The 223,040-nt window shown below is 40.1% G+C and overlaps 13 protein-coding genes across 22 annotated transcripts; 6 read left to right on the top strand and 7 right to left on the bottom strand.

The window, feature by feature from the left end:
* Positions 1-3,878: 3,878 nt before the first annotated feature.
* On the bottom strand, positions 3,879-61,201 carry stat5a (signal transducer and activator of transcription 5a). Of its 3 annotated transcripts, XM_042391751.1 has the most exons (20): positions 61,053-61,128; positions 24,022-24,085; positions 20,810-20,947; positions 20,413-20,569; positions 18,895-18,984; positions 17,708-17,882; positions 16,938-17,068; positions 16,611-16,762; positions 16,052-16,207; positions 13,433-13,612; positions 12,394-12,481; positions 10,631-10,753; positions 10,208-10,300; positions 9,356-9,562; positions 8,495-8,589; positions 8,023-8,165; positions 7,369-7,524; positions 7,185-7,236; positions 6,197-6,307; positions 3,879-6,077 (listed from the first exon to the last, which is right to left on the bottom strand). In XM_042391751.1, the coding sequence occupies exons 3-20, from the start codon at positions 20,935-20,937 to the stop codon at positions 5,954-5,956; spliced, it is 2,361 nt and encodes a 786-aa protein (XP_042247685.1). In that variant the 5' UTR covers positions 20,938-20,947; positions 24,022-24,085; positions 61,053-61,128; the 3' UTR covers positions 3,879-5,953. The 3 variants fall into 3 exon arrangements, with proteins under 3 accessions (XP_042247685.1, XP_042247683.1, XP_042247686.1); XM_042391749.1 differs by lacking the exon at positions 24,022-24,085 and having other exon boundaries at positions 61,053-61,201; XM_042391752.1 differs by lacking the exons at positions 24,022-24,085; positions 61,053-61,128 and adding an exon at positions 39,277-39,297.
* Positions 61,202-64,970: 3,769 nt separating this feature from the next.
* On the bottom strand, positions 64,971-78,099 carry stat3 (signal transducer and activator of transcription 3 (acute-phase response factor)). 2 transcript variants are annotated; one of them, XM_042391753.1, is made up of 24 exons: positions 77,842-78,099; positions 74,166-74,315; positions 73,284-73,527; positions 72,996-73,088; positions 72,807-72,888; positions 72,533-72,633; positions 72,214-72,365; positions 71,748-71,906; positions 71,289-71,381; positions 71,084-71,143; positions 70,944-70,973; positions 70,765-70,858; positions 70,624-70,671; positions 70,333-70,416; positions 69,415-69,513; positions 69,127-69,262; positions 68,981-69,033; positions 68,791-68,885; positions 68,506-68,645; positions 68,190-68,411; positions 68,043-68,085; positions 67,001-67,060; positions 66,322-66,419; positions 64,971-66,174 (listed from the first exon to the last, which is right to left on the bottom strand). In XM_042391753.1, exons 2-24 carry the CDS (start codon positions 74,291-74,293, stop codon positions 66,134-66,136), a joined length of 2,355 nt encoding a protein of 784 aa, XP_042247687.1. In that variant the 5' UTR covers positions 74,294-74,315; positions 77,842-78,099; the 3' UTR covers positions 64,971-66,133. The 2 variants fall into 2 exon arrangements, with proteins under 2 accessions (XP_042247687.1, XP_042247688.1); XM_042391754.1 differs by lacking the exon at positions 67,001-67,060 and having other exon boundaries at positions 77,842-78,098.
* A 1,012-nt stretch (positions 78,100-79,111) lies between these two features.
* Positions 79,112-99,431, bottom strand: cavin1a (caveolae associated protein 1a). Of its 2 annotated transcripts, XM_042393756.1 has the most exons (5): positions 99,141-99,431; positions 99,006-99,044; positions 98,837-98,918; positions 96,960-97,945; positions 79,112-82,377 (listed from the first exon to the last, which is right to left on the bottom strand). In XM_042393756.1, the coding sequence occupies exons 4-5, from the start codon at positions 97,458-97,460 to the stop codon at positions 81,610-81,612; spliced, it is 1,269 nt and encodes a 422-aa protein (XP_042249690.1). In that variant the 5' UTR covers positions 97,461-97,945; positions 98,837-98,918; positions 99,006-99,044; positions 99,141-99,431; the 3' UTR covers positions 79,112-81,609. The 2 variants fall into 2 exon arrangements, with proteins under 2 accessions (XP_042249690.1, XP_042249689.1); XM_042393755.1 differs by having other exon boundaries at positions 99,006-99,431.
* A 1,403-nt stretch (positions 99,432-100,834) lies between these two features.
* atp6v0a1a (ATPase H+ transporting V0 subunit a1a) lies at positions 100,835-115,611 on the top strand. The gene is made up of 21 exons (XM_042392787.1): positions 100,835-100,961; positions 102,206-102,363; positions 103,013-103,091; positions 103,179-103,276; positions 103,361-103,489; positions 104,353-104,435; positions 105,083-105,209; positions 105,341-105,423; positions 105,508-105,601; positions 107,624-107,836; positions 108,444-108,594; positions 108,881-109,020; positions 109,165-109,331; positions 109,432-109,522; positions 109,790-109,908; positions 110,017-110,233; positions 110,358-110,465; positions 110,578-110,685; positions 111,960-112,077; positions 112,224-112,395; positions 114,493-115,611. The coding sequence occupies exons 2-21, from the start codon at positions 102,247-102,249 to the stop codon at positions 114,584-114,586; spliced, it is 2,508 nt and encodes an 835-aa protein (XP_042248721.1). The 5' UTR covers positions 100,835-100,961; positions 102,206-102,246; the 3' UTR covers positions 114,587-115,611.
* Positions 115,612-125,196: 9,585 nt separating this feature from the next.
* stk17al (serine/threonine kinase 17a like) lies at positions 125,197-138,608 on the bottom strand. The gene is made up of 7 exons (XM_042392792.1): positions 138,269-138,608; positions 134,341-134,553; positions 129,479-129,623; positions 128,460-128,586; positions 128,296-128,344; positions 127,816-127,995; positions 125,197-127,022 (listed from the first exon to the last, which is right to left on the bottom strand). Exons 1-7 carry the CDS (start codon positions 138,391-138,393, stop codon positions 126,737-126,739), a joined length of 1,125 nt encoding a protein of 374 aa, XP_042248726.1. The 5' UTR covers positions 138,394-138,608; the 3' UTR covers positions 125,197-126,736.
* A 22,750-nt stretch (positions 138,609-161,358) lies between these two features.
* Positions 161,359-168,585, top strand: si:ch73-141c7.1 (coenzyme Q-binding protein COQ10 homolog, mitochondrial). The gene is made up of 7 exons (XM_042392793.1): positions 161,359-161,463; positions 162,454-162,570; positions 164,145-164,406; positions 165,388-165,540; positions 165,956-166,148; positions 167,269-167,370; positions 168,046-168,585. Exons 3-7 carry the CDS (start codon positions 164,303-164,305, stop codon positions 168,196-168,198), a joined length of 705 nt encoding a protein of 234 aa, XP_042248727.1. The 5' UTR covers positions 161,359-161,463; positions 162,454-162,570; positions 164,145-164,302; the 3' UTR covers positions 168,199-168,585.
* A 2,982-nt stretch (positions 168,586-171,567) lies between these two features.
* LOC121883945 (complement C1q-like protein 2) lies at positions 171,568-172,277 on the top strand. Its single transcript, XM_042392387.1, has 3 exons — positions 171,568-171,649; positions 171,761-171,895; positions 171,991-172,277. The coding sequence occupies exons 1-3, from the start codon at positions 171,568-171,570 to the stop codon at positions 172,275-172,277; spliced, it is 504 nt and encodes a 167-aa protein (XP_042248321.1).
* Positions 172,278-175,446: 3,169 nt separating this feature from the next.
* On the top strand, positions 175,447-178,036 carry LOC121884798 (complement C1q-like protein 2). 2 transcript variants are annotated; one of them, XM_042393800.1, is made up of 4 exons: positions 175,447-175,527; positions 176,936-177,097; positions 177,209-177,343; positions 177,439-178,036. In XM_042393800.1, the coding sequence occupies exons 1-4, from the start codon at positions 175,473-175,475 to the stop codon at positions 177,723-177,725; spliced, it is 639 nt and encodes a 212-aa protein (XP_042249734.1). In that variant the 5' UTR covers positions 175,447-175,472; the 3' UTR covers positions 177,726-178,036. The 2 variants fall into 2 exon arrangements, with proteins under 2 accessions (XP_042249734.1, XP_042249735.1); XM_042393801.1 differs by having other exon boundaries at positions 175,500-175,561.
* Positions 178,037-179,959: 1,923 nt separating this feature from the next.
* LOC121884358 lies at positions 179,960-186,843 on the top strand. 2 transcript variants are annotated; one of them, XM_042393129.1, is made up of 9 exons: positions 179,960-180,063; positions 180,779-180,845; positions 180,945-182,564; positions 182,640-182,779; positions 182,888-183,092; positions 183,212-183,316; positions 184,422-184,609; positions 184,916-185,057; positions 185,145-186,843. In XM_042393129.1, exons 1-9 carry the CDS (start codon positions 180,040-180,042, stop codon positions 185,834-185,836), a joined length of 3,183 nt encoding a protein of 1,060 aa, XP_042249063.1. In that variant the 5' UTR covers positions 179,960-180,039; the 3' UTR covers positions 185,837-186,843. The 2 variants fall into 2 exon arrangements, with proteins under 2 accessions (XP_042249063.1, XP_042249062.1); XM_042393128.1 differs by having other exon boundaries at positions 180,680-180,845.
* Positions 186,844-186,905: 62 nt separating this feature from the next.
* Positions 186,906-199,071, bottom strand: mylk5 (myosin, light chain kinase 5). 3 transcript variants are annotated; one of them, XM_042393131.1, is made up of 18 exons: positions 198,879-199,071; positions 195,687-195,847; positions 193,829-193,972; positions 193,121-193,273; positions 192,765-192,950; positions 192,292-192,327; positions 190,997-191,124; positions 190,722-190,875; positions 190,323-190,634; positions 190,130-190,238; positions 189,499-189,702; positions 189,169-189,386; positions 188,962-189,085; positions 188,141-188,293; positions 187,930-188,059; positions 187,748-187,835; positions 187,475-187,615; positions 186,906-187,126 (listed from the first exon to the last, which is right to left on the bottom strand). In XM_042393131.1, exons 2-18 carry the CDS (start codon positions 195,820-195,822, stop codon positions 186,921-186,923), a joined length of 2,622 nt encoding a protein of 873 aa, XP_042249065.1. In that variant the 5' UTR covers positions 195,823-195,847; positions 198,879-199,071; the 3' UTR covers positions 186,906-186,920. The 3 variants fall into 3 exon arrangements, with proteins under 3 accessions (XP_042249065.1, XP_042249064.1, XP_042249066.1); XM_042393130.1 differs by lacking the exon at positions 198,879-199,071 and having other exon boundaries at positions 195,687-196,049; XM_042393132.1 differs by lacking the exon at positions 198,879-199,071 and having other exon boundaries at positions 195,699-196,049.
* Positions 199,072-205,836: 6,765 nt separating this feature from the next.
* Positions 205,837-208,153, bottom strand: fzd2 (frizzled class receptor 2). Its single transcript, XM_042392689.1, has one exon. It carries the CDS (start codon positions 207,946-207,948, stop codon positions 206,311-206,313), a length of 1,638 nt encoding a protein of 545 aa, XP_042248623.1. The 5' UTR covers positions 207,949-208,153; the 3' UTR covers positions 205,837-206,310.
* A 1,257-nt stretch (positions 208,154-209,410) lies between these two features.
* On the top strand, positions 209,411-215,643 carry moto (minamoto). Of its 2 annotated transcripts, none has more exons than XM_042392687.1 (8): positions 209,411-209,525; positions 209,846-209,960; positions 210,597-210,769; positions 211,004-211,108; positions 211,200-212,709; positions 213,237-213,371; positions 213,909-214,086; positions 214,169-215,643. In XM_042392687.1, the coding sequence occupies exons 2-8, from the start codon at positions 209,898-209,900 to the stop codon at positions 214,357-214,359; spliced, it is 2,355 nt and encodes a 784-aa protein (XP_042248621.1). In that variant the 5' UTR covers positions 209,411-209,525; positions 209,846-209,897; the 3' UTR covers positions 214,360-215,643. The 2 variants fall into 2 exon arrangements, with proteins under 2 accessions (XP_042248621.1, XP_042248622.1); XM_042392688.1 differs by having other exon boundaries at positions 209,412-209,497.
* On the bottom strand, positions 215,634-219,486 carry ccdc43 (coiled-coil domain containing 43). The gene is made up of 5 exons (XM_042392690.1): positions 219,272-219,486; positions 217,690-217,783; positions 216,955-217,090; positions 216,679-216,734; positions 215,634-216,510 (listed from the first exon to the last, which is right to left on the bottom strand). The coding sequence occupies exons 1-5, from the start codon at positions 219,443-219,445 to the stop codon at positions 216,323-216,325; spliced, it is 648 nt and encodes a 215-aa protein (XP_042248624.1). The 5' UTR covers positions 219,446-219,486; the 3' UTR covers positions 215,634-216,322.
* Positions 219,487-223,040: the final 3,554 nt, after the last annotated feature.

Genomic DNA, 223,040 nt, shown 5'->3' with positions numbered 1-223,040 from the left:
CTTCTTCTCTGCCTTCGTTGAAGCATTGTTGCATTTCTTAGCACATATAACCACCTGTTGATCAGTGAAATAGCGCGAAACCACTGGCGGGTTTCATGTGCATTCATGCATACGTGTCCTCATGAAACAAACAAAACAGGGACCCACATGTATAAACAATACTACATAGCAATACTATAGGCCAAAAACTCCACAGGGTACCTTTAAGTTATTTAATCATTAAATAGCAATTGTATATATTTCTTTGTTTAGGGGGATGATGGGGTCACACCTGTTTAGTTTAGTTTACTTTATTAGGATCCCCATTAGCCATTACACTAGGCAACAGTTACTCTTCCTGGGGTCCACAATCCTGTCCAGACTGACAGGATTGTGAAGTGAGGTGACATATTATAACTGGACACCAACAGTGACAAGATGAAGACATAACAAGCAGGACAGACTATTCAGCAATCTTTGCTGCATATAGAGTGATGACAACATGTTAAGTATGAATCCAAATAGTGCATTTTATTCACTTTGATAAAAAGGACAACTAACACATTACATTTATATCTTATAATGACTTGTATTTTAATTTGAACGTTTTGCTCTCAATCAATGATACTATTTAATGTGAAAATCATTGCTGTGATTTAAACCCAAATCTACCCAATCAGTGCATGACTTCCTGTTTGATATATGAGATTTTACTGACACCTGGTGGTGTTATAGCTTAGATAAACTACAATAAAGAACCTAGATATGTGGTTCTTTCAAAAGACTGCAGGAATGATTCAGCCAGTTAATTACTTTCTTGTATTCTTAAACTGTCTGCTGCACTGATGTCTCAAAATTTTGCAAACAGTGCAAACTTAATACACCATCACCATCACTGATCTGGACAGACACCAGTTTGCTTATTGAGGAAACAGATGTACAGAGGATTCGGTCTCAATCACACTTCATACAGCCCTGTCCCACTTGGAGCATCCAAACAAACATGTCAGGATGCTATTAATAATAATATTAAAAGCGGAGCTAATGTCAACAATATTAGCTCCGCTTTTAATATTATAATCCCCCAGAAATAATCCCTTAATTCCTCCCACCTGGTGAAGAAAGAAAGAAACTTCTCTCTCAGCTCCTAGTGAACTTTTTACAGAAGTACCAGTGTGCCATGGTGTGGTATGCCAGCTGCAAGCCGAGAGCCAGAAGGATTTGGTCTGGGTGGTAAAAACAGCACAGAAGATTGTGCTGCTGCCAATGCATTCCAACACTTTACAATACATATTACATCTGAATAAAAAATCTTCAAATCTTCATACTATATTGTATCAATGTTGTAATAATGAGCACCTCATTCATTGTGCAAATCCCTGTTATACTGCACTGTTATGGTTTATCTGCCATGCATAAGTGCCTTTTATGTATTATATACATAGAGGACAGTACCTCTCCGCTCACATGTCTCTGTATTGTTCTTAATGTAACTCGTTATACAATACCATTTTAATATCTTGTTTTTATCTCGTTATCTTGTGTTTATCTTGGTATCTTGTTTTTATCTCATTTTCTATTGCTTCTGGTCTCCGAGAGTTACCAAACATAATTTTGTTTTATGCCTACGATGACAAAATGTTTTTTTATCTTATCTTAAATGTCAAATGGTGGATGACATATTTTTCATACTCGGCTGGCCATACCTGTGTGTCTGCTAGATTTATCTCGCTCAGTAGAAGATACTGCCTGGCAAATGTGTCCATAACTACATGCTTGTCAATTATAACTATTTAAAGGAATAATCAGGACCCCCAAAAGAGCTATACAATTCCATGAACACCTTAAAGCTAGTCCACCTTATACAATCACAAAGCGCTGTGTTACCAAGAGGAGAGAATGGAGAGAAACAAAGGTACATCAGCTATTGGTCATAATTTACAAAAACTCATAATAAACTTTGAGGTTTTTTAGGGTTGCATTATGTAGCGCTTTACACTCTTATGCACCCATTCACACACACACACCCCTGCAAGATGCTGGCCTTCCCATCAAGAGCGACTTGGGTTCAGTGTCTTCCTCAAGGGCACTTCAACATGCAGACAGGAGGAGCCAGGGACTAACATTAAGATTAGTGGACGACTGGCTCTTCCTCCTGAGCCACAGGTAATGTGAGTATCAAATTATCTGAGCACTATAGTGAGACAGAAAGTGAGACAGAAATTAACTAACAGACTGACTGACCAAAGACTGAACTGCAAAAGATACTGCATAAGGACCAAGTTATTTACCAAAATAAACAGCAGGCCACATGGCACTTTACATTCTCAGAGCAAAAGAAAAAACTGACATTGCCATGGAAGCAGCAAAATATGCCCAGGGCAGCTTTTGTTATTTATTTATTTGCTTATAGTATACTATGTAGTAACTGTTAAAAAATATTTGAATCATTATGCTTAACATTGGCTTGTACAACCTGCTTTGGCCAAACGATTCTTAATTACCATCATGCAATTAAAGCAAGTTTTATTTAAGAATTTGAAAATACGTTTGTTCATAATTAAGACTTCATCGTCGTATTAATGAACAAAGGATATTAACAAATCTTCTGTATACAGACTTACATTTCTGCAGGAAAAACCTTCCTGTGAGTTGATTATCACTTCAACTTCGAGCTGCTGTGCTCATGCCTCTGTTTTAAAGCCCTTGTAATGAATGACGGTTCAGTATCCAAGCAACAACCCACCACTGACCTCTAGGAGCTCTTTTCATTGAATTACTATCACTGACGAGCAAATAATCTTGAGAGGGACCCGGCTGCAGAGCACAATTCATCCTGAGTCTTTGACACAGTAGCCTGCAGATGATGTATAAATAATAAAGCACCAACAGGCATGCAATACATTCTAATCAACTGTAATAATTAGTTTTCCTGTTGAGGAAGCAGCCAGTCAATTTCTAATTCTCCAAACTGATCATTAAAATTATTTAGGCATTAACTGCCACATTTTATTGAATTCCGTGCAAATTAGATTTCCTTATCACTTTTCCCAGGCATGACACCAGCCAGATAATTGGCATTTAGGCAACAGCTCTAACGCACAAGAAATAAAGCTTGTTTCTTTTCTTTCCACCAGATGGCAGAAGTGTGCTTATTTCAGACAGTTATGCTGAGATTAGTGCTGCTACTGTAGATTTGGAAAAACTACTGCTGCCAAAGGGCAGTGTGGTTGAATGATGTAGTAAAAACAGGTATGCACATACACAAACTGTTGCATTATTTTTCCAGCTGGCTTTCCATACTTACCCTCTCTTAAGCGCAGATGTTGAAATTTGACAAATTTGACTACCATATTGATGTTTTGATTGTTCTGTTTTGATCATTTACCATTTACTACAGGTAAATAAAATTGAAAACTGAAATTCCAAATATAAAATGATACATTTTAGTACCATCCTGGCACAACCATTATAGGTCACATTCAGTTTAGTGTTCATAATAGAAGGAGGTATTATTTTCTACGTATTATGAGCTATTGCAGTCTACAAGTTGATATTTATGTTGTTCTAAATTGGTATGAAATGAGATGGCTGACAGCACTGGAGATAGTCTGGTGGTATCGTCCTTTAAAGTAAAAGTAATATTTACTATAGTGGAATTAGTTACTTCCATGTACAAGAATCTTTGTGGATGTTTTAAGTGTATGCCAGATCTCCCTGACATATTTTATACAATGCATTTAATACTTTTACTCTGCGTATTCCTGTTGAATCCAGGCTGTGCCAGGTCTCTGGCTCTGCTGTTCGGGGATTGAATCCATGGTGGTGACTTCACACATAAAAAAAATAGCATTTATTTTGTAGTGGCATCAAAATCTTCTGTACTTCTACAGGTTGAGTTCAAATTATTTATAAAACTTTATTTTCCTCTTTTCAACTCAACAGTTGTTTCTCTTGGAAAACCTCCAAGTGATAAACCCAAACCACAAACATGGTACATACATCGAACAACACACAGCGTCATCTACATCATTGAAAAATACACAGTCTACAGTGGAACAAAGCTCAAAATGATGAGGATAATGGAAATAAAGGATATATCACAAGACTGCTCATGTAGCTTGAGATTTCAAAAACAGGAGATAGAAGAGATACAAAAGAAAGAAAATGAAAAGACGAGGGAATAGTTTAAATACTGTAATGTCTGTCAGACAAACAAAAAAACTACATCATTAATTCTTTTCCGATTTCCAGTTGCTCTGTGTCCTTTTTCAACTGGTTCTTCTCGTGACACATGACTTAAAACTTCTGGTCAGACTGAGGAGGTATTTGTACGTAAATCCTCAACAGGGTCATGCAAAGGGGTTACATTCAATAGGGGAGTGCCAGAGAAACAATAATAAAATAGAATTATGATAGAGAAAATAAATTCATATATTCAGTATACATAGATCATTTTCTATTTAGCTTGTGCATCAGCTAAGCAAAGCGATTCATTCCTGAGGTGCAAGGCTGTATCAACATGTTTTCAATCCAGCGTTGTATGTGTGTGTGTGTGTGTGTGTGTGTGTGTGTCAGAGGAGGGAGTAGGGTAATAGTTTCAATATTTTTTATATTTTCTATTAGACTCATTTTTTGTTTGTTTATCTTTTACGTGAGTAGCAAAAAGGCGACACACAATGAAAACAAATGACACCATCTCCTTGAGTTCTATATGTGACCCATGCAGCGGATGGTGAGTCTGTGCAGGCATTCAAAGCCTGCGCCTATCTATCTATGCCTCGCAACTTCAGCTGCTGGCGCAGGTCATGTGGTCACATAGACACATGCACAAGTCGGTTATGCCACAGTGACATGACACAGCGACAGGGACAAGCGGACGGATAGGCAAAATAAGCACAGCTCATAATATTCAGGCATACGACCAGATTTATGACACTCCATGCCTCTGGACTTCCTCAGGTGAGTGGTTTCAAGCATAAAACGGCCAACAGAAGACAGTTAACCCTCAGGCAGAAAGGGATCTTTTTCACACATATTAATACAAATTACGAGAACAAAACCCAATGAGCGTACCTACTGGTGTGAATGTGGTGCAGAAACAACAACAGAACCAATAGCAACAACTACTGACAATAGAATAATGCGAGGTAGCATTTATGAGGGGAACAGAGGGACCTGAGAGGACAAGCAGGCAGCGTTGGGTAAATGCTTAGATTTGCATTTCTGTGTACAAACAGAAGAAAAATAGCCCTGTGAGAGTGAGGGAGGTGCATTAACCCCCCTTTCTGGGTTACAGCTGGTGAAAAAATCAGAACAAATCCATCATATACTTGCGCATGTGTACCGTGTGCTGATGTGTGTGCTCTCAGTTGCAGAGCGCTAAGAGTTACTCTGCCTTTAGGTTAGTGTATATGGATTTGAAAACAAAAAAACTGACTGAAACTCTGCAGAGCAATGACTCGGATTATGTTGTTAAGAGCAAAAGCAAAACTCTTCATTAAAGTTTCATTTTATGTGGCAAAGGGCAAGTTCAATGTCACGGAAAATACTGATAACCCATTTACAAAGAAGAAAACATAAAACAAAAACATTCAACTGTTAAAATGTCTTCATACAGTAGCATATGTTTTTTTTTTTAAATCTGTTCAAAATCAATTGGAAATGCATGCACAATGTGAATGAATATTATTTTTTCTTCTCTTTTTCACAATACTGTAACATTGTAGGTTTTCCATTAAACCTAGTCTGTTTTACAAACACTTATGGACACAAATAAAACTAAGGGAAGTCACAGACATGCATGCTCTCATGCTGAAAAGAAAAAAATCACAACCATTATTAACATTTCACATTATAGCTATCTGAAAAAGAGACAAATGAATGGAATTAAACCATGAGAAATGTCAATGCGAGTGGGGCAAGTTGGGAGGCAGGGTTCATTTGGTGTTGTCACAAGTTAACAGGTCAAGGGTCAGGACTGCTGGCCGCCCCACTGGCTCTCTACAGGCCGCCGGAGGAGCTCCTCTACATGCCTCGCAACATCCATGGTGTCATCCAGGTCGAAGTCTCCGTCTGCATCCAACATAGGGTCACTCCTGCCACAGGACACAGAGAGAAGCCACCCACACTCAGAAAAGCCAGCAGCACATAACCAAAGTGTAGATACACACTCACACAGAGCTGCTCATTATGGTCAAATGGCTTATTGACTTACATAGGTGGGTATATGCCGTAGGTGTGAGGGTGATTGACAGGTGCTGGAGAGGCGCCATGATCCATATAGGTTTGGTTTCCACTTGCTGGATCTGGATTGGCTGTAGCAAAACTGTAGAAGAAGAAGTACTTTATTAATCCCCATGGGGAAATTGATCCTCTGCATTTAACCCATCCTTTACACACACACATAATAGGAGCAGTGGGCAACTGCAGTGCAGCGCCTGGGGACCAACTCCATTTCTTTTTGCCAGTGCCTCGGTCAGGGGCGCTGACAGAGTATGAACCCTAACATACATGTCTTACATACATGGTGGGAGGAAACCAGAGCACCCAGTGGAAACCCACGTAAATTGAGTGTCCGGTAACTGGATAGGTGGTGTGTAGCTTGGGTGGGGTTTTGAATGAAAGGGTTCTCCATATGCAAACATGGGGAGAACACGCAAACTCCACAGAGAAAGGACCTGGAATGGCCGGGGTTCGAGCCCAGGGCCTTCTTCCTGTGAGGCAACAGTGCTAACCGCTGAGCCACCGTGCTGTAGAACATCAGCAGCCACACACACAAACACACACACACACACACATTAACCCAAGATAAAAGCGTATGAGTCTATGTTCAGCAGTTGCCTAAGCAACTACCCTCAGCATGTTTTCCAGGCCTCACTGCATCATTATGGCCATTCTCTGTACTGCGGGTGAACCAACCGCAGAGACAGGCAGGGAGCGGGGCTTGCTAACTAACAAGCCTAACTCTAATGATGAGTGGAAGACAGGCTCGCTCAGGAACCCTGTTCATCCTTAATTGGCCTCCTCCAACTGTAACAGCTAACTAATTGCTGATCTGAATTCAGGGTCCAATATTTAGTGATTAACTCTAAATGTTGCCACAGAGGAAAAACTGGTGGGTGGACGGCAGAGAGGAATGAAAGGAGAGAAAGAGCAAGGATGAGAGAACAGGAGGAAAGGTGGACAGGAAGCTAGATACTTACTCGGGCACCACTTGTTTAATCTGTGGTTTCACGTAGCCATCCACCGCTTTGGCTTTAAAACAAACAAGCACAGAGAGAGAGAATCATCACACAACAATCAAGACATTTGTCCACTAAGGAGACTAAGCAGCTATATTAAATTTTTGAAAGTAACAGCAGCCTGTACAAGCACATGGTTGCTTACAGAGTGGTGGGGTGTAATATTTGGAGAAAACCTCATCTTTCGGTCTGTCAGGGTAGAGGAACAGGAGGTGATTGAGATCGCTGATGCGGTCAGCCAGAGAGCGAATGGAAAAGTCTTTGGTTGTATAGGGCATGAGGTTCCAAACCATTCTCTCCCCTGGAGACATACCACAGTATCATCAATAATAGTTTCCCCAGAACATTTTGAATTTCAATATCATTAGTCACCAGTCGAACAAAAATATGTAGTTTTGACTTGAATAATCTACAAATTATATACCATTCTCACACACTAAGCTATCTTTGATGATAAGTAGCAGCAAATTCATGTTGTGAAAGTACTGACACTGATCTAACTTAAAGCTCCATTAGGCCACTCTAAGCTCATTGTTTGTAATTCCTGGTTCATAGAGTTGAGTCTAACAGCTCTCACCAAAACCCATTTTATAAAACTGCTGGCAGCATGTAAGCTAACACAACCTGACTGAACACACACAGAGGCGAGTTAACAAATGGTGAAACAATAATTAGGAAGCCAATGAGACCTAGATTAGAATTTAGCAATACGATAAGAACCTTAAATTGTATTTGGCTTCTCTCCTCTGGTTATGTAAACCTCAAATTTGGGGTTATAACAAGCATTTACACGTCATACCTGCTTTGTTGGGATTTTCTGCCACCCAAGCGATTGTAATCCCTCCAATCTCAGAGTCACTAAAGCGTAGAAGGAAGGTGCCGTTGGGTTTGGACATCAGCATATCCTGAGCTTGCTGTTTATTCACAAAGCCCAATATGGCACTAAAAAGAGGAGAAGGAGAAATACAGAATGAGAGAGACATAAAAAAAAAAAAAAAGTCATGTGTTTTCTCTCATGCCTGTCTCCTTCATTTCAATCCTAGTTTATTAGAGAGGGAGAGCACATCCAGCTCCCCAGGTTGCCATGGAAAATCATGAAAACGAACCGTTGCCGTTGTTAAGACTGACAAAATGGGGACAGGAAAACATTTACTTTTACAGAACATGTAGTCCAGCTGTCAGATTGAAAAAAGAGAGGCTTTTTTTAAAATTCTTTTTAAGTTTTTTAAGTTTCATATTGTAACAGACAAAAACCTCTACAATTTCCTTACCCGTCATTCCAGTGTGGTTTGAGATGCTTTTTTGTGAGTTCCATCACACCATCAAACCACTGCCAAAATGTGAAGTTCCTCCCTGGCAAGCTTTCCTGTAGAGGAAAGGGGTTTTGGAAAAAAAAAAAAAAGGATTAAAACACACATGTACATCTTTTAAAAGGTTTTCAAATTCCCTCATGTCCACCCCGTCCATAAATACAGAGAACAACGTATGCTCAACCTCTGCAGTCACTCTAGTCATGTATCATGATGTTACACACTTGGTTGAATCATGATATGTATGTGTATGTATGTTGTGTGTGTGTGAGAAAGGTAGAAAATGAAAAGACGGTTAAACTGTGTGTATGTGTGTGTAGCCTATACACAAGTCTGTGAAGCGGCTGAAACTTGATGTTCCCGTAATCTAATGAAACTGATGGTGTGTGGTGAATGTGAGTGCGTTTTCGGCCATCGCCAGCTGCTTTGAGCCAGAAAATGAGGCCTCCAGCCTTTCACTGTGTGGACAAACAGGCCCATTAAGATGGAAGTCCTGGCTACCAATGAGGCTCCCCTCACTCAAGTCAACTACAGAATAGGGCTGTAGGGACACTGCAAATGGAGCAAGAATTATTTCTATGTATGAATAACCAATAGTAAATCACTCAATGGAGAACAAGCATGCAGCTGAAATGGCTTACTGAAACTGGCCTTTGGGCATTTTAAAAATGTAAGGATGAGAAAACCCATTCTTAGTGCGGCATGATAGGAATCTGTACATTGACTTATGATATCAGATAATTAGTATGCTCTATATAATAGCTGTGTGTTTATATTCATCTGGAAAGACAGAGGATCACGAGGAAAGAAACCGCTGCTGACCCTGTTAAACTGTGACCAGGTCATAGTCATGTTGCGGTAGTCGTCGGGGTTGTTGCTGGAGCTGCTGAAGGCCTTTTGAGCCAGGAAGACCAGGTTTTCCTCAGACAGGCCTCGGTTACTCTGCACCTCAGCCTTGTACTTCATGTTGATGGCATCACACAGCTGAGGCCAGAGCACCTTATCTGGCACGAGGAAAGGCACCCGTCCCTGTAGACGCAGGGGGGGAGACAGCAGAGGATTTACATGAGCTTTATCGAAGCGAGCGAGGCACCAACAGAATGCAAAACGCCGCCATAGATGAAATGTGCAAACATGAGCGCATAAACTAAAGCATACACAGCTATCTATATCCAGAGTGGTAGAGTTTAAGCAGATATTTCATGAAATGATCCAGACTAAAATAAAACAACAAAGTTACCAAGTAGATTAACAAACTTCACCTTCTTAATTAAAAACATGTATATATACATTCATACTCATATGCAAGGCAGCAACTAATGATTATTTTAAATATTTTTTAACCAATTGATTACATTCTTGATTGAAATGAGAAAAAATGACAAAAGTTGAAGGTTCCCTGAGCACACTGCGTCTTCGAATTTCTTGAAGTGTTATTAGAATTGTTTATTATTTTATGTAGATCGGCGCTATTTCTACGTGTCAAGGTTATGAAAAGTGTGCTTTGAGCTTTAGAAAAAATATGCTGAAAATCTGATGGATAAATGTTCAGTGGCTACTGTGCATGAAACTGTAAAGTCTATGTGATAAAAACAGATGCTAATTCAAATGTTTAGCCATCTCTAAATTACATTTTGACCGTAGACACACATGAACACACAGACATTTACGTACCGGCTCCGCAAAAGCGTTGTCCCACAACACAGTTGCCGTGGCATTATTGTCTTGACTACCATGGACTATCACCACTACAGGAAGTGATAATGTCTGTTCAGAGAAAGAAGGGAGGCCATCAATATAAGCTATAACAATAAATTCTGCACATACTGCACTGCAAAACAAAACGACGTATATAGTTTTTCTATGGACATATTGCCAAAGAAGGGATTTTGAAACATCATAAAACCACAGCTCAGAAGACAGATGAGGCATTGGCATGAGTAGAGTAGTGCTGATCTGAAAATTACAGTATATGTAGGAGTGGATATGGAAGAATGGACTGATTCCCACTATTGTCGGAGTAAGAATTGATAGTATTTTTATTTATCAAGCCTAATGTAGTCTTTTCTTCTACCTCGTCTGTCTGCGTCCTCTTACCTTCACTTGAAAGACAAGCTCATTGCCTCCAACACTAAACTGGGACTCGAACAGAATGGTGAACTTCTCCTCTGTGACAGATTCTGCTCCTCGCCGGTCCGATCGCTTGATCCTCTTCAAAGACTACATGAAGGATGACATGTGTACAAATGAGGAATACTGGATATACTGTACATGTTGCCTACAAAGTCAGGCTGATAATGCATTCATCATATATATATTACATGCATGCATAATTCACTTTGAGCTGTCATGTAAATAATCTATGGAGGGCTCGTTTCTAACAACACATGTGATGTAGAAAGGGGCTCCACTGATGCTTCGGAATAATCCTCTATGGTTTTGATGATTTGCGTTGGGTTTGTGCAGTACATACTAAAATACCTACAGTACACTATGAAACTGAGTGCGGCAGTGCAGCTCAACACTGCTGCTTCTAGATCAGATCAACTTATTTCATTTTTTTTAACCAATTTTTAATAATATCTTAGTAGATATTATTTAAATTTTATGTCAATATACTGTAGCTTTATTCTAGAAATCCCCAAACTGAGAGCTGCATTAGAAACAAATGAAGCTATTTCACTCCAGGGAAAGATGTTTTTAGTTATTATAGGGGAAAAACAAAAATGTTATTATCATTTTAAGCATAGCTCTAGAGACATTTTTTCCATAAATTTCCATAATACTGATGGACCGAATGATTACACAAATCCTGACAACTCCTTTATTTAAGAGCTACTTTTGTCTTGCCTGGATGAGCAGCTCTCGGGCACAGACCAATGGAAAACAAGACTTTTAACTCAGGATAGTTAAATATTCATATTCACACTGAGGCAAAACTAGAAATACCGCCTCGCCAACCAGTCAAGTTGCAGTTTACATCCATATCTGTCCAGACTCATATAATATTTGTAGTGAAGAGTTTGTAGGAATTAAATAAAAGGTATTAAGTGTATTTTCCTTGAATGTGTTCACATGCTTGGCCAATAAAGCTGTTTCTGATAGAACGCAAAGTTGTAGCCATGACAACAGACAAAGCTTCAGATATGGATGTTGCTGCAAAGAAGCTACAAATTCTAAAACGTGGATGCTTCACACACACATCTTCAACCCGGCAGCACAGAAGATCTATACAATCATCACAGTTTCAAGGTGGGAACCAAGATTAGTGCCATCAATTCAGTATCCGACCAAATATGAAATATGGTCATAATCTTCCCTTCTGTTCCTGAGTTATGGCGTTGAATAATGGCCAGAAAAGTGTTTTTGGATATAAAATGTCATCATTTTACCCTATAAGACATTTGTGTGAAACTTTGTCATAATTAGCATATGAATTCTTGAGTTATGGCCAAAAATGTGCTCTGTGAGGTCACAGTGACCATTACCTTTGACCACCAAATTCTAATCAGTTCATCCTGAGTCCTAGTGGATGTTTGTGCCAAATTTGAAGAAATTCCCTGAAGGCATTCCTGAGATATTGCGTTCACCAGAATGGGACAGATGGATGGACAGACGTACGGATGGATGGACAACCCGAAAACATAATGCCTCCAGCCATGGCTGTCGCTGGCATGGAGGCATAAAAATGGAAGCTAGGTTGACAAGTGCAGATCTATGCTTGAATATGATTTCAAATGAACTGTTCTGACACTTTCTGGAGTGTGGTGTGTGATATTTTTTTGTAATTTAATTTCCTATTGCTACCTTACACCAACCATAAACTCATCTCCTCAGTTAGCCCACAAGGTCCCACTCACCATGTTCCTGAAGTGGGCGCTGAGGGTGCCTGTAGTCTGGTGGTACTCCATCACACAGTTATTGTTGAGAATTTCCCCGCTGCTGTCACTGAAGGTAAGAGACAATCAAGGAGAGAGTCGATTAGACGTACTGACTGCTGTGACGCACTTGAGTACTGAGAATTTTATTCTTCTCAGAACAAATTAAAACAAAATTATGCATGTTTGGACGGCAGGAACGTAGTGAAAAACATGTAGGGTGTAGGAATGACGTTCACACTCATTTTCTATATAATTGGTATTATTTAACCACCACCATTTCCAACTTCTCTGTTGCCAAATGAGAAAACATCAAGTAGATGTCTCTGGGCTGCAGATTGGGTGTCATACAAAGTGGTTTAAATGAGAAAAAAAGCATATAATGGCTGAGCTGTTAAATTGTTCACCAATTTAACCACTGGCTCTCTGGCTGACCTGCAGCCTTGGAAAGTTTCTATTAGTCAGAAGGAATGTGGAACAAGGCTGTGGAACAGGCTAAATGTGGATTCTGCATCCACACCATAGATTCCACAGAGGCATTGTTCAAGTTCCAGCCATGTCTCTGTGGTGAGGTCTGGAAACACACTAGGCCAGAGTTCATCTTGTGATCCAATAATTCCTGTAAAAACTAAGATTCCTTATATTTATGGCACCATGGGAGCTCCGTGCAGTGTCTCCACTAAAGGGAGTCGGTATAATAAACAACTGTGTATACAGTCATATACAATCTTGTTGACCACACTTGGCGCAGGCTGCAAATTAGCTTCAACTACACGCCCTATTTACATCTGTTGCATTGCTTATCTGCACGCTATGTAGCAATGTTTATCTGTATGTTCCCTGTTAATAAACTAATAAAAGAAATAAGAGGAAAGAGAAGCAGTGCAGTATTGACAAAAAGTTGACATGTTTGCACAAGTATAAGAAGTCTGAACCTAAAAAGAATCTAAAATATCTGCCTTATAGTTGGCTGAAATTGTAAGTTCTACCCTAACTGGGACTAATGGGACACTAGACTTACTTTCTTGTGTTCTCGTTCTTCAACAGGGCCTTCGCTTGCTGTTCACTGATGATGGTGGCCTTGACCTGTGGAGGGTTCATGTGCACGTTCAACTTCCCGCCGACTAAGAGGCGCACTGTAGCAGCAAACTTGGTTTGGGTTTTTAGCACCTGTGGAGGCTGTTTCTCAATTATGAAGGTGCTGTGGAGACAACAGGAGAGTTAGACTTAACAACAGAACAAAGCCATGTTGATTAGGTGGCTTGAAGCCTCAGTGTAAGTTTAAGTGCATATCATGTAACAGCAACAAGTTAGGTTAAGATGTCCCACTTACAAAATGTAGCCAAAAATATGTAAAAATAATGTTTTTAAGAGTTTTTGACCACCTGATTGCGTTCTGCATGGGTGTGAAACACATCAAATGTATTTGTTCGTAGCCATAAATTATTTGGATGCATTCATATAGCACATAATATACTGTAGCTAGTTACAATGCAGCATACATTTTAAAATAAAAACTGGGTTGTATTAATGGTTGAATCTTAACAAAGACTGCAGAAGGCTGGAAAACTGGCATGAACACAATGAAACAATGTGCAGTATTTTTTTATGTTTTAGTGGTAAAAAAAACATTTTTGCCATACAGTAAAATGTTTTTTACCACTAAAACACATACAGTGTGTTTTGGTGTGAAATGTTAAATGTAAAAAAAAAAGGTAAAAGTTTATTTACATTGAAAATTTCACAAGGTTCCTTTCACCTTAGCAGATTTAAGAACATTAGCCTTTGAAAATGACCTTAATTGTAACCATGCGCCCTAATGGAAGGTCATGAAAGTAATCACTTATCAGTCAACCAACATGGTAAACAATTACTTTCTTCTGACGATGTTATTCTGCTTTTCTTCCTAGTTGTCTTCCAATTTCCACGTTAACAGAAAAGAGAACTAGAGAGGGAGAGAGAACTCAGAGGGAGCTTGGAAGCAAACACATGTTGTTATGAGCCTTCGAGCCCTCTGGTCTGTAGCTGAGCTGAGTGGTGATGAGAAGACAACACTCTCCCATCCCCAGCCTACAACCTCCTGGGGCTTTTGGAGAATATAGAGCGGCTGTTGTTGGGGAAACCTAACCTGTGTTTGCACTGTGCATGATAGCAGAGTGGGCACAGTCTGTGGCTAATCAGAAATCGCTGTGACAGTGACATGGCTTCTCAATGTACCATGGGTCCCTGCAGGGACAAACTTCTAGGAAAGTGGGAGAGAAAGCTCTCATATCTTCAGATGACTACTTGTTCAGAGATTCTAGAGGGCTAAAAGACCCTGGCAGATGTGCCTTTGGGGCCAAGATAATGTACTTAAAACAAGTTGCATATGTCCTTGCTTTTCTTTAAACTCTTGCACACTTCATGCCATTTGTCTCTTTAGGTGCCTTCTGCATCTGAGCACTTTTGCATTCACTCCTGCCCCCTATCTCGCACTCTGTCCATGTCTGATTCTGTACTGATGGGGTTTGAATGAGGCTGGATGATGTACTGTGTAAAATGTGAACTCTAGTTGAGTCAAGCCATCAAGGGGGCATTTGTTCACCCATGTAGACAGGACACACATTTAACTTTATATAACTAAACGTATGTTCTTTGAATAACTTTATTCTCTAACCATGGACCCCATCACCACTACAATCTTAGTCTTCTCCTGGACCGAGATAGATCCAAACCCTAAAATACAATTTTTTACAAGATGTAATCTAAAGTGAAATGCCTCCACTTTTGGCAAATGTTCCTTATGCTTGTTGGGCGGATGGGAGTGGGAGATGAGGGAATAGGAAAGTGGTTGTAACTGGGACATCATGAGCACCCCTGCAAAGAAAATTCAACATACTTATTCTTTTTAATTCTAAAATTTCTCTTTTTTCCTTTCTTTGTTCCTTTTCCGTTCCTCTCTCTATTTATTAAGTTATTTTTATTTATTTACTTGTTATTATTATTATCATTATTATTCATTTTTTATCATTTTTTTCTTTGCTCTTATAACCACTCCCCTCTATTGCTCCTTTACACTTAGATACACACTCACACCCACACACACAGTCATCCTGTGCAACAGACTGTCCTATGCACATTCCATATCATTAGTACTGACATTTAATTTTTTCTTTTCTGCTTTTACCGCTGTATGTCCTCAATGCATGTTTTGTCTTGTCTCATGTCATCCAATGTATAATGTTCTGTCTTGTCTTGTATCACCTGTTTTGTCTCATCTCACTAAATTATAATGTTCCTTACTACAATACAGTAAGCACTGACATAAGAGAACACAAATAGATACACACAAACACCCACGCATTCTTAACAGTCATTTACAGCAGCTCCACTCATGTGTGTTGAATGCCAAAGTAATTAAATTCTTGTAACAGAGGATTTCTTTCACTCTGTTGTCCACATAAGTAACTATTAAAGTCGTGTAAGTAGGACTTGCTTGCATAAAGGCCAACATGGAGAGCAGTAAAGGGCACAATCCACTTACATAATTGCTGGGGCTGATATATTTATATGCTAACTTATATATTTTCCTTTAAATCCTTGCAACTGAGACAGACAAGTCCTTAATAATAAATATAAACCTAAACACACACATACACACCTGGTGACCAACGCTGAGATGATATCTGTGATAGTGCTGTTGAGTTCATTGAGGAGCTCTTCAATGGGGCCGGGGATGGGCAGCTGTTGTCTGAGGTGCTCTGCCCTCCGAATCTGCTGCCTGTTCTGCCAGATAGTTTCTGCCAGCTTCTCACACCTGATGGCACACATAGATGTGCACACAAGACAAGCAAAGTTAAGTATCAGACCTATGCAAAGACATAGTCACATGGACATTGTGTTTTTTATTGCTTTTAGAAACTTGTACTGCAAAAGGTTCCACTGCAGCAGAACAATATCAATTCAGAATAATTCAAAACAACTGTGAAATTCCTGACGGGATATTTGAGACTCCAAAAAGGCAAAGAGAACATTCTGAAAATAAGGGAAAAGAAGCCAGACATGTCAAACTGGTCCACCTATGTTTCTCTGATTAGGAGCCAATAAACCTTGGAAATAAACCCAGCAGTAGTCAATTGCAAGCTTGTAAACCTGTGACCTCTGGTTTGTGAGGGAGTTCTAGTGGCTGTGATCTTGGTGGGAGGTGGAAGAGAACTCACCAGGACTGCAGGATGTCCAGGCCTCCCTCTGGCGGGCCCCCGTTGCCTGCCAGCTGTTGCCGTCTCTTCCACTGGATCAGCTCGTCATCCAGAATGATGGTCTGCTGCTTCCTTAACAGCTGCAGTGTTTTCTGGTGCTTCTCTGCCAAGTCCTGGACACAAACAGAATCATTGTGAGGTTTTTTATTTTCCCTTTGTGGAGAGGTTGACTTGAAATAACATACTGGCAGTTATGCATATGCACACATCAAGAAAACAAACAAAAGTCATATTATGTATAAAAACAAGATGAAAAGTGTTTTTGTTGAGTGCATGTTTGTGTCCTACCAGTCTGTATTTTTGTAGTGTGTTGGCCTCTCTGGTCAGCCATGCCTCCACAGTGGCTCTCTTGCTGAGAAGGGTAGGCTCCCGTACCTGTCGGTCAGCAGGGGGCAGCGTGGCCAGGCTGGTCAGCTGAGCTGAGGAGGGGTGGGGTTGGTGCCATCCAAAGAGGGGGGAGGGGTGAGAACAGATGGAGGGAGGAAAAGATAGAGGAGGTGAAAATCTGAATCTGTAACCTGTGCACATACAGTGTACATTATCCCCCGAGAGGAGTAATGAGTTACTCAGGAGAACCTCTTCAAGCACTATGCAGACGTCATTTGGTGCTAGGTTTTTTTTTCTGAATGATGTAACATATAGGTTGCTGGGTTATAGTTATGGCTCCAGGTGCTCGTTTTCCATTGTTGATCTACAGAATCCAGCGTAACATTTCAGACAGCTGTAAACTATTTGCAAAGTGACGTTTTCATTTTTATACAATTTCATACCTTGATATTTCAAACCTATAAAATATAATAGATTCAAATAATCTTTGAATGGCACACTTGAGAAACAACAAACTTAGAGCTTCAACTAATGATTATTTTCATATAGTGGTGAATTTATGATTATATTTCTAATTAACTGATTCATAATTTAGTTAACAAAATGTCTAAAAATAAGAATTCCTTCATAGTTTCAGCACTGCATTCATTTCTCACAGTCTAGTCACTGAAAAATGTCTTCTTGCATTACTTTAGAGCAGCAACAACTAGATGCAAGTCCTCTGGTCTCACCCTGGATACGGAGGCTCTCCTGGTACTGGATGATGAAGTACTCCTGGTTGTGCTGGAGTTTGCGCAGATCGTTCTCGGTGTCCTGGGTCAGCAGGCGAAGTTCCTCAAAAGCTTGGTTGATCTGTTGGTATTTCTGAGACATGCTGTCCATCATCCCGCCCACCGGAGAGCTTGACTGTCAATTACAAAGTGTGATTGAGAGACAGGCGCAGAGAGAGATGGAGGAAATGGCGGATTTGGGAACAGCAATTGGTAGGGTTGCTTTTCCATTGGGTGGCGCATAGCCCGTATATTGTCTGTCACTGAATTGTTTATGATAGTTGTTAAGGGAAATGGCTGGCCACTGGTAAGTTGAGTGCTGAGCTACCAGGTCTATCCGTGGGGGGATGGAGCAGAGATATGGAACCAAGCTGGACATGATGCAATGACCCCTGCGTGTGTCAGTTGGGCTATTTGACTGTAAAATCCCAAGTGACCACAAACCTGATGGGAACACTGCAAATAGAGAAGGAGGAAATGCATTTGCTTATCATACTCAGGCAGACTGCGTGATCAGTTCAAACTCTGAACGAGAGCTCTATAGTGCCCCAAAGGTTCAGACTAAACAGGGTGGAATTCAATCAGTCCAAATATGCATTCCATTAATAGAAAAGGCATGTTGTGACTGGAAATCAATTCACCCCAGGAGTTGTTGAGAGTCAGATGTTTTACGCACTGCTGGCTTTATGGTTTTATTACTCCCTGCTTTTTATAAACCGTGAAATATTTGACATTTTTGACATTCTTTCTTATTGCAGTGTTGCAGCAGGGAAATACAAAAGGTTTGTTTTCAAAAAAGCAATTTTAGAGCAATATTGGGTAGGTACGTGTAGGTACGGCTGTTTGTAGGTATCACATTTATAATAATGCAAGGGAATCTGCAGACCTGGGGATAAATGGAGGACATATATAGCGGTTACCCAATTACCTCATCTGTGAGTCACTCACCATTATGTAGTTGAGCTTCTGTTTCGGTTTGCAGTCTTTGTATGGGCTACGAAATGAATAATGTATGGAGAAGCCACAATTGTCGTATTTTGGTGTGGGTGTGTGTGTTTGAGTGTGTTTAGATGGATGATCAAAGGTGTTCATGCAAGTGTCAGCATGCGTATGTGTTTTCACATCACACACACATGCATTATACTCACATTGGTGGCCTCTCTGACGAGCCTCTGCTCTGTGTAGAGGATGTGTTTGATGCATCGGACCAACTCCAGAGGACAGCGGTCATACGTGCTCTGGAAGACAAGGAGCACATGTGCTGTGTTAAGGCCTGTTAGCCCCTGACAAGCAGAACGGTCGCTCCACACAGGACTCACCAATTTACTCGCATCAAGGAAGCTCGCTAAGTTCTGGCGCCAACCTCGCAGACACACTAAAGCTCATTAGACAAGCCTAATGATACCCATCTTCGAAACACAGCGCACTTCATATACAGACATGACTCATTAGCATGCACACACACATTGTCACACACACACACACACACCAGAGTTTAGCGGTTTACATGTTACAGTAATATTTTTTCCACTGATCAGCAGTGTAACAAATTGCTGTTTCACTTTCAGTTTAAAAAATACTGTTGAAAGTCAGTTGATGATATTCTTATTGTTGTTATTTTTAAGTGGGAGAATGAAGTTGCATTAAAAGTTGAGTTGTTTTCACATAAGAAAAAGAGCACCGCAACAATATTTGTTTACATTAGCAGTAAGAGAGGATCTGTAGTGTTACTGAAAAGTAATTTAAGACATTCAGGACACATTTAATATATCACACTCTTTATATGCATGCTTACAATCACATAAGGCAAAATACAGCGTTAGGAATTCGGGATTGCAGTTTAATCTTGCACAGCCGGCCCCCCTTCACCCTGTTTCTTTGCTTGGTTTCGGGGAGGGGAGAAACAAACAGAAGAACGGATCTGTGAGCAGGGAGCTCAATCATAAATAGCAGCGCTGGCTGGCTACCAAGGCCCTCACTTGGGCTGTCCTCTTGTTTTCCTCATGGTGGATACAACCTGTTCTTAAACATATTGTGCACTGTGTGCTCTTTCTAAGATTTCTAAGAAGCACAGCAAGGGAGACTTTGGAGCTGAACAGCTGTAACTTCCAACCACTGGCTTAACATCATCTCACAACACAGTTAAAATATGAGTTATTTGCTCAAAACAAGCTTACAGTCTGAGCAGGTGGAATTTGGTCACTGTGTGACAGAGTTTTATGATCTAATTCCCTTAAATATTTCTCTGGGGTTGTTTATGGCTTATTTTTTTGCCTGAACAGTAGGGCTCTTTTTTTAAATATTTTTTAGGCACTTTAGCTTATGACAAAGGAAATCAAGGTCAAGTGCCAAGAAAATGTCTCTTTCATTGACAACAAAATTAAGACAATAATAACTGAATGCCACAGATGACATCCATACTGCCTTTGGTCTTTGTGCATTCTCAAACTTTGGCTCTACTGACCCTGATGCAATTGCCCCCTCTGACTGTCAACTAAGAAATGCAAAGCCAGAAAGTCTCTCAATCAAACAGGCAACACTGGCATATTTTAGATTGTTGGACATTGGCAAGTGAGCCAACAAATACAACTAGTAAGATACTGTATATTCCTGGGTTATATAGTGCTGTTTTCATGTTTGGTGAGGTATTTTTCCAAAAGACTTACCTTGAGCTGGCTGGCGTAGTGTCCCAGTTTGATTTTGAGTAGGAAGCCGTCCTCTCCCACCTGGTGCTCAGCCTTGTTCTGCAGTTCCTGTATCAGACTGTCCAGCAGGCGTTTGGCCTTGAACTCCTCTTGTGGGTTCTCCAGGTCTATGGCATCCCTAACAACATACATACACACATATGCACGTAAGACACATACAAAAAATGTAGACCAATGCATCAGTACATGCACACTGTTAAAGAACTAACTCAAATGTGTTTAAAAAGCAAAAAAAAAAAAGAGAGAGATGAGAAGAAAAGACCTAAATATGTTCTCATGGCCAACTTTCAACATAAACATTTGTAGAGGCATACATGTGGGCATGACTGTCTACACACTTCCTCGCAGAGCAACTCACCAGAGCTGGCCCTCTATCCACTGGGACAGATAATGTCGCACCTCAATGGGGAAGTGCTGACCATACAGAGACTGCATCTGGTGCAAAGCATCTCCCTGGAGCTGCTGGGCCTGGATCCACACTGCCATCTTCAACACCCTGAAGGTAAGGGAGGGGTTAGTAATCAATTAAAGAGCCTGGAACTCAACTTAAATGGTAGGTTCACATTTTTTTCAAGCGTGTCTTAAGGCAATACTCCCCTACCCATATGTATATTGAAACCGCTGTTCATACTGGCCATTAAAAGAGCCCTCGAATGTCCTAGTATGTTTCATTTAGTCATCATTCTGTGCAAAAATACATTCCAAAGTTTATCTGAAGCTAATATGAAGCTCCAGCAGTCTGACTTAATGAAATCAAGTGGTATCTTCCAACATTATAGTCTTTTTACTACACACTTCCCTCTTTTGTTTCCTCAGACAGTGTTTCTGTGCTGAGCTGTAGTCTAGACATAGTAACACAAAGAGGGAATTTAGTACTAAGCTCACTACTCGCTTGATTTGTCTATTTCAGATCGCTGAAGTCTCATAATATCTTCTGATAAACTTTGGAATTTGTTTTTGTGCAGAACGAGGATTGTGAATTTTATCTCCCATCACTTATATTGGAACTGCATTAGGAAGAGATCTTGTTTTGACCAGTGTGAACAAGAGAAATGTCAACTAGTCAGACTTAAAAAATGTAAACCTGTCCTTTAAAGAAAAGAGTATAAAAAAATAGGGAGATGTAAGGTGACGAGAAGTAGGCATAATTTAAGGTGACATTACATCATATAATTATGAGGCTTTCGTTTTCAACTGTCTGGCTTTAACACATTATATAGAAAAACACTCATATTGACATCAGCATTGTGAATTGACACACCACTTCCAGTTCACAGAGATCTGAAACGAAACATTTGCAAACGTTTCTGGTTTCCCTCCACTACTGCAGCTCCAAACCATAGTGGTTGGGTCAGTCGTGTCTCTTTACACTGAACATGTCGAGAGATTTAACAGGCTCCACAGTATTAGTGTATCTTGGTTGAGAGGACTTTGTTTTGGGCTACTGCTACTTGTTTCCAGTCAACACACCCACTCACCTTTCTCAAAAGTGGCACAGTCACTGTCAGTAAAACACTGAGTGATATGAGTGCGCGGGAAGTTTGCAGTGCATGTGTGTGTACGTGTGTGTATGTGTGTGTGTGTGTGTGTGCATGTTTAGGTGCTTGTGGTATAAGTGGTTCTGTTTGAATGTGTGAGCATTATTTATGCATCATTGTGACTGTAATTGACACAAACAGGCCTACACATACAGTAGCATCTTAACATACACAGAGCAATGAAGAAGAAAGCAAAGTATCTTTCTGTCTGGCTCTCTTTCATCTCCCTGCCTCATTTCCTTAATCATACCTCCAGTTTACAATATCCACAATACCAACAAGCCATTCTCCATGCTGTTGCTGCTAAACTTGGAGAGAGGTTTCCTTTGTTTTTCCTATTTTGAACCTTTATTTCCTCTTTCAGAACAAAAGCTAGTCAGTAATTGCATTAACAGCAATTTGGGGCTGTGCACATTGTCGTGGGTATTGCATAAAAAAAACAGGAAACCACTTCCCTGCACGAAAAAGAAACTGCTTCAAATTCATGAGCATCCCATGACTTGCATAAATGACCTTCAGTCATTTGTCTAATGACGCAATGAGCCAGCAGGATGATAAATCAATTTAATGAAAAACTCAAAAACCTTGTTACAAACATTTCTTCTCATCTGATCACCAGGCAAACTGTGTGTATGTGGGTGTGTGTCATGGTATGAATCATCCTTCATAGCTGCGTCCACATGTGCGCATGTTCACCTACTATATGTGTGCGTGTGTCTAGGTGAGATGAGCTCAGAAAGATAATACCACTCCTTATGGTATTTAGACAGTAATCCTGTCAGCCTATGCTAATGCTTCTGCACCCATATCACTCTGAATGTTTCCTGAACTTTAACCTTTGACCTTCCAGCTTGTTCATATTCACTGGACACTTAAGACTACAACACACATTCACATTCATGCAGCTACAGTAGTAAACTGTCCTATGAACCGTTCATTTCTCCATGGAGCAAAAGCTTTGATCCATAAATCCTGACAGATGGCTTCAGTAGGCTGCGTCCAGAAATCACACCAACTGCACTTGGCAGATGATTTTAAGGGACTTGTAATTGTCACAGTAAAAGGAACTTTGTACTGATCAAATAAAAACACAAAGGACTTGGTTCATAATATGATAGGAACAAAAGACTGTGAGTGTTAACCAATCATAAATGTTGTTTGGTCATTTTCTATTTCATAAAAAAAATGCAAAATACCTTCAGAGTTTCATGGCTTCAAGCTATTACATACAGCTATTATATCCATCTGTAGTGTTAAACCATACGTGACAGCAGTTGGAGATGTTTTCTATCCTCTGCTATTAAGAAGAGATATTGATCAGGTGAGTATGAGGTGAAACTAAAGGTGACACACAACACTAGATGTTCCGCCATCTTTGCTGTAGTTTGAACGTGCAGACTGTGTGTACTGAGGCAAACTACTTTGTAATACTAGTCATACACAGCGTATTATCAAAAGACAATTGAGTGCTTTGAGTAACCTGCACAAACTTTATCTGTGAGAGCATCAGTAGCGAGCATCAGCACAGCTGATTGGGGGAGGAACCTAACAGGAAGAGCAAAAACCTTTTCTACCACCTCTTTCTGTGACACCCATTGTGGGTGCAGGACTGTATTTCTGCACCAACCTGTATTGTACAGACACACAAACAGGCACAGAGAGAAAGCTGGGATCTGAGGATTAAAACAGTGTTTGTTGTGTTGCAAAAACACTGTGGGAGAAAAAGATGACAGGCTGTCTGCATGTCTCTTTAACAGCTCTTTAAGGCAGTGGCCCCAGGCGCTATTTGCCAACCATAATCACCTCCATTCTCGCTCCAACAGGAGAATGAGATGCTTCCCGGCAGCTGTTTCACCCTTACTAACCACAACACCAAAATGCCCTGGCATGAACCTGAGATACACTAACAATTCTCCTTCTCGTTCACTTTCCTCTTTTTACAAGAAACTGAACCGCTGTCACACATCATACATCACCCATCCAAACCACCGACTTCACTACAAATTTAAAGAAAGAAGTAATTCCATCTTACCTCTTGCCTTCAGCTCTGTGTTACCATTTAACAGCAGGAAACTCTAAAGAGGAGAGCCACAAACCTGAGACAGGCAGACAGAGAGAGAGACAGACAGACAGAATCAGAGAGAAAAAGAGAGAGAGAGAGAGAGAAAGTAAAAGGAGGAAGTGAGTCAACCTTGGGTGCTTCTGAGGAAGCTATCTTTTTTCACAGGGACTGGAGCACTAACAAAAAGCATGAGAGGTTGAGCGAGAGAGAGCCGAAAGGGTAAAAGGGAAAGTCCACTGAACAGATTTCACTTTAATCCAGTTATCTTGGACACGTCAACGTAATAACGTAATTTATGAAAATGGATACATTCTTCCCAAGGCTGTGAAGTACACAGACAAAGCTCTCTTGGTGATAATAAGTAGGGATCTTAAAGCTGCAATTAAAAAGACATTTGTGGGCAAATGACAGGAACCACAGAGATATTAGAGATGTGGTCAGAAAGCTACAGTGTTTCAAATGTAAATGCATGAACAGATATACTCCAGACTGTCTGCAATTACTATAATATTTCGAAAAAAAAATGGTTCATCACTACTGCTGTGTTATTTTCTTAGATCTTGGAATATTGGTGACATTGCTTAAGAGGTCTAACAGGGCAAGAAACACAAGCAGTCATCCAGATTGGCTATCGCTTTATTGGGAGTTAAACGCACCTCACAGCACAGGAAAACCATGACTGCACACAACAATGTTAGGTAAAATAGGTCAAAGTTGAACCAGGAAGTTGGTCTCTAAACTAAATGGGTGTTCATAACAAACATATACCAGTATATAGTATGGATTAATAAGAATGTCTTATTGAAAATAGAGCTCTATATACAGGATAGTCTAGATCCACTTTATAATCAAGGGCAAAGCTTTTCTTCGTTATACTAACTCTCTCTGTTTCGCAAATACGTTTGTTTTCAAGAGACATTATGGTGTTTGGCCCGATCAAGAGACTGGAAAGTGTCATGGCAGCTGTATTAAGCTTTGAACTACGGCCTGACAGAAGGCCATGCCTGTCATCCTGAAGCGCACGGAGCCAGAGACTCTAAAGTTGGGCTTATCATGATTGAGACAGCGCTCATTCCTGGCTGGACCCTGAAGAGGAAGAACATCAGGAGCCCACATGCTGGCAGAAGTCTCCAGACAAATATTAGTATCTTTACAGTATCTTTATTGTACTGTCTGGGTCTGTCTTCCTTGGCTCGATCCTTATTCGCTTCTCTGTCGTTCCGCTTGTTTGTTCAATTTAACTCTCTCACTACCAAAACTTCCCCTCCAGATGAGACTGATGAGCTAAACATTACCTCCTTTTTCATCCCAACAGATAATTTCATCTAAACGTTGTGTCTAGAATTTGTCAAGATCCTGTGTGTGTCTCATGGTGCAGAGGAAAAGTAAGATAAGAGTGGACCCACTAAGAGAGCAGCCTTACTCGCACTGTGCACAGATCCACCTAGTGGAGCCCACATCAACCTGTGTCTCATCTCAAACCAAAATACTGATCTGCCTGGCTCTAATTTAACAGAATAAATAGATGGAAGACACTTAACAGGAACAAAATACTAAGCTGCAACTGAGCACTGGGACAAATCTGATTTTAATATCCTTCTGTGGCCAGTGATGGATGAGTCATGTGTACTGATACCAGCGTTGACAGTAAACATCGATCATACTCACTGGAGAGGTTTACTGAAGAAATGATCAAAGATGTTTATTGTAGCTCAATATAGACATCACATTAATGCTCACTAATGTGTTGATCTTCCCATACAAGAAACTATGAAGCACTGTCACTCTGTTTTCTGGAAACAGAGTGATGCTACTTCAGAGGGAAAGCCTTCTGACTCTACATAGGAGGTTATTATCTCAGCTGGACGACTCACACACATCTTCACAATGTCCCAAAAGACGAGGCAAAATAACAGTACACTACAGTGCTATTAAATACAACAAACCCTGTAATAAACACAGTATTTGCGAAGTTTAGAGCGTTATTTTTGTGACCTTAGCAAAAAGAAATTTCATTTTTAAGCCAAGCCCTCACTGGATCGCTCTGCCAAAAGGAGAGAGCATTCAGTACACTATGAGCTTCAAAACAGGGAGAGGTTCTTGGTTTGTGTGCTTGTAAGAGGAGAGACCAAACAATCTAAGTAGCAGACATCCTCCTCTGCTGAGTGACATATTCCGATGATCTTCTCTTGTGAAGCCAAGTTTAGAATGTTCCGTTCTTTTTGAGACCTTAGTTCATGGTGTTATATTTGGATTGCAACGGTCATTGTAAGGTGTTCCCGGTATTTTGTCCACTCCCTGTATTTATGAGCTTATGTACACACACACGCATACATTTGAAATTGAAACACTTGACTTCTACTTTGGCTCACCCTTCAAAGATCATCAGTTGTCATGCTCTTTTATCTTTATTGCCATTCTTTTCCAAAAGAGGGAGAAGGAGAAAGACCCTGGCTCTATCTCCAAAGAGTGTTTTCACACTCACTCATACTTTTTGTTATTCATTTTGAATTTACTGCAAACTACACTGCCAACAGAATTTTTTTTTCTCTCTCTCTTTCTCTCTCTCAGACACACACAGAGACAATAAATGCAGCTAAACCAATTCAACACCATGGTAACACCAGACACCCAACTCATGAATTGCCAGTTAAATAAATGATTCCACGTTGGCTTCCAGTGTTTTGGTTCTACTCTTTCAGATACCAAACAACTCACAGTTTAAAGTTATAGCTAAATCAGTCTTCTCCCTCAGTTCCTTCACACAACATTGGCAAAGATGCAAGGAACAACTATACTGGTTTTCTTTTTCACCCACTGTGCAGAAACGTGGCAAATTTATGAGCCGAGGATGGCTAGATGAGAAAACAGGAGAATGAGTTCCAGCTAGCCTTACGCAATTGCTAAAAACAAACAAATCAAAACCCTGTCTTAACCCAGCTGCACTGGGTTCTCTATACCAGACCAGAGAGGGTGAAAGTAAATGTGTTATTATACGTGTACAGGCACAGTATCAATAAAAAGCTTAAAATAATTAACACAAATTTGTTAGAAATTCAATACCCTCATTTGCTTTACGGAATACAGTTTCCTGTAATATCAATCAAGAAACCAACATACAACCTCAGCATCTTTATAACATGTCACATTTTTCGCGCAGGTTGGGGGGGTGACGTGATGAGAGTCACTTCTGAGAAAAATCTCTCTCTCTCTCTCTCTGTTAGGATGTGGAACCACAATAAGCAGCCCCACTTCCATCTCGAGCGGTTAACTAGCTGTTGTTGCTGTCCTTGAAAAGCTCAGAAAAATTCCTATTTCACAATTGTTGAGAGCAGTTTTAAAACAGCAAAGCAGGCTCTAAATCATTATTCAACACTTTCTGCCTCAAAAGGCAAGCTACAGTAGCTTGTAAAGTGTGATTCTATGCCGCACGTTTGTGTAGACTGAGACACAGATTTACAGTGTGTGAAAACGGTGCATATGTTATGTATCAATCCAAATCACAGCATCTGGTCGTACTCATTGATTCCTGCAGCAGGTGGAACACAGAAGATGGAGAAGAAAGCTTGCAGATATTTCATACACGCCAATCCGCTCTCACTGTCAAAGACAGAAAACCTCTCTAGGAGAAGTCAGCAAAAAGAAATTTAATTTTTAAGCCAAGTCTTCACTGGATTGTTCTGCCAAAAGGAGAGAGCATGCAGTACACTATGAGCTTCAAAACAGGGGGAGGTTCTTGGTTTGTGTGCTTGTAAGAGGAGAGACCAAACAATCTATGTAGCAGACATCCTCTTCTGCTGAGTGACATGTTCCCATCATCTTCACTTATGAGCCAGTGTGTATTAGGCTATATTGCAACTTTAGCCGTCCAAGCAGCACAATACTATAATCCCTGTTGTACTGGCCCTGATCATCCTCTTTGTTATCCTCAATTAGCTTGCCACTATCACAGCGCAGTAGTGACATGTGACGAGTGTGTTTAAAGCTCAGCTGAGAGTTTTTTTTTTTTTCAATTCCCAAAGCCCTCAGAATATGCTGGCATTGACATGAACTAAGAGAAAATTTAACATGAAGTCACATCACCCACTCTTTCCTCCGAGGAAAAACTGCCATTTATCAACGTAAGCACTTCCTGTTAGGAAACTGAATTGCCACCCACCATTCAAAGCAATCTTACCGCTCTCCTTTACACAGAAGCCGTCTAAATGCCAGAATCGAAAGGGCTCACACAAACAACATGCCATACGATGCTGCAGCTAGTTTCATAGTGCTTTTAAGGGAACACACTGGTGGGTTTTCTTTGCATGTTTCATTAAAAATCATGCCTAGTTAACATTATGCCGACCATTTTCCAAAGCACAGCGTAGCCTTTTGGAATGATGGATGCATTTTATCTCATACTTCCAAGGCGGCAATGGTTTCTGTTTATATCAGTATTTATTTGACCTTATAAATTACAAATATACAATATTCCCGGAATTTGAAGACTATTATTTATACATTAGAAATAGGCACTTCAGAACATGTCTAAACTGATAATAATTGAAAATATAAGCTCATTTTAATCTTATGTTTATTACATTACTGATGTAAACATACAGTACCAATCAAAAGTTTAGACACACTTTTTCATTCAAGGGAATGGGAAGATGTGTCCAAACTTTTGACTGGTACTGTATATTTAATAGATTATATCAAAAGACCTATCCATCAGTTTGGTTCAGTAGTAATACCAGGTTTTAATACTGTGTTTTGATTTGGGGAATCTACTTCAGTTAAGCTTTTGTTGTCTTTAATTCCTCTGTCAGTGTTACGCAGTGCTGCAGTTGACAGCTCAGACTGTTATCTGGATAGATGCGTTAAAGGTGCCTAGGGGAAGTTCTGGCACCCAAGACTTGAGTCAACTGCCTGTTAAATGCAATTATCTAATTCACATTATCCTGTTCCCAGTGCCCATGTTTACTTCTTTTTTTTTTGGTTTAATTTTTAGTGCAGCTTATCATGCTGCTCTCAGATGATGAAACTTCCCACCACTTGGAACACTTTTTAAACCAATCGATGCTTTCAGCTTAATTTCATAAAACAAACATAGATCTGAAGTCTGTGCAAGTTGATTTTTATACTGTACTGACATGAAGTCAAACTCATGGCAGCCTGGAAGGCAGTGTAGGAAAACATCCACCTGAGCAAACAACTGTTTAGGGAATTATCAGTTATTTATAGCATTAGCCTTGATTTAGACACTCCAACAAATCGGACCAAGTTAGACATTGTGTCGTAGTCTGAGCCAGGTGCCGCTGACAGTCGGGAGATAAAATCATACAGTTTGGGGTGTTTCACAATTCTGATTGTTTATCTTCTGATGCCTGTCGTTCCTACAAAGATTGTTAGACATATTTCAGTTTTAGAGTTGCAGTCGGGACCAATTACATCAGAGGTAAAAGAGGGAGAAATTATTTTAAAAAACCCTCTCCAAAAACGACAATTAGATGAGAAAATAGAACAGCATGCCACGTTTTTACAGAGTATTATTTCATAATCCAGTTCATCCAGGTTTCATCAGCAAAAGTTCACTCACCTCAAGCTTTCTATGCAGAATTTACTTACTGCCCACATCTCTGCATTCATCTTTTCACCTAATTTTTTTTCATTTTGACTATGTTTCTTTGTCTTTTCCATACGAATTATAGACTAAATGAGGATGGCAAACTTGTTTTTTGATGGATAACAATTTCTGTATTGGTACAGTAATAACAGGACTCTAATCTTACATTTCACTCACTGTGTTATACATTGTATTTTCTATATTGTTCAGTATGTGCTTCTTTCTGACAGTCCCGATGGAAAGAAATATGTAATTTGTCGGAAATTAGTTGCCTTTGTGTGGGTTGTGTTGCTGTTGTACAGAAGGTTTCAGTCATCTTTGGGTCTATCATAGCTTTAGCGGTATACTTTGGAAAATTGCCAGTAAAATTTGCAAAGTATAGAAGCTGTATAGAGCTGTGCAAAACGTGCAAACCACTTGTTTAGTCTTTTAAAAATTATGACACAAAGAAGTTGTATTGTTGCTGGTCTGAGTTGACTCACTGACTCCTTCAGCCTTTGATTTGTCTTGTCATTACTGTGCAGGCACAACTTGAAAAGAACAGCATTTGATTAGATGTAGAAATTGATTTAAAAGTTGATCTAGTTTGTTTTGTTTTTATTTTTTTTCCAAACAAAGCCACAAAAAGTTACAGATGCATCATCTGTTTGGGCCAAAGAATAAATATTAAGATAAATTAGGCGTGCTTAGTGAATTAATTATTATGCTGACACTTGGAGCCTGAAGTTTGAATGCATTTTGATTGGTCTACAATGTTAATGGAGGGTGTGCAAAAAAAAAAGAAAAGACTGAACAAAAGGAACATACTGTATGCTGGCCTCTGACGAGAGCTAGACAGCAGCAAGGAAAAATGCATTATTATCACATACCGTTATTTACCGAGGTATATAAAAGATACCTAAAATAAACAACTGGCTCCACTGTCTGCCCTCCTACCTGCCCCCCTCAGTTCAGCTGCTCCATGACAGAGTCTATGCATTATCACACCTACCCAGTGCCAGCATATATAAATAACATCTCAGAGTTAAAACTGCCGAGTGTAAAATTTAGCTCATAACTTTCATCTGGTGTTATGTCCAGTGTATGTGGTCACATATATTTTCACACCAACTGTGGTCCATTCAGGGATAGTTTTAAAAAGAGCTACAAGACACCTTGGGCTAGTCAAGGTATAAAATCCACAAATCTTCAGAGCAGTAAGAAAAGGACAACGCTTGTGAATAGTTTAAATAGTAGGACTGTTTAGGGGTCAAAGGGTAGAGCAGGAACATGGAGCAAGCCTTGAAATACACCAGAGCGCAAAGCAGCAGTCAGAGTGAAACACATTATTCAAGCCAGGCCAAAAAACATCCTCATTACATCACCAGCACAGATCTGGCCGACTGCTCAACCTCATACAAACACAACAGGCTGGCCAAAGTACATCTTGTCAACTCATCAACTTTTCCAGCAGACAGGCAGCACAAACACAATTATCATCGTGAAGCATGTCCAGACTGAAATATGTTACTATTTAAATTCCACATTTAAGTGAACTTTCAATTTGAAATCAGGAACTGGACCAATTTCGCTTAAATCAGTCTGATTGTGTCAGTCTGATCAAACATTGAACTACTGTACACGTCAGCATAACCTGTGGACGTTGACGTTTGCATGCTTGTGTGGGAGAGAAGCTGAAAATGTAACATGCACAAGTGAAACTGACAACAATCATTGACAGAGGGTCAAAGAAATGTGGCAGTGAATTCACAACGAATACACAAAATCAAAGCATGAAAGTAGAAGAAGACATGGGAGACTTATTGTCACAGAAGAGCACATGACAAGCGAATGTGCAAGGAGCTTGAAGGGGGGGGACAAAACACTACAAGAGGGTCTTTGTGCTGTCCAACCTGCCCTGAGGTCCTGCTGCTATGCTCCAGCCCACATCCCATCACGCTGTCAACATGAGGAAGATCACTCATTAGCTCAGTAATGCAGTTATGTGTGTGTTTGAGTGTGCAGGTGGTGACACATGGCTTGTCTTTTGTCTCACATTTGAATGCGGAGACCCTTAAATTAAGTACGGCTCACAAGACTAAATTAACACACAAAAAAGGAGCACATTTGATGGGTAAATCGCATTGTGAGCTGAACATCTCTGCCCTGCAGGCCTTTCCTATCAGTCAAAGTATCATCTCCTGTGGTTATTTCTCCATGCAACAGGCTAAAGAAGAACTAGAGCTGAATATGGCTGTCACCATCACATTCTCACATTAGCAAGATGAGCCAATTTACTGGCCAAAATGAACCAATACTGTGTTGCAACCACCTATAACCAGTCAAAATGTGCACCAGTCAGATGCAGTTAAGGATAAATTGTGTGTTTTTGTGTGTCAGTTTATGTGTATGTGGTCATATTAGTTACAGTAAGTTAATGGAGTTATGGTGCTTTTGATTCTCTCCGCTCCTAAAAGAATTTCCATGACGAACATGTGACACAGTTTAAGATCAAGACTGAGTGATTGTTTAAAGGAAGACTCCACCCTATAAGACCTATTACACGGTGGTGATTCACATGAATGCTGAATAGCTTCTTTTTTTGTATCTGTACAGTGAGGAGTAGGCCTATATTTTTCAAAGTGTGAAAATACTCTGGGTTCTGCTTGATATAATTTTCTCTAACTGAAGAAGAACTTAAGAGAAATAAGATTAAGAGGAAGCATTAGGGTGCAGCAAAAGTAAATTAGTACACACAATCATTGAAGGATAACTGCTGAAGTCCATTGACCATCAAAGATTTATGCAGGTGAGATGACCTGAGAGTAAGAGAGAATATTTTTTCAGTAAAGACAGACACCTAATGCTCGAGGCAAGTTGGAAAAATTGTGAGCTTACACATACACACACCCACATACACACACACACATTAAATTTGAAAATAACTGCCAGTAACACAGATAAATGAAAATTAATCACATAAAAAGACATGTTTAAACAAAAGAACCTCTGCCTGCAACCACAGTATAATTTGTAAGACTGTATTGTCATATTGTTAATTATGTCTGAATACCAAACAGAGAGATGTGTAAAAAATTCAGGGTACAGTGCCAGAGGGGTGAGGGGGGCAAATGCAGTAAGTGTTTCATGGCGTAGCACAAAATGTGGCTCTTTGTAACGTTCTGCTGCAGAATTTTAAATGTGGTGCAGAACAAGGGGACATTGTAAACCTGATATGAGCCACTCTCCTGTGTCTAAAAATAAGTAACATAGCAGTCCTAATTGCAACAGCAACTAGAATAAACACAAATTCAAAATTGCATTGAGTGGGTTGAACACATCGTTAACACATCAACAACTGTTAATGCTTTGTTGACGATTTGAAAATGTCACATTTGAAAAATGAAGAACTCAACAACAACTGACAACTAATCACTAATGGATTCATGGATCAGCCTGAACGACATACTTCAGTCAATTTGATTAAACAGATACTGTAGCAGAGTGACCACTCTTCCTGTCATTATCATCAAATACAAGCACTTCTGTACAAGAGAGTTGAAATGTTGCCTCTTATATTGTGCTGTTAGACACATAAACACACATAGACACACTTCAGGCTGGCAGACCAAATGTAATTGCGTAAAGAGGCAAGACTAGCCTATATATGCCCACAGGAAGCCAGTTACCCACAGTGCTACAGTGGGGGTCTGAGGAAACTCTTTGTCTGCAGGCTGCAATGATGGGCCACTACAAATAAAAGGACAAGATAGTCCCTGACAGGCATTATATAGCCGCTTTCACATAGGTGATCAATGGCCCATAAGGGGGCATCGTGTAGATATTGTCACCAGTGTTGCAGACATCAACTGAACAACAGTCCCAACAGCACATCCCGATTTTGCCAAGTGGTTGTTGTCCTGAGACCAACATTTTGTATGATAGCCCTGGGACAACAACTATCTCAGCCAATTAATGTTTGTGATGTCATCACAAACAGCCCTGCTGCCGATGGCTGCAAAATTTAAAAAAAAAAAAAAAAAAGGAGGGAAAAATGGCTGTGCAAAGAGGCGCAAATTACAAAGTGAAACCAACATGAAAGACTTCAAAGAGACTGTTACCACAGCTTTATTATTATGAGGATTTTAAAATGCACATTTTCTATTTAGATTAGCACTTTGCCATCATAAAAATAAGCTAATATTAGCTTGCAAAGGTGAGCTAACAGTTAGCCAGGTTGCTACTAGCCAAAACTGATGAGCATTGCTATCTTTCTGGCTCAAATTCAAACAATGTTTGTTTGAGCTTTAGCCAGAAAGATAGCAATGTTGATGTTGATGGCAACCTGGCTAACTGTTAGCTCACCTATGCAAGCTAATGTTAGCTTACTTCCATGGTGGCAGAATGCTAATCTAAAAAGCAAATATGCATTTTAATATCCTCATAATAATAAAGCTGTAGTAGCAGACTAGTGTAAACCAATAAGTTAATTTTAAAACTTTCATGTTGGATGTAGCACCTTGTGCAAACATGCAGAGTTTTTGTTTTTGTTTGTTTTTTTACATCAGATGTTGTTAGTTGTTTACCTGTAGTGATACAAAACTGAAATTTCCGGCCTACTTTTGACTGACCAGGCAACAGTGCAAATCAGCAAGTTATCAGAAACTACCATAAACATCTCTGAAGTCACATCACTCTGACCAACAGAACAGGGAGACAGATGGGGAGGACAAAAAAATTACACATGAAGATATAACCAGCATTATAGCCGCAGTGTTGATAATGACACTGGCAACAGTAAACACATGCGCACACACGTAAGCAGATTCCCACTGACTGTAAAAGTGCGGTAAAGGTCATCTCAGAAATGCTATTCCAGAGAGAAAATAAAGTTATCATTCACAAGCTTACAGTAGACTCCCTAGGGATGTTGGACTTTCATGGTGAGGATTACACAAACTCTCAGAGGAGGTAGACCAGATGAGCCAAAAATGAAAAAAAACAAAAAAACAAAATCATTGAACTGTGAGAGAATATTCTTGTTGACTGCAATGAGAAATAAGGACAAAAAAAGGAATAAGCAACTGCACTGTGAACTAATTATTTACATATTATATTCCTGATTTTCCTCCCAGGTTTTGAAAATGTATTTGCTTTCATGCTAACGGATGACCCAAGATACTTGAGTATTGCCAAATAAATTATCATTATTACTGGAAACATAAAATCATGGAACTGTGTTATGTTTTATTATTCCTGGATTATCTTTTGAAGTGTGAAGTCCCATAGCAGTGTGATACTGCCCTCTACTTTAAGAGGAATGTTCCTCTCTCTGACAGGAGACCACAGACTCAGGCTGAGGAACTCTCATTTCCTGGCCCATTAACTTTCTGAACCCTGGCATTTAAATATTGCCAAGAGGTCAATGTTAATGGAGTCTATTTAAATATTGTTATGTGATGCACTTGATCTATCATTACTGTGTTTTGTGCTATGATTAATGTATTTGGTGCTATGTTATTTGTATATTTTTGTGTTTTTGTACACTTGGCTGCAAGGTTTTCCAGTAACATTAAGTACAACAACAATTTAGTGCATCCAAGCACTTGATCTGTATATCTCTGGAAGTAACCGGATCACCAGATTACCAGCTGTCGCATTCATAGTGGTCCCACTACTGCCTCTGTGCTCTGCTCTTCTACTTGTACCTTCCCTGCTTCCTTGATGAAACACCAGACTTAGCAATCTGTTATTTCTGTGTCACTGGCTGGAGCTGTGAGTGAGCATAGCAGCCCGCAGGTTGACTGATGGAGCAGCAGTCAGTATGAAGTGGGATCAATCAGGGAGTCATAATGTACTGCTAGTGACAGCCCCCTGCCGGACTCCGCTATCCAGCCTGGAAAATAACGATGTGTGTCATCGGCCTTCGTTACACTGACAAACTAACCGGTACGTGGCTGGAAATGACTCAAGCAAGTCAAACATTTTAGCATCCAACTTTATGCGGAGGTATACAGTACCTCAGTCAAAAGTTTGGACATACTTTCTCAGTCAAGTGAATGGAAAGGTGTGTCTAAACTTTTGACTGCTACTGTCTTGCTGAGCCTTGTTTTGGTAACAGAGAAACCTTACTTCACTTGCGATGACATGTGGCAATGGTGGCCTTTTGCAACCTTGAGAGAGCAGCAGACTATTTAAAGGAGTTGGCCTGGTAAAGAGAGGCTGTATTTCATTCTTTTGTGATCATAACTTTAAGATAATAAGGGGATTTTTCAAGTCTACAGTGACCATGGTGAAATTCAAAATCTCCTTGTTTATTTATAAAAACAAATGTGTGGTTATAAACACCTGCATCCATGTTTAAACAACTGATTATTGTCCAGGAAATATTTCATAATTTAGAATTGCTTAGTACACTTACGCAACCCAGTGTTTTTGTTAGAGTAGTTTTGAATAAAACAGAACACTATTACTATTCAATAGTAATAGTAGTCAGTAGTAAGTATAGTAAGTATTCCTTAGTGAGTTGTGCTATCTCAAATGTCAGATGTCTCATTTTGGAATGAAACTCACAAATGCACAACATATACAGCATATGGTGTCATTCAGTGCTTCACAGGGAGAGAATGAATGCCTCTTACAGATCTGTTGCTGTACTCTGTGTACTCGCTGAGTCCCTGGCAGTGTGACCTCATTGTGCTCAGCTGGCCTGCTAGCCTCTGAACCCTCCGCCCTAAAGCCCTTCAAACCAGAGCTTGACCAACCAATGATCTGCTTTGTTCCCCCAGCTCACACTCTCCAACCATCTGGACAGACGCCTAAGAGCAAGTCAGGGTATTTGAGGTGAGAAGGGCTGCAGCCTCTATGTGAAAAGGAAACAGTGCAGTTTTAAATACTTTCAAGTATGAGACTGAGTTTCTAGCTCAGTGGTTCTCAAATTTCTTCACATCAAAGACCTTAAACTGACACAGATTAGACCACAGACCCCCATTTCATAAAATTTTGTCACAGGGTCTCCCATCTGATAAGATTTTTGCTTTTAGATGTTTTATTACAGAAAGTATGTGAAACCCATAACCAAAATAGTCACACATTCTGTCATTGTGTTACTTATGGATGGAATTATTCTCCTTTTTGCTGAGGACCCCCTGGAGCTCCCTTAAGGACCCATGGGGGTCTCTGGACCCCACTTTGAGAACCATGCTCTAGTTTGTTCTTGTGCAGCACAGCCTTCATGCTGTAGGTGTAAAATAGAACTGTTTCACTGAGGCAAAATAAACTGCAAAAAATATGAAATGTCTGAATTTCAGAAAGAATAGCTAGCTACATTGAATGCATAGACTTTCTGATAAATGAGCTTTTTGACCAAAATGCAACAGTTCACCTTGAAATATAGTAACACTCAAAAGTTTGGACACATCTTCCCATCCACTTGAATGAGAAAGTGTGTCCAAACTTTTGAGTGGTACTGTATGAAGTTTGTTACCTAGCATAATTTTTTTGCACACTGTATATACAGCATGCAGCAGATAGACATCTGCAGAGGCACAGATTTAAAACTAAGCACACAGAGGTGAACTAGTAACCAATCACTGTGTGTGTTTGTGCGCACCTGTTTACCATAAAGGAAGACATGAAGATATCACGCAAACAGATGACACAAGTCAGCAGCTGGGATCTGTTTTTCGCTTCCCTTTCTCCACTGTACTGCATGTCACAGTTAACACAAAAGACAGTCAAGACATCTTAATGCAGTATATCAGGACCTCCTTGCATGAAGCCCCTAAATGTTTTTTATTTCATGTTTTACCTATGCATAACCTGAAATGACATGGACTTAGTATTACTGCTAATCATTCTATAAAGCATATCATAAAGGTTTAGATGATTTCTGATCCACCAAACACCTGCAGTAGTCCAGTTAAGTTGGTATTGTATGAAAGCAGCTACTTCAGTATTTGTCTTACGTGTCTCTGCCCTGTTCATGACAGTGACAACTCACTGACCTTTGCTTTTCTTTTTTAGATGTCGAATCTGGCCCATGTCATATTTCAGAATTTGTGCATGCACAGAAGACAACAGCATAAGTGCCTGTGTGTGTTTATGCACGTATGTCTACGCAAATGTGTGCATCCATGCGTGTTGGTGTCAACTACGGAGAAGCAGTGGGTGACATTATGTAACGTGAGGCCCGGAGGGAGTGTTAAATGTGGACATGGCCTGAAGCTCAAGTCCGCGACAGCAGGAATGCCAGCTTGTTGGAGTTGAGCCACTTTAGGAGTGGAACCCTGCAGCCAGAAAACCATTGAGCAGAGACAAACAGCAGGAACAACCAGCTAGCCAGTTGTCACTGTCCAGCAGTCTGCTTCAATGAGACTTCAGTGCAGGATAATGTTAGTCCACTCACAAAAACAGACCTTTTTAAGCCTGAACAGTTACCCTTTACATCCACTCATGTCCAACCACATAACAACCACCACTAGGCTAGTTCATGGTGCATTTTCAGATTTGTAGTGCTTAAATGCTAATTAGTTATAGTCTTAAATTATCCCATTCAGTGCTGTAAGAGCAATGGGTGCGGTTTATGACAGCAGTGGATGCACCACCATATTATCTAAAGCACTTTTTATGAAAAGGCATACTCTAAATTGTTATGTTAAGTCAAATAAGTATTAATATTATTATCATTATTATTATTAGTATTGTAGAGCCAACTTTTTTTTGACTTCAACTTACAAGCTCACTCAGTTTCACAATGTAATGGATGTTTCTAACAGACATTCTCATAAAGTATCACAATCCTCTTCTCTCAATAAAGACAATACTTGTCAACACACATGCAACAGCACTGTGAAGCCAGCCCACCAATGTTACTTTGCTCAGCGTGGTCTGGCAAGGTTTAAGAGGTATTTGGTCATGGATAATTAACAGTGTGCCTCTTCAAACATCAACATGAAAACATCTGATACCTGAACTGATGAATACATCATTCACTTGGCTGTTATTGCTCCTCCTTTCTAATTTTGGACCTGGACAAACAAGAAACGAGCTGTTCTGCCAAAGTTCTCATGATCAATTCATTTAAACAAGACTGAGAGTCTACAGCCATGTTAGTAGTGTTGTGAGGCTGTACATGTGTAACATGCTCACATCGGCATGCCAACATGCTCATAACGATAATGTTAGCATGTGGGTGTTTAGCAGTATAGCAGTATAAATAGCAGTATAATGTTTGCCGTGTTCACCATCTTGGTTTAGCATGTTAGCATGCAAACACTAAGTAATTAGGACTAAACAAAAAGTACAGTTTGTGGACATGTAGTCATAAACCAAAGCATGGAAACATAGAAACTTTGACCTGATAGTGGCGCTAGATGAAAAGTCAGTAGATAACCACAATTACAATTCATCCTCCAGGAACCATAAATCTGTGTACCAAATTTCACAGCAATCCATCGAATAGTTGTCAAGATATTTCAATAATAAACTAAAAAGTAAACCTCATGGTGGCGCTGGAGTAAAAGTCAAAGGATCACCAAAGTCATTAGAATACATGAATGTCTGTACCAATTTTTAAGGCAATCCATCAAGTACCGTATTTGTTGAGATATATCAGAGCATGAGTGAAAAATGTGACTTACTGTTGGCGCTACAGGAAAAGTCAGAGGGTCACCAAAGTTGTTAGAATGCATCCTCTAGGGACTTTGAATACCTGTTGTAAATTTCATGTAAATCCATCAAAGAATTGTCAAGATATTTCACTCTAAACCACAAATGTCAACCTCATGGTGGTGCTAGAGGAAAAGTCAGGGGTTACACCCAAGTCAATAATATTCATCCCCTGGCAACCATTAATGTCTGTACAAAATTTCATAGCAATCCAGCAATTCATCTGGCTTCCTGCTGTTGGGCTCAGTCTTAATCTTATTGTTTGCTTCAAATTCATGTTCTTCAATTGTTACCTCCAGCCTTCACTTAATAAGTGACAAACATCTTTTGTTATTCATTGTTATAATAAAAACCAGTGCAAATAACTGTCATGGCCGTGTCTCAGTGCTTTCCCCTGTCTTTCTGTGTGTTTTCCTTTTCCCCTGTGTCTCCTGTGGTATTTGTGTGGCACTCCACCTCTCACTCTCATGGCTCCTGGATCCCTGCTTTACCTGCACACCTGCTTTCAATCACCTCATCACCTCCCTCAGCCTACACACCTGTCATCCATTAGCCCATCTCCTCTCCAGTATATCAACCATGACTCCTAACCAGATTGTTGTTTCAGCTACTGTGGTAGAGACATGCCTCAGGCTCCTCTAGTTTAAGTGATTTGTCCTTTGTCTTTTCCCTTGTGCTCAGGATCACTCCTCATCTACCTACCTGCTCGCCTGCTAATCCTCGCGCCACTCTTGCCTGCCCACGCCATTCACAATCGCTCCCCAACCCCCAGCCATCACCAGCGTTCCTTTACAAATAAACCTTAACCTCACCCTTATCTCCCGTGTCTGTGTTCTGTGCTTGGGTTTGCTCTGTGACATTACGACTATATCCACCAGAAGCTCTTCCATCTGAATAACAAATTCTGGGATGACAACATGCAGGGAGCAAAAGGCTTTAGGCTCATTGGTGAGAAAGAAAAACCTTTTCTAAAATAATCACCCAACAAGAAGCTTAACCTAAATCCAGCATGAATTGTAAACAAAGAACATGCAACAGATCCAAAGGAATAAGTTCACTGGTCCATGTGTTAGCGGAGGGCATTTGGGGTAATTGTCATAATGCCCCATCCCCCTTCTCTCCTTAACCAAACACATGCAGTGGGAACTCTAATCTCCCAGCACAGACCTTTGGCAACATCATGTTTTAAACACCAACTGCTGTGTCATTTCCACATGCGTACAGCATGACTGGGTGTTTCTGTTGTCTCAAAAGCACGTGAAAACAAAGGTTAGACTATCTATAAATTTGCTGACATAATGCTCAATATTAAATATCAGTAAGTCAGTGTCATTCACTCTTAGTGTAATGGATAATCATGGCTATCCATAGCTAAATAAAGAGTCAACAGCCATGCTAGGGGCTCTGTGAGGCTGTACAGTAAATCCAAAGTTGGCAAAATGCTAATGGCTTCCTAACATACTCAACAGCAATAATAACATGCTGGAGTATAATCATGTTCATTATCTTAGTTTAGTGTACGAGCATTATAACATTTGCTTATTAGAAATAACCACAAAGTACAGCTGAGGCTGATGGGAATGTGATTATTTTTGATCACAAAAGAAATTAGGATTCATCCTCTGGGCATCATGGATATCTGTGCAAAATGCAACTGCAATCCATTCAATAGTTGTTGAGATATTCCACTACAAATCAAATATGTCATCCCGCTGATGGCACTAGAGGAAAATTGAGGGGATTCATCCTCTAAGAACCATGAATTCCTGCACAAAGTTTCATAGCAGTGTTTCCCCTAGGTTGACTGCTTTGGCCTGACTCAGCAGCCACACATTTCACTGTTCTCTATTTCTGAGCAGAAGTCAGGAGACTCTGTGGCCACATATTTCACCGTTCCCTATTTCTGTTAAGCATCTTCAGGTTAGGCTAACCCATTGTTAACTTTGGAGCTAACCCCCTTTACTTTTCCTGCACTTGGGGAAACAACAGACGTGACTTTTCTTGGTCTTGACAAGCTGCAGCATTTATTAACTGACACAATGTAGTCTGTACTGTACATTTACTGCCAAGCTGACAACTTACTGCTAACCTTTTCCTCTGCTCCGCTCACATTCACTGTCACTTTTCCACCACTCACTCTCACTCAACCACTCACTCACCCACTACACACATATTACGCACTGCCTTATTCCTTAAAAGGAGCTACACAATCAAGAGTTTCATAGGCAACGACACAAAGGTTGAGTCATATTTCGCAACAGTGCTGCACAGAGGCTCCCAAGCGCTTTCGATTTCCGAATGAATGGATTTTTGTCATTATTTTTGGCATTAAAAATATTTTTTTGCCTAGCGGGGGTTCTTGTTGGCCTGGCAGCCCACCAGGCTTGTATAATTATAGGGGCATAGCAATCCATCTAATAGTTGTTGAGATATATTTCAGTCTGGATGACAGCAGTGGACTGACACACCAATGGACTGTCAAGTTATCCTGTCTCTCTAGCATAACTAAAAAAAAGTCTGCAAATCTAAACTCATAATTATCTTTGAGAATGATGATGTTTTTTTTGGTGTATTAATTGTTGAATCTATACACAATCAACACAGGGAGACAAAACTCTTTCAACAAAATTCTTAACAATATCATTTATGCCAGGTCACAATTATGTACCTCTAATTAGATTGAAATTATTTTCCTAAGCTAGTGGAGCAGAGAGAAGCATCAGCATTGAAGCTATTGTTCAAAGTCAAGACCTGCCACAGGGCCCCCTGCCACCAGTCATTTTTCTAGGCCTGGACAAGCGGGGCCCCTTCAAGAGAAGACCAAGCCAAATTAGTACCTGACACAGACAAACACACAGACTCTTACATCAGTTCAGTTCAGCTCTCAGCAACCAAAGTAGCAAAGTAAATACTGAAAAAGAGAACTTCTGTTCCTTTCTCTTAAAACATCCAATATTCTCATATTCATACTGATAAATTGTAATGACTTTGCTTCAAAAGTTTGCAGGGAAAACCTTAAAGGCCATCTATATAAAGTTTCCTAACATTCATACAATAGGGCTCTGAGAGGTTTGCCTAAAACATTTTTATTTGACTAATATAATAGTTGTATGTTATAGTCTGTATTGTTTACAATGTACAATATGTGAAATGTATAGGAAATGAAACGATCCACTCCAAAGATCAAATGTCCATTGTACTAAGTTGTTTTATTTAGTATAGAGTTAAAAGTCTTTTTTTAAAACTTTTTCCAAACACAAATCTGAAAAATTGTATTTAAACAGTTGTCAAATGTGTTTTTAACTTCAAATAAGTCACATTACCCCTTATTAATCCCTTATTAACTTAAAAATAGGATAATATAAATAGGCAGAAAGAAAATCTAAAAAACAGCTGTATTGGTAATAAGTCTAAACCAACATAGAGACTTAAGACATGACTAATTTTGTGTACGAACATCTCTGCATTGCGTCATTGTTTTACACATCAACATCGTATTGCTTTTTATCAGTTAACCTTTATCCACACTGGTTAGAACTTGCTCATTCTGGTAAATCACTTAATCACTGAAAAACACTGGGGTCATGAGCAGAATCTGGCCTTCAAGTGAAGCACCTCTGTTACACGCTGCCATGACCAACTCACACCCGGTCTGTTGTTCATCTATCTGCCAGCTCATACGTTGTTTACAGAGTCTTGTCCAACAATGTAAGCAAGAGGATTAATATAATCTGATGATAACACATATTCCATTAATTTCATGGTAGAAAAAAATTGTTCTGTTTATCCTTTAAAATACTGATAGGACACATAAAACATTGCAGAATTCTATACTACTTGAATAAGTAGTCGTTGGAAACGCTGTTTTATAATGACAGGTAATGATAACAAAAGACTATGATATTTTAAGGATTAAATGACAGATTACAAAGTCCTACCCACCGGACCTCCCTGACAGTTCACCCTCTTCCTGTAGCACCAGCTTTGTTATCTTCCCAAACAGTGTGTTAAATGCCATCTGACAAGTGAACAAACACCATAGGGGCCCTCCACGTCTAACAGGGACCAGGGGGCTGGGGATGCCCCATACAGGACCCGTAAGAAGTGTGTGTGTTCGGGGGGATTGCAGGGACAGTCATTGATGAGTTGTGATGAGGGCCCAGATGAGGGTGTTGTTTACATATTCGTGTAGTAGGGCACATGAGGAGGCCCTCCTGTAAACCCCCCCCCCCGGGCTCACAGAATGCTGAGACTGGATTTTTAGAAGCTACTGTCTGATGGGATGACACAGAGGGGAAATGAAACTTTAAGGTAAATCTCAGAAAATGAAAAATGCTGTTTTATCATCGCTGGACCAGGCTTGAAAGTAAGCAGGCAGTCATGCCTTCATGGGTGGGACAGGGGATTTCCACAATAGATGATTACATACAGCATGCATGCACATTAGATGCACGTTTTTGATTTGAAGGCAGGGGAGGGGACATCATGGCAAACAATAATTCTCAAAACAGGAAAAAGCTATGCCTGCAGTCAGAAATCTCTGTTTCAAAACAAGATGCTTCTGAGGGATTTAAGCAAATGCATTGTGCCAAATACCAACTATTTGCTACCACAGCTGCTCAAAATGTTGCACCCTTTATCACACGGGTGACTGATGGGGTGTGTGAACAGTGACTCAGTAACAGTGATTCACTAATGCTAATGTAGTTAGATATTCATATTTTTAAAGTGTCCCATGGAAACATCACCCTACCACACAATGACATCTTTTTTCTGTGATTAATTGTTGCCTAATGTTTATATTAACATAAAACATCCGTCCCTATTTTGTCATCATGATATCACAATCTTTCTAACTCCCTATATTATCTACCCCTTACAGACACTATACTTCCTCTTCCTCTCTCTAAGCATCACTCCTTTGTGTCTTTCTTTCTTTCTTTGGTTCTTGCCCTCACCTGTTTACCTGGTAGGTTGTGTTCACATGATCACTCCTCTACCTCTCCTTTATCCTGTTTATTCCACACTTGTAAATTGTGTTAAGTATAAAATTCTCACAATGTACTAATGCCGATGGTGCAATATGTTGGCAGCTAGTAATTAGGACACGTATGTTTTGTATTAACAGAATATTATATAAGGGCATGAGATTATCCAAATAATAAGAAAAGTAAAATTGTATTTTTTTTAATTTTAATCTCCAAGTTTTCTATGCTGTTGCTTCATATATTTTCACTTTTTTCCACAGTTTTAAGTACTTCCATTATTTTTTTGTGCTTGTGTTGTTGAACAAGAGTGACCATTAACACCACATTCAAACATAAATTAGAATAGAAACACATAGCATAAATACATTTAAGTCAGTTTTAGCTTTTCCCTGGTTGTTTAGTTGATTTGTTAGTGCCTTGTTTATGTCGTACCAACTGTGAAGCCCCTTGAGGCAAACTTGTGATTTGTGATATTGGGCTATATAAGTAAAATTTGACTTGACTTGATCTTGTAAGCTTAATTCAATAGAGACATAATATGACTTTCTATTAATTTCCATCACATCAAGGTTGGAATTTGGAGGTTCTATTAGATCACTGTTGCTGTACTATTTTGTTTCAGTTGTTATTATTTTCACTTGGATACTTTTGCGTAGTCATTAGGATATGGCACCTTTTTAATGTTTATCTTTTTACAGCATCCCGATTTGCAACTTGTCCTGTCAGAGCAGCGGCTCTTCTTGGAGGGTTTTCAGTGGTAACTTAGCCCGAGCAGCCATGGCTACAGACCTCCCTTAAGCTTAGCTCAACAAGCTTCAAAGGAGCTGGCCAGTAGAGACAGAAGCTAAAGAAAGAGCCAAGGGCAGATTTCAGAGCAAGACTTTCCCTGCCCTGTGGGGGAGCTAATAAAAAACTGTAACACCGCTCAAACGTGCAACTGCAAATGTAAACTATGTACTCTGTCAGTGCTGTCTGTGAGGACATTAAACTCTATATTGATCTGCCAGCCAACAAAAAAAAAATATTTTCACCAAAACATTGTTTATCAGGAGGTCAGCTGATTGCCTGCTACAAGGTAGCTCTTTTCTAATCTCATTCACATAGTTTATCCTGCAGGCTATTTCTATGCTTTCTGCTCTATTGAAAACCTAAGTGTCGGAGAGCAAAACCAGACTGCTGTGAGTAACTTATAACCATTGCCCTGCAGATGTATGGTAAGAGGATCCTGCTGCATACCCGTAGCTGGTGTGGACTTTGCCATCCTGCTGTGTGAGGAGATGGGAGGAGACGAACATACACTGCGTGAGCTCACATCCATAAGGATAATGATTGGATTCAGGCAGTTGAATCAATGTTTTTCATCAGCTGTAAAAGGATGTGCTGCTAAATTAGTTTACTAGAGACAATCACTTGGCATTTACATGTGATTGCATTAGTTAGCCTAACGTTAACAAAGTTAACCTGAGAGATTCTATTCAAAGCTTCACCTAATTCATTTGTGTTCGAATGTCCTGACTCTAACAATTACCTCCAGGGCTCATCCATTTCATTTTCTAGTCATGCAGACTCAATCTTTGCGTGTCTCTGCACTAACACAGAGAAGCACATCATGCTGTAAGAATCAAGAAGAGGACGTGTACGCATGTATGAACAGTCTGTGAATGTGGTTATGTGTGTGGCAGGGGGAGGGTGGGTGGTAGGGCAAATATGGGTTATTTGTAGTTTCAACATCTTCAAACTGGTCTAACAACATCAGTGACATAGAGCATCTGAATGACAGAGCACTTAAGTCACAATCTGATTTTAGTTCCGCTCTTTTTGCTTTATATTTAGTCTTTCTTTGTTGCTTGTCTAAGTTTAACTCTCTGCTTTAACTTTGGTATTCTTCTCTTTTCGTTCCCCTTTCATCCTCTCCCCTTTCCTCCATCGGCTCCCCTGTAAACACCAATGCAGGCAGCTTATGAGAGCTCTGCCCTTTGATCTTCCCAGCTTGTCATGTGTCAGAGGTCAGATAGCTGCAGTTTCTCACACACAGTATCTAACCCAGTCACCAGAGCTCGAGACCCATCCCCCCCCCCCCCAAGCTGTTGCTCCGCTTACCATGTCTCCCCACCCTGCATGGCAAGCTGACTGCTTTCAGTAAAGGTCAACCCCACCTTTACGCCGAAGAGGTCTTTGCCCACAGCGACAGGCAGGACTGATTTCAAGCATTAACAGGGCCCAGAGGTGAGTGCTTAGGTACAACCAATGCTTAAAAGCATAACAGGTAGAGCAGGTCGGTAAATTGCAACAATTTCTCACTTAATTTGGTAACAGCAACAAAGTTCAATCATTTTTGACAGAATAAAATAATCTTTTTTTATTGTAACAGTTTATTGTGATATATTTCATTGGTCTGTCTGAGTATTGTAGTAAGTTCTGTTACTTTAAGAGCTAAAATGAGACCACCTATGTATCTGGTGTCCCACAAATAAAATTTTCTTCACAGGTATTTCATAAAATCCCAATATTTTGGTATAAACCTTGACACAGACAACCAGCTACAAGACATATTATGACCAGAATGATTGACAGTTGATTCAAAGTGAGAAAAACAAGGTCTGATGAACTTGAATCCAATACTTTCATTGGACTAAGTTTCTATCTTAGTTTACTGACTGTTTCCAAGAAACATCCCTCAAGCAGTCACTTCCTCTGTGATCAAAACATCACACTCAAGGCAGCTTGTTACTACTACACGATTGAATTTTCATTCACTTCTTAGAAGGCATCTGGACAGCAACGTGGTTACTTCAATGAACTTTACTGAGTTAACGTTTCAGAGAACTGTTTCGTTCTGGACACACAAAGCATGCGTTAAGTTGTCTTTATCTTTAGTTAAAGCCTCTACTCAGCCATTGGAAGCAAAGCCTCAGGGTAGCCAATGATTGAGCTGGGATAGAGCACTTCGCCTAACCAGTGGAAGAGCAAAATGTGGACACTAACGTTTACAAACCATCACAAACAGTGCTTGAGGTTTGGCATGGTTGTGTATGAGGACTTAAGGCTTAAAGCCGTGACACTTGTGCAACAAGAGTAGGAAAACCAATAGGCGTTTTCAGACTTTTTCATAGTTCTAAGAACAGTTGTTATCATGTCCGCACCGCAGGAACTGGGTATGATTGTAGTTTTTAGAACGACAAAACACAGACAAATGGTTGACCAGCTGTAGATGACACGGAAGGTGTCAGAGCAGCTGGGCTCTCACCTCAGTCCCCTGCACCCTCCTCACCAGCAGCAGCAGCAGAGCTGCCCCAGGGAGAGGCCCGGTGACAGGTCCATCGCCAGCGTGAGCCATCCCGCGCCTGCTCAGCCGTTCCCAGGCAGGGGTGCTGGGCCTGTTTGTGCTGCTGCTTCCGGCCAGGGACAAATGCAGTCAAGTGAGCTGCTGTTTGCAAAACAGTGGTCAAGCCAGCCGCCTTTTAAATTTAGTTGCACTGCTACTGCAGTAATTACAGTAGCCTTCAGGTGCTCATTCGGTTTTGCCTTTATCGTAGTAGAAGCTGAACTGAATTTAAAAGGCGGCTGACTTGACCACGGTTTTGCAAAAGTGGTTCACTTGACCACAGTTGGAGACTGCACCAGCAACCTTTTTAACATTACCTCAATAAAGTTAATAAATAACTGTTACATGGCCTCCGAGAGAGTTTTTTCCCAGCACTACACACTCTCACACAAAGGTTGGTTCAGGTATTAGCACTACTAGCCATGAGAGGCTCCCCATCTGGGTTGGAGGGGAAGTTCCCCTTTCCTTCCCAGGTCAGGCGAATAAGAGGAAGGCAGTGCCCGAGGCCTGCTCTTCCTTGGCCTCCACTTCATGAGCAGGCCCCCACACTCCACTTCAGCAGCTAATAGGTTATTCATGTTCCACTGGTAACCCCTGTTATCACTGTTAGCACTGCTAGCACTGCTAGCTGCTGCCATTCCAGCCACCTCCATGTTTACATGTGATGTCAGAGATGAGAGCTGTGTGGAGGCTACGTTACTTTTAGCGTTCTTAATGGCGGTGCAAATGCAAACAGAAAAAAGCCCTTGAAAGTATGTAGTTCTCAGGGGAGCTTCCCAGAGGGCAGTTCTTCTCAGTACGTCCCCAGAACTGTTTGGTCTGAAAACACCTATTGTTACTAAATGACAATGACACACTAAACTGAACTACGGTGGCCTAGCTTACATCAACAGGTTAAGGAGGAAACTAATCCGACCCATTAGGCTACTAAAGGCCATCAAAGAATCTGCCTCCACATCCCCATGATTGAAAATGTCTGTGTCAACCAACAACATCATGGCCAGAGACAATTGTCACCACAGTTGCCACACAGCAGAACACTCATAGCTCCCTGCGGTTGTTCCTGAAACAGCAGAGCAATTCATTCTTGATGGTAGAAACTTTTGCATATTCAACAGACATGCTGCCATGATGAAAGTCAGATTGAAGTCATTCTTGTAATGCATGATTAGTAGGCAGATGTGAACCAGCTATTGCCTTGGTCAATCCGTCAGTTTTTTGGGGATCTTGCCTAAGTCGAAAGTGCAATATGCCTGGTAAATTTGGGACTGCGCCCATCAGAAAACAGAAGCACAAGTTTTTAGGAGTAATTTCGAGTGTTTTGTGGACTTCAAGATATGGTCAATTTGGGCTTCTCTGTAAGACTATGAGGCCAGATTTCATACACCAACATCAGAGTTTACACAGTTGGTAAGGTTGAGAACATATGAATTAATGACTTTCATACAGTAAATATATATTAGAGCCCAACCAATATATATTGGTTGGCCAATATTATTGGCTGATATTGGCCTATCCCAGATATATCGGTATATATTGGTATTAGTGTATATGTTGTCTGATATGCACCAATATTGTTTTTATTTTTCAAAGTTATATAGCATTTTATATATATTTGTTCCTTTTTCTTAATTCAAGTTGGTTGACCACCAGAATAACTAAAACAGATGTATTCCCTACAAGATGAACTTATAGCCTACATAATTCAATGTACCAATGTGTTTTAACTAAGTCATAGCTGTAGTGTCCTTTTCATAGGTTCAGTTTAGATAATAATTATTGTGAGACACAGAGCATGGGAAACAGTGTCCTCAAAGAACTGATCACTCCAAATGCAAATGTCGTAATGTGGTTGGAGCTGGGTGTGGTGGATTTACTCATGACGGGTGGACAGGAAAATGAGACAGAGCTCTCATCTCTACCACATTAAACAAGGAAAACAAAGGCATCAACCTTATGGTGCTGTATGCATGGTAGCATCTGAGTGATTACGGTAGTGGCACAGGGATAATCTGGATAAGCTGAGCATGGACACTGAAGTAACACAGAGTGCCACAGCCACCCCCTTACCCTCATTCCCCTGCTTTCCCTGCATGAGATGATTTCCTAAATCAATGTGTATTCATGTGAAATCTATGCACAGCAGCTTGAGGTCAAGTAATGTGTCATGACAATGCTCCTGCTGGCCTCTTCACACAAAATCTAATTCCATATTAGGTTTCATGAAAAGCCTTTGGGTCTTTTTATCGCGTCCCTCCCAAATGCATGTGTCACCAATAATCAGCATAAAACAAATGGTGTGGATTCTGGCTGGCTTAAATCACCAGTAAGGCCAGTAGAAGCAATGTGTACAGAGCAGATCATTGCCTGTTACTATGAGCAAAATAATTTATTCAGTCTTGATTACTGTACTTTATCATCACCCAATCTGTGAATGCAGATAATATAATATCCAACAAGCAGAAGAATAGAATAGGACAAGCACAATTCAACCATCTGCAGCCAGGAGATGGGAAATTACATTTAAAGAAAAAACTATTCAGTGAAATAAAGATAAACTGTATTGCAAATGAAGCATTTTCATTTTCTCCTTACAGTCACATATGCCTTGAGGCCATTTCTGTAGTAGTATTTATCTAAATAGGTAAACTCTCTTGCTAGCGTTGCCATTTGCATTTATAAGAGGTCATTTCATTGGCATTTTAGTTTGCATCCCAACAAATGTAAATATTGAGGAGAACAATAGAAACCCTCCAGCGCTGTGTGATCTATTTCTAATACATCATTCTGTAGAAATGCTGCCTCATGCCTTGCTGTCTGCAAGACAAAGGGCATGGATAGCAGATCGTGTGAGAATGCAAAATGTGTTAAATGAGGTTTGATGATAATGGAACATACTGTTAACCATGGTGATGCTGCACAATGTATTTACACAATATGCACACAATGTCTTGTCCACCCCCCTCTCTCAGCGTATATTTAACAGCGCATGTGATTGACTCACATGGCCAAATGCCTCAAAGGGGTGGTAGCAGGCGACAATGAACACAGCAACAGATGGGATCTAATAGTCAAAGATCCTGGGCAGATTGGAATCCCGGAGGCTTCTTTAAATGTAAAGGTGGAGATTAAACCCATGTAAGTAAACATTACACAAGCCTGAAATATGCAGTTACACTGATATTATGACTGAGACATCTTTATGAATAGTTACACTTTTACCTCATCATAGACCCCCCCTTTGACCAAACAGTAGTAAGCTTCATTGTAGAGACTGAAACCACACACTAAACAAACACGTGCACACATTTGCACTCAGATACATGATGGACAAGTTCCTTATTACAAAAAGAGGAATCTTTATCTTTGTTTCATTAACATATAGCACCAGCAAACCACATATCATCTAAAATACAAAGAGGAAGTATTCTTTAAACAAAAAAAAAAGAGTAGTTGTTTTGTTGTGGGAGTGCCAGGATGGCTGGAGATGTCGTGCAGAGCTCATTTGAGAGCCTTGTTAGGCAGACGCTGCCGCGGACACAGATGAGCTCACAGGATCAATACGGGATAACAGCTCCACAAATCCAAACTCTGACTTTGCATTATATTGCTCCTGTGCCTCTACAAGCAATGGAGAGACTTAGAGATCACATACTACCCTTTAGTGTTGGTTTATACAAGATCAATATATGATATGATCTTTTAAAATGTCAATTTGTGCAAAATAGAGCACTTATACAATAGCAATACAGGGAGAAAGGTAAGTATTTGTGTTTGATCGTACAGTCTTATTTTCTTCTCTAAGCCATCATATTTTAATCCAACGTACAACCAATTATGAATGAGACATAAGAATCAATCACTGAGAAATCTTTTTTTCCCCTGGTATGTCATCATAATCATTTTTTTAAATCAGATGTTCCTTACAATAATCTTACACAGATGTTAGCTCTTTCCCCAGACATAACAGAGCATCCATGACCTAAATTTATCTGAACAAAACACATGAATACATGTCACACACACACACTTTTCATCTCCAAAAGGGAAGCGAGTCCCCTCAATGTGAAAGTGTAAACAGATTTATGTCCCCAGAACATGAGTAATACACACACACCCCCCCACACACACACATCGTTACAAGGATCATGAATAATGACAGCACAAACAACTGAGCTAAACTGTTTATGTTTTTCCTCCCTTGTGCAAACACTGGCTGTTTGTGCCAGCGTAGATAGATTTGGTGACACTATTTCATGCTAATAATGAAATAATGTCAACAATAATGCTGTTTTTGAAATGCTAAAAAAACAGCATGTTTTCTGTTTTTAGCATTTCAACACATTTTCATCCTCTACAGTATGTCTTCCTATGAACACAGGTATTTATTTGTCTGTGAGGCATCTGTTGGTTTTCCAATCCGTCTCATTTGCTGTAAACCTGCAATAAGCTTCAACATAGTAGCAGCTACTGTTCCTCACATCTTGCTCAATTAAAACAAAAAAGTGTCTCTATAGAGACCCTACAGCAGCAAAAACTGATTTAAGCTATGATGCTGCTGTGCAAAAAGCAGCAGAACTGGTATTCCTAAAGAAATCCATTGCTGAACATATATCTGCATTCAGTGCCTAAAGTGTCTTTCTTACATTAAAATAACAATAAAGGACATTGGGACATTTATTATACTTAGTTTGTGTGTTTGTGACCCTATATAAGCCTGGCCATTTGTCTGAAATTGTCCTGGTGAAACAGTAAGGTTGCATTTGAGTCTGTTAGAGCCTGACCAATACATTTTCACAGTTAATATTATCAGCAAATATGATCTTATTATGCATATATCAGTATCGGCATATATGCCAATCGATAAGCAACAGCAGAACAGGAACACCAAAGATATGTTATATATGTCTCCACTGCATGAGAAATGTTTGTTTATGTTATGTGTTTATGTTAAAAAGCAAAATCAGTTGATATATCTGTATCAGATTTTTTTTACAACTCTCAAATATCAATATCATATCCACCTCAGAAATCTGTCTGTAATTGTCAGCCTCCGGAGGAAATATCATATAACATTGTTGTATTTATCATGTACTTGATCTCAGATGGTGATGAGTCACTGGTGAATACAGTATGTCACTTCAACTTCACTTCAAATGAAAAAGCCATTGCATTGTATAAAAATAATGGTAGCCAGGACTCCATTGTTCTTGTAAGCAGCCTGTGTGCTATTAATCACGGGACATTCCAGAGACATATAGGTCATTTAGTTATATTTACCACTAACCTGGAATGGTTTACCAGTTGTCCATAATGTGTTGAAGCTAAACACTACAGCTCATACTGTAATCATGAACTGAGTGTAGCACTGGTATTGACTAATTTGTTGATCATTCTAGGGGATTGTCTTGCTGATGAAACTATAAATACAGCATGTGACATTATCCATTAGTGAGGAAAGCATCATAAATTTTGGGCTCTATGAGGTTAGACTATCCTCTTTGGGAGGGTGGGGCACAGCCTGACCTTCAGCTGCTCCAAAGGACACACCTTTGTGAGCCATGTCATTCAAAGGATCTGCCTTCTGGATTGGGACCTATTTCAGTCATGCACATATATATATATATAAAGAATATGGATGTAGTCACCGAGATGTCACCCATTGGTTTGTGGACTGCCATTTTAAAGCCTCGAGTCTGACAGTTTGACCGTCTCCATCTTGGATTTGACCATCACCATCTTTGATTTCTGGAGCCAGAAGTAACTATATTTGGACAAGGGGTGGACCTGACCATAGCGCTAGCTGCTAGCTTGGTTAGCACAGTGCATTTACAGTCTATGGTTAACTCTGATAATGCTAATTCTTATTTTTTCTAGTGAAAAACAGGCTTAAAACCAATAAAACAAAATGTGTTTACCGGAAAAACTGACCATCTGACTCCTTAGAGGGTCTTTTAGTACAACCAAACACTGAACAAGACTATTTTAGCTGACCAAAATGTTACAATTAACTTTCAAGAACTGAAATAAGAAAAACAGTGAAATAGCGACAGCAACGCCTATACTCTGTGAATCTGGGGTTACGCCATGGTTGTGTTACGTTATCAACGTTGTTGCCGTGGTAGTGACTTGTCAATCACAAGGTAGCCGCGCCCTAAGGCATATCCTGCTTTATCATCTATTCTACTCTAAATGGGACCATAATTTACAAAATGAACATCATGCTGTATTGAGGAAGACTTGAAACTAGCGATTGAGACCATAAACTCATTAGGAAAGTGTTTTCTGAGGTAATAAATCAAGTAAGAAGTAAGGTCATTCTCTCATGGACTTCTATACGTTTGGACTTCTTTTTGGAACCAGTGGAGTCGCCCCCTGCTGGCCATTAGAGAGAACGCAAGTTTAAGGCACTTTGGCATTGGCTTCACTTCTCAGACCTGGAGCTACCCACTTGGTGATGCCACACCATCAGTGTCAAGAGGCACCATTAGTAAGTTTTCCTCCTCTGATCACCTGACTGTCATTGTGTCATCACTTGCGTGCACACCTGCTCCTCATTAGCTATTCTGGTTTTCCACTGCCTGCCTGTCGATTATCTGAGCTGTTGCCTGATTCGACCGTCTGTCTGTTGCCTACTTTAAGCCTGAACACTGACCTAGTAAACTGCTTTAACCCTACCTGCTGAGTCTTGGAGTCTGCATTTGGGGCCTATTTCCTGTTGCAAGTTATCTACAGTAAGTTATAAAAAAACAAGCGAGCTGAGTTGTGGCTCGCAAAGGGAGCACAGTGTTCACACAGCACGTCACAGCACAAACTGAGGTAAAAGATTTTGACAAAAAATTCAAAGAAATTGCATACAAAATTATGTTAGTTATGTTAGTGATAACTGGCATTTTTCTAGGTTTATTTCCTGTCTGCTGTCTGCTTCTTCTACACTTGTGGCAGCAGATGCGGTTACCTCAGCCTCAGGTTACATTAGGTACCAGGATGGACACCAACGGAAAAGTTAATAATACAATAAAAATGGACTAAGAAAACAGTTTCACCAAGTGGGGTATCCACATCTCCCTGCTGTTGCTTCTTCTTTATCTGGGTCATCAGGACACAAATTTGCAGCCAGTTCATGTCGGGTCAACCTGAATACACAGCCTTTTTTTTTTTTTTTTTTACAAAAATCTGGGAGTCCTGCCCTACCTGTGCACCAGGCACACTAGTAATGCCAATAGGGCAAAACACAAAAAGGCACTGACCATTATTTGTTGGTGATTGCATCTTGACTGTAAGTTTTATAATTTATTCACAATTTCAACATGTACTGAAGTGGCTTTTTCTTTATCTTCCTGGATTTCTTTTCTGTTTGCTTCTTTTACACCTGTGGTGGCGGATGTAGTTACATCAGCCTCAGATTACATTGCATATCAAGACTAGCAGCCTAATTAAAGCGAGGGACAAGTCTTGGACGACCAAATGAAGCTGAGGAGAGCAGCATATGGCAACACTTTATTGCCTCAGAGTGAGGCAAGTTGTTACTTTTAAGTTCAAATTAAATGAAATTACACAATCGCACAAAATCTGAAAGGCGGACCATCGAGCTGATGAAGTTGAAGTTACAACACTGATCACCTACAAAGCTGTTAAGAATAATTAGTCTCTGGTGCATTTCTACCACAGTATTACTAACAGACAGTACGCAGGCTGTTCAAGCACACTTTCACGCTGCAGTAAGGATCTGCCACACCAATGAAACATCTGACATTTATCAATAAAATCCAGTTAAATCATGGCAATCTATAAGACAATTTATAACCTCACTGCAAACTTCTGTACATATGGGAATGTATGTATGAGTTTGCAGTGGTGTTATGCCGAGTAAGGTTAGCACACAGTATCACACTCCTTACTCCATTTCAAGAGCTTATATTAGTTCAGAGGGAGCATTCAAGGACAAGAGAATAATGACGTTTATCTCTTCACTAAGTCTGGGACTTTTTTTTCTTAATTGCTGCCAAATGTATGTATGCTTCAAATTTGGTTACTATCAGCATTAATATAGACTAACTAACTGAAACATATTGTCAGATAACAGTGTGCTAAATACGGTACAACTTCCTGGTCACTTCATACTGTGTGATAAACTACACGGCCAGAAGAAGTAGGCCAGCAGGTCAGGCTATATAAGGTCACGACCCACAGCGTGAATAGTGTGGGTGTGAAATGAAAACATTAACTGTTAACACTCTGCAAACAGAGTAAAAGCTTTGGTGCCAGGACAGGAATCACTGTATCTGACTTGATAATATGAAAAGGATTTGTGAATAATCCTGTGTTCTACCCCACTTGTCAGAATGAATTTAAAAGCTGTTTTTTCAATTTACTATCTTACACAGTTTTATCTATCAGTTCTGTTAACTTGCACTTAAGTATACTGACGCCTTCTTTGTCAATCATACTTAAGAGCAGTTGCAATGATACAACATTTGACAGTTGCACTACTTGTCACTAACAATATGTCCCACACATTTTCTGTATTTAACAAACAGAGTGCCTCTCTTTCTTTTTCAGATTCAAGACTTCACATGATACAATTTCCTTTAGGGCCTAGATGAAGCCATTCGTTCACATAATTCACGCATGAGAGATCAAGCATGACTCAGGGCCCAAGGCATTAATAAAACACAAAAAAGGTTGCACACTGTAACTTTCCAACACGAAAATGACCCAAAAAAAAGTCAGAGATCAATAACTCACCAAATGACAAATCCAAGATTCTACAGCACGTCATCCTTTTATTATTAAACTCTTATTTAACAGTTGAACTCAGACACACATGCATCAACAGCCAAAGGGAGATTTGTATTTGTACAACGTTCATATTCCAGAGCTACAGTACTGGTCACTGAGCTACTCTTGGGGTATTTCTGGGGTTAAGATCCCAGCTGAAAGAGCACAGTGATGCTAGTTTTGGAGAGGGGTGGAAAACAACTCCTCTTTTCTAACTCAGATTCCCCAAACTGCTCTGGGGATTCTAAAAAAAGACAACTTGCCCGTCGCTCACAAGCAGGCTTTTGCTAAAATCCAAGCTACCGACCCTCAGCTGGGCGTGTGTGTTCCTACTGAAGCGTAACAACTTCAATCAAGGACAAGAGATAATGTTGGAGACTTGCAACATAAATTGCTATAATCTTAAGTGAGCTTTTAAATGCAGTTTTTGAATAAAACAAGATAGTGATACTCAGATTAGTCACATCAATGAACCTTATTCAACATTTTAAATCAAGTAAGCTTCTGATGAATGCAAAGTCGCATTAGTTCAAGTTCAAGTCAAGCCTGGTGCTGTGGTGCCACAGTAGAAAGTTGCAACAGGATTTTGCTCCTGTCTGTTTAGTCTTGCAGAGGTATTGTGTAAACATGAGAAAATGATTAATCCAGACCATGTATATCCATTCTGGGCTGACCTCTGTCCAATGTCTCCTTACACAATTTAAAATCACAGCGACAAAATAGGAAGCGCCCTTAACAACACTTATGGGAATTGAAGCGCATACTTTCGTCTCCTGATTTGTGACTTCCTTCATATGGCTCAGTGAAAACTCGCCTTTGAGCGCTCTTGCTATTATTGTTGTGTCACTGAGATAATAACCCAAGGCCTTATCATGCTTCTCAGTGTCTAGAAGGGTTGACTGTCATCCTCCTCCCACTTATTCACTGAACTGACTGCAGACGGGAAGAGAAGAGGAATTCAATTAAACAGAAAGAGAAGTAGAGAAAAAAAACGGATGACAGGAAAGACACTGACGCGGGGGGGAGAGAGAAATTTCATAAAACTGCTGATAAAACCATGCAGAAGTAACTAGCTGATGGCAATCAAATTTGAGTCTTGTGTGGAGCAGGCAGTGATCATGGGTCAGGAGTGCATTCTGTAGATGCCAACAATCAGCAATGCTATTCGACAGATGGATCAGAGCACTCCTGGCCTAGACCAGGCTAAAAGCTCATGGTCACGTGACCAGTGGATTAGCGTTAGCCCAACTGAAAGGGGGAGGAGGTTAGGGTGCATGTCACCACATGCTTCCTGATCACTTCCCTTTGAATGTTTCCCTTTTTCTTTCATTTTGAAGCTCTCCTCATCCCCCTGTTTGTCTTTGATAGTTTATGTTACATTAGTTGAGTGGCTTTGATCATTTGCACCAAACTTTCACCAAAGAGCTGGATCACAAGCAAATAAAACTGTTGGTCTCCTTCCAGTTATCTCTTTCGTCAGTCCATCCTCTCCTCCTCTATTCAGACTGGCGAGAAGCCCCATGCTAAGCACAGTCATTAGTGCATAAATGATTCTGACACCTTTGACTCATAGCTCAGTCAGATCAAAACCACTCCTGTAATCAGCTTACTTCCAGCTACTCATCATGTCAATGCTGAGAAAATGCCTCCTGTAATGTGCTTCGCAACTAGCCCCCCCAACTTACAGTACTGAAATGTTCTCATCAGCTTTTTCAGGCTTGCTGGATGGACCCTATACTTGTCTGACAGCAGCGAGTGAAAGAGTAAGAAGCACTGACAAGCTTAAGGACATGCCATGCTGTGAGCACATGGCACAATTTGCTTGTAGGATAAAACATTGGGCTCCCCTATCTCCCCTGCCGCTACTCCTCCTGCATCTGGGTCTTTCTGTCAGGACACAGTGTGCTGCCAGCCAATTCATGCCTGGCCAGCATGCAATGTCCCCACGCCAACCCAAAACACCCTCGTTTTCACAGAAACCTGGGAAAACCCTCCCTTCTCGTGCACCATGCACAGCACTTACAGCACAAGTGACAGAGGGAGCATGCAGGGTGACATGGTGCTTGCCAACAGGGTTAAATGCTAAAAGGCTTTGACAATTATTTCCTGTAGATTACAGCTTGACTGAGATGTTTTATTGATTGTGAGAGAAGGCGCGCATAAATGACCAACAAAAGAGAAGATAAAAAGAGAACTGAAAAAGAGAAATTATTATTAAGGCTTGTCATTGTGACAAGAGCCAAATTAGGTTCTTGGGTCATAAACTAAGAAAGTGAAAGATCAGTCTATACAATGTCAAAAGATAAGCTAAAAATTCCTATTGCAACTTCCCAGAGTCCAAGGTGATGTCTTCTGATAGCTTCATTTGTTTGACAAACAGTCCAAAACGCAAAGGTATTCAATTCCCACAAATATTCATAAATGACAAATAGGATTAATTGATTTAATTTGTTTTTTATTATTATTATTAATCAGCTAATTTCAGGACTGCTGAAAACCCAGCCTGAAGCCAAACACAGGAAGGTGTCACCAAACTCACAATTCCTATTTCTGTGTTGAGGAGAAAGGACTCAAAGAGGCTCCTTTGAACTTTTTCACACAGCAGCCTCAAGGAGGGATGTTATCCCAGTGGGCAGTAGTCATTATCACAACATGTAATTCTCAATTACTAAGAGCAACAAGAGAAAGTCACCTCCAGCAAGAAATATAGCTAGTGTATCCAAAGGAAAACACACACACACACACACACACAAGTCTTATCGGAGCAACTTAGCATTCACAGAGCAACATAATGACAAAGGATGCATAACGGGAGTTTGCAATCGCTGCAGGTGAGCTCATCTCTACACCCACAAATACACAAGGACACAAAGATACACGCACAATACACCGTATTCTTGGAAATGACACAGAAGCATCAAAGCGTTAGTGACATTTCAATTCTGTTTGTAAGCAAGCACAAACACCAGGGTCTTGATTCAGGAGTCAGGTGTTGCAGCTTTGACAGTTGGCTTTGTAATGACCTTTATGAACCATTATTTTCATGCTTTTTCAACTCGCCATTCTAGGCAATAATGCAAAGAAACAATTCATCCTGTTGTTTTACAGTAATATATATTTAGGACATTTAAAGTGAGACCTGTTCGGAATCACCAAATTTACTCCTGATCTATCACCAATCAATCAAACCTTTCAAATTCATAATGAACATTTCTTTTAGGGCTAAAGTATTCAATATATCTTCTTGGAAATCTCCAGTATTGCCATATGGACTGCAACTGTATGTGGTACTCAGTGACCTTATTGTACTTTATACTTGTTTTTGAATTGTATTTGTATGAAGTCATCCCTACATTCTTCTAATAGACATGCTTTTTCTAAGAAATATGTGATGTGAATATATATATAACATCGCCTGGAATGTATATATTATCTCTATTTCTGGCATTTGTGACACACAGATCAGCAGTGTATAAAAGTATTCAAGCAGTAAATTATATTGTAGCTGGTCCATGTGACATTACTTCATAAACTGTGACATAGTTTAAACAAAAGGCCTCAATGCCACAATTTTAGCAACTTTTATGAACTTATTGTGTGTTTGCATGTTAAGTATTTACCTGAAAAGTAACTATAGCAGCCAGATAAATGTCATGGAGTAAAAAGTACAAAATTTCTCTCTGAAATGAAAAAGTAAAAGTATAATATTCCCAGAAAAATGGAAATCCCCAACTGAAGTACCTGAAAATGTTACACTTGAGTACAATATTTGAGCAAAGGTAGAAAGAAGTAAGGTACTTTCCATTATCAGCAGGACATAAGCCTTGAACATGCTGCAGTACCAGAGAGTCTGTCACTGAACAAAAGCCCTCAGCAGGCTTTCACCTGTGACACTTTTGAAACATACCAATTACACTTTATTAGACTCCAGAGCGCAGTCTAACGCCTATTATTACGGCTCATTTCTGCTTGTCTTCATGGTCTTATTTCACCTCTTCTGAGACTTCATGCCTCATGTAGGTTAGATTGGATGTATGCAAGGCTGAAATAGAGGCTTACCGCTATACACAAACTTACACATATTGGACAGATGACAGTCAGTCCTTATATAGTTCCATAATAATAATAGCAGTGAGGACACCGTATCGCCACATGCCATAAAGCTCGCTTGACATTTGGCTGTTATAGACAACACAAGAGATTAAAAGTGCTAACAAATAACCTAAGAAAAGGTGACAGTAAACAGACAGGCAGCACAGACACGCTGTATAGCTACGTATTACTATAGAGACACTACAGGGACTCCTTCGTCTGCGCAGGGTGTCCTGCCTGTTGATTCACCCCCGTTGGGTTAATAAAACTACAAAGATATTTTAATTAAAAGTAACAGAGACAAAAAATCCAAAACATATAGCCTGTGTCATTACATTAATCCGAACTAGTCTTGTATGTGCAGCGTCTAGAGGCAGAGGAGCGCTGCCGCACTCGCAGTTTGTTTACAAAGCGCTGTCAGAATATTTCTTTCGCAACGGGGACCGTCAGAGAGAAACGAGACGAGGACGTCCGTGTGCACACACACTCAGCACAAAACACCATTCAAACACATTTAAAAAAAAAAAAAAAGAGAGAGGAAAAAAAAAGTGGACACACTTACCTCTGTGGAGCGACTGTGGCGCTGCTGTCCTTTCTCATAAAATACAGGGAGAGGCTGCAGCGACGTGAGCAACCCCACAGCAGGAATCTCTCAGTCAGTCCGTCAGTCGTCTAGTTTCCAACTGTTCGCTTCACACTTCACTGCTCTCTCTCTCTCTCTCTCTCTCTCTCTCTCTCTGTCTCTCTCTCTCTCTCTCTCTGACAAACCGCCCACTTCCGGCGGTTCTCGCATGTCTGTGAAGAGCAACACAGTTTTTTTTTTTGTTGTTGTTGTTGTTGTTGATTTCTGTCCTAGTGATGATTGATTTGGGACTAATGCTGCATACAGTCTTTAAATAGATGAACTATTTCTGTAAGTTAACAGCAGAAAAAAACATCTATAACTTGTAATCTAGCCTACTGAAACTTCTTGTTTTATTTTATTTTATCTTATTTCATTGATTTCTGTGCACATTGTCTGGTAGTCTATGCTTAATGTCATATACACAATGTTTTGATTTTAAAACATTTTAAAAGACTATGTAGGCTATACTAAACATTGATAAATGCATTCATACAAGGGTAAAAATAAAGAAAAACAACAACAACATATAATAAAATAATAATAATGATAAAAATGTGGTACATAAATGAATAAATTACTAATAAATAAACACATGGGAGAGAGCGTTGAGTTGAATTGCTTTCATATTGCTGCGGGTCATTAAGCTCGGACTCACTTTTCTCTGACTTGCTGTGATCAAAGCTGTTCTCTGCTGCACATAGTTATGAGCAGATAGGTTGATTAGATTAAGTCTAATCTACTGTAGCCTTCAGTAAATCTTCAATCCAACTCCATGTCGTGCAGCATCGCTCCCAAATCTGTCTACCTTCCGCCATCTGGAGAATAGCGACACCTTCTGGTGCAAAACTGAGTTTAATTCAACTGTTGAACTTCAAATGTGTTCAAATAAATAAATAAATAAATATGCACGCAGATTCAGGCATGGACATAGGAAAAAGGTTTGTGTTTTTCAGTTGGGTTTTCCCATCACTGTACATAAGCTTTTATTAGATGGTTATGTGTTTTATTATGTAATTGATTTTGTATTAATTAGTTTATTTAATTGTCAAATCATTATCAGTTTGTTGGGTGAGAAAGGCACACACACATACACACATACACACACCCACACACACACCACACAGACACACACACACACAGACAGAGTGAGAGAGAGATAAATGAAATGGCAGAGAGCAAAGATAAACATGCCAAAATGAAATGTTTGCCTGAGACTCGTCCAGCAAAGAGAGTCACATACTGTATTCACTACGTGAGACAAAACAAAACAAAAAGCAGAAAAATGTATCAGCCATTCATATATTTCATCTTGTTTTATTGTTTCTTTGTTACCTCACTGAACCTATACAGCCACACACGAGGATTATAGTAGGATTATTATAGTCCTCATTGACCTGATGAGTGGTGCTTTGTGCAGTGGTGGGGAAGTATTTTAATCCTTGACTTAAATAAAAGAACTGGAAAATACTCCGTTTACAAGTTTAAAACCCTGTAATCAATATTTTTGCTTAAGAAAATTAGCAATAAATGTGCATTAAAGGTAAAAGTTTACATTTTGAGGTATGATGAGTGTTGGAAGACCTTTTAGCCCAAAGAGATATAAATAAATAGCTGATACACTGAAGAGTAGAGTGTTTTAGGTGATAGGCTACAGATATTCGTAATTCTGACAATTGCATCATATTGGGGAGTTTAAACTGTGACATGCTGTCATATTATGAGTGTATCATATGTTTTAAATGTAAAAAGGTTATCTGCAAAGTAACAAGTAAGCCGATAAGATAATAGTGGAGTGAAGAGGACAATACTCATGTTAAACCTGTGAAGTACATCGTTTGTGGAAATATATGTAATGCTATGTCTCATCTGTTGATGTCATGACTTTGTGACAAAGTCATGACAAACAAAGAGGTAAAAGTTCATTTTGGATGTTGTTGCTGACTGTAACTAATCCAAAAAGTCCCCCGTCTTGTTGCAGAAATTGATGACTTCATTTCATTTTACTACTTCCATGTCAAAAAGGCATCATTTATCAGCAGCCCCCCCCCCCGCCCCCCACTCTCTCTCTCACACACACACATCCAACCAAGCCAGTCACCGCACTGTGCCCTGTTGAAGCTTCATCGATTCTCCAGATTAATTGGCTGCAGCCCAGAATTGAAGGGTGACAGTTGCTTCCTCAGACAGCTGAGTCAGCAGCTGCTGACAGTAATAGCTGTACATCTCCACACCCCCTCGTCTTCTCAAACCATTTCCTAGCACCCAGACGAACAAGGCACACGAGACCGAGAGTAAGCAAGCTCTGCAGAGCAAGGCAGAGACCCAGTGATGCAGAAACTGCTTCCTTCTGCCTCTGTTTGCTTAGCTGCTTTATTTCAGCTGTCACATACTCTCCAGAGGACCTGTGGGAATCCCAGCAGTCACATCAGTGCTGTTAGAGCTTAAGATGCAGTGGAGCTGCACACACACAAAAATGGAGTTTCCAGTCAGGAAAGTCCAGTAATCATGTGTTTAGAGATCTCTCATCAATGCTGTTTTTGTTGGACTCAAATTGAAAATAGGAAGTGTGATGTCAGTCCACTTCTTGTATGTAACATTCAAATCCCAGAAATGAGAGTTTTCCGGCCCCACTTACAATAGAATTGCTCATCATCACATCTGACACACTTTCAAACTCATAGGATCTTGTTTTCTTTTCTCATTATGTTTAAAATACCAATAAAAAAAGAACAATGAGTATGTTTGATCACTGTTTCCACCAACAACAGTTAAAAACGGGACTTCTCCACTGAATTTATATTTAATCTTTGCACATGCAAGGACCCAACAAATTTCTTGTAAAATGCCTTATTTTCACAAGTTCAGTGCAAAAAAAAAATGTAGCATATATTATTATACTTTGAACTTTGCTTTGTTGTAAATTTCATTTTACAGTGGATAGGTTGCGCAAGACCCACAGGAGCCCTAAATTCTGCATTCAGATAACATCTTTATCACTTGTTGATGTTGGTTTCTCATCTAAATTGGTGCCTTTCAGCACATTATTTCCCCTAAGAATGGTTTGCTCCAATAAAACATACCGTATTTTAACTCTGTTACACTATCTTTTGACAACAAAGTCCTCTAATGTCTGTTTGCTAGACTGGGATTGCTGGGCTCAACAACTTCAGCTTGTCACTTCTCATCCAGTTGAGCAGCAACAGTGTCCAGACTCTTGATCCATAAGCAGTAATTTCCACATCCAACATTGTTTGATCTGGTATCTGCACCTAACATCTTAAACATGTTGCATATGCAGTGCCAAAGTATTCTATAAGGTTGTAGGAATGACTCAAGGTTAAAATACCAAGTGTAGGGGTTGGTTAGCATATCAACTAAAAAATCATTCATAATTAGGTGACTCATTTAAAAATCCAATATTTCAACACCGATTGCAACAATAATGCTCGAGCAATCATGACCCAGGTTACACATCACAGGGAGTCTTTTCTACTTCAGTTTGTTCCATCATGTTGAATCTTAATTTGCCCTTCATACTAGTGACCACAAACATGGAGTTAAGCAGACAGCTGTTTTTAACTGGCTGTGTTTAATAAGTTATGAATTATTGTCCCTGTCGGTGTTGCCAGTCTATTTGATATTCTGTTTGTTTGAGTCCACCAGTAATTTACATACAGTATCTTCCTATTTACACAGTGCCATGGTGATATACATTATTTATTTGTATATAATGTGATGTTGCCATCGCATTACACAACTGCAAAAACCGTTTCTTAGTTGTCAGACGCTATTATGATGCTGGTACTGTATATTTTAATTGAATGTCAATAATTACACAGATTAATAATAGACTACTTTTAGTGCTAACTTGTTTTTATTGCCTTCTGTCAAATAATGAATACTTACAGCATATTTTACAGAAACCCTCTTTGACATGACATCACAGAAGAGAATTTCATGGCATGGCAGGCAATGTGTGGTTTAACTAAACTGACGGGGTTTAATCAACAGTATGAAAGTTTAAAAGTCAACTACTACACACCTTATTCTGTACACTCTGTTAGAGTGAAATATTCGTTCACATCCATGGTTATTTTCAATAACAAGTCAGTCCTAAATTAAACTGTCATGAAAATGATTTACATCACATTTCAGATCATATCAGGTAAATTCAGGCACAAGAAAAAAAGATTAAAACAGCGAATTTCAAAAGTAAGTGCAATGCATGTAATCACAAATTACAGTATTTAGGGGGGATTGACAAAAATATTTTAAGAGCACCACTTTGACAGGTTATCTCGTGATTGCTCACAATACTGTGATAAATTTTTTTTACCAGAGTTCTGTTGTCTGTTCTTCTCTCTGCTTCATGTGTGGCTGTGAGTAAGAAATACTCCATTTTGTGTAAAAATAATAATAAATGAAACAGAAACCATTTAAAATGGGGAACACATGGGATATTACATTTGGCAGGGATTTAAAAATAACATATTGAAAAAGACCATTAAATGCATCGAAACCTGTCAAAGTACATTTTTAAAGCGGCATAGCTTATATAACAATTATTCTCTTTACATTTTTCTCATGCAAAGAAAAGCACAACACATACATTTTTCAACAGTTTTAAAAGTCAATAACACAAAAATACAATGTTTTCAAAAAAATAAATTTTCAGATAATTAAATGTACTGTATGTAAAGACATCTATGAAGTACTGGATAAGAGTAGGATGCTGCTTGAAATACAATAAGTCAGTATCAACAGTAATAACAGTAATAATAACATAAAACTATAAGAAAGTCTAAAGGAGTGGCAAGTCTTTCTAAAATCAAAATCATTGAACTTTGTGTCTTGTAGGACCGAGGCATTTTACACAAGAACAGGGAAAAAAAGTACAAATGTACAGGGCAGACTGTGTGTACAGTGGCAGAGGGAAATCATCATCAAATCCTCTATCACAACATAAAATTAAATCCAAACACAGTAATCTACGAAAGAAAGAAACTTGAAAAATCTCTTCACATAGGCGATGCTACATCCATGTCCAAAGTGAGTGATTCTGTGGAGGAAAATCCAAATCCAAACATTAATATTAGCTCAGGTTCTGCAGTGTACGCTTGTGTTCTTGTACTTGTATCTTTGAGAGGACCAAATTTGAGGAAGTACAAATACGTACGTATGGGTAGTATGTTTGAAATGGACTCACCCAAATGTCCTGGATTAGCTTCTGCTTCGTTGTGCATCAGGGAATCAAGGGTGCGAGGTGACATTGGGAACAGGTCACTGGTGTTTCCAGAGTTTGTTCTGTAAAAAAACAAAAAACACAATATGTTAAAAAAAAAAAAAAGTATAATTACTCATTACAAACTGAAATAAACACACACACATCACACACACATCACACACACATTCCTGTCTGCGTCAGAAGAAGTACTTTTACTTTCAATGTCACTACTGTGACAACATCTTTGTCATCCCACTTGACCACAACTGATATCTTAACAGTCACCTATTAACTTGTTTACATCAGTGTTTGTCTTCATCAAACCGACCGCACATCTACCACAAGTAAAAACAAAAGGACTGCTGCATTGTGTAATACACACATCAGAGGTTAATGAGTAAAAAAGAAAATGATGACAAAAAATGTCTGGGAAACAAGAGTGTGACCTGAACCAAATGAAAAACTGATGAATGGCAGGCAGATGCTCTAGTATTAGAACGAGGAAAAGTGCCTGTGAGTTAGAAACAAAAACAGGAATTACGTAGGTGGGGGAACTGAACTGCACCAATGTCCTTGAAAAACCCCCCACCCCATCAAACACACAGACAAAGTGACAAGATGCACACACAGCCCTACATGCCACCTCCCCCCGAGCGCCTACCCTGGGAATCCGTTCCCAAGCAGCTCACTGTCCGGCAAGTCCATGAACACGGAGGGACACCTACGGAGACAGGTCAGGATCTCACTGAGCAAACCTCACAACGCACCAGCACGCCATTAAACCCACTACCAACCAAAGCACACATGGCTGACTGGCCTGTGCGTACACCCCTTATGATCTCAGTCGACCTCTCCCTATCAAACTCACCTGCAGCTGATCCTCCTCTTTCTCATTTATTATTGATTAGTCCAGATATCCAATACAAATACAGTTGAGGATGCCCTTCAGGTAATATATGGCATTAAGAAAAGCTACATGAACTCAGACTCCATACTTCATTTTAGTAACTCATCTATTCTTTACATTTCTAAATTAAATATTAGTTTTACAAACCTAATATTCTGCATACAGTCAGCGTTGAGGTTGCTGCTTTGTTGCTATGTTGATTTTTATTGTCATATTGGACTTTTTCATATTAGCAGCAAAATGTTTTGTGTCTGATCACACATGAACAGCTCTAAATTTAGGTGTAACTTCAACTAAAAACACACCGTTTGGAGTTTAAATGCTTAAGCAACATTTGGTGGTAGCGAGAGCCGCAACAATACACAACCTCCTTGTTATATAGATTAAGAGTAGATGTATCATCTTGAGCAGGTTGGTTTTCCGGCTGGATGCTGAGAATAGATGATGAGACATGAACTGCAGTCTGTCTAAATTGACTACAGATTTACATATATCTTGGTAAACAATACTTAGTCTGAAGAGGCTCATGGGTCCTAAGACAACAATAATAACTCACTGTCAGACTGAAATCGGCTTTGTTCTCCTTTTTTTGACTATTTGGCAACACTTGTCTCACACCAAAAAAAAAACTAAAAAAGGAAGTATAGATTTTGAGAACAGAGAGAATCTTCTGTCTTAATAAAAGACAACATCCCAGTGAGTCATAAAAGCTAACATAAGTCAATGTCTGGCGATGGTGGCAAGAGATCTCCATGTATATATTGATAACTGAAAGATCAGGATACTAGATACTTACGGGGTAACACAGATGAACTTTGTCTTTAAGTATGGCTGAATAGCTGTTGAGGGGAAAAAAAAAAAAGTTTTATCCAAAAAAAAATGCTGACAATAAAGACTCTATTGTTCTGTTAATCTGCATCTATACCAGGAACAAGTGACTTACTGCTCGTAGAGTCTCCTCCCATCTCAGGTTCAGGAGCTGCTTCTGGTCTGCAGTATTTTCCAAAAGCTTCCTCTTTGGGGATCTCGGGGTAGAGGTAGACGAGCGGTGAAACCAGGATATTGGTGGCATCCATAATCTTGTAGCCCATGATGATGTCGGCAAAAGACATACTATTGAGCTGCTGCTTGGTGTAAGGCTCCACTGACTGGATCTGGGTCTTTCCTATAAACACCACAAGATAGCTCAGTGTCAAAAAAAGAAAATAGATCCTGAAAATTGTTATCAGATACTAAAAAGGAGACCCTTAAATACATACCACTTATGTCTTTCTCTACCCATGTAAATGTAATGCCTCCTTCCTTGCTGCTCTCACTGAAGCGCAGCAGAAAAGTGCCGGGAGGTTTTGGACTAAGAATGGCCCTCTCCCTCTCCTTACTGATAAAGCCCATGATATACCTGAAGAGAGGAAAAGAAAGTCAGATAAATACATTTTAAATGTTTAAGTCAGGATTACCGAGCTTCTAGTTTTATATCCACTCTTAACTAGACAGTTCCAGTGACCACTCAAATACTTGACTGTAAACAAAGGGTGGCGTCTCACCCTTCGTTCCACAATGCCAGGATATACTTCTTCACCAGGTCAATAATGTTGTCCAGCCACACCCAGAAGGAGAAACCTTTGCCAGCCATGTTTTCCTGCAAAGAGGAAGGAACAAATAAACTCACACTGAAGCAACAGAATGGCATAAGATGGGTTGAACCATATGTGGTTGGTACAATAGGTGACGTACTTTACAGAACTTGGCCCAGGTGATCTGACAGCCAGAGTAGTTGACACAAGGCCCTAGGTGGACAATTAAAGAATGATATCACACATTAGTATACGACACAATGGCTGGTTAAAAGCTTTTGGACACTTGAGGGCATTTCACCTCACCTAGTAATTTCTCAGCCAGTGTGGTGAGCTGTTCAATGGTCAGGCCTCTCTTGGTGGTGGAGGAGAACTGCCAGCTTAGCACCTCAGCCACTTGGTCCCACGTCCCCACTGGTGGCTTGGTGAAGAAGTTCACATTCTGTACAAAGACACACAGACACCCAACATATTTTAAAACATCTAATTTTTCCACAACAAACAGAACTACAATTGTAATGTGTAAAACATTCTCCCCATTGTGAGTGAAGTCAGCAGAGTTCAGCCCCGTTCCACCAGAGGGTGCTGTCTCACCTTTGGGTGGTTAGTGAGCATGTTGTACCACAGGATGGAAGCCCAGGCATTGGGCATCTGGCAGATGTTTGAAATGACTACCACAGGCAGTGAATGAGTCTGCGAAAACAGAGGGGAAATCAGTAACAATATGGTTTATTGTATCTTCTTCTCTTAAAAAGTGTTTGTTATTCCTTGCCGACATTTACGCTTGTATATTGATGCAAAAATGTTCTGCTTCCTCTATGTCTGTCTATGTTTCAGTATGTTTTCTTGCAATATTACTTCTACAGGACATCCTCTCATTACTTCTGCTCTGTTCTTAACACAAGATATGTTGAAGTAATGGTTGTTCTGTCTTCAGCTACCCATGCAGACATCACACCCGATCAGGATTTAAAGTATGACAGTTAACTCACAAATGAATTGTATGATAATAATATAATATTATAATAAAAATATGACCAGGCAGCAGAATAACCGCTCTGTAGATATACACACCCCTGAAATAGAAAAGGTTAGCCAGTCAACAGTAGGAATATTGTATCTTTTGACTATTAATGCAAGCTAACTTGTCTTTTAGCCTGCCCTCACAACAAGTAAATACCATAAATCTGAGGGAGGTCTTTGTTTTGCCATAAAGAGAAAAGTCATTCTGTCACAGACACCAGATGCTTCTCTGAGATTGACAGAGCTTGTTGTGTTTTGACTACAGGTCACACACTTGTGAATGGAACATAAGAGGTTTGAGGGACGCCCACGGAGGATTGGGGAAAGTTGTAAAAATCAAACTTGGTTTGTCTTTAAGTAACATCCTATTTAGAAGCAGGGGAGGTGACAGTCTCTGGAGGTGGAGGATTTTATTAATGACTAATTTGTCTGGTGACTTACATCGTTACTTACACCTCCAAGTTCAAGACACAGAGACGTGGTACTGACCTCCAGATCGATCTTCAAGCCTTGGTGATAGACTTCTGTCTCAAAAGTGATAAGATGGAGCTCTTCTGTGACAATCAGAGAGGCCTAAACAGAGCAGATTATTCAAAAATCAAATTTCACACACTGATTATGTAAATCAGGGGTCAAGAAATCTTTCTTGAAGTAGTTAAACCAAAACCTATCATTCTTACACATATAATACAGCTATCGCCAACAAACAATTTGAGCAATGATTTACATTTACCGCCATTTACTATGACTATTCCACCAAGCAATAGAAATAGTACTTACATCACTATTGGTCCGGCCACCATTGCCACACCTCTGTTCTCTCAGGGTCTGTAACAAACAGGAAGTCAGTACTCCGTATCAGGCTTTTATCAGAGAACCTCATCACTGTCTAGCACTTAGTGTTTCAGCTCGATAACTCACCAAGTGTTTAAACTCTGCTGACAGGCTACCATTGTTTGACTCCTCCATATTCATAACTTTTGTGTTGGTGCCAAGGATGTTAAACTTTCGTGACCTAAGAAATTGAAGGCAGAAAGTGAGACGCTGTTCTAAAATAGTGTACAGTACATGCTCGGGCTTGAAAAAAAACTGAAGTTTACCCTCGAATTGCAGCGACATCCCCAGATTCCCTGAAAAATACACAGTTGAAATCAGTAAATCAGTATTTTCCTCTAAGGTTTTCAGTCAAACACATGTGATGACTTACTGTTTAACGTTAGAACAACAAAAAAAAACTCACTTGTCAATGCAAACTTTAATTTTCAGCTGGTAATTGAGTTCAGGAAATTTCACCAGTAGCCTGGAAAAGTAAGAATAAAAATATTCTCTGTAAAAAACTAATTAGGATACACGATGATGTAACTCTTGCACCCTCCATCACAAAAAAGGTATGAAATTACACATGTTGTTTCTGTTCAGTTCAGTGTTAAAAGCCAGCATCTTACCTGACTTTGTTTGTGAACTGCACTCCTGTTTTGATGACCAGAGGTCTGTCTGGATGCATGGGCATACAAGGCTGTCTTTCAACCACAAAAGCACTAGAAGAAAGAGTGGATAGAGTGGATCGTATCTCAGAAAAGATTTCCAGCAACAATTATAATAAGGTGGTGAGAATCTTAGGTCAAAGGTTTCACTTACAAATGATTCAGAGCTTTCAATTGCATGTTACTATTTTCATTCAGTAAATGGAGTTGGCTCTGATGTCATCGCGTGACCAAAGCGTGAACTTTACATCAGAGTCAATTCCATTTACAGAATGAAGACCATGATATGCTGTTGAAAGCTTTGGATTATTAGTGCATGGAACTTTGAGATTACATTTTCTTCACCATTGATTGTTCCCAAAGGTCAAGAATGAACATCCATGCAGCTCATAATAACACTAGATTCATCCTATGCAGTACCTCTTCATGAGGTTTCTGAACAAGTCCACGATCTTCTCCTCAAGGGCAGGCCGGTGCTGGATGATGGGGTCTCCTTTGTAAGACACCTTCTGTTGAAGCTCCTCCAGCTTCTTGATCTGCTGACGAATCTGGAGCTGGGACTCAGCCAAGGATGTGATCCTGGATAGAAAATAATATCCAGTTCCAGTCAAACATTGTACAAGATAAATCATGCTTATAGTTGACCAAAAGAGACCGAGTGCAGAGTCAGTGCAAGAGCCAAAATATTCTATTTTTGGAATAAAAAACAACCATGAATACTTTGCTAGACACTTAAATCATAATCACACTTTTTATTATGACTCTTGTTGATTTTAGGACGAAAACTTTCCTGCGCTTTTTACAGTTTGTAGCAACATCTTGACCATATGTGGTCAACAGATATTATTGAATAAACTGTGTAATAAACTTAAAATTCCCTTGTTACCATGTTTCCAGCCGGTCCAGGCAGATGTTAGGCGGACCTCCAATACAGGCGATTTGTTGTCTTCGCTTCCAGTCTGCCAGTTCTTCATCTGTCAGGTTCTTCTGTACATAATCCATGGCAGTCAGCAAGCCTCCCATCTCTGTCACAATTTGCTACAAGACAACCAGCAAAGCATACATTAAGTAGAAGTAAATATGATCGACATGCCTGGTATTTTTACTTCTGCACACTGTGCTATTGTTTTTATCGAAGTTTAAAAAATTATTATCCGTAAATCCCTCTGCCGTTGCAAAGATGATAGTCAGGTGTAGACACCCACCCTCCTGAGCTGATCCAGGGCGCTGAGCATCTGCTCCAGCTGAGCCATCTTCTGTCTGGTAGCAGCTGCTTGACTATTCCCATTTAGGTCCTGGGACAACTCTGGAAAGAGAGTGGCCATGTCATAGGTCAGCTAACAAATTAGATGCATTTAATATATACCAGAAGGTTGATTTAAAAAAAAATCATAAATGTTTATCTGAGACTGAGTTAAAAATGTTCCCAACATCAATATTACTGCTAAAGCTAAAAAAAAAATGTTAATTAAAATATACCTCCTTGGCTTTTCAATGTCTTGTAATTGAAATCAAAGTCATCTTGCAAGTTCTCAAGCATTTTCATCTTCTGTTCCATATCCTGTAGAAAAGCAGATGATAATATGTCAAGATAGACAACTTACATCAAGGTACGGTAGTGTTCATTATTCTTGGTGCCGCACATTCAAATACTAAATTAAGACTAACCTGCACTCGCTTCCTGATGTCTTGAAGGTTGTGCTCCAGGATCTGCTGTTTCTCTGTCACCACAGTGCCAGTGGGATGGGCTGCCTGGCCATCCTGATAAAGAACAAAAGATACAGTATACTAAGATTAAGAGCCATTGTACTAACACATACCTGTTAATGACCTGATTACCGATTGATATGTGTATATGATTTGCTTTAAAAAGGTGTACTACATCACAATTCATAAACTGAAACTCTTTAAAATTTAATGTAAAGCCTGGAACTAGATTGTTATAGCATTCTGTACCTGTGCAGCAGAGGTGGCAGTCTGCAGCAGCCTTTGTTCCTCCCACAAGCAGCGGGCAACAATGCGGGCAATATCCATCGGTTTCTCCAAGTACTTGCTCTGAAGATGCTGTTTGATCCTGCGCAGGTTATGCTGGTAGAGTACATTGTTCTCCTGTAGGAAACGGCTATACTGCTGGTCTATCTCTCCCAAGAGGTTGTGGAAAACCAGTGTGGCGTGAGATTCCTTATTGGCAGCGTAAGCCCTTGTAAAGGAAAGGATAAAGTAATCAGGTTATGATGATTTATATTTCCTTTTAAGAGTCGGTAAAAGCTCAACTCTCGGCGCTTCACATCCAGTGACATTCAAAAAAATTCTGTACCCTGCATGAGAGAGACTACTCGGGGGTAAAAAGCATTTTGCTGGATGCCAAATGTTGTTGCTATCTGCAATAAATTAATCACTTGTTACTTGGCCTATGGCCTCACTGAGGCAACAAATTTCAGTCACACCTTTGGGGCATTTTGTGAGATAGATAAATAACTAACTAACTGACTGGACATTTGCAAACATAACCTCTTTAGTTTATTTTTTTAATTTGGCCTTTTACAAAAAAGAAAAAACACTCAACACAGCATTGTTCAGGTGCAGTGTGATACAAGATATGCATGAGATCCCTGTAATGGTATCATGAGGGAAGAAGAAAGCATAATAAGGAAGGTAGGGACAATGTGCTAAAACACAATAGCTTTCTGCAAAGTAAATTATTAGCAAGTCATGGTGAGTGGCTCACTGCCAGCCTGAAGGGAATGGAGGATAAAAGCAATGTAATGGTTTATGTTAGAAAACAGGAGCAACAATTGTGCTTTCAGAGCAGAGCCCAGGAATTTAATTATTTCTCACCAGTCCTGGCTCTCAATCCAGGGGGCAAGGAACTGTCGTAGCTCCATGGGGAAGCTGTCACTGTACAGATGGTAGAGTTGCTCCAGATACCTGGTCTCCAGCTGCTGTAACTGGTTCCACTGGGCCATCCTGACATACACCTCCTAAAACCTACATAAAAAAAGTGAAAAGCACAGACTGATAATGAGCAACAACACTGTAACACTGCCTAAACAGAGTAACTCTCACACTCACAAAAGGGAAATGGCTAAATGTTAGATTTTTTCTCTGAAAATGATGACAGGCTCTTATGAGGCTTCCTATTAAGCAGAGTTACTTCCTGTTCAGCGGAACACTACGCCTCCCACAAGAGATATAGACGACATAAACAGCTGTCAACTCTCTAAGCGAGCAGGAGTTAAAGATCTTAGGTTGAGGTCTTGCCCTATATTTGTTTGATTGAAACGATGACTAACACAATTCCTTTTCTATGTTCTTGAAAAGATACTGGTAGGTATGGGTTTGAAACAAGAGAAACATATTCCCCCCAAACATACTTTAAGACTCGGTTGTTATCATTTTCTGAGGAGCCAAATCCAACTTGTCCAATATACTCCTATTAATCCTCACTCAGCTGCTTGCATGGAACACTGTTATCCATCAGATCCACATGGCAGATTCTGTTAGTCCTCTCATCTTACCAATACCAGACTACGCTGTTCCCCAGAGGGCTCTTGACTGTACACTAACAATAACCAGACACTCTTGACAATCCAGCAGAATGCTTCACCTTCAGCATCCATTTTAAAAAGACTGACCAAGTAAATAATTTCGCCTGTATTTAAGCCTCTTGCATAACATTTTAATAGTGTTGCATTATCAACCAAAGTCTGACGTAGTTAGTTGTACAGTGACATGATATTACACAATACTGTGCTGTGCAGTAAACAGTGAAGAATTTAGATGCAAGAAGACACATTTATCAAAGCTCCGATCCTTGGTAAATGATGATTCAAACACTTTCTCAACAAGAAACTAGACTTTGCTTTCTGTTTCTAAGAGCGAACATATTGTTCTTGCTAACACAAAGCACAAATATCAAATATACTGCTGTTTCCACAAACTTTTCAAAATGTTAAGACCTAAATTTGCATTCTACATCTGTCCATGTTTCTGCATCACTCACATTGTACTCATTACCACTCATACCTCCTTATTGATTAGTTTACACTTGATGTTTTGTATATCCCCATAAATTAAGAGAATCCTATTAGAGCTATCCGCTATTAGATACTCCTCTCACTATAATGCAATTCAATACAACATCACCACTAACCACAGCCTTGATAACTATCATAAAGTTAATCAAGTCTTATTCACCACAATGTCAACAAAACTGAAAAAGCTTTACAAAAATAGCATTTATTGCAAAGTTTTAGTCTGCTTTCCATCACAGCAGACATTCTGAAAATGTATACGTTTAAAAAGCACATGTGTAACTTATAACTTTAATGATGATTTCACTAATTTAGGTGGGCCAGTAAGCAATCCCAGCAAACCAGTATGCGTTATTCCAGGGCCCTGTGACAATCACAAGTACCATGTCGATTAATGTCATTAGTGGCATCTGTTGCATTAGTGGCAACTTTAAATGTCCACTGTGAGAACAGTCTATTGTAGTAGACTGTACAAGATTGTAAAGGTGTACCCCATCAACTGGTAACTCGGTATAAGGTCCCATCTCATCTATTAATTGATTTAGGGTAATCTGAAACATCGATATGTCTGCTAAGTTTCATTTGAATCATGTCAGTATCCAGAAGCAAACCAGAACAATTTGGTTAAAACAATTATTCTCAGGGACATCGCAAGGCACATAACTCAAACGTGACAGTTTTCATATGACAAACCTTCCTCTTTCACTGACTTGTGAAAAAGGTGCGTCTGCATGGTGTGTATTTCTGGGCATGTGAAAACCCTAAGAGAATAACACTAAATAGCAGCTGAGTCATCACCGAAACTGTGAGAACACATTTCATTTATTCATCATCTGAATAAGGGTCTTCTACTTTCTATTGCAGGTAAATTTTGGATTTCTGTTTCGCTTACTAAAACTTAGAAGAGCATCCATATTTAGAGCCAATGCCTCAACTTGGTATTCATTTTCCTTTCTCAGGTAAACTAAGAACCCAGTCCAGAAAAGGAAAATGAAGGCCAAAAGGCTCATTAAGTTCAATTTTCAAACCTCATTAGTTTGTAATTTCATACAATCCCCAATCCAATAAATTCAATCCAATAAGCTCACCACCTGTGTCAAATGGCTGGACTGCTCCGACATATGGCACAGAGCTTCTGTGAGAATTATGCATGATTATCAAGGACTTGAGTGTGCAAAGTCACAGAAATGTATTTTAAATCATGTTTGGCATTGAGTTGAACTATCTAACAAGTTCATTTAGATGGTAAGCTCATGCATTCATGGGATCCACAAAGTCTAAACCAAATTGGCTGATGGTCAAATAACTTTTCAAATTTTGTCTGAGTCACACACACATTATAAATTGATAGCCTTGAGAGCCCCTTGGAAGATGCTCAGATTTCACAAATATTGATCAAAGTGCATTTGCCTAAACAGGACATCTTTTACATCAATGTCTGCAAGCAGTCCTTGTCAATATAATTAAATATGCCAGACCAGCCAGACGTGTGCTGTTTGCCCAGTTTCCAAAGCTCGGCAGGCATGTGGCTCTAAAAGAAGAGCACAGTGTGATTCCTTAAATCAAGTAACCAGGAAGTTCTTCCTTAGACTAACAAAGAAAGCAGTAGTCCTACCAAGTTTCATTTTTATGGTTCCTGTTAACACAGATGATAAGAAAAAAAGTACCTGAGTGTATGTTGGTAAGCAAAGTAATATATGTATGTATCATGACAATCATGCTTTGAACGTGAATACAGTGATCACAGCCAATAGTGTATCAGCCCATCTGATACACCATATTACTATTATTCCACAGCTCGGTCCTGGTTGCATTGAAGATGTTTTTTTGCATTGAAACTCTGCCATACATCTCAAAAATACAATTCTATGAAGGTTTGGACTGATCATCTCAAAAATATATTTCTTTTCTTTAATAATAATAATATCTATAATCTATTAAATTCGTGAAATTGGAGGTTTAAATCCCAGTGCCAGGTGTAAGATATGTTGGCCTGCAGCTGGGATGGAGATGGGCGTGACAAATGAAGGCAAACACAAAACAATAACCTGGATTTCACTGCGTCCAAATAAATTATCCCAGTGAAAATTTGAGCTCCTGCTCAGGTCCTGTTTGCTCGACAGATTGAACATTATTAAACTAAAAAATTAAATCACAAGCGCAATATAAAAAAATAACTAACAAGATCGCTATCAATCCCATAGGATGAAGAAAAACTGAAAAGCGAGAGTTAAACAGTAATATCACTTTAATAACTTATGTAACACCGTGGACACGGAATGCTTCCTCCATCATAAATAACTTACAGCCTAATGGCAATTCTGCAAACACACAGTTTACTAACGTTATGGACAATATAGCAAGGCATGCTTTAATACGCTCTGTTGTTATATGATAATTAAAACAACCTTCAATCTCAGTTCTAAGAAAAATGTTAAACAAATGCCAAAAGCAGAGGTCGCTGTAACTTAGTTGCTTACCTGTCTCGTTTTGAATCTCACTCCTTTGGAAAGTTTCTCCGTACAGTATTTTAACCCTCTCCAATACAAAACTGACAATAATAGTCACTAGCAACTTTGCTAAAAAAAACTGACACACAAAAGCGAAGGAAAATACACTAGAATAGGTCGCAGGTTTGTATCTTGTCACACGGGGAACACTTCTTCGACGTATGTGCAAACCTTGTCACCCTACCCATCCCCTACATTGCAGTTTTTCCAGCCAGACAAACCCCATGAGCTACTTTACTGACACCTCTAACAGCCAATACTAGTCGGTATTCATACTACAGCCAATCATAAAGCAGCATATTAGCAGAGAAGGCGGGACTTCACGGCGAGGTTGGTTGAGAACGTCGTGTTTACTGCTGTCGCAACCGCGCTGTTCCTCGCTGTAAACCCTCCCCGCGGAAAGTCCGCAGAGAAGGCCCGTGAGCCCGTTAGCTGCGGAGGGCGGGGGTGCACTTCGACGGAACAGCCAGCCTGGAAGTCATCTGAGTTACTGGCAGTGCTGACGTCATCAAGAGTTTAATAACACCAGGGCTGTTCATTATTGAACTCTCTCCTGATCATAATTCAATGGTGGTGGATGAATGTTTTTACCTTAGCTTAATGGAATACACTTTATTACAAGTAAAAGTGCTGCATTCAAAATGCTAAGTGAAGGTAGTAATACTAATATTAACAGGTATTGGTAGTTAAATGTACTTACTTAAAAGAATCAAAAGTAAAAGTACTCAATGTGCAAAATGGTTCCATTTAGAGTGTTATATAGATAGATAGATAGATAGATAGATAGATAGATAGATAGATAGATAGATAGATAGATAGATAAATAGATAGATAGATAGATAGATAGATAGATAGCCATATTATTATTATTATTGAAATGTTAATACTGATTCATTGACATGTACATGTCCAGGTAGATATTTCATGAAATATTTTGTGTATAAAATATGGATCTGAAAAGAAACTATTGCTGTGAAATAAATGTAGCGAAGAAAAAAGGTACACTATTACCCTGTAGAGGAGTGGTGCTACAAAGTAGCATAAAATTGAAATACTTAAACTACACTTAAAAATGATACTTTACTATATTATGTACTATGCTATACAGTAAATGTACTTACTTACATTCCACCACTGTAATTCAGTGCCTGATCTACCTAAGCTACGTCTCACAGCTGGCACACAACCAAGTATATAAAAGGTTCATAAAATTAAACAAATTAAAATAATAGGCAGTATATATATTAATCAGCAAGCTTTTATTTATATTGAAGTGGTTAGGCAAAATATGCCTTTTAAACACAACAGAAAATACAAGTTTCATTATTTGAGTATGAATCATAAACACCAAGAGCAATTATGTGTCACATCTTGTGTTGCAGAAGTGTGACTAATCTTTCTTTTTTATTTATTCTTTTGATAAGAATGTCTCTACATAAACTTTGCATGAACTACCTTATGCTTATAGCAGGCTGGGTCAGTTTTTTATAAACCAGTAGCTTAAAACAGGGCAAAATGTACATGATGGCAAAAACACACACACACATACACACACACACAGGGACCAATATCTTACAAGTGTTTCAATGTTTGGTGTGCAAGACAATGTAGATATTTTTTGTCTAAAATTCAATAAAAAAAACAACAACAACATTTCTGTTATAATTATATGTCTATGTGATGACACAAGTCTGCAGTGGATTTCTTAATATTAACTTGCAGTTTCACCAAAATATCAGTGTGGGTATATGATATGCACACACTGTAGACCTCACAAACACACACACACATACACACACTTTTTTTCTCAATCCCCACTGTTCTCTACCCTGCTCTGTGCTCAGAGGGAGCACTCTCCTTAATTGCATTCCCCAGCCCATTGATTATCTTAATGGTTTTCCATGCTTCACACTGGGCTTCTGCATGCCTAAACCACATCAAGGTCACACACAGTCTCTAGGGAGGAAAATGGACGCCGTATGCTCACCTTCTTCCTGTCCTGAGCTCTGTGTGCTTCCCTTACATGTATGAAAATTGGCAATGATTGAACATTGCCTTTGTCAGTTAGACTCAGACTGATTGCTATCCAATCATCCTCTAATCCTCTATGATCGTCTTCTCTAACTTCCAATGATAAAAACATTTTATGAAATCATGGTGAGGCAGCTTTTTATCATCAGTGTGGACATTCCTCCTATAATTCAGAGGAAGTACACAAGATTGCACCCGGTCTCTGTAAAAACGTTTGTGGACTGGATCATGCTGTTCTGGTGTTCTGACATTTAGTAAAGTGCCACACCATTCATAGTACCTGGCAGTCTGCTGTCTTTCTCCAGCTGCATTTAGGATGACATTTGCATCTCCACATGTTACACAGTCAGTCATTAAACTGTCATCTTGCTCTTCAGACCATCATTTTTCTGCCTGCAATTACCTTGGGGAAAATTTAATAGGGATGTGCAAATGTACTGTGATGAGCTGTGACCATGGTGACACAGTCATTTTTCTTCTCCTCTGTGCAGCGTTGCGATATGTGGAACTTGGCGAGTACAATGTGCCCAGATGCAAAAAGATATGAAAAGGTGAATATACATCAAAACATTACAGTAAATGATGATCAAACTGTGAGCATGCTAACAAGCATGCATTGTAAAGATACACCGCAGCAAAAGTTACTGTACATAAAAAATTTCATTGTTGTTAGATATGAGTTTTTCATTACATTATGGCTGAAATTTTGACCAATTAAGGACCCAGAATAGAAAGATATTTACTTTTGTCACTATCTTTTTATCAAAGCACTGTACTATAAAAAAAAATGTACATACAGGATATTGACTTTCTTCCTATTCTTCAAAAATCATTATTTTAAATGATTGGCACAAGTTGACAACAGTAACTTCAGTCGATTACTGTGGTGTAATCTTTAAGTGTTTAAATACCATTGAATTTGACAATATTTTAATACTCCTTTCATTTCTTGATATAATTTATAATTTAACAGACATTAACAGCTATTTTCAGTCATTTACATTTCAGTCATGTGAGAGACATTACATCGTAACATTTGGCAGAAGTGCTGAGTAATTGGTAGTAAATAAGCTTTATGTCCTAATTCTTTGTGCCAACAGGGGTAATGTTTTTGTAAACATCGAGTCATGGAAACGTCTGACCAATGTCCTCTGTTCCTCATCATTTCTTCGGAAGGCCTAAACGTTATTACGTCTTCATTTCTTTTAGTTTCACATGTGCACATTACAACACTGAAACCATCCATTACAACATAAATCTTGCCAACAACTTCCTTTTACCATACTTATTAATGTGCATATCATACATGGCAGATATTATTTTATACATTACATCTCAATAGCAAAGACTATTTATACCTTTTTTTTTGTTCTTATAGCCACTCAATTTATCAAACCAATAACAAACAGCAAATATCCTAGACCTGCATGTCTAGCCAGCCATGAGTAAAGAAGCAGGCTGCAGTGTGTTTCAAAAGCGAGCTTTGTTTTTGTTTTGTTTTTGTTATTTGTATGCTAAAGAGGATCAAATATGAAAGGCATCCCTTTTGGATACAATAAAAAGAGAACTGAAAACAAATTGTGATCACGTCTAGAAAGTCCCCACGACTAATATTGTGTCCTTGTGATTAAACTCATTCATCAACACTCCATTTCCCTCTTCATTCTTCTCTTCTCTTCTTTCACAGCCCTGCAGAGCTGGGACACTCTATTCGCTTTGGGCCTTCTTTAGGTGGTCTGCGTCCACCGTGACCAGCTGAGAGTCCTCAGTCACCTCCAACAGAGCCTCCATCTCTGGGCTGTCTACATGCACCAGCTCCGCTTCCTCCAGCTCCACATGCACACCCAGCCCGTTCTCCTCTCCCCCTGGCTGGCCCTCAGCCTCTGACACTTCCTCCATCTCTGTGGTATGGATCACCTCCTCCTCCTCCCCTTCTCGGATCTTCTTAACATGGAAGGTGAAGGGGGGTACGCGGTACACAGTGGTCTTGGAGCGAGCATACACCGTGTGGTCAGGGGTAAGGGACTTCTTCACCTTGTCTTTGGAGCTCTTCATCTTCGCCCTGCGTTCCATGTTGGGGGTCATGCGGGTCCCGAGCTTGCCAATCTTCTTCTCCAGGTTGTGCTTAGTTTTCTCCAAGTTGTCACGGGTTCTCTGTCTTGTCTTCTCCAGGTTCTCACGGGTTCTCTGCTTGGTCTTCTCCAAGTTCTCCTTGGTCTTCAGTTTGGTCTTCTCCATTTTCTCTTTGGAGAAGGCTTTCTTTATGTTGTCCACTTGCTGCTTGGTGGTGCGTTGGAAGCGCTTGGTACGAGACTCTTCAATAATCTCCTCGATCTCCACCTCCTCATCTGAATTGAGATTGACAGGATGTCCCTCATCTCCCTCAACTATCTGCTCAAGGCCTTCCACGGATCCACCTTCAGCTACCGTCTGTGCTGTCTTCTGTTTGGATGCCTTTGGGGCCTTCACTTGGTCCTGAGGAGCAAAATAAGGAAGAGGAGGAAAAACAAGAGACTAGTTAGCCTCAGCAGCATGATATTAATGGATCACAATATAGGCATTGAACAACATTTTCAATTTGACATTTACTACAATATTACAATATTAACAGAAATGTGATACACTTATTGTATTGTATGATTAATGTAAATTATGGCAATTTGTTTAGCATAGTCTTGAGAAATAAAAATATATGCATGATACTTTACAGATTCAGTGCACACTACAGCTGACTGCTTGTAGCTGGTGTGGAGTGCCATCTAGTGGCGTCAATCATTTGAGAACAATCACATGCCAACAAGTCCACACACAGTTATTTTATAAAAATATATGAACTGAGGCTGATATGTTTGCATGCATAGAATACATTTCCTAAATATTAATACAACTATGAGTCTTCAAAGAAAGCCTATAGTATCTGCGTTTAGACAGTCATACTGAAACTAAAGCCAACACGCTGTTACATCTAACCACAGGTGCATTTCCTGCCATTTTGCAATCATTTCTCTAAAAATGTGAATTCACACACTTTCGTTGTTGTGACTTAAGGGCCTTTCAACTCTAAGAGTAGACAAAGGAGACTTTCAGAGGACTTTACAGTTAAATGCTTGGGAAAATGTTTAAAAGATCTATAATTAATAATTCTGCTTTCAGTTCACGGGAAATACTTGGTGGTTAGTACAGTTTCAATTTAACTTCAATGTAACAGAAGCACAGAACATTTGCACCTGTTCAAAACATATTCACATGTGTAAACCCACAAGTACAGACTCATACCCGTTCCTGGTGTTTTACTCTAGAACATGAAAAAAGCCTTCAATTTCACAGTGCACACATAGTAACTAAATGGTTTCCATGAAGAAAAGCAGCTTATTTACTCTGTAAATTATCTGTCTAATTATCTGTAATTATCTTTATTCTTTTTTTCTTCTGTAATGCTGACAGCTGCCAATCAATCAGCACTACGGCTTGATTCCATGTTGCTTGACACTGTTGGTATGGTACCAGATATCCACATAGGGAGACTCAGTACTGTGCTAGGAATGTTATCCCCCCCTCCGAACAGCATGTCTGTGACCCCCTAGAGGGATTAGTAGTCCCATCATGCTGCACCTCTGTGCCACACCTCATTGCTTCTCTTTTGATTCACTCCTTGCACCATCACCATCCTCACTGGCTTTCTTGTTGTTGTTACATTGGAAAAATAATAATCTTTTAATAGAAATGTAAGACTAAGTCACCATGACCTTCCCACTGCAGAAGCCTGCCACATAATATGAACTAGAGTTTGACCAGTGTGGGATTTTTGAAGGCAAAAACTTATACTGGTATTTTTTAAGTATTTAATTTATTTATCCAAATTCATTCTTATCAGGGTGGAAATACCTCTAAAATACAACAGCATTTAGACTTTTGTGTAATCTAAAATCTTTAGGGACTGGCAGATCTTTAACACAAATTACCTCAAATATTTAAAAAAAAAAAAAAAAAAAAGAAACAATGAAACAATGAAACAATGAAAGCATTATTTGATTTATGTCTGTGTTTTAGCGGTACCATGTTGTTGTTGTTGAGAATGGAAACACAGTGCAGATAATTGTATATATTAGGAGGAAGGAGTAAAAGGTTCATAATCTGATTTTTGGCTTCAAACTGAAATTTGAAGCCAAACAAATGTTTGTGCTGAATTTATAGAAAAGTTAAATATGTATCCTATTCATTTTTGTCCAAAATTGCCCCAGTGGAGAGAGTGGAGTCAGCCTGTTTGCCACATGCAGACTGATTTTCCTGCAGAGCACGGCCTCAGTGAAAATAGACACAGTACAGTGCAGCACTGCTAGCTGAAGGAAAATGTCTGTTTATTTTTCCACCATAAGCTATTCATTGTATAATAGTGTAAAAAACAAACAGTTAAGGCAACAATAACTTGTCAAATTAACCATCATCACCATGTCAACAGATTACATTTACGCATTGCTCCTGACACACAGCCAGCATCTTCGTCATCCGATCTCATTTGAATCGTATTTACTCTTGCAGCGCAGTGGTCACTACAGATTAGATCATTTCTGCTTCTGTTCTTGTTGGTTGATTTTGCAACACCTCCACGTGTCTCATCTTATGTGACACAAGGCTTGATTCTAGTCCCCACGCATTTTAATGAAAACTGTGCCTGTGTCTGCGTTTGAGGGAAGAAATGGTATAAGCATATAAAAAAAAATGTAGTTGTCTTCAAAAAGTTTGGTCAAATTTTTTCCTGATACAGTTTCATCTGTTATGAGGGTTTCTTGAAAAAGGATCAACACATGTCTATACCTTTTTTCAAAGCAAATAAGATGGGTAAGTCATTTGAAACTTGCAGTATGTATAGAAAAAATTGATTTTAATCCTGATATCTGACTTCTAAAGTCAGATATCTGAAAGACAGACACCTGTCAGATCACATGAACTGCACATCTCCCAGGGCAGTCCAAATATTGCCATTCGATCCTATCATAAAATGGACATTGCCTCCTTATCTGGTGCTGTGTATGGAGTGGGCCAGGCCATCCTGCTCTGTATGGGTTTATTTTGGGCTGGCCTTTCCCTCTCTCCGGATTCCATCTACCGTTCTTTGGCTACCGGCCACTGCGGCGTTCAGTCCTACCGACACCCTTGCCACACAACACCCTCCCCTCCCACACAGCAACAGATAAACACAGCGCTCTGTCACCATAGCAACCAACTCCTCATGTCGCCTCCTGTGGGTGATGAAGTTTAGCTGGATAAACAGCTGACATCTCTACAACAATATACCAACATTAGGTTCTCAGTTGTTGTGAGTGTGTTACAATTAAACTAAAATAAATTCTGCACCTGCTTTGCAGACATAACATGACGAGCAAAGTGAGGCCGAGCTGTAATATGGTAACGTTAGAGATATTTTGAATCCATGAGCGCATAGTTTTGCAGCAGCATTTTTTCCATTGATTCTGTCAGAATGATGTAATATTATAAACACAAGACAGGAAAAGACAGGAAATTCTGACCAGATCTAAATGAAGACTGTGAGGTAAATTTGGCTGGTGGGAAAAAAACGGGAAGCAAAGTATAGATTCCTAAAATGGCGTTTCTATCCAGACCAGTTCTATCCAGTTAAGAGTGTATCTCTTGTGTTCCTGGTGACAATATGGAAACGACATTTCCATAGAAACACACACACATACAAATGCATGATTATGCAACCATATTCATGTACGCCCGCCCTCTTGCACGGGAACACTGACCCGCAGTTCTTTCCATGAAGCCGAACTGTGAACACCTTTCATAAGAGGTACTAGCAGCTCTGATGCCTGAACGGGAAACTTCAAAAGTGGAAACACACAGTACGCAGCATTCTGGGAACAGCTGAGGTCATACAAAAATTACAACATGTCAGTTCCATATTGTGCCTCATCACTGCACAAAAGTCCTCTGACATATACCTTAAATTAAACGGAAAACAAAACACACACGTTGCAAAGAATTTCCATACTCACTGAAGGATTTTTTAATTAATTTTAACTTTTAACTAACTTTTTTTTACATGTTAAAGCTGCTGTTTTATCATTGCATTATTATTTACTTGTGATTTTTGGTTATATTTTTGTCACATTTTTGAAATGTTTCGGTGATATCTAATCTTAGCTTTAAGGCCTGTGGGAACCAATATCCAATAATACCGACACTGCATGTTGGAACCTTTCTTTGTTTGCATTCTGAGAAGTTGAGTCAATTCCCCTCTGCATCTGAGGTAATTGTGATAATATCAGCGAACCCTGTTTGGGTTTCACTGACTGATTGCAAACAAAGAGACTTGGAGTTTGAGGAAAAAGATGGAAAGTCCATTAGTGTCCCCGTGTTACCTTCCTTTCTCCTCCCACTCTCCGGCAATGGAAAAGTCTGTAATCTGTTTGTTTGTGTGTATGTGTGTGTGTGTGTGTGTGTGTATTAACTGACAGGTGCCTGGGGAATGGTGACTGAGTATATGTGTGCTCTCCTCAATGAGAAGGGGGTCTGTTACTAATGTTTCTTCCCTCCAGGAGTGGTGTGAATCATACCTCATGGAAAAGTTGGCAAGTTTGAGTGGGAACTGTGCGCGTGCGCATGTGCATGTGTGTGTGTGTAACTAATTTGCTCAGACAAGCCAACAACTGTCTAAGCTGCCTGAGAAGGAACAACATAGGAGATGCAATTAAAAAGTCCCCGCAGACTGAGGGGAAAGATTTTGGTAAACAACTAAGACTAAAACATACTGTGAGAGGGAAGCGAGAGAGAGAGGGAAATGTAGAACAGGCAAAGATGCAGGAAGCAGGACATCATCATCATCATCATCATCATCATCATCATCATCATCATCATCATCATCTCTATGGGAGATCAGCAGCGTCTCCTGCTTTGGGGGAACTGGGTATATTTAAATAATTAACCAGAATTTTCTCAAGCTATGGTGAAACTTATGTAATCCCTCAAAACTCATTCATATAACGACAGCAAATGTTTTTCGTGGTCTAAATTTCATGAGACGCAGAATGTTCTCTGTCTGACTCATACGAGGGCTCGGGGAAAAATTTAACCACCGACTGTTACCATGGACAACAGAGCAAACAGTGTTCTCAATCAGCCATATACAGAGACCACGGCAGCTTACTGACTAAAGCCACTGGCATCCACCTTTCTCCATCCCCCCTTTTTGTCTCTCTATCTGATGACACAAGGGACATCACCGCTCCTTCTATTCTTGCTTAGTTATTTAAATATTTAAATTAGCAGCGTCAATGAAATAATACAATAGCTGTGTCAACATGTGACTTTATCAAGGCGGATATGTGAAAAATTTTTACAGGCGAGATTGCCTGTTTAAAAAAAGAAGTTTCTGAGTTTTATGCATGTTCAAAAATGACCGTAATATCTGCTCTGTCTTTCCATGGCAACACCCACTATTAATTGTAGTAAGGTGGCTTTTTTACTGTATACTGTTCTCTCTCTCTATATATATATATATGTATACTCTATATATGTGTGTGTGTGTGTGTGTGTGTGTGCACGCGCTTTGATTGCATACATTAATACGTTTTTTTTTTGGATAAAATGACTTTCCTGTTTTGTGTCTGATATGAAATATGACTTATTATACGTTTATTAACACCTGAAAGGTTAGGACGTGTACAAAGGCTGACTTTTATTTAGATGACAAATCCATGCACACGAACGCTCACAATCATGATACACATACGAACATGCAGACATTTAACAACCCGCTTGCTTGTAGATAAACACTCCCACAGACAGACATACCCACACCATTCCTTTTCAGGCAGTGTGATGAAAGGCCTCTACGGTGAGTCACAGGACCAGCTGTCTGATCCCATCCAGTTCTTGCAGCTGTGCACTTAGCTTTCACAATGAGTGATATCACTGACCCATGTGCCCCTCCAGCAGCATAGGAGAAGGCCAAACGAGAGATTGACATGAAACGGAGGTGAAGGTTCACATGTTAGCCGTAGGTCTGAATCGTGATGCTTTGATCCCTAAAAAGTGCTCTGAGGCTAAAATAAGGACGCTAATGTACTCTGGTCATTAATATTGATGCCTCCCACACACTCCTAAATAAAGCTCAAACAATTTACAGAGGACGAATCCAGCCGCCTACTACCTCAGGCATTTTGCAGTGACTCTTGTGACTAAGGGCACAGTGCAAATTCTGTTTCATGAAGCCCCCCTTATCCCCTTAAGTACTCTGATGGCACTATGTTTAAGTGTCCTGCGAGTAATGGAAATGTAAACGACCAATCCTGCTCTGTCTATAGACAGACAGATTCATCTAAAGAGAGCCCTTTGTATACCTCATAGCCAACAAGGCGATGTCATGTTACAGTGCACACACCACAGGAAGGGAGTTCCTTGGTTTTCCTGTCATAGTGATTTGTGATTTCATACACTGGAGCCTGGATGGGGATACCCTTTTCCACAGCTTAGCCTCCCACATCCATGACTCTGAAACCACTGGAATCCCAGGGTTAGTCCCATGCAAAGATAGAAAATTTACTTTTCCATTTACATCTCTGTGTCAATTGGCAGCAACAGTACTGGAATATGTTACATAACAAGATCCCTTTTCCCTCTATCGCTGCCATCCATATTGACACTAACTTGGAACAGTAAGTAGCGTTTCACCCAAATTTAACAACTCAGTTCAGATTTTCCAAGTGCTGGAACGAGTTTAGGAGCAAACACGAATTCATACGTTCTGCTGCATTAAGTATGAAGCAGTATGATTAATATTACAAGGATTAAAAAGATTTAAAATAGTTTTTTTTTTTAAGTGAAAGAGTGTGCTGTAATCATTCATATATTCACCATGTTTCAGGATAATGTGACGTTGGTGGATCAAGCGAAGGCATGAATAACCTGCCAACTTGAATACCGTGTGGGGCTAAACTTTAGGAAACTATAACTACTGGCTTACATTAGACCAATATAATGTTAAATGGCAAATAACTCCTGACAAATAACACCTGGGGAAACTGTTAGGAAGGCATCAAACCAGTCACCCACACATTGTTCTGAATTGAGCTGTCGCTTGTATGAATAATGCAACTGGCATACTATAGATGGAAAAACTGACTGTAATATTCTGTCTTTGTCTGTTGATCTGAGACATATGTATCAAACCTTAAAACATAATATTATACATTTGTAAGCCGTAAAAACTAGAAAATATGAAAAAATGGGCTAATTTAAGGATAAAATATGGATAACATTTTAAAATAGGTCAAATATTTCACCATCAACTTTTACGCCTGATAACATAATTTAAGTATCATTATTTATAGATAATCATTCTAAACATCCATGTGCATGCAAAATCTAATCCCAAGGGTACCCAAAACCCACGGCGTGTCCTGGCACAGTTTCAGTGAAAGACTATAAATCACATACTTGTAACAAGAACAGTGAGCCGCCACAGCAGCAGTGGGAAATATACCACCGGGGGTAACCTGACTGTTGCACTTCAGACTGAATGTTTGCACAGACCAGGTTTTACTTTCAGACGCAATGTCTTAAGTTACAGCAATAACAGTCACTTATATTAATAGTAAATGTATGGAAGCTACTTTAAGAGACACTTTTTGTATAACTATTTGCAGATATTTTGAGATATCCACCGCCAGTATTGGTGTTTTTGTTACTTTATATATATATATAAAGTATAGTAGTAGTACATTATGTGCCCCAAAACTAAGGCTACATAGCCTTATACTCACGCACTTTCATCTGAAAATAAACCCACACAAACAATTAATCAATCAATTGGTGCTACTGATTGCTAAATTCAGACCCACTCAATGAAACAGGACCCTACACTATTCCATTGCATCGCTGCTGGTGTATTTATAATCAAAAGCAACGTAGCAGTCTCCTTTAATATACCAACTCAGATCATTTGGCTAACTTTTTATTTTGGCCTCGTAGATGTAGGGTGTGCCTACAAATCTTGGAATAAACAGCACGAAGGGTAACAGCAGCTTCCACTGAGTTGTGATTTGGTATGAGGACACATTTCTGTTAGCCGGCCAATAAGCTAGATGACAACTACAACTGTTGAAATCGAGGGGTTACCTGATCAGTCTCAGATGGTAAATCTGTCTGCTGCTGTGGGATAGGGATGGTTGGTAAGACGGGAAGGCAACTGGGTCCCGAGATCAGGCATCAGGACACATAAAATGTAGTTATTTTAATAGGAGTGACTCAGAGTGTCCTCTCGTAGAGCCGGAGAAACAGCTCACAAAAATGCATTGCTAAATTGAATCACATGTAGTCTAAAATATTGCAGTAAAACATTACAGAACCAAGACACAAACAACCATATCAGACAGATACATCTAACAGACGATAATAATTGTCACATACAGACATGTGCAGTGTTTCCACGTGTTGGAATAGCAGGGATTCTCTTTCTACTGTACAAACTGTATATCCTAATGACAGGTGCACAGGAAAGGATACATTAACACTATCAGCAAATGCATCTCCAGAGCAGGAAGCAAATTCACTGTAAGTGTAAAATGACACCTGTCCAACTATGATACACCAACCCTTAGTTCTTATTGAGTTTTAACTGTTCTAAATGGCAGATCCTTTCAACATGAATGCACAATTTTTTGACCATGTCAGCTTGAAAATTTAATCTCCGTTTTAGAAAAGCAAAGGAAACAAAGTGAACAATAACAGAGGATGCAGGCTGGTACACTCCTGTTTTCAGAGCATACTCATTTTCAACAAGTGATATCAAAGACGGAAAGGCTTCTAAAGCAAGGACAATGGTTTTGCTATTTCTGAAATATAAAATAATTACAAACGAAATGAAAAAGGGATTGTTTTTGCTTTGTGTTGTATTAACTTTTTCCTTGAGGCGTACAAAATGTGTGTGTGTGTGTGTGTGAGATAGAGAGGATCAGAGCAGTACAATTCCCAAATTTGGTCAAACATGCCAAAAGAAACCCTAGATCTGGCTTCATGATATCACTTTTCTTACCACAACATAGGAAATGGGAGGAAAATGAGGAAATAAAAGCCTTGTTTAAAAACCTTTACAAAACTCTCTTGATGAGAAGCAGGGCAGGTCTCACACTGACACTGTAATGTGTTTTCTCTGACCTGCAGTCCTCAAAAATGAGTGTTGCCATAAAATAATATGGGTTATCTTTACATCCAAAAACATTTTTTGTAACAGTAACTGCTATATATCTGAAATGTTTCTTTTTTATCATGCAATTTGCAGCTGTATGCATTATTCCTAGCAAGCAACACATGAATGCACTCTTAAAAAGGTAACTATTGGACCACATTTTACATGCAGAGGCTCACACGCCTCCAAGCATTGGAACTCAGGACTAGCTCGACATAGTAGATGACATGCAACAGTGAAATGTGGAGCCTGCCAGATATCTTTCCACCAGCCTGGAAATGAGGACCACCGTGGGAGGGAGAATGATGGCGAGGACAGACTGGAAGTGAACAACATACTACAGTACATACAAGTACTGTAGGAAATACTGAATGAGCCGTGCCCTTGGTTCTGGATTAGAGGTCTGAGTGGGAGTAGAATGGGAGACAGTGGGAGTGATAGGGGAGAGAAACTTAGAGGAAGGGAGGACACCCAGTTGGCATCCTGGCAGGAGCGGCAGAGAAATGCTGGCAGGATGAATCACAACACTAACTTGGTGCTGCTGGTCGAGTGTTTTTTGGGACTCCTCAGTTGTTTGCTATTGCGTGTAAGGGGTTGGTTAAGTGCTTCATAACTATCCTCTGTGTAATGAAGCAGAGATCTGATTTATGCCTGGAAACAAAGATTCAGTAAGCTGTAGTGGCCAAAAACTGCAGCTGAAGTAAGTGCGTCTGGAGTAAGTGGAACTGAGTTATATAGTCTGGGCAGGATTAAAAGCTATTAAAGAAAAATGGGCTGTGGCTGGTGGTGAAGCTTGTTGGCTGTGATCTGAGCTCTGCAAGGTCTGTGAGGTGGGCATAGAAGAAGCAGTCTGTAACTGAGAAGGCTTACATCTCCCTGATAGAGGTGACCACATGGCTATCACCATCCTTGAGCTGCAGCCAAACACACCCCGATTCCAGACACACAGCAGTAGTATCTCACACTTTGATGGACAGACAATATCACGTTGCATAAAGTGGATTAATCCGCATAGTTTAATAGATAACGTGCATTATGGAACACACACGCCAATAACTAAAACACTTAGTTAAAGTAAACACTTTCCTAATGAGTTTATGGTCTCAATCGCTACTTTCAAGTCTTCTTCAATACAGCATGATGTTCATTTTGTAAATTATGGTCCCATTTAGAGTAAAATAGACAAAAAAGCAGGGTATGCTTTAGGTTGTGGCTACCTTGTGATTGACAAGTCACTACCATGGCGACAATGTTGGTAACATACGTTACGTAACGTAACGTAACCCCAGATTAGAATAGGAATATAGGTGTAGCTGTTGCCATTTTAGTGGATTTTCAGTTCATGAAAGTTAATTGTAACATTTTGGTCGCCTAAAAAGTTTTGTTCAGCGTTTGGTTGCACTAAACCCTCTAAGGAGTCAGCTGTTCAGTTTTTCCAGTAAGTACATTTGGTTTTAAGCCCGTTTTTCACTAGCCAAAATTAGCATTAGCATTATGACCATCACAGTTAATAACATAGACTGTAAATGCACAGTGCTAATCAAGCTAGCAGTTAGCATTAGGGTCAGCCCCACCCTGTTGTCCAAATATGGTCACTTCTGGCTCTAAAAAACCAAGATGGCGATGGTCAAAATGCCAAACTTGCCTTATTTTTTTTCCCCACCCACACTCGCAAGACTCACTCTACTCTGCCTCTGATCGGCTAGTACTTGTTGCCTTTGTTGGTTAAGTTCAGGCATGAGGAGATGGTTAGGTGTAGGGTAAGAATATCAGGGTCAGAGCCAGTCAGAAGCAAAGTTGGGGCAGGTCTTCGCAGAATGCGGGTGGGAAAAAAATAACAAGCTGAACTCAAGGCTTCAAAACAGGAGTCCACAAACCAGTGGGTGACGTCACGATAGCTATGTCCATTATTTTTTTACAGTCTATAGTTCAATCCCACTACTAGCAGAGCTCTGATTTTCAAGTATAATTGTTTTCTAGGGGATAACTTACTTGTCTCCAAATGGCTGGCTCACTTTAGGTATGCTAACAGAACTACCACATTGAGCACTAAGGGCTGGGTCATGCTATGTAAATAAACTTTGGCCTTGCCTTGTACCAAAATTTGTATAAATTCATGAAAATAAAATTAAAATAATGCTGCATTTGCATTAAAAGGATCAGTCCAAAGCCTGCCTCATCTAAACTCTTTTGTTTTAACAGCCGAAAAGTGCAGGGATTACTATAAAAACTACTCTCTTATGGCAGGACCCCCCCCTACCATACAAGTCTTCCTCTGTCACCTGGGCAGACCATATGGAACATGTGGAGGGCTGAGCCAAGTTAGAGCCAGAGTGCTCTAAAGACTTTTAGCCAGCAACAGTCCGAGATAGTAATTGAAGGCCAAGACAATTAATGTGTGCTAAACAATGACATAGACGTGCATGGTCTGCCTGAGGATGAGCACGAGGCTCAGCCGTCAGAGCAGCACCACTAGTGTGGTTGTCTAGTAAAAACAATACCTCTTTTTTTCTCGTAATGTCAGGCAACTGAGAAACTGGAAGAAGCAAATAGGTTTCTCCTTCACTTTTAATCATGCCTAACAGTGGCTAAGACAATTGCAACTTCTTTATTGCTTGAATATGGAGTTGCTTCAGAAACAGAAAGGCCTCTAGAGGTACATTTGAAATGTTAACAACCATTTTATTACAACCATTGTGACAATTCAGTTAGAAATATTATCAATATTATCTATAAAACATTTAATCAGAATTGTGTTGTTAAGAAACATCTAGGGTCTGTGTTTATTTCCTGACAGCTATTGCTATTGGCGAACACTGCAACAGGAAATTTGTCTTACGAGGCCAAACTTAAATAGTAAATTGTCTGGTTATATGAGACTGACAGGAAATAAGGAAATGAAGTGACTCATTTGGGGTCAATATGTTTGCCTCTCCTAGAAAGACTAGTGGTCTAATATCACATGCAGTACAGTCAAGGGAGAAACACGCAGCGGGGGCATAAAAGCAGCGCCATTTGTGGACCGCAGAGCTCTGGTGACAGGCTGCTTGAGCCTTGTGCAGCAGGAAGACCCTCAGCTGCTGCAAGGACAGTCAGGGCTTTCTAATTGTAAGACCCCAGCCGGTGAAGTCCAGAAAGAGACCACCTATTGATGAAATTTGTCCCGAGCATGAATTTCACATTCTAAACTCCCAAAATGTAAGCACGATCTTTTAAAAATTTAGCTGCAGAATAGCGATTCTAATGAGGAGTTTTCTTTGCTCTTGTGTGACTACAGTGAGTTTGTTTCATATGTCAGTTTCATAGGAAACCATAGCAACGCCATTGTTTTAACATTACTCACAGAGATCTAATTTGAGAGGGTACAATTGAAGATGTTAAAGATATTGTGATGCATATCTGATATGTAATGAGCATTTGATAAATATGTCTTCGTTGCCACACCCAGCTGTTGTCAGGGGATCCTGCGTGCTACCATCTTTGCAGGTTTAATTATAAAGCATCAGTGTCAAAATCTTTCCGGTTAGAAACTTTGAAGTATGCGGCTATTCTCAGGGCGCGGAGACAGAGTGACATACGAGGAAAATACGGCACTCACAGTTAAAGCCAACATCAGCTTAACAAAGCAGAGTACATGGTCCTACACAGCAAAAGTAATGCTACGAAAATGTTTCACTTGTCTTACTCAAATGCTTGCCTTGCTTGACATTGACACTGCAGGTGAAAGCCAATATTGGTGAGGAATGGCCACACACCCACACATACACCCACACACATGTTGGTATTACTTGTGAGGACACTGAGCTAGCTTTCATTAATTCCATGGACGTTTACTGTAACCTTAACCATAACCTCTACATACCTAACCCTAACCTTTATCCCATCCTTAACCTACTTCTAAACGTATCCTACTCTAACACATTAACACACAGAGGCTTGAAAGCAATGAAATCTGACTGAGAGCCAGTGTTGATTTGAAATGCTGCCAATATCTGATCAGCCTTTCTAATTAAACTGGACACGGTGCAGCCATTCTCTGGAAATAAATAGATCGTGGGAGCCCAAAACCGCTTCTGCAACATGGAGGCTACGACGCCTACGACTGCTTTGAAAATGTGACGGTGAACAGGTTTAGACAGTAATAAGGGTATTACGGATCTGATAATACCAAAAGGAAATGACTGATTCATAGTGTCTGCTGAAACGCAAGCATAACTCGTTACTCAAAATAAAAAATCAAAAAAACATACAAAATCACTTTATAAAAGCTTTATAAAACGGTGCAAGCTCTTGAGGAGAGGTGCAGACTGTTCACCCCTTTTATGCACAGTTTCTTCCACACTGACAACTGCACACAGACATGTAATTAAGGAGGCTTACAGTAAACCGTGCAGTGTCCCAAACAGCAGGAGACACCTGCTTTACAAGTGTAATTTACTAAGGCCTAGCGTCTATGATTGGATTTCTGCAAGATGCCAATAGTGTAACCTGCTCCCACAGTGGACATCCCAGGAGGGGGGATCTGAAAAAGTTTGTGCTTACCGATACAGATCCTGGAGTACGTTCTACTCATGCAAGGCTTGCACCCCTCAGAGTCACTCTTACTAATGTTTTTGAAAGAAAATCTTTGCAGAGGTTAAGATATGCAGCGCATCAAGTGGCTGACATTTTCTTGAGCTTTCATTTGATTTATGTTCTTATGACGAATTCCTGGTTCTAGAGGCCTTGAGACCTTTTTACTCACAAAGTAAACTAAAGCAGAAGTGCTACCGTGCACGCTGTAGACTGAAAGTTTACCAGCCAGACATGACAGCATGCACGTCCTGCTAAAAAAAGAGATGAGTCTCAAATTCACAATGGTAGTTAGACTGGTCAGAGTTGCACTGTCACACTCTCACACATGAACTCAGATTGTGTCCTTTTTTTTCTTTTTCTTCCTATTTTCATTTCCAAGATATTCACAGTCCTTGTTGTTGTAAACTCTTCCATTGGCCTGAGGAGAAGTGCAAATGATCCTGCCCCAATACTTTATACAATTTTGAATACTCAAGTGCAGGTTTGTGCACCATTTATGAAGTGTGTCTCACTTCTGAGAAATCTTTACAATAAAAAAAACATCTTCATCGCACACGTCAGCAGCCTGCCAACTATCTGTCCTCTGAGTGCTTAGAAGTGGGGCGTTGCTTCTGTCTCAAGTAGCCCCTCATGCCAGTGTTTATGGGCCTTATATTTTTATTTACACCAACTTCTTTATATAGTTTCATTGGGTAATCATGAATCCCTGTGGAGTGGGAGAGGTCACTACTGGTCTTCATTTTACCTCACACTGCGCGTAAATATAAACTGTACAACAGCTTCTATTAAGAGTACCGAAGTGTCTGATTCTTTGTAAACATTGAAGACTCAGTTCGATTTTAGGAAAAAGTGCCTCAGATATTTATGTCATGGAAACCACCGAGCTGAAGCTTTGACCAGCATCCTCTCGTCTAAGAAACTATTACTCCCCATTTCACTGACAAGGGTCAATTCATGCCACAGTGTGACTCTAACTCTCTCTGGTGAGATGATGTCAAAAGGTTGCTTTGACGCACCAATTACTTTTCAGGTGCATTTCACACCTCCTTTCAACTTTCCTTTGTGATGCGGGGAATGCAACACACCCATTTTCGGGACTAACATGTACTGTCAATGTAATTTTAGTGTTAATAGCTACGTGTAAATTCATTTTCATCTTTTGCTTATCAACACGTTCTCAAGCAAGGAATATTTGCTGTTACTTAGTCTATGTGTCAAAAACAATAAAGAACAAGCTCATACACACACTGCAGTATCCTCCCTCCCACTTTACCTGGTAGATGAGGACTTTGAAGTTGCGTCTCTTGAGCAGCTCGTTTTCGTTGCTCTCCAGCTTCTTGATCTGGCCCGCCTGCTTCTCCAGGTTGCTTCGCACTGTCTTGACGTTGACGCTGACCTTGCGTACCTTTTCCAGCATTTTGTTGACGGTGTTGGCTGTGCCGACGTGATTCTTGGACAACTTAGCCAGCTCCCCTTGGATGGTTGACACTGACTTCTCCATCGCCTCCTGCCGGGCCTCAAGCCCATTCTGGGTCTGCTGGATCTGGTCTACCACCCCGATAATCTTGTCCAGTAGAGACAGAACCATGACCCCATTCATCTGAGCTTCACTCTTGTCTCCAGAGGTAGTGGTCAGTAGCATGTCCACCTTCTCAGTATGGTGATGATCATCTACCGCTGGCTCGGTGGCAGCACCCACCAGGGCGACCTCATCATCATCATAAGGCACTTCTACCAGGGCTACATGCTCCTCTTTGACACCTGTATCTGCCATAGCTGTCAACTCCAAATACAAACCACTTGCACACTCGCTGCAGATAAAAATACACCACTGACAAACTACCTACAGGAGCAACGCTGCACACAACACAGTCTCTGATCCTTTTTCTTTTCTTGCAGAAAACTTTCTCTGCCACTTGTTTGCCTCTTCCCAGTCTACTTAACACTTTAACTTTCTCTTCGCCCTCGGTCTCTCACTCTCAGCCCTCTCTGCCTCTGTCTCTCTCTGCCTCTGCTCTGGGATGCCAGCCAGCCAAGGGGAGTAGGGCCTCTCACAGCTGAGGCATGTGTGCCCTGACTCAAATGCCTCTGCTCCCTGTGAAACCACCCAGTCCAACTTTTCCCTTCCTACACCCAGCCCCTGCCCACGGCTCCCCCTTCTGCTGGGGCTCCACCCCATTCTGTCCCCAAGCACAAGACAGCATATCTCCAAGTCCCAAACTCCACCTCCTCCAGTGACATGACTCATTCTTCTTTGAACTGGGAAAGGTGAGGGCCACCGGGGGGGGGGGGGGGGAATTCCAGTACCATAAAACACATCAGTTCCCACCAGCACGATGTCATTAATTATTTATTCATTAATTATTATACTTCCCAGTCTCTGAAATCATGGTCACTTTCTGCATGTACACTCTATTATTAATTTTAAAGAAAAGTAATACTTTATGGAAGAAACAGAGATGTTGGGGAGTGTGTTTAACTGCTGTGAATATTAGACCAGTTCTGGTCCAATATTCAATTTACATAAGTGTGATGTGGAAACTTGTAGCCTCCAGTGCACAAACACTGAGAACAGACTTTACAGTGAAGTAGGAGACATCTTGTGTCCAGCAGTTAAACTTTCAAAATGAACAATATTTACATATTCATATATTCTGGAATTTGTAATGAGGGAGAAGGAGGAGATGTCATTTTAAGAATTTTAACAAGATAATTGAACTTTTTTTGTGGAAAACATAGACAAAATTATTATTCAAAGTAGAGTATTTTATATTCATCTTCAAATATGTCTGGAGGGGAACTTTAAATCTAACAAATCAAAACCAGTGAATATGAATTTTACTGTCTCTGACAAAACGAATTTGGACACTGCTCTATTAGCTGATAGCCTGGATAGTATTCTCAGGGTAGTATTCTAGGTGACTAACTAAACTACAGTTAATCACCTATTTGGTTCATTAAGTCTGAAACAAACTTGGTCATGTGAGACATAGTGATTGCTTTACAAAATTTTGTACATGTGTAAGGGGAGAAATTTTCTTTATACTTTCACAAATTTGTTGATTGAAATGAGCAAGTTAAAAAAATACAACCTATAAATAAAATGAGATAAAACAAGAATCTTAAGCTACCACAAGTAAAAGTACTCACCAGTACTGTTGCAGTTCCTCACTGTGACCACTAGAGGACAGTAACCGATCATCAACACATTCAGATCAACCAGCATTTCAACCTAGAATACGTTTCAATATGTGAACACAACTGCAGTTTATGTAAATGTTATTTATTAATATCCCTTATCAATTTATTTGGATACTACCTGGTTGTATCCCTGGAGTGATGAGTTTTGTATGTAGAGCTACAATTTTGAAAGAAATATTGAAAATGACTGCTCTATGGTTAACTGTGCTAATGCTAATGTTAATTTTCCCTAGCAAAAAACAGGCTTACTTACCGGACGACCAATATTTAACAAGTAACATTACTGAGCTGAAAACACACTGAAATAGCGACGGCTATTTCACGCGTATACTCTGTGAATCGCGGGTTACGCCATGGTTACGTTGCCTAACCAACGTTGTCACCGTGGTAACGACTTGTCAGTCACAACGTAGCGACGCCCCAATCATACCCTGCTTTATTGTTTATTTTACTCTAAATGGCGCCATAATTTACAAAATGAACAGCAGCTGTATTGAAGAGGACTTGAAACGAGCGATTGAGACCATAAACTCATTAGGAAACTGTTTACTGACATAATAAAGCAGGCAGTCGCCCCCTGCTGGCCATTAGAGAGAATGCAGGTTTAAGTCACTTCCGCATTGGCTTCACTTTTCAGACCTGAGCTGCCCGCTTGATTCAGAATCATTACTGCCCTCAAGTGGCCACAGTGAGGAACTGCAACGCAACATCGTGTCAGGTCAGCGACAATTCATGGAGAAAAATAGTCAGGAATTTATCATTCTCATTATTTTCAAGTGGTCGCTGTTAAAGTTTTCAGTTCTACATTCATAAATGGAAATAATACAGATATTTATACTGATTATTATTTCTTACCCTAGAAATATCAAAGATATTCACGTTTACCAGTGTTTTTGAAGACAATATAAATCCATGGACCTTGCAATGCATTCCAAACACCCCTGTAAGAAGTCTCCCTATGTAGATATAAAAGGCTCATTCTGAGATAACAAAAACACAACAATTCTTATTTTCATATGATTATATACTAATTAAAACGTACTTATGAATATTATATTCCATTTCTGCCAAGTCCGCTCCACTAGATGCCACTAAATTCTACACACTGCACCTTTAATGTATTGCATGTATCTGTACATGATGTGTGTTGTTGTATGTATGTTAAGGCAATGAGTTTACTTGTAATGAAATGTGCATATATAGAGAGAGCTGCAACGATGGAGTCATTTTTTAAGAAAAAAAACTTCAAATTCTCCAATTCCAGCTCCTCAAATGTGACTGTTCACCCATTTCTTTAGTCCTCTATAACAGTAAACTGAATATCTTTGGGTTGTGGACTGTTGGTTGGGACAAAACAAGACTTTTGAGGGCATCATCTTGAACTTTGGGAAACAGTGATTGACATGTTTCACAATTTTCTGACATTCTATGGACCAAACAATTAATTGGTTAATCGAGAAAATAATGGACAGTTGCAGCCCTACATATAAATAAAATTGCCTTGCCCTGCCTTACCAAATGTGTGGATAAACTGTGTGCCTTTCCTTGCTAACTGCCATGTGTTACACATTGAGTTACTGGTGAATGTGTACTGTACTATTCTGTCCATCTTTTTATATTGTATGTATGAATTTTATGAGATATTTTGTTTATTTGTTTGTTTGCTTGTTTGTTGTTTTTTTTTTGGGGGGGGGGGTGTCTGACTCATTTACAGTTCTTTTTTTCTTTCTTTCTTTCTCTCTTCTCAAAGAAACTAATGTGAAAAAGAAACTCAATCTTATAAATACTTGAATAAAATAAAATCTTTGTTAGAGAGGATTGTAGTTACGCAGTGTGACCAGTAGGGAGCGCTGAACACTCTGACAACAATTCTGCGAAGACCCGCCCCTACACCGCCTCTGATTGGCTGTGACACTGATAGCGAATCTCACAGTTTGACGCGATACTTCCGCTTTGAAAGGTCGGTAGGGAGTCGAGTTGGCTGCCTCAAGCAGCCGAGTCCACAATAAACAGCATAGAGGAAACTACGAAGGAAAGGAAAGAGGAGAGGGAGGAAGGACTCTCCACTTAAATAGTGAGTGAAAACTATTGCTTACGGATAAGATACATTGAAATGAGAAATGGTTTAAACTACTGTAATGTTTATTTTATTATTGTAGTGTCAGTTAAGTATCGAACAACAGGTGCGCTAAGTTACGTTAGCTGCACTGTTAGCCACACTTTATCGCTAAATTGCAAACTGGGATAACGTTAGTTTCACTGATATCTGAGTTAGCTAACCAACTACTTGATGTCAGAAAAAGTTAATATCAACATCACTACAGTTAATATTCTGTTTTATATTTTGCTCTTAATGTTAAACTTTAACGATTGCTCCTCTGACTAGTTAGCACCGTCAACCAATATTGTTTTGCTAACGTAAAACATTTTTTAGCTTAGTAGCTATGTCTACGTTATTGCATTAAGCCATGTTAATAAATTTGTTGGATCGATGGCCGTATAGCTGTAATAATGGCTTGTCAGTTTGGTTTATTGGTATGACATCTCCAGTTTTGACAGGTGAAGCTATAGCTGTCAGGGAACGTCGCTAAGCTAGTTACCATAGCCAACGTTACTGTTTGACATGTTAGCTAATCCATTAGATAAATACGAAGTGTTCACACTGGGTAGTTTTGTCAAAGAAACCTGTTTTGTTGTGTTACATCTGTAAATGTGCACTCTGGATTGATGCAGTGAGAGTATTGAGGCTTACTAGAGCTACAGGTCACATGCTACCTCATAATCCACAGATAAGCCTTGTGTAGTCGTTTTACAGTGGGAGGTTATGCTGCTTAGCTTTCAAGTATTCTGAGAAAATCTTCACCTTTTTGGTTTTAAATGATAGCAATTACAGAAACTGCAGACTACCTACATTGGCTTTTAACCTGTGCTTTCCATCCACAGTGGAAATTCAGTCCATTTAAAAGTCCTCCAGTTATATTGCAATTACACAGCAAACTCTCTTTCAGCGTAACTACATTCCTGCACTGATCATGGGATCAGCATGGGGACAACCTGATATTTTTTTTCTTTTCTCCTTTTGTCACATGCCAACTTCTCACACATGTGCGAAACTAGCGCACAACTGAGGAAGGACTCCCTCATTAGTGACCATAACACCAGTGCGCCATGCAGAGAAAAGTGTTGAATGTAGAACTTCTTTGATCCTTCATATGTTAATAGAATGTACACTGATATACAGTATGTAGTGTGTCTTAACTAAAAGTGATAATCAAGGTTGTGTGTTACTGATGGACAATATCGATGTTTCGCTTCTAGAGGTTCTGGTTGATTTAGGGGTGCTGACATCCTCCAACAACATGGGGGAACTCTTCCGAAGTGAAGAGATGACGCTGGCCCAGCTCTTCCTCCAGTCAGAAGCTGCCTACTGTTGTGTCAGTGAGCTGGGAGAGATTGGGATGGTGCAGTTCCGTGATGTAAGTCAACTTCTGTCCCATCCCGTTATCCTCTGAATCATGATTGCTTTAATATCTACAGACTTCTTTAGGTTTACTGTTTTCTACCATCTCAGACTTGCTTTCCAAGAGGGGTACCTGTAGGTCATTGTCATCTGCTGAGAAAGTGCATGCCTTCTGCATCATGTTAATCATGTGCTCACAGCTGATCCCTCATTCCACGCATGAGAAAGCCCATTCCTGACAATCCCTGAGGGAAGCGTTCTGCTAGAATACAGGATGGGCTTTAACAGAGAAGGTCTTTGCTTCAACAGTGGTATCTTATTCATGTGATCACGTTATACATCCTCCACCAGTTAGAAACAAATACAAGATTACAAACGATGATATAGAAAAGAGCTTTATTCACACTTATCACAAAGGTTTATTTACAGACTCTTAAGAATGATGGTAATTGATATATGACTATGCAGAATTTGAGCTCATAGTTAAATTATTGATATCACAGCATCTTAGTTTGCTGATCTAAGTGCATGTACTTGGTTGGTACCCATTCTGGTTATTGATGCACAATTCTTGTAATTTTTCATGTAATGTCCCTGCAAACATGACAGTCTACGTTCTGTTGCTTAACCCATGTTTCTTGTTTTGTTTTGTTTTTTTCATACAGTTAAATCCTGATGTGAATGTGTTCCAACGAAAGTTTGTCAATGAAGTACGACGATGTGAAGAGATGGATCGCAAACTAAGTAAGTGAGCTTAGATATTTCTTGCCAGGGCTGGAAGTAGTTGTACACTAGTTACATGAAAATAAAACTATTCCTTATCTCTTGCAGGGTTTGTGGAGAAAGAGATTAAGAAGGCCAACATCCCGATAGTTGACACAGGAGAGAACCCTGAAGTCCCTTTCCCAAGGGACATGATCGACTTGGAGGTGACTTCTCTCTCTTAAAGATTAAAAGTGAGCTCTATTATTTGCTGCTTCCCTGAGCTGACCGCTCTGTTTGTCTCCCTGCAGGCCACATTTGAGAAGCTTGAGAATGAGCTGAAAGAAATAAACACCAACCAAGAAGCCCTAAAGAAGAACTTCCTGGAACTGACTGAGCTCAAGCACATACTGCGCCGCACGCAACAGTTTTTTGATGAGGTCAGCTTGATTGTGCACGCAGGCCTTGCAAAACAATGTGCTTAGGTTTTTCGTTTAACTAGTATTGCAGGGACCTTAAAGAGAAGTGGGACTGTAACTGTTAATGTCTATGGTTGTGACATCTGAAACCACTAAATACAGTTTGAGGGGCAAATGAACTATATAATACTAATATTTATTGATAGACCATCTAATTCATTAATATATTTATTGTGATGTGGGCAAGATAAAACGTTTCAGTCTAGACTCAGTGTAGTGGTGTTATACAGACTCTGCTGAAAAGCTTTCTGTGTGGATTTTACACACACACAAACACACACACACACATACACAAAGGAGTGCTTATTGCAGCTTGATTTGGCAAAAGGTGTTTCCACTCGTGACCGTTTATAGTTGCTCACATGGCCTTGGCACATTTACACCAGCTATTCACATTAGTCAATATGCTGTGATGTTACTGCTGTATAATACTTTGCACAGAGTCAGTTGTGCACACACTGTTCATCTGCCAGAGCAAATTCCTTGCCTGTCGACCTTTGCCCAACATCAATTCCACTTCATTGCCTTCACAAGCAAAACTGGGTTGACTTCCGATGTTTAGTCATCTTTAACAAGTTGTTATGAGTTTTGATTGAGGTGAATTATTTAGCAGAACATGTAGCTGGTCAGTCATTAACTAGTGAAAGTCACTGTCTATGTTGGAAACAATCCCTGGCTCTTGCTCTTTTTGTCTTCTGTCCAACTGTCATAGCATTCATGTAAATAACAGCAATGTTTACAAGTATGCGTGTCTGGTAATTTAGTGGCAATAAATGATTATGTTGCTATCGTAGCTGATGATTTGTAAAATGACTCTCATGCAGATGGAGGACCCCAGTTTACTGGAGGAGTCATCCACCCTTCTGGACCCCAATGAAGTTAATCGAGGGGCTCCTCTCAGACTGGGGTGAGTCTGTTTTTGTGGTTGTCCCTAATTTAAAAGGATTAAGCCTTTCTTGTAGATTTCCATTCTGTGCACTTCAGCCATCTGTGTCTGAAACCGGAGTGTTACAACTAGCCAATCACCTCCCACACACCAGCTCAGGCTGCCCAGCTTAGTCAGGCAACAGAGGTCATCTGAAACGGAAATCCTTTCAGAATCCACATTCACAAGTGTAAATCCTACTAGTGTAGATATTTCACTTCATGTTATCACCATGATCAGCTCTTCTTTAAGACAGAACCAAAGAATAATGTCATTCATTATTAGACAGACAATATACAGCAAATTTGTGTTGTTGACTAATTACATGAAGATAATCTAAGCTGTCTTTAAACATTATGGAATGTACATTTTTTATAAAGTTTTTTTGTATTTCATATGATATTTTATTGGGTGAAGATTGAAGTTGCTTAGCGTTCACATAAAGACCATCCCAGTTGTTCAGGTAGAAAAAATGACCGAGGCTTTACATAGTAATTGTTATGTTGTTGAGGCTATGAGTGACAATTGTGACATTGTAGTTCCTAATTTTTGTTTGTCATCAAGTTCTCAAAGGCATTTCTTAAGATGTTTCGTCACCAACAGTTACAGAATTTGTCCCTCTGTTATAGATTTGTGGCTGGAGTTATCGGAAGGGAACGTATCCCCACGTTTGAGAGGATGCTGTGGAGAGTTTGCAGAGGAAATGTGTTCCTGAGGCAGGCAGACATTGAAGATCCTCTGGAGGACCCTGCCACGGTCAGTACTGTAAACCCAACTAATAATCAGTGGTCTCTAAAAAAAACTTTTAAACTAATTGTTTAACACTTAGAACAAGTGGAGTACAGAAATATACTGACCAAAGTCTTGACTGTATAATGTTTCCACAGGGGGACCAGGTCCACAAGTCTGTCTTCATCATTTTCTTCCAAGGAGACCAGCTTAAGAACAGAGTCAAGAAGATCTGTGAGGGGTAAGTGACTGGGCAATATTTGTATGATTTCTGATGTGTTTTTGGCCAACAGATACTTATCTGTGTTTCTTCATCTGTACTCAGGTTCAGAGCAACGTTGTACCCGTGTCCAGAAACACCTCAGGAGAGGAAAGAGATGCTAGCAGGGGTGAATGCTCGCATTGATGACCTACAAATGGTAAATACGTTGACAGAGAAAGCACCCACATTCGGTTGACTCATTAACACTGGCTCACACCAGCTAGTTCCCCTTTTTGTGTCTGCCTGGTCAGCAAATTTCTTTTCATTGGAAAGTGTTGGTAAAGAAATTTTCATAAGTCATTAGGTCAGTTAAAGGACGGTTACACATCTGTTCTATACAATTTATTCTCAGCTTCCAACATTGCCTCCAAGTATAAGATATTTTGTAAGCAGTAGAGATCTAAGTTCCTTTCAGTTCAGAAAATGTTACATACATTGGCCACTGATCTAATTCAAAGATGGGAGGGAGAAGGATACTTAAAAGATGTCACAAAAGGTGGTCTGCAATCATAACTGTACTGTAAGTGACCCATGATGTAGGATAGGGAGATAAGTTGAAATGCTATTGGATCTTTGTACAGAGAAACTACACTGTTGTCATTGTGTCTGCCATGTTGCATTCTTCCTCAGTGACTTGTTATCTAGTGCAAGGTAGAGAGGCCCCAGGGAATCCTTCTTTCCTTTTGTTTCTTTTGCAAATGAGAACCCTCCTGTATCTTTATCATGTAATGATACACCTGTTCATAGGAGTGTATTACATCATGTCGCACAGACTTGCATATCAGAGAGCTCAACTTTGCTATACTGCTATGTGAGTCTTTCACATACTACTTCACCTTTTGCTCAAGATAGATGTGCTCAAATATTGGAGGATCATTGACAGTTACAGCACAAGACAGATACTTCATTCATGGCATGCATCCTGTCCGACAATTCGATTGATGTCCTCTCACAGCTGTATATATGTTTGTTGCTACGTGGGCATGAGAGCTGGATGGCATGGATGAGGAAGAATGTCAAGCTATTTGAGTAGCAATCAGCTGCATGTGGACCATTAAGCCTCTCAACAGCAGGCAAGACTTTTTCTATAGGCAGACAGCATAGAGCTTATATATCCTGCTATTTGCTGATCATGGGAGTTGGCTTTAAATGTGAGTCATACAGCAGCACACTTGAGACTATCCTATATCTCTTATGGGAGAACCTAATGGATTAGACAGCCCGCTCCCTTCCATATATGACTCAACTGATCACGCCAGTAAATTTAAACCGTCTATGAATATAAATGTATGTCTGATTAAATGTTGCTGTTTTTAGTGTCCCATTATGACATTATGAGTCTTCTGATCGATTATCATTCACATGGCTGTGAAGTAATTTTGATATGATTTATAATACATGTAATTTGAACATGTTGATTTCTTTCATACCTTTTTCAATATCATTTTGGGTGATGATTACTATACACTGGACATTGTAAGTTTGTCATTTCCTATTTTAAGAAATGGATCTACATTTTGTCGCTTATAATTCTAGGAAAGCACAGGGTGATCCAAAGTGGGTGGGTGGGTATTGACTAGGGATGTCAATAGTTAACCGTTAATCAGTGAACCGCCTAGAATATTTCTGACCAGTTATGCATGTCGATCTATAGGTTTTGCACACACAGTCTGTCAACGGCTAGACAATTACATGTCCACAACGTCAGATATTCTTTTTCAATAGATAAAGTACTGGTGTAAAACGACTTCTACACGGAGGGTTGCATTATGGGTTGTTTGTAGCATTAATGTTGCAAGGCTGGCAAGTGTCTTAAAGTCTTTATACTGAGTGTGTTAGTCAGTCAGCCCTAAAAGTGTTTTGTTAGTCCAATTTAACCTGCAGGAGTTTCTGAAGGCTTGTGTAATGTGTTTTTCTGCCGCGGAGGATATAGATTCATTACAAGTGAAAGCGAGTCCAAAGCATCTTCCATTGTCTCTACTGCAGAAACCGAATATGTCAAACTACCAAATACCACTGTCACAGATGACAAGGAGCAAAATGAACTGAAACTGTGTTGACTATCACATGGAGCATTTGTGGTGTAACCTTTCAGCTCAGGGACTGTTGCTGTGATGATTAGGTTAATCAGTTTACCTTGGAGGGATTTGACCACCTCTACTCTTGTCTGCCCCTAAAGGTGCTGAACCAGACAGAGGATCATAGGCAGAGGGTCCTGCAGGCTGCAGCCAAGACAGTCAGAGTGTGGTTCATCAAGGTGAGGAAGATGAAGGCCATCTACCACACCCTAAACCTCTGCAACATTGATGTCACTCAGAAGTGTCTGATCGCCGAGGTGTGGTGTCCTGTCTCTGACCTGGACTCCATCCAGTTTGCCCTGCGAAGGGGGACGGTGAGTAACTGAACACCAAGCACTATATGTTTAATGGAAACTATCCACCATTTAGTGGGTTTACTTCACATCTCAAAGACACAGACACACATCTTTTATTTTTTGAAAGTGGACTTTGGTTCAAGTTTACCTTGTTATATGTTGAATGTAGCAGAACCAGTTTGAAACTAACTAGGTCAGTGTAAACAGGATGTTCAGCCAGCAGCATACTTAAGCTTTTGTTTGTACTTAAGGTCAGTATATATTCTCCACAACTTAAATTATATTTATTTACTTGTGTCTACATGAATTGGAGGAGCTAATAAGTTATGGCGGGGGCAGACACCACTTGCAAGTTCTTCCAGATAAGAAGTAAACAGTTGTTCGAAAAGTTGTATAAACAAAACAGGCTACTGTGGGTGTAAAAAGGGGGGTAGTTGAGGATGTATGACACCATTTACAAGTTAAGCTAGCCAGGTGCACACACTTCATACACAGCTCAGAGCAGTGGTGGGCATCAGATTTACTGAGAAAGCAGCAGATACCTCTCATGTCTTCTCAGTTAGAAAGAGTTTCAACTTTCAGTGAAAGTAAATAAATTTGTGGCATAATCTTGTGTGCACTTCAGGAGAAGAGCGGCTCCACTGTGCCTTCCATTCTCAACAGAATGCAGACCAAGCAGACCCCACCCACCTATAACAAGACAAACAAGTTCACCTCAGGCTTTCAAAACATTGTGGATGCTTATGGGATCGGCAGCTACCGTGAGATTAATCCAGGTAAACATGTGTCACACCCTTATTTTTTTGTACTACCCTAAAAGTCTGACGTGTGTCTGTCTTACCTAGACCATCAGTTTTGACCTTTATCTTCAAAGCCAACTGAACGTTTTCCTAAAAACATCTATCTACCCAGCTGTGGCTTTGCTTCAGCTGCAGCATCTGCGTCATCATCCATTATCACCTTGTTGAGACATGCTGTGTATCATGACGTTGTTTCACGCATGTGTCGTTTCCCCTGCCTCACCACACTCCCCTCATATGATGCCTGCCTCCTTGTCTCCAGCTCCATACACCATCATCACCTTCCCCTTCCTATTCGCGGTTATGTTTGGTGACCTGGGCCACGGGATGCTCATGACCTGCGCTGCTCTATACCTTGTGCTGAGAGAGAGCAGGCTGATGGCCCAGAAGAACGATAACGAGGTACGGATCCCATCATGACCATCTCACCAGCCCTAGACATTCCTTACATGTGACACATACCAGCCCCTAAGCTACACATGACTTGCTGCTATGGATTTAGTTTATATTTGAGATTTTAATGTAATTTTTAATGTTTTGCGACAGATGTTCAGCATGGTGTTTGCAGGGCGCTACATAATCCTGCTGATGGGAATCTTCTCAGTCTATACGGGCATCATTTACAACGACTGTTTCTCCAAGTCCCTCAATCTATTCGGCTCTGGCTGGAGCGTCAGGCCGATGTTTGACGCTCGAGTGGGAGGCAACTGGACGTAAGTGTCTTTGGTAATCACTGACCGACTGGAGCTTTAACCCAGTGACTGCTGTAGTAACTCAAGTCTGAAAACTGATCTGTGTTCTCTTCCTGTTCAGGTTCGAAACACTCGATGGGAATAAAATTTTGCAGTTGGACCCAGCAATAGATGGAGTTTTCAATGGGCCGTATCCTATTGGCATTGATCCGGTGATTACTTTTCTTTCACATCTGTGGTCTCATAATTCTGACAAGTAAAAATTTGCTTAGTTGCTAATGATAACATTCTTTCAAGCTGTGTCTGGCAAATTATTATATATCTGTTGAAAATAAATGATCAATAATGACTCATTGCTAAAAATCTATCAATGAATAGTAGCAGTGGTAACATAAACTTGCACTTCAACATTAATTATCAAAGTGTAATGTTAAAAATATCAGATTTTTGCAACCGTTTTTGACCATATTGTCTCTTAGATATGGAACATTGCCACCAACAAGCTGACATTCCTGAACTCCTTCAAGATGAAGATGTCTGTTATCCTGGGAGTCATCCACATGTTGTTTGGAGTCACTCTCAGTCTCTTCAACCACTTGTGAGATTTTTTTTCATCTTTATTTATGCCGCCATACTTCTTGTTGTATTTCTTTCTCTTTGAATTTGTATGTGATGTGACAAATTGGCTGTTTGTGTTTCTCATCAGGTATTTCAAGAAGCCACTAAATATCTATTTGGGATTTATCCCAGAGATTATCTTTATGTCCAGTCTGTTTGGCTACCTAGTCCTTCTAATCTTCTATAAGTGGGTGTCATACGATGCACGCACCTCTAAGGATGCGCCTAGTCTCCTCATTGCCTTCATCAACATGTTCCTCTTCAACTACAATGACCCCAGTAACAAACCTCTCTACAGAGGACAGGTCAGATACACATTTTAGTTCTACATGTCATCTCTTTGTCCCTAAATGAACCTCTGCAAGCTAATTGTCCTTTTATTGTGTTTTTTTTTTTTCCTTGTCTTGTTCTTCTCCCCTGAATATGTAGATGGGCTTACAATCACTCTTGGTGGTCATCGCCTTGGCATGTGTTCCTTGTATGTTAATAGTGAAAACTCTGGTTCTGCGGAGACAGTATTTGTGGCGGAAAAACCTGGTAAGATAAAGCAGACCTGCAAGTGCCATCAATAATTGTACTGCAGCTATAAACACAATAAGTGATTATTAATTCCAGTGATTTCGTTATTTTAACCCATCTCTTTTGACAGGGCACAGCAAACTTTGGAGGGATTAGGGTGGGCAACGGACCCACTGAGGATGAGGCGGAAATCATCCAGCATGACCAGCTCTCACAGCACTCTGAGGAGGAGCCTGAGGTAAAAGAGACACGTCAACGTCAATAACATCCTCTACCTGACTGTATTTTATTCCCATTACTTACAAAGCTAGAGTAACGGCAGGCCAGCGGTTTGGTGAGAGAGGAGAAGGGAAAACGAGTTATATGATCTACTCACATCTTTTTAATAATTTAGTCATTCAGACACAGAAAAGAGAAACCAATACCTGTATGTTTCCACTCCTCCTGTGCCGCTGACAGACATCAATTATGTATGAAGGTCCGGTCTGGTACAAAGGGTTTACAAGCGCCAATGTGTCTTAAATTTCTAAATTATTATTCCACCCTTAGATTATTATAAATGCTATTAAGAGATTAAATTAAGAAACGTCATTTACCTGTTTACTTTGTAGCACAGTTCTGTGCTTCATATTCCATCCACTTTTGTGTGCAGTTCCTTGTTTCACTTCTTGTGAACTTCAAACTAGTCATGTTTTTGTTTTTTTCATATACAACCAGGAAGCAGATGCTGAGTTGTTTTACATTAAACTAATTAAATCCCCCAATTGAATTCTGAAATGTCTTGACTGTACTTCTGAGCAGAATGTTGTCATCATCTAATGTTCATCTTTTTTTCCTTTTTTAAGCAAGTAACCGATTTCTTTCATTACTTTTCCTGTTTACTGATGTCTGTCTGTCCATCTATATATGTGTGTGTGTGTTGTCAATAACCAAGCGTTGCCTTTTGTCACCTGCTTTCAAGGCCCGCGAGGAGGAAGAGGTAGGACAGGAGATCATACTGCACCTCCACCCTGCAATCTATCCCTCCCTGTGCATGTCTTAGCAACCCTTTCTCTTTCCGCCCCTCAGCTTTGTTGACTGTGGATGCTGTCAACCTATTCCTGCTGCTCTTAGCCGTGTCTGTGTTGTGCGTATGTATGTGTTAGTCTGTGTGTGTGTGTGTGTGTGTGTGGTCGGTGTCTTTTTTGAAACATGGGTTGCAGGGATTCCTCAAGCAGGGGGCGCAGCATCTTGTTGGCCAGTGCTTCATTACAGTTGCAGTGATGTGCATGAGGCATCAGCAGCACAACTGATTTTATGGGTTCACAGCGTCCTAAGACAACAATGCCTCTTCTAATCTTGAGGGTGTGCTGCTCTACAAATGGCTTTCCTTTTAATTACCCGAATGATCATGCACACACAATGAACCAGACTCCTCCTATGTGGACTTCAGGACCTGTCGTAGAGCTGTTGTTTTCTAGAGTTCCATATTGACATGCAGTTACATTTCAATGTCATGTCTCTGTCCCGCAGTTTAACTTTTCAGACGTGGCAGTGCACCAGGCGATCCACACCATAGAGTACTGCCTGGGTTGTATCTCCAACACTGCTTCCTATCTGAGGCTTTGGGCCCTCAGTCTGGCTCATGCACGTAAGTTACACAATGCATTTTTCCTCCCTTTATCCCTAAGGTTTGACCATAAATTAAGTATAAATATGGACACATTTATTAAGATGAATGGACACCTTCCTCATCACTGCAGTAAAATCTGTGTGCTTCTTCTGTTCTATGCACAGAGTTGTCAGAGGTGCTGTGGTCCATGGTGATGCACATTGGCCTTTCCACAAGCAGCCTCGGAGGGTTCTTCCTCCTGTCCATAGTCTTTTTCTTCTTCGCTGTTCTCACAGTGGCAATTCTTCTCATTATGGAAGGTCTGTCAGCCTTCCTGCATGCGTTGCGACTGCACTGGTAAGTTGAGTAATGTGTTCGTTTTGTTGCATTTGTTTTAGTATGTGTCGCTTCCTGTCTTTGTCACCTCGATATTAACATCGGCCACACTCTCGCGTATTACCTGTCATAGACACGCGTGCAGGCAGACGCACAAAACCAATAGTGAAGAAAAAGGAAGTGCAGCATACCACATACAGAAACATCTTAAGTCTGACTGACAATGGTATCACAGGTGTCTACATTTTTGTGTGTATACAGAGGGTTGAACTACATCAACACATGTACAACATAATGCACTTGGCACTATAATATTCAGTTTTTATCGGTTTGAAAGGGGTGTTGATTGGATAATGTGATTGAATTACATTATAAAGAACATATAAGACATAATAACATAATTATTAACACTAACCTAGTTCCCATACATCGAATTTGCTATTTTAAAAGAAGTAGTCAGGGAATGCCAAATGACTACAAGCACTGTAAACTACAGTGCTATAGCTCCATCTGCAGGTTAGAGCTTTTCTCTGACCTCACTGGTTTTCAGTGGACCATCTCAGGTTGCACACAAACAGTCTGTGAGTAATTTAATACAGCAGGTCACCATATCAGTCTGTCTTTCAGGGCAAAGAACCAGGACCAGCTTCTTGCATTTAAAAGGGGCAAATGAATAAGTGTCACAGTTTGTTCTGAAGTTGTAGATCAAGTGTTGCTGACATTTATTTAGGGAAAAGTAAACAAATAAAATTTAAAAAATGGGTCCTTTGAACACAAGTCGGGAGTGTAAAAAGGGTGTCAGGGAGAGGAATTTGTCTTTTTTTAACAAACATGGCATCAGATATTATCAGTGTTTGTTGTAAAAGACCTACTATACTGAAAATATTATAAACTAATAATAATAAACAGTCTAAAAATCAATTTGCATATATTCTAGGCATGCAGCCCAGAATAAAAATGTTTAAAAGTACTTCCAGTGTTTTATTGAAAAGTTCAAATTTTTGTGTCTAGTAGGGGTCACTGCAATGCCGTTATCAGTCAGAGCAAGGGTGTATCTGCAAGTCAACCTGGGTGTGTCCCAATTAGAAGTTAACAGATTGTGGCTTCCCATCTCCCGCTCTCTTTCCTGGCTCGTAGCCTGGAACATGTCTGGCTCTTGTCAGCGTTGTGCTTTCCATTTAATGCCGCGTGTGTGCGTGGTGTGCAGAACAGTCTGTGGAATGGCACGGACACGCCTTTGTTGTCTCCTCATTAATGTCTTTGTCTGGCTGTGCTGAATGTCATCCTGGTTTTATAATCCACTGGCACATTTACAGAGCACGCCTACGTTGTAGTCGGGTCTCCTCTGTAAACTGTCCTTTTTGCACAAGAACACTCGGTGAGTCAACTCTCACTAAACGGCCTTCGGGGACGATCAATTTTGAACACAGAGAAGCGAATAATAAAAACAACAATCATAAAATTTCCAGTGATTGCATCAGAAAGAAAAAGTTTTCTGATATATGTAGAAAAATGTCCCGAGTTGGTGTTTGTATTTTAAAAAGAATAAAAATATATCTCTGAAATTAAAACAAATGTAGCCTGTGAAATTCTAGGATAATCAGTACAGACAAGACTGCTGGTATGCATTTTGAATTTTCTTTTAACTCTGATCAGCCCAAGACACAGAGGACGTATGTCGGAGCGTTTTTGAAAGAAAAAGTGATGTACAGTAATTTTTTAAAACGAGAATCCCCCCCCTTGTCTACTTTCCTACACCAGACAGACTGATGGAATGGCGAGTATTTGCGACTCCTCAGTTAAAAGGTCATCCGGCTGTCACTTAGCATTGGCCTTTTTTAAAAATAGAGCCTGATCATTTACCAGAAGGGAAGAGGCTTAGATGTCTGGGTCCCAGGACCAGTTCCAGGAGCAGGGGATGTAGACATGAGCGGGTGCAGGTGGACTCTGTTACAGAGGAAGACTGTGAAATAGAGAGCAGAGGTCATCATCAGCCAGCCGCAACTGCTCCGCTCAGCATTACCCAAGCCTGCCTGTCATCACAGTATGTGTCTGTGTTGTTGTGAAAGAGGCGTCCTGATCATCGTTTGTTGATTGCATCTTTTATTTCCTTTACAGGGTTGAGTTCCAAAACAAGTTTTACTCGGGCCAAGGCTTCAAGTTCCTCCCTTTCACATTTGAAAGCATCCTGGATGGGAGGTTTGAAGACTGAGATCTGACTACTCTTCTTCTTCTTCTATTAAAGTCACTTATCTCTTGAGAATCAGTGTGGTGATGAATAGTGATTTTTTTGTTGTTGTTGTTGTTGACCTCTGTCAAAATGCCATTTTGTTTTAAACTTCTCACCATTTTAAGAATCAGTATCTAAATCTGGCACATCTACTCAGAAATTACTATTCATTCCTCAGAAAAATAGCATTATCTGTAATCTGTTATATGTCTCGTCTTAGTGAAGTCTTTTTGTTTTACCTGTGTTTTATTTAGTTTAATATTATTTATGCAAATTTGTCCTTTTATAAAAACCTGCATTTTTTTTTTCATTTGTGGGAGTGTTGCACTGCAGATCATTATAAATTAGATCTACTTACATGTTGACAGATGCTTATTCAGAGTAAAGTGGCTTAAGTTACACACAGGAGCAAACATTGTATTTAACTTTCTTTATATCTCCTCCACATTGTTGTATCCAGGTCGTCTCTTTCTCTCTGTATCGGCATTGTTATTCAATCGACATCTTCGTGCGCAGTTCAGTTCATCTGTTCGGTTTCAGAAACGCACTGCACATGCAGACACTGCTATTAGGCTGCATACTGACCTCGCACACAGAGCTGTAAAGGTCCAAAGGGAATACAGTTAAACAGTTCTTTGGAAATTAAGATGAACTGACTGTTTAATCCTGTGTTGTGCTCTAACATTGCCATAGATGCTCTTTGTGTTTATTGATCTGTTTCTTATGGATATACATGGATAGAATGAAGGGGAATCTGTAGATGGATGTAAAGGTGGATGTTCTCTAATAATCCAACATACTAAAAATGATTTGACAGTATCAGTCTTTCATATTTTTGTTGTTCCATATGCTGGTTTCACTTGTTGTGTAAAATGTTAAATGTGACATTTAGAAGGGAGTACGAAAGGCGTACAGAAGACTTGCTCATAGAGAATTCCTCTAAAATTGTGAAGCACCAACATTGATTGTGCATCTCGGTGTCAATAAAGTGGAAAGAGCTGGTTTAACTTTTGTTATTGGATTTTTTTTGTTTCCGCCATGGAATTTATTTTCCAAAATAGGAAATGTTTGATTAAAAAGTATGATGTTTATATACAAATCTGCAGGGCTGGACATATATGTAACATATATATATATACAGTGGTGTTCATTATTAGGTAAATCTCAATATTATGCATTACATTTTTAAAGCTCAATATTAAACATAGTTGGGGGCAGATTTTGGCCTTCACTTATTTTAGATGATCATACTTGGCACAAAAGTTTTGTATAATGCCAAAAAAGTCACCTGAAACACAATATAAGATGATTGATACATAGTTAATATGATGATTCATGTTCCAGATGTGCCAAAAACAACCTGTTTTCATCTAATGTGTTCATCAACCTTCTTGTCATCTATTCAAATAGAGAATGAAAAATTGTGTGGCATTAAAATAGTTAAGGATCCATGGAGAGGTTTTTTTTTTTTTATTGATCGTGTGTTTGGTCGTGCGTGTATCTTTTCGCAGCTACTCTCACAGACTACTGGACCTATCAGCCTAATTTTTTTTTTTTTTTTTGCACATTTATGATTGTATGCTCAAGGACCTCTCGTGGTTGCAGTAATTCACACTTGTTGAAAAACCTATTTTATAACATGTTTTATACCGCCATTGACTGCTGACTCCTCACTCCTCTTAACGGGCCGGTGGGGGACGCAAGTGATCAATAACTGCGGCAAAAGGCATTTCTGTCAATCGGCTAGGCTAAAAACAAGTCTGTTGCAGGCCACGTTTCGGCCTTTGTAGTAGCTCACGAGCTGACATCCATAGTAAAGTTTAGTCTCATCTTGAACCGGAGTATCTGCAGATTCACTCCATAACTGGTATATTATAGTCTACTAAAGTTAAGCACGATACAAGATGAATAAATCCCAGTTTTTGTTAGCGTTGCCGTCATCTTGACTGTAAGGGAGCCGGGAGGGACAATTGAGCGAGATATCTCTCTCTCTTCTTAGTTTCTTAATTTCTCTTCTTAGGTAGGTAGGGAGAAGTTTTAATATGTGTGGTGTGTTACAACAAAATGTTCTAAATAAGTATAGAGAAGTTTGGACTTATTGTACCGTTTATTTTTTCCGTATTAAGTTTAAGTGAACACAGCAGGACTCTCACTTACAATACCATTACACTACTCCATGCATCTTAAAGAAAACTGAGACTATACTTGGCAACAGACACACCTGGTGGAACCCTGCACTCTACCAAGTGCACTCTTCTAGTTTTTGTTTGTTTCGTATATATGTGTACAGGCTGTTACAGCAGTACATGTGTTTGTGTACTGAATGTTGCTTTCCTGACATAGTGGAAGAAAAGAAAAGTACCTCATTAACATAGTGCAATAAATCACTCAAGGCTGTAATGATACTGAGTAAACTCATATCTCTGTACATATAGTAGTGGCTCCAGAAACTGTAGTGTTTCATTCTGTTAGCACTCCTCTTGGTGGTGCTATTGAACAGGCTGTGCAGTTACAGCAGTCCCTGAGAGATAAGAGTTTTGTTTTTCCCACTGTACTGCATATTAGAAGTTTTTATAAAAGCACCTACAGTAGTCTGTGACAGATTAATTATTTTGATTACCTGCTCCACTGCTGAACTTTGTGCCTGAAACGGGAAACCAGAGATTTATTTGGCAAACTAAAATGAAATTACCCACAAGAACATTGAATGCATAGGAAACTGATGTACACTTGCGTGTTCTGTGCATAATGGGCCTTTTCTTTAACATGTCAGTTATCATTGTGTAATCGACTGGTTTCGCTCAGTCTAGCCGTCTACAGGCAATTATGTTATAATGAGTATCCACTTGTGCCTCCACCCGTTTTGAAAGGGCTTGTTTGACTCATTCAGTCCTGTCAAAAGCAGCAAGAAACATCCAGCTTTACACAATATTGTATTTTAACACATAGCATGTAAGGGAAGGTTTTTTTTTTGATGGGTCACTGCCAACACAAAGTCTAACACAGTGTCTCATCCTACTTGCACCTTGGGAGGCCTACTATAAAAACCTTTAGCCATGAAGATGAGGAACATCATGTTCCCTATCCTTTGTATTTTGTCGAGGGGGGTGGCTGCTATTAGCCACAAAGTAATAATAGAGCTCTTTATTTATCCTACAATTTTTTTTTTCGAGCAAGCTCATTTAATTTGATATTTCCCAGAGTGTCATGTAGAACCAGGGGTGAGAGCAAGCTTGCATAAGAGCCCCAGAAATCCTGCTGTGTTTACACTTCCAGGGACTTCTATTCTGCAGTTTCAAAGCATAAACCCCGAAGAGACTGAGCTTATTATTTCACTCCTTTATCTAAGGCAAACATTAAGTGCACTTTCGTTTGGCAGAAACTGTCTCAAGGAATGTTGTGTTTCTTCTAAGGTTAAAGTAGATTTTTCTTTGGGATAACAGAGATGCTTTTGCAGCTGTTCTAGTGCTGCAGGCCTCAGTGTTGTCTTGATCCAGGCACAGAAAACAGGAGTTTTAGATGTATTAGCCAGTTAGAAACAGCTACACTGGTAACAACTAAAGATCCACAAGTATTACTGTCATGTTTTGCTTTACTTTTTCATAAACTACAAATAGCAATCCATACCTTACTGTGTGTAATATTGCAATGTTGTTTGTATAGTTTTGTGGCTGACCACAGGCTCCACCATGTGAAGAGCCCACACTACAGTATGTGTTATGAATCTGCAAGAAATCTGGATTCGCTGTGTTCTTGCTGGCACACATCAAGACTCAAACATCTTACACATCTTTGTGGGATGACAGACTCAAGATCCTTTCCAAGGTACTGTGCACTCTGCAGCTGTGGAATAATATTGATGTTCTCTTTTCTTCTGTTTTCCACCCACACACACACTTTCAAGCCCAGTGTTAGACTTTCAGACAAACAAATGATAACATTTTAAGAGCAGCTCATATAGCTCGTGCTTCTGTGCTGTTGTTATGAAAGAAATCATTAGGCTAATATTTTGTCTTTTATGCGATATCTTTGACACATCTTTGGCACAGATTAAACAAAGTCCTTTTTAATCAGACCCACAAGAAAAGTAATTTCTGGTCAGCGAGTGTATAAACAAATCTCAACTGGAAAAGTATTTCACAAGAGCTTGGAAAAGTTGGACAATGAAAAGACCCCTTTTTTCCATCCTAGCCCACTTTTAAAGTTCACATACACACACACACACACACACACACACACACACACACACACACACACAAACAGCAGACTTCCAAACCTTCAATTTGTTTGATTTTAGTGTAAAAACTGTCTGACACAATCTGTCCTCACTAATATTTCTAGGTCTTGATCCCTTTTGACATTCAGCTGCAACACAGCCAAAATAAAGCCTGTCTTGTTGTCAAGACAGACTGCCATAAGCTGTCAACATCAGGAGTTATGGTGTCTGATAGACAGAGAGGATAAAAATGTTCATTCAGACTTGACTGACAAGCAGGTCCATTCGCCTAATAGACGGCACAGGTGAGTCTGGGACAGCGGAAGACTCTCTTTTCTCAAAGGGCTCATATCTTAACACACCAGTGGGATTTTATTACCAGGTCTCCAGATAACATTGTTCTTCAAACGGTTTTCCACGACCCATCTGACCCCCAGCCATTGTTTCCAGGCTCTTTTTTCACACGACGATTTGGCCGATTACATCAGGAAGCTTCAGACAATATGAAAATCTGCCAGCGGTGACAATGTTGAACGCACAGGCACACACACAAATATGCACACCTCCACATACCTCCGTGGAAGAGAGTTACATAACGCAAAAAAAAAAAAAGCCAGGAGAGATGGAAAAGGGAGGGAAAAGGAGAAGAAAGAAAAAAAAGAAAACAAGTGACAATCACATAAAAAGATGTGACAGCTGACTTTTTGACTAATTAATTGCTCCAGGAAACCTTGAAAACATTTCTTGGAGTCTGGAGGAGTTGGAGCTCCACTGACAAGTTACCAAGTTCCAGAAAAGGACGTCTGCTTCTCTCTCATTTCAAAATCTTCAGTGCAAAAATGCAAAATACTGACAAATCAACAGGTGGCGGCTCACAAAAAATGGGCTTGTATTTTGGGTCTAGAAACCCAAAAATCAAGCATATAGAAATATAAGAAGTAAATGTAAGAAATGCTTGAGTACAAATCACTGTCAGATCTTCACCAATCTCATTATCTTTGACAACAGACTATGTTTTACAAATGACAGCAGAGCGATCTACTAAAATTAACATCTTAATTTTGTGTCCTTTATTTCACTTCTTTCCAAAACAGTTTGACATCTTTGTATTTTTAATAATATTTGAGTTTAATGCTGAGATAAGGCAGAAAGCCTTATCTCAGCATCTAAAGTTGCTCGAAAGAGGAGTTTCAGTGTAGACTATCCTCCCTAGAGTTGACCACGTGTCTGGATCCATGTAGGTACTTTTCTCTCTCTGTGTGTGTGTGTGTGTGTGTGTGTGTGTGTGTGTGTGCTCTAAATAACTCCCTAATCCTGTAGCGTAGTAAACAAGGAGAGCGCTGTGGGCTGAAAATCAAGAGCTCAGAAAGATTTATTCTTGGCTGTCCTTTCATAACTCATCATTGTGAGTGATGAACAAAGTATTAATCACATGATTGGCCTTCTCCCATCATAAGAACACATTGACATTGACTGCAGCTTACTTTTAAATGTATACATTTCAACTACCTTCACTATTTAAAACTGTTTATGGTACCTTTCTCCTCTAATTATCTATTAAGACACTCTAAACAGCTTTTTTTCTGTTCCTGCAGTCTCAAGTCAATAGCTAAGAGAGCCTTTATGTTTAAAGTTCCCTCTGATTGGAATAATCTACCTGTAAATATTTGATCCATAACATATTTCCACTTGTTCAAAAATGCCCTTTCTTCTTATTATAGGATCAGTTGTGCATGTCCATAATAAGACCTCTGTAATTATGTTTTATAACTTTATTACTTAATGCAATCACTGACAATGCTTCTCTATAATCTATGAATGGATGATTTATTTTCATGCTCTGACTGGAGTATGATCTGATTTTGTGTGTCTTATTATTTGATATTTATTGTTTTTTTTGTTTGTTTGTTTGCCACATTTGGTATCATTTATTATCTTGTTGTTATTTTTGCTTTTGGTTTAATGTTTTGTCTCATTATCATTGTTGTTGAGGACCCCCTTGTAAACAAGATCATCTCAAGGGGTTATTCCTAATAAAAAAATTTTCCATTAAGATCCAGACCACTAGAATCTGTTTCCTGTCAGTCTGAAAACCTGGACTCCCTCCCAAGCCAGAGGACGGAGTTCACTGTGTGTTCTCTGGCAGGTGTGTGTGTGTATAAACCACAGTTCAAGTACATGTGAGCGGGCATTTGTGCGCACCGCAACCTGCAAACCCAAACAACAGAACTGGCAGTGTTTTTGTTTCTTTCCATGAGCTTACCCTCAATGAAATTGAGCCTTTTAAGGATCAACTCTTGCAGTGTCCCTTGTTTTGGTTGAGTTCCTCACACCGCTTTTGAGTTGAAAAGTTCTCCCTTAGCTGAGTGTGACTATTGTGTGGCTTTTTTTGAGTGTGATCTGTGCCAGTAGTGCCCCCATGTTGAGGGAGGATATAGTCACCGCAGACGGGGGAAAACAGGCAGCGGCATCAGGTCATGCTACTCTTTGTTCCGAATGCTTTTGTTGTTTTTCCAAGCATTTCCAGGGACAGAATAAATAGCTCTGCCTAACCAAAGGCATTTGCCTCCCTCACTGCAATGAATGCACCACCATGAGAAACATATTACCAGTGGTTACGAGTGTTTTGCCTTCTCTGGAAACTCTCTACCTCTTTCTGTTTTTCTTTTGCAAGCATTGCTGAGACATGTGAAAGAAATGTTCTCCATCGTTTGTCCCGGTCAGCATCTAGCAAGCGAGCATGGAGAATTTCAGACAGGCTTTGATTTGTCATTGGCCTTATCTCTATGAATTACTTCAGGATTTTGGGACTGGAGACAGAATCCTGTCTTTTAGAAGGTAACAGTGAGGACATCTTGTTTTTATCCTCTTTCGGTACACTTTACGAGCCACTGATATCCATCAGCATCAACAGGCGGCAGTGCTTGAACTTATTGCAGGCTTGTGGATCTTAAGGGTCCTCGCGAAGGTTTACACCAAAAGCTTTAGGTCAACACTGGAATGTAGCAGGAGTTAACTAGTTTAGTGGAAGTGACTGAGAGGTCAGAGTGTTAAAGATATTGTTGAGCACATTCCAAAAGTGATGAAATGAAAATGATTTGATTAGCCATACGTTGCATGATCATCAAGATGGTATATGTCTACGGTGTAAAGGTGAGCTGAGGTTATTAACAAACTATGAGTTGAAATTGAATGAGAGACAGAGTTGGAGAGGCTGTTGGAGGTTGCAGGTTTTCCAAACCCTGGAGAACTGTTTTTTTCTGACCACCCCCCCCCCCCCCCCCCCCCCCCCCCCCCCCCCCGACTCCAACGATATCTCCATAACAGCAGTATAATCAGGAACATAAGCGTAAAGGAATTTCCCCATTATGTAAGGTGCGAGAGGAACTACTTCTGAGAAATCTGGTGCACTGAGAGAGATCTAGAGATTGTGAGATTGAGAGAGACAGGGAGAGTGAAAGGACATCAGTTAGAGGAGGCAGAGAGAGACAACCGGAGCGAGAGGTCAGGCCCGACGGAGAGAGAGAGAGAGAGAGAGATGCCACGAGGATATGGGAACACTCCGTTCAATCCTTACCGGTGATTGAAACAGACAACTGATGGAGGCGGCATGATGGCCTAGAAAAATAGGGTTCAACTGAAACCCACAGGCCAAACCAGAAGGATGTATGATCTATTGAAGCGCTTTTCAGCAAGGGATCAAACACTCAAACTGCAGTGCACCATGGGCGTCTGTGCAGCTGAACATCTAATCAAATACAAAGACGCATGAATCATGAATCACGTATCATAAAAGAGTCAACTGTTTCCTCCAAAGTACCCCACACAGAGCTGTAAAGTAGAACAAGGCACAAAGTACCACAGTATGTACCAAGAAATACCCGATGCGCTTTGTACCAATAAAAAAAAGATGTCTCAAGTTCTCTTCTTCCAAGCAAAAACATTATTCATAGTGGTAAATGTATGCTCTATAGTGCTGAAAAGGATCATTGTGAGAATTTGTAGTACTTTAGGCACAATGGTACTTGCACTCTGTCACACACTGTGGTGCTGTTGTTGTATACTGCTTGTATTGTGATATTTTTAGTACTATCTGGCTCTGTGCACTACTCTATGTAAATTAATAGGACTCACTTAAAGCGCCTACGTAACCTTCATCTTTTTGATAAGCTATTTTAAGTTGTTCAATGGCTCAGAAAACAGACAAATGTTGTTCTCGTCTACTCAGAAAACAGAAAATATTTGACTATGAAGAGGAAAAGTGCTTTACATAAACAAATATTTGAGCACCAGTCGGTTGCTGTCGTGATGCCAGTTGTATAGTGTAGTTTCTATAGTCTGCTATCAAACAATCTCTGGTTATATAACTGATTGTTGTGACGTGTAGCTTTTCCAACTTTCCTGATCTACATTTGCTATATAAATGTTATGTTCTTTTGCTTACAACAGACTGAAGGGAGACAAATTAATTTTTTGCAAAGTAATGTACCTCATTGTGATGTTTCTAAGCAATTTGTTGCCTGTTAACCTTCAAAAACCATTAAGCTGGACATTAGCTTCAATTCGCAGAGATTGCTGAGCGCAGGTTATCTGGATGTCACACGAAGCTTTGGTCTACTCTCTATATTTGTTTGGATCTGTAGGAGCCGAGTGCTTTTTCTCTACTTAACTGTCTCCACATCTGTTTTAAATCATCCCGTAATGGTCACCTTAAATATCAAAGTGACAACAACTGAGCCAGAGAGTCCTTCTGAGAAACATCCACTTAATCAACCACTCCAGCGTATGTTTATGTGTGTGTGTGTGTGCGCTGCGGTATGGAAACAATACTACCTTCCAGTGAGAAAACAAACCCCATAAAGAGAGTAAGAGGGAAGAGAAGCATAAAGGAAGGAGGCCAGTTATGAACATTTCTGGCATTCCTCAGCTCCATGCAGCAGCAGGATTTTCTTTAGGGGAAGCGGTCACTCCAGCCAAGAGCCACCGGAGCAGGACCCTGCAGGGAGTCCTGCTTTCTCCTTATTGGCCGAAGCAGAGCCGGACTGGCTCAGTGCCAAGAGTGCAAGGAAGAGCACATTAAAGCAAGAATTCAGGATATTGGCAGTCAAGGATGTTGTTTAACCTGAGACAAGTAAACAAGCACATGTGTGCCCTTGAGAGAGAAAGACAGAAAGAGAAAGAAACTTTACTACAGTGGAAAGCATTACTGAGTGTTCTTCTTCAGAGGATGCTGGTATTTCCTGTACAGAGAGGCTGCTGGATATTTATGGAAGACTGGCCCTTGAGAGGACTTTTATTTTCTTTATGATACTCTGTTTCTCTAAATAGACATACTGAGAAGAAAAGCAGATGCTTCACGAGCAATGTGGTCCAAGTGTGGGTAATCTGTTTTGGTATGAGATATACTTTTCTACTGACCACACACACACACACACACAAACACACACAGGTGAATTCTCAAGACCAGTCAACAGAAACACTGACAGGTATTGTTCTTCATCATCAGCACTATGGAAAGTGAGAAATGAGATGATGAAAATGTGGGGTTTTTATAAGGGGAGATAACAGTATGGTGGGATGAGACAAAAATATAACGACATGCATCATGAAACTAAGAGATGAACATCAAAAATGTGAAATATGTACCCTAGAGTGTAGATTTCCCCACTCCCCAGGGGGTCATCAGCTTGATGTGAGGGGTCACAAGATGATTAACAAGAACGGAAATAAGAGGAAGAACAAATTCTCCAAGTCTGACGTTTGTCTTTTTTTTTTGTTTCATGATGAAATACCGGAGAGTTTATACCAACTCAGGCCCATTAAAATGAAGCAATCTCAGTGTTGTATATCTTTGATCAAATTGCTCACATCGAATGTTTATATTCTTAAATTCCAGAGAGTGCAAGTAGATTACATGAACATGATGAGTGTCGATGAAATGTCCACTGCCTCCTTGTTCTGGAAATATAAATTCTGAGAATATTTCAGTTGTTTTTGAGCACTTACTTAAGTATTTGAAGACCTACTAAATTCAGACATTCGCTCTATATCCTAATGGGTACATTCCCACCTAAGATTCATTTGTAGTCTTGAATTTGGGTTTATAAAAATGTGAAAACTTTTAATTGAAGATATTCTATTACTTGTGTGCCTTCTACTGACAGAGATTACAGTATGTAGTCTGAAAAACAAGCCTGGATCAGGTTGAATTCCTGTACACTAACCCCTAACCATAGAATCATACATTTTCACTGCTGTAGTTTGGATTAAACTTGATTAAATTAGAAAGTGATAAGCTATGGAAAGTAAACTCATGCTGCAATGTTAAAACGTCATCGTTACTGTTGCTATAAAACATGAGACACAGACAGAGGAGTTTGATACAAAACGTACATGTATTTTTTCTTTTACATTTTTGCAATGCATGCCATCAACATTTATTCATTTTAACATAATGTCCAAAGGGAAGTGCAAACCTGCCTGAAATTCATGAGCAGAAAAAAAAGGAATAAGTAGAAGTTAATGTACAAAATAAGACATGATACAATGATGTTAACATTCATACATTGGTAAAAAAAAACAAAAAACAAAAAAAACAATTATTTTTACATATTAATCTTAATACTAACTCACAATATACATTTCAGTACTTTTGAGAAATTATTCCTAATTTCTCTGCTCCCGAGCATCTGAAGGCAAATATCACATATGTATACAACTCTGAGCCCTTCAGTTCACCATATCATTGTTCATCTGTTACTATTCTAATAGCAAAGCCGGACTTTTTTAACCCCTGTCGATCCCTCTTTCCAAGACTGTCGTTTTCACAATATTTGAAGAGCATGAAATTGAGTGGCAACCTCTCAATTAAGTACAAACAAAAAAAAAAAAATTGTGCAACTTGTGCAATAGCGAACAAAATAAAATTTTGACTGTATTATTAACACAGAAGTGAGGTTGACGAAGTGGCACTTTGTGAAAAAAAAAAAGATCATGTGACGACTGTGATTGGTGGGAAATTGTTAATATGTACAGTACAATGTGTGACAGCGGAGTGTACTTGATGAGCCTTTGGTTTCTTATTATTACATGAAAGTCCAATAACAAAAATTTAAAAAAAAAGTGCTCAAGATTGTCCTGAAAAAAAAATAAGAATGCTACTATTTCCATCTTTAAGTCAGGCATTGATGTGGCTTTGTGTATTTAAGGGGCTGAAGTGGTAGAACAAACACACATAAATTAACATATAAAACAGTGGAACAGTTAACGTCTGGCTTCAGCGTAGGTGCTGTCCTTTACTTTAATTCCTTTGTTTAACAGAAACATCTGTCAAAACCCTTAACTTCCTTCAACAAAACTCATCACATAAGGTATGACTGGGTCAGCTGAAGCATAACATGTTTTGATGTGAGTGAAGTCATTTCCCAAGGAAGCGGGAGACCTGCCTCTCCTCTGGAACCCAGTTCAAAAGGCTAATTGGGTGAAAAAGAGAAACCAGTGTGCGCACAGGAGTGAACTAGCCACAGCGTTAAGCTGAGTCCAGTTCATTTCAGTCACTTTTTTTAAGGCAGCAGTGCAGTCCTGTGACAAAACCCTCGCTGACGAGTGCTGTGTCTTCTCCCACTTCTTTCTCCTGCATCTTCATTCCTCTCACATTCCTCCCGTCATCATATAAAATCAGCACGGAGTAGCACGCATTATTCAAACACACGCACACACACACACAGGTATCAAACTACACACAGCCCAGCTCACAGACATCACAGCAGTAGAAGCAGCCAGCAGAAGGCATACAGCATCCATATAGCACGGCCCTGAGTCATATCAAGACCGAGAAGCTGCAGGCTCACTGGCTTTCAGCATCTGCTCCGTGGAGTTTCAGTTCCTTAAGTGTCTCTCCACCTGTCAGATGTCGTTCAGCAGATCAGCTCCTGTTGTATCTCAGGTCGCGTGGGGAAGGGAGGCTCACTGAAGGAGAAGGTGTCACGGCCCGTCTTCAGCTCACCCTTTCCCGGGCACATGAGGTACGACCCGATCAAGTCCATCTCAGGGGAGGGAGCCGGGCTCTCGGGCTCAGACTCAGACTGGCTCGTCTCCGGCTCATCCAAAGATGACCTGGTGTTGAGGTGCGGGTGGGAGTGGGGATGGGGGAGCTGGTTCAGCCAGGCATGGCTGAGGCATTCTTCTGCCGTGGCTCTCTTCCTGTACATACAAACACAATAACACTGTGGATGAGTGGAAATTCCCGAAGAGTTTACATAACCAATGGATTTCCAGGATATTCAGATTCACTCAATCCGTTCCCTCATAGTCGTCAGCCATATTGCTTTTCAACATTTGGTTTGGAAAACCACAAAAAAAAGCAGTGTTTGCTCTGAAGGTTTTTCCCCTCCATCTTTCACTATTACTCTGACACTAAGGAATCTTCCATTCTTTCCAACAACTCAACTAATCTGCTTCAATTAAACGATACTTATGGGAGATTATGGTTCTGGACAAGAGTCAGAGGCTACTGCTACTTTTCATCAACAAATTGTGTTGACAAATTAAGGGCTCTGTGCTGGAGCAGTCAGTCCGAATTAGAGTTTGAAGTGAGTTTATCAGTAATATGGTTAGATAGTTTCCTTTGAAATCCACCTTGGTTTAAATTTTCTTGTTTTTTATGTGGTGAAATTTTGACTGATGCAGCGTAGTGTCTGGTGTAATATCAAAACAAAACGCACTGGCCTATAAATTCCTCTTTTTTTCTCTCTAGGGGTTAAATGGGGTGAGTTTATAGACATGATTTTTACACAAAAAGGAAATGACTTTTTGCACAAGTGACGCAAATCATGTTACCACAACCACGCATGCGGATGTACTTCCGCACCGGTGTGAACCTGACTCACATCCTCGGTGTGCAAATCAGATCGATGTGATGCTGATGGAAACTTTTCAGTTTGAGCCACAATCAGAACATCTGCTCATCTGCATCTTTACCGTAAAAAAGACTCACCTGGGGTTTTTAACCAACAAGGATTTGATGAAGTCAACAGCCTGGGAGGAGATCCCCTCGAATGTGTCTTGTGAATAGTCTATGTTGACTTGGGAGATGTTGAGGAATGTCTCCTGCTTGTTGTCACCCAGGAAGGGAGACTCACCAGTCAGCATGACATAGGTCAGGACCCCAATACTCCTGGAAGAGGGAGGAAGAAAGGGAAGGGAGTTAATAAGGCCATTTGTCATCTTTGAGAGTTACAGAATGTTTTGCAACACACTGTAGCACAACAGATGTGGCGGTTATTAATTAATTAAATGTGCAAGTATGAAATAAAGATTATCTTGTGTTCAAAGGTCTTGACATAAAACTATCTCTTGCCCGTTAGGGAGGTGACGTCACTGTCTTGAATGTGTCTTTATTCCCATAAGTACTTAATGAGTCCTACAAGGCAGAAATGACTGGAAATAGTCTCATTAACTACAGTAGCACACTCACCACATATCTGTAGCAGTGCTGATGGGTTCGTAATTCAGGATCTCTGGTGCTGCAACAGAAACACATAGTTAGTTATGAAGCACATAGTTAGTCATGATAAATGGCACTCAAATTGAAAAGACACAGGTGATTGTGGGTATTTAAGGGCTGAATGCAGGACTCACCCACATACTCTGGAGTACCCAGGATCTCCCTGACTTCTGTGATTTTGTCCATGCGTCTTGACAAGCCAAAGTCCACAATACGAATGTCCCCTAAAGGTCTGGCACTGGTCAGCAAGATGTTCTGGGGCTGGAGAGGACGAACACACAGATTAGACAGTGGTATGTTACATAATGACTAATGATCGTTCGAGAAGCTTGAGGTTTGACATCTGAACATCTTTTGACATTTGACATCTTCGTCACTGATTACAAGTCAGTGTGAATGAGTCAGAGCATTTGCTGTGAATGGCCCCACGAGGATTTGAAGTCTGGTCAGCATCTAGCTGCTCCTCTAAGCTCAGCTCAGATGCTCACTAATCCAATCAGACGAGACTGAAAACAGGTAGGGTATCCCTGCCAACTGGCTAGATGGCTCCATGGTTAGTGTGTGGAAATACTTTAGTGTGCGGACAACTGTGCTTAATTCTGGGTGAGGCTGACTTATGCCAGAGTTGGCTGGAACATCTGAGATAAACAGAAGAGGAAAAGACAGGCTAACTATAAAGCCTGGACCATTATAGTCCATCAAACCACAAGAGCAGCTGAAGAGTACATGAGATTCTCTTGAAAATACTTTAGTGCCACACACCCAAATATTTTACACAATCAATACTCTTAAACAGAGCCTTTTGTGTATTGGAACTGATCATTTTATCTAGAACCTATGCAGCTCTTTTGTAACTTGTTCATTTTTTTAAAAAATTAATAAAATTTTATGAGCAAAGAGAAAACAAACACTTGGTTAATTTGTGAGATGCTTAAGTAAAAAAAAATACCCTCAATATTAACTACCTTGTTACCTAAGAGCCAATAAAGAAAACATGATAGTCAGGTTCTTTTATTGACCGATGTCTTGTGGGAACTGGGTTGTGACACACTGAATGAGGTGAGGTTGCATAACAGAAATAATATCTGCCTCAGTCTGCTACTCGGGGGGGTGGACCGTCCTATATTGTCATATAATCTTTCAGTGTACTTACTTTCAGATCCAGATGGACCACATTGTTTCGATGCAGGAAGGCCACTCCAGTCAGGATCTGCTTGGCCAGCCGCACCACATCTTTCTCTGTGAAGGCCTCATCATTATCGGCAACACACTGGTCGAAGATTTCGCCACCGGCAGCGCTGAAAGGGAAGCACAGGAAGGAAAACTGAGAAAACAAAACAAGGATAAGATGAGAAGAAAAGACCTGTACATGGATAGCCACCCAGTAGAGTTTACTTTGGCTGACTTTCATTTTTGATTATTCATTTTAACTTATCATAATAAATTGCCTTAAACTGAACAAATACACCCTTCCTTTCATTTTGAATTGCACACGTTGACAATAGCAAATTCCAACCGATCCCATTAGTGCAATTTTACTGAACAAACCCAAAGTCGTTTCCACTTTCTTTAAAATTATATAACATCCCATATCCTTGTACTTTGGCTTGAAAAAACAAAGTCCATCCACATCTACAGACGGCATACGAGTCCAACGTGAATCAGTATAATTTTAGGTACCCCGCCTCTGCATGTACCTTCCCGTACACAGGAATATTACTGCAGATAAGAACGGTCATATCAGCTTACAGCAGGTTCAGATAAGGCCTCATACAGCATGATATGCTGCAAGTTCACTTACTAAATCAAAACAGGGGAAGCAGTGGCAAACAACAGCTAACTAATCAAAGCCTAAATATTTTCTTAAAGTGAGAGGGAACTGATACTAAGCTTTAAAGTGGCCAAAGAGGGAGAATAAAGGGAGGCAGGGGAGTAGTGTCAGGTTGGTAACTAGATACTATATGAGCCTCAGCCTGCATTGTTTTTTGCTCATTCTCCTAAAAACTACTAAAGGGAGAATCCTTTTTTTGGAATTTAGTAATCAGACAACTCAGTGGTGACTTGTCACATTTTTGCGAGAGGAATAGTCAGATTCCTGCCTGGTCTTGCTGTTCTTGTGTAACAACATTAAGTAAAGTGGAGTTAAGTGGAGGATTTACGTTGGATGCTCCATCAGTCAGATCAATGCCTGGAGCTGACAGTTCACCCCCAAAAAAAACTCAAACCATGTGTGGGGGATTTAGATTGCGCACACATGCTTTTTATCTTCAGAAGAAAACTTTGTGACCAGGCCCTGGGCATGTCTGTTACATAACCAGCACCACCCAATCCCCCGTTAGCCTCCTAACCATGCACCCTTTACTATCCTCAGCTGTGAAAATAGCACTCATGTTTTTTTGGGATTTTGAGGATATCCGTCATTGGTCCATATAATCTTTTCGCTCCTAGAACCAAATACTTGACCTGCCACCTACCCCGTTTGTTGCAAAAAAAACGCGCAATCCCACCTTACAACCCCTAAAGAGTTTAGAAGCACTGGAGACGGACGAGGAAATTCTGCACTCAAATCTGTTTACACTGATCTGCACATGTATACCAAAAGGCAAACAAACTTGGTGTTAGTGTTTACATTTGGGAGAGGAAATGAGAGGCATACGAGTGTAATTTGATGGACACTTGATTTTAGTGTTGAAAAGTCCTCATGTATGAGTTTGTGTTACATCGAAAATGAACTTGAACTTGAATCTGTCAACTGGACAGAGACATTGAGTTGACTTGTTGGCATTTACTGTACCTGTCTGAATGGTTAAAGGCTTGAAATGACAAAGTGTTTAAATGGCCTCATTAAGCTGTTAGCAGAGGGCCTGAGAGGATTTAAAATCTTGATAAAGACCATCTTGTTTAAATTCAACAGACTGCACACTTTCTGGCCAAGCACTTAAGAATTATCTGATACTTCCCTGAAGTCTAAATATGGTCTCCATGCTTTGCCTCCTTCCAAGAGAGTTAATGTACTCACTATTTCAGTGTGTGGGCAGACGGCCTCCCTTGTACTGACACGCAAGAATAAACCTACTGTAGTCAACATGAGTGAAGTGAAGGCACAGTGAAGCTAAACAATCATTTGAAGACAAGAGCCGAGAACAGATGAGCTTCAAACTCGGAATAAGGGGTTATTAAGTGGGAAAGAGACAAAAATATTTCTCTATCTTTAAGCGGTAAACCAAGTCAACCTCATTTTACATTTGCAGGAGAAGCTATCTGGTCAAATCCCTTCTTGGCTGACCACCAAACCGGGTGCTCATTCATTGACGTCACCTTAACAGCACCCCGTCAACCAGTTTCCACAAGCTTAGCCTGTCTGTTGGCTACATTTTCTGGACAGCAGTCATACTCCAGTATAGTCCAATTTAAGACTGGTGAGGTCATGAGGGCTATGGGTTAGGTTAAACGCAAGGAGATATTGAAATTAAATGTACATAAAACATGGCAATGTTCTCTAAACAAAATAATTCAAAATAGGGAAATGGAAAAAAATCTTAAATTAAATTCAAGTCATGCCATAGCAAGGGTTATTATGTGGTAAACCAAAATGAATTTTATTCTTGCAGTGTGTTGGGTTTTGAAAAGATGCCGTCAGGAGCGTGCAATGAGCATGCGTCAAGCAAATACTTGTGATATCAACAGGAGAGGAAACGCATGAATGAGATGATCTGAGTGTTTAATAAGATTCATGAGGAAAATATTTTTGCAACTTAATACATAGTCAACCCGTTTAACTTTTAAAGAGTATTTGACATTTAAAAAGGAAAAAAAAAAGGATTGGTTTGGCTGCAATTCCTGGGGTTGTGATGCATTAGGATTTCTTTATCTACAGAGGTAACCTCATATTTAACCTTGTATGCAGCTACAATGGGTTTATTGCTTTATTACAGTACACTCCAGTGTATCTAGAGACCAGGAAATTAAGGACTATGCTGTGCACAAAAAAAGAGTTAGATTATCAGATGGTCACAAAGTTGAGGAGTTCAGAGGTGATGCATTCATTTTTCCATCTAGTGACCATCTCTCAATTATGCTGAGGGTTTTTGTGTAACTGACGCACACTGGCATTACACTTTAAGAGGATGATAGAATTCAACTTCTCGCTTCCATTTCTCTAACATTACCAAGGAAGTGGTTGCGGCTACAAGACGTGTGTGTCTGTGTGTGTATGTGAGCACACAACACTTTATACCAGCGCGGTGGTGTGCTACTTTTGGGAGCATTGCTTGCCGCTTACATTGAAACCCACAGGAAATGGAAAATTGTTTTTGCGATTCTTGAAACTCATGCTGAGGTCAGTCAGTTTGAAGATGCAGCTATTCACCGTTTTCGCTCTGTGAGTGCTGCTGCAACTTTTAGACAAATGTACAGAAGAATGGATAACAACAGCATGAAGTGACATTTAAAAACCGAGCCCTTTAAATGCCAAAATATTATAACGGGCACATGTGCAGGCTGCTTAATTGCATACTAAAAAACTCAGTGCAGCTCCATTTGGCAGCTGGAGAGGATCTTGAACAATTGTCAGCTGACCTCCTGCTATGTTTTCTCTGCAGGCATGCAGGGGTGAACTGTGGTGCTACTTCCCCTTTCACACTTCAGTCAGAGGTCAAACACAGCCCCCCCCCCCCTACAGAGAAGTCTTTGTTCTGCAGAGGCATTCCATGTCTGTGATGGGGATGACTAGCAAGAACTCTGCAGGAGAGGGTTTCCTGCCTGAGCAGCGAGCGGTCCAGGAACAGGGTCAGAGGAACGTGGTTCAAGAGTAATTGCCCAGTGTTATCTCTCTGAAATGAGGCGAGGGAGGTAATTAAGAGGCTAAGTGTCCTTTCCAAATCGTAATTAGACGGCGTCATTAGTGCAGTCAGAGGACACTTAGTGGATATGCATCATGTCATTTAACACCCAACCACAACAGACCAGAGCCAGACAGCCAAGTTGACCTTGCTGGGTCAGCAAGCAGCTCGACTCAGCTGCCAGCCAGTTCACCTGCATGCTGGCAACACAGTGTCTGGCAGTGAGCACTAAGTTCTCACAGCAGGGTCTGATTGACTCATTTGTAGCTCAATATTGTCACTGTCACACACGCAGTACACATGATGCGGTTCTGCTACTGCGGGCATTTAAAGAGACAGTTACTAACAGTCATTTCACTAGGAACTGAGGCGCTGAGGCTTTGATGTGACGAGAAACAAACCACACAGAGCGAGAGAATTTCCATTTAAGGTAGAACTCATGTAACAATAGTGCAAGGCTATGCGTTTCACACGTGTGTCTGTTTTTTCTTTGAGGTGAGAAAGACCTGAGTGACACGCAACAGTATTCTCAGAAACTACAACATAACTCTAAGCTATGGGGTGGGTGGATTTTTTCATAGGTCAGACAGATAAACTGCACAAAGCTGACAATGCATGTCAAATTATCAGAGAACTGACATTGTCATTATGCAAAATACAGGATGTTGCATGACGTGTACGTAACATTTGACGTGAGGTTTTCCCCAACTAATTTCCATGAAGATTAAATCTCTGCTTATTAAGTTATCAAGTAGAGCTGGATGAATATACAGTATCAGGGAGTTTTCTCAAAGCTAGTTTGGTGTCCTCACGTATCTCGGTAATTCTGCATAAGAAAAACTGCAGTGATGGAAAGTTTTTAAAGGGATGATTAATGGATTTTCATCTGCCTAGTAATTTAGCACCAGATCATTTTATCCTAGTTTTCCTGGCATGGCTCAAACACCAACAAGTGATGAAAGTTCAAAAGGCCATTTTGAGTTCCATCATCCCTTTTTTCTCCTGTGGGCAGTGAAAGTCAGAGCTGTGTGTGTGTGTACGAGGGTCTGAACACAAACAAACTCGGGAGAGACAGTCAGACATGACTGTTCAAAATGTGATGTAGAATCTCTTTTTTTGAGTAAACTTTTAAAAAGACCTTTTTTTGTTGTTTCTGTAACGTCTACTGTCTTACCATTCCAGAACGAGGACGATTTCGGTGTTGGTTTCATAAACCTCATGCAGTGCCACCACATAGGGGCTCGCCTTGGCTGACTCCAGCACGGCAATCTCGTTCAAGATGTCCATGCGGCAGTCCTCGCCCTTCCGTCGCTTTCTCAGGAACTTGGCAGCATACTGCTTCCCCGTTGCCTTCTCAATGCACTTCTTCACCACCGCAAACTTTCCCCTGGGAAACAAAGAGGGGGAGAGAGAGAGAGAGAGAGAGCGAGAGAGTGATTAGTGAGGAGGCAGAATAATCACAACCACATTACTGGCTTTTTAAAAATAGTTGGTCAGAGATGGTTCTGCTCTGTATGCAAGTAGCCAATGGGACTACTGAATCAAATTTAGGTCATTCAAACTGCAGTAGAAGAAGGCTAAAATTACTGGACAAGCCCAAGACAGTTAAATGAGGTGAAACCTAGATTACAGTGCAAGACATTTGGAAAAGCCCGCCAACCGGCCACGAGTGCAACACTGTAGGCGAGGTTAAAGAACGTTTCAGAGATAAGACGGTTAAGTGGCATTATTTGAAAATACAAGCACTGCTATTGACCACTGACATGCTCAGCTGAAGAGACGTCATTAGACATTAGGTAGAGCGATTTCCCCGCCTCTCTCCAGCGTCTAGGAGGGTCTGACAAGAGGCAGATAAGGCTGACGGTTTGGCAAGGACTCCTGAACAATGCAGGGACCTGATAAGGCTAACGCCACTTTATAGGTTAAGCAAACACAAAGCAACAACTTTGTTACTGGGTGTCACTCCATTTAGGAGAACATGAGACTAAAAAAAAACAAACAACAGTCACGTTAACAACCTGGCCGCTATCATTAATTTTCCTGCATCTACCCAGATGGATTCGTGGGAGGTGTTGAGGGTCAGCCGTGGGTGTGGGCAGGATGTCCGACGTGTGCAGAATTGCCTCTCTGTGTCAAGCTGACCACAATCACTAGCAGTCCCTCCCTGGCTGATAATGAGGCCTTGTCCGCTTCCCTTTCTTCACAGCTGACAGCAGCAGGGACAAATGGAATTGTGTTGACGCCTCCACCCAGACCCTCGGCTAGAGCCTGTTTCTCCTTTGACAGTCGTACAAAAGCTGACCAGTCGGCTAACGCAGCAGCCCCGAGACCAAGACCACCCACCTGACCAAGGCTGGCCAAGCAGGGGGTCACTGCTGCCACAGTCAGGTTGGAGCCACAACATGCTAAAATGGATACTGTAAACTTAACAAATATATCCAGCTAACTGACATTCCCACGTTTTATGAGCCACACAATACAGATACACCGCAGAAGGCTTGGGAAAAGTGAATAAGGGATGTGAAAAGATGACTATGAACTGGGCAGAATCTGAATGAAGTGGCCAAGTCAGAAAGGTCCAGTCAGCATGGTGCCTGTCATTTTCCCACACATTACCCCAAGCCCACTCTGCTGCGGACCAAAAACAGCAACTGTTCTGGCCGGAGCCTGGTTCTGTTTTGGCTACCGCCCCGGCGTTGTGAGGCCTGTTCCCTCTCTTTTGCTGTTTCCCACTCTCACAGAATGGTGACGACTCATTGTTCAGAATGAAAAGGCAAAACCTGTCAGAGCTTTTTCATCCTTAATTAGCCAAGTTCAGAGCAGCTCACTGTGGGCTGGGAACTACATATGGAGTGAAAAGAAATGACCGCTGGCCACAGAAAGGAGCAACAAGAGGCCTTTTTTAAAAGGCTGACAACAGGTCAGAGGTTACTAAACACAGCCATCTTCCAGTCAGCTATCTTCACACTACTGGGCATAGAACCTGCTGGTTATACAGTCCTTTAATGTGACAACATCACAACACTTTCATGCAATATTTTACACATTAAGTTTGTTTCCTTTTTCGCGTGACAACAGGCTCTGTTAGAGTAGAAAACAAACTACAACTAATGAGGCCTTTCTCATACATGCTGTCTGTCTGGAACCATAAATACAATTATACAGATCAAACAGCTTATTTGCAGATTTATTCTCAGTAGAATTTGTGTGAAACTAGTCTGTCATCAATCAGCTTTTACTGTGACACATAAAACTAATTCTCTTTCTCTCTTCTTTTTCTCTCCTCCTCTTCCTCTCCAGTACTGGAGATGGTGAAAATTTGATTGAGAAATTGGTTTCCTGTGGAGTCTGCGTTTTGTCTCCCTCAGCGGGTCACTGACTCATGTCTGAAGTGCGATGAGAAATGACAGTCCTTACAGCTCTCATTTGCCTGCTTCACAGACAGACAGACACACACAAACACACAAACACACACACATGGGTTCCTGCTTCCTGCTTTCAAGTTGACCACAACATATTTTTGTGCACAGTTCTGCAGGGGACCAACACTCATAATGCAAAACTTGTTGATTAGAAGGCTTTGAAAATAAGGCCAATGAGCCTTATTGCTTCTTTCAACTTGAGCAAGAGAGCTGAAACAACTACAGGAAAAATCAAATCATGCACCAACAAGTTATAATTTGGTCAACATCCCTCCTAATGTACAAACTATATAGCTGATCTCCTGGCAAGCGGCACTATGTACATTCCTGCGCTTAATACGATTATGAAGCCTGATCTCAGGATGTTGTTGGGTCAAAGTCATGGGAAGAGGAGGGGAGGAGGATGAAGGGAGAGGGGAGGAAGAGAGGGTGTTTAGAGGCTGCTGTACCCTACACTTCATCAGCTGCCTCCAGCCAACCCCCCCCCCCCCCCCCCCCCCCCCCCCTCCACACACACACACACACACACACACACACAGGTCCTGGCTGCTGTCCCAGGATGTCCCAGAGTGTTTGACAAGGAAAACTGGCCGCTACCAACTGACTCTTTATTTAGCCTGTCCCAAACTCTGCAGAGGGGCAAAGTTATAGAGACAGATGCAAAAATTGGCTCAAGCAGCAATCAAACAGCTGTTAACATTAAGCAGAATCCAGGTTGTCAACTTTGGTGACTTGTCTTAATTCTGAATTGGGGTGAGAAGTCATTATTGTCTGGTATACTGGGGAATCCTTGCCTAAACACCACTGGAATGTGCACTTCAGTGTCTGAGTCCAACACATTAAATGTGACCCACAAAATGCATTCAGCTGGAGAGAAAGACAGACAGACAGAGAGAGAGAGAGGGAGAAGTGAATGACGTTAGATGGCATATTTGACGCTGCATCTCTTGAGAAACCGGTATGAAACAGGAAAACTGTCTTTAGTCTTCACACTATATTGAGTTATAGTTGACTTTACAGTGTCTACCAAGTGTAAGCTGTACCTGTACTCTCATTAGTCCACATTACCTCACACTTGTAATACTTTGACTCATTCAAAATACGACTCCAAACCAATACTTAAGTTCAGCTCGTGGTATTTTACACTTTCACCACCTCATGTAGGAGGATCTACTAAACCACACAGGTGGGCATAAGAGGAAACGATAACAAAGGTTGGTGAACTTAAACCCAGAGAACAATATCACGCTTTCTCTTCAGTGATCATTCTACAACTATGCAAACTCATACTTTCTCAAAGCTTTCTGGACCCCCTGCATCTTCACATAACTCTGTCCAACTCAAGTTTTTTAAATCCAAAAGATCAGAAAGTCCTAAAACTATTCATCAACTTTCATCCAAGACGCACGGAAAGCGCATTACCATTGCGCGTCCGGGGATGCCAAATGCGCGACTCCATCAGCAGCTTTTCCCTGAGATGGAATGCGAGATTAGAAATGTTCAATCAACACGCTTCACGTTACCAAGTGCAGAGATTAACATCTAATATGATTACCCGATTTACATCATCATGGTGTTGCAAATTCCACTCAGCCAGCACACGAACAAAGTCAGCAACACAGATTAGTTTTTTTTTCATCAATGAATGCTGGAAACCATTCATGCGACAAACAGATTTACCTGCCCAGTTCTTTGCCGACCAAGTCGTAATTGGCTGTGAACGGGTCAGCTCTAATCCTCGTGTGGATTTTTGTCACGATTCCGTTCTTGTTCATCGTTGCTGAATCTGGCATTGAAGTTGGCATGAAACAATTCTCTTTCACCAAAAAAAAAACAAAAACAAAACAAAGACAAAGATTTATGATCCGATCAAGTAAAGACTCGCATGATAAAAAGGGTCGTCTAGAGCCTACAGGAGCTGTGTCAAACCACCGGGAGATAATCCAGGTTAAACGCGTATCCCAAACAAAAGATGATGCCCTGCAGGAGTGTGACACCGTCGGTGCGGCAAATTGGTTTGAGTGCTACTACAAATTCTTGACATGAAAACTCCTCGCCCGCCCCCTGCGATGACGTTCAGCAGTAGAAACCAATGGAGCTTGCTGCAACTCAGGACCGTCCTCTTCTGCAAGCTGGCAGTGGTGCGTTCAAGTGATAGGAATTTATCTTGGTGCAGGTAAACAAACACTTTAATCGTTACTTTCAGTTGAGCAGTTTTTTTATTATGATGACTTAAACCAATAAAATTGTAGCAATGATTAAATATGAAACATCCTTAATGACATCGTAAAGAACTGTGCACTTTATCCCCTCATAATTTACAGCAGTTTCTATGTTATGATGTACAATATCAGTTTAGAATTGCAGCTATATGTCAGCCTTTAAGGGCGAGTAAAGTCTCACTAAAACAGTGAAGCAAGAATTAAAATGTGTTTGCTGAGATTATTCAATAAGGCATTTAAATGGTAACCTAACCTCAAAGCTGATTGACCCTTTATTTCCCTTATTTCTAACCCTGCATGATACCCACCTGCTCCCAAATTTAAAAAAAAAACAACCCATAAAGACGCAAAATATGTCCAGATTCATATACAAACACGTGCACACACACATGCGCTCACAAGCATTTGAGGCATGTTTGACATTGGTATCTGTTTTCCTGCTGCTTGCACCGGGTTTGGCTTGGCTGTACTTCAGGTGAGAGTTGGCCTTTTTTTTTCTCACACAACTTTAGTCATGAATGTGAAGCTGCCCTTGAGGTGTGGGAGCTTTCTGCATAGCGTCTTCTATCTCATCTGTGGGAGAGTTGTTTGTCTGCCTACTGAAGCTGCACTGTCATTAAAGAAGAATTCAAAGCATCCCATTAGACAAGTCTTCATCAGACATTGCAAGATATTTAGCTTGGAAAGTACAGTGATGTTGATTTACACCCAGGTGCTACAGTTTTTTTTTTCTCTCTCTCTGTTATCTAATATTCGAGTCAGAAATAGAAGACGCACTATCATAACGGAGCTGTTGTCAGGATAGTTTACATAAAGGCAAGCCTGTGAGGGAAGATGATTGGTATTTATGGCCTGCAGAGTGGACCAATGTGACGATGACCTGTACTCCATGGGAAATGTGTCACCTAACCTCCAGGGGCTTGCTGCAGCTAAAACTGTGAAACTGTGAAGCTGTTAGAAAGACAGAGGCCCCGACTGACCCCAAGCAAACAGCACAGACACACACACACACACACACACAGCAAATCTTCCCCAGCTGAGAGCCAATCCCAGACAATAAAGGAACCAGTGGTAGGAGCTGTGGTTATAGCCTTGTGTAAGGAGGTAATATCAGACACTAGGCAATATGAGACATTTTCCTTCCTCAAATGCTTTGTTGTACCCAATAACTGGACTCATGCTATCAGTCACTGCCATCTAGAGCTTCATCTGATGATTATTTTCCTGTATTTATTTTTGAGATTAATTGTGTAGTCGTTGTTTAAGTAAGTGTTTCGGCACTCTTTTCATCATAATAGGAGGCACTAGGGCTGCAACTAGAGATGATTTTCATTATCAATCAATCTGACAATTGTTTTCTTGATTAATTTATCAATGGTTTTGGCTATGAAATGTCAGAAAATAGTGAAAAATGCTTCTTCATGCTCCAAAAATGTCTCATATTGATTGATCAATAGTCCAAAATCCAAAGATATTCACTTTACTATCATGTATGACACGTAAAAGCTTCAACTTTTTGAGAAGCTGAAACCAGCAAAGGTGTGACTTGAAGAATGACTAAAATAAATTTTCGATTATCAAAGTAGTTGGCGATGAGTCGATTAATGGTACAGCTCTACTGGGCACACGTCTTTGTTGAAGAAGGCAGATGCTCATACCAGCCTTTATATTTCATGTTTCTAAATGAGGAGATGGGTATCTGTGCTGCCTTGAGGGAAGCGAGCAGAAAAAGAGGAGATGACAGAATGACAGGTCCTTCTGTACTGATTTTATTGCCCGTGGCTTAGCACATTGCTAGTGGTCGATCACATGCCCTACATAGCTGTTATCTAGCACACAGAGCAGGATTTGTCCTATCTTACCATACCAAAGCTAATTTTGTTGCCACAAACAGCAACTGATGTAAAAGAGACCTATTGAGAGTGGACATTCCGCAAACCCTATCGAGTCATTAGTATCCAGCGTCAAGGTTACATAACCTGTTACGCCTCCTCAAATTGTTACCTTAAGTCCTAGCAGGCCCGCGCTGAAGCCATGACCCTCTTTCTCTGCCAGCCATCCCATTAAAGCCGAGGTCAGAGTTCAGAGGAGCCACGTTAGTGAGGGAGCTCTACCCGGCCCCAGAGACCTAATGAAAACACATACCAGCGAATTAGCCTGCCAGCCTGCAGTTTAGCTAACATAAATATGAGAAGTTCAGCCATGACCTGGGGACCAAGAACGCTTTCCGAACCACTGGAACAAACAGGCCTAGTCATGACTGGGTCAGAAAACACAGCTCATGTTTTTAACAAGACCTCGGCTGTAGAGTAACGATTGGATCCGTTCCAATAAAGTGTTCAAGATATGGATCTGACTGACGTAAAGGATATGTGATAGGTTAAATGTGACGATTTGGTGAAATAACAATATAATTTCTCAACTGTAAAACAAGATGTGATTTTCATTCCAGTCCAATGAATGCGTCTTCCGTTCATTGTGGCAGGCAGGCATCTCACCCTCATGCAGGATGAATAATCAGAGGTGCAGTTATTCTTACAAAGAGCCGCTAAAAAGAGCCAGCAGAGGTAAAAGGTTGTGGGTGGAGGGGCAGAGGCAATGTGGAGTTAAAGAGGCGGCCATCGCAGGATCAGGGTACACTATTAAGCTCTCTTATGACTCCCTTAGGTAAATGTGTTAGAGAGACAGACAGTCTTTTGTCCACATTTTCAAAGATGTCCTTTCTCTCCTCTCCTTTTTGTTGCCTATGGGTGTGTAAAAAGAGAGGGGGGTTCCTCATTATGTAAGTGTTTTTCTCCTGTGACTCTGTGACACAGTGCTGTTAAATGTTTGCTGCAGCTCCTTTATGAGTCTGCTTGGAGGCCCCGTGGAATCATGTTAGGATCTCCTGATAACATCCCAGACTTTTTCCTTTCTGTTTGAAGGACCACAATGACCTGTTTCCACCCGGTGCTTATAACACTGAGGCGGTATGAATGAGGAAGTATGCCATCATCCGGCACCAGCAAATGTCTGACTTATGAGGTGTTGTGAGGAGGTAATGAAGAATAAAGTCAAACAGCTCTTACTGAGTCTCTCTGAGTCTCTTACTTTACCTCCCTTCCCTTTCTTCCCTTTGTTTTGCTCCATCTGATAGGTAACATTTCATGAGAATGATAACGCCATCCACCTTTTTTTTTAGGAAATTTTCCTTGTTAACAAGGTCTAAAAGACTACATCTGCAAAATTGTTGAATGCTGAGTCCTTCCAGAGCATGATTGGTAGCTGTTTAAATTCTCTGTTTATGGTTCTTAGTTATAAACCATTGTTTATGCAGAAAGAGGATTCCATGTAATGAATGGGTTCAGACTCAGGAGGGCTACTTGCTAATCTCACCTCAGTCGATAAGTGTTCCCTGTCTTCTTCGGTTGCTTATACAGGGCTTCAATACACATCTTATCTGTCGTATCGTATCATGTGTTGTGCAATTTGTAATTAACAAGCAACTGATGTTTTGGCAAAAAGGGCCCCATGTCTCTGCACGACCAGACCCTAATTTGCTTGGTCGGATAGCGTGTATGTCACCATTTAGAGGGTTAGGGCAGACTAACAGAAGGCTGATTTAATACATGATGTCATGCTTTCATCAACTCTATAAATCATTGGTGCAGTGGTGTAATGATGGCGAGCCTAGGTCACACACTGGTGTGATCTCTAATCTGTTTGCGCTGACCTCAGTGAATGGAGCCGCAAAGGTCTCACACCTCATAAAATTAAACAGCCCAATAGCTTTGGTTGATTTAGATGCTTAACCACCACCCACGTCTTAACTCCTTCTCTCTCTCTTACTGCTGGTATTTCTGCCACATCAACTACTGTGGTTAACAAAAAGGACAGACGTCTCCTCAGTGGGTTCCCAAACATCGGTGCTGGAAGTCATTCACTTCTAGACTGCAGGATGACGTGCAGAGCTGACGCTCGAACGGTATTAAAAGATAAGTTCCTAATCCTTTTGGCAACAGAGAAAGGACTGAAAGAGGGATAAAAATAAGTCATCAGAATAGGCTCGAGATCACATCGCCTTGTTTGTAATCTAAAGACAACACATGGCAAACAGGCCTGGAGAGGAAGCAGTGTGTGGCCTCATTGAGAATCCTCCATTTGGATTTCAGGCAGTCACATTATCTTATCATGTGTGGTAGAGTTGGATGCTCTGATTGAACAGTGCTGATGATGTTGGGGAACAAAGATAAAAAACTTTACAAAACTTTACAAAAGAAAAAAAATATTAAGGGTAATGTATATACAGTCTTTTTTCAATGAATAGTTAGCATGTTCTGTTTATTTGTTAATTTTATTGGGTTAAGACACATCTGCAATTTCAGATTAAACTATAGGTTAAATGACTGACGGTATGTTACTACTTATGTATTTCTATCTATATGCTTTGAGGATGAGCATAGTCTTTCACAGTTATTTTATTGATCCAACCAAATCGAGAAAAAATAAATAAACTGGCGAGAACAAACATCCTAAACTGTGACTGTGACTTGCCTAACCTTTGCAAATAAGTCTCCAGATGTATATGGCTTTAGTGAATTATAGCATGTGAGTATTTAGTCTCATGTCTGAGAAATTGACATAATTAGCAGTAGTTGAGAAACAGTCAATGTTTTTGTATGTAATCATTTGTTTTCTGGTTTTTCACAGTGAACTAACAGGGCACTGCCTCTGTTTCGAGCTTCTGTTTCAGCAAAAAACCCTACACCCTGATGTCTTATGTGAGGAAGTTAACATGTTTTTCAACTCCTTTCAATCCCAGTGGGGCTTAATTTATCAAATGCATTCGTCTGGCCTTACATACATATAAGATGTACCCCTCTGATTGCAAATCAGTCATCAACATTACCCTATTTGACTCCCTGGGTGCTGCAATGAGCAACTGCCAGTCGCCCACTCAGTGTGTTAATATTCTCAAAGGGGCAACACAGGCATGGATGTTAATCAAATTTGAACAGCTGGTTTTGGTTCATCTCTCCTGACCTGAAAATCTGTGGGGAAAAAGTGACAAGATGTTAAGGATAAATGCAACAGATGGGAAACACTGAGGAAAGACAGAGTTGAGCACTGGGAATGCTTGTGTTTAAATTTCAGACCCATTGATTGCAGTGGAAATGTTGAGTGTGAACTGCACATTTTCTTGCCCACAAATATGAAAAAAGGCTTTTAACAGACTTTTTTTTCCCCCTTGGGTTGCAGCAACTGATTTGTTTTCACACTGTGTGGGTTTGCTGCAAAGCAGATAAGAGCACACACAGGAAGAGAAGGATGAGACAGAGTGAAATGAAAGTGTACTCAGGTAGAGTGAAACGGAGGAGATGTTTTTTGCCACATCCTGCCTTGCTTTGCTTTGCTTTGCTCTGCTCTCTGGCACTGTATGACCTCCCAGACTGGAGGAATTCATAACTATAGCTGTATGCATGTCTGTGAGACACTGTTTGCACTTAAAGGCAGTGATTGTGGTAAAGTGCTTATTTGCTTCAGGCAAAAGAAAAAAAAAACTGCATAAACTTGTACAACACAGGCGGATGATTTAGGAAGACTTGTGTAAGTGATACTATGACAAATGCTATGTATTCACATAGGATAATTAGACCATCTTTTCATCTTTCTCAACAAAGTGTAGAATAGAGGCAGCATATTGTTGGGCTTTTTCTGGTTGATTACACATGCAGGAAGTCTCCAAACAGCTTAACAACACTTGTCTAGATTGGCCAAAATAGCTACATGCAGATTTAGATATTACACTATCCTAAAGGCTGTTGGGGTGTGGGCATCAACAGATGCATCTAGGCTTAACCAAGGACAGACACAAGGCAGACAGACCAACTTAGAAACTGAAAGGGTTTTTTCAGCTGTTGCTGTGGGTTGCTTCTGTCTCCGGTCTCCATCCCCCCTCACAACCACATCATTAATCCAACAACAGGCAATATAAAGCCTTTCACAGCGCCATTTATGCCTTATGTCTACATAATACTCTTATTATTCAGATAGTATCTAATGGGATTAACAACAACTTTAATGACAGACAGCTTGTTAAACTAGATGAAAAATACTGGCCACAACGGTACTGCACCCGTTACTATCCATCAAAAGCTTATCTGTGTGGGTTGGCTGGAAAAACAAATTACTGTTGTCTCAGGGACTTGATGACTCAGAAAAAATAGAGTTGTAAAAAATAGCAGTTGTTGTCCTGACGGTACTAAACATGATTTCCCAACAACCCAAGATACAAGTGGCGGAGGAGTTTGACTTTTCACTTCTGTCTGAAATGGTCAGATAATAGTGTAAACCTGAAGAATTCCAAAGTGACAGAAGAAGACATGCCAGCGGGTAGAAGAAGGATGAGCGTAGGAGACGGAGGAAATGGGGAAACAGAGAAATCCATTTGGAATGTCTGACTCAAGAGAGAAATGGAAAAAATGTGTTTTAATTGCCAACTGAGAATATGAGGTGGGGGTATAAGTATTAGAAATAGGGTAGTCTAGCAGACAGACATACCAGTGAGATAAAAAAATAGAAATGTAAAGAAATAAAGTCAAATTAAAAGGGAGAATGAAGACAATAGAAAACTCCCATTGCTTTTCTATTGAAAAAAAAAAACCTCTTGTAAAACCCAACACCCATAAATTAAGAACTGTAAACAGGATGAACGTCTGCAAGGAAATCAGCAATAGTCGTTTGCTAACATTTCTATGTTGTGGCTGGCTTTTGCCAAGGGAATTTCCTGATCATCTTTAAAAAAAGTGGGTTTCTTTCATAAAAGAGAAAGGAAATATTCCCTTACACAGCTATCGGAGATGACAGACTGACACGTGATACCTCTGGGAATTAAAAAAAAAACAACCTTTACACCGTCCGCTGTACCTGAAAACCACCTAACGTGGCACGCTCTATCAGTGAGCTAACAGCCTACATAAAACAAATCTAACTGGCACGCAAGTCACTGCATTTACACCACACCTCCTGCTGCTGGGTGACGCGGCCCAGTGACTCCAGTAACAGCAGGTAGATGTGGCCATATGTCATCTGAGGCATTGCAGGGGTCAAAGGTCAACTTGGCACTAATGATTACCTGCTGAAGCGTGTTGCTTTGGTTCTCTGTGTTTGTTTGCGTAGCCGTGGTGACGGTGCAACAAGCTGCCGGGTTAAAAACGCAAGTGCACGTAGACAAACAAGTAAAGAATATACAATGAGAAACAAGGTGAAGACTTTCAAAACTGCTGATGAATACAACACATAACTAGACTAAGAGTTCTATGACTTCAGAATCTAAATAGCACTTGATTTTTTTTCCCCCCACAAAGAATAAATATGTGTGGGAGGAGAAGTTTGCTTTAAACCATAGCCAAGTAGATCTTTAAAGGGGTTAGGCTCGGCTTTATTTCCATCCCACCACAAGGCCATTGGGGAGAGCTTTGTGGTTTTGGTTTATGGAAAGGTCTCAACTTCAAAAGAGGTGAAAGACAGGCAAAAATCATAACATACCTCATAAAACATACAAGGGTCAAAATTTTGTGAGGTGAAGACCGCACAAGGTAGATCTCAAGAGCTGAAAGGTCACAGCTTTGCGTGAGATACACTGCAACAAATTTGTTTGCTTATGCATAATGTGTGATTTGCCTGTTCATGTGTGTGTTTGTGGTGATAGTTTGTGTTTGACCACATGTAATTGAGGGGCAGCTTTGCTCTGTCACTGTGTGGCCCTTCCTTTTTTTTTGACTTGCATGTCCATCCAATGTGGTGGAGGGGAGGTTTAGGTCAAAGGTCAGACAAAGTGGATGACCTTCTTTTTAGCTGCAACTGTCACACCTCATGGCCAATCCTCTATTCTTATTGTGAACAGGTGCAGTGAATAATAAAGGGAACAATGTCCTTTGTTTTGTGCACTAATCTGATCGGTATGTACACTATGTACAGTACGTTATCATTTAATCATTTGTTATTGTTATTCAGCACTTTTTGTTCCTATTTTTAGAGACCGATAATAATCAAATTTCATGGAAAGTTTTAAATATATCCTGACAAAATATAGCAGTCATCCTCTGGAAACCATAAATAGCCAAACTAAGATTCGTGGCAATATGGTTGGTTTATTGTGGACGAGATTAAATGTTGGACAAAGCAACCAATCAACATTCACCAACACTAACACAGAAGACAAGAAGTTCACCAAAAAAAGTAGAAACAAACACATGGTGAAGCTTATGTTAACACATGACAGCTAATTTTTGTTACACAAACACATACCTATGTTTCCTCACCTGCATTCTCTCGTATGACCATAAATCAAATCCACAGCTCAGAAATTTATTTTCTTGACTTCCTGCTGCCTCAAAGAGGCGAAGTAATGATGAAGTGGGTTTGGACCCTGTCCCTCCTTTCCTACGGAAATCATTCATCCCATATTGTTGAGCGCTGCATGGCTGCGGCCCAGTAGCCTGCTACTGTTTTCCTGTGTTTTGTTCTCATTCAAACACAAAAAAATACTCCGTTCAGCCTGAATAAATCCAGCGGGCGGCCTGACACTACCATGAACTTAAATGAGAATCTGGCTGCTCATTCGCTCCCATAATTTTATATTCTGCTCCCACTACCTTCTTTAACCCTGCAAGACCTCCCAGGGAGGCAACTAGACTCAAGTGTGTGTATCCTTATAAAGTGTATAAGTTTCCATTAGCTTAGCACTCAAGGACCCCACAGCTATGACTTATAGCTTGAGTCGACAGCTAGTTACTCATGCGTCCCCTCAGGCCTCTGCGTTAAAACTGCCTTCTTTATAATACTCCTCAGCTTTTCAGCTGATCGCATCACAAATCAGACAACTGACCCGCAGCCACCAATGAATCATTTCTCAGCATACTTCACTCCGACAATCTAATTTTCCACAGGAAGGAGTTTGTTTTGGGTGAATTAAACAGAAGTGAACATTTTTACACTCCTGTTTTACAACACTATGTAGGATTTTAAGTGTTTAAGTAATGTTGGCCTGAACTGGCGACAGAAAATGTAAAGTAAAATAAATTACCCTTTAAATAATATGTAAAGAGCTGGAGAGTGTCTGGATTCCAGTGGTCTGAAGCGCCTTGCTCGGGCTGAATGCGAACATAAAACATTCTGGCAGGGATTCAGACTGAGAGCCGCCCTCCAGCCCGACGTCTGTGGCCACGCTGAGGGCGAGTCCCCACTTTGATGGGAAACCCGCCCCTGACAGGCCCTCCTCTAATTCGAAAACCCTGAAACCCCACTCATAAACGCAAGGGTCAGCGCCATCTGTTAGGTTTTAACATAATCTTCCTAATTAATTCCAATGATTCAATCTGAGGAGTGAAGTATGTGTTGTGTTGGGTTTAAGTTCTTTAACTTGAATTGAAGTTGGATTTTCAGGTTTGGTCTCAAAGCCTCATCACACATCTCTATCTTCATTCATAGCCTCGTATTTATTATAGACAGGGCCTCTTGTGTTAACAAGAGAATTGCTCCTTTGTCTGTCTTCCTCATCTATTGAGTGGAGTGTCTGTGGAGGAGAGGGGACCATCGCTACCGTGGAATTTGGTTGTGTGTTACTATTCGCCTCTCTGGCCATAACTCTGAGCTCAGCGGGCATGTTTCTCACACCCCTCACTCCAGCTGGGGGATAGGAAACAACTCTGTCTGTGACTGTGGTCGTCTTATTGTTTTGTCTCGTGAGGGTCGCAATGGCAATGTGTAGGGACGGCAAGAATGCAGCACTCAGATGCTGGATCTCTAGGAATCTCCCTGCTGACGCAAGGCCAGGCTGGAGAAATCTGCTGCCACATCCCTGTTAAACTAGAGACAAGACTGAGACTGAACAAATAAATACCATCATTTGACTGAAATATTTGACAAGGTCCACATTTTTCAGGGTAATGATTTTACAATAGCACAAAATTTAGCTCCTCACACAGGAAACAAAAACTCCTGCCATACAAATTAGATTACAAATCCCATAAAAACTATCACCTCCCAAAATCTAGCATGACATATCTGTCACGTAAGAGTTCTCCAGCACCTTTGATGTCATTTCACCTTTGTCTGGAGTATAATGTTAATGAGAAGAACAGCATATGTCCACTGCAGTATGTGATCCGAAGCACTGATCAAAGACCCCTGAGACAGATCAGTCATATGATCTGGCTGAGTCCACTGTGAGACTCAGACAGCCAGGACAGTCATGAATTAAATAAACTCACAAGTGAGCTCTAAGCTTACTAGGATGAGGCCAAGCAGAGTCTTTCCACATTACTTTCCTCCCCTTAATCTCTCAGAAAATTAAAGGCACACGTGTATTCAACGGTAGATTTATCAGGTGAAAACAAGTGTAAGTAGATTACATCCTGCTACCATCGAAGCCGAAGCACAAGGTAGTGTAAATATCATTTGGTCACCACAAATAGTTTTCCCATACGACATACATTATAGTGGCCCTGTCAATTGCAACTCAATCATTTTTGCGTTAACACGTAATGTTAATAAACCATTTGTAAAACCAACTTTTAGGTTGGCGGGTTGTGAAAAATCCATTTGGCTGATGTTCACCCTCCTCCGCCATAACTTTCTTTGTTTTTGTTAACATTGCAGCTAGCTGCAAATTTTAGTGATGACAGTTTCCAATTAGCCATTGTGACTGCAGTTATATTTGAGTTAGTAAGTCATTAATTAAGTGATCTTTCTCATGTTATAATGAGCTGTTTTTTTCCAGAATTTAAGTGGCCAAACTGTCCATCGGAGAGGCTTTCCTGAGTAATTAAAATGGCTGAATTTATATAGCGCTTTTTGCTTCTCATTCACCCATTCACACACACTGATAGCAGCAAGTTACTTCAACATGCGGACAGGGAAAAGCTTTGGATTGAATCTCCAACCCTGTGATTAGCAAGCAACCTGCTTTACCTCCTGAGCTACAGCCATCCCGCAATTCAACAGCTAGATAAAAGACAAAACTCTTTATATGTGTAGCCTTACAAAATGGTAAATGAAATGAGTCACCTAGCAACATCTCAAATCAGAATCAAACAACCGACTGAACTGTTTCAGTTTATTGTAAATGCGAGGAAGGGCATTAACCTCGCCCATGCTTTCAGACACTTTCAGACACACTAATCCTGTCACTGTCCTCAAATGAGCCTAACACAAGAAAGGAATGTGAAGGTGAGTTCATAACACCGTGATAAACAGAAACTAAGAGGAGGTGGAATGTTACTGAGAGTCAAACTGGCCCATCAACTCAGCATAATGCCCATATTAGGCTATGATGCCATGGCATTCCCAACATGCCTGTCATAAAGATTGCCACAGATGTCACTCCACTCTGGATTTGATTTGCTGGGTCGAGGAAGTCACGGAAAAACCACCTTATATAACCGGCAGCTAATAATCATGCGTTCAGGGCTTCTCTCCTCCTCCTGATATCTGCTGCCTCCACAGAAGTCAGCTCTCAAAACCTAAATTATAGGCCAAAAAGGTCTTATGTAATAATTACTAAGTATGAAATATCGTCAGCAAAAATGTTCGCCCCAGATACAGCTGAGTGATCTATTCAAGTTGGAGGACTTCTAGTTCCCAGAGGATCATGCAGCTCAGCACGTTTCACAGAGCTTTCCTTTGACCTTTGCTCTGTCATTTTATAACCACATGACGGATTCAAGTTGCCTTCTACCAGAAGGATGTCTGAGAAATTCACCAACGCATGTCACCATGACCCCTTCTATCTCCGCCGTCTCTGTCGAAATGTGTCTTAGCCTTTCACTCTCCTGCTAATCCTTTTAAAAGACAGCAGTGTTAGAGCACGGTCAGAACATTAGTACAAGTGGAGGAAGAACATCTCATCCACATTAGCAATAAAATCCAGGGCCAGTGACATGACAAAAGAGGGAGTGATGTGTGATAAGCACGTAGCACCATTTACAGTTTGCTCAACCACACTTAAGGGACTTGGCTCCTCATCTCGGTCATTTTATTTGAAGGAAGTGATGTTGAGAGGTGATAAGACCCAGATGGTCCTTGGGAATGTTTTGAATATGCATCCTCAGCTCAGACAAGGAGGTTGTGTAGAATGAGTAAATTTAGATAATCCACTGTTTATTTGGAAGTTTTAAAATATCCCTGGGATAATAAATAACACTCTCTGAGTCTTTGAGAGCCAAAGAATGTTTGAAGATGATTTTAAGAGGGCAAAATATCCTTCAATTTGACATTTTTATTAACAATAGTGGCATTTGACTTTTACTTTCACTAGCACTGACAGCAATATATTCTCATTTATGGACCAAACAACAAAACAACAAATGGAAATAAATGGAAATGCAGCAGGGTGACAAAGTGCACTAGGAAACCACACAGTGCCTTCAAAGGCTTACATTCACGTCAAGCTGTCAACAAGTATTCACACTTAGGAGGTGTTTTTGAGCAAGACATTGAATCCCTTCCAGCAAAGAAGAGATGATTACAATGCAAGTAAAATACAGAATGTCTTACAGCAAGCTAGAAAATATAATATATTAACTTCTTTTTGCTTATGACCCTCCATGAAATTAAAGTGGTGTTTCTCATCATTTAAAACTGAAGGCTTTCAGTTGTGTTTTACCTGGTGTATCTTTAGGCTTTGCTGAAGTCATCATCAGGCTTCTATACATTGATGTCTTAAACTTCTAAAAAATAAACCAAGGCACAGCCATGTGCTGTCACATGAAATTTAGCTACAGAAAGACATCTGGGTATCTGAGATGGGACTTCTCCTTTTAAACCTCGTAAAAATGTTCTTTAGCCATAAAAAAAGGAGTTATTGTCTAACCAGAGACGAATTGAAATTGACAGGAACCGCAGCAGGAAAGCAGAATAGAAAACAACTCATACAAATATGTGACCCCTGTTACTCTTAAGCATTATAGATATGAAGTGAGTTTCATTTCAGATTTTATTACTGGGCAAGGCTTTTCAAATGTGGCATGAACACAACCATTGAGAACACCGCAGTGTCAGGAGGAAAAAACAATGACAAACCAGAACAAGTATGCATGAAATGACGACAGGCATCATTTCTTTCTATTCGGGTGTGTGAGAGAGGTATTTGTTGAGGTAATAACAAGGATTAGCTCTCAACTGTGAGAGTGCGGGGTATACTGGGCCTGTGCTGAGAGCAGATGACAAAGGTTACTGAGGAAATATGATCCTCTAAATGCGTCAATTAAAGAAAGTGCTCTCACTGTGATAGGCATGTAGCAGGTTTGCATGCCACGGGTGTAAAACTTGATGTCATTGTGTTCTTGACTCGTGTGACTTGAAAGTTCAGGTGTTGATTATACAACTGTGGTATGAAGTGGCGATGTGGGTTGTGTTCAGATAATTTTTCCAAGGTAAAACAATCACTGACAAGACTGTGTGCCAATTTTTCACTGTTCCCTTCAACAGCAAGCTTATGCAATCTAATAATATAGGTGGGGTATCCTTAAACCAGCAAAAAACTTAACAAAACAGCGACAATGTGCGCACTGAGACAAACCCATATCTTGCCAAGTATTAAGTATGCAGGTCTGAACTCTGCATCTTAACTGCAGAGCACACTAATCTCCTTTGTGTGAATGTCTGTATGCCTAAAAGCAGAGGAAGTGGGTTTTTATTCAGCATGTGCACATGCGAACAAAGAAAAGAGTTTCAGAAATACAGAGGCAAAGGCACGTGTCAATGTGAATGTGAAAATGCAAATGAAATTTTTGCAGTTTAAAAAAAAAAAAAAAAAAAAGTGTTTATGTTTGTGGGAAACGCTGTGAAGGAAGTCTTGCCTCTTACTGTCATGCATGCTAACACAATGGCTCATGTTATGTCTGCACACTTAGTTACAATATGTCCAGACACAGCTGTAAACAGAGGGTATCCAGGTAACTAGGTGGTAGGTGGAGTGCACCATTGACTACATCAGTGTCTGCAGGGAGGCAAAAAATGCAAACAGAGAAGTATTATTTAGAGGTGAATTGGGCAAAAAAAGAAAGAAAGTGGGGCATTGAGAGAAAAAAAATAAAGAGGAAGAGAAAACTGTGAGGGGGCGAAAAGAAGACATTCGTTGTGAGAACTGTGCCAAGTGAGAGTGGTAGTGCAAAAAACATGCCTGCCTTTATTGCCGAGAAACTCCATTTGATATTGGGTAAATACCAGCATGGCTGAGTCACTTGCTATGCCCCAACACACCACCCATCATTTTATTTCACAGGTGAGGTACTGATGCATGGAGCGTCTGGCGTTCTTTGCCTGCTGTACTTTAAGCAAAGAGACAGAGAGCCAAGAAAGAAAAGATAAAACACTGGAATGTGTGTTACTTAGCAGTCTACAGCCACCCAACGTTCAAGAAAAACATATTTTTAATTTTTTTGGTTCAACATTTAGAGTCCCATCCTGCTTCACATTCAACCACTGACACCTTGAAGCTGCCTAAAGTGTATTTTTCCAAGCCAGACCGGGGACCCAGCAGACCTTTACTGATGAGATCGGCCCTCAGACTGTCAAAATTTTCCTGTGTATGTTATCAAACCACCCAGATCTTGCAATGGAACAAGCCTCTGATACATTGTTCAGATATGTTTGTGCCTGTCAATCGAACAAAAGTCTCCATGATTTTGCAGCTGCAGGAGGAATGCATACATGCTGAAACTGTCCTGCTTTGACCTCCACGCCTAAGTCATGACTAAGATATCAGTGTTTTGAGCTAAATACAAGTCAGGTCTAGTCCCAGGACAGACTTAAGTGCATAAAGGCCCAGAAACGAGCAGGAACAGGATGTCCCCAATATAACAGCGAGAAAGAATGCCTTGAGCGGTCGAATCAAGACAGAAGGGACATTTCCCATGACACAATCCCGGCTATTTCCTGGAGCTCTGAGGTTTTGTACACAAACTGGTTCTGTGGAATGCCAAACCGGCAGGTCAGGCAATGGCCCCCGAGGGTTACAGCTGACGTAAAGGCTCATGTCCAGCAGGCCACCATAACCCCTCACATCATCCCATATATCAAAGACTCTGGGAAAATACATGTGACCCCATGACAGGACCTGAGTGACCTCTGGGATGAAAGTTTGACCAGACACCTCCACTGAACCCAGAGCAAGATTGCAATATTCTTGCACTTGAAATGTTGACGACTATTTATTTGTTCTTTTCTGTCTTGGTTCTGTCGTAACACAAAACACAGTGAAGTATGAACTCGCAGCTTTCGCATGAATAATGCTGTCAGACAGATGGCGTTTCTCTTTCTCTTCTGTAGATTAGGACTTGAAAATGTGCTGATCCTGCCTCTGTATATGTGTGTTCAGCACCATTCATACTTTCCACACGTCCTCTCCTGTTTCACCCGTGATGATTTTACCAGAAAGTGCCCCGCTCCCTCCATATTACCTTGTGAAAAATGCACTGTGCATTTCTCAGGCTCTCGCTTTACTCTTTATTGAAGCAAACTTACCATATTCTCCATGGTCGTCAGAACAGAATGATTTGTCGGAGCCACATCTCTCATCAGCCGGTGGTTTATAAGCGGGCGTATAAAGTTATAGCTTCTCGGTTTGGGTTTTTATCATCCTGGATTAAATTCTCAGAGGAAGGAATTCTTTCAATCTCTTTCCTCACTTATAGTTGTCCAGATGGGTTTTGCAGAGCAGGGGATACTTTCTATTTTTACCACAAATGCCTGCAACATCTAATATAAGAGTCCCAACTGCAACACACACAAGCACAAAACCCCTCTCCTTTATTTTAGGATTTTACTATAACTGTGAGCAAAGAGATACATGCAAACATACAATAGTGAAATAGAAGAAACTCTGGAGAGACACCAAAAATAACATGTTTCAAGGTGGATTTTTTTTTTTTTTTTTTTTTAAGTAAAAACGTCGAGAGATTGCAGACTTTGATGAATGATTAGAGCCATAGCTGAAGAAAAAGATATGGATTAAATGTATCCACTGTGAGTTGAGGAGAGAGGCAAGAAGAGGTCACAGACACGGAGTAACCCAACCTCATCAGATGCAGACGCATAATCTTAAAATCCATCAAGTCTAGACCAAAGCAGTCAAAATGTGGTTTTACACAGTGAAACAAAACTCCTCAGACAGGTAGAGATGAAATAATTCGATATCAGATTGAAATGCTGTAGTAACATGAATTTATTGGCATAGGAGCAACACCAGACAATAAAACACAAACCAAAATATTAAAATGTCCGTCCCATACTGTTTTCATATCCGTCAGTTTTATGGAAATCATTCTCACTGACTTAAGAATAAAAAATAAGAGTGGTAGGGGGGGTTTTACTCAACAAAGCGATGAGTAATCTGAGCTGCATACACAAAGTCACAATGTCTCTGAGATGTATGAAAAAAAACATGGCCGTTACTGTATTTCAGTGTATCATTTCATAATGTGACAAATCAAGCAGAGTATCTTAGGAATTGTGTCTCACATTTGGATTATCTTCAACGACACATTTAAAATGCATGATATTATGGAGGACCTTCACAACACAGTTAATAGTCTTTGTTATTTTAAAGCTTCAGCAATGCTGTCAGCATCTCAGCTACACAGGGAAACATTTTGCTCCAGATATGATCACCTTATCGTGCATAACCCAATTCTTTAGTCAAAAATAGGCTTTATTTCCAAGTAAGCCCTTTCTTATTCTTCTTACTGAGCTGATGAGGAACCCCTATTTTGACTTATCACATCAGCTAATCATGTAAGACAAACATCCAACATCATCCTTTTGTGAGACTAATACGTTTGATCTATCATCTTCAAGAAAAGGGCAGTAAACAGATTTATCTTGTCAGTGAATCAACACCCCCGAGAAGTTTTGAATAATTCACTCCAATTCAGTAAATGTCGTGTCATTTCACTTTGTTTCCAGGTATAGCCTGTCATTTTAGCTTCACCACATCCACCACGATACATCTTCAGCTGTTTCACTTCTGCTCATCACTCTCACATGGGACATCCTGTCGAGTACATCTGCTCCTGCAGCTACCGTGAGAGTACAGTATTACAGACCTTGCATTGTGTCTGCACCGTGCTCTCACTACATGTGTCTGTCCTCGAATAGCACGGCCCAATGTGACTGATACCAAGGAGCTGTTACCCTTTTTGTCCTGAAGCTGCAGCAGATACCTCGTTCACTGTTTGCACTGCAGTCACAGTCCAGAATTACTGCTCCATCACATGTATTTCCTCCTTGAGCACGAGGCTGGCCTCCTGCCGCAACTGCTTCCAAAAGCCACTTTTCTTTTTCTTCCAAAAATGCCACAAAAACACACAGGTGTGCACGTGGGATGTCCTCGCTCTTGCCCTGAAAAGCTGTTAGATCCTCAGAAGTCTGTTTACTCGCGGTTCTGTGGGCCAATCATGTCCAGGAGGCGTTTTAAAGGCTTTTCCAGACCACTCTGCACCTCCACTAGACCTTCTCTTGGTAATTACTGGGCCACAGGGAGACTGTAGGCCATGTGTAGCAGGAAGCCGCCCAAATTAGACCACGGACCATAGACTATACCATGATGCCAGGATGGATTCAGAGAAAACTAATGGATGAAGTGCAGCTCAAACAACTCTGTGTGATGATTCACTTGACTCTGCACCAGTGAAACTCAATACAGAACATAATGAGTTTGAATATAACGATCATGAAAGTTAAATTTGTTTCACTTGCATTTGGTTTCTCACTAAAGTTCAAGCAATTTGCACACATGGATGTGCTTCACCCCCTCATCTACAAGAACAGTAACAATGTGACATGTATATGGTAAAGTTTCACGTGACCCCGAACAGGATAAGCAGGTATAAAAAATGATGAATGTATACACGCACCATATAACAGCAAAAACTCACTAACATCTGAGGTCAAACAGTTCAAGATTTTTAACAATGTCTGGGAGTTGTAGATATTTGAGAGAGGTTCATGGCCTGCTGTTATCTGTCCCACAGACTCTGGGACAGCAGCCAAGCTGATGCCATCTCAAGGGGAGGAACGCAACAAAATGGCAGGAAATTCCTACTTGGTTTGCGCCCATCAGCAAAAGAAATTATTTCAAATCAGGCTGCTGAAATGTTGTATAAAGACCCGAGTTCTTTAAACCAGACAGAAAACTCAGCATGAGAATCAATGCAAATGGGATTGTAACTACATAAAATGCAGAAACATGGTTGCGACATAGTAAGAGGAAGAATCTAAGTGCGTAGGAGAGAACTAGGAGAGTTTCTTAAAGAAATACAGGCTTGAGGCTTGTTCACAATATCAACATAAATACTGGCTCTAGATCAACTGTCATGCAAGAAATCTTAAAGGTTGAATCTTGAATATTCTACACACTATATGACATTTCCTGAGAATCAGTACACTGAGCACTTCTTTTACCCAATAATTCATCCAAACCCAGTAACGTGCAAAGTCTTTCTTGATGGCTTATAATAGGAAGATGTGCTATGTTCATGATTACTAGACTTAACACACATTTTAATCAGCTAGAAATCCATATCACAGCACAAAGAACCAGGCTGTGGTTGAAAGAAAAGCAGACTCTGATAGCTGACTGGTTTGTACCTGAGGTTTTGTCTCCACCTAGTGAAAACTCACAAACATGCAGCGGTATGTCATCCCTTGATCATAATAGTTTCCACTACTAAGAACTTGTGTGATGGATTATTTGTACTTAATAACAGACACTTCTGGGCTCTGGTTAGAATTTCCTACTTTAAAATGGGTCAAATTTTCCCTCAGTTTTTTGCAAGGCCTTTGTTTGAAATGCCTAAATCCAAATGATTGTGCTCACAGATGACAAGACTTAACAAGATTAATTTAGACAATGAAAAGTATCTTAGTTTAGCACTTGAGACTCCACATCCTGAAAACAGTGACTTGCCAGACCTTTATCTCCTGTGTCAAGGACTATTTGAACACAATTTAAGCATTTTGATCATGGAAGTTCATTCTTGACCTTGGGAACAGTGTGTGTGAGAAAATACTCTCAACTTAAGCTCCACTTACTTAATTTTTCTGAGCTTTCATCAGCTGATAAAGATGTAAAAAAAAAGATTAGAACAAGTAGATCTTTGAACAGAGATTGTTTTGTCACTCATTCAAATAATATTACAGGCATTGCTGTATGGTCTGACTACTTTAATCAAAACTAACAGAGCTTGATGGCATCAGTGAATGGCAGGCCTTATATTAGACTTATCTGAAATAACAATTTTCCTCAACACAAACCTGGGAAAAGAATGCAAATCACCAAATCAGAGATCTTATGAGAACAACACACAGCCATTTCCCTCCTAGATCTGTTCAACTCAAACCCATTGTGCCTCTTGCTGACTATTTCCAGCCTTATTGTCTCGATGTGGTCAATGGAGCACTCAGAGGTCAGTGTGGCTTTGATTATGGTCTGGTACAGGACTGATATTGTGATGTTTTGCTGCCACCTGGTGTTGGTGTCACTAATGAAATTCAAGGACAAAAAGGTACCATGTGTACCAAGTTTTTGGTACACATGGTACCTGTTTGGTATACACACCCACAAAAATACATTTACACTTTGTCACAAGACATTCATGTTTTTTTCTGTGTCTCGATGGAAAAAAAAAAAAAAATTACTAACAAGGACATGAGAAAAAATGGGAGGACTCCAGCTGGCCGATAACTGGAAGATGTTTAGGATTGGCTGTCCTTGTAATAGCAAAAGATATGAAAACAGAGAGTTTTCCCATGCCTCTATCTCATCCTCTGGCTCATTTAAAGGTGTCTTCCTCAATTAGCTCCAGAAGTTGATGGGCTAGGCTCCATGGACAAAAAGGTGGTGCTGATCACAGGCTGGTCCTCGGGGATCGGTCTCAGCCTGGCTGTGCAAAGGTGTCTTCTTAGAAAGCTTGCACTGGGCCAGGACCTGTTGATGTTAAGGACCTTTGAGGCCCACTGAGACACTCTACAGTATGTAATGATTAAACTGTATACACTATGTGATACTACACTCATCTGACTTCCTTTCCACACATATTCTGCAACAGATCATTTGTGAATGTTGTTTTTTTTGTGTTCGATAAAACATTTGATTCCAATGTGTGTGTTCCTGTTTAATTGTTTAGTGCATGCCACGATGAGAAATCCAGCCAAAAAGGAGCATCTTTAGAGTGTGTGATCGGCCTGCACGAGAACACCTCGGACATACTCCAGATGGACCGACAATCCATCCTGGATACGAGGGACAGGGATGTGGAGAAACGAGTGGTCATTCTGGGTATGTCAATGTGGTCTTGTGTCAGTTTTTTCTGATTAGGATTGTAATTTGTGTGTGTTAATGGGCTTTCCTTCGGTGCATGCAGTGTGTAATACAGGTGTGGGTTTGATGGGGCCACTGAAGATCCAGTCCTTGGACTCAATGAGGCAGATTCTTGAGGTCAACCTCCTGGATACCGTCCAGAGTATTCAGGCCTTTCTGGTTCAGGGTCTGGGCCACATTCTGGTCACCAGAAGCACTTGAGGGCTTCACGGTGAGACAAGCGAATGGTTGAGCAGTAGCTGAATGTCAGCATCGTTCCGCTCGTGCAGTTTTTGTGATGGTTTGATGGAAATCATGTAAGAAAATCATGTTGATGCATGCTGCCTGCATGAAATTTCCAAAACAACCCCTATCTTGGCACTTCATGCTCTGTCACAGGTCTCCCTTTTAATGAGGTGTACTGTGCCAGTAAATTTGCAGTAGAGGGAGCATGTGAGAGTTTGGATGTCTTCCTGCAACACGTCAATATCCAGTGAGTTTGAAAGTTTTCTAATGTACCTAAGTACATTTATTCAGGTACAATTTGAGGAACTTAATCGGAGTACTTCCATTTTAAGCTACTTTTAGTTGCCATAATCCTCCTCTCTTTCTAAATGTAAACATATTTACTTCATAAGTTTTTGAGATCTAAACCTTAATTTATAGGTAGAACACTGTCACGCTAACTTGAAATCTAAATACAGAGAAACAATGCCATAGAAGCCTTCTGCTTTTTTAAGTGAGTTGGAGTTTTTTTTTCCTTTTAATTACATGGTCAATTCCCTTAACAGTCCAGGTGATAAGTCTGAGCTCATCCATCATGTAAGGTCCTGAGTAAAGTTGTGGATATGAAAAATAGTAAACTATTCAAGCTGGTTGTGAGTAACAAAACACCATAAGAGGACCCCTATGTTTAAAAAAAATTTTAAACTGAGAAAGTACAATGATATATAACATTATTGACATTAGAAGCAGTGCCTTTCCCTAACCCCGTCCCCAAACCACAGGGTACCATAGAACCTAATGTGTCATTATATGTGCTGAGCCTAAACCTGTTTAAAAGTATCCAAATAGACCCCTCATCCAGCATACCTAACCCCAGACAACTCCCACGCTCCTCTATAAATGTAAGACACCGCCACCAATATGCTCATTGTATATGTACTTGAATAATTTTCAGGACCTATGTCATGTAATAATCTTTTCATTAAGCAAAAAAAGATTAAATTAAATTGAACCTGGAATTTCAAACTTTGTAAAAATGAAATTAAGCAAAGAGATGAGTGAATAGAAATTACAGTTTAGAATAAAACAATATCATGTGGTATTAAATTACCTACATAGATATATTATAAAGAAAATAATTATGACACATTCATGCTCAACCAGTACTCCCAATAGTTTTTTATCCTGGCAATATTACAACCAGTGAGCAATATTATGTGGATTGAATTAAACTTCCTCGAATAGTCCAAGACTTTTAACAATCATTCTTAGATTTTCACTGATAGTGTTCACCCCATTCAGTTGGGCAGTTGACAAAAACCCATATCTGGAGCACTGACTTGTGGACTTGAAAATCATCACAGCCCAGATTCAGTGAGCTAGACAAGTAGGGAGATCACACAATATTTTAAATTATATTTTATTCAGAACTAAGGCAAAAGTAACTTAATAAATGAATCTGCAGTCTGTAAGTCAGTGACGTATGCAGTGTTGACTGGAAATGTGGTGTTGAGCAGGAAAAACGTAAAATGTAAGCAAACCAGAAGGGTAGGTGTGATGATGATGAGAGAGACAGAGTGGAGGAGCCAGCCAAAATAATCTAGGCCCAGTACTGCCCAGGTGAACCACATCAGATTAAATGGCTCCACCCATCTCAACCTGCAAAAGGAAAAAACACAGGACAGCAGGAGGAGCACTGAAAGTGACAGAGGCTGTCCCAGGCTGAACTTCTTAAAGAAGTGGCTGACTGGGGGATCAACCCACTGATTATTTGTCTGGACCCATACAGCTCCAGTGCGGAGCTGGTGTGTGTGTGATCAAAACTATGTGCTTCAGGCACTGGCTTAGCACACAAAACAGCTTTTACATTTTCAAAAGCAGGAGCACAATTTGGTGACAAACTTAATTCGGCCAAAGACTTCAACAGAACAACCGGTGCTTCAGAATTTTCTTGACAAACTTGAAAAATGGCATCATCAAGTGCCAACTCCTCCTCCCCCGCACAGTACAGCCTCATGTTGCAAGGAAAACAGCATCCTGTTTACCATTCTGAGAAGTCTGGGGAGCAGCAAGACTCACTGCCTGTGGTAGGAAATTCTTCAGGACACTTTAGACCAACTACAGGTTCCTGCAAGATAGATGACAACTTGGTTACAACCTTTGGCAGCTTTCCATCAGCCCAGACCTGGTCCCCAGCCAGGTCATTGCCTAAGATAATGTCCACTCCATTTACAGGCAGTTGAGGGCAAAAACCCGTATCTGGAACACAGGCCAATGACCTTTGGACCTCAAAACCGCGTGATATTTGAGCTTTTTGAGTTGGGCTATGTCCAAAGTAAACCTGACTGTGAAACAGAATTTGAAATAGAAACTTAATGCCGATATGCCACTGAGATGGGTGAATTGCCAAAATTGGCAATTATATTTTACTTCACTTTTGTGCGCAATGCTGCATGTGCTTAAATGAGGAAAGCACATGGGGTAACTTGCTTGCAGCAATCACACTAATAAAGATATAAGAACATATAGCATATATACATACCATACATATACCAAATATGTCTGCTGTGGAGGAAAAAATTATATTAGAAGTGTGCTGTTGGAGAAATTACTATATTATTGTATTAATACATTGATGATCATTAATCCAGTGTAGAAGTGTATTTATTCAGCTGATCATTTTTGCCTTAAAAGAACATGATGCAGTCTTGACTTATCTATTGACCTTTAACTGTAACTTTATGCTGTAACCACATTGTCCTGTTTTAAGTAAGATGTCTCACCAAGATGTCTCGCACCTTGTTTGTGTAGACGAAATAAGTGCTTTGTCTGGTGACTCTGATTCTAAGAAGTGATCATTTGAAAAGAGGAACTATATGCAAGAACTGGAAGCATGCACAAGACAAGCACAGCACCATATATGGAATTAATATTGAATATCTTGCAGGAAACAGGTGTCTGCAGACAGAGGTGTGTGACTGTACATGAGGTGCTTGTGTTGACGGTTGCTGTCGGGTGGAGGCTGAAAGTATAAAATGTTTGCGTGAGCTGTGCAATGTGCTCTTCTCTTGCTGCAGAGATCAAGGAGCCCGTTTGCATACAGTTGGACCGCAAAAGAATACTGTGTCTTTGGTATTTAGTTCTCACCTAACTAGACAAGCTGATATTTCAGCTGCAACATCACTGTTTAAAAGGTAAGTGAACTGAAAATGAAGGTTCAGTGACGTCTTTACAAACTAGTGACATCAATCCAGTGCCTTCATGACACCAGCAGCAGTTTGCTGAATTTGGAGAATATCCCTGTGATAACAAATCAGCAAAAAGTTGGGCTGTTGAATCAAAGTTCAGACTGAATGAGTGCCAACTTGTACAGAATCCAACTCCCTGTGTAACTTTGGGATCTCTGTTAAGCCCTTGAGTCTGTTCTCTTATAACCTGGGACATGTAAGCTTGTCTGTACATCTACTAGTTACGTTTCCGTCCTATCTTTGGATTGACTGAGGTTCTTAAATCCCTCGTTGATCAGGTGCCCTAATTCCAGCCCGATCCTGCACTAACAGTTCTGGCTATGTTACTGTGCAGCCACTTCATACAGCCTGTATGTGGATCAGCATAATGAGAGTTAGTTAAAGGCTGTTGTAAAACATATGAAAATTAAACTTAGTTTTCTATTATCATAATTTAGACATTTCAATTTAGTCTGTATTAGAATTTATTTTTAATGTAATTGATTCATTTCAATGTAATTCATTTAATTTGAATGTAGATGATGACCTTTATCCCAGGTGTAGCAACAAAGTCCGGGTTCATCATGTGCCAGTCATGTGCTTGTTGTTCTCATTACTCACACAGAATCATTTAGACTTTGACTTGCCCCTCCAAAAATCCTGTGAACAAATATTTTCAGTCGTTCAATCACAAATGATTCATGTACTATATTACTTTCATTACTTTAAAAAGGCGGCAAATCTGTATTTCCTCATCATTTATTTTTGTGTGACAGTTCTGTGCGTCATTGCATAAACCATGACATCACAAATCTTTTCATGTAAACCATTTGATATGAGTGTTTGGTCTAAAGTGGTGTTTCTCAAAATGGGATCTGAGAATCCCCAGGGGTCCTTAAGGGGGTTCCTGCAAAAAGGGTTTTTCATTGTGATTCTATCCATAAGTAACACAATGACTGAGAATGTATGACTATTTTGGTCATGGGTTTCATACGCTTTCTGTAATAAAACATCTAAAAGCAAAAATCTTATCAAATGGGGGTCTGTGGTCTAATTTGTGTCAGTTTGGGGGTCCTTGACGTGAAAAAGTTTGAGAACCACTGGTCTAAAGGACCTCAATCTGTCTTTCTGTGAGTAAGGAATGGGGAGGTCTGACTTGTACACTAGTACACACTAATATCACTATTCATCCCACAATACTTCTATTAATACATTTATTTGTAATATATGCAAAAACAAGTAATAAAGTGGTTTACAAAAAGACAGACTTGTACACACACACATACAGTGCTTCACAAATGACTGGATGTTATTAAGACCCGTAAATAACGAGTCCTCAACTGATAAGATGCTGTAGTGCCCCGCTGTCTAATTATGCCATTACGTCATAGAAATCAATAAATTCTCTAAAAAGTTTTATTTCGGGAATTTATACATCACCTAAAACGTTTATGATTCACCAATGATGTAGCTAGAATAATTTATAAGCGATCAATCTCATTATTTAAACACTTTATCAACCTTTCTCTTTGATTGGCCAGAGCCAGTGACGCCGTTACGTCATTACTGTCCTTATCAGGAGAGCGAGGCGACTCATCAGTGGGAACAAAAGCCGGGTCGCCGCTACTGGGGCACAAACTTCGATATCTCTCCTAAAAAAAAACAACAACCTGTGTTAGTTTTCATCGTGCACATCGCCATGGCCAACAAAACGACTCCTCTTCTCCTCAAGACACTGCTGGAGATGTCTGAAGCGCACTCTGGAAAGCTTGTACGAGGAAACCTTAGAAGAGCAAATGTCAGGTGAGTGATAGTGGGACTTTCCCTCTGAGATGCCAACAGGTGGGCGACACATTGACTGTAGCTCAATTTCACTTGTTATTAGTCATACAGATGCCATAATTTGGATTCAGTTTAATATTCTTCAGATTACCGGATATATTTTTTATTATCCGGAATGTATCCTCCCCCTCTTATTGGTTCTTTTGACACTGTATTCAATAAGCTGCCAGCACGTTTACTAATTAAGAAATAAAATGTAGTGTATAGAGCTGCAATGATTAATCGATTAGCCAACTATTAAATTAATTGCCAACTATTTTAATAATTGATTAATCATTTTGAGTCATTTCTTCAGAAGAAAATGTCCAGATTCACTGTTTCCAGCTCCTCAATTGTCAATATTTTCTGGTTTCTTTAGCCCTTTATGACTGTAAACTTAATATATTTGGGTTGTGGACTGTTGGTCGGGGCAAAGCAAGACATTTGAGGACCTTATCTTGGCCTTTGGGAAACATTGATCAACATTTTTCACCAATTTATGACATTTTATGAATCAAACAACTAATCAAGAAAATAATCAACAATAATGATTTTCATTATTGTCAATTATTTTCTTGAATGAATGAATGAATATAAATGTATGAATTCACAACATAAATACTGTGTGTAAACGCTGTTAGTATTAAGTTTATCCAGAGTAAATGCTCAGGAAAATGCTGATTGAACTTGTCATGTGGCACTGAACCTGTGATGTCCTTTTTATATTTCCTACAAATTAATTTATGTGGAAGGAAAAACAAACTTCAGGCACAAAAACACCTTTTTTGTTCCTGCTCCATGCGTTAGTGCCTGAAGTTTGTTTTTCCATCCATGTGATGCTCCTTTTCTTCAAGAGCACCTGTGTTTTTATTGACTTTTATATGATAAAGACAGTCCTTGAGCACACCGCTACCTCTTTTTCACAATTTAATTTATGTGTTCCCATACATTTCCTCCCCTCAGACATCTGGGCTCCTGCGGGGCCCTGGCAGTGAGGAGGGCCAGCCTGCCTCTATGCCCCACCACCCCTGTCAGCACACCCAGCCGCAGCTTCATCAACCTGGCTGCTCCCATCAGCACACGGAGGATGGAGTACACCGAGTGCCGGACATTACGGTGAGTCCCACAATATATTACCTTAACATGCTGGAAACCATTGAAATCAGAAGACAATAACCCACAAAAAACCAACATTTAACTGAAAGTCATGTATTTATTCATAACAGTTAATAAAAGAAATGAAAACATCCTTTAGTTCTTGTGTAGGGTAACATTAGGAATGAATTTTAGCCTCAAAAAATAATGTAAATGGGTTTATTTAAAAGAAACCTACATCAAACACCTGATTTTTAACTTAAAATGTCATACACGTAGTGGTTTGGAGCATTATATATTAACTTCAATGTACAAAAGGACAGAAAATAAAATTTATAATATCAAAATACACTTAAACCGGAACATACTGTAGAAAACAGAATAAAATTCACAACTCTATATCTCTTCTCTTGTCTTCATGTAACTGTGTGTTCAGGTATACTCCAGAGCAGATGTTCAATGTGGTGGCCAGTGTGGACCAGTATCAGCACTTTGTTCCCTGGTGCAAGAAATCTCAGGTCATGAAGGGACGAAACGGTGACATCCGGGCGGAGCTCGAAATAGGTTTCCCCCCCGTCGTGGAGCGCTACACCTCTGAAGTTACCGTCATCCCAAACCACCAAGTCAGGGTAAGTCCTTGTCTTGGTGGCTCCAGAGAACTCACTCACTCAAATACTATTTCACAGTAAACACAACACAAAACACAAACATCTTGTCAGTGCTGTCATCCAATGTTTCTGAAGTTATGTTTACTACTTCCTGCCATCCTGCAATGTGTTGTGGGTAGGAAATTTTAATTTGGTTAAAGAGGAAGAGGCCTAGGTGGAACTGAGGGAGGACTAGCGAGAGGATGAGTCTGAAAGGACCAGTTTGTAGGATTTAGTGGCATCTAGCGGTGAGGTTGCATATTTCAACCAACTGAAAATCCCTACGGTGCCCACTACGGTGGCAGTGAAACTCACAAAAAATGTGAAAGGTCCTCTCTAGAGCCAGTGTTTGGTTTGTCCGTTCTGGGCTACTGTAGAAACTTGGCAGTGCAACGTGGCAGGCTCTGTGGAAAAGGACCTGCTTGCAAAATTTTTCTTCTTAGGATAGCGACGGAATGACCTACTCTGCCTCATCCTGCCTCTGATTGGCTAGTATTCATTGCCTTCATTGGTTAGGTTTAGGCATGAGGAGTGAGATGATTAGGATTAAAATATCAGGGTCAGAGCCAATCAGAGGTAGAGCAGAAAATTCCGTCACCATCCTAGGAAACGTAAACTGGTGACTATGTAGATATAAAGGGCCTATTCTAAGGTAACAAAAATACTGCAAATCTTATTTCCAGATGATTATACATTAATGAAAACATAATTATCAATATTATATGGCATGAATCCTACAAACTGGTCCTTAAAGACCACCACCGAGACACACAGAAGTAAAATTTCTATTCTCGTATGAGGAAAAAATATATTCACTTTGTGTTTTAAGATAGAACTTGATGCATTTGACAGTACAGTGGACATTTTCTTGAAACCAGCATGAGCTTTCACACTGACTTAATCAGTCAACTGCAGTGGATTATTCTTGGTCCCACCACATCATCCTGTTTCACCCTAAAATGTCTTCACTCTAAGGAAATATCACTTCTTTGTGACTTTAAACAATGTTTATGGTATAGAGTAGAGAGACTGTAGACAGACAATGAACGGACTCTGTGCTCGGTATTCATTGATGAATAAAGATTCTTTCTTTTTTAAACAGGCCCTGTGTACTGATGGATCCCTCTTTAACCATCTTGAAACAGTATGGAGGTTTGCCCCTGGACACAAAGACCAACCAGATTCCTGCAAAGTGGATTTCTATGTAAGTGTGTAAACTTGACTCCGACAGCCATGAGGCAATTAGGGTTTTGAAGCAGCCAAATTTGAGAGATCTAGCTGGAGAGATGGGGGGGAAAAGCAATTAAAATAGAATAATGTAAATAGTCAAAAGAATAAAAGATAAGTGACAGTGAATCCATGGAATTCACAGAAGAATGACTTGCTCATGAGGCTTGAGATATCAGATTGCATACTTACAGAGAGACTAATTCCAAGTCTTTTGTTCTTGTACTGTTTTGAAAGGATTACTGACTGAAAGGAAGTGTTGAGGAAAATCTCATTATGCTCTAAATTTAGACTTGAATAGCATGCTGGTGTCCTTGGAGGCTTGAAATAGCTGTTGTGACAGGGAACGGTGTTAAAGAGCCGCTGACAGGAGTTTGACCTTAATGTTGGCTCAGATTGTCTCAGGGTCAGCCAGGAAGTGGTTGGATTTCAGTGGAACATGTTAAATAAGAGAAGCTGCTTGTCTGATTATCAATAAACTCATTTACAGGAGGGAAAGTCTGACTGACAAAAAAAAGACTTTTAAGGCATCTTGGCTTTGATTTTAGAACTGACAGGTCGAGGTCTATATTCTTTAAACTTACTATTTAATTAGTGAAGAGTCTCACAAACAGTTAGCTAACATGCTTGTCTTCTCCTGTGTCTTCTGCAGGTGTCATTTGAGTTCAAGTCTCTTCTGCACTCTCAGCTGGCCGGCGTATTCTTCGACGAAGTGATTAAGAAGATGGTCAGGGCCTTTGAGTCACGGGCAGCGACACTTTACAGGAACCGGCAGGAGGCGTCACTGAGGAGGCGCTCGACATGAGGGCGACCCTTTTGACCTCCCCTTCATCCACATCCACTCAAACCTTTAACCAAACCCTGCCAGCCTGCTACTTGTACCTACTGTTAACATTTGTCTTACACAAGAGACTGGATCTTCTTTTTGCACTCACTCATATCTTATTTTTGAGTTGACATGCACGTGGAATATACTTAAAACTCTATATTTATAAGCCACATAAACATTTATTTACTCTCTTGTACATATATATTTATTTTATGAATAGGACTAAATGCATGGTTTCAAATGATCATGTTGGACACAAATGTCGTCTTTCAAAATTAGTGGGAACATTTACAAGTGACTCCTGCTCAAACATCTGTTAAGAGCTTTTTCTTGTCTATATCAGTGGAATTAAAAAGCTCTTGTATTTTCGTAAACCTGTATGTCTAAGCGTCGTTTGTTGCACTTTTTTTTTTTGGAGAATTTTGCAATCGATCACAGTGACTGGCCACATTAAGACACAAGCAAGGATTTCCAGTGTAGTAGATCATATCTGTTAACTGCTTACTTGTTGTGTTTTGACAAGTTTCGAAAAAAACGTGCCTCCAGGAACAGGTGCAAAATTTCCCGGGCGACGTGAGGCTACAGGCAACACATTCTTCCTGCTCAGGTATTCAGCTTCTGAGAATAACAAGCTTTACTTGGTGGGTGATGGTTTATTTTCATGCTGTGAAACTACAAGAACTCATCCAAACAACTCATGACTAATGTAACTGAACAGAGTACAAACTGAGAGCGCAGTATAAACTCACTCCATGGTTTGATCTCCCCCCACAAGAGGGAAAAACCTCAACTAGAGGATCAAAAGCAATAATAACATCATGTCTGGAATCCTGGTAATATTACCTGACAGTATATATCAAACTACATAAATGATTTTCTCTTGGTGCCAAAACACATATAAATAAGAGATATTGATGTATTCTCTTAACTTTTACTAATGTTCAGTAATTGCAGTTACCTCAACTATATCCTTGTAACTTGCTGATGATGTCACTGATTGTAGATTACCACCAGATGTGGGGTGTACACTACACACACATTATATATATATAGATGTATTTAGTGCTTTATAAACCAACAGCAATATCTTAAAGTCAATTCTTTGACAGACAGGAAGCCAGTGTAAAGATCTGAGAACTGGAGTGATATGATCCACTTTCTTGGTCTTAGTGAGTTAAGCTTGACCGTTAGCCTGCCACAGAGCAGGCTAGTTCTGCTAAGTTACCATGGTTACTGAGCTGGGACTCATATAAACTGCAGTGATGGAAAGGACCTCCCACTTAAATTAGCGAGGTTTATCGAAATAAGCCAGACTATCCTGTTAGCCAGCGTGATGAAACACTCCTCAGGTGACCTGAGGCTACAGTCAACACATTCTTCCTGCTCAGGTATTCAGCTTCCGAGAATAACTAGCTTTACTCGGTAGGTGATGGTCTGTTTTCATGTTGTGGAACTAAAAGAACTGGTTTTACATTCCAAACAACTCATGGCTAATTAAACTGAACAGAGTACGAACTGAGAGTACAGTGCAAGCTCAATCATCAATTGTTTGATCTCCTTCCACAAAAGGGAAAAACCTCAACTAGAGGAGCAAAAGCACTAATAACACCATGTCTGGAATCCTGGTAATATTACCTGACAATATGTATCAAACTACATAAACTTTTTTCTCTTGATGTCAAAACGTATATAGATAGAGGTATTGATGTATTCTCTTAACTTTTTCTAATGTTCAGTAATTGCAGTTACCTCAACTATATCTTTGTAACTTGCTGATGATGTCACTGATTGTATATTACCACCAGATGTGGGGTGTGCACACACACACACATATATATATATATATATATATATATATATATATATATATATATATACAGCCTTACATATATATATGTAAGGCTGTATCTGACACTTGTATTGAACTTTCCTTGAGAAAGACCAATATGTAAATGAGCTGCATTAATATAGCGCCATTCTAGTCTTTTGGCCACTCAAGGTTCTTTACACTACATGCCACATTCACCCATTCACACCCACATTCATACACTGATGGCAGGACGCTTTGACATGCGGACTGGAGGAGCTGGGAATCTTCTGATTAGCCACAGCTGCCCTGTAAGTATATACAGTATATAAATTGGGAATAAGAAGGGTGTACATCCGTCAGTCACCCCAAAAACATCTTTGTTTTTATCTTGCATTGTTATTCTGAGACAAAAATATAAGTCCAAAGGAAAAGTATATAATCCTAGTGATACGGGCAATAATTAGCATCACCTCACTTGAACCACTGACTTGCAGAAAGCTTTCTCAAATACAGCATACCCTTGAGCAGGTAATCAGTAACTGCTGATTCACTGAATCAACAATCTGAGTTAAACTCATTCCAAGTCAGAGTCAGTCTGGAACAACATAATAATTTGCTAATTAATTGGTTTCAGAACTTTAGCCAGCTGGCTCAGTTGCAGAAATGTTAATTCATGTGCATTGTCCTTATGAATACACAAATAATGAAATGAAAATAAGTCCAGCATAAATAAAGGTAAATAAAATTCAATAAATAATCATTTTTGCCATTTAAACATTTAAGTAATTAAAAAAAACAAAAAAACAAAAGAAAACTGTGCTGAAATTAATCAGAAACTCAAACATTATTTAACACACATAGAAAGCATCATTACATAATATCAACACCTGTCTTCCCAATTTCAGCGACACTACACTGGTTGCAGATATGATTCGTTTTGATTAACTTTGAAGTATGACAAGGTTTGTATCGTAACTGTACTTATCTGTAGATTTTTTAGTTCCCTGTTAACCAGAGTGCAATCATGGGGCAAAGCTAACAAATTGCAAAATGTCCTATTTTAACAAGTGTATTTAATCAATATAATATTTTAAAAGTCTTTAAACTTGCTGTATGTAGTGTTTTATTATCTCAGACACATAAAGAACTTTGTATGCTTTGCCAGTAACATGCTGTATAAGTGTCAATAATCACCTTTTGGACTTGGGTGGGTTTTCCCAACTGAGATAGTGTTTTTTTTTTAAATGGGTGTTTCCTGAAACTGGTGTCTCTTGTGTTGCACAATGTCAGGTGGAGTATAAAAGGGGGTTAGACTTGACAGAGAAAAACTGCATTGAAGCAGAGATTTCAAAACCACAAGGATGAAGAGGATTGCAGTCCTGATTCTTGCGTTCAGCTGCTGTCTATCTGAAGCACAAGCTGACGAAAACAATGACAAGGTCCATCAGTGCCCAGGATCAACATGCTGCTCTGATACCTGCTCCCTCACTTCCATAAGTCAAACCCTGGGGGCAGTGGGAGAGAAAGTGGCAAACATGGCGGAAAAAATAACATACCTGGAGGAGAAGTTGCAAAACACTGGGAAAGAAGTCCTGGAGCTGCGGAGCCTGATTGGAGGTAAAATATGGCAAATGTTTTTAATGGGTTATAACAAGGAGATATAATTCTTCCCTGATCTTTTTATCAGTTCTAACCTCTGATGTGTTTGTGGTAATTTGATGGTCTCAGGTGCACCTCAAGTGGCCTTTTCAGCAGCTCTCAGGGATTCTGGCTCTGGAAACACTGGGCCTATCTCTGCTAATACCCCACTGCAGTATAAGAAGGTCTTCTCCAACACTGGCAGTGGCTACAATCCTTCAACAGGTAGTGTGCCAGACAGAGAAAGACATAGAAGGAGAGAGAGAGAGACAGACATATAAGGACTCATTAAATGTAAACCATTCTCCTTTTTTTGACAGGCATTTTCACAGCGATGGTCAAAGGAATGTACTTCTTTCGATTCTCAATGTTCAACAACCTCGATCGTGTTTCCAACTCTGTTGTGAGCCTCATGAAGAACGGTGTGAGGCTGACATCTGTCTGGGACACATCTGGGACTGACAGCAACGACATGGGCAGCAATGCTGTGGTCATCCCCCTGGAGGTGGGAGACAACGTATATGTGGAGCTCCAGGCAAACAGGATCATCTATGATGATAGCATGAATTACAACACCTTCAGTGGTTTTCTGCTCTTCACCATGTGATTCAAACAACATGATTACAGGTCCGCCTGGCTCCTAATGCTCTTACGATAAAATAAATACATCTCATATTATTCATACTGCCAATTGGGAAGAGGATTTGTTGCACTAAAAAAAATATTCACACACAAGCCAAACTAATTATATAATGTTCGTGCAATTAGTCAAACAAACTGTGAATTAGGAAATGAAAATACAATTTTTGAAACATTTTATGAATATCTGGGTATTAATAGACAATGATTTGGTGTACTTGTACTTGGTCTGCAACAATGTTTAGGTAGGTGGTACGTGTCAAAGTAACATCCACATCAATGCCAGAACCCAAGGTTTCCCAGCAGAACATTGCCCAGGGCATCACACTACCCTTGCCTCCAGTTATCCTGTGCCGCCACCCAGTCAACAGCGTGTGCCACCCAGCCAGGTATAATATTATTTTGCACCATTACTTCAAAAGATAAAAAAACATCTGGATAGGTGGAAAGCAATTAACCTCATGCTTTGGGGCAAGATAAATACTATTAAGATGGTGGTTGCCTCGCAATTTAACTATATCTCAATGACGTTTCCAACTGATTATACCAGATAAGATATTGAAACAATATAATCAAATAATTACTTATAGAATGGGAAAAGGCTGAGGATTAACATTAAAAAATATGTGTGCTCCTAGGGAAAGGGGATGATTGGCATTTCCAAATATAGAACTATACAATTTAGCATTTGAAATGGCCAAGTTGGCTAGACACTAGGCAGAAACTTCCTCAAGCTCCGGTCTGTTTGAGGGTTCTGCGCAGTATCTTAGCTGTTCCTAGGACTGCGCTCTTCTGGACAGAGACCTCAGATGTTGTACCTGGAATCTGCTGGAGCCACTCTACCAGTTTGTGTTTCACAGCCCCTGGTGCTCCAATTACCACTGGCACCACTGTTGCCTTTACTCCCCTCATCTTTTCTAGCTCCTCTTTCAGCCCTTGGTATTTTTCAAACTTCTCGTGTTCTTTCTTCCTGATGTTGCTGTCGCTCGGGATTGCTACGTCTATCACTACTGCCTTCTTCTGTTGTTTGTCAATCAACACGATGTCCAGTTGGTTAGCCATCACCAGTTTGTCAGTCTGGATCTTGGCTTGGTCATTCTCAACCAGCTTAGGAGGTGTCTTCCATTGTGACCTCGGGACCTCCAGCCCATACTCGGTGCAGATGTTCCTGTACACTATGCCAGCCACTTGGTCATGGTGTTCCATGTATGCTGTTCTTGCCTTCATCTTACACCCTGCTATTATGTGCTGAACTGTCTCAGGAGCATCTTTGCACAGCCTGCACCTGGGGTCCTGTCTGGTGTGGTGGCCTCTATTGATCTTGTACTAAGTGCCTGTTCTTGTGCTGCCATGATTAGTGCCTCTGTGCTGTCTTTCAATCCAGCCTTTTCCAGCCACTGGTTTGTCCCTCCATGACGATTCAATCCCCACATCCGGCTGGATGAGTCTGGGGGAAGTAAAGAGCAGCGCTTGTCCCTGTTCATGATTTTATCTTTATTTGTTAATAAATGAGCATTCAATAGTATTGCCCTTCAGATTAGTGTGGCTATATTATCACTGGCTAGATAATATCAGATGTATAATTAAAATTACAGTGTCAGCAACTTAAGAGAACCAACTTACCAGCATTATCATACTCTTTGACACATTTTCTCTTTCACAAAATGTCCATTAACAAGCGTCAATGAAAGTTAAAAATTAAGTTGCAGTTGGAGATAAAGAAACTGGGGAAGGATATGAATACAGTGGATACCGGTTAGTGATCACGTCTGTCCGGATCAAATATCACTATAATATCATAACCTTTTGTCTTTATTTCTCATGCAGAATACCATCTAATTGACATTTGGAGATTTATTACTCTACATGAATATAGACTTACTGAATTTTACTGACTGTTTCAAAATACAGTACAGCTGTTTCAAACACATTGTGAGCATTTTTGAAGCCGCAGGTTCTGACTTTTGCCAATGACATGTTCCTTCTTTTCCCCGGCGGCAGAACAGGTGATGAGAGCGGTGAATTTTGCTTACTATAAAGGAGTTAATACTGTATACATTTAAACACAGCAGAAGGACATGGTTTGGCCTTTATTTCGTTTTCTTTTTGTCTTCACAGCTTGAACAAAATAAGTGAATGAATAAATAAATAACTTCAAAATAACGCTGGCACACTTTTATTTCTTAAATTATAAACGCTAGACTTTTAAATAAAAGGGTCTAGTCCAATACAGGAGTAAACACGAATAAAATGGGGATTTACTTAAGTATTTTTGTAAAAGTCCCTCACGGTTCTTCTATTTTATGTTTCCTGAACACAGACAAGTGATGCGAGTGTGAAAAGACACTTGATGGAGCCGTCTTTTGAGTCTGTTTCTGTCTGTCTGACATTCTTTGACATGCAGCTATGTTAAGGCATGGCAAGGCGGGGCATGTTTATTTGTATAGCACATTTCAACAACAAGGAAATTCAAAGTGCATTACATAGAGCATAAAAGGCATTAAAACAGAAAATAAAAGCAACACAAGTAAAAAGACATATAAAAACAATTAAAAAGTGTTAAATTTGGAAATAAAAAAGAAGCTAAAAGGGAATAAGACAGATAAAACAAGAGAATAAAAGTAACAGTGCAGTGTAATACATTAACCCTCAATGTGGTTTAATGAAAGGCAGCCGCAAACAGAAAAGTCTTCAGCTGCGATTTAAAAGAACTGAGGGTCGCAGCAGATCTACAGTTTTCTGGGAGTTTGTTCCAGATATTTGGAGCATAAAAACTGAAAGCTGCTTCACCATGTTTAGTTTTTACTCTGGGAGACAGAAAGCAGACCTGTCCCAGACCACCTGAGAGGTCTAGATGGTTCATAATGTAGCAGCAGATCAGAGATGTATTTAGTGCTTTATAAACCAACAGCAATATCTTAAAGTCAATTCTTTGACAGACAGGAAGCCAGTGTAAAGATCTGAGAACTGGAGTGATATGATCCACTTTCTTGGTCTTAGTGAGTTAAGCTTGACCGTTAGCCTGCCACAGAGCAGGCTAGTTCTGCTAAGTTACCATGGTTACTGAGCTGGGACTCATATAAGCTGCAGTGATGGAAAGGACCTCCCACTTAAATTAGCGAGGTTTATCGAAATAAGCCAGACTATCCTGTTAGCCAGCGTGATGAAACACTCCTCAGGTGACCTGAGGCTACAGTCAACACATTCTTCCTGCTCAGGTATTCAGCTTCCGAGAATAACTAGCTTTACTCGGTAGGTGATGGTCTGTTTTCATGTTGTGGAATTAAAAGAACTGGTTTTACATTCCAAACAACTCATGGCTAATTAACGAGTACGAACTGAGAGTACAGTGCAAGCTCAATTATCCATTGTTTGATCTCCTTTCACAAAAGGGAAAAACCTCAATTAGAGGAGCAAAAGCACTAATAACATCATGTCTGTGAATCCTGGTAATATTACCTGACAATATGTATCAAACTACATGAACTTTTTTCTCTTGATGTCAAAACGTATATAGATAGAGGTATTGATGTATTCTCTTAACTTTTTCTAATGTTCAGTAATTGCAGTTACCTCAACTATATCTTTGTAACTTGCTGATGATGTCACTGATTGTACATTACCACCAGATGTGGGGTGTGCACACACACACACACACACATATATATATATATATATATATATATATATATATATATATATATATATGAAAGGCTGTATCTGTATCTGACACTTGTATTGAACTTTCCTTGAGAAAGACCAATATGTAAATGGTAAATGGGCTGCATTTATAGTCTTTCAGTCACTCAAGGTGCTTTACACTACATGCCACATTCACCCATTCACACCCACATTCATACGCGTTCATCCACAGTCATCATTTTTGCCATATGAGTATTCACACTAGGAACACTATCAGTATCAATCAACATGAAAACAAGTACAACCAAAACATTTAAGTAATTTAAAAAAACATTAGAAAACTGTCCTGAAATAAACCAGAAACTCAAACATTATTTAACGCACATAGAAAGCATCATTATATAATATCAACACCTGTCTTCCCAATTTCAGCGACACTACACTGGTTGCAGATATGATACGTTTTGATTAACTTTAAAGTATGACAAGGTTTGTATCGTAAAACGTACTTATCTGTAGATTTTTTAGTTCCCTGTTAACCAGAGTGCAGTCATGGGGCAAAGCTAACAAATTGCAAAATGTCCTATTTTAACAAGTGTATTTAATCAATATCATATTTTAAAAGTCTTTAAACTTGCTGTATGCAGTGTTTTATTATCTCAGACACATAAAGAACTTTGTAAACTTTGCCAGTAACATGCTGTATAAGTGTCATTAATCACCTTTTGGACTTGGGTAGGTTTTCCCAACTGAGATAGTGTTTTCTTTTTTAAATGGGCGTTTCCTGTAACCGGTGTTTCTTGTGTTGCACAGTGTCAGGTGGAGTATAAAAGGGGGGTAGACTTGAAAGAGGAAAACTACATTGAAGCAGAGATTTCAAAACTGCAAGGATGATGAGAGTGTCAGTCCTGATTCTTGCGTTCAGCTGCTGGCTATGTGAAGCACAAGCCGACAAAAACAATGACAAGGTCTCTCTGTACCCAGGATCAACCAGCTGCTCTGATACCTGCTCCCTCACTTCCATAAGTCAAACCCTGGGGGCAGTGGGAGAGAAAGTAGCAAACATGGTGGGAAAAATAACACACCTGGAGGAGAAGTTGCAAAACACTGGGAAAGAAGTCCTGGAGCTGCGGAGCCTGATTGAAGGTAAAATATGGCAAATGTTTTTAGTGGGTTATAACAAGGAGATATAATTCTTCCCTGATCTTTTTATCAGTTCTAACCTCTGATGTGTTTGTGGTAATTTGATGGTCTCAGGTGCACCTCAAGTGGCCTTTTCAGCAGCTCTCAGGGATTCTGGCTTTGGAAACACTGGGCCTATCTCTGCTAATACCCCACTGCAGTATAAGAAGGTCTTCTCCAACACTGGCAGTGGCTACAATCCTTCAACAGGTAGTGTGCCAGACAGAGAAAGACATAGAAGGAGAGAGAGAGAGACAGACATATAAGGACTCATTAAATGTAAACCATTCTCCTTTTTTTGACAGGCATTTTCACAGCGATGGTCAAAGGAATGTACTTCTTTCGATTCTCGATGTTCAACAACATCAATCCTCATGCCAACTCTGTTGTGAGCCTCATGAAGAACGGTGTGAGGCTGACATCTGTCTGGGACACATCTGGGACTGACAGCAACGACATGGGCAGCAATGCTGCGGTCATCCCCCTGGACGTGGGAGATAACGTATATGTGGAGCTCCAGGCACACAGGATCATCTATGATGATAGCATGAATTACAACACCTTCAGTGGTTTTCTGCTCTTCACCATGTGATTCAAACAACATGATTTCAGGTCTGCCTGGCTCCTAATGCTCTTACGATAAAATAAATACATCTCATATTATTCATACTGCCAAATGGGAAGAGGATTTGTGGCACTAAAAAAAATATTCACACACAAGCCAAACTAATTATATAATGTTCGTGCAATTAGTCAAACAAACTGTTTGAAATATTTTATGAATATCTGGGTATTAATAGACAATTGTGAAAAAATGTGATTTCATGTAGAAATGTTTCTTGTGAAGTTATACAAAAAGTAACTAAGTGTGGTTATGTGTACTGAGGGTAAAAAATGCACATAAAGAAGGTATAATTCAACATAGTCAATAGATAATAAATACAATAAAATCCACAAATACTGTTGCCTGTGAGTTTTTTTTATAACTGCATTTTCTGTGTTGCAAGAATAGTAGGCTTTACAGATATTAATCTACCCTTGAACAATGAAGAAAAACAACTATTATGTAAGCCAATGAGGCAATTTACTAAGATGGCTGGCACCTTTCATCTCTGCCTGGAACATTTACATAGTGTACACATCTAGACACACTGAAAATTACAAGAGGGGTTAAGTTTACTGTGGATCATGTCAGCTGTCCTGAGGTGAAGGTCTATGTCATGCATGCCAACGACAATCCTTGGATATTACGTAAAAAATGTTAAAATATGTGTTCACATGATTTGTAGACAGATTGTCTCTTTTTTTTTTTTTACAATTGATAGAACAGCAATTTCAATATGATTGTGGTCTTTTGTCCCATCAATGCAGTGGATGATGAGAAAATTAGATTAATGTTATTCATCTTCATCTTGTCCGACAAGTCAAACTTTTAGGTTTATTTTATTTTCACATTTTTTGACAAGCCAGTTATCAAGAAATTGGCAATATTGTCCACAGATTTGACAAGATACATGATAAGCCCATGGATGTATTATTGGCCTACACCAATCAGCCACAACATTAAAACCACCTGCCTAATATTGTGTAGGTTCCCCTCGTTCCGCCAATACAGATGACCTATCAAGGCATGGACTCCTCCAACGTCTAAAGATGTCCTCTGGTATTTGGCACCAAGACGTTAGCAGCAGATCATTTAAGACCTGTAAGTTGCAAGGTGGGGCCTCCGTGGATTGGACATGTTTTTCCAGCACATCCCACAGATGCTTGATTGGATTGAGATCTGGGGAATTTGGAAGCCAAGGCAACACCTTGAACTCTGTCATTTTCCTCAAACCATTCCTGAAAATTTTTTGCAGTGTGGCAGGGTGTATTATCCTGCTGAAAGAGGCCACTGCCATCAGGGAATACCGTTGCCATGAAGGGGTGTTCTTGGTCTGCAACAATGTTTAGGTAGGTGGTATGTGTCAAAGTAACATCCAAATCAATGCCAGGTTTCCCAGCAGAACATTGCCCAGAGCATCACACTACCCTTGCCTGATTGCCTTCTTCCCATAGTGCATCCTGGCGCCATCTCTTCCCCAGGTAACCCCACCCAAAACCAGAAACCACCTAACCAGTTATCCTGTGCCGCCACCCAGTTGACAGCATGTGCCACCCAGCCAGGTATAATATTATTTTGCACCATTACTTCAAAAGATAAAAAAACAATCTGGATAGGTGGAAAGCAATTAACCTCATGCTTTGGGGCAAGATAAATATCTTTATCAGATAAGTTGAAACAATATAATCAAAAAGTTAAAGATTACTTATGGGAATGGGAAAAGGCTGAGGATTAACTTTAAAAAAAAGTGCACCCCTAGGTAAAGGGGAGGATTGGCACTTCCGAATATAGACCTATACTATTTAGCAATTGAAATGGACAAGTTGGCTAGACACTAGGCAGAACCACTGACTGTATATGTCTATATATATATATTTATATACAGTTAATGGACAGAACCAAGGGGCATTCCCATATAGCGTGTAAGAATGTGAAAAACCTCCTTACATTGCCCGCAGTTACTATTTTGAATCAGATCCATTTTATATAGCTTGAGTGGGGTGAAATAATATTTATACAATCTTATACTGAATGGATTTGCTTCCAACATCTCTTCTAACATCTCACTGTCAGTGGTTTTAATGTTGTGGCTGATAGGTGTAAGTCTTATTATACATCTATGGATAAACCTTTTAAAATAAAGGCCCGATTCCATACAGGCATTGTGGTGAACAACTGCATTAATTGGGTCCTTGTAAGCTATCGCGCATGCGCACTTCAATTACAGTTGCAATCAGACTGCAGAGAGTTTTGCGTGCAGCAACACTTAAAACTACATTTTTAATGGAAGTTGAGCCACTGGATGCTTCAAAGCATCATGGTCAAAGTAAGTGATTATAAACTAGACTAACATCTCATCAGAGCTGCAGTCCTCAGTGCTAAACATGTCATTTCAAAGCGCTTTTATACTTTGTTGTAGTTAGCGTTAGCTGTTCCCATGTATGCGGACGGAATAGCTAGCATTAATGTTGACAATTAAGCCAAAAAGTCTTCAGTTGACACAAGGTTCAAAGCCATAATATACAATGTCTCTCTAAGATTTTTACAATGTACCTAGTTTTTATTTGTTCATGCCACTGACTGTGGTTCATACTGATAACAGAACCGTGAATGACTGTAATAAACGTCGTTGTCTGCAACAACAACAAACTAAGGTTTTCTAATTATTATGTTATGCATCACTAAACAATCTTTGCAACACAAAGCTGGCATTCCTCTGGAAGACATCATGAAGCACGTTTAATGTTTTGTCAAATCTTTGTTATATTTTATTTCATATATTTTGTTAATTGTATTTTTTTCCTTTCCTCATGTTATAATTGTAGAAATGCTATATGTGTGCAGAGCAATGTCTGTATTTCCTCTGTTGAGCTTATTCCAGTAAAGTTGTTTTTAAAAATGTCCTAAAGTTGTAATACAAGTAAAACATTGCTATTTTACAGATCCACCAATCAATAGTTAAACCTGGGGGCCAGTTCGAAATACAGTGCTCAAATATCAGCAAGACTTTGTTTCACTGCCTTCTGTGTCCCAAATTCAAGCCAACTACCAGCAAGAAGATCCAGAGACACATGGATTGCCATATCAGCACTGCATTGCATGTTAAAGGTAAGTCGACTGTCTTAGCTGTAGAACTTACATATATTTATTGATTATTTAATATTGTAGTTAAGGTTGTAGTTACTGTTGCTCTGTGTCCTCTTGCAGATAACATCATCTGCAGATGCAATCAGCCATGCAGACTCACGGGTCATTATCATTGCCCCTACTGTGAAAAAACAATCATACGGAGGGAAGATATGGAAAGCCATGCGCTCGGATGTCAAAATAAACCTCCTCCATCACTCACATTGGAACCACTCTTATTGCCATCACTACTCTGCACTGCTGCTTCCCAGGAGATTTCAAGATGCCCTTCTTCAGCGACAACATCGGCAGCAGTACCCCCTTCTCCACCTGCAAAATCACCAGAACCCCCACATGCTACATCGGCAGTGCCCCTTTCTCCATCTGTGACATCAGTAGTTGCCCCTTCTCCATCTGTGACAACAGCAGTACCCCCTCCTCCAGCTACGACATCAGCACTACCCCCTTCTCCAGCTACGACACTGGCAGTACCCAACTCAGAGCCTCACCCAAGCCTGTTGAATCTGCTGGAGGAGCCTATGGAGTGTAATACATCAGTAGTAGAGCAAGACCATTGTTATACGCTTCCACCCTCAGTTTCTCTCCACTCCCCTGTAGCTTCACCAGTATCCAGCGATATCCCCGCAGCTTCACAACCAGAGGCCTCGAGCACAGATGCTCGTTCACCCGAGGGCTCAGTTAAGGATGCTGCATCGTATCCTGACACAATGACGCTGCCGTCTTACGGTATCAGAAGTTTAAGATTAGTGCGGTGCCCTCACTGCTCGCTTCGTCTTTACAAGAAAAACCTGGGTGCCCACATAAAGAGGAAGCATGGGGGGCTAAAGGATATTACTGCTGCTTCACATCTTAAAAACGTGTGTGTTGATGAAACACGTGGAATATTTGCTGTCCAAAGAGTTGCTCATGGGTTCTCTGTGCCGATACATGTACAGCGCAAAACATGGGGAAAACATCATCAGATAAAATGTGGGTTGGAGGAATGTCACAAGTACCAGTTGCTTGCAAAGCAGAGTGGGCTAATTTACAGCTTGTGTGAGCACATTCGATCGCTGGATTACTGCACCAAGATTGCTTGCGAGGAGTTTCTTAATCCGGAGGTTCTTGAGGAATTGGTGTCTCTGCATATTGTCGAAGAATCTATGATGGCAACCTGCAAATTGAGGCAAAAAGGAGCAGAGAAAGACCATGTGCCTTTTTCTGTGTTGGTGGATTTGGGAGGTTCCACACATCAACTTTGTCTCTCTGTGCATGAGCCCAAAATACGCAGTTTCTCCTCCTTTGGGAGAGTTATAGTCACTTATAACTTGAAAAAACAAACCTGGCATTGCCCCTGTACCAACCCTCGTAAATCATGTCCACACAAGAGCATCGGTAAGTGGCACGTGTTTCAAACTAGGAAAGACCTCCTGCCCGCTTCAACGCAAGAGACATTTCAGTCTCACAGTAATCCTGCTACCACAGAGCTGGAGAGAAGTGTGAGATACACTTATGCAGAGAAGAAAATACCTGCAACTCTTCCTGGAGATGCCACTGCACCAAGAGCACTGACAGATTATCCTGCATGTTTGATTCCTACTGAAGAAACATGCAAGCTCTGTCAAGGCCATCCCAGATTAGAAGATGGATTTCTCATCACAGACAAAGCTACAATAGTCAGCATGAATGGTGTAAATCACAGTAAGTAAAATACATCATGGACTGACCACGTACTGCTGATTCGATGTCCTGATTTTATTCTTCTACTCACTGCAGACATCTCGACTTACAATAAAAGATGCCCTAAATGCCACATGGACTACCGGTACCAGGAATGGCGAGATGGTCTTCACAACTTTAATGATCATGTCATCTTGACTCTAGAGCTTTGCCTCTATATGCGATACAACCTACAGGTGTGTATATAGCAATGTGTATTTATCACACTGCACTTTTATATCTTTCTGTACTTGCATACATGTAAGAAAGAAAAATCTATATAATCCCTTTGTTTTTCTTTACAGAATCATGTGTCGGTGTCCAGACTGATCAGCTGTTTGGAGAGTTTTCGGGGCCAAAAGTTTCCCGCGATCAACATCATTTTTCAAGCCTATTGTCACTTCGAGGCTTTGAACAACACAGAGTACAGTTACTCCTGCGTAAACTGTGGCTTTTCCCCTGCTGTTGTCATGATGGACATCCACAGAAACAGAGTCTCCAAACTGGAGGGTAAGTTATTAGCGATTGAGAATAAGAAATTAAAATATTTATTTATTTATTTATTATTTATTTTTGTAATTTAAATCGAAAATGGTTTCTGTATTTATCCGATGTGTCTGTGAATGTAGTGAGTGAATTGGAAACACCTCCTGAAGACTTTGATGGACAACACAACATAGAGGACTTCTGGGACTCTGTACATCTGGAAATGATCAGTCAAGGCTTTTTTCCCAGTAAGTAAAGAGTTAAATCCTTCTGTATGTTGCTATGTCTGTTTATTCTGCTAAACCACTAGTTGAACTTCAAAGATGACCAGATCGATCATTCTTAATTCAACAGTTAATTGTGATTGAAATCATGTTGTAGTGTCAGAGGCCTTTAGAGCACACGAAGGAGACAATGTCAAAAACATATTTTCTGTTCATAGCTGCAGAAGATTGAATGTTATTTGCCCAAACTTTCAAACTGTATAAAGTAACTGTTTGCATTGATTCATCTTTTTTACAAACACAAACTCTTTATAAAAACAGATGCATGGAGTGCTGGTGCTCTTCAGTTTGGGGATCCTGCTAATTTAGAGTTATTAAAAAGATCTGAGGCCCACAAGAAGGTAAAAAATTTAAAAAGCCTTTAATACTTCATGGCTACTTAGTCATAGTTAAAAACATACCTACTCGTTTTAGCCATTAAGGACTTCGTCAGGGCAAGTACTCTAGAGTGCCCCAGGTATTTTCACTAACTCTAAACACAAACTCTTATATCATTAATTTATAGTCTGGTTACAATTAGTCAACTCCAGTGTGCATAGATACATATTTTCCTTTCGTAGTGAAAAAAATAACATACTCATATAAGCCACTGAGGTGCGAACGGGTAAACTTGTTTCAGACGTGTGCTCTGAGCCAAACAATAAACCAGTGTCCAATGCACTGTATGTCTTTGGATTAGGTGATCTGTTTATTCAAAGTTCAGCATACACACGATCACCTTAACATAAGTAGATAACAGCATTGTCCATATTTATTCACGTTGATGTTTCCGTTGAACAAACACAGATTCAAATGTCGGCCAAGCCGACACGATGCCACACTGACACGGTCAAAACGGTTTGCTTCCCCATCTGCACACCTGATTCTCATCACCTTTGCTATATGCACTTACTGCATTGATGCTCCACACTGTGTCCAATGTGAGAACTGCATGTGTATACATATAATCACATTGTGGTTTAGGTAAGGATAATATAAGACAAACAAAAAAATAACATTGTGGCTCTAACACTTTTTTCAATTTTCCATCGGAAATGCACTTATGACCTTGTTCTTACTTTTTTTTTAGACTCTTCAACAAATCCGTTTTTGGTTCGTCCATCTTATGAACGCTGGGCTCCTTGGATTGGGAAGGAAACCCGCAAATCCGATAGTGTCCTCAACACCGAATTCAAAAAGATGCCCACATCTGAGACTGCGGGAGAACTAAGTAGTGTAACTGCAGACCGTCTTTGTGAGGATTTGCTCAAACAAAATGTAGGTTATTAATAAAAATAAGCCTTATTTATTTGGCCTAAGCTTTCTTTTTTATGTAAAGTCAGAATAACCACAAAAAATGTTCTTTTTGTGTAGTTTTTTATAATCCAAATCCGTGTGTTGATTTGCCTTTTTTAATCAGGGAATGGTCAAACTGATCTCACAGTAAGAAGGTGAACATGCTCACCCTCTCTCTGTTCATGTCTTGTGTCTTTCAAGAGATGTTACAATAAATGCGTTGCTAAGAATGATCATTTTAATTTTAACTTGAATTCTTGGTGAACACTTCTGTTTCATGTCTCCCAGGAAGCAACTCTCCGAAGTCTGTGCAAAAGTTCCAGTGTTGACTCTAGTGGATCTCGTGCAGATCTCATCTTCCGGCTGAGGGAGAAAGTGAAGAATCAACAGACTTATGTCAAAGTGCATCAATCTATCTGGGGTACCTCTGGTAAGTATGAATTAAATGTAACTGTGAAAAACATAAGTCTGAAAAGAAAAGAGACAATAAATTTCCTCTTTTTTCTCCCCTTTACAGGTGGATGGTGTGTAGTTTCTTGCCCCCATGGCATCGTTTACAGTCTGAAATTCAACTTGCAGACAGAAAGTCCAAGAGATTTTGCTGACCTTCTCCTGTCATGGAAACATTTCCCAAATGTCTGCCTGTATGACTCAGCACATGGTTTAGCAACACACACAAACTCACGAGTTCCTGACAACCCCCCTTTTCATCCACATGAAGGAAAACCAGCTGCTCCGACATCAAAGAACTTGGCTAAAGCAGTTCATCGGAAACTGAAGGTGCCCCTGCCATGGCTCAGAGAAAAACTTGAGCATTCAGAAGAAAATGCACATCCGGTAACTGGATCAAGCCACCATTACGCACTTCACGACAGACTTCACCAGGGTAACACAAAAGACCCACATGATGTGTTGCGAAGGGTTAATCTGGTACCAGAACTCCAGGACTGTGTTAACAGTAAGCTGGTGAAGCGGCTGTTTACTTACATGAGAAAAAACAATTATTTCCTGAACAGCGTGGCACCTTCCACACACATGTTCATAATGAGAAACATGATCGAACACAGGAACGTGTGTTGTAACTCACAGCTTCTGGAAACGCAGTTAAAACGAATTCAGCAACTCCAACCCTCGGACCCCACTGCCATGTCCGACACGGGTCAGACCGCCACGGATGACTCCCATTGCCAATCACATGGAACAACTTAATTTTCTGAAAGGATAAGGCAAGCTGATTCGTTTGTACTGAAGATATGAATCACACATACACAAATATGTTGTTATTTTTTTGAAAACGCTAATTTCCTAAAACAGCTGGTTACTGTTATACTTAAACAGGAGTAAATAGTGCGTTTCTTGGAATATTTTCAGTTGTGGATTTGATGTGCTAGAGAGTATTATTGTACTAATAAACTACCTACCATACAGTCTATCAGGCTTAGGTTACACAGACAACACTTGTGAGGAGAAATTCATTTTTTGGTTTTGGTCATTATGTGTGATTCGCAGGCAAGAAAAATATAGAATATTTTCTTTTTTTCCTGCTATGAGTTTGAGTTTGATATTCCACTAAAACTTGTTTTTAGTTTGTGTCAGTATTACAACTTGAAGCCTCTGTACACTGATGGTTTGAGTGTATCTTTTGATACTGGTAGAGATCTCCTACAGTTTGGACAGCCGGTAATTTTTTGCACATTTTGTTGTCATCTGAATATTTCGTGAGATACACTGTTGAAACGAAAAAAACAATAGCTTTGTCGTTTTCTTAAGATTTGTTTTACTGAGAATATTTTTCAAAAAACATCTCGTCCTTTTACCCAACAACAGCTTAAAAAACATGCTCTTCATCAAACAGCATAATTTAAGGCATGTGTGCTTTTTAAAACACATATCTGTTTATTCATATTTTGCGAGGTGGCAGGTTTGGAAAGACAAAGGTAAAATAATTCACACATGAGCCAAAATAAGAATGCGTTTTTTTTGGTTTTAGCTGGAACAACTGCTCACTAAAACAAGAAATGAAAATGCAGTTTGTTAAAGACAATGTATAACCACATCTTGGTCCCATGAAGAAATATCAACCTTTATCTATATACTCTGTAACAATATTCATCTGTAGTTTTTGTACAATAATACACGTAGAAATATATCCAGCCACAGTACAGAATGTCCAGCTTTGTCCCTTTTTTTGAATTAAAATAAGAATCTACAACAAACTGTTCAAGACTCAAGAACATTATATTTATACTTGTGTCTCCGTCATATGCAGTAAGCATGCATTGATGAAATGAATCTACTGTTGAACAACGAGTTTGGCTGAGCAGGATGTCTCTCCGTGGTCATTGGTGGCTCTGCAGGTGTAAACGTTGCTGTCCTCTGGGCCGACTTTGACTAGGACCAGGGTACAGCAGCCATCTTCCTCATATTCTATCTGAACTGTGGATGACTCCTCCACAGGCGCCTCCCCGCACAGCCACACTACCCCTGGGTCAGGATATCCTGCCAAGATAGATGGGAGGGGGGAGGACAGGGGCAAGAAGCAAAAGTCTTCATGAACTAATTGCAAGCCAAGATCCAAGTCCTACAGGCCTGAATGCTGACCGTCACATGACTGAATGGATATATTGTATCTGAACATATTTATTTCAAAGCAATAGGTCTGATAATGGAACGTATACAGTGTGTGACTGTTTATTTCTACTGTTTCATGATTTTACTTGGTCAAAACTTCAGATTTGAATATTTAACTGTCAACTCAAGTCCAAATCAGGTCCCTAGTCCTCATTTTTGTGACTTGCAGTAAGTCTTGAGCTCCTGAATGAAGGAAGATAAGAAGTATGTGTGTACCTGTGACGTGACATGAGAGACGAGCACTGGATCCCTGAGCTACTGTCTGGTCCTCCAAGGTCTGGGTGAAATGAGGTGGCTCTTGCATCTTGCGCTCCAGAGACTCCAGGGCATGTTCTGCCTCCGGACTCAGGGGTGATGCTGGGCCAGAGAGGAGGAGGAAAGAGGAAGTAGATGGAAAAACGGGTAAAACCCCAGGAGCACAGATATAGTCCGGTTAGACAAGGAAAACAAATGACTCTGATGAGAACATAATAAAAGAACGTGTCTCACCGTCTCCAGGGCTGGTAGGAGATACAGAGCTTTCACCTTTAGACAGCAGAGCCATTCTCTTCAGGGCTAGCATGGCCTTGCCTGCTTTCTATGACACAAATATTAAGAAAAAAAGTCAGAAAAGAAAAGCAACATTTCAAACTCAAAGAAAAAAATAAAAGTAATGTCCTGAAATGTGTTACCTTCCACTTCTGCCGGGCTAGAAACCTCTTCATCTTCTCCTTGGACAGACACTTGGTGGCGGCATGATCTCCAGACTCAAATGCAGCCATCCAAGGGTGGGCGAGTGCCTCTTTACAGGACATCCTCCGCCTGGGAAACACACAGAGCTTAAGGTTAAGGTCAAGATGGGGTCTGGGATGCTGTGCAATAGCTGTATGATTATGACATCACCTGGTGTCCTTGTTAAGCAGGGAGCTAATGAAATTTTTGGCCTCGTCTGTGATCTCTTCAAAGCTCTCATCATCAAACTCCCACTGGGCAGCTGTGACCAAGGCCAGGGTCTCTGCATCACTGTTACCCTGGAATGGAGACTCACCACTCAGTCTGACAACCACAGAAAAAGAGCAGTGTTATTATATTGACTGTATCAGTCTATATCCACTAGGTGGTACTAAAAGGCTAAAATTCTCAAACCACAGGCAGTCAATCCATCATGACTATCAGTACCAGCACAGTCTATTATGTTCTGTTCAGTTTCTCAAAGTGTTTTTCTGGTGTTGCAATTTACTAAGTCCCTCAAGACTGATAGGTAAAGTACTGGGTCAGTTTGATAGACATGGGTCCAACTGACTCAATCCTAGTTTGATGTGACTACTGTAAAAAGTTTTGCAGTCATTGTGTCAGAAAATCAGCTCTCACCTATTCAAATATCAAGAATATGCTGCATTTGCATGACACAAAATATATTTAAAGGAACATCATGACATTTTGGGAAATACACTTTTTTCGCTTCCTTCTCAAAATTTAGATGAGAAATTCAATACCACTCTCTTGTCTGTACAACAAATATAAACCTATTAACACTAGCCGTTAGCTTAGCATATTACAAAGACTAGCAACAGGCTGGTTCAAAGGTAACAAAGTATAATGCAGGCATGTGAGTGGATTGATCTTTTCATTTAACTCGCAAGAAAGCAAATAAGTGTATTTCCCAAAATGTTGAACTATTCCTTTAATGTAGAAAAGGCTATAGGATTAAAAGTAGGACTCACAATATATAGCAGATGACCCCAATGCTCCACATATCAGTGGCCAAACCCACAGGCTCAAAACTGATCACTTCAGGTGCCACAAACTCTGGAGTCCCATGCATCACCTTCAGAGGTGCGTCACCATCTGTTAAACATAAAAGGCATAATTTGGTGCTGAAACACACACCAGAATAACAAGTAAACATTTGAGGGTTTTATTTCACATACCGAGCCTGCTGGCTAATCCAAAGTCAATGATCTTTATTGAGGTGCCAGTGGTGTCAACACACACAATGTTTTCAGGTTTGAGGTCCAGATGGACAATGTTTTGCTGATGCATGTAGGCAATCCCCTCCAGGATCTGCTGCATGTAGCGCACACTGGCAGGCTCTGTGTGCTCAAAGTTATCATCCACAATACGTTCAAAGAGCTCCCCGCCTGCTATACTGCAGACAGACAAACCACAGGGGCAGCAAACTGTTATTAAATCTCTTTGTGTTGAAACATTGCAGGTGCTATAAGAATTCATCCACTTTGGGCTTTCATGACGATACTCACAACTCCATCACCATGACCATCTCAGGCTTGTGATCATATGCCGCCAGACACTGAACCAGTTTGGGGTGGTGAAGGTAGTTCATCAACTCTATCTCTTTACGAGCAGCCTCCCTCTCCTTGGCACGTCGGCCTTTGTAGAACTTCCCAGCATACACATGTCCGGTCACTTTGTGGGTTAGTTTATACACCAGTCCGAACTTTCCCCTGATGAAGAGACGTGTTTAGTCTTTTTTATTTCTAAACCTCAAGAAATAAAATGTGAATGTTGTGTCATCATAGATCTTTAAAAAGTGAGGTATTGTAATGAAGTAAGCCCATCACAATGATTTTTTCTTGAGTTATAAAGGCTGACAATCAAACCCGGAAAACAATCTTCAGATCTGTGATTTTAGTATGACTGCAACCACTGTTGTACAACTGTTGTTAATACGGTGAGAACCATGTCTCTACATGCATGCATTTTAATCCTCCCTCCTTTGCACTTGGCAGGACTTCCATCCCTTCCAGACAACCCATGCTAATAAAAGGAAAGACTGACGCTGAAATGTTCATCCTATTTTCTGTGGAAAGGCACTTATCAATTCTCAACAAACCTGTTTGGAAAATGGGTTTTGTCCAGGCAGATACTTACATTCCCAGTTTCTCCTGCAAATTGTAGTGATCTGTGACTTTGTGAGATGAATCAACAGTGACACAGGTATATTCTTGAGGACCCTCCTCTTCTTGTGGTTTGTGTGAATCTACACACACAGACACAATAGCTGTAATAGTAGCCTCATTATATTTGCCCTATTTTCATATATGAATAACCCATATCACCTTACCTTTCTGCTCCATCTTAACCACTGCTGATACTGGGCCTGGCTCACTTACTCCCACTGTGTTGTAGGCCCTCACCCTGAAACAATATTCCCCTTGAGGCTGCAGCCCGGAGCACACTTTGTATGAAGTGCTCTTGCACTGGGCAGTGAGTTCACTCCAGTCCCCAGACTCCGCACGTCCTTGGCTCTTTAACTCAACCACATAACCCAGGACAGCGCTGCCACCGTCGTAGCAGGGGCCCGACCAGGACAGTACAAGGCTGCTGGCAGTGATGAGGGAGATCACAGGGCAGGAGGCAGGAGGCTGCGGCTTCTCTGGTGGGACGATGATGAATACACCGCTCAAAAAACTGCAATATTACTTTATATGGTCTTGACACTAAGGAGTGTGTGTTGCCTTACCTATGACAGAAAGGGTCAGTGTGTGTTGTGCTGAGCTTTTACGGTCCTTCACTACAACAGTGTAGCGACCTGTGTGCTGTGGTTTAGCCTCCGCTATAACAAGTGTGCTGCTCTGATCAGTATTTTCTGCCCACAGCTCTGGACCATCCACTATCTGCAGATAAAAAGTAAGGAAAAGAGAGAGGAGGAGATAAATACTGACAGACAATGGAGACAAATAAAGTTGGGTGGTCAGAAAGTGGATATTTTGTATACTAGCCTTTAAATTACAGCACCTGATCTTTGTTTCTGATCCAACAGGACACTACAGGTGGGCTGCCGGTGAAACAGCAAGTCAGACGGGCAGTTTGTCCCACCTTCACCTCAAGGTGCTGAGGGGGGTTTTCAAAATGTAATGCTGGACCTGCAAAGACAAAACAAAGTGAGTGTTTTGACTTCGGTCTGCTGACTCAATGTAGTATCATCGGCTCTGCTGAAAACATCAACTAAATGCCTGTGACGTCACACTGCAAGGAAGCTATGCAGTGTAGTGTGACAGTGTCAGATAAAGACAGAGACACAGAGAAAATGTCTACTAGTGTAATGGGATTACGTGATCTGCGGCATGGGATGTGTGCTGTGCGGTAAGACTGGAAGTGCGTTACTTCCCCTAAGACCCTTATTGTTATAGCCTACAGCACACCAAGTGTCTCAAGTGGAAACCAATGCAAAACACAGATAACCTTCCCCCAATACAAGTACAACCAGTCCTTGTGTAATGAAGCGTGTTAAACAATGTTAAGCTGGATATTTTCACCTGATCTTTGAAGACGCCTCTTTATCCTGGTTCCATAATAAGTTTCACAACTATTTACAAATGTCCTTAAAGGAAGGAAGTACGTGTTTGCCTCTTGGCCGAACACACATTTGAAGTCATTGTACTGTATCTTACAGTTATATTAAATTATCATGTGTTTACATTAGACTAGAAAATTCCATATATGAGCTGAAGTCAATGTCACACTGTCAGTATTCAAATACTTTGGCATCATGATGGTGAATTTGCCTGGAGACAATCTGATAACCCCATTAGGTTTAAATGGCTTAAGTATCTACATTCTTCTTTATTTACAGGCAGCCTGATGTTTAATTATTACATCTCCTTCTCTTGCCCTCTCTTATATTTCATGTAAATCATTAAGTATTATCCGTACTGTATCAATATGACGTGTCCTTTGCAGTAATAACAACCATTCAGACCTAATTATGTGAGCTTTTATGCTTTCATTATTGCAGCATACACCCCAAGGTAAAGTTTCCCAGTGTATGGAGGCACAATAGCTTGGAGTTCGACAACATAACAACAAGAACAAAGGCTGAAAAAGTGCATGTGTAGCTCAAGGGCACACCACAAACACACAAACACACACAAAGCAACAGACTCTAATCAGTGAACATGGATAATAGAAAGAGCAGCAGACAATACGGCACTGAACAAGGAGAAAGAGAAGTAAGAGTGAATAGATGGTGGAACGACAGGTGCATTGCTTGGTCATTTGGAGGAATTAAAAAATGAGTGTGTGCTTCTTACCTTTCCCCGAGTTGGCTCTCTTCTTTGGGATGACTTCTGCAGAGAGAGATCAAGTGCAGGTAGGTTTTAACGGGGGAGGATAGAGGTGTGGCCCTGTTCTGTCTATGGCTATCAGTTAACAGACTCAGCAAGTTTGACTGTGCACTGTGCACTGTCCACTTCCCTAAATGGTGCTCACTTGGGACTTAAAACCTTTAGTGGGTGTATCAAAGAGCTATATTGTTGTAGAAGTCGTGCATAATCCTACTTGTATACACCAATCGCACAAGGACAGGAAATGATGCGTTTCCTTTTTTATTTAAAAATATAACATGGATATCCGGAAGAGGTTAAAACAATGGTGAAGAGGCCAATATATCTTCCTGGGGTATCAAAACATGCAAGACTTTTTGTGATGTCACAGCGATACATACATACATTGACTTGAATTCCTAAAATGCCCACAAATGATTAAATATCAATAATCTGATTACCTCTTGGAGATGTGACCGGACTCTGCATGTCAGAGTCTGTAGGCGAGGTACAAGTGGATCCTCCTCTGAGCTTTTGTGGCTCAACTTTGTGAGACTGTGGTGACTTTCCATTTTCCATAACGCTCTTGGATGCAGAAGTGGGGATCTTTGACACGCGATTGTGCACACCACAGATGGTTTCAAAGTCTGGATTGGTTGTCAATAAAAGAGAGGAAACAGAGACAACAGACCGCAGGACATCAGAAATGAAACTCTTGCTTGTTTGCTATTAGCAGCAAATGGGAATTTATGAGAATTAGACAGTTTCTTATGTCCATTAAGGAACAGTCACCAATGTGTCTCAATGTCCACCTCACCTCTGACAAACACAGCGGCGCAGCAGGATGTCTTCCCTGCGCTGTTTTCTGCCAAGCAGGTGTAGGCACCTGCATCTTCCGGCAAGCATTCCCTCACCACGAAATTCACCTCCCTGCCATTGAAGGAAGGAATCCCAAAACGAGCCACTTCACCTGCCCATAGGAGCAAACAAACAAACTAGAAACACTCTCATTCATTGGCATAATGTGCAAGAGCAACGAAGAGAATGAATGTGAGGAAGGAAGTCCTGAAAATGAGACCACATATAGGATCTGTGGATCAATCATTACTAATGCATGTTTCACGGCCAAGTATTGTTTAAATTCTGACCAACACCCCCGTTTCTCAAAATACCAAATATGAAAGGCTGAGTGAAGCATAATGTGTAGACGATTATGTTTCCATTTGATGAAATGGTGCAACCCTAAAAGATAGCATCGTTTCAAGGTTCATTTAGTCGTTGTGTTGGAACAAGCACAAACAGAAACGGTACACTTGATGTTACAAAACAGAGTAGATTTTCCCCCCAAGATTTACAGCTTAAGGTCAAATTTAGGGTTCAAGAGTTTACAAGAGGTCAGATGGATCTCACAAACTGCTTCTCATAAACCAAATGTAAGTTCTTGCTACTGTTATTTATTCTTTAAAAAAAAAAAAAAAAAAGTGGCTGGAATCCAGAAATCTTAGAGTACGTTGTCCCATCTCACCATTGTGCAACCACGATACTTTGATAGGCTGACTTCCTGTCAGAACCCCACGTAGCGTGATGTCACCTCCTTCGTCCACACAGCAGTCCTCCAGGGGCTCTATGAAGACGGGTATATCCGGACGTTTACGAGAGGAAAGAAACCCTGAAAATGGAGAAGAAGAGTTAGACACAGAAAGAAAATGCAACATAAGCAGGAGGATTCATAATGAGTGTTATGAGTGATCCTTCCCTGATTGTATAGAGCAAACACAAAACTTCACTTAACTGCATCCCTACTTTTCAAAACATGACAGAACTTAACCTGATATAAATTTTCACAACTTAAAATATCTATAAAAATCAATTAATTCTAGTGAAACCCTAGTTTTTACAAAAACGATCAAGAGTATAATGTTCCATTCTGTCATCTACCATAACATTTCACACTACAAAAGCTATTATTTGCTCTTCCTTTTGTCTTTAATTTAGGTAACCACTGCCCAGAAAACCACTGACATCTATTCTCTCAAACATAGTTCACACAGACTGGCCTGTTTCATTTTTATTTCTTTTTTTTTTTAAAGCCTTTTAGGAGCAGGTCTTGTATTGATACAGTATTCTACTCTCACTGGACCCAGAGTCAAGTTCTTGTTCGGATATAAGTCGTACAGGGGTGGGTATTCAACGAAACTTCACTCCCTCTGATTCTGTAACGTTTTATAAACAAGAACTTATCATCAGCAGCGCATGAGAGTAAGCAATAGTCATTACAGAGGCTTGGTCAGGTAGGAAATGTTGTGTAAAAGTGATCCTATCTGATTGTTTGATGTAATGTTAAGTCATATACAGTATACTAGTTATGGTTTAACGAAACAGGTGTTTTACCATTAACCTTTAACCGAGGATTATACTGCTGAATTACTCATCGTAGCAGACGCTGACTGCTTGTTTTATCATGCATCATACTTTGAATTGCACTTCTGCACTCAGAAACACTTAGGGGTGGATTCTCACACTTCTTTCACATCATGACTATTTAACCTTTTTTTTTTACAAGACTTTTTTTGAGAAGCTTTTATATGCATGTCAACTATGTCAGTAACTTAGTTCAACTTAAGTGTTGCAGGATTATTTAAAAAACGTTTGCCGCTGTTGAAAATGAAACTTTCATAAACACCATTGGAAACCTCAGACATGTTCTGTGGCCGAGGTGACATATCTGCCAGTTTCTGAAATGCTGACAAGTAAAGCATACAGTAGAAGGTGTACATCTGATAGAGAGATGTTTGTGTGATAATGTACACCAGATGACAACTTACTCTGAAATAGTTCACTTAAGCAGATAAACATAGACATATAGACAACAACATCATATCTAACTAACCAAAACTTTAAAACTGGCTGTGTTATGTCTTCAGATCAGCCTTTGAGGTTTCACGACAAAAGTCACATGCCCAAAGTGAAAAAGATGTCAAAGGTCATGTATTCAAATAGGAATCTAAATTCAAATACTGAAGCTTTGAGAGCATTAGAAAAATGATATTCAGTGTGGGCTGATATGAAAGTGAAAGAACAAAAATGCAATAAAAATAATCAGATAAGTGAACATTTAAACTCAGGAGAAACAGCTGATATTAACTTTGATAGCAACAAATATGGAGTTATCCTCTAGAAAATAATCTCTTTTTAACACCAGGAGGAAATTAAAGCAAATTTGTTGCAGTGCACCAACTGCTATCAGGGAGCATTACCAAGCTCAGACTTGTCTATTCAAGTACTGACATTAATAACATGGTAAATACTACCAGTTGAACGCTTTCCAACACAAACACACAACCTTGAATTATTAATCTCTGCTTCTCTCATGCCGCCCTTACCTGTGTCAGTACCTTTTTCTGTGGTCCTAGTGTCAATAGTTCCTGGCCCATTCCCTGGTGCAGCCGATGCATGAGGAGACTTGATGTGTATCCTGAAGGTTGACACATAACGCTGTTTGCTGCCATCACCACTCATGTCTTTTGAAGAACAACCCCAGTCTCTTAACGGAAATAATAAAAAAAAACCAACAAATAATTTACACAGTCATTTCCCAAGCTGATTATCACACTTCCTCTCTTTGTCACTTCTGTGTGGGCCTCTGCTGCTTTCTCTGTCTCTGTCTTCTGTTAAACCAACACTGTGTCTGTTTCTCACTCTCTGCTAAGCCAGTGCAGCTCTGACCTCCCTACTAACACTTCTCTGCACATGTTCAAGCCCTTTTTCTCTCACCCTCCCCTAATCTAACTCCACCTACATCACAAATCTTTTTGTTTTCACTTTGGCCATTTCAGGCAGGGTAGACATCTCCTTATCTCTCCAAAATCACTCCAATGCAAGATCCCCCACCCACTACTCACACCCCCTGTCTTTATTATCATGGCTAATAGACACATACTACATATAAACAAGGAAAGGCAGGAAGAGGAAGAGTGGGAGGAAGGAGGGGAGACTTATCTACCCACCCAGCCAAAGGTCGTATTGTCTGCTGTTTGTTGAATGCGCTGCAGTTTATCGATTTCCATGTTTGCCTGCTCACTTATCAATGCTGCAACTGAACTTTGTGATACCAGTGACGCTGGCATTGCAGAGGGTCATTTCACGCCTGTGGGCTGTAGAGCTGTGATTGGGAACAACAGGCTCATAAATCCTATGTAGCTTTAAGTGTGAGTGCCTGCCCCGGTACAGTATATCCCAGCACACATGGCAAGGTGTCTGTTCCCGGGGTAATAGCGTCACTTCAATAGACCCACCTGCTGCGATGGTAACCAGAAGATCTCTCAAGAGGGGCCTGCTGTTGTTCTCGTTATGAACATATGTCGTTGTTGAGAGAGTCAACCTAACAGAGCAGCACTAAGACATCACACAACCTGCATCATTTATTATAAGATGCGATCATGAGGGAACAAATGTGTCACAATTATCAAACTTAACATGTCTGAATCAGTTTTGATGAGGGGAGAAAACATTATTAGAAGTGTTTTATGTCAGTGGAGATAACAGAAGCCCACCGTGGTGATTAAAACATCTCTTTCCACTCCACTCCCATCCTAGCCTCCCAAATTCCACATCAGTGATCACAAAGAAAAGCACTGTGTGAGGGGCTTGTTTTAGTTTCTGTGAGGAGAGAATTCCCAAATCAAACATTTACCAAAGGGCTGCACACACAGATACACCATTGTAAAGACCTTTTCATAGTGTAGATATATATGAGTTTCAATATTTTTTTGGGAATCATTGCTGCCAAAATAACAGAAGTTGTGAAACATATTTCAGTTTGCTGTGAAAAGAGATAAGAGATAAACCACTGCAATTCACTAGAACTTCGATGTGAAAATGAAAAGTTGCCAAAAACAATACTCAACACATTAAAAAGACACAGACATCTTCCATGCCTTGTTTGCAATTACTGTCTGTAGCCACAAGCCCCATCTAGCAAAGGCAGGATTGGCAGATGAATCCACAAGATAATCTGTCAAACCATCATGGTGTCTCCCATCACGTGTGTCCAAATACCCTGCTGTAGCACACATTGTCAGACACTGTGTGAGTGACCGTGCACACGGCAGTCATGCATCCAATGAAGGGCTTCAATCTGATTATAACTGTGTTCATGGGCCCCCTAGTTAAAGCTACAAATCGTTATGATGCGGGAAGAACTCAGTGTGTCACAGTACAAAATAAAATCAGGGACAGTTATATATATATGTATTGCACACCATGACAGACATTTTATCTAATAAGGTTTGACTCAAAGCTGAAAATAAGACGTGACAGCTTCCTGGGAAAAAGAAAACACACGCTGAGAAAGTTGGCAGAAATACTGAGGCTGCTGAGCTGCTCATTAAGAGGAAACAGAGTGATAACACTGCATTTCTCCCACAGAGCTGTGGCCTGTAGGAGCATAATTAATGTAATTTAGGCACTGGGGCCACTTACTGCACACAATAGAGCCTGGATCAGGGAGGAGACATGCTGACTGACCCATTACTTCTACGATGTTGCCCCCTATATGTGTTGTAGCTTTTACCAGCAGCTGGTATGCATGCAGGTAGTTTGATTTGCTCTCTGTCCTTGAATGACTGCGGTGATTTTAGCCCCTGTCTTTCTAGAGCTATCCCCCGTGACTCTTCAGTCTGAACATGAGGGGATAGATGTGGACTAGAGATAGTCATAACAGAGTGAAGGTCTGCTGATAAGAATCTTTGTGTATCTTAAAAGTGAAACTGATGCAATGTGAATGAATTCGAAACTAATAATAATGTTACAAAAGACTAATTTTCTCATGAAAGACAGAATGAAAAATATGAAAAATACCCTGGCACTGTTATGTACTGCGTGCATGACTAAATACAATATGGGAAGCAAGATGGTGCAAACTTGTCAGCATGTTTCTTGACATATGTTTGAGGACGTTGTTGCAGCCGTTAAGCTTATTTAAAAGATGTTTAACTGCAGACAGTTGTAGAATTAAATAATTTGGAAAAGGTATTGAACTAATGAAAAATAATGCATCAAACAATACATGAGCAATAATAGAAATTGTATAAAAATAAGGAAGTATTAAACTAAGAAACACAGTGTCATGAAAACTGGTAGCAACAAGTAGCAAGTAACAGAAAGTCATTAATACGTTGTTATCTTCTGATGGTTTGACAAAGCTATTCTTTATCCATCTCATAATTGTATGTGTTCATAACACCATATCTTTGACTACTGATGGTGAACAAAGGGCACAGTCAATCAGAAAAGACATAATGCTAATATTTGTGATATTAATGATAAATGTCTCCATAAGTCTCCATATCAGAGAACTTATGTCTTGTATGGGCCAAATGTGTGAGATTCATTGCTAAAATAGGAGAAGTTGTGAAGCATATTTCAGTAGGTGCTGCAGTGGAAGCAGCCTAGCCCAGTCTCTGCTCAGTATCACACTCTTTTTTTTCCATTTTCAGATATAGAGACTAACAAATTGTAAGTCTCTACTACCATGACATATGTGAAAGTACATTAATCATACAACAAGCACTTACCTTTACATGATCGGGCTTGCACAATTGAACTTCAGTGCCCTCTGGTGTCAAATTTCTTTGCTCGCTTTTTTATAAACCAGCTCTTGCAAGTGATGGCAACATACTGTGCCAATCAGGTTGGGTAAGGTTGGATTTCCCAGTAAGAAGCTGTAAAACATGGCCATTCATTTAGAAAAGCAGCCAAAGGGTTAAACAAGGAATCCTAACAACCACTCAACAGTAATGATCTAAAAGCTGCATGCTCAGCTAATTATTCCTCTTCAGTGTTGCTGCTGGCAGGAGACAGTCCTTCAGTTTACACCATCGCTAAGAATGAAGACACTGGCACCATCTAGATGTGAAGTATGTACACACAAGTAGTACTTTGCTTTTCGGCTGATTTCAGACAGAGCACTAAACCACTCACAGGAACTAGATATTGTGTACTTTGCAACATGGTACTTTCCACTTTTTTAATGCAGTAATGTTCCTGTAATTCTTAGATTATGCATTGTAAAAGTGTTTTAAAAGAACAACAAAATTCATGGTTTCAATAATCTTTCTTTACTTTATTTGAAGGTAATATGTTGTTAAATATATCCCCTTAGCTGCAACAATAAAGATATAATAATGGTGACTGAATGGCATCAAGCATTACTCCATCCTCTCCATACATACATATTTTCCACACACCCCCCCTTCTCAACCAGCAGAGTTGTGGCTTAAATAACCTACTGACCTTTCCCTCCTTGTGCTTGCTTGTTAAAGCAGAAAACATACAACTATTCAGCAACAATATTATGAAGCTTCCAAGGAAAAAATGTAACACTTAAGCTGTGACCCCTGCCGTCTCCCGCAGCAGCTGCCTCTAAGGCTTGCTGGACAAACAGTCAGCATTCCTTCTGTCTGTACTACTGAGAGGCCAAAGCTGTTGTGTTTTCTGTTGGCTGTGCCACCACTCACTATTCTCACAACTATTCTCACACAAGTGGAATGAGTTTCTTGCAAAGGGCTTTTTTTTATGAAATAACGGACTGTGAAACTAAAGCCCAACCAGCATTTAGGAGACACCACAACATTTACATATATATGTATGCATGGTCACAACCTTTAAACAAAACTAGAATGCCAAATAATTATTTATTTTATTGCTGAGGGACCGTGTCACCATGTTGTAGCTGTGTGGTTTATTTGTTAAGTGTTTATTGCAGCAGTACATGTGCCAGAACAGCAGAGGGTGTTGTTCACCATAACAATATTAACATTGGCTGCCACTGAAGGAAGATCCCTGAATTGAACGTTTGAAACACAGAGCGCTCAACTAAATCCATCTCTCTTCAAGTCTTCAATTCAGTCTCTCAGTTAAGATCACATTACGCTGCCCTTGTCTTCCGAAAATACCATCTTTTCCTGTCAGGATTTCTAAAACCTTATAATTTCTCTTCCTGAAATAGCAAATGAGCTCTGGTGAGGTGTCTTTTAAATGCTGACCCTGTTGTGCAAAAGCTCCTGTTGTTTTACGCTCTGTTAGTTTCACACATTGACCGTGACTGTCTGGCCCAGCAGTCCTCGGGCCATTCCAGCCGACAGCTCGACATGTGCAGGGAGAGTCGCCACAAAATAACCACACAGGATGCGCAGGAAAACCACTAAACTTCTGAATATCTCTAAAGGAAATTACTAATGTGCATGATTTGGGAATACTGGCCTTCCTGCTGTTTCTCTGACTGGGACATTGGAATGATAAGATTTTATCTGGTTTGCACACTGGGAATTTATGCATTAGAAGTTTGATGGTAAAACAGTTATCTATATGTTTCTGTTTTAAAAAAATCATATCACAGTCTTTTACATTCGTGAACATGCTTAGTTTAGCAGCTCTTTTCCATGAGAGAGAGAGAGAGAGAGAGAGAGAGCATTTGTGAGCATGTATGTGTCTATGTGTTTAACTCCCACCTTTGCAATGAGGCCCCTCCGCTACTCTGTTGTTGGCGAGGGCCCACATGGAAGCGATTACGCTGTGCAGAGAGTGAAATTACAGAGAGAACCTACAGAACTGGAGCCCTTCTATAACCACTCACTCACTCACTTAGATGTACACCCATGAACACAAGCTCAGAAACATATACAGCCAAGTGAGCACACACACAGAGATAGAGAGACATGGACACACATACACACACACACACACACACACACACACATACACACTCACAGAGGAGCTCTGCTGCCACCTTGCCTGAAGCTGTTCATTTCCACCGCTGGCTCTGTTGGGACAAGGCTGCAGTGTGCTTCCCTCCCCGCCTCCTCTCTCCTGGACTAGAGTGGGACGGGGCCAGGGCTGTAAATTCCTCAGAAAGAGCTGTTAAGAGGGCCTCCATTAAAACAGGGGGGCCGGCGCTCGCCAGAGAGGAGCCGACTCAATAAGTCATCATCGAAGCCTCAAGCCTTACTGGGGCCCAGGGGAGAATAACTATAGTCACAGACTGGATTAGAGCATTACTACCTAGTTTACCTGGAAATACAGGTGCTCCTAGTGCTGCAATATCACATTATTGGGCCAATAAGAATGCTTTTACTGCCCTGTAAAGCATCTGTATAGGTTGGTTTGCTTATCAATTAATAGCACAATGATTACTTCCCCGGCCGTAAAACTCATTTTTAAGCCCCTGCTGGATAGGAACAACACTGCCTTTGGCCCATTGTTATTTCAAGACATTGTTACCTCCTCTTTCCTCTTGGTTCATAAAAAAGCTTTGATCACGAGCCAAAATATCAGTTGGAATAATTATTACAGTATTTCACAGCAACATAGGACATAGTGTAGGAGGGGGAGAGAAGTTCATTATATCCACTGATACTGCATATTTCTGCTTGAATAAATGTGTGGAGTTCATAGTACATACAGAGTAGTGAGCAAAATACAGTAGATTCATTACAAGACACATGGACATTATAATACATGACTCATCAAACAGAAAGCTTTTGGTCTGTGAGTGTGTTCATACTTTAAACGGTGACCCCAGATCGCTGTAGCTCCATGTCTACGGGCCAGAGATATTACTGAAAATAATATTTTAACAAATAAATACTGGCTGCATCAAATTTCAATGACGTTAACACAGTAGCTGGAAACACCAGACACTTGTTCCCTCCGTCGTGTGTTATCATTTGCTACTTGCGCCATCACTTGGAAAGTTTATGAGAGTGGCACGCTTGTATACACATTGTGGTGTCTGGATGCACGTTAACCGTTCCCTTCCCTCTACACACACTCCTCCCAATCAAGCCCATTATTATCCCAGGCGTGCTGCAGACTCCCAAAATATCTGTCACACAGCTGTCGGCACCTCTCTGCTCAGCAGCTGGAGAGGCTCTGAAGTACTCCCTCACTTTCTACCCTGATAACATACACCCTTGCCCTGAAGGACAGGGGTGAGAAAAAAAACAAAAAAACAACAACAACAACCCTCCCATATCATTGCAGTTAGTCTCCTCCAGTCTGTTGTGTGTGTGTTTGTTTTCACCCCTGAGTGGTCTGTGCACTTATGAGCAATAAAATCCTGGACAAATGGTGTGCATGAGGCATGAAAATGAGCCACCAAGAAAGTAATGCTAGGGAGCTTAGTACAGTGAACCTCTTTCCCCAGTTTCTATTATATTTGCCTCTGCTGCAAGAATTTAATCCACATGTTGATCTTATTTAGGCAATAAGGTATGAGAGGCTGTGTTTAGTGAATTTGGAACAGCTGTTGATCTTGATGAAAGCCTAAAAAAAGAGACCGGGAGGACAAATCATCATAGTAATATGAAAATAAATGAAATACTGACGAGATATATTTCATTTTGGAACCATGTTATTTTGTAAGTCTTTTCAGGGGCTTAACAGTCGTTAAAGATGTCAAACCCCTTTCTTAAAAAAGAAAAGTGAAGAACAACAACCATTACAACCATTTTTTTTTCTCTTCACTTTCTAAATGTCTCCGAATTGAAGCAGAGTAGGGCAGATGTCAAGTATAAAAGTGAATTTAGTGGACACGAGATAAACGGAGAAAAGCAGGACACCTCCTCACGGCGACTGCCAGAATCAGAATTTATGGCTTGAGGCCCTGAATCAAAGTCAGAAAACTGAAATGTACATTTAAACCTACATTCTCCTGCCAACTTGTTGAGCTCCATCAATCCCACTCACAGCCTCTGAAAGCAGTGATAGGAGGAGAAAGAACATATTGCACTTCCTGTTGAGATTTCAAGGGAGAGCAAGACAGATAGATGTAGCGTGTGCTCTGGAAAATCTCAGCTGCTCTCCTATGGTTAGGATAATGTATGACTGCAACTAATCCAGAGTTAGCCTTCAGAGCATGAGTTCTTCTTGAGTTTGTGCCAAGATTTGATTAGAAACAGGCTTACTACATGTCTGGCTCTTTTTTCTTTTCTTTTTTTTCTCATTTTTTTCCTCTTTTCCTCAGTCCTGATTTCCTTTGTTTGTAATGTTTTCAACCCCCTCCATAGACCTTATATAATTCATATACAGTAACACTACTAAAGGAAACCGAGAAATGCGCGCCGCAATCACATGCACTTGAACAAAGGCTTCTCAGTAACAGTGAGAACACTGGCGCTTGTAACTAACATGATCCCTTTTTCTGACATGCCAAGGCCTTCTTCCAATACGAGCGACATCATAATATCAACTCGAAAAGCATTCTTCTTGTCTTACCCCCGGCTTGTCCCTTCTTGCCCTCGAGCGAGCAGGAAACGGCTGCATGCAAGATTTAAGATTTGAGATCAACAACATGGGAGACGGCTGCCACAGAAGGAAAAAAACAAAAAAAAAAAAACTGGGCACCAGCATTAAAGAAAGTACAATTAGAGTTATCTACTCTTGAGAACTATCAGCTCTTGCACAGTTTGGTACAGTAGCTTTGTCACAGCGTTTTCACTATAAATGTACGTCTAACATTTCTCTGTATGTAGAGAAGGTCAAGACCATCAGGTAAAGTCTGTGTAAAACCTCCCCAGATGGGTCATGCAACACCAACTTTGATTTTGTGAAAAGCTTTTTTTTTTTTTTTTTTTTTTACCTGGCATACATGCAGTGCATCTGATTCCATTTACAATAGTTTTGATGGTCTGAGATCCAAGCTTTTACTTAAAATATTCACAAAATCATAGATGTCTCTCCTCATTTAGATTCTCTTTTTCCTCCTTTGTTATTTTTCCCTGGAGAAAGACAAAAGCAACCAAATAATACAGATTTTCCATCGTGCTCTCCAAACCCCTCCTCCCTTTAACCCTAAAACAATCTGACTCTCTTTACCACCAGCACCCCACCCACATGCCGCTTCTCTTCATTCTCTCACTCTTCACTCGTTTCTCTGCTTCAGTGCAAAGCCAAACAAGCCAGCCATTAAGTTGAGTTAAGCGCAGGAAGTGGGCCTTCGGGCCAGGCGGCACTGTTTACAAGGAGCTAGTCAGGTTTCAGCAGCGCTTTGAAGTGAGCAGCACACAGGAGACTGTCTGTCAGTAGGCAAAGGCCCAGCGCCGCTCCACTGACTCACTCGCATTCCCCCCATTCATCTGAGCGAAGAGAGGGAAGGAGGGTGGAGGTAGAGGGGGTGTAAAGGGCAGAATAGAGAGAGAGAGAGAGACACAGGTTGATTTATGGTCTCCCACTGTCAGAGTACCTGTTCCTACCTTTAATCAAATTTACCTGTCTGTTATTACAACCCATCTGTACTTAACCCCATATAGGGATACAAGGAAGACAAACATCAACTTGTCCAACAGGTCATGAGATATAAGAAGAGATTGATAGCAGCTATATGATCATGTCAGTAAATATATACTATATATACATGATGCGCCCCCTCTAAACCTTTTGCAGTAAAGTAAGTGATATGCACACACTGTATTTGCGTGCATGTCTTTAAGGTCTGCTTCTAGCCCTGAGCTTCTGCTCTGAGGCAAGAGGATCAGTTTTCTCCAACACACCCATCTACTTGATGACATCACCGCGGAGAACGTTCAATTTCAGCCATGCATGGCTTGGGGGATTCCAACTTGGCAGAGAGCACAGTGGCTGCAGAGAAGTAACACTATAAGCACAAAGCTGAGCAACCTTGTTTTTTCTTCACCCAAACAGGCAGGCAGGAACATTTTCACACCTATGCAACAGCACAGACTTCGCTTGCCAGATTGATTCCTGTTGATTTAACCAAGACCTCTCTAACAAGTGGCAAAAAAAAAAGAAGAAGAAAAAAAAAAAGGGTTTCTCGTTTTGTTTAGCACTTGAAGGCGATGTTGGTGTATGTGTGAGGAAGCCCTCCATTTGGAAAGGTCTCAATGTTTGCACCGGAGTTGCTGTCACATTCTCACAGATTGGCACCAGCTTCTCAGACACAAAACACGCATATGTGAAATCTTTCAAAACCCTTGATAAGCAATTAAAAGGAAAAGGTTTGTTCAATTGACAGCAGCTTCAGTATAAACTAATTCCTTGTATTTCCCAGAGGGCTATAGTCTTGTATAAGCTAATTTTCATTAAGAACTCCAATAATCTGCTTTATGGTTGTCTGCCAGTCTGAGGCAACAGATGTTCAGGTGTCACACAACCCTCACCCCCTTGTGAAAACAACATGGCTGTCCTTTTATCAAAGAACTTGTTATCAAGACAGTATTTAATCATTAAAGAATACTGAACATATGGAAAGGCATTAAAAAAAAATCAAGCGTTTGATTTATAGTTATTTGATATCTGGACATTTTGTAGAGATTCAGCATATGTTTTAGGTTAAAGAGGAGTGACTGAAACTGGAAAATCCTCTTTGACATCATCCAACAGATTGAAATATAGACATTCTTTGAATCCATAAAATAAACATAATTGATTACCAGTATTTAATTAAAAAAAGGAACATGTCTAGATCTACGTTATGTGGCTTTCTTACAGTGCAAAAGTAAAGCAGGTACACTGGCAGAGAATAAAAAGTATTTACTTTTTTTTTTAAAAATACAAATATATAATTTCATGTTTTTACAAATACTATTTACAGGTTTATTTAATTACATATGAAATGTTTACAGAGGATAACCAGCCATTGTTCATTCCTTATCCCCCCCCCCCCCCTCCCCCCTATGTGTTCCTGGCTGCTGGATCATCACTCCCCTCAAGTTTATGGTGGTTTTAAGAAAAGAGCCAAAGAGGGGGAGGAGAGAATTTCAGCACATGGCATCCACAGCCATGCTTGTTATTTGTTCAGACAGTCAGGTTCAGTTTATCCAGCTTGCCCTTTTGTCAAACCCTAACCCTTAGTTTGGTATGCATGAATGGCTCTAAAGCTGAGTCGAATACAAATGCTGTATAGCTACTCTCTGTGCTTCTTAGCTGTCATATGAGAAACAGTTAATAATACACAAATCAGTCCTAGAAACATACAGATGTCCCTTTATTCTACACAGTGGTCTCTCCATGTTTGCCAAATGTCAGCCTTGAGTAGAATTTATGCCAAGAGTGCAGGGTCTTCCCAGACCAGATCCAGAAACCAGAGGTGATGCCCACTATGAGCGTCATCAGATACTTGATCATGTAGACAGTGAAGTCAGGGGTCATGCGGAGCCCGGCCTGAGCAGGACAGGGGAAGTCCAGGCTCCTGCAGTTGTGGCTGACCCAGCTGCGCTCCCAGTGGGGGCGGAAGGCCTGCTCGTAGAAGAAGCAGGCAATAACAATGGTGGCGGGGACGGTGTAGAGCACGCTGAATACTCCGATCCGCACCATCAGACGTTCCAGCTTCTCTGTCTTGGTGCCGTCGTGTTTCATGATGGTGCGGATTCGGAACAGCGACACAAAGCCGGCCAACAAGAAAGAGGTCCCGATGAAGAGATAAATGAAGAGAGGGGCCAACACGAAGCCCCGTAGAGGATCCAAGTTGGTGAGACTGACGAAGCAGACGCCGCTGAGCACGTCACCCTCGATCTGTCCGATGGCCAGGATGCTGATGGTCTTGACCGCCGGCACTGCCCAGGCAGCTAGGTGAAAATACTGAGAGTTGGCCTCAATAGCCTCATGACCCCACTTCATACCTGCTGCCAGGAACCAGGTGAGAGACAGGATGACCCACCAGATGGAACTGGCCATGCTGAAGAAATAGAGCATCATAAAGAGGATGGTGCAGCCTTCCTTTTTGGTGCCCTGGACAATTGTCTTATAGCCATCAGGGCTGAAGCTGTCATTGCACACCACCTTGTCCCCCAGGAAGTAGCCAGCTATGTAGGCTATGGAGACCATAGTGTAGCAGCCAGACAGGAAGATAATAGGTCGCTCAGGGTATCTGAAGCGCTGCATGTCAACTAAATAAGTAGTAACTGTGAATAAAGTAGATGCACAACAAAGTACAGACCAAACCAGAATCCATAAGCGGGAGAAATGAATCTCTTTGTCACTGAAAAACATGTACCCGCCGCCCCTTGATGGCTCACAAGGAGCTGCACAATCCTTCTCATCTAGAAACCTATAATTCAAATATGGGGGAACTTTGAGAACAGACGGGCAATGGAAAGGCCTCTCATCTGTGGAGACCGTGGAGATGTCGTGGCTTCCCGGGGCAGGTATGATGGGTGGGACGGTGGCAGCAGAGGAGTCGTTTTGTCCCACGCAGATTTGTCCATCTCCCAGCACAGGGAAGTTCTCGCAGCGCAGTCTGTCCGGCCACTGGAAGCCAAACTTGTTCATAAGTGCCTCACAGCCCTGTTTGGCTCTCTCACAGATTGACCTGCAGGGAGGAATAGCCTTCTCCAAAACTGTGCATACAGGCGCATACATGGAGCACAGGAAGAATTTCAGCTCCGGCGAGCACTGTACCTTTACCAGGGGATAAAACTGGTGCACCTCGAGCCCTGCGTCCTCCTGGTTGTAATGGCCCACTAAATTGGGCATGATGGTTTGGTTGTAGGCTATGTCCGTGCACAGAGGTATTGAAATTGGCTGACAAAATCCATGCTCCGGGACGACTATTCCGTTGTCCCCTTGATACTGAGCTGATATCAGCAGAGGCAGCAGGAGTGCAAGAAACCAGGTCTTGCAAAAAATCATCTTCCCAAGTTTAAGACAACAACTTTAGCCTGATAGGTGTGTTATAAACCAGTTTAGTACGTATCATCAGTTCTGTAAGCAGCTTTTGAGCGAGAGTAACTTACTAAAGGGGGAAAAGTCTAGTGGTAAAAGACCTGAACTCCGTCCCCGTTGTGCTTAGTCGCCGCTTTGAACGCTTCTGGAGGACTTTTTTCTTTTCCGCAACTCCGACTCCTTCACCATTGTCAAGGGAGCAACATTAAGAAAGGAACTTCCGGTTTTAACTTCCAAAAAAAAAGAAACCCTCATTGTCAAATATTCGTTAGAGTAACTTGTAGGATTTTATGCTAAGATATCATTTTTGTTGTGCAACATAGCACTGATATTTTTTTCATAAGAGTCTTTCAAATAGCTCAACAAAAACTTATGTTAAGCATATGTTATGTTAACTTGGTTAGATAAAGTCTATCTATCTATCTATCTATCTAAATTATTCCAGAATTGATTGATCATCATTTATTTGATTGCATCCATTCATCCACTTCAATACACAACGTAATACGTCAACATAAAAATATGATCCATAGTAGAACAAATTAAATACAGTATCATAATCATAATCATACAAGTGGACGGCAGTGACGTCCCATTTTGATAATGATATTAAAGTCTCTATACCTCAGACACTTTGGCAAAGTGTCTGCCTTCATTTTGAAGATGATGTCGCTTGGGAATTGGTCGTTTTCTCGCTAACATTGTCTAACTTGACACCACAGCTGGATTGCGTGGCCCAACCAGACTTTCTTGTTCCCCATTTGTCCATGGGTGGTGGAGGAGGAGGAGGTTAAGGATGAGGAGGAGGAGGTGGACTTCCCCACCTAGTGTCCATGTCATGTCATTCCACATCAAAGTTTGTCAATCAATCAGTTACATAGTGTACGCTAGGTAATTGATAAATAACCATAGGATTAAATTGAATTGAAATGTATTTGAATTGAACTGAAGTTACCTCAAATAAACTTTACTGACAAAAGAAAAACAGAGCAAAACAAACAAAACCAAAATAAAACAGAATTTGATTGACGAAAAATATACAAAATACTGCAAATATTGCATTTATTACAATGTTACAGAAAGTCAATATAGTAAAAAATGTCATTATATGCAAAATACAGAAAGTAAAATATAATATAATATAAAAGTATAATAATGATAATAATATAAGGTATTCTATATCATGTGCACATATGAATTTCTTTAAATTATTTTAATTAATATCAACATGGATATACCTCAGGTGGACACAATAACAGGACAACCTGTACAATAAGGCCTCATGTTAATACACTATTATAGTCTGAAATATGGGAGAGGGTGCGAGGTCGGACGTTGCTATGCGCTCGGATCCAATGCTTGATTTTAATTGGACCAAAAAATAGAAATCGAAAAAGCTCAGCCAATGTGCGCTCAGGGCACGCGGGCAATATCGAATATATGTATGGTCAGAGAGGGCTCGAGGGCACTCGAGGATAATGTTAGTTACTAATTTTGAAGAAAACTGTTAAATTCCGTAAGTTCCCGTTACTTAGCGTACGCAGGTAGGTTAGTTCAGTGTTTGACAGCTATGTTTTATTCACACAAATATTTTGGTCGGGTGAATTTAGCTAAAGTTTGACCGTTTAAGTATAAGCAAAAATTTAACGCTAATCCAAATTAGCCAAGCCAGCGTCGTTAGCTTGCTAGCTCAGCTAACCTACTAAACGTTAACGGCTAGGTTAGCAAACTGTTAGTTGATTAGCGTTTGTTTGCTTTTTCTGAAATAGTAGTTAATAACTTCTATGTGATCTGAAATCTCTGGTCATATTTATTATGTAAGATTATGTCAACTGTTAACAACAAGTAACTTGTCTTTTGCCAGATTACTAACGCTAATGGAGTAAAGAAACAGTTCAAGTTCAAGGGAGTTCAGAATGGCATTTGACGGGCATCACAGCACATGTGCAAATTCACTATTTCCCACATACCAGCGTCAGGTAAGCTATAATTTTAGGCTCATAACTATGCTGTTTACAGTATACAAGACACAGCATATTCGCAGCAACTATACTACTAATAACTACCTATATTATGGGGTAATTAATGGTGGAAAACTATTGAAACAGTGGTCAGAAGAAAGAAGATGATTATGCTTTTGATCATTTCCGTTCAAAGTCTAGAAAATAGTGAATAAGGCACGCATCACATTTTCCTATTACCCACGTTGGTGTCTTCACATTGCTTGTTTGTCTGACCAACAGTCAGAACCCCCCTTAATATTCAATTTACAATTATATAAAAAAGAAAGACAATCAGCAAATCCTTACAATGTAGAAGCTGAAATCAGAGAAAGTTTGGTATTTTTTCTTGAAAAATTACTTGAATTAATATTTGATTATCAAAATAGTTGCTGATTCGTTTTGTGTGAATTTCTGTCTATGTTTAATGTAATTTTAAGGGTTTTAACCAGAACTTTTTTTGTGGAAAAAACATATCAGAGACCAATTTTAATTCAAAGTAGAGTATTTTATATACTTTACATCCTAAAACATGTCTGGAGGGGTCTTTAAGTAATTAAGTTTTGTTTTCAGGTGAGCTTCAAACCGGCTAACTTTTTCTTCTCTCTCTTGCAGACCAGTGTAAATGTGGGTGGTGGAAACAACGGAAGCGTGGCATTACCCTTCACTCGCATCCCCAGTGTCTCACTGCAGGAACAGGACATGGCATCCTATGTGCCCTGGTCTCACAATGCTCATGACGATCCCTATGAACTTATCAACTGTGCCCAGAGCAGCATTAAGAGCAGGTATTCAGATTTAACTGTGTTCAGGACAAGTGTGTAATTATTATTCTGTGCACTATCCTAAAAGTAGTTAAGTAGGCAGTCACATTGCTATTTTGGATTTTACTCTCTTATTCAGAGGTAGTTAAATGTACTTGTGCAAGTCTTAATGTGGAATGAAAAATGAATACGCTAAATTAATGTTTTTAAAGATCATTTAGAGTTCAGCTGTGATGATGTTTTTTCTTTTTCTTAAAGGAAACCCACTGGCAGTACTGATTGTGACGGGGAGACTGATCTACAGGGCTTAGTGTCAAGTATTTTGGATGAAGCAGAATCACAGGACAGCTACTACAGTGAAGGGTAATTGTATCTTCATTTGAAAAAAATGTATATGTTGCACATCTTTTGTATTAGTTTTATTTAATACCCATATTCTCAACTGTTCTTTCAGGAACCCACCTACCTGCAACCCTGTCTGGTCTCCAAAGACACTTAGAGAAGAACTGCTACAGTACTTTCAGTCAGAGGCTAAAACACAACATAATTTTCTTCCAAACTATGTTTCCCGTGAGGCTTTCAGTAAAGTACATGGACAGTCAGTGGACAAAGATGTTGAAGAGTTTTGTCAGCAGTCTAATGGCCTTACTACCAATCAGCAATGGCTTTTTAATTTGCCTAATGGAGACAAGGACAGCTTCGTCGTTCATCCTCAGAAACTGCCACCAGGTCTACAAATTCCCAACATGGGAAACACCTACCAGTCACAGATTCAACAAAGCAAATATGACAACATGTCAGCTGATACAGACAGAGGGAATAGTCAGCCTGTGAATAACTTCCATGATTTCAGTAATGTCTTTAGACCTCAAAGCGAGATGAACAGCCCCTGCTTTGATCTTTACTATGAAGACCACTACAACCAGAGCAGCGCAAAGCCCATTAGTAATGAGCAGCATGCGCCACAAGACATTAACCAACTGGTCAGCAGTTTTCAGTCGTTCATGGCTGGTGAGCATGACAGCCTATGTCGTGATTTTCCAGAAACACACAGGCAGACAGTGGGCATGTACCATGACGACAGCATGGTTGAACAACGGAAAATTACCGGCACAGCGATGTCAACACAAAGCACTCCCGCAATGCAGACCCACAAACAGCTGGTGGGAGAATTCGGGATAGTGCAGAGGGAAAGGAATGGAGAAGTGAGGAAACAAACATCTAGGCGTGATGGTTTTCATGATCTACCTGGTTTTAGCCCTCAAAACACAGAATTTTTCCAGCAACCAAAGCCACTTTCTGCATCTTTAAACCTCCCAAACCAATACCAGAACAAGATGACCTTGCACAGAGAGAACACATCACTCCCCATTAACGTGAGCATGAACCAGTATTTGAATCATCACATCCAGCAAGGCCAGATACAGAACAAGATCAAGCCACAGATGCAGAAGGAAAAGAAAAGGATGCATATGTCTGGCTTTGTGGGAGAAAGCTTCTCCACAAGACCACTAACCAACACTTACATGAGAGAGGGAGATAAGAAACAGGCCTTATCACAAAACCCATACGTTGACCTCCTGGGGAGCATGCAGTTTCAGAGATTTGATGGGGAAAACAGGAATACACAGCAGTTCATGCCTCTCATGTATCCTGTCAATGACCCCAGAAGGTATTCCAGATTGCCCATGAACTCCTCTAACTTCAGCTCTAGATCCACTTTGCCCTATGCAAGTGGTCTTCCTGGCCCGGATCTGGGTGATATGTCTGCCAATGAGTCAGCTGCTTTCAACTCCTATCTCAATGACACAATGACCCGCAGAGGAGAGAGCACGTATCACGGCATGGCCACAGCCATGACATCATCAGTGATGATGAATCAAGGAGGACCTGTGATTCAGCTTTACTTCTACCTGGACGAATGTTACGATCAGTGGAGGAGTTTGGAGAAGGAGAGAAAGAGGGTATGCTTTAAAAATCTGATTTTATGTCTAGTTGGGTGAATTTCAAGATTGGTATCAAAGCCAATGATTTTTGTTTAATTGAACAGTATCAGCTGCATAGAGTTTCATTTATTTCCAATCCTCTGTTATCATGAACATCACATGAACGGAGTAACTTAATCTTCTGTATTTGGAGCTATTGATCTGTCAAACATATCTACATTGAATCATTGAATTACGTCTACTACTTTTAATGTGTGCCTGTGTCCACTTTACAGTTTTGTTATGATGGAAAATATTAATGTTAATTTGGGACCAGGTTTTGGCAAATACTAGCTTGGATAGGGAAAATGCATTGTATTTTCAGTTTCTGATGTTCTTTAATATTTTACTTATATTTATTTCTTCTATCTCAGGGGTTTGATTAACTTTAAAAAATATATTTTCCACATACTTCTGTAGGGGTTTCTATTAGCCTGAATCAAAAATATTTTTGTTGTTGTTGTGCAAATGTTAGGTTGTCATGTTCTCATTTTTTTCTACTATAGACAGAAGTCATCCTTAACAAGACATTTGTTGGGAAACGGACTGCTGCAGTGACTTCCTCTAACCTCCCCAAAACTCCACCAAACCCCACGAGAGTTGACCACCTCATTGTTAATCAGATGAGAGAACAAGCAAGGGTGAGACTCCTCGATTTGTTTGACTCTTTACTGCCATCTACAGGGGAATTTAGTCACAGCAGCCTTATCTTCTGAGGGCAATATTTTCAGTTTTAGTTAGCATACTTTTGAGGTCTATTGGGAGCGAACCACAGAGAACAGCTGGACCTAAATAAAGCAGTTAATCCCTTGGAATGTCTATTTGTTTAATTAATTTTTGCTGTTTAGTTATGTTTGTGTGGTGGCTTATAAAAAAGCCCTGTATCCTCACGGTAAGAAGGTCTAAAGTTTGAATCTCAGTGGAGTGGGTCTTCAGAGTCTTCTGCACCTGTTCTTTCCACACCCCAGAATTACCACTAATTAGCATGCAACCTAACATGACCCACCTTTGTATTTGTGTGTTTTTTTTACAAAGATTTTTTTATTATATAAATACCACACTTAGTAAATATTGCTACTGTTTTACTGTAGTTGATGTACATACAGTAAAATATCACATTAGATACTCCATCTAAGACTGAGGAGAAATATAAAGGTTGATTACGTTGTGTGTTGCAGTTGGCAAGCCTTCTGGATAGAATGGAGTATCTGCGCAACGTTCCCCTCCATATCAACATCCACACCACACTGAACAGGCACCATATGGCCATTTGCATCACCCAGGCCAGACGCAAAGATGAGCTTGCGAGCATGTCCAAACATCAGCGGCAGAGAGCTCAACTGACAGAAGACAGAGGTAATTCATATTGCAATGTTAGACATGCTGTATATGTTCCTGCTCAAGTGCTGTCAGTCCTAACTTGCTCTTGTTTTCACAGACACCCTGATGTTGATCATCGCACTGAAGGACCTAGCTGCTACCACGAGAAAGCTCCGCACAGCCCTGTGGTGTGCTCTTCAGATGACCTTGCCGAAACCTGTCAAGATGCAGGAGCACCATGTTGACAGGGAAGCCACATGCAGAGAGAGGTGCCCCTCTCCATTTGAGGGATACTCTTTTAAGTTATAATTTAGCATGCAAACTAGCATGACTTAAAGGTATTGATTAAATTAAAACCACATCAGAATGCCCTGATTATAAATTCCCATAGACAACAGGGTCATTTATAACATAAATATTCTTACAGCATTACTTACCTTACAAGTCTAAAATGACATTTTACCTGCAACACAGTGATCACTGCAGAATATGAGATGAGAAATTTTAGGTTTGATGACAGCTGCACCTTTTGGCATCCAGTAGCCAGGTGTCTAACTCTGTTGTGTAGGAATTGCATGAAATGTAATTAAACCTGCCACATCTTAACTTAATTTCATTCAATTAGTGTCAGTTCCAAATTAACATGAATCTTGCTCCATCACCGCTGTATTTAAAGGCACTATTTATGTGAAAGATTTCAGTGAAATATTCATTGTTTTACATATTTATTGGGATGTTCTGGGTATTCCTCGGCAATAACTGAATCATAAGGCAGTAGTTTAAAAATGAACATGCTAAATCTTTATTTTCTGAAATATTCAAATTAATATTTGCAGCCTTTGTTTCTCTTATTTAACCTTAACATGCTGTAATCAGAAAATAATTTTATTTATCTACAATTTGGTTAAGTTTGAACTGTGCCCAAAGGGTAATCAAACTTCTGAAAAAAGTTCAGTATTTTAAATTCAAATGTATTAATCACATTTCCATTAGAAACATATAGTATTAAAAAATATCATTCCTATCAGTGAAATATAACATAGCTACGTTAAGACTTAATTTTCTGGATGCAGTTTAAGTCTTTGTAAACTTATGCTTTATTATTTGTTTAAAATTAACACGATAAATTATAAAATGTTTTCTGAAATGTTCCAATTCATTTCTGAAGCTTTGGGTTTTCTTCTGTTAACACAATAATCATAAAACTTTTATTTATATGCAATTTAGTAAAAAAAAAAAAAAAATTGAACTATACAAAAGATACATTTCAAAACATGCTGAAACTTCAGTAATGTAAATGTATTAATCACACTTTCCTTCATTTTATAAATAAATAAATATATTTCCTATCAGTGAGATATGACAGTTTGTCAACTAAGGATCAAAGCTTTTAATATTACAAACCTAAGTTAAGCAACAATTCTGTAGAAGCATTAGTCTGTAGATTTCTGACTATGCTTTCTGAAATACGAGTTGCGTTGTTCGCTTTCATGTCATTTTAATGTTCATGATGTGTTTTCTCTCTTTCCGTTCTTGTTCTGTAAACTGTAAAGTAACATTCTGAAAATAAAGCAACCCCCAAATTGCTCAAAATGTTTTTTTTTTATTAATTTAAAAAGATGTCAAACCCCATTTTAAACATTCAAATCATGGTATGTGATAAATTTGAGGTATAATTTAGCAACCGCTCCTTTGTTCTTATTCTCAGAGGAAAATGCATAGACAGTAAAACTTAAATGTAAAGCATCAAAATGAAAAAAAAAGTTTGACATGAACACTTAGAAGGCAAAATATTGACACAGCACATAATATCAGATTACCAGATAATATCTTTTTTTTTTTTTACTGTGATCCATTCGATTTATGTTTCAGGTGTATACTTTGATCATTTCAGAGATTACCATGTCAAAGCCTGACCAAAAGCATGCAGCTCATTCAGCTGGATCAACAACAAATTGGCAGATATGTATAAAGATCAGTTTTGATCAACGACATAAGACTTGACTGTGTCACAAGTATTCATTGTATAAAGATTTGCAGCTTTATTCCTAGATAACATCTTATAATATCTGTTTATATCAGCGTCCGTTTTTTCGTTACACATATGAGTTGCAAAAAAAGTAAATATAACAAGGAGCGTCTGATGATGTCATGTTCACATACTAAAAAAGGTGCTAATGAGGTTTACATAAAGAGAGGCAATGACTGTTGTTTTTCATTTTTGCTGTGTAACAAAACCTTTCTCATATACAAAGTGTCCTTTCTCTTGGTTTTATCTTCTGCGTTCACCTTTCTGTGTACGCTTCTTCTCCTTCTCTTTTCTGTCTTGTTTGGCTAGTTTGTCCTTTTCCCGCTGCATCTTGTCCATTTCCTTCTTCTTCTGAGAGTCTTCGCGAGCCTGGTCCCGCTGTTGCTTCTGTCTGTTCAGAACCTCTGTCACGTTGGTGTTCTTGAACAGAGCTGAAACTTTCAGTAAAGGACAGCTGGATGAAAGCAAAAGAACTCTGCTAATGTATTATTATCTACACATTAACCACAATAGAGATGTAAATAATTGGGACAGTCTATACTGCATTCAGGGTAATAAATAAATAGCCTCTTTTGAATGATCAGCTTTAGAAAGGATACATTTGTCAGTTGCGGGCAAGTTATTTCCACTTGGTAGCTCCTCTTCTTCACCTTCAGTGCTTTTGTCAAGGAAAGAACTGACATCTTAAGGATCGTGACTAAATATTTCTCAAGGAAGGCATCCACTGGATGAGAAAACATGAAATATTAGCTTTCTTCTCCTTATAAATAAGGCCACAGACGTTCTGAGATCAAAGAAACGGTGGTAAATCTTAGCCGACACATAAGCTATGCCTTACTCTCATTTTACAATTTGCAAAAAAAAATCAAGGATATTCCTCTTCATCTGTGACATTGGCGTATTGAGCAAGGAGGGCTTCTTTCCTTTTCTTTGACTCCTCGGACACCTCTTTCTGCTTCACCACGATTTGAGCCTGTTTTTCTATCATACTGGCGATGGCCTGGACCTCAACTATAAAGAGAAATTACAGAGCACACAGCCAAACTGTAAATAACCCATGATAGAAAGCATCAAATACCTTTGCTTTTAGCTGCCATTATTATGAGGGTTTATTAACAAAAAGTATCAAACGAGGGCATCCATCTGAGCTTGAGGTCCCAGACAGTATACATATCCACACAAAAACCATTTAGCAGTCTCAGAAATGCTTCCATTTTATTTTTTTCCTGCAATAAAAGTGTGTTTGTGCAATCTGCTCCACACTTAAATGATTTAAAACTCAGACGAAGATCTAATCTCTCTGTATGTTTAACTGGTATTGAAGACAGACTCAGTAGCAAACTGTCATGCTCCGTTTCCTCAAGATTTAAATGATATAACATTATTTTATGTAGCTTGTTTTATGGTTGCATTATAACTTACAGTACTGTATGTATACATTCAGATGCTCTACAAGATTTGCCGAGATGCTGCCAAGCTCAGTAACTCAGATATGTAATGTTCAACACCAAATACTGCTTTGAGAGTAGCTACATTTGTACCCTCGCTAACAACATCTCTTGAGAAAGACAACTTTCAGATTGAGAATGCGGATGAATAAATGTAAATACCGTCATCAGTGTCACGTTTGGCTGCTCTTTGGCTGCAATAGTCTGTCCACTGCTTGATGATCTGTTTGCAGACGTCTTCCACACTGTCCTCGTCCTGCACGCAAAGGACAAGTAGCAGCTCACATTATACAGTATATGGCCGCCGTACAGTGCATGCACCAACACAGACTGTTAGTTTGAGATGCGGAACAGTCAGGTGCTTTACAGATGTACAGCTGAGTCATTCACAGCCAGCACATAATGCACAAGAAGGATATTAAAACAGCAAATAATCGTATACAACTAAACTATGTGAGCAGTAACTGTTTAAGCTTATAAAGACAGCTTATTTTAAATGAACAGATACAAGGTTAGATACAATACTTTAGTACATACAATATATCAAGGGCTGCGACTAACGATTATTTTCATTATTGACTATTCTCTCAATTAATCAATTAGTTGTTTGGTCTTTAAAATGTCAGAAAATGTCAAATCTGTTTCCCAAAGCCCAAGATGACGTCCTCAAATGTCTTGTTTTGTCCACAACTCAAAAGATATTCAGCTTACTGTCACAGAGGATTAAAGAAACTAAAAAAAAATCACATTTGAGAAGCTGGAATTGGAGAATTTGGACATTTTTTTCTTACAAAATATCTCCAAATGATTTATCAATAACCAAAATAAACCAAAAATAACTTATTTTTTTATCTTGTACAAAATTTTCACTGTACATTCCAGATGTTACATCAATTTGTCTTGTCAACATACAGTTTAGAGAAGAACATACTCTGTGTCTCCTCTCTTTCAGCCATCTTTCCCTCACTGCAACAACATTTTGCATTTATTTGTCACATCGTTATTCAGTCTGTCTGGGTTTCACCCGGGTGACGTCTGTCCATCCCATACATCCACCCTATCAATCCCCATCCCAGCACTGATGTCTCTAAATCCCTTACTCACAGTCATAATATCTGGATAAGAAATTCCATCTTGGTATTACAGATTACCCAGAGACAATAACATAACACTAAATGTTGTACAGAAAAAATTAATACAATAAATGTATATGTAACCAGAACAAGTCGGACAGTATTATTACTTTAAAAGCCGCAACCTCTACACTCATGAGTGCATTTAAATGTCAGAAAAGCTCATCTAGATCCAGTCTTCTACTGCTTTCAGCTAAATGTATTCTGTAATCTCAGCAGAAAAAATATTTAATTGATTACTGATTTCCACCTGTCAGAGGTTCCCTCTTGAGCCAGTTCAGCGTTATTGCTCTGTCATAAAATAAATGTGCCTTTTCCTATCCCCAATCGTCCCTGCCCCATTTTCAATACAACTGCATATGTCTGCAAATGTTCATCTGTTTCCAGCATTTGTCTCTAAGAGCGCGAATTTGCGGGTCCCACCCTGAGCCGAATCTACCAAAACACCTCAAGGAACCGTGTTTGGTACTGAATCACATGTTCGTGTGTAATCATTGCTGATTAAGACGACATTTAACTCTAAAATCCCGGGTTTCTGAGCGGGGTTTGGTTTGGCAGCTCGCATTACTGCCTCGGTGGCTAAAGCGAGACACGCCGCTTTACATATTCACCAGAAATGCGGATAAAATCCCCTGAAGCGCATCTTCTTTCTCTTCGTCACTCTCCTCTTCTTGCAAGACCCCTAAAATATATGTCCCGTACACCTCACGGTCCACGTCCAGCGAGTCTAGCCGATCATTTAGCCAGCTTCCGAACTCCCCGGCGTCCGTCACGGGGGCAGCCATCTTGGCCCTTTGGGGTCTTTCGCTGACGCACGGCTGTCCTTTCTCGCTGCCTGTAAAAAAAAAAAAAGCTACAAGTTATGGCCACGCTCCGAGTATGAATAACAAGATCTTAAAATAAATCCATGACTCCGAGCCGCTGGAACAGCCTTCCAAAGGATCTTAGAGGAGCTATTAATATTTATAAACGTAAACTAAAAAGCCATCTGTTTAGCCTGGCTGTTATGTAGTGTTTTATAACTGTATGATTTTATTATTATATACCTCTTTTATTTAGCTATTGTCGTCATTATTAATGTGATTGCTAGTGTGAGAGCTGTGCCAGCTAACATCAAATATATCTTCCAGTGACATTTATATATATATATATATTTTTTTAAATTACAACTCATAATGGAAGTCAATGGGAGGATGATCCAACTGATTTGCAACCCTTGTAACTTTGAAACTCAACTGCTGTGACATACTTTGGTCTACAGACTCCATCCAAACTTTAAAACGTTCAGCAAATTTTCAATATTCAAAGTTGCATTGTGTGTTGTGATACCCTTTTGTACGTTTGGAGCAATTTAAGTGAAGTCTTTTACAGCAGCTTTCAGATCTTCAGCGTGCAATGTCATCAGGCACAAGCTGAAGCAGCCATTTTTTAGACCAGAAAAAAAAATTCTAAACACATCTCACTCCCACAATTTTAACTCTTCAAGCATATATTATACCTCAAAATGTTGCCACAAGCCTCACAAAATGTAAATATATTTCCCACAGAACAAATAGTGTTTGAGATCTAAACCTTAATTGATAGGGAGAGAGCTGTCTGGCTCTCATTGACTGCAATACAAACTGCGTACGCCCTCCTTTTACTTAAACTTACAGATTCTCTCTTCCTTCAAACACTTTGTACAGATATTATACATTTTCATCCTCAACTGTTGCTGCTGCCACTAATGATGTACAAATCTCTGACCTGTAGGCTTCATTTTAGGCAAATCAATTTGCCTTTTCTGGACAATTTACATGCTGGACGCCATTGTGTGTCTTTTTAAACATGTCTGTCAAAGGAGTCAGATGGTTTTCTCTCTGATCAACGTTAAAACAATTTCACTTGCTGTGTACTGTTACAGTCTAATCAGTGTGTTGCAGGGGCCATTTTATAGAGCACTGCTCCTGGACTATCTGACTTTCTTCCGTTGCTTTATATGTTTATTATGTACCATCATGCAATGTGACTCCAGTGAACTATAATATTATTAGAATGTCAGCGCTGCAACCCTTATTTTTTTTTCAAAGGTGTTGATTAACACTTTTTACTTCTAGTTAACAGCAACGCCTGTAACTACTTGCCCTTACTGACTCAGGAGGAAGAGCAGGTCATCCACTAATCTTCTGATTAGTGGACAAACCTCAAATTGTTTCTGAAGGCTGCGCCATCAGTGTGTGAATGTGTGTGTGAATGATTAGAACTCTTCCTGATGAGCAGTTTGGCACCTTGCATGGCAGCCTCAACTATCAATGCATGAATTTGTGTTTGAATGGATGAATGTGACGTGTAGTGTAAAGACTAGAAAGGCGCTATATAAATACAGTCAATTTACCGTTCCATTTAGTACTGGCACTGCATGTTTATGGAAAAAGTAATCATATAATTCCATTAGCAGCACAATTACTTTCAGAGTCTCAAAAAAGTGCCTTAACAGTACAATTATGAGATGAAAACAAAAATAAAGAAATAGAAAATAATGATCAAAAAAAAAAGTTTAAGGAATCAAAAGTACATAAAAATCCCCAATCCTAATCCTAAAATAAACACAGTGCACATTGTTAGGTCACCCACTGTAAGGTTGTAGGAAACATGCTGACCATATGGATGGACATTTCAGAAGCGGATCATGCTTTTCAAAGTTCCTATGGAAACTGGATAACCACCGTCACCGTCGTCACTGTCACAGAGAAATCCTTTATGTAGGAGCAAGTTACAAACATTTCTAAGCTACCTTTCAAGTTTAGAGGGTCTTTGATACCAAAACATTTGTTTTTCACAGGAGTATTCCTTTATATTATTGTAACGTCTCTTTGTCAAAAAAAGAAGTTAATTAATAACAGACTGACAGAAACAGATCCAAATACAGTTTATAACAAAACTGAGTACCCCTGGTCAATATCACTAAAGTGTTAAATAATTACAGATCATTTCCAATTAATATAATTTTATTCATTGTTAGACAATACTCAAATAGAATTAAGAGAATTCAATTGAAAAACAGAATGTTTGACAAATTAAACTATAATGAAAGGTCCATATTTAATGATGTGGATATTGCATATTAACATGCAATATCCACAACTGCTGGAGGTGATCAGCAGCCATTCTAGCAGGAGTGTTTGTGTCCACCGGGTACGTGAGTAGCGCCTGCTTTGCTATCGTTATGTACAGGGTCACCCTGGATTGGAGGACAAACTTCACAGTCCTTGATATTAGTTATTTAAGCTACAAAAACATCTTATGAAAAAAGTTTAAAAGTTTCATGAAAAATCTTGCACTGATTTTTCATAACACACTCAATCATTGATCATTTGTTGAGCTCAATACATCAGGATATTTAATACATCAGGTGCCTGACTGATACTCCAACTTGCTCCCTCTAGCATGGGTGCTTTGGTGGGATCCAGCGGCGTTTGGTCCATTAAAGGTGCTGGAGTGCCGCCCCTCCTGCAATTCCAATTGTGAAATACATATTGTAGCAACCAGAGGAGGCGGTCACTCTAATTATTGACAGTTCTGCACTGGGTAGTGCAAAGGCTCATGGGACTGTTAATACCCATTGTTGTGGTTGTGTTATGTGTGAACACCACGTAAGATGTAGATATTTGTGTGGCCAGGATAGCAACAAGGTTTAACTAGCAATGTGGCCACCGTGACCAAGACTCCTGTAGTGATTGATGACCTCCGGCCAGTGTTGGTGTTTAGTGTGTGTGTTCTGATTGCTTTGAAACTGAGATCTCCGACTCATGACACATTCTTCCACATAAGCTTGCCACAATATTTTAATGAAAAATTATTTTTGTTAGTGTTGTGCGTGTGGATAAATTTCAGTTGTTAATCTCACATAAATCATACATAATTACAGAAATATGCAATGACTAATGAAAAAGCGCTTCCTACAATGTTTGTCTATGTGCCAAAGGGCGTACGTTTCTCTGCCTGACGGCGGTATGTGTGGAATGAGTTCAGCTTTTCCTGGTGGCCCCTGATTGGTTGACACTGCACGCTGAAAATAACTGGATCTGGGTGGGGGGTCTATCTGCAGTTTTGCAGACCTACATGACACAGCCATTTTACTACATGACACAGCAACTTTATTACACGATACATATCCCCTGATGTTGTCAAGGCATGTTACATGACACACCTCCTGACCCTTAACCCTAACCCTAACCATCCCCCTCCTCAAGCCTAAACCTAAACAAGTGGGTGTGTCATGTAGTAAAGTTGGTGTGTCATGTGGCAAAAAAAAAAAAATTGCTAGATTGTGTGATTTTCTGCCCAATTACTGCTTCCTTATCAGATAACATTTACCCCCTGAAGGCAGGCAAAACATAC

The sequence above is a fragment of the Thunnus maccoyii genome, chromosome 18, assembly GCF_910596095.1.
Source record: "Thunnus maccoyii chromosome 18, fThuMac1.1, whole genome shotgun sequence".
Taxonomy (NCBI): domain Eukaryota; kingdom Metazoa; phylum Chordata; class Actinopteri; order Scombriformes; family Scombridae; genus Thunnus; species Thunnus maccoyii.
This window is presented reverse-complemented; position numbering and strand designations above follow the sequence as displayed.

Coding starts and splice junctions, on each gene's coding strand:
- stat5a (XM_042391749.1), bottom strand. CDS start 61,090: ATGAGAAAGGACAGCAGCGCCACAGTCGCTCCACAGAG. Junction 17,069..17,707: donor GGAGAGCCTCCGTATCCAGG/GTGAGACCAGAG, acceptor ACCCCTCCTCAG/CTCAGCTGACCAGCCTGGCC. Junction 9,563..10,207: donor ACAACGCTTTTGCGGAGCCG/GTACGTAAATGT, acceptor CTGCGTCTACAG/GGACGGGTGCCTTTCCTCGT.
- stat3 (XM_042391753.1), bottom strand. CDS start 74,293: ATGGCCCAGTGGAACCAGTTACAGCAGCTGGAGACCAGGTATCTGGAG. Junction 72,634..72,806: donor GACATTGAAAAGCCAAGGAG/GTATATTTTAAT, acceptor CTCTCTTTCCAG/AGTTGTCCCAGGACCTAAAT. Junction 68,646..68,790: donor CTGGCATTGTGGAACGAAGG/GTGAGACGCCAC, acceptor TCCTCTCTTCAG/GTATATCATGGGCTTTATCA.
- cavin1a (XM_042393755.1), bottom strand. CDS start 97,460: ATGGCAGATACAGGTGTCAAAGAGGAGCATGTAGCCCTGGTAGAAGTG. Junction 82,378..96,959: donor TCAAAGTCCTCATCTACCAG/GTAAAGTGGGAG, acceptor TTTGCTCCTCAG/GACCAAGTGAAGGCCCCAAA.
- atp6v0a1a (XM_042392787.1), top strand. CDS start 102,247: ATGGGGGAACTCTTCCGAAGTGAAGAGATGACGCTGGCCCAGCTCTTC. Junction 105,602..107,623: donor GCATTGATGACCTACAAATG/GTAAATACGTTG, acceptor CTGCCCCTAAAG/GTGCTGAACCAGACAGAGGA. Junction 112,078..112,223: donor CCTCAGTCTGGCTCATGCAC/GTAAGTTACACA, acceptor TTCTATGCACAG/AGTTGTCAGAGGTGCTGTGG.
- stk17al (XM_042392792.1), bottom strand. CDS start 138,393: ATGCCAACTTCAATGCCAGATTCAGCAACGATGAACAAGAACGGAATC. Junction 134,554..138,268: donor GTCGGCAAAGAACTGGGCAG/GTAAATCTGTTT, acceptor TTTGTTTCCCAG/GGGAAAGTTTGCGGTGGTGA. Junction 127,996..128,295: donor AGCACTGCTACAGATATGTG/GTGAGTGTGCTA, acceptor TCCCTCTTCCAG/GAGTATTGGGGTCCTGACCT.
- si:ch73-141c7.1 (XM_042392793.1), top strand. CDS start 164,303: ATGGCCAACAAAACGACTCCTCTTCTCCTCAAGACACTGCTGGAGATG. Junction 164,407..165,387: donor CTTAGAAGAGCAAATGTCAG/GTGAGTGATAGT, acceptor TCCTCCCCTCAG/ACATCTGGGCTCCTGCGGGG. Junction 166,149..167,268: donor TCCCAAACCACCAAGTCAGG/GTAAGTCCTTGT, acceptor TTTTTTAAACAG/GCCCTGTGTACTGATGGATC.
- LOC121883945 (XM_042392387.1), top strand. CDS start 171,568: ATGGCGGAAAAAATAACATACCTGGAGGAGAAGTTGCAAAACACTGGG. Junction 171,650..171,760: donor GCTGCGGAGCCTGATTGGAG/GTAAAATATGGC, acceptor TGATGGTCTCAG/GTGCACCTCAAGTGGCCTTT. Junction 171,896..171,990: donor TGGCTACAATCCTTCAACAG/GTAGTGTGCCAG, acceptor TTTTTTTGACAG/GCATTTTCACAGCGATGGTC.
- LOC121884798 (XM_042393800.1), top strand. CDS start 175,473: ATGAAACACTCCTCAGGTGACCTGAGGCTACAGTCAACACATTCTTCC. Junction 175,528..176,935: donor AACACATTCTTCCTGCTCAG/GTATTCAGCTTC, acceptor CTCTGTACCCAG/GATCAACCAGCTGCTCTGAT. Junction 177,344..177,438: donor TGGCTACAATCCTTCAACAG/GTAGTGTGCCAG, acceptor TTTTTTTGACAG/GCATTTTCACAGCGATGGTC.
- LOC121884358 (XM_042393128.1), top strand. CDS start 180,040: ATGCTTCAAAGCATCATGGTCAAA. Junction 180,064..180,679: donor TTCAAAGCATCATGGTCAAA/GTAAGTGATTAT, acceptor GCTATTTTACAG/ATCCACCAATCAATAGTTAA. Junction 182,780..182,887: donor ATATGCGATACAACCTACAG/GTGTGTATATAG, acceptor TTTTCTTTACAG/AATCATGTGTCGGTGTCCAG.
- mylk5 (XM_042393131.1), bottom strand. CDS start 195,822: ATGAGTGGTGATGGCAGCAAACAGCGTTATGTGTCAACCTTCAGGATA. Junction 189,387..189,498: donor ATGGTCATGGTGATGGAGTT/GTGAGTATCGTC, acceptor GTCTGTCTGCAG/TATAGCAGGCGGGGAGCTCT. Junction 187,616..187,747: donor TCCTACCAGCCCTGGAGACG/GTGAGACACGTT, acceptor TCTCTGGCCCAG/CATCACCCCTGAGTCCGGAG.
- fzd2 (XM_042392689.1), bottom strand. CDS start 207,948: ATGATTTTTTGCAAGACCTGGTTTCTTGCACTCCTGCTGCCTCTGCTG.
- moto (XM_042392687.1), top strand. CDS start 209,898: ATGGCATTTGACGGGCATCACAGCACATGTGCAAATTCACTATTTCCC. Junction 209,961..210,596: donor TTCCCACATACCAGCGTCAG/GTAAGCTATAAT, acceptor TCTCTCTTGCAG/ACCAGTGTAAATGTGGGTGG. Junction 211,109..211,199: donor GACAGCTACTACAGTGAAGG/GTAATTGTATCT, acceptor CTGTTCTTTCAG/GAACCCACCTACCTGCAACC.
- ccdc43 (XM_042392690.1), bottom strand. CDS start 219,445: ATGGCTGCCCCCGTGACGGACGCCGGGGAGTTCGGAAGCTGGCTAAAT. Junction 217,091..217,689: donor CAAACGTGACACTGATGACG/GTATTTACATTT, acceptor TTCTCTTTATAG/TTGAGGTCCAGGCCATCGCC. Junction 216,735..216,954: donor AATGTCACAGATGAAGAGGA/ATATCCTTGATT, acceptor TGACAAAAGCAC/TGAAGGTGAAGAAGAGGAGC.